General features: G+C 42.8%; 5 protein-coding genes and 1 non-coding gene across 26 annotated transcripts; 3 read left to right on the top strand and 3 right to left on the bottom strand.

Moving 5' to 3' along the window:
- Positions 1-65,764: 65,764 nt before the first annotated feature.
- TRNAG-CCC (transfer RNA glycine (anticodon CCC)) lies at positions 65,765-65,835 on the bottom strand. The gene has a single exon. It is a non-coding gene; the product is annotated as a tRNA-Gly (tRNA).
- A 93,721-nt stretch (positions 65,836-159,556) lies between these two features.
- GPM6B (glycoprotein M6B) lies at positions 159,557-203,704 on the top strand. Of its 6 annotated transcripts, none has more exons than XM_023555201.2 (8): positions 159,557-159,983; positions 168,661-168,780; positions 188,903-189,089; positions 190,442-190,598; positions 195,223-195,394; positions 196,678-196,751; positions 197,771-197,836; positions 200,375-203,704. In XM_023555201.2, the coding sequence occupies exons 1-8, from the start codon at positions 159,923-159,925 to the stop codon at positions 200,522-200,524; spliced, it is 987 nt and encodes a 328-aa protein (XP_023410969.1). In that variant the 5' UTR covers positions 159,557-159,922; the 3' UTR covers positions 200,525-203,704. The 6 variants fall into 6 exon arrangements, with proteins under 6 accessions (XP_023410969.1, XP_003416033.1, XP_023410973.1 ...); XM_003415985.4 differs by having other exon boundaries at positions 159,559-159,983; positions 198,821-200,488; XM_023555200.2 differs by lacking the exon at positions 159,557-159,983 and adding an exon at positions 166,395-166,658.
- A 1,624-nt stretch (positions 203,705-205,328) lies between these two features.
- Positions 205,329-242,197, bottom strand: OFD1 (OFD1 centriole and centriolar satellite protein). 4 transcript variants are annotated; one of them, XM_010595783.3, is made up of 23 exons: positions 242,104-242,197; positions 241,499-241,597; positions 240,489-240,689; positions 238,298-238,366; positions 238,181-238,211; positions 233,733-233,840; positions 230,438-230,574; positions 229,940-230,113; positions 227,463-227,569; positions 224,088-224,207; positions 221,395-221,468; positions 220,106-220,197; positions 218,964-219,153; positions 218,039-218,169; positions 217,407-217,518; positions 214,252-214,860; positions 213,668-213,794; positions 212,415-212,515; positions 210,717-210,836; positions 207,434-207,591; positions 206,396-206,548; positions 205,787-205,857; positions 205,329-205,494 (listed from the first exon to the last, which is right to left on the bottom strand). In XM_010595783.3, the coding sequence occupies exons 2-23, from the start codon at positions 241,589-241,591 to the stop codon at positions 205,452-205,454; spliced, it is 3,021 nt and encodes a 1,006-aa protein (XP_010594085.1). In that variant the 5' UTR covers positions 241,592-241,597; positions 242,104-242,197; the 3' UTR covers positions 205,329-205,451. The 4 variants fall into 4 exon arrangements, with proteins under 4 accessions (XP_010594085.1, XP_010594084.1, XP_023410967.1 ...); XM_010595782.3 differs by having other exon boundaries at positions 241,771-242,166; XM_023555199.2 differs by having other exon boundaries at positions 242,111-242,137.
- Positions 242,198-242,222: 25 nt separating this feature from the next.
- TRAPPC2 (trafficking protein particle complex subunit 2) lies at positions 242,223-258,431 on the top strand. Its single transcript, XM_064277990.1, has 6 exons — positions 242,223-242,337; positions 252,884-252,936; positions 253,872-253,983; positions 256,131-256,279; positions 256,700-256,781; positions 258,236-258,431. The coding sequence occupies exons 3-6, from the start codon at positions 253,891-253,893 to the stop codon at positions 258,332-258,334; spliced, it is 423 nt and encodes a 140-aa protein (XP_064134060.1). The 5' UTR covers positions 242,223-242,337; positions 252,884-252,936; positions 253,872-253,890; the 3' UTR covers positions 258,335-258,431.
- A 4,331-nt stretch (positions 258,432-262,762) lies between these two features.
- Positions 262,763-282,121, bottom strand: RAB9A (RAB9A, member RAS oncogene family). 13 transcript variants are annotated; one of them, XM_023555207.2, is made up of 7 exons: positions 281,442-281,770; positions 278,211-278,311; positions 274,619-274,715; positions 268,181-268,276; positions 267,655-267,743; positions 267,133-267,162; positions 262,763-263,868 (listed from the first exon to the last, which is right to left on the bottom strand). In XM_023555207.2, the coding sequence occupies exon 7, from the start codon at positions 263,835-263,837 to the stop codon at positions 263,232-263,234; it is 606 nt and encodes a 201-aa protein (XP_023410975.1). In that variant the 5' UTR covers positions 263,838-263,868; positions 267,133-267,162; positions 267,655-267,743; positions 268,181-268,276; positions 274,619-274,715; positions 278,211-278,311; positions 281,442-281,770; the 3' UTR covers positions 262,763-263,231. The 13 variants fall into 13 exon arrangements, with proteins under 13 accessions (XP_023410975.1, XP_010594088.1, XP_023410977.1 ...); XM_010595786.3 differs by lacking the exons at positions 274,619-274,715; positions 278,211-278,311 and adding an exon at positions 281,966-282,121 and having other exon boundaries at positions 281,442-281,697; XM_023555209.2 differs by lacking the exons at positions 278,211-278,311; positions 281,442-281,770 and adding an exon at positions 281,966-282,121.
- A 1,128-nt stretch (positions 282,122-283,249) lies between these two features.
- On the top strand, positions 283,250-285,019 carry LOC100666278 (large ribosomal subunit protein uL30-like). The gene has a single exon (XM_064277986.1). It carries the CDS (start codon positions 284,058-284,060, stop codon positions 284,802-284,804), a length of 747 nt encoding a protein of 248 aa, XP_064134056.1. The 5' UTR covers positions 283,250-284,057; the 3' UTR covers positions 284,805-285,019.
- Positions 285,020-288,358: the final 3,339 nt, after the last annotated feature.

The following is a 288,358-nucleotide window of genomic DNA, read 5'->3' as shown; positions in this document are numbered from 1 at the left end:
GAGGGTGGCTGCCAGAAGGGCAGTGATAGGTGTGTAGATGCATTTGTGGTCCTATACCCCCTCCCCCAGAAGAGCTTGGGCAAGAAAAGGATAGAAAGATCCTGTGGCAGACACCATTGGTTGTCCTGAACCCTGGGATTGTTCAGATATTGGGTGACAATGTGCTGAGTCCCAGGGAATGAATCATGATTTCCTAAACCGACCATGGTAATCCTGCCACATGACCCAGTGGTGCTGAAGGAGTTACTAAGGGGAAAGTTTCTAGAAAGATTTTTCCTCCTTGAGAGAAAGAGAAAAACCACTTCGTCCTGCTTTGGATGCAGTCATGAGAGGGGATGCTTGGCATTTAGGTGAGTTGTTGATGACTAAGGATCTGAGAATGATGAGAGAATGGCAGAAGAGCCTTGACAGAGCTGAGTGCCCGAATCAGCCTGCCCACTGCCAGTCTTCTTGTCATACAAGAAGATTCAGCCTGCACTTTTAAGCCACTTGACTTACAGTCAAAAGCCTTCTAATTAATATAAATGCCACACAGGTTTATTGGATACTAGAGGAGTTTTGTGTATCATGTCCTGAGTAGAACCCCAGGGTAGGGGCAAGACCCTAGAGAAGGTATGGCCCTGGGGTCTCTGGAAGAAGAGCCTCAGGCAGCTAGGCCTGGGCACGACAGGGTGTTCCCCATGTGTCTGACAAAAGCCAAACATGTTGCCGGCGAGTTGATCCCAACTCTTAGCAACCTTATGTGACAGAGTAGAACTGCCACATAGGGTTTCCAAGGATGTAATCTTCACAGAAGCAGACTGCCACATCTTGCTGCAGAATGGCTGGTGGGTTCAAACCGCTGAGCTTTCAGTTTGCAGCTGAGCGCTTGACCACTGTGCCACCAGGGCTCCTTCCATGTGTCTGAGGGGGGAAGAAATGGACAGTGCCTTAGTGAGTGCCATGGAAGTTCCCATGGCCCAGCACAGTGAGGACACATCAGATCATGCCCATGTCCCCAAGTGGAGCCTGGAGAGCTGAAAGAAATCCTGGCCTGATGGGGCCTTACACATGGGGATGAAGGCCAGCCTAGCAGCAGCCATGTAGATGGGTGACTGAGAGCCAAACGGGAAGAGGGGCACCTCAGCCAATGCAGAAGGGAACAGAGGACGATGGACCAGATGCCCCCAACTCCAAACTTATCAGCAGCCTGGGGGAAGGGAGGAGTACTGAATCAAAGGAAAGTAAATTTCCACCACTCTGATGCATGGGGATTGAAATAGAAATGAACACTGATTACAAAAAAATAAGGTGTTTCAGTTTCTCAGTGCTGCTGTTAACAGGGATACCACAAGTGAGAGGCTTTAACAAACAGAAATTTATTTTCTCACAGTTTAGGAGGCTAGAAGTCTGAATTCAGGGCACAGGCTCTAGGGGAAGGCTCTCTGTCTCTCTGGGGGAACATCTTTGTCTCAGCTTCTGTATCCCTGGCATTCCTTGGCTCCTTGGCAACCTCCACATGGCATCTATCTTTCCCCTATTTTGTGCTTGCTTGCCTCTGTGTCTAATCTGTTTTTTTTATATCTCAAAAGTCATTAGGTTTAAGACACCCCCTACACTGATATGGCCTTGTTAACATAAAAAAGGAAACCCTATTCCCAAATGGGATTATATCCACAGATACAGGGGTTAGGATTCCAACACATGTTTTGAGTGGACACAATTCAGTTCATAACATAAGGGTTCATTTCTGCACATCTGAGCACTAAGACCACATTTGTACCCGTGACACATGTAAACTGGCAATTACAACAACATGAGAAAAGGGACTTGAGAACACTGGAATGGGGTTCTTCTCTCAGACTGGGGGTAGGGCTCCCTGGAATAGGTGTACTGCATTTCCTGGAATGGAAATAAATTAGGAATAGGGACACAGGGTAGCCAACAACTACTATGTATTCCTATCATAATTTCAAAAAAAGAGATAACATTTTAACACTAAAAGGTCCATAGGCTGTAATGGCAGGATAAAGGCAGAATGAAAACTATGAAAAACTCAGCACGGTGTCCCAGTTTGTTTACATTTCCACAGAGCCCAGTGAATATTTTGGTGTGGGATGGCACTGGTCTTGAGGACCAGCATTTGGGAATAACAAATGGAGGAGGGCACATTTCAGTGATCACTTTCTGGCTCACTGTGGCAGAGACTGCTAGTTGAACCCCTGAGATCCAATGTCCCCACTTCCATAGTAGTAGATGCTCTGATTTTTAGCTGGGCATGTGAAAAGATTACATTTCTCATACTCCCTTGCAGCTGGATGTGGCCATGTGACTACATCCTGGCCAATAGGGTGTAAGCAAAGAGTCCCATGGCTGCAGCCAGGCACCTCCCTTGAAAGACCTGGCACATGCCCATTGTGCAGTTTTCTTCTCCATCCCTTCCTCTTCCTGCTGCCTGGAATTCCGATATGGCACCTGGGGGCCTAACTTCCATCTTAGACCATAGATGGAAGGCCACATCCTGGGCATGGAGGAGCAGTGAGATGAAAGAAGTCTGGTTCCTTGAGGACTTTGTGAAGCAGAACACCACTCCAGCTCTGGATTCTCCCCTCCAGACTTTGACACAAGAGAGAAATAAATGTCTGTCTTCTTGAGCCACTACGATTTGGGGTCAAAATCAGCTGGACCTATTGCTATCTGAAACATGTGACCTCCAGCCATTCTGTGAGAAAGGCCCCCGTCAGAACAGTCAGTATCTGGACTGTTCAAGATGGAGACCAGCCATCTTGAGCATCTTGATTCCCACCTCCCTACCTTTGCCCATTTTAATCCCACTTAGAAAGCTTGGCTTTTCTATTTCTCTATATGTAATCAGTCCTCTTTCTATTTTCTGCTAAGGCCATTTCATGGGATGTGTCAAGCTTTCTTTTAAGTATAGTAGAAACAGAAGAAGCTACCAAATAGAAACAACACAAGTAGCAGAGAATCTCATTACAATCATGCATGAAGTGAAAAGCAAACGAGTACAAGGATCAAATGTCTAAAATGAAGGTGTAAAAGGCGTTACTGTTCTCTCTTCTATGGCCCCTTTCCACTTTCCCCAGGGTAAATGCCACTCCCTGTGCAAGTCTCGTTTTGGGGAGGACACGCACATCTGTTATTTCTGTTTTAGAATTTAGCGTGTCTCTTGCGGTCACAAAAGGCTGTTGTTGTTGCCCAAGTTATGAAGAATATTAATCCATCATGAGCACTTTCCTGTCCATAGCACTTTTCTGTCTTCTTTCCAGAAGAACACTTGTGTGTACTAGTTGGAAAAGCAGATCTCTGATACAACATGCTATCCTCTGTACTTAATCTTGTTTCATATAAGGAAATAAATTTACTGAGCAAATATAACCACAAGGCACCCATTCCACAAATTAGCCATTGCTCCAGCCTTTCATGATAATTCGTTAGGTTATGTTAAGGACCGAAGGAAATATGTCAGTCCATAGAAATAATAAGGTCGCTATGAGTCAGAATCGACTTGATGGCAATGGATTAAGGAGCCCTGGTGGCGCAGAGGTTAAGCGCTCAGCTGCTAACCAAGAGGTCAGCAGTTCAAAACCACCAACCAACCACTCTGCAGGAGAAAGATGCGGCAGTCTGCTTCTATAAAGATTACAGCCTTGGAAACCCTATGGGGCAGGTCTACTCTGTCCTACAGGGTCGCTGTGAGACGGAATCAACTTGACGGCAATGGGATGAGTAGGGCTTAAGGGCCCAATAAATTGCAACCTTCTTTTCCACCCTAGTTCAAGACCAATAGAGAAATACGTTCAGGAGTTCAACCAATGGAGATGGAATTGTCACCTTTGTTACCGATAAGCTGATTGAAGAATGTGGCTTTAAGTCCAGGGCCAAATGGACTTCTCAATACCTTTCCACTAACCTGAACTTAACTGTGGGCTTCCCTGTTTCTGGGGGCAGAACCCACCCTTAAGCTCTGCTCATATTGTTGTTGTTAGGTGCCATCGAGTCAGTTCTGACTCATAGCGACCCTATAGGACAGAGCAGAGCTGCCCCCATACGGTTTCCAAGGAGCGGCTGGCAGATTTGAACTGCCGACCTTTTGGTTAGCAGCTATAGCTCTTAACCACTGAGCAAACTAGAATGGACCCTGTATGTGGTCAGGCAAATGTGGAACAGAAATAGCCCAAGAAACCCTGAGCCAAGCATGCTTATCTCTTACCAAAATCACTAATTGTGTGTGTCACTCCTTCTCCCACGGAGAGGGATTACTAAGGTGTGGAAGGAAGCTGGACTTGTCCATACATACTTTTCTGTCCTGTGGCAGGCCCTGTATGCACCACCCAGGGACTCCTGTGTAACTACCTACTCTTTCACAAATGGAAGTGCACTACACACGGTGTTTGCATTCTCCTTTTTTTTTTTTTTGTAGGTCTTTTCATAGAACAAAAAAACAAAAACTAAAGCCAGTGCCATCGAGTCGATTCCGACTCATAGCGACCCTATAGGACAGAGTAGAACTGCCCCATAGTTTCCAAGGAGCACCTGGCAGATTTGAACTGCCGACCCTTTGGTTAGCAGCCGTAGCGCTTAACCACTACGCCACCAGGGTTTCCTCCTTTCATAGAGTCACATATAAATCCCCAGATCATTTATTAAATGGCTATAGAGTATTACATTGTATGGAGGCAGTATAGTTTGCTTAACCAGTATTTCCTTACTATTAGACAATTTGGCTTTTATTTTCTTATGAAAACAATGCTACAATGTCCATTTTTGAACAAACATCTTTTTTCACTTGTTTGTCTCTGTAGGATAAATTCCTAGAAGTGAAATTGCTGGAGCAAAGACCATGTCCAGTTTTAATTTTCACAGGCATTGCTAAAGTGCTCTACAAAGAAAAGTGTTCACAACTGCACTCGCCCTAGCAGTGGCTGAGAGGGCCTATTTCTCTGCTTGCCAGTATTAGCTATTTTCAGATCTTGGGATCTTTGCCAATCTGATATTGAAAAAAATGTATTTGCTTCCTATTTTAATTTGCATTTTTAAAATTATAAATGAGAGTAAGCTTTTTCCCGATATTTATTGGCCATTGGGATTTCTTTTTCTGAGAACTGCTTATTCATTTCCTGTCCTATTTTTCTGCTGGGTTCTTTATGTATTTCTTATTGATTTAGAAGAGCTTTCCGTAATTGAAGGAAATTAGCCCTGTGTCATATATGTTGCAAAGTTTTCACTAGTGCACGTTTGCCTTTTAACTCTTTCTGTTTAAGGTCATTTTCTTTGCAAAGGCTTTTTTTTTTTTAATTGTGCTTTAGATGAAGGTTTACAGAGCAAATTAGTTTCTCATTAAATAATTAATACACATATCATTTTGTGACATTGGTTGCCAACCCCTCGATGTGTCAACACTCTCCCCTTCTTGACCTTGGGTTCCCCATTTCCATTTGTCCAGCTTTCCTGTCCCCTCCTGCCTTCTCGTCCTCGCCCCTAGGCTGGTATGCCCATTTAGTCTCATATACATGGTTGAACTACATGTGTTATTATTTGTTTTATGGGCCTGTCTAATCTTTGGCTAAAGGGTGAACCTCAGGATGATGTCAGTACTGAGTTAAAAGGGAGTCCAGGGGCCGTACCCTCGGGGTTTCTTCAATCTCTGTCAGACCAGTAAGTCTAGCCTTGCAAGGGCTTTTTAATTTTTAGTGAGATTTATATCATCTTTTTCTAGATATCTTCTTAGTTCTGTGTTCTGCATTGAAAGGCTATCCCCATGATTAGAAATTAACTCCCCCAACTTTTCATCTTGCATATTTTTGCCTTATATTTTACATTTATATCTTTTGTCCATTTGATATAAGGGAAGCCATAGAGATTCCCTCTTGTTTTTCTCAAAGATGTTCCAAACTCATTTGTTGAATAATCCATTGTGATGGTTAAGGTTGTGTGTCAACTTGGCTGGACCATGATTCTCAGTGGTTTGGCAGTTATGATGTAGTCTGGCAGCTATATAATGATGTACTCATCTCTATAATGAGATCTGATATAATGCAATCATACCCATGATGAGATCTGTTATGAGTAGCCAATCAGTTGAAAGGGAGTTTCCTTGTGGGTGTGACCTGCATCCAATATAGGTGGACCTTCTGGCAGAGCTCGTGGGCTTTTGCTCGATCCTGCAACTGGCTCCTGTTCATCTGACCTCTGGTTCTTGAGACTTGAGCTAGCAGCTTGCCTGCCATTTTACCTGCCAATCTTGGGATTCGTTGGCCTCCGCAGCCTGTGAGCCAGAGGCCTACCATCTGATCTGCTGATCTTGGGTTCACCAACCCCTACAGCTACGTGAGTTGGAAGAAGCCTCTAGCCTTACCCACGGACTTGGTACTTTCCAGCCTCTACAGCTGTGTGAGCCATTTCCTTGATATAAATCTCTCTCTCTCTCCACACACACACACACACACACACACACACACACACACACGTGCTTCACTGGTTTTGCTTCCCTAAAGAACCCAGCCGAAGACATCATCTTTTCTCATTTTGATTTGATAAGTGACTTTTATCATATTTTAAATTCTCATATGTATTTGAGTCTATTTCTGAACTCTCTGCTCTATTCTTCTGCTCAATCTACTTTTGGTCCAGAAATTAAACTGCTTTAATTATTTCTGCCTTGTAATATCTTTTACTGTCTGGTGAAGCTAATAACCACCTCTCACCCATTAATCATTTTTGTCCAGAGTTCTCCTAGCCATTCTCACATGTTTATCTAAATCAATAAAGGTTGATTGAGCACCTACTCAGTGCTAGTGTTCTAAGCACTGGGGATATAGCAGTAAACAAAACAGGAAAAATCTCTGCCCGCATGGTACTTACATTCTAGTTGTGAGAGAAAGACATAAGAAAAATAAATTAGTCAAATATATGCAGTGTCAGAGGCTGGTTAGTGAGATGGAGAAAGACAGAGTAGGGAAGGAAGATAGGAAATGGGGAGGGTATGCAAAATCACGGGGCCAGGGCAGGCCTCAATGAGAACATGGCAGTTAGTTAAGGTGAGGAATGGAGCCATACTGCTATCTGGGGGAAGATCAATGGAGCAGCGCCAGCAAAGGCCCTGAGGTGGGAGGCCTAAAGCAAAGAGAATGAGAGAGAGAAGGAAATGAAGTCAGAGAAATAACAGAGTGTGAAATCAGCGAGGGCCTGGTGGACCAATGGGAAGATGGGCTGTTTCTCTGAGCAAGGTGGGAAGCCATTGGAATGCGTTGAGCAGAGACATGTCATGAGCTGACTTAAATTCCAGGTGATTCTATACGTATTTTGGTTAGGATCACACTCAATTTTTAGATTAATTTATGGAGAATTGGCATCTTTCTAATCCTCTGACCTTCTCTCCAAAAATAAGGTATGTGGCAATGTTGCAAATACATAAAATAACAAATTAATCCACTTCTTGGCACGTATTCTATAGATGCTCTGGCATGGGTACAAAATGACTTCTATACAAGGGTATTCATTTTAGCATTGTGATGGCCAAAGATGGGAAACAAGACATGCAGATATCCACCAATACGGCACTGGTTAATTAAATGTTGATGTATGCACCCACTGCAAGACCCTGCCACTGAAAAAGAGAATAAGGAGAATTTTTATGTACTCATATGAAATGATCTCCTATATATACTAAGAATAAATGCAAGGTACAGTGTGGTATGTAAAGGACACTACCATTTGGGTAAGAAAGGGAAAATAGATACGTATGTAGACATTTGCTTTTATATGCATAGAAGTATCTCCATAAGAATAGAGAAGAAACTGCTAACTGCCCTTCTCACTAGGGAGAGGACCTGAGTAGCTGGAAGCCAGGCATGCAAACAAAACCTTTCACTGGAGACCCTTTTATATCTTTGGGATGTTGAATCATGTGAATATATTACCTATTCAAAAAAACAAATAGGTATACATTTTAATGATGTAAAATAAGCTTTATATTAAGGCCACTTTGAGAAAATATTCTACAGTGGCTCAAACAGAATTAGTAGAGACCTAAATTACATAGCAAAGGGCATGTCCAGTTTTAATAAATGCACGGTAAATATATAAATAAATACATGAATATGAAAATAAACACACAAATGTGTTCATTTCCCTGCCCCCCCCAAAAGTGGTGGTGACTGTTGTGTGCCGTCAAGTCACTTCCAACTCATAGCGATCCTATAGGACAGAGAAAAAGGTAAGAAAGGCAATTTGCACAATTTCTCCCAGTAAGTGAGCCAGGAATGCTCAATTTTTTCTAATCCGCCAATTACAGATTAAGGTCCATGATAAATAAGTGGGCCATGTAGTGAATTAAAAGTTGTCGCGTCCTATTAAAAAAAAATGAATCAGGTCAAAGGAGTAGGGAGTGTGGAGTGGATATCTGGGTTGAGAGTGGATGGTTAGGGAAGGCTCATTGAGAAGGTGCCATTTGGAGAAAGACATCAAGATGGTAAGGGAGTAGCCAGGCAGGTATTTGAAAGAAGAGCATTCCAGGCAGAGGGAACAGCCAATGCAAAGACCCTGGCCTATTCAAAGAACAGCAAGGAGGCCAGTGTGGCTGGAGCAGATTGAGGACCAGACCCTACAAGACCTTGATAGCTCTCCTGAAGACCCTGGCTTAATGACATGGGGAACCGCTGGAGAATATTGAGGAGAGGAGTGAAGTGATCTCACTTATGTTTTAAGAACAGCCCTCTGGCTGCTGTGTTGAGAACGGGCTGTAAGGGAACAAAGGTAGAAGCAGGGAGGTCAGTGCCAAAAAGATTCGAAGTCACTCCTCACTTCATCACTCCCTGAAGCATATTCTTAGAGCTATTCAAAGTAGACGCATGGGAAGACCTGACATTCAGTACACAGGCAAAGTCTTTAAAAGCGATCTTTTTAAAATTACAAAAATAATGCATACTTGCCATAAGAAATTTGAGGAAAAAAAAATATGGATGAGAGGGAAAATGTACCAACATAATTAGCTCTCAGATACAACTACTGTTGAGATTTTGGGGTGTTTTTCACTCGTCCATGTTGTTTTACATGGCTAGGTTTATAATACATACATAGTCTGGTATTCTACTTGATCTTGAAACCTACAATAATAAGCATTTTAAATCTAAAAGAATTATTTATTCTAATGGGAGCATAATATTCCGTTTTATGATTATACTAAAATGCAACTCAACCAGTCCGCTAAATTCTTAGTTTGGTGGGTTATTTCCTGGTTTTCATTATTATAAATAATGTGGCAATGAAGACTTTGATTCGTGAACTTCGGTCTGCATTTTAGATTTGTTTTTCTTAGGACAGATTCCAGAAGTAGAATTAGTAAGTCAAACAGAGAACATATTTTAGGTTTTTGATACTCACTGTCAAATTGCTCTCCAAAGAGGCGGTGCCTAGGTTTAAATTCCCATAAGTTTACTAAAGTCATAAACAGCCTTTTAGGGGGGGAAAAATCCTTCCTTACCATCATCCTCTTCAAAAGATTTCCTTTAAAATGAGAAAGTGCCTGAATTTCACACATCATATGCATAGCATAGAAGGTGAAAAATAAGACTGAGTCTGAAACAGCCGTTAGAGGGTTTAGATCAAAGCGGCAGTTAATTTATGATCCAGCTCAAGGAGTACATATGAAACCCAGTGCATGTTGGATATGCTTTATAGACATAGAAGTAGTCGTCACTAAATAAATGTGGTTGCTAAGATACTCAACTAGGGACCAAGAATTAAATTTAACACATTCCCCTTGAATTGAGTTATTCCAGGACTGGCCTTCTCTTCTTTTTCCAATGGTAAATCACAGATACATTTATGACAAATTGGCATGTGGCCAGAGGAAAGAAATGTGCAGAAAGAAGATGAGATGAGGAGTGGGAAGGTGTGGTTTCTAGAACAATTCATTACTTCCTTACTCTGGGTCACTCACTTGATCCTTTTGAGTCAAGTAAAGTGGGAATAATATTGCCTGTTTTCGTCTTATCTACCTCACAAAGCTTTTATGAAGATCAAATAAGCTAATAAATGGCAAAGTGATATACAACTATAGGGTGTTATAGCCATATTGAAGTCTCAGCCCCACTGTTTTGGATACTTACATATAATGAAGTTCTTTCATTCCTCTCCCTGGGTGTGTCTTGTATTCAATTGTAGCAGACGCAACAATCCACACTGGGGAAATGCATTCAAAAAGGAAACAATGGTAATGCAGGTTGTAATTCTAAGCGAAGAACAATTGAATATACCATGGACTGCCAGAAGGGTGAACAAGTCTGTCTTGGAAGACGTACAGCCAGGGTGCTCCTTGGGATGGTGAGACTTTGTCTCATGTACTTTGGATATATTATCAGGAGAGACCAGTTCCTAGAGAGGGACATCATGCTTGGTAAGGCAGAGGGTCAGCGAAAAAGAGGAAGACCCTCCATGGGATGGTTTGTCACAGTGGCTGCCACAATGGGCTCAAACATAGCAACAATTGTGAGTATGGTGCAGGACTGAGCAGTGTCTTGTTCTATTATACATAGATAGGGTCACTATGAGTTAGAACCGACTTGACGGCACCTAACAACAACAATTCTGAGCCTGGCTATATGTCTCCCTGATGAGACTGAAATTTCCTAGAGGGCAAGGATCGTATCTTATTTACCCATGTGAGTAACAGTCCAAATCCTAGGACACTATCTGGCTCAGCAGGTTCCTAACAGCCTGATGGGAGCACCCCTAGAGGAGGCTTTGTGCAGTCTCTTAGTCCTTACTTCCCTTAGCCCCCTCACCACCAGGGGGAATAGCCACTATATAACCCATACCACCCAGCTCAAACTGGTTTCTCACCTTCTTCTAAGGCAATAGTTTTCAACTAGGGAGTGATTTTGCTCCCAGAGGACATTTGGTAATGTCTGGAGACAGTTTTTTGGTTGTCCATACTGGGGAAGGGTGCTTCTGGCATTACGTGGGTAGAAACCAGGGATGCTGCTAAACACCCCTACATGCAATACACACAACAGCCCACACAGCACAGAATGATCTGGCCCCAAATGTCAATACTGCTGAGGGTGAAAACTCTCTCCCAAGGGACCATGAGGACTGATTGTATCATGGCCCCTCCATTCACCACCAAGCCATCAGGTTCCCTTCTTTACTGGGACCCTCATGCCTAGTTTATGCAGTCTATCCTCTAATCAGACACCATTGCCCATCAGCCTTGTCCCTGAACATTCCACCTTTCCAAATCCTCCCACTGTGCCCCTGGAACTCAGCACCCATCATAAACTCAACTGTTCCCTCAACTTCCTCTGTGAACATTTGGCTCACTTCCTTGGCCCCTGAAATACCTCTTCTCTTTTTCCCTTTCCTGAGCGGGGACTGAATTTTTGCTCACATACCTCCTACCTTGGGGCTGGGAGAAGGGGTGGGTGTCTTTGCTTTCTTACACCCCTTGCAAATCGTTTCTCCTCCCCCTTCCTTTGAAGTTCATGGCTTCAGACTGGACCTTCTGCTACTCCTGTTTGTAGCTGTCACCTAGCCACATCCCCTTGGTCTCTCCTTAATCAATCACTGATGAGTTTACCACATGGCTCAGTCTACTACTCTTTACCCCTACTCCTATGGAAACCCTGGTGGCATAGTGGTTAAGTGCTACAGCTGCTAACCAAAAGGTCGACAGTTCAAATCCACCAGGCACTACTTGGGAACTCTATGGGGCAGTTCTACTCTGTCTCATAAGATTGCTATGAGTCAGAACCTACTCAACAGCAACAGGTACTGTACCTACTTCTATCATCATTTTTGAATGACCCATCAAACCTTTTGGCCTTTAAGATCCTCTACCTCTTCACCTCCTATGAGCCACTTCTCCATCTCCCCTCAACCATGCCTCCCAGGGTCCTAACCTTGATCTTGTCTTCATCAATAACTGTGCCACCTCTGGCATTTCAACTTCTAGCTTCCAACTCACCTGCTCTAACATCTTCACTCCAGCAACTCTTCTCTGTCCTCACTGAGACCAAAACTCTTAACTGTTTCCTCACTGTTGACCAGGGAGAATGCCCAGATGCATAAAACAATTCTGAGGCAACTTCTGTGTTAATTTTCTATTGCCGCATAGTAACTTAAAGAGCCCTAGTGGTGCAGTGGTTAGGCACTCAGCTGCTAACCAAAAGGTTGGTAGCTTGAACCCACCAGCCACTCTGAGGGAGAAAGGTGTGGCAGTCTGCTTCCATAAAGATTACAGCCTTGGAAACCCTATGGGGCAGTTATATCCTGTCTTATAGGGTTGCTATGAGTCAAAATTACCTCAACAGTAATGGGTGGGCATAATAACTTACCATAAACTTAGTTCAAAACAACACAAATATTTTATCTCATAGTTTTCATGGGTGAGGAGTCCAGGCATGGTTCTCTGTTCAGGGTCTCACAGGCCGAAATCAAGGTGTTAGCAGGGCTGCATTCCTTTCTGGAAGCTCTGAGGAAGAATGTAATTCCATGCTCATTAGTTGTTGGCAGAATTCAGTTCCTTGTGGTTGTAGGACCGAGGACGCAGTTTCTATGCTGGTTGCTAGCCGAGGGCTGCTCTCTGTTACTAGAGGTCACTAACATTCCTTGCCACGTTGCCCCTCCATTTACAGGCCAGCAATGGCATACTGAATACTTCTGGTCCAGGGTCAGATTACCCAGTAAGCAAGATGAGCACGGGCTTTCTTGTGCTTACTGGGTCATCTTCCCCTGTCAGGGATTGTAAATTTGAAGAGGTTTTGATCCTGTAGGAACATGGTATGGGATTGGGAGAGAGACAGTTGCCAACCATACTTAGAAGCAGCATCTTTGATGTGGTGAAAAATTGTGAAATTGTTCACTACAAATGATCTGGTAAGCAAGATAAACACCATGCTTACCTTGCCTGTTGGATAGTCTGCCCCTGTCTGGTGCTCTGAATCTCTGACTTCCCCTTCTGCTACTGGAGAAAAGTCTCTGCTTTTATTTTTTTGTTCAAATAAATACTTTATTGTCTTTTATGTGAAGTTTACATAGTAAATCAGGTTCCCAGTTAACAATTTTTAAACAAATTGTTCCATGACATTGGTTACAATTTTCACAATGTGTCAGCATTCTCATTATTTCCATTCTGTTTGTTCTGTTTTCATTGCTCTAGCTTCCCTGCCCCTCCTTGCCTTCTCGTCTTTGCTTTTGGGTTAATGTTGACTGTTTGGTCTCATATAGTTGATAGTTTAAGGGAGCACATTACTCACAGTGATATTGTTTATTTTATAAGCCAATCTATTATTTGACTAAAAGGTGACTTCTAGGAGTAGCTTCAGTTCCAAGTTCAAAGGGTGTCTTAAGGCAATAGTCTCGGGAGTTCCTTTAGTCTCTATTGGTCCAGTAAGTCTGGCCTTTTATAGGAATTTGAATTTTGTTCTACATTTTTCCCCATTCTATCCAGAACCTTCTATTGTGTCCCTGATCAGAACAGTCGGTAGTGGTAGCTGGGCACCATCTAATTCTTCTGGTCTCAGGCTAGAAGAAGCCATGGTTCATGTGGGCTGTTATTCCTGTGGACTAGCTTCTTCTTTGAGTTTTTGGTTTTCTTCATTCTCTTTTGCACCAAAAGAGAAGAGACCAATAGTTGTGTCTTAAAAGGCCACTTGCAAGCTTTTAACACCCCAGACACTACTCACTAGGATGTAGAACATTATCTTTATGAACTATATTATGCCAATTGACTGAGTTGTTCCTTTCTTGCTAATTCAGGAACATGCCATTCTCTCAACAGAAAGCAGGACTTCTAATTGCGCTGGACAGCCTGACTCAGAGCCACGTGTGCAGCATGAACAGGGGAGCATGCCAGTCAGGCCCTTTCCATCCACACTCATGTGTGGACTTGATACTGCACCAGCTTCTCAGCTCCCCAGTCCTGTTTGAGTGTCTGATTTGGGTTTTAATCGTCTGCCAGAAATAAGCAAGTGTTTTTACAGGGTAGGAGGCTTTTAGCCATGAAGAGTTTTAGGAAAACTGTCAGACAGAGCAATGAATTGTTTTCTTTCTGTCTGTTGCTGACTTTACTTCCTGGATTTATAGACTGTTGAATCAGCCTAAATTAAAGAGAGACCTATGTAGGATTGCAGGCATTGCTAATGGTGGTCATATTAATGGCATTTATTAACCATCCCTCCCTTGTGACCAGACATTTATATGCATAAAAATCCTGTCCCATGGCCAGGGGCAAGAGCACTGAACAGGGAGTCAAGAGCCCCAAGTTCTAATCTTGACCCTGCCACTCACTGGCTGTGCTATAATGGGCAGAGACTTTTTGAACTTCTTTTTCTCTTTCCTCTTTAAACTTCTCTGAACCTCTGTTTCTTCACTGTAAAGCAATATGTTGGACCACATAATCCACCTCACGTCTCTTCCAACATCTACAATTCTAAATAGGTACAAATGCCCAAGAACTCATGTGGTCAAGTTTAAAAAAAAAAAAAAAAATTAAAAGGAGCCAAATAAGTAATTCAGACCTTCTTTGGTTTTGCTAGCCTTTTAGTTCTGAATACCATTTTTCTTCTCTTAATTTAGTGAGAAGGACAGAAGATATTTTAAAAAAAGAAAAGGAATGCAAAAGCACAAAAATGGAAAGCAGAGGCGTAGGAAGGGAAGAGGCGAAAAGGAGGTGCCAGAGAGCGTGGAGGCAGAAGCAGCTGCCCCAGTCCTGCTGTTTCCCTCTTCTGCCAGTACCAGTTGCCATCGAGTTGATGCCAACTCACAGTGACCCCATGTGTGTCAGAGTTAACTGTGCTTCATAGGGTTTTTAAGGCTGTGACCTTTCTGAAAAAGATTGCCAGGCCTTTCTTGTGAGGGACCTGTGGGTGGACTTGAACTGCTGACCTTTTGGTTAACAGCCAAGCACTTAACTGTTGTACCACCCAGGGACTCCTCAGATGCTCAGCTATCATTTTAAATTGGCCCACATGTATGTGTCATCGTGAATGAATCAGCATTTTGTCTTCAGAAAGGACTCTCCATCCAGCCCAGTGAACATTCATTCCTAAGTCCTGTTAATGTGCGGCTAATTTCCTGACAGACTTTGCTAAATTTTGTCCATGGAGACCTTTTACTCTGCAGTGGATTTCTCCAAGTTCATCTGACAAGCTCATCCTTTCATTAGTGGCTTCACATTGTTCGTCTTGAGATGATCCTACTGAAATGTGGATGATTTATGACCTCTTTCTTCATTCCTCCACCTCTGGAGATCTATTTTTAGGTAAGGAAGGTAGAAAGCACAGAAGAGGGAAAATAAATTCTTTTTTTATGGTTGGTTCAGTTTCACTCACTGTAAGAATCAGACCGTCAGAATCAGAGAGGCAAATAAATGGTTGGATATCTGCCCTGGGGCCAGTTCACTCACTCACTCTCTCTCACTCTTGCTCTCTTGTGCTCTCATTCTCTCTCTCACGCACACACACATATATGTATACACATCAGAAAACTACAGTTTGGAAGAAGACCCAAAGCACATTTTTCAGTGCTTTAGCTTCACTTATGTGTAGATTAAAAATGGTGCACTAGTGAAAAGACAGCCCACAGAATGGAAGAAAACATTTGAAAATCATATACGCAATAGGGGACTTGTATCCAGAAATATAAAGAACCTTACAATTTAACAAATAAAAAAGACAACCCAATTTTAAAATGGGCAAAAGATTTGAATGGACATTTCTCCAAAGAAGACATACAAATGGCCAATAAGCACATGCTATCAAGTTCAACATCATTAGTCATTAAAAACCCATTGCCGTTGAATTGATTCTGACTCATAGCAACCGTATAGGACAGAGTAGAGCTACCCTATAGGGTTTCCAAGGAATAGCTGGTGGGTTCAAACTGCTGACCTTTTGGTTAGCAGCCATAGCTTGCCGTAGCTCTTAACCAATGCACCATCAGGGCTCCTCATTAATCATTAAGGAAATGCAAATCCACAGTGAGATACCACTTCACACCTACTAGGATGGCTATAATCAAAAAGACAAGTGCTGGTGAGGATGTGGAGAAATTGGAACCCTCAAATTCTGCTGGTAGGAATGTAAAATGGTGCAGTCACTTTGGAAAACAGTCTGACAGTTCCTCAAACAGTTAAACATAGAGTTACTAAAAACCAAAACCAGACCTGTTGCCATGAAGTCAATTTGAACTCATAGCGACCCTATAGGACAGAGCAGAACTGCCACATACGGTTTCCGAGGAGTGGCTGGTGGACTCAAACTGCCAGCCTTCTGGTTAGCAGATGAATGCTTAACCACTGTGCTAGAGTGTCATGGGTTTAATTTTGTCCCCCAAAAATAAGTGTATCAATTTGGCTAGACCATGATTTTCAGTATTGTGTGATTGTCCACCATTTTGTGATCTGATGTGATTTTCCTATGTGTTGAAAATCCTATCTCTATGATGTTAATGAGGTGGGATAGTGGCAGTTATGTTAATGAGGCAGAACTCAATGTATAAGATTTGATTGTGTCTTAAACCAATCTCTTCTGAGATATAAAAGAGAGAAGCAAGCGGAGAGACATGGGGACCTCATACCACCAAGAAACAAGAGCCAGGAGAATAGTGCTCCCTTTGGACCTGCGTCCCTGTGCTGAGAAGCTCAACAGGGGAAGATTGATAACAAGAACCTTCTCCCAGAGCCGACAGAGAAAGCCTTCCCCTGGAGCTGGCACCCTGAATTCAGACTTCACAGAAGACTGTGAGAGAATAAATTTCTGTTTGTTAAAGCCATCTACTTGTGCTATTTCTATTATAGCAGCACTAGTTTTTAGATAACTAAGACCTTGAGTTACTATCAAAACCAAAAACCAAACCCATTATCGTCTCAAATCGATTCCGATTCATAGTGACCCTATAGGAGAGTATTTTCCAAGAAGTGGCTGGTGGATTCAAACTGCTGACCTTTTGGTTAGCAGACAAGCTCTTAACCACTGTGCCACCAGGACTCTGGAGTTACTCTATGACCCCACAATTCTACTTCTAGGTATATGCCAAGAAAAATGAAAACATCAGTCCACACAAAAACTTGTACATGAATGCTCATAGTTGCCTTATTCATACACCCACCCACCCCACTGCTGTCCGACCTATAGTGACCCTATAGAACAGAGTAGAACTGCCCCATAGGGTTTCCAAGAAGCAGCTGTTGGATTCCAACTGCTGACATTTTGGTTTGCAGTCATAGCTCGCTGTAGCTCTTAACTACTGTGCCACCAGGACTCCTATTCACAGTAGCCAAAAAAATGGAAACAACCCAAATGTCCATCAACTGATAAATGGATAAGTAAAATGTCATATGTACACACAGTGGAATATTATTCAGCAATAAAAATGAATGTAGTACTGACATACACTACACCATGGATGAGCCTCAAAAGCATGAAAGAAGCCAGTCACAAAAGGCCACATTTTGTATGATTCCATTTATATGAAATGTCCAGAATAAGCGAACCTATAGAGACAGAAAGTGAATTAGTGGTTGTCGAGAGCTGGGGGGTTGGAAAGAAATGGGGAGTGACCGCTAATGGATACGGGGTTTCTTCTCGAGGTGATAAAAAGGTACTGGGATTAGGTGTCAGTGGTGGCCGCACAACTTTACGAATATACTAAAAAACCAATGAATTGTACACGCTAAAAAATGGTGCCCCAGAAAAAACCCCAAATATTTGTCCCACTTTTGCCTTCTGATGGACGTGAAAAATGAAGCGACAGAAATCAAATGACAATGACTCAACTCCTGCCATTTTCTAACGTAATCCATCAGAATAGCTAAAATCAGCGCCATCCGTTTCCCTGAACTAGTCATTTTGGCATAGATGATCAAAGGGGAGAGTATGTCCCATAGTCTACATTGTCACAGAATAATGCTGATGACCAGGACACTGTCCTAGAAGAAAAGAGTCCAAGTTTGGGAGCTGGCAGTCCCTCACAGCAACACCACAGGGCATCTCATAAGGCGAGTGTCATTTTCAGAGGCTGAAACCAGGCAGGCACGAGGCATTATCTCTGCTGTGGAATCGAGATGAAAAAGATTCGATTCTGTGCTTGCAAAGGAAGTTCTGGGTTTATACACGCACACACACAATTTGCGAACAATGTATCACTGATCTCTTAAAATGTGCTTTTCTGAACATTTATTGCCAAGGACCCAGTAATGCCACTTTTGGGAATCTATCCTAAAGAAATAATCTTAAATTCCGAAGAAAAGCAATATGCGCAACGACGTTTATCACAATATTGCTTACATTAGTGAAAAATTGCCTAAAAAATTGGGGAATGGTGAAGGAAACCATTCCATTATCATAAAGTCCGTTGAAGTAATGATAGTAAAGCTATGGTTATAAGACATGTTCAGTGAAAAAGCCTTTTGAAGGAAGGTACAGTGTGATGACATCTATGTAGAAACATAAAAAATCAAAACAGTTGCTGTTGACTCTGACTCCTGGCGACCCCATGTGCGTCAGAGTAGAACTGTGCTCCATAAGGTTTTCAACCGCCGATTCTTTGGAAGCAGATCACCAGGCCTTTCTTCTGAGGCACCTCTGGGTGGATTCCAACCACCAACCTTCTAGTTAGTAGCCAGTGCTTAACCGTTTGTGCCACTCAGGGACTCTATACATACCAAAAAAAAAAAAAAATTACATTAGGATGTTGGGATGGCAGGTGGTATTTCTCTTTTCTTTTTTCCCCCATTTTTCTGTAATATGCTTTTATTGCTTTTAGGAAAAAATAATAAAATTGTTTTAAAATCATTAAAATAGTGCTTTTTTTCTTATGGAAAATAATTATGACTTATGAATTATTGCCTGGGATTTTGGCTGTCCAGAACAATGCTTCTCAAACTTGAATGTGTACACACATCACATGGTCTTATGGATTGAATTGTGTCCCCTCAAAATGTGTATCAACTTGGCTAGGCCATGATTCCCAGTATTGTGCGATTGTCCACCAGTTTGTGATCTGATATGATTATCGCATGTGTTGTAAATCCTAGCCTCTATGATGTTAATGAGGCAGGATTAGAGGCAGTCATGTTAATGAGGCATGACTCAATGTACAGGATTAGGTTGTATCTTGAGTCAATCTCTTTTGAGATATAAAAGAGAATTGATCAGAGAGGAGGGGGACTTCATACCACCAAGAAAGAAGTGCCAGGAACAGATCCTGTCCCTTGGACCTGGGGTCCCTGCACTGAGGAGCAAACCAGACCAGGGGAAGATTGATGACAAGGACCTTCCCCCAGAGCCGACAGAAAGAAAAAGCTTTCCCCTGGAGCTGGCGCCCTGAATTCGGACTTTTAGCCCCCTAGACTGTGAGAGAATAAATTTCTCTTTGTTAAAGCCATCCACTTGTGGTATTTCTGTGATAGCAGCACTAGATGACCAAGACACGGGGGGATCCTGGGAAAAGGCAGCAACCCTATAAGACAGAGTAGAACTGCCTCATAGGGTTTCCAAGGAGCAGCTGGTGAATTCAAACTTCTGCTCTTTTGGTTAGCAGCTGAGCTCTAACGCCACCAGGGCTCCATGGACCCCACTTGTTGTTATTAGGTCCCGTTGAATCAGTTCCAACTCATAGAGATGTTACGTACAAGAGAACGAAACACTGCCCAGTCCTGCGCCATCCTCACAATTGTTGCTATGCTTCAGCCCATTGTTGCAGCCACTGTGTCAATCCATCTCCTTGACGGTCGTCTTCTTTTTCACTGACCCTCTACTTTACCAAGCATAATAAAAGTCTGAGTTTCTTGAGAGAAATTGTCTAAAAAGAAACACTCATTGAGGATTGCTAAAGGCAGGAAAAGGTTCCTATAAATTGGTATCGTGAAAAGCCAGGTAGCTAAACTTCCCCCCAAGTTTTTTTAAAAGGGAAGACATATTTTTGCTCCTATTAAGTAACTCGAGTTCAGATATCCCGGAGCCAATTCATGGTTCCTTTCCTTTTTATGAACTGACATTCAGCTGTTGGCTTTCACAGGATGAAGCTATCAAGAACCAGAGACCTTTGCTGTGAAGTGTACAATGCTTGCTCAATCTCTTCCAAGGGCAAAAACTCACCTGAACCCCTACTCCAGTCTGTCGACTAAACTAACAAGTGGAGAATGTTTTCGGCTGTGCATCCCTCAGATTGCTTGTGGTCTTCATATGCTGCTGTCATGGTATTACCACTCCATTTAGATGGTGGGAGTATGAGTTTCCTATGGCTGCTGTAACAAATTATTACCAACTTAGTGGCTTACAGCAACACAAATGTATTCTGTTATAGTTCTGAGGTTACAAGTCTAAAATCAAGGTATTGGCAGGGCTGCATTCCTTCTGGAGATTTCAGGGAAGAATCTTTCCTCCATTTTCAAAGTACTTCATTCCAACCTCAGATTCTGTCATTGAGTCTCCTTTTTCTGACTCTCATCTTCTTGTGTCCCTCTTATGAGGGCCCTTGTGATTATGTTGGGCCCACCCAGCTAATCCAGAATAATCTCGTCATCTCAAAACACCTAACTCAATCACATCTGCAAAGTCCTTTTTGCCATATAAGTTAACATTTTCACAGGTTCTGGGGATTGGGACATGGACATCTTCGGGGGACCACTATTCAGCCTACCATAGTGGTCTATATTCAACCCATAGCCACTTGTTGAGTTTTCTTTATATTGTTTGACTGACATCCAGGGTTGGCCACAGTCAAGATTATCAACCATAGACCGTTATGTTAACTCAAAAAAGCACGCTGTATTAGTTTGCTATTGCTACGTAACAAATTACCATAAACTTGTTGTTGTTAGGTGCTGTTGAGTTGATCGCAACTCACAGTAACCCTGTGTACAACAGAACAAAACACTGCCCAGTCCTGGGCCATCCTCACAATTGTTACTATGTTCGAGCCCATTGTTGCAGCTACTGTATGTCAATCCATCTTATTGAGGGTCTTCCCCTTTTTAGCTGACCCTCTTTTTTTTCCCTTTTTTTAAATTGTACTTTAGATGAAGGTTTACAGAACAAGCTAGTTCTCATTAAACAGTTAGTACACATATTGTTTTATGACATTAGTTAACAACCCCATGACATGTCAACACTCTCCCTTCTCGACCTTGGGTTCACTATTAGCAGCTTTTCTGTCCCCTCCTACCTTCTAGTCCTTGCCCCTGGGCTGGTGTGACCCTTTAGTCTTGCTTTGTTTTATGGGCCTGTCTAATTTGGCCGAAGGGTGAACCTCAGGAGTGACTACACTACTGAGCTAAAAGGGTGTCCATGGCCCATTCTCTTGGGGTTTCTCCAGTCTCTGTCAGGCCAGTAAGTCTGGTCTTTTTCTGTGAGTCAGAATTTTGTTCTACATTTTTCTCCAGCTCTGTCCGGGACCTTCTGTTGTGATCCCTGTCAGAGCAGTCGGTGGTGGTAGCTGGGTACCGTCTAGTTGTGCTGGACTCAGTCTGGTGGAGGGCGTGGTAGTTGTGGTCCATTATTCCTTTGGACTAATCTTTCCCTTGTATCTTTAGTTTTCTTCATTCTCCCTTGCTCCTGAAGGAGTGAGACCAGTGGAATATCTTAGATGGCCATTCACAGGCTTTTAAGACCCCAAACACTGCTCACCAAAGTATGCAGAACATTTTCTTTATAAACAATGTTATGTCAGTTGAGCTAGATGTTCCCTGAGACCATGGTCCCCACAGCCCTCGGCCCAGCAATTTGGTCCCTCAGGAACTTTGGATGTGTCTATGGAGCTTCTATGACCTTGCCTTGTACAAATTGTGCTGGCTTCCCCAGTATTGTGTACTGGCTGACCCTTTTTTTTTTTTTTTTTTTTTTTTTACCAAGCATGATGTCCTTCTCCAGGGACTGGTCCCTCCTGATAACATGTCCAAAGTAATCGAGAAGAAGTCTCGCCATCCTTGCTTCTAAGGAGCATTCTGGCTGTACTTCTTCCAAGACAGATATTTTTGTTCTTCTGGAGGTCCATGGTATAATCAATATTCTTAGCCATCACTGCAATTCAAAGGCATCAGTTCTTCTTTGGTCTTCCTTATTCATTGTCCAGCTTTTGCTAGACCTTGTTTGCTAGTCCTTGCTTGCTGAAAGTGAAGAGGACTTAAAGCACTTACTGATGAAGATCAAAGACTACAGTTTTCAGTATGGATCACACCTCAACATAAAGAAAACAAAAATCATCACAACTGGACCAATAAGCAACATCATGATAAATGGAGAAAAGATTGAAGTTGTCAAGGATTTCATTTTACTTGGATCCATAATCAATGCCCATGAAGGCAGCAGTCAAGAAATCAAACAACATATGGCATTGAACAAATCTGCTGCAAAAGAACTCCTTAAAGAGTTAAAAAGCCAAGATGTCACCTTGAGGACTAAGATGTGCCTGGCCATAATCTTGGCAGCTTAAAACAATCCAGATTTATTATCTCACGGATTTTGTAGACCAGTTACAGCAGCTGGATTCTCTGCCCAGGGACACACAAGGCAGAAATCAATATGTCAGCAGGACTATGTTCCTTTGGAGAGGCTCTGGGGAAGAGTCTGCTTCTGAGATCATTCAAGTTGTTAGCAAATTCATTTCCTTGTGGTTGTAGGACTGAGGTCCCTGTTCCTCACTGGTTATCGGCTGGAGGCCTTTCTCTGTTCCTACCAGCCACCCATGTTTCTTCTCACATGGCCCCTCCATCTTTAAAACAGTGTCCTCCCACATTGAATCTTTCTGACTTCCTCTTCTGCCCCTTTCTTCTGCCAGCTGGGGAAAGGTCTGTTTTTAAGTGTTCACATTAGATTAGATGGCCCAGATAATCTCCCTTTTTAAGGTCAACCATGCCATATCACATAACACGATCACAGGCATGATATGTATCACGTTCATTCACAGGCTCCAGGGATGGGGGGATTTTGAATTTTGGGGAGCCATATTTTTTTTTGTTTGTTTATATTTAGAATTCTAACACACATACAACTGCATTCTCCCACTCCCATGTTTTGTAAGTGACAAAAGGCAGCCTCTGAGAGATGGGGTGATCTAGTATAGTGGATGTTGTTGGTGCCTCACCTATACCCCTAGGGCCTTACCTCTTCAGCGCCTACTGGGCAACCTACAAATGCCAGTATCTGTATCTCTTTCCCAGTCTTTGTCCAAAACCATGAAAGTCACTCTACCTGAAATCCTGAGGAATTGTCACCCCTTCGGTGCTGCCCTCAACCAATGATTGATGTAGCTGCTCGGTAAATATCCTAGCTCCCTTGGCCCTTGAGTTAGATGACCCCAAGGCCTGGATTTTATTCCAGGGCAGTGTGGTGCCAGCATTAGTAGCATCAGCATCAGTAGGGAGCTTGTTAGAAATGCACATTCATGGGTCTCACCCCAACTCACTGAATCCAAATCAGTAGAAGTGGGGCCTAGGAATCTGATTTCACGAGCTCTCCTGGTGATTGTAATGCCAAAGTTCGATCAGGAGACTAGGGGACTGCTTGGTGCTCTGGATGGGAGGAGGTGCTTGGAGTAGAGTTCAGCCTGAACCCAGAATAAGGTCCACAGTAGTGCCAGTCAAAGTGTGACTGCAAACCAGCAGCATTGCCCAAAGATTGCTAGAAATGCAGATTCATGGGCCCCACTCCAGACCAGCTAAATCAGAATCCTTCGTTTACCAAGCCTTCCAGGTGATTCTGATGTGCACTAAGGTTTGAGAAGCGCTGCTCTGATCAGAAGAGAACAGATTCATAGAGGGCCTATAGCAAAGCCATCCCCTGTGTGGCTTTGGGGTCAGAATGGCTGCTTCACGTCACTCTTCAATTGTTACTAGCTGTGTTAGCATGGACAAGTTACTCCTTTGCTCAGTGCCCTGGTTTCCTCATCTAACTGAATAATAAGGATGATCCTTTACTACCCCTGGGATTGTCTCAGGGAATGAATACAACAATCCATGTCAAGTTATGGCTTACTGAGGCACTCATTCTGAGGGAACCTCAGGGGTTTCTTTCACTAACCTTTGGAACTTCATAGGTTAATGGGATGAGTATCACCAAGACCCTCAATAAACACTGGTCCATTGGATTTCAGGTGCCACTATTACAGATAAACAAGGACCATTTTAGATACTGTGATTGGCTAGATAATGGCCTCCCCAAATATGTCCTGTCCTAATCCCCAGAAGTTATGAATATTACCTTCCGCGGCAAAAGGGACTTTGCAGGTGTGATTAAATTAAGGCTCTGAGGTGGGGAGATTATTCTGGATTATCTGAGTGGGCCCAGTGCAATCACAAGTCCTGATAAGAAGAATGCAGGTAGAGTCTGAAGAGAAGGCGATGTGATGTCAGAACCAGAGATTAGAGTGATGCGCTTTAAAGATGGAGGAAAGGTGCCATGAGCTAAGAAATGTAGGCAGCAACTAAAAAAAAAGCTGAAAAAGGCAAGGAAATAGTTTCCCCGAGTGCCTCCAGAAGGAACTAGCCTCCCCGCCATACCGTGATTTTCTCTCAGTGAAACTGATTTTGGACTTCTGACCTCCAGAACTGTAAACAGAAGAGGTTTGTGTTGTTTTTAGCCACGAACCTTGAGCAATAGGAAACTAAGACACTGCCTTAACGGAGACCAACGTTAGCATGCAGCAGTATCACCCAGAGCCCAGCCCCACCTCCAGAGTTTCTCCTTCCCGAGGTCTGGGGTGAGGCCATGAATCTGCATTTCTAACAAGCTCTCAGATGCTGCTTATGCTGCTGGTTCGGGGCCCACGCTTTGCACGCCAGTGACCTGGGGAGCATGATAAAATCTGGATGCCCTGGTGGGTAACTTTTGAATCAGGAGGTCGGTCGGGAGCCTGCTTTTTCACAGGCATCCTCAGGTGATCGTACCAAGTGGCTGCCAGTCACACTCGGAGACCGGAAACTTCACCTGAGCAGCTCCAAGCATGGGAACATCTGATTATCTGGCAGGCCGGTGGCAGAGAGAGGCGTTGAGGCCCCCACACACCTCCTAATCCACCCCTCGGAGGGGGGTCGCTCGATATACTTCCCAATCAGTTAACCTGAATGGCTATCAAATAGGTCGCTGGGGCCATCAGGGCTTTTGCTTCCTGGGGCATCTGTCATTCACAGAGCATCTCTCATCCTCTGAATCTACAGAGATGTCATTTGGTGCTGCAGTGGGAGCCTTAAGCACGGGCAAGAACGCAGCCTCACCATCTCAGCTTGTATGTTGAAAGCTCTGCCCCTACAGAGGAGATGCTTATGCAGAGCATGGGCCTGCAGGGACCAAGAGACATGCGACAATATGCACATCTAGGACCATTTGTGGTTCAATAGTAGAATGCTTGCCTTCTGTGATGGTTAAGATTGTGTGTCAACTTGGCTGGGCCATGATTCTCAGTGTTTATATGTGATCACCCCCATGATGGGATCTGCTGTGAGTAGCCAATCATTTGAGAGGGAGCTTCCTTGGGCGAGTGGCCTGCACCCGAATATAAGTGGACGTTCTGGCTTTTGCCTGCACTGGATCCTGCAGCTGGCTTCTGTTCATCTGACATCCGGTTCTTGGGACTCGAGCTAGCAGCTTACCTGCCCATCTTGGGATTCATCAATCTTCACAGCCTGTGAGCAAGACCCCTGCTTTCCGACCTGCCAATCTTGGGTTCGCCAGCCCCTGTGGCTGCGTGAATCAGGAGAAGCCTCTATCTTAATCCACAGACTTGGGACATTCCAGCCTCTACAATCACTTGAGCTGTTTCCTTGATATAAATCTCTCTATATATACACTTTACTGGTTTTGTTTCTCTAGAGCACCCAGCCTAAGACACCTTCCATACAGGAGACCTGGGTTTGATTCCTGGCCAATACACCTCATGCACAGCCCCCACCCATCTGTCAGTGGAGGCCTGCATGTTGCTATGATGCTGTACAGGTTTCAGCGGAGCTTGTGGCCTAAGATGGGCTAGGAAGAAAGGCCTGGTGATCTAATTCTGAAAATCGGCCAGTGAAAACCCTTTGTGTCACAGTGGTCCAATCCGAAACCGATTATGGGGATGGTACAGGACTGGGCAATGTTTCACTCCATTGCGCATGAGGTTGCCATGAGTTGGGGGCCATCTCAGTGGCAGCTAACGACACAACAACATGGCCCAGTAGACACACTACATCACTTGGCCTCATCATACTGAAAAGCAGCAAGGGCTGGGAAAAGTAGTCCCGAGGCGATGCTACCCTTTGGCTTTCTACAAGAGCCTCGAGGGATGCCAGCTCTCTGCAGTTTGGCTGGCCTGTCAACATGAAGAACTACCTAAGAAAGTACAAGTACAGCCTGACAAGGAATGCCAATTCGGGGGCCTGGAGCTGGTAGAGATTGAAGGAGGAAATGGAAGCACAAAAAAAAAAAATTGAGGAGGAGGAATAAGAAAAAGAAAATCAGAAAAAGGACAGATTGAGAACAGTCAGTGACTATAAGTAAGACTTGGGAACAGCGCAGGAGACAACTGTTGTGTGGTCTGAGCCAAGGACAGGGTGCGGGTGGAGGAATGTGGTTTGTGCAGCCGGTGGCTCCTGTCACAGCAATCAGGGCTGTACATCGCCGCTTGTCCCCTACCTCAGACTCTCCCTTTACATGCAAGTGGCCATGACCGTACATCACCTGCTGTGAGAAGCAACGAGCTGCTAAATGGTTTGATCTTTTAGGAAGAAAAGGCTCTCCAAAAGAATACTTCAATTCATGCTAGGCTTAGAACTCCACTCCAGGAATAAAACCCTTTTTCTTGTGATTAAACTTTAACGAAATAAGACAACCAAAATAAAATAACATTGACTGTTATCAGAAAAGAGAGAGGTGTAAGGATGAGTAAATACATGTATGCATGTCTTCAGCCATCTACATATATACATAAGGTGACAGTCTGCAGGTCACTGCCCAGTGGGAAGGCATTCTTGGGACACAAACACACACCTACACACACAAACTAATATGAATAAACCACCGACAAAGCCGCCTTCTGAAGAAGCGACGCATAAGGAGTGAAGAAGAGGCAGGATCATCCCCACTCTGTCCTGCCAAGGCCATGCTGCCCCTTGAAAAGCAATTGCTGTTTATCGAGCACTTTCCAAGAGCAAGGCTTTGCACTATATCCTTTAGGTACATTGACGCATTTCGTCTTCCTAACAAATCTTTCAGAGAGGCACGATTCTCCTCATTCAACAGAGGAAGAAGGCTGTTCAAACAGGTTAACATCACTTGCCTGAAGTCCCGTAGCTCATGTGAAGCCAGGGGCAGGACTTGAACCCAGGCTCACCGGACTTCAAAGGCCCTGCTTTCACTGAATCGCCAGGTTTCCCTTCTTAGCCACATGTATTTTGCTGGAGCAGACAGCCCACCCAGCATCACCACATGCCATTCTGCTAGGATGGGATAAGTAACCTCTCCAGGGAGGTGATCAGTTTCAAATGGGCCAACTGGGAGGTGAGACATGATGCAACAGGCATCAGGAAGTAGTGGGAGAGGCATCCTCAGAGGTCTGGCCCTGAAGGTAGACCCACGATGCCAAGGCATACTCAGCAGTGGCAAAGGAACCCTGTGCACAGCCACCGTGAAGGGCAGCAATTCCGCAGAGGAAGAGGAGCCTGGCTCTTTACGACGGCCAGTCTACTCTCACTGCCTACGCAAAACTCCATGGGAAAGTGGCCACCAAATGGAGAGGCAAGATCAGTCGCCCCTCAGCAGCCCTATGCTGCATATTTATTTCTGCTCCTTTTCTGTGGTACAAAGGATGTGCACATTGAAAGGCCCAGTCGCAGATCAGCTTCCTAAATGGTATTTTGCTTGATAAGTTTAAATCACAAAACCACTGCTTTCAAATGCCTGCGTGGCAGAGAACTACAGGGACCTGTGAAGGGCAATGGGTGTGCTAGTCAGTGGTGAAAAATAATGCAGGGCTTTATAATTGCTTCAAGAACAGTCACTTGACAGTACAAAGAAAAAATTTACTAAGATACAGTTCTCTTTGGGGGATGTCATTCTGATTATTCTAAAGCAATCATTACTCATTTTACGTATGGGGACATTGTGCCCCAAATATGACCTGTGTGGAGATAGAAAGCTACTTCAATGTAATTCTCTTAAAGGATTCTGATTCTTTATCTCCAATTCAATTGCATTTTAAGAAATCGAGGGAATGTAACAAAGTTTTTAAAATTAGGATTATGGCTTTTGCTTGCCTTGTTTTAAAAAAAAAGAAATTATGTAAGTTGGCTGATTTGCTAGTATTTTATCCTTGTGTGTGTGCTGTGCTCTTATTTGTGACCCAGGAAGCACAAAGGGTATTTTTAAAACCATGACTAGACAACGGAGGGACAAAGAATGGCTAGAAGTACTGTTTGGGGCAGGTAAGATCAGAGAAGGAGATATTATCTACCCCCTATCTTGCTTCTGCCTTCAACAAGGAGCAAAAGTTGAAAAGAGAACAAAATGTAAAGTGGATACCATCCTGAAAGGGGGAACTGAAGTTAAATTGAATGTGGGAAAGAGAAAAATACCAAGTAGCTGTTACTTAAATCCTCTTAACAATCCTACAAAGGGGCTGTTAGCCTCAGTTTATAGATCGGGAAACCGAAGCTCAACTAATAAGGACCCAAGCCGAGGTTTCAACCCAGGTCTGCCTGTTCTTTATATTCGTTAATTCATTCACTCAGTCATTCAACAAATATTCAGTGAGGGACTGAGGACACAAAATAAGGGAGAAGAGTCCATCCCTGTCTTCCTCACCTCGTAGTCACCCTGTTGGTGAGGGAGGAATTCTTGCCCTTGGATTATGAAGATAACTGAACACATGACACCCGACTCTGGACAAATGAGATTGACAGCAATTTATTAGTCGCATATACTTAAAGCCCAGGAAAGGAGGATACCACATGCCATGCAGGGCACATGGAGGTTGCACTTAGGAACAGAGTGACCAACCAGGGGCTATGGGAGTCAGGCTTTATAGTAACAAGAGGATGGGGTACCCCCTGGATCTCAAAGGAGAATGCATTTGGCTTGTTCAAATAATTTTGCGCGCTGGCAGGGAATTGAAACCCAAAAAAAAAAAAAATTTTTTTTTTTTTTTTTTTTTTACTCAGGGATAAGCAGGAACCGTGCTTGGTCCCATTGATAAGGTTGTTTGGTTAGGAGACCTTATCTGAGGGAGCATAAGGGGGTAGGGAACTTAGAGTTAGGCCATTCAAGGCTCTCCAATTTTACCAGATGTCAAGGCGGCACATGATATTACACCTCAGTTTTTGGGTTCACACCACAATCCCCTCTCAAGGAGTCTCCAGGCAAGCTGAGAATGAATACCTCTCTCTTTTCCTTTAACATGAGTTCAGGATTTTGAGCCACTCACTTTACGTCCTTGGACTCTGAAAGACTTTGAAGATATGATCACAGACCCTTTGGGCCACGGATGACATAAAATGTACCAGGAGACTGGACTGAAGCAAGAGTCACAGTTTTGAAAAAAAAAATGGGAGGGAGGGAGGAAGGGAGAAAGAGAGACAGAGGTTGATTCAACAGAGAATAGCAACAATAACAAAAATAGTAAGCCTGGAGACAGGGCTTTACCTTAAACCACATATTTTCAAACACTCTCTTGTGAGCCTCCTTGGACTTCCAGGAGGTAGCATGAGAAAACAGGTTCAAAGGGGTTAGGTCACTTGTCCGAAGTAAACAGCAAGTCGTCTAGTCACTGCATCACACTTCTAACTTCTAACTGGATGCTGGCATTGGCAGGTGGGAAGGGACATTGACTAGGAGTCATTTTGACTCAAGTCAACAAGTTCTGGTTCCACAATGCATGAGACTTATAATCATAGCTAAGGTACTGTACCATTTGAGTCTGAATTTTCTTTTCTGCAAAATTTAGCTAATGCTTATACTGCCTACCTCCATTTCAAGAATCCATCGGGAAAACACTCAGTGACGGGTATACTGTATCTACACATGGATGATAGAGTTACAACTAGGTTTCTAAGCATTTTTTTAAAGAAAGAGGTGGTCATAGGGAACCCTCATATATTAAGCCATAACAATTTGCCTATGTCTCCGACTTCATTGCTTTTCTGGATAAGGTTTCTAGATGGGAGAAGAGGGATGTGCTCTTCAGGAAGTACTGAAGCAGGGAGAGAGCCACTCACGGGAGGATGGTGGGGGAAAGTCCTGAACCCATGTCTTAAGCAGAAATTGTCCCACTGTAGATGTTGCTTGACCTTGGTTTCAATATGGTACAAGAACAGTTTCCTTCTTCATGAGGCAATTTCTGAGCATTATAATAAGCAAGAGTTTGCATAATTGTTGTATCTATTCCTCTTTCTCGGGTTTAAATGCGTCATGATCATCATGCATTTTGGAAATCATCCTCTTAACAGGTGTCTGCCCCAGCTGAGCAGCTGAATAAACTTAAAGGTTAGTGTGTGCTAAACAGGTGATGGTTTTTTTCCACAACAGAAATTGTTATTCCCTTGTGGACAGCATACAGATGTGTGCTGGGTCTCAGCACAATCAAGGGATTACTCAGCTGGCTGAAAACAGTTGTACTCAAAGAATGTTGATCAATGAATTGAGGTCAACCTGTAGGAAGATTGTCAGAATCAATATTTTTATCCACAAGGTGGATGCAGATTTAGAAGGCGTGTACCACAAAAGTAGGAGGGATAGCTAATAGGATAGGGAGAAGAATCAAAATTCAGAATGCTATTTATAAGACGTAATGATATTTTTTATACAAACAAGAATTTAAAAGATCTTTAGATTCAAAATTATATAAGTTCAAATGGAGGAAATATTCATTCATTTACAAAGACTTGAGTGTCTGATATGTTCTACGCACAGAGCTTACAGTCATGAACAAGACAAACGAGGTCCCTGCCCTCATGAGGCTTCCAATCTACTGGGTGAAACAGAAAATTAAAACAAAACATATTAGGGACCCAGAACAGCCAAAGCAATCTGAAAAAGAAGAACAAAGTTGGAGGACTCATACTTCCTGATTACAAAACTTAGTACCAAGCTACAATAATTAAAACAGTGTGGTACTATCATTAGGATAGACATAGTGATAAATGGAGTAGAATTGAGAGCAGAAATAAACCCATACGTCTATGATCAATTGATTTTCAATAAGAGTGCCAAGTCCATTCAATGGGGGAAAGAGTCTCTTCAACAAATGGTACTGGGACGACTGGATATCCACATGCCAAAGGATGAATTTGAATCCACACCTCATACCATATATAAAAATTAACTCAAAATGAGTCAACAACCTAAATGTAAGAGCCCAAACTAGAAAACTCTTAGAAGAAAACATAGGCATAAATCTTTATGATCTTGGATTTGACACCAAAAGCACAGCAACCAAAAAAACATAGATAAATTGGACTACATCAAAACTGAAAGCTCTTGTGCTTCAAAGGACACCATCAAGAAAGTGAAAAGACAACCCACAGAATGGGGAAAATATCTGCAAATTATATATTTGATAAGGGTCTAGTTTCCAGAATATATAAACAACTCCTACAGCTAAATAACAAAAAGACAAGTAACCCAATTAAAAATGGATAAAAGACTTGAGTAGACATTTCTTCAAAGAAGATATATAACTGGCCAAAGAGGTTCAACACCATTAGTCATTTTGCAAATCAAAATCTCAGTGAGATAGCCACTTCACACCTACTTAATAATAATAACAACAACAATAATAATAAAGCAGTTGCCATTGAGTCAGTTCTGCCTCATGGTGACCCCATGTGCAGAACTGTGCTCCATAGGGTTTTCAATGGCAGGCTTTTCTGAAGTAGATCGCCAGGCCTTTCTTCTGGGTAGGCTTGAACCTCCAACCTTTTGGTTAGCGGCCAAGCTTGTTAACTGTTCGTATTCCCAGGGATAGAAGAGAAGCCAACAGTTTCTCTCTCATCCTCTAGAATGGATTCAGAGCCAAGTGAAACAAACACAAAATTTAGGATCAGGCATTTCCATCCCTTTCTGCATTGCAAAATCTTGGACTGTCTTGGCCCTAAAGCTTTCTGGCTGACACGGGGGCCTCTTGGATTCCCCAAGGGAAAAAGAGGGAAAGACAATGATAATATCACCACCACCACCATCTGCATCAATAGCTACCATTTACTGAGCCCAAAGTGAGAAATATTTTACGAGTATTATGTCATTTAACCTCTACAACAACCTGATGAGGTAGGGACTATGATCGTACCCATTTTACAGAAAGGGTGTATTTGGAAATCAGGTCTCAGGAGGCCGGAAGCAGTACAACCCAAACACCCAATGGACACAGGTGCTTGATTAAAAAAAAAAAAAATGCACACACACATACTTGGTAACAATTAAATAGGTCAAAAGGGCTTATAATGATGAAAAGTAAGTCTCCCACCCCTCCTCTTCCAACCTGTGGCCTCACTCCCCAGAGGCAACCTCTTTGAACTGTTCCTTGTTTTGGTTCTTCTAGAGGTAATTCTAAGGACCTCTGGTGGCGCAGTGGTTAAAGCATTCGCTGCTAACTGAAAGGCTGGCAGTTCAAACCCACCAGCTGCTCTACAGGAGAAAGATGTGGCAGTCTGCTCCCATGAAGATTACAGCCTTGGGAACCCTACGAGGCAGTTCTGCTGTGTCTTATAGGGTTACTATGAGTCTTTTTATGAGTCAGAATCAACTCGACGGCAATGGTTTAGACTTACTTTGGCAGTCTAGACTTAATGGAAGTAGTGGCATACTAGATATTTGTGGGGACATTTTTGTTCCAACAATTGGGGGCACTACTGGGATTAAGTAGGCCTGGGACAGGGATGACAGGCTTCCTGCAATGCACAGGACAGTCTCCCACAAAAAGACATGGCCCCTTTCTCACTTGATTTTGCAATATCTTTCTGGACATCAATATTGGTGAAAAACCTGCTTCTGATTATTGGCACCTAAAAGTCCTTCTTACACATAAACACAAGATATTTTTTGATGGTTTTAAGACATGCAGGTTTTTCTAGGAATACAATTAGCGTGTAAACTCAGAGAAGACTGCACTTTGATTTGCTTAGAACTTTATCAAGTTGTTTGCCATTTTGGAAAATCATGATGGTGATGATGAAACCAATCTTGGTATTTGTAGCTGTCCCACTCATGTCCCAGCTACGTTGTGCACCTCCTGGTGTCATTGTGCCTGAGCATTTACACATTGAATCGTCACTCTTCATTATAAATTACTTTCAGTTCTCCTTTATATTATAAAGAATTATATTGATTTTTTTCTTTGATTTAGATTTCATTTGAGGAGCATACAAGGGCCATTACAATTGTTTGTTCATAAATGACATTGGGTCTAATGGGGTTACAAACCATGGTTCTAATCTACATAAGATGCTTATCTCTCTCTTGATTTATTGACTTTAGATAATATCTAGTGACTTCTCAATATGAAAAATGAGGATTTAGGTCCCTTACATTTGGTCTCATATTTCGTCTCACTTCGGATATGTTATCAGGAGGAACCAGTCCCTGGAGAAGGACATCATGCTTGGTAAAGTAGAGGGTCAGCGGAAAAGAGGAAGACCCTCAATGGGATGGATTGACAGTGGCTGCAACCATGGGCTTAAACGTAACAACAATTGTGCGGATGGCACTGGACCGGGCAGGGTTTTGTTCTGTTGTATATAGGGTTGCTAGGAGTTGGAACCGACTTGATGGCAGGTAATAACAACAGACATTATCCCTCCTCCCAAATCTTTATTTCTTTTAACATTGAACTTTGATAGTATATTCAGTTCTGCAAATAGAGCTAAGGGTTTTTTTTTTGCATGTCTGTCTGTTTTTCTTTGTCCGTAAGCTGACTATAAAAATTAAAAACCAATTTGTGGACTTCCCATTAGTTTGAGAAAGCAAGCATCTTTCTTAGAAACAGGAGAGAAGACTGTAAAGGATAGAAATCATGACTGATGTGCTGAGAAAGTAACTAGAGAAACCAAGAGGCAGAGGAGATATTGTAAGACTCAGACATCAAGCCAGGTTTCTGCCCATCAGGAGATTTCACTGGAGAGTCAAGACTCATAAACTTATAGAGCAGGAAGGAGGGAAGTGCATACATGTAATTGTTGTTGCTATTGTTAGTTGCCACCCAGTTGATTTTGACTCATGGCGACCCTATGTGTACAGAGTAGAACTGCTCCATAGTGTTTTCAAGGCTATGACCTTTTGAAAGCAGATCACCAGGCCTGTCTTCTGAGGCACCTATGGGTGGGTTTGAGCCAATAATGATTCAGTTAGTAGTCAAATACTTAACTGTGTGTGCCACCGGGGACTTCATACATGTGATTAAATGCCCCCAAGTTATTGGAACAGGCAAAATGCATCGCTGTGGTTTATAAATTTTTTGTACTCCTGGATGAGGCATTGAGGGTCAGTAAGATCTCATGCAAAATCATAAAAGTCAGTTGGAAAATATATTTTTAGTTTAAAAATCAAATTATTAGGAGAAAGTCTGCCTTGTGGAGTTAGGTACAACTATATTTTTTCTGATTGTAAAAGTAACTATTGGAAAACATAGAAGGGTATGAAAATTAAACTAAAAATTCCATTAATCCCATATCCCAGAGACAAACCATGTTAACATTTTGATATATGTATTAGTAAAGGTAGGAGCTCTGGTGGCACAGTGGTTAAAGCAAGAGACTGCTAACCGAAAGGTCGGTGGTTGGAAACCACCAGTGGCTCAGCGGGAGAAAGATGTGGCAGTCTGCTTCCGTAGAGATTTATAGCCTTAAAAACCTGTGGGGTCACTTTGAGTCAGAATTGACTCAACGGCAGTGGGTTTTATTAGTAAAGGTAGAGTCACTGCTATAACTAATAGGCCCCAAAATATATAATGGCTCAAACATAACAGCATTTTATTTCCGGTTCATACAAGAGTCCAAGGCAATCACGGCCACGCGTAACTGTTAAGGAGTCTGGGAAATGTAGTCTGACTGTGTGGCCAGATAGAAGAAATATGTTTGGAGAATAATAGTCTCTACCATAGTGTATTTTCTTAAATATATATATTAAAAAAAAACATAAATATATATATAGTCAATTAAAAATAAAAAAAATAAAATTAAAAAAATTAAAAATCTCTAAGCATTTTCCCAATTACTTGCAAATAAAACTGCATAATATACGATCATCTAGACCAAGGTTTCTCAACCTTGCCACTATTGCCATTTTGGGCTGGATAATTCTTTGTGGTGAGGGCTGGCCTGTTCATTGTGGGATGTTGAGCAGCATCCCTGGCCTCCACCCACTAGATGCCAGTAGCACCTGCCCCCCCACTCAGATGTGACAACCAAAACTGTCTCCAGACATTGCTGAATTCCCCCCAGGGGCAAAAGCACCCGCAGTTGAGGACCAGTGAGCTAGATTAACAATAATTTATATAACTACTCCCCCTCTGCTGAACAGTTGCTTCCTTTTCTGTTGTTTTGTTTGCTAGTACAACTATCATGATGATAAACATCCATAAATTTTGACTGAAACAGTGCTTATTTACTTAGGAGAGAGTCCCAGAAGAAGGATTATTAGGCCAGAGGCTATGAATATTTTGTCTCTTGATACATACTGCCGAATGACTTTCTAGAAAGGCCCTCCTGCAGTGTGGTGCACCCCATTCTCTTCTGTATTGGGGTGCCCTCACTTAAATTTTTAAAGATTTGTTATTTCATATGTGAAAAATGGTTGTCTTAGTTACACGGTGCTATTACAACACAAATACCACAAGTAGGTGGCATTACCAAACAAATTTATTTTCTTACACTTCTGGAGGCTCAAAGTCTCCATCAGGGTCTTGACCATGTGGATTCCTTCTTTGTCAGTAGCCCCAGGCATTCTGTGCTTCCTTGGCTTGTAGACGATCCTCACATGCGTCTGTCTTCTCTTGAGTGTGTCTCTGTGTCCATTTTGGTCTTTTTATAAATCAGAAGTAATTAGGTTTAGAATCCACCTTACACAGGTATGACCTCATTAACATGAAAAAGAAAAACCTTTTTCAAACAGGATCACATCCACAGGTAAAAGGGCCAGGAATTCAACACATATTTGCGGCGGGGGGGGGGGGGGGACACAATTTATTCCCTAACAATGATTTCTCATTACTTTAAAATACCATTTCTTTGAATAATAGTGACACTGAATATACATATCAGCCATCTGCACACGGCCTGTTAGCAGTCTTTGCTGATTTCCCAATTGCTGTCTTGTTTTTCTAAAGGGCTTTAGGGACAACCGCTTGTTGAAATCAATCCATGACATTTCCAAAGTAAGTGAAAATTTCTATTAAAATGTGGCTTTCCTTTGACATAGTGCACACAATTGTTATAACTTGGTTTTTATTGCAGGCATCCCATTGTGACTAGCTCCAATATTTGGACAGCTGTTCTTTCTTTGGTTAAAACAAAACAAAAACAAACAAACAAACAAAAAATCCAAGACTTCTAGGGAATGACAGAAAGTGGACCAAAAGGCCTGCTTTCAATCTCAGTGCACAAAACCTTTGAGTTCTTGGTCCCAGAATGGCTGAGTGAGGTCCTGTCTTGCCAAAACACTCTTTCAGATTGTCAAGCTGGAATCCATTGTTGTTTCCATCGTCCCCTAGGTGCCTCCCAAGATGTTGGAACCAGGCCTTGGAAGTAATTCCTCATTGCCTTCACCAGGTCCCACCTTTGTCTTTCTTTGTGTCCTCTGCAGGCAACTTAGTTATTGTCACCTGCAGTTGGATTCCTGAATACACGTGCACTCAGAAATAGCTCAAATGGATTAGTTCTGGTAACAGGAGGACTGCAAGTTAAACCTCTGAGCTCCCTGCTGTTTTATTGCTGCATGAAGCTTGGTTAGCACTGGACCATTCCCGTGGGATTGTGAAAAGGAGCCGGCGATCCACCTAGCACAAGTGTCTTGTATGCAAACTATTATTAGGCTTTCTAGAACTGTTTTGATAGTCTTTCCTAATCCAGGAAATTTCAATAGATGAAATGTTTGCCTTCTCCACCCTTTCTCAGTCCCTAAGCCTTTCTCTTCTAGCTTAAATGTCCCTTAAGTGTACTATCTATTGTTACTGTTTATGTAACCCTCCGTTCAAGTAACACGATGTATTTTCAAAAACAATAGAGGCAACATAAAATACCGGGGAAATATCACGATCGTGACTAAGGGCATTAGCGGCACAAAAACTGCAAGGGTCTCATAGCGTTTCTAATACTTTTGGAGACAGGAAAATTCTTCTCTAAGGGGACCGAAGGAGTTTAAGCCCCAACACTGTTAAACCATTAATTTACTTACACAGGCTCAAGGGCCAGGCCTGCGCAGCGGAGAAGCGGTGGACTCTCAGGAGTTTTCAAAGTCTCAGTCGGCTAGAGGTGGGCTTCTGGGATCTTACGGATACCACAGCTGGTATTACCCCAGGTTGGAGGGTGCTACCCATGTTCTCCTAAGCCATTTGTAACCCCAAAGTAACTTAAGGCAGTGGTTCTCAACCTTGGCTGCACATTAGAACCACCTGTGGAATTTTTAAAGGAAGGCTGCCTGGGTCCCACCCGCTGAGAGCCTGATAAAATCCGTCTGTGATGAGGCCTGGGCATGGGGAGGTGGAGGTGGGGAGGGTTCCAAAAGCTCCCCAGCTGATTCTAATATGCAGCCACGATTGAGAACTCTGAATTAATAACCACCCGCAGCCGAGTAGCTGAACAAAAGGATCCAGCACTGTGGACTGAGACAATGTTGTCAAATCTTGGGTGCCCTCGGGCCAGTGTCCCGGGCCTCAGTTTCTTTATCTGTACAATGGGTGATGGCTAAGATCGCAGGCCCCCCCAGCTATCATAGTTCTCTACTGGGACGCGGGTCTGTGCCTCTGGAAGCCCGCTCCCCTCTCTCCCCACCTCCTCCGGCTTTTCCGGTCTCCGCGCCCCTCAGCGCGGGGTCTGGGGGTCCCGGAGGAAGCGGCGAGCAGTGCGGGCAGCCTCGGCGAGCCAGTGCCCCCGTTCGGGCCCTCGCTCCGGGCGCACAAAGCCCCCGGCGCTGACGTCAGGGCCCCTCTCGGCGCGGCCAGCCCCCAGTGCAGGCGGAGCCGCGGCGCGCTCTCACCCCGGCCAGCAAGGAGCTAGCGGCAGCCCAGCGCAGCGCAGCCCGGAGCCCGGCCGCGCACGTGCCGCCCGACCTGCAAACTTGTGCCACCGGCGCTGCCCGTCCCCGGGGAGCCCGAGCGCCCAGCCCTCGCCCGCCCGCCCGCCCGCCGTCTCAGCTATGGGTAAGCGAGCGCGCTGGCCCCGCGCCACGGCCACGGCCGGCGCCCCCGCCCGGAGGCGCGCGCCCCGCCGAGGGCCCGCCCCAGCCCTCTCAGGTGGCGCCTCCTCGGCCTGACTGCCCAGGTGCGCGCCCTGCCCCGACGTGGGGCGTCTCCACCCGGCAGCGCCTAGGCTGCGCTCGCAGAAGGGAAGGGGTGGCAGGGAGTGGAGACGGCGCGTCCCGGGCGTCGCCAACCCCCGAGACCCACCCTCAGCCTCACGGGTTCGGGTCTGACAGCCGCCGTGTGTGGCTGCCGCCGGCCGCCTTTCGCGGAACGGCTGTGCCGGCTTCCAGCCCTGGCCGGGGGCTCCTGCTTGTTTTTAAGGGGTCGCCCATTTCCCGGGACGGCCGCCCTGTCGCCCGACTTCCCGGCCCTGAGTCCAGTCCTGTCCCGTCCTGCTGTCCTCCCGTTCGCCTTAAACTCCCGGTCCCCCAGCGTGGGACCTCCAAGAGTCAAAAGGGAACCATGCCACTCAACCCCAGGGAAGTAGGAGGGGAGACTGGGCAGGGTGGGACAGACGGCGAGCCTCTCCTTTTCTTTGTCCACTGCTCCAACTCTCAAAGTGCGGGCCCTGGTGCAGGTGGAGACGGTGTGGTGAGTGGATTCCAAAACGCTTGGGACCTCGACCAGCCACAGTGAAAGCCCCAGCTCGGGGGAGTGCAAGCTGTAGGATTCTTTCTGTCACTTCGTAACCCCCCGAAATGCTTCCGTTAGCAACACGGACTCTGTTGGAAAGAAAGTCGTTCAGAGTGCCGTGAAAATCAACGGAATTCCTCTGTATTGGAAATGTCTGAAAGCCTTGCTTGGGAATGGGCTTGGGAATGGGTTTCCTCTCTGTTCCATTAGCCCTTCTCTGGTGGCAGACAGACTCCAGCCACAAGCGCCACAAAGACTTAGGCAAGAGCCCCTGTGAAGCATTTTCAACGGGGAACTCTGTGTGTTTTAGTGCGGCGGGCTGGGAATTCCCTGCGCCCCCCCATCTCCTCGGCTATGAATTGAGTGTGTGTGAGGGGGGCAGAGGGGGTAATTTTGTCCTAATTAAAATTTGGGTGAAAGTAAGGAGGGTATCTTATTTTGCATTTAAGAGGAGGCTCAGATAATTTTATAGTTAAATCTTCTTAAAAAAGAATTACTTGGTGATCAAAATATGAAAGGAAATAAGGCCCCTGAATCCAACAAGAACATTTTAACTAAAAAGTTAGACAAGAGCTAGGACAAAATCTTTCTAGAGAGGGCAGAATTGAGTGAACGGTCATTCTGGTTCCTACTTCTCTGAATACCCCAAAGGGAGTGGTCACATCACTCAAAGCTCAGTTTTAAATGCGGGTCACACACAAAAACCAGGTGATGGCTGTGGAGCAGCTTGTGAGTGTTTTGACAAAGTGTGCACTTAAAAAGTGTTGAAGTTATGCAGAAGTGTGGTGTTAGTGCAGGAAAGCATTAACTAATCTTTTCTGAAATAAAGTTATTGCTAGTTTTTTAATGCCAGGCATACCGGTACCAGTGGCATTTGGAATTGCAGCCATTAAAAATGGAGTGTCAGATTACCTCATGGGGGCCTTCTCCAAAGTGGCTTTTATAAAACTCTGGACTTAACGGGGGGACTTATTTTTTAATAGGTGTGGGAGTTAGAGGCAGTTCTCATGAAGCAAATACCCTAACCAGAGGCCCCTTCTCAAGGAAGTACTTTGTGTCTTGGACAATCCTTTGGTCTCTACTTCAGCTGCCAATTTATGGTAATTTGTGCATACTTTACTGGTTCAGCAGTATCCTTGGTTTTAGTTTTTACATTAAAAAAAAGTCCCATCCATGCCAAAAAGGAAACATAACTGATTTCCTTTGGTAGATTGTTAGTAAATACACCACAGGGCCATGGACTGGCTTTCTTTTTCCAGATGTATTTAATTACTGAACATACCCTGATGAATGTTTTAATTGAAATGATTTAATCTTGGGAAAATTCTTGACTGTGGGTCCATTGAGTTGGAACTTTGGTTCGTCTACAAGTTTTCCTTGCCCTCCTGTCAGTGCATTCACTGGGAAAATGCGCGGGGTTTGTGGAAATAAAAGCGCCTCTCAGACTCATATTTTAAGGTAGTCGGAATCTTTAAGCTGAAAAATAAAATAATGGGCAGTGTGGTATGTACAATTTTATTTTCTAATACATCTTGAAAGAAAACATGGGTTTTGACTCTTGAGCCAATTGTGTTTTTTTTTTTACGCTTTTATTGAGAGAGAATTCACATACCATACATTTAAAGTGTACAAATCAGTGGGTTTTAGTAGCTTAACAGAGTTGTACAACCACCACCACGATCTAATGTTAGCGCATCATCACCACCACCGAAAGCCCCATACCTTCTCCCTCAGCCTCTGGTAACCCCTAATCTGCTTTCTGTCTCTCTAGATTTGCCTGTTCTGGACAGTTCAGATAAGTGGAATCGTAGCAGCCAATTGATGTATGTTTGACTAATAACTTTGGTTGTTTTGTACAATGGGAAGATGTTGATGAGTTTCATTTGTATGCAATAAAACCAAAACAAACCCATTGCTGTCGAGTGGATTTTGACTCATAACAACCCCTATAGGACAGAGTAGAACTGCCCCATAGTGTTTCCAAGGCTGTAATCTTTACAGGAGCAAACTGCCACATCTTTCTCCTGTGGAGCGCCTGGTGGGTTTGAGCCTCGGACCTTTTCCCGTTGACAGCTGAGCTCCTAACTGTTGCGCCACTAGGGCTCCTTTTGTATGCAGTATACCAGTGAAATGAGTGATTATGGTTTATCTGGCTGAAAGATAGAAAGTTGGTACACACACAGACAAACACAAACATCCAGTGTTAACTCTGGTTTTATCTGATGGGAACTCACATCGCGCAATAGAATTTTGCTTCCTTGTTCACAGGCCTGAAGATTTAGCAACTAAATGGATTCAATGTAATAACCTCTTCTGAGGCATTTGTAACATATCCATCCTGTTTTTATGTGACTCCTGTATCCTGAGAGAAATGCTGATTTTGTTGGATTTGTTGTCTGTAATTTTAAATGAGAATTGTATGTGAAATGACTGTTTTGACCCATTTTCTGGTAAGGAGTTTTTGTAAGGATTATAAACTTTTTAAATGGCATTAAAAAAAAGAACTGATTTAGAGCAGTTCTCAAACCAATGTGCTTAGGAATCACCAGGTGATCTTGTTAAAAAAAGCAGATTCTGATTCAGTGGGCCTGGGTGGGGCCCAAAAGCTCCCAGGTGGTACTAATGCAGCTGGGCCCAGGACCCACACTTTGAATGAGAAAGAAGTAGAGGAAAAGCCTGGCAGTAGCCAGAGGCCCGGGTGCCTGCCCCAACTCTTCACTAACTTGCTATGTGATCTTGGGCAAATCATCTTCTTAATTTTAATTTATTATAAAATAAAGGATTTGATGAAATTATTTCTTTGGGCCCTAAAAGACCTAAAAGTATGTAATTCAGAAAAAAGAAATGAGAGGGTAATGTTATGTTTGAAAAACAGGAGAAAACAGCTCCGTATTTGTTTAAACACTGTTTGGTTCTGTGAAGCCAGCATTGCGGGCATCATTTGTAGGTGTGTTAAACCCTGGCATCTTCCACGTGCCCGCCTATGGGACAATTGACTCTTCTCCAAGGAAGCTGGTGGAGGAGGCCATAATGCTCACCCTCTTCAGTGTGTCCAGCTTTGGCTTCTCCTGCCCACTTCTCTGTAGAGCTGGCAGTTCCAGGGAGCCTTTCCTCACCCCACACCCAGGGCCCAAATTACCTTCAGAGGCTGGACTCAAAAAGGAAGCCCACTGAAGGCCCACACATGCAAAGTTTGGTTCAGAAGCTCGCTCAGGAATTCAAATGCAATTGGAGACAAAGGAATGGCTTCCTGATGAACAGCAGGGCAGGAAGTAGCCCTCAGAATGAGCTGGCCTCCCTCCTCCCAGTCTAAAGGTCTAGGAATGGAGCCACCCTCTGGTCCTGGAGAGACAGGACTGAGTCTTATTTTTTGCCTCAAGGCTTAGTACAGTACCTACCTCATCTGAAAAAAAAAAAAAAGAGGACTCCACAAATGCTTGTTGAGTGAGCATCTGCCTTATATTTCCTGGAGAGCCTTCACGGTGATGGGCATGTAACAGGGAGCCAAACACTTCAAGATTGGCCCACGCTGGTTGCAGACCATTTTGGTAGGTGCTCATTTAACCCTAACACATATGGTGAAAATGGAAACACAACACTGTTGTCATCTTTTAATCTTTAGGGCAAGAGTGAATTTCACTGAAAGGGTCTCACCCCAAGCTTTTCTTAACTTCAAAAATCTGACAAGAAGGAAACATTTTTCACTAGAAAGAAGAAAATATTTCATGTGATCAGAAGAAAAAAGCTAAAGGCAAAAAAAGTAATGAAAGAACATTCAAATTGATTTTTAAATTGTTTTTTTGGTCTGTGTATGCCTGCAGGAATCAAATGTCTTCTAAAGTGGCTTCAAACTCTGAAAATCCTGTTATTCTGTGGAAATTAGTGCTAAAAGTATTAATATTTAAAAACTATGTCATTTGCTGTATTTAGTATAGGTTATCATAGAGCAAAATACATAAAACTTTACATACTTTGAAATCTGTACATTTATAATGTTGTCGTGTGCCCTTGAGTCGATTCCAACTTGTAGCAACCCTATATGACAGAGTAGAACTGCCTGCATAGGGTTTCCTAGGCTATAATCTTTACAGGAACAGATCGCCAGGTCTTTTCTCCCTCAGAGCGGCTGGTGGGTTCAAACCGCCGACCTTTCAGTTAGCAGCTGAGTGCTAAATCATCATGCCACCAGGGCTCCTTATGCATATAAACCAAAACCAAACCTGTTGTCATTGAGTCAATTCTGACTCAGCGACCCTATAGGACAGAGTAGAACTACTCCATAGGGTTTCTAAGGAGCGGCTGGTGGATTTGAGTTTTCAGTCTTTTGGTTAGCAGCTAACCTCTTAACCACTGCACCACCAGGGGTGCCCTTATGGATATAGACCTTGATAAAAATGTATTTTATATGATAAAACCTTCAATGATTCAGCTAATATTTATTGAGCATTTACTATATGCTAATTTTTTTAATCACTCAAATGAACACTAAATAAAGCTCAATCCCTGCTCTTGACAAATTTGGTATTTGAATAGAAAAGAAGGCATATTAAAAACACTAACAAGCCAGCTAATTGTAATCAGAAAAATCATGTTAAAATTATTGAATGGTTAATGTAAGCCCAAAAATACAGTAGATGCTCTTACCACCCTTCACCTAATGGACCCATCCAGTTACCCAGCATTCACCACTCTTCTGAACCTTAGGGACCATTGTCATTTCAAAGCGATAGAAGTACAAGGTCCTCTAGAAAAAGAATGTCTAGGGAAAAGGGGGAGAGGTGGTATTTCAGAGAGGGATTCCCTTGGGAGGTAGTTACACTTGCCCTGAGTCTCGAAGGATGAGCAGGATGATGGGGTTCAGGATGTCTGTGAGAGGACAATCCAGGCCCTGGATACATATGTGCAAAGGCGGGAGACGCAGCAGAGGCTGATGTATGGGCACGGTAAGGAGTTAAGAATGGCGTAAAGGTGGAGAGAGCTGAGGCCAGAAGGTAAAGAGCCAGCAAAGAACTTGGTCACTACCCTGTTGGGGTCATAGAGGGTCATGGGGGGATTTTAAGCAGATGGGTGACACCTGGAAGGAAATGATAATCAACCTGAGATAAAGGAAGCCCACCCAGTGTCATTAAGTGTAAAATTCTGAATAAAAGCACAGTAGGTGTTTTGAGAAGGGTGAGACTTTGTGGCTTATACAGAGCTTCCGGTGAAGACCTGAATTTGAGGTGCATTGAGAAGGGTGGAAAGGATTAGAGTAAAGCATGGACGAGAGAGAGGTAGAAGTGAGCAAGGTTTTTTTGGTGGGATCCTGAAGAAACTGGCCTGGCCATAGCAGAGAGTGGGTGTTGGGGAAAATAGGTTGAGGGGAGGGTATATTGTCTGAATGTCAGATGGGGAGTAGCATGTTAGTTGATAATAAATGGACAAATATAAGTGAATTTTGCGAAAATTTTTTTTTTTTTTATTGCCTGTTCCCGTATCTCACAATTCTGTGGTTAGGTAAAGTGGCGAAGGAAGAGAAGTGTGTGTCTTTCTGGGATGGGAGGAAATAGGGGTGATCTTTAGAGCTGAAATGGAACCTGGTCCTTGTCTGTTTATTTGATTATTAATTTAAAAATGGCATTTTTTCCATAAATATTTGAAAGAATTCACTGTCAAAGCCATCTGGGTCTGGAGTTTTCTTTGGGGAAATGTATTAAATTCTGAATTTTATTTCTTTAACAGATACAGAACTACCCAAATTTTCTTTTAGTTTCAGTTTTGTTGTTTTTCAAGGACTATGTCCATTTTATCTAAGTTATTAAATTTATTGGCATAAAGTTGTTTATAATATTCTTTTACTGTTTAATCCTGTTGTCTATGAGATCTATAGTGATGTCCCCTTGTTCAGTCCTAGTAATACAGATAATTTGTGTTCTCTTTATTTCCCTTGATCATTCTTGGCCATTTATTTTTTAACATTTATTTGAATAGCTTGATACTTAATATCTGACAATTGTATTTGATAGATGAGTCGGCTACTTAATAAAGAAAAGGGGTGCATTTTCTCGTAAGCAGAAAATAGGATTTTAATGTCTAGAATTAAAAGTAGCTTACTAGGTTTTTTTTAAAAAAAAAAACCTGCTAAAGGAAAATTTGTTTAAATCGAGTCTTGGGGTTTTACTCTTAATGGCTGTATGTAACTCAGTATATTTGAACTTGGTGCAACAAGGTCTATTATAAATGACCTTAAGTCAGAGTTAGTGCTTAGTATTTGCTTGTGTATTTATTTATTTTGTAGGACTGTTGTATTCTACTTTCTTCTTTGAAACAGAGGCTTGCTGAAATAAAAAGTCCCCTTTCCTTCCCCTTCAAGTGGACTTTTAGAGCAGGGTTTCTAAGCTTCAGCACTAATGTCATTTTGGGCCAGTGAATTCTTTGTTGGAAGGGGGGGCAGTCCTATGCATTGTAGGATGTTTAGCAGCATCCCGGCCTCTACTTACTAGATACCAGTAGCACCCCCACCCCTCAATTGTGACAACCAAAAATCATTGCACTGTTGAGAACCACTGCTTTAGATTAAGAGGGATTGAAAACCCTTTGTGCTTCACAATGTCATAAAATCTGAATAATAGTGGTCATTGAGGACTTGGTTGATTGCATCCTTAGAATGGGAGGATCTCTGGCTAAAGTTTTTCTCCTTCAAAAATGGCGTGCTTGGTTGTTTTTTTTTTTTTTTTTCAGTCTTTTTCCAACATTATCAGAGACTCTGAAAGTATAATGGGGAGCCTTGTAGACCACCCAATTCACTTTTTCTTTTGGGAAAAATGGTACCTAAACCATTCCAATAATGAGGCCAACTTCTCCTGGGAATACAGTGCCTGGCTTTGCTTGGTAATTTATTCTGATGCTAAATGCACTCTGACTGAAAGTGCTGAATCTATGAAGTTCCTTTTTGCTTACTAAAATCTTTTTCATTATCTCTTTTCTTCATTAAGTAGAAAGACATGAAGGATCTATTCGCATTTCTTAACATCCTTAATTACCTTGATGGCCTTTCCAAATTTAGAATTCATCTTCTTAGCGATAATCAAATCTACCCAGATTAAGCCTTTAAGGCAACCTTCCAGCAAGTTCCGTCCTTAAGGTCTGTAGTCACATCTGCATTACGTTTTTCCATGTGTTTGCCAGAAGCAGGAGCTAGAGGAGAAAGGACCGGTTTCCCCCTGTTGTTCACGGAGATCATTCTTGTGTCGATATTGATCCCGCTGCCCTTCCTGTCTCACTGCTGCACCCCATCCTTAAAACCTCTCCCTACATGGAGGCCAGAAGTCCAGGTTTTCTAAGAGATTCATACATACTTGAAAAAGAGCTCTAATGTAAGAGTGGGGACCTTGGAAGTGAAGGTTGGAAGTAGCCTAGAAGATCTACTTTGTATGGGCGTCAGGTCACTCTTAGCTTTAGGAATGCGGGGTTTCACAGTGTCTCCCTGAAAAGAGTGTTTAAATGGTGGCTTTAAAAAAGGCAGCTTACATGCAGGCATCTGTTGCTTCACACAACCAGCAAAAGAATGAAGATGTCATTAGCAAAGAAATTCAAGGCCTTAAGATAACTTTGATGGAGCACTTTTTTTTTTCCTTTCAGTTTTCTCGTTTGGCATATTTTGACAGTTTCCATGGTAAGTAAAACAGAATTCAGAGTATAAAGGGGACGAATTTCTATTCCGTGAATTGTTACCAGTTTGCAAAGCCATTCTATTGGATTAGTAGCAAACTGTTTTGAGCTCCATTATGTAATGATGCCTCGTCACAAATATTTTTATATGTTTTGGAAGAGGCATTCGTATTATAAAATCATTTTAAAATCTGTTATGGATGTATCATATACATACAAAAAAGTAGATAAAATCGTAAGGGTACTACCGGTTGAAAAATCTTTACAAATGTAACCAGCACTCAGATTAAGAAGCAGAACATTACCATCCCCCACAAATCCCCTTCAGTCTCCCAGGTATCCCCCACCCCGCCAAGGGTAGTCACTCTAATGTCTGCCAGCATGGTTTTACCTCTTTTCACACTTTATGTAAATAGGATCATACAGTATGCACTCTTGTGTCTGATGGCTTTTGCTCACCATTAATAACATTATTTTAAAACGTGATGATATTTTCTGTCCAGGAAATAGACCTGCTGTATAAATCATTTTGGCAAAGCATTTATTAAATGCTGTTGTGTGAAGAGTTGTCGTGTGAAGAGTTGTACTAGGGTGTACATAAACCACTGGTTCCCACCCTCTATTTTAAGTGGAAAACATTGGCACAGCAAGTGTGAGAAGGACTTTGAAAATAAGTGGTGAGCAACGGGATAGACGGATGACAAACATGCATCCAGGTGAAGAGATTACAAAGGTAGGGTTTCCCCGTTATCCACCTCAGAAATGAAAAGCGCGTTCTGAGGGGTTGTGAATAAAGAGGAAGTTGTAGGTGTTACATATTCTGAATATGATCAATACGAACATTTTCAGGCTTCAGGATATAAGGCTATAACAGATGTTGGGCTTCCTCCAAATTAGTTTCCTGAAGAATGTGGAGTTTTGGGAATTGTAGTTTGTGAACTTTTGGCTAGTGGACGTTTCAGGTGGACTGCAGTGAGCTTTGGAAAAAAGACTCAAAGAGCCTGGAATGATTCGTGTTTTTATCCTGAAAATGCTTGGGAATAGATATTAAGCTGTTTTTGCCAAATGGACTTTTCTTCTCGTGCTGTCTGGATTCCGACAGTACTAATCTCCCTTTACTCCGTTAATGAGGAATTTTCTCTTCTTGTTGGCGGTAATGACGAAGTCAGTGAAATGAACTAGCTTTTAAATCACTGTGTTACCGCTGCTTTCCGAATGGTGGCGTCAGCCTGTACTCTCACCAGCAGTGTCTGAGCCTTGCGGTTTCTCTGTATCTTTACCAGGTTTCGGCCTTATCACAGTGTTTAATTTTTTTGAAAATCTGATAGCTGTCAAGTGGTATTATGTTGTTTTTTATGTTGATTTCTCTAGGGAGATTGACAAATTTTCATAGGTTATTAACTGTTTGGAGTCCCTGTGTGGCACAGTTAAACGCTTGACTACTAGCTGAAACGTTGGCAGTTCAAACCCACCTAGAGGCACTTGGGAAAATAGGCTTGATGATCTGCTTCTGAGAGGTCACAGCCTTGAAAACCCTATGCGGCAGTTCTACTCTGCATGCATGGGGTCGCCAGGAGTCGGAATCAACTTGACGGCGACTAACCACACCAACAACAATTGGCCATTTGGCTTTTCTCTTCCATTTATATCCTTATTTGTCTTTTACATATCTGTAGGACTTCTTCATATGTTCTGGATACTAATCAGTTAAATGTGTTGCTCATTTCCTCTTCGTCTCTGTGGCTTATCTTAACTTTTTGGAAGACATCTTTTATTGTACAGAATTTGTTTTTTATTGTAATGAAGTCTTAGTTACCAATCTTTTCGATTTGTGCTAATGATTATTTTTGCCTTGTTTACAAACTCTGTTCCTATCCTCAAAGTCATAAAAGATGTTCTTCTATTCCTCTATCTTTTCTTCTAAAAGTTTTTTTTTAATAATATTCCTTTTAATTTTTAGTCATTATTCCACGTTGATTTTCTTTTTACGTATAGTGTAAGGTAGAAATCTGTTTTTATTATATTTCCTATACACAAACCACCATGTTAATAGTTCACCCCACTGGTATTTACGTACTACCCCCTCCCATATATTAAGTGTCCCTGTACAAGTGAGTGGAAACCCTGGTGGTGTAGTGGTTAAGAGCTATGGCTGCTCACCAAAAGGTCGGCAGTTCAAATCCACGAGGTGCTCCTTGGAAACCCTATGGGGCAGTTCTACTCTGTCCTGTAGGGTTGCTATGAGTTGGAATCGACTCGACGGCAATGGGTTTTTTTTTTTTTTATTTAGTATAAGTGAGTACATCTTTGGACTCCATTCTGTTCCACTGGTCTATTTTGCCATCCCTGTGCTAATACTACACTGTCTTAATTACCTTAGATTTGTCATAGGCCTGGATATCTCTCAGGAGAAGTCTCCTACTCTTGTTCTTCTTTAAAATTGTCTAAGCTATACTCGATCCTTTTATAATCAACTTTTCATGTCCCACATACACTCCTATTATGATTTTGACTGGGATTGTAGTCACTTTGTAGACTAATTTCATGAGAATCTGTTTACTACACTGAATCTTCCATTCATATACATCGTATGGCTTTTCATCTATTTAGATCTTCTTCTGTATCTCCCAGTAATATTTTTCTACATCTTTAAAAAATTTATTCCAAGGTCCCTCACCGTTTTTTTTTTTTAAGGTTAAAAAGTAAACTAATTAGCGTTCAGTCTAATTCCATGGAATGTCATGGTTTCCTTTCACAGACCTGTGACTTCTGGAAGTTCAGCTGGATGGACAAACTTGTTCTGCTTTACCTAGAAGCTGTATGGGGCCATTGATCCTGAGTTATCACGTACCTGCCTGTCATAGGAGCTATATGTGGTAGCTCCATAGCAATGTGCCAAATGCTACAAGTAGCAAACCTACAGGGTGTTTATGTATGTTTTCATGTTTTGAGTAGGGTTTCATCTCCCTGGAGAGAATGGAATCCACTACCATTACTGAGGGGAAATTCAGGTTCTAAACAGTTTTGTTTTGCTTTTCTAGCCACTTACTTGCGCTGTACTTTCCCAACTAGTGTATCTTCATGAAAGCTGTTGATTTCATCGTCATCCTGATGGAGAATGAAAAGCTAAATTGTCTCTTCTGTTAACTCAAGAAGAATGTCTATTTACCAGGGGAGGACGGAGCCAGTGGGTAACAGTGAATTATGTTTGCTTGCCTTGTATTTTCTCCAGGACTGTGGAGCCCATGAGTCCTGGGAGTTACTTGTTGAATGTTAAAACTTCTACACAATCATAGAGTTCACCATTTAGTCAAGTGGTGACCTCATCCAGGTCCGCAGGGATCCTGAAGATGGGGTCCTGCTGTTCAATATTTATATCGAATACAAGAAGAGAAGAAATGGATATTGACTTTTTATAGAGGATTTTCTTCCACTGAAGATGGTTGTGCAGTGAAAGACCGACATCGTAGCATATGGAGTACATTAAAGATGAGATTGATTCTGATTTTGTCCATTCACCAAATATTTATTGGGCTGGATGCTAAGCTAGTGAGAGAGGGATGATTAAGACCTGATTTTCACCCTCAATAAGTCATTCAGTGACATGTTCATTAATTAAAGATGTATGTGTGAGCCTGCTGGGTAGCCAGTGCAGCTAGTACTTACCAGGGCTTCAAATCGGTTCTGTTTCGAACCCCTGCTGAGAATTTGCATTTCTAACAAGCTCCTAGGCAATGGTAATACTGCTAGTTGGGGACCACTTCTGAGAACCACTTGTAGAGCGGTACCCGAACCCAAACCCGTTGCCACTGAGTCGATTCCAACTCATAGCAACCCTGTAGGACAGAGTAGAACTGCCCCACAGTTTCCAAGGAGTGGCTGTACCTCTTAACCACTGCGCCACCAGGGCTCCAGTAGAGCAATGGTTCTCAAAATTTATTATACATAAGAATCACCTGGGGATCTTGTTCAACTTGTATCTGAGGTGGAAATGCAAATTCTCAGCAGGAGTTTGAACCAGAATGAACCAGTTTGAAGCCCTGGTTACTAACACAGGTAAACGGTTTCTACCTTCAAGGTACTTGACCAGCAACGGAAATAATCAACAAGTAAAGAGCCTGTTGTAAACCTGTGTGTTTTGGGTAAAACCTGGCATAGGGCCTAAAGCACTTCTCAGTGGAGGTAATGCATGTGCAGGTAGAGTCTTAGAAGATGAGCCGAAGTGAGGGGAGGTGTTTTTACTTAAACCAATCTTTAACATATTATGATAAAGCCAAACCTGTTGCCTTTGAGTCGTTTCTGACCCACAGGGACCCTATAGGACAGAGTACAACCACCCCATGGGGTTTCCAAGGAGCACCTGGTAGATTCGAACTGCCGACCTTTTGGTTAGCAGCCGAGCTCTTAATCACTGTGCTACCAGGGCTCTAATATTACAATAAAATAAAAATCGTCAATAGGTTAAAATGTGGATTTCTCCTAAAAGAGAAATATGACTCAATTTGATCCTTTATGAAGATCAAGTTTAAATTCAAGATGCAAATTTCCTAATTGAAAGGAAAAGAAAACAGGACAGTTTTTTCATTAATATCTTGGAGCAGTGATGCAGCTAAGGTAACCCAAAAACTAAACCCCTTGCCATCGAGTCGATTCTGACTCACATAAATTTGAATAATACTGAAAGACCCCAGTCATAAGAATATAGTCTTAAAAATTAGCTTCTTTTCGTCAAATGTTTTTCTCTTGGGATGGTCTCTCAATGCAGAATTTTAAATCACAGAACTTAAAATTTGGATGTAAAAGTTAAGTTCTTTTTAATTTTTTATCGTCTTAGGGTTTAGGGATTTGAGCAAAAATGGTGCTTTAGGAGAACGTACATTTGTGATTTGAGGACCTGTTGAGAAACAAGAATCTTTCTGTGAAGTGATGGGTAACAGCCACACACATTTATCTCATTTGACGGCTGAATAAGTCACTTTCTGGAATAAATCAACCTCACACTACAGCCCTCCTGTTCAACGGGTGAGCAGCTATGTAAAATAGCCTAGGAAAAGTTTTCCCTTAAATGACTTAGGGAAACTAGGTAATCCTGAATAGACCCAAGAAAACTTCATTTGCACAAATAACGTCACCAAACATGGAAGTTACACTCGAACAGAAGAACTTCTTTCAATTTTTCTTGGGCGCGCAGTGGTCAAGACCTTGGCTGCTAACCAAAAGGTCGACAGTTTGAATCCACCAGCCACTCCTTGGAAACTCTATGGGGCAATTCTAGTCTGTCCTATAGGGTTGCTAGGAGTCCGAATGGACTAGATGGCAACAGGTTTGTTTGTTTGTTTTAAGGGGACATTTTAAGGAGCCCTAGTTTTTTTTTTAGTGGCGCAGTGGTTAAGCAGGTGGCTGCTAACCAAAAGGTCTGTGGTTCAAACCCACTAGCCACTCCGTGGGAGAAAGATATGGCAGTCTGCTTCCGTAAAGATTAAAGCCTTGGAAACCCTATGGGACAGTTCTGCTCTGTCCTATAGGGTTGGTGTGAGTTGGAATTGGCTCAATGGCACTGGCTTTGGTTTTTGGTTTAAGGGACACTTGGCAGTGTCTGGAGACATTTTTGGATGTCACACCTGTGGGGAGGGTTGCTCCTGGCATCTAGTGGGTAGAGACCAGGGATGCTGCTAAACACCCTACGATGCACAGGACAGCCCCCACCACAAAGAATGATCTGGCCTCAAATATCAAGAGTGCTGAGGTGGAGAAAGCCTGAGTTAGATGGCGCTTTTGCAGTCAAGACTTTTAGAAACATATAGCCAGGAGAAAGGTTTGGGGTTTTGGCTGAAATAGGGCAAGAAATTCGAGACACTAAATATAGGGCTCCAGATGTGCAAGGAGTTGTCCAGTTCAGAAGGTACCCTTCTGAAGGGTACCCTTCAGGACAAGCATGTCTCTGAGGTAGACAAATCAAGGCCTGGTTGGCACTAATTATTATTGTTGATATGGGCCTATTTGTTTAATTCAGTGGGTATTCACTGAACTCTCACTAGGAACAAGGCATTCTTTAAGAGTTATGAGATACAAATGATGATAGTGAGTATGATATAAAACTGAATCATAATTAGCTTTGGAAAATTCTTTTTGCCTCTAAGATTTTTTTAAGCCTCTTTCTAGCAAACTCTCAAATATTCATGTTAACAGAAGAAGGTGGGCTAGAATATTGAAATGCAGTAATTATTTTTTCATCCAGCATTTAATTTCAAGCAACAGATTTAACCTTTCTTTTTTTCCCCCTAAGAGCTGCTAATGAATAGCACAGTGACTGGTTCAACCATCATATTTCCCTGACTTTCCCAGTCACTGGTGATGAAGATATCATGTTGAGACATATGAAAATGAGACTGACAACATTTGTCCATTTTGAGTATACAAATACGGTGATTTCATATGATTCAGGGTAATACAGCTAGCTTTCCAATAAGCTAAAAAGAAGGCAGAGGTCAAAGTATTCCTGCCAAAGGCTCCTTTACAGTGAGAAAAAAGAGGTTTCCATTCATCTTTTAAAGACAACTCTGGAACTTTGCAGATGTGGCCAACCATCTCTGTTTTCCTAAATGCATTAAACTATCAATGATAATTTGCTACATTCAAAAAATGCCCCTTTGAAAGAGCCTGATTCTAACTGACTAGGTTTCAGCAGGGTATTCACTTGCAAAATGGGCAACATCCAGATATAACTAAAATCGGAAACTTGCTAATCCTGTCATTAAAATAGCTGTTGTTGCTGGGTGCCTTGGAGTTGAATCCAACTCATAGTGACCCTATAGGACAGAGAAGAAGTGCCCCTTAGGGTTTGGGTTTCTCCCGCCCTCTCCAGACCTGGAATCTCCCTCACAAATACTTAAGAGCCAGACAGCACTTCCATTAGTGACTTTTATTGCATGCCATTGTGGCCCAAGTTCAGGGGCTACAATGATGAATAAGACAGCCACTATTTTAAAAGGAGTTCTAGTGGCGCAATGGTTAAGCGCTTGGCTGCTAACTGAAAGGTCAGTGGTTCGAACCCACCAGCGACTCTGCGGGAGAAAAGACCTAGTGATCTGCTCCTGTAAAAATTTCAGCCTAGGAAACCCTATGGGGCACTTCTTCTCTGTCCTATAGGGTCACTATGAGTTGTATTTTAGTCTTAACTAGAATGCTTCGTTTAATTGTTTTCATAATTTTATTACCCATGAAAAATTATCTTTAGATGAAATGGGCTGTACGTTATTGTTCCCATGGTAACTTTGTACTTCAAATGGCATGCGATGCTTACTTGGTTTAGAAATGTGTGTGTACTTTGATTGCCATAAAAGTCCCTGTACATAAGTGGCTTACATCCAGTGAGTCACTCTTCATTTATTATTATTTTTTTTAATTAATTTTTATTGTGCTTTAAGTGAAAGTTTACAAATCAGGTCAGTCTCTCGTACAAAAATTTACATACATGTTGCCACACAGTCCTAATTGCTCTCCCCCTAATGAGACAGCACACTCCTTCCCTCCACTCTCTCGTGTTGATTCAGCCAGCTCCTGTCCCCCTCTGCCTTCTCATCTCACCTCCAGACAGGAGCTGCCCACATAGTATCACGTATCTACTTGATCCAAAAAGCTCATTCCTTACCACTATCACTTTATCTTATAATCCAGTCCAATCCCTGTCTGAAGAGTTGGCTTTGGGGATGGTTCCTGTCTTGGGCTAACAGAGAGTCTGGGGACCATGACCTCCGGGGTCCTTCTAGTCTCAGTCAGACCATTAAGTCTGGTCTTTTTATGAGAATTTGGGGTCTGCATCCCACTGCTCTCCTGCTCCCTCAGGGGTTCTCTGTTGTCACTCTTCATTTAAGTGGCATTTCAGTGAATGGCCTGATCACACAAGTTGTTTGAGAAATAACAGGTTATTGCTCTAAAGCACTAAGGATATTTAAAATTTTGAAAAATTTAAAAATAGTTTCCATATGTTCTTGCCATGTCGCGCTGAGTGTAACAACCTTCATGGAATGTTTTCCAGTAATTACAAGGACATGGGGATGGAGTATATACTTTGGCGTGATACGGAGTGTCTGCCATTGGCAGCAGTGATGGAGGCGGATGCGTCCACCTGCTTTTCACTTGCGGGCCCCACGGTGCTGGGCTTGAATATTTCATTCTCTTTCTGCCTCCGCTCTGCTGCCAGGGAGGTTCCATTATAACCAGCCTGCTGCTTTGTTGGATTTGATTTTGTTTCGTTTTGTTTTTCCTTTTGAAAATGGGGCCTTCTTAAAACACACACACACAAATACATGTTCTTTATCAACCAACTAGGCAGTTTATAATGCTGCATTGTTTTACATACAATAGCCTGGGGTGGGAGCCCTAGGACAGTTCTACCTCAGGAGAGTACCCAGCCTTTGTGGCAGCTGTTGACCACTCAGAGTCTTTTTAGACGTGACTATTTTGCAAATGGTTGAGGCCTTTTAGAACATTTTAAATTGTGGCTAAGTGGGGCATCACAATTTATGTAGCTATGTCCATGCATAAATGTCATTGTGTATCCACATTGGTAATAGGAATATGCCCCACACTGGGGACACGTTACAGTGACAACTCTGATTTTTTGAAACATTCATTCCATAAACTTGTGGGGGTCGTGTAAGGAAGAGTACTGCTTCAGTTGTAAGCGTCTCTTTGATCTGTTTCTGCCTTTCTGGAAATCCGTCATTGGCAGAGCGTGTTTGTAATTCCATGTTGACATCTTTTTTTTTTTGATGACTCAGACAAGCTGCCTTGGTCACTGAGAAAAGAAAATTATAGTTCAAAGCCTCATCAGGCAGGCCAGAGGCTGCTGCCATAGCCCTGACTGCTCTGTGCCCACTTGCCACAGCCCCTCCCGAGGCCACGTCAGAGCAGCTGAAATCCTGCTGGGTCTTTCAGAGCCCATAGGGGATATTCAAGTGGCAGGTGCACTTAATTACTTAGTGTATTACAAATGCAGGAGAAAAAGCTCTGAGAGTTTTTGGATTGGGGGTACAAGGCCACTTTGTTTTGATGAATCAATTTAGTTTCCACAGAAATCAGAATATATGTGTATATCAGTCAAGAAATGGGTATATATAGATACATGTATATAACATACACATATATACATTATTAGCTGTGGTGGCGTCAGCCCCTGACCAATGGCAACCCAATGCACAACGGAACAAAATGGTGCCCAGTTGTGTGCCATCCCCATGATCAGTTGCAGATCAGACCGTTATGATCCATAGGATTTTCACTGGCTGATTTTCAGAAGTAGATCGCTAGGCCTTTCTTCCTAGTCCATCTTAGTTTGTAAGTTCCACTGAGATCTGTTCAGCATCGTAGCGACTTGCAAGCCTCCACGTGCATGAGGTGCATTGACTGTAATCGAACTTGGGTCTCCCGCATGGAAGGTAAGAATTCTACCACTGAACTAACACTGCTACTTATAATACATCAAACCCAGTGCCGTCTAGTCGATTCCGACTCATACTGACCCTATAGGCCAGAGTAGAACTGCCCCATACAGTTTCCAAGTAGCGCCTGGCGGATTTGAACTGCCGACCCTTTGGTTAGCAGCTGTAGCACTTAACCACTCTACCATTAGGGTTTCCTATGATACATAGATACCCATTATGTACAGAAAATGGGCATATATGTTATGTGTAGCATATATGTGCATAGACATACGTGCATATACATATATAGGATATTTATATAACATACACATGTATATATACACATATATTCTATATATGTGTATATATACATGTGTGTATTATGTTTATTGAGTACTTACTATGTATAGGCACTGTCCTAAGTGCTTTAACATGCATCAACCATTGGAACCTTCACCATTTCATCCATGTGATGCCTGAGGTAGAGAAGTAACCTGTCCAAGGTCACACAACTAGGAATTGGCAAAGCCAGTATTTGAACCCAAGCACTCTGGCTCTAAATCTTTATTTCTCCCCTCCATGAAGGTGGTGCAATCAATATCTTTTAATGATACAACTGATTTGGTTTCTTAGGTGTTGGAACTCGTAACTACAGAGGACCTTCTGCTAATACAGAGATGGAACAGACAGTGCCATTTCTCCTACCTATTTTTTTCTGCCAGTTAAGGAGAGGGACTAGAGCCTGTGGCTCATTTTTTAATAGCCTCAATAGTGGCACGCTTTCAATGGTGGGTTAGATTTGGAAAGAGATCACGGTCGTTTGGGCCAGATCCAACGAGCAAGGTGGATGACCAGCCTGAGGAGTGCCATTTTGGGACTCAGTAAAATAATGTAAATTGTTTATCCTCTCTAGATAATTCCAAAAGAGAAGTGGCAGCATCTTCAGAAGATGTTTACAGCCTTGCAGGTACATTGGAAGATCAGTTCTTTGTAATTATTATTTTTTTAATAAAACATGCAGAGACAATTTCATTACTTACTAGTTGGGATATAGGCTTAACTATTATAAAAGAAACCCCAAAATGTTAATAATAATGGCTTAAGCATGCCAAAAGTTTTACATCTGTTCAGTGTAAAAGCCCAAGCTGGTACAATGGCTCTGCTCCAAAAAAGTGTCAGGGACCTAGGCTCGGTCTATCTTGTTTCATCATATTCAAGACTTGGCTTATGTTTCAGGCCCAAAACAGCTGCTCCAGCTCCTGTTATCACGTTCTGGTTCCTGATATTAGGAAAAAGAAAAAGGAAGGCAAGCCGTTTTCTTTAAGGCCATGCATGCATCAATTCTGCTCAAATCCCATTGGCTAAAACATAGTCACATGATCATACCTCGCTGCAAAGGAGTCTGAGAAATGTAATATTTAGCTGGGAAGTCATGTGCCCAACTGAAAATATTATTACTGTGGAAAAGGGGGGAATAGATTTTGGAAACAGCAGCAGTGTCTGCCATACCTCTTCCATATTAAAGAAAGTAAAACTGGTAGAACATACAATGTAAACTTTCAGATTTTTTTTAATTTCAAGTGTTGGAATAGTTTGTTTATTTGGGTTTCTTAGGGTGCAGAATAATGACACTCTTGTAATCCATGTTCCATATTAACCTTTCCAATGTAAAACTTTAGAAAAAAATCCATGTAATCTATTTTATAACTCTTCGTGATGAAAGAAAGGGAGAGTTTTCAAGGAGCTGAGACTCCTGATGCAGTATGAATATAAATTTCCTCACTTGGTAAAAGACTCAATCAACATTAAGACTTAAAAGCAAGATGGAACCAGGAGATACTGAGGTGCTTATGGTTTACATTTGAAGTTGGCTCACCTGCTGCTTTTGATTAACATTTTGGCATGTGTAAATTGAGGAAGAATGCTTTTTTTATGTAAAATTACTCTAATATTCAACACCAAAGCAGAATCCTATGTCAGGATCCTGTCTGGTGATCTAAAAAGAATAGAAGGACTGGAATGTGCTGGAATTGCCCCTTTTATTTTGTATTTAACGTAATACTTAACATCTTCCTATATAATAATTAGTTATAAGCGTACTGCTTCCAAGGAGACCTGGTGGTGTAGTGGTTAAGCACTCAGCTGCTAACCAAGAGGTCGGTGGTTTGAACCCACCAGCTGCTCTGTGGGAGAAAGATGAGGCATTCTGCTTCTGTAAGGATTTATAGCCTCGGAAACCCTATCGAGCAGTTCTGCTCTGTCCTATAGAGTTGCTGTGAGTTGGAATCGACTGATGGCAATGGGTTTGGTTATGTTGCTTCCAGCCATACAAACTTTTGATTATAAATATTTAATACTTTTCATCTAAATTAAAAATAAGATATATACTATATTTTCCTCATAAGGGTATAGTATGGATTCAGCGATTTTGCTCATCCCATATGGAGTTGTCTTCAGGCCAAGATGTGGAAACAAAATAAATAGATTAAACTGCGAACTTTCAATTTTTTTTTTATGGTAGCCAGATGGGGAGTCATTTTTAAACAGCCAAAATTGTGTCAAGTACGAAAAGTGATGATCACACTAATGGCGCGCATGGGATGGGGTGACCCTGCCACTGATGAAAGCAGGGATTCTTGCCCTCCTTAAGCTAAATGGAGCCCTGGTAGCACAGTGGTTAAGAGTTTGCCTGCTAACCAAAAGGTTGGCAGTTTGAATCTACCAGCCACTCCTTGGAAACCCTATGGGGCAGTCGCTGTGAGTCGGGATTGACTTGATGGCAACAGGTTTGGTTTTTTTGTTTCCTAAGCTAAATATACCAAGTATTTCTTTCATCACAGCGCTTCTGTTCTCTCGTTTGTTTGTTCATATTATTGGCTCTTCTGTTCAGATGATCTTTTTTTTTTTTAATTGTAAAAATACCTATAACAAAACAGTTGCCAATTCAACAATTTTTACGTTAGATGGTCATTGTAATTAACAGTTTTTCAAATTTGAAAAAATATCAGCACTCTATCAAAAGGATTGCTTCGAAAGTGTCATGTTCCCTAGTCTTTGACCTAATTGTTTGATGCACGAACCTCAAATAAACATCAAAACCATAAGGAACAAAAGTAAAGGCGGAGGTCAGATGATTTTGGGGGAGAGGGTAAAGTGGGTTTCAGAAATCAGGCTTTAGATGCTAAGTAATAGAGCAGTCTGTGCAAGCATTGCTTTGATCAGTGACAACAATTAAATCTTTTATTGGTTGAACATCACTTTGCTGCCTGAACAATAAACATTTTTTTTCAGCAGTGGAACATACATCAATGGAGTAACTGCAGAAAAATTATTGTCTGTGTTTCTTTAATGGAAAGCAGTGCTTTCTGGAATTGCATTTTTAGAAGTTGGAAGCTGATATTTTGGATTTTATCCTTGAATTTCCTGTAGATGAAGCCTATGATTGTTTGGTAAGATTGTTCACACTCATCTTGGCCTCAGTTTTCTCATCCGTGAAAGGGAAATGGTGAACTGACAAAGGAAATAACGCGTGTTCTGGGTGGTGGAAATGGTTTGCTTTCAGCTACTAACCGAAAGGTTGGTGGTTCAAACCTACCCAGTGGTGCCATGATATGCTTCCATAAAAATAACAGCCAAAAAAAAAAAAAGATTGCAACCAAGAAAACCCTACGGAGCTCAGTTCTACTCTGTAACTCACGGGGTTGCCGTGAGTTGGAATCAAGTTGACGGCAGTGGGGTTGGTTATGTGGTTGGCAACTAGGGAAAGGTTTGGGGGTGGTCATGTCTTCAATTTTATAAGCTCAGGCCAGGTAAGTGGCTGCTGGGGAGTGACGTTCACATTCACCTTACCCTGAAGCCTGTGCCAGCTCTTTGGAAAGAAACCCCATCCATCCTCACTGTGCAAGGAAACGTGTAACGGCTTTCCTTCAGGAAATATTTTCATTGACTTTTCTCCATTTCGTGAGTCACATATTCCATTTATAGCAGTGTCTGCTGTGGGGATTTGCCAGATGAATACCCAGTAAGATCATGGAGTGCAAACTTATATAAACCCCTTGGTGGTATTTTATTTCAATAGAGGTTGAGATGGACTGATGAGCTGTTAAATGATCGTGAAAAGAGAGCTTGGTTTGGGAAGTGAATTTGGTTTCAAAAGTAATTGTAAAGGGCGAAAATGATAGGTATTTCATGGCCTCAGTAGCATGTTTCCAATACGATAGCCACTAGCTATTTAATTTCACATGAGCCACATTTGAATTGCTCAGTAGTCACATATAACTAGCAGCTACCATATCAGACAGCACAGATAGAGGACATTTTCATCACTGCAGAACATTCTATTGGATAGTGCTAGTCTGTAGGCACCTAAGAAAGAATTAATTATGGTATAGCAGGAGGAGGCTTGGAATGGAAGTTAACATGAGGTCATACTGCAGTAGGGTGGGTCTAATCCAATATGACCCATATACTTATAAAAAGAGAAGAGACCCAGAGACACAGACATAGAGGGAAGACAGCTATGTGAAGATAGAGGCAGATATTGTATCTATAGGGTCGCTATGAGTCAGAATTGACTTGACGGCAGTAGGTATGTGGTGTGTGTATCTACAAGCCAGGGAGTGCCAAGATTGCCAGGAACCACTAGAAGCTGAAAGAGGCAAGGAAGAATCTTCCCCTAGAGCCTTCAGAAAGAGCAGGACCCTGCTACACCTTGATTTTGGACTTCTAGCCTCCTGTACTGTGAGACAATAAATTTCTGTTGTTTTAAGCACCTAGTTTGTGCTTCTCTGTTACTATAGCCCCAGGAAACTGTTATATTTAATAAAACCATTTGAACACAGTAGGCTCTGGGGAGCCTAGCTTTACAGCCTAGCTCAACAGTTTTGCTTGGCTGACAGCCATAGTGGTTAAGAGTGAGTACTTGGAAACCAGTCCTGTATTTGAATCCTGCTCCACTGTTTCCCTCGTGGGTAATCTGGAGCACGTTCCTTAACTTCTTGGAGCCTTCAGTCTCCTCCTCCACTTAGTGAGGTTGATCAAAGGCACCCACCGAATTCAGTTATGCTGAGAATGAAGTGAGATGACTTATGCAAAGTTTTAGTACAATATCTGGCCCCTAGTAAGCATTCAGTAAATACATGCGCAGCATCAAGTTCTTCTTCATCATCACCCGTATAACGAGGCTGCCCAAAGGCGTCGGCAGCTATACTAATAGAAGTATTCCGGGTGGGCTTGTTATTAATTGTGACCAATATGCCATGCTAATGTAAGATGTTAATAAGGGGAAACGATGTACTATCTTTGTAGTAATTCTGTAAATCTAAGACTGTTCTAAAATAAAAACGTTATTAAAAGTAGTTACTGTATAGGCAGTACTACCTCATTAGATGAGAATAAGATATTTTCTTTGTTCATTTTTCAACAAATATTTGTGTGCTAAGTGAATGCTCAGTACACCTGAAGTTTACTCCTTTTATAACGATCCAAAATGTTTTTATATCAAATATTCAAGGGCAGATATTTCTAGGATATGTCCCTTTATATGCATGCTGAACAAAATTTTGTTTATAAAATTCTTTTTTATTTTGAAATAACTTTAGACAGAGAAAAGTTACAAAAATAGTACAGAGTTCCTGTATACCCTTCACCCAGCTTCCCCTGACGTTAACAACTTCCATAACTACGGTACAATGATCAAAACCAAGAAATTAACACTGGGACAATACCGTTAATTACGCAACTCCAGATTTCACCAGTTTTCCCTCTCGTGTCCATTTTCTCTTTCAGGATCCAATTTAGGACCCCACACTGCAGTTAGTTGTCACACCTCCTTAGTCTCCTCCCATCTGTGACAGTTCCACGGTATCTTGGTGCTTTTCATGACCTTGACTTTTTTGAAGAGTACTGGCCAGGTATCTTGTAGAATTCCCTCAATTTGGGTTTGTCTGATGTCTCTTGATTAGGTTGTGGTCATGCATTGGGGCAAGAATGCTGCATAGGTGATGTTGAGCCCTTCACTATGCATCGTATGAGGGGACACATGGCATCAATATGTCTCATTACAGGTGATGTAAACCTTGATTGCTTGGTTAAGGTGGTGTCTGCAGGTTGTGATCTGTTTTTATAAGTATCTTTGTTAATGGACAGCATTCCTGTGCTATGCTGTAATATCAGAATGAGATGGGAGGAATTATGCCCAAGCACTACATGGTTTCAAATAGCTGTGCTTTTGATTTTTATATGTGTATTTTTCTCTCTCATTAATCTTATTCATGCTGTCAATGACAACTTCTCTCTGGTTTCAGTGTTCTGCCACCAATTAACCAAAAAATCAAACCAGTTATCGTTGAGTTGATTCTGACTCATGGTGACCCCATGGGTGTCAGAGGAGACCTGTGATCCTTTGGAAGTAGATCCTCAGGCCTTTCTTTGGAGCTGCCGCCAATAAAAAAAAAAAAAGTGGTTAATAAATCAAACAAACTGTTACAGTTGTGTTTAAAGTAAGAACGAAGAGGCTATAAATCAAGAGGCTATTAATCAAGACCGGGGAAAGGAAGTAGTTGTTGTTAGCTGCTGTCAAGACAGCCCCCGACTCATGGCAACCCCATGCACAATGGAATGGAAATGCTGCCTGGTCCTGTGCCATCCCCGTGATCAGTTGCAGATCAGACAGTATCCCGTTGTGATCCATGACGTTTTCATTGGCAGTACATGAACTTTAATAGGTGTTCTTTGAAGTATTTTTTCTGCTAACTTTAAATGAAGAACTGTATTTAGTAGTCCCTTTTAAAGTTAGACAAACTTGGATTTTAATCTAACTTTAAATGGTTAAGAATAATTTTTTTAAAGTCAGACAAACCTGGATTTTAATCATGGTATTGTCCCTCACTAGTAAGTTATTTCGCTTCTCCATGTCATAGTCTACATGCCCTTACAACCTCCTCTTGGGTCTCCATGAAGAATAAATGAGAAGATGTAAATGATGTCTTGGGCTCTGGGTCAGATATGTGGTAAGTGCCCAATAAATGTCAGATGCTATCTTTGATATTATCCCACACAGCACTCTTGTGGCCTCTTAAGAGTTGACAGAGCACAAAAGGATAAATGATTAGCTTTGCATCCAGATTAACCCACAATTGGGTTATAGAACTAACAGGAGACAAAGAAGCAGGAAAGGCCTATAGACTCTTCTGTACGTTTATTCCCTAAAATTTAAATGCTGTTAGATCATTCTGAAGTTAGTGATCTTGCTTTTGTGACCCTAATTCTAGAATCTTTCTTGGGGTGACATATAGAACATAAAAGAACTTTTTTCTATAACTACCATATTACTGGAAACCCTGGTGGCGTAGTGGTTAAGTGCTACGGCTGCTAACCAAAGGGTCGAATCTGCCAGGGGCTCCTTGGAAACTCTATGGGGGAGTTCTACTCTGTCCTATAGGGTTGCTATGAGTCGGAATCGACTCGACGGCCCTAGGTTTTTGGTACCATATTACTTACTAATAAAATAGTAATATATTGAGATTACCTTATTAAAATTATTCTTTGGAATCAGTTTTGGGAGTATCTGATAGTTGAAAAGAGTTTATGAATTTGGCTGGTGATCTTCTTTCCCAAAAGCCACCTAATTCTTTGAAGTACTGGATATTTCCAGTAGATTTAATCCTAAAATATGGAGGTCATTAAAAAAAACCAAAAACCAAACCCAGTGCCGTCGAGTCGATTCCGACTCATAGCAACCCTATAGGACAGAGTAGAACTGCCCCACAGAGTTTCCAAGGAGCACCTGGCAGATTTGAACTGCCCACCCTTTGGTTAGCAGCCGTAGCACTTAACCACTACGCTGCCAGGGTTTCCATGGAGGTCATTAGGCTGGATAATTCTAAAAAGAACATAAAAATACTAGATTCACTCCATTTCTAGGAAGGTAAGGTCTAGTTTGACACGATAGCCACAACGATGGACTCAAACATACCAATGACTGTGAAGATGGTGTAGGACTGGGCAGCATTTTCTTCTGTTGTACATAAAGTCACCATGAGTTAGCTGACTCGATGACAACCACCACCAACAAGGTCTAGTTAGGTTGTGGTCTGTAAGATAGAATTACAGCAAGATTCATTAGGCTTAAAATTCTCTCTAATCATAAATTATTTCAAACTAAAATCTTTATATAGGCTAAAACAAAACAAAACCCATTGCTGTCGAGTCGATTCAGACTCATAGCGATCCTATAGGACAGAGTAGAACTGCTCCATAGGGTTTCCAAGGAGCACCTGGCGGGTTCAATCTGCAGACCCTTTGGTTAGCAGCCATAGCACTTAACCACTAGGCCACCAGGGTTTCCCTGTATAGCCTATCTCAACGGAAAACAGTTGATTTTTTAATATGTATCAAATCTTCAAAACATAGTGGCCAGTCAAATTAAAGTGCTTGTCCCTGCTGCAATGGGACATGGTGTCCTAGAAACAGCCAAACCTATACTGTATTCCATTTTAGTCCTGAGCCTCCAAAATGAGTCTTTAGAATTAAATTTGGCTATTAGCCCAGATTTACTCAAATTTTTTAACAAGCACTGCTTTGTACTTCAGCATCCCACCACCACCCCCAACTTTGTAACTGGTGAGGGGAGGGGAAGTGGGAGGAGGCGCCTGAACAAAAAACAAAAGCAGCTGCTAGAGAGAAAGCCCAGTGAAAGGGGGGAAGAAAAACAATTCTGCCATAGCAGCTGTTCACATTATCCAAGGAGGAAGCCCTTGCTTTACATTCGATCACGCTTAAAATTTCCAAAGGTTTAGAGATGTTCTCTGTGTGGGGAGAAGTGAAATGAAGTATGGGTGGATTAATGTGTGAATGGAAGTAATTTAAAAGACCAGAGACCCTTGAGTCAACACGGCCTTTGCCTCATTTTAAAGTTTGGAACCGTTGTTTGACTCAAGATGGAGTCGGAGTTTGGTTTGATTTGCTTTTTGAAAATCTCATTGTTTCATGAACGGAGGACATAGCTGGCCCAGGCTGAATTGTCTCCCATCCAAGATCAGATAGAGGGCTTTTAGCTTCTAACTGCAGAATACCAAGTACTCGCGCTGTGAGGCTGGGCAGACTGGGAAGGCGAGCAACCTTGTCGAACCTTGGTCCGTTTTGGGAAGGTTTTGTGATAGCAAATGGCACATATTGCTGGTCTGAGAAATCGGAATTACCCAGGCAACATGGAAGAGCTTGTGTGGCTAGCTGGCCTAGAAAACTCTTTCTTGAGCTGTTCATTTCCATATTGTACAGATGGCTTATGCATATGCAATGTTTATATCATTGCATGTCTTAGGACCACTGGTGAGTTCTGCATCTTACTAAGTAGCCCGCTCTGAAAAATAATTTTGCCATAGTATTTAGGAGGTATTCACTGTCAGCTACTGGGTTTAAGAAGCTATGTTGTTGTTAGCTGCTACTGAGTCGGCCCCCGACTCATGGAGATCCCATGTACAATGGAAAGAAATGCTGTCCGGGCCAGCACCATCCCCATTATCTGTTGTGGATCAGAGCATTGTGATCCATAGCGTTTTCACTGGCAGATTTTCAGAATAAGGTCTTTCTTCCTAGTCTATCTGAGGCTGGAAGCTCCACTGAAATGTATTCAGCATCATAGCAACGTGCAGGCCGCCACTGACAGTTTGGTGGTGGTGGGGTGGCTGTACATGAGGTGCATCGGCCAGGAATCGAACCTGGGGCCCCCTCGTGGGAGGTGAGAATTCTACCACTGAATCACCAATGCCCCCTAAGAAACCATAACCCAGAATAAACAACTAAAATGAACTCATAATAGAGCCACATCTGAGTATGGGATGATATGGTGTGCTAAAGGCTACGTCATATCCATTGAACATCAACTCTTTTTCTTGTATATAAAAGGGCAGTAGTGGTTCAGTGGTAGACTTCTTGCCTCCTATGTGGGAGACCCAGGTTCAGTTCCCAGCCCATGCATCTCGTGTGCAGCCACCACCTGTCAGTGGAGGCTTGCATGTTGCTAGGATGCTGAATAGGTCTCAGAGGTGCTTCCAGACTAAGACAGACTAGGAGGAAAGGCCTGGTGACCTACTTCTGAAAATTAGCCAGTGAAAACTCTGTGGGTCACAATGGTCCAACCTGCAGCCAGTCATGGGGATGGCGCAGGACTGGGCAGGATTTCTTTCCGTTGTGCATGGGGCCTCTGTGAGTCAGGGGCCAACTTGACAGCAGCTGACAACAACAATGTATATGTATTATGAATTAGTTTTGTAAATTTGGGGAGTTGCATTTCAATTTAATTAGTTTTCTTCCTAAGGCTGTGTATGTCATGCATGTATTTAAAGACATTATTCTGAGAAGGGCGTTCAGAGGGTCCAGCAGACTGCCCACGGGGGGAAGAAGCCCTGTCGTGCCGCTGCGTTAGCTCTGGGGAGAGCTCCAGCTTCCTCAAATCTTCTGCTCCTTTTTTCCCATCCACTGAATGGCACTTTTCCAAGCTCTGCCTGAGAGGCCCTCCAAATTTGGTCTCTCCACATCTAGGCCCCCCACCAGCCTTCAAAACCAGACATGGCTCCCTCTGGTTCTTTCTTCTTCCAGCTCTTCTAACAGTTACTGCCGGTGCCAGGCACAGACACCCCCGGCCCCGCCTCATGGCAGAGTCTTACTTGTTTATGTCTCTGTCCTGTCCCTAGTGAGATGATCAGTTCTGAAACCCAGTGAGTCTGTGACTCCTGGAGGGAAGGAACCACTCCTCCCATCCCTCGGTGAGGCCTGCACAGGCAGAAGACGCATTGGTGTTGGATCACGGTGACCACGATGATGACCTTGTGCCGTCCTGACCATTCCAGCATCTCCTCTGCCTGGAGGCTGGCCCTGCATTAGAGAAGATCGAAGAGGCTGCATAGCAAGATGATATGAACGCGGCTCGGGTGGAATATCGGTGTCTATCTTTTTCTAACTACGTTGTTTTGGGCAAGTGCCAATATTTAATCTCTCTGAGCTTCAAATTCCTCGTTGGTAAATTGGGTCTTGTACTTAGCCCACTGGGATGTTGTGAAGGGTAAATAAAATTCTCTTAAGACAAGTGCCAGGCATGGTGTCTGACTTATGGTGAATAGTCTGTAACTGGGAGGTAGAATTTTCTTGGGCTGGTTAATAGTTGGGTCCCTGGGGTTAGCCTACTATAAACCCAGATTCTGCAGATGAACCTATGAACCTGAAATGCCTTGAAATTCTGGATGGGAGACAAAGGGATGGAGATGTCTGGTGCCTGGTATCATGGGGCTTTGCCCTTGCAGAGTAACACTGGGCAGTAATGGGCCAAGAGAAGACCCCTTGGGCAGAGTAACCATGACGATGAGCCTGAGAGTGAGTCCATCTAACCCAGCTATCCATTAATTAGGTCTTCCTTGGGTTGAAGCTTTACCCTGACACCCAGGTCAAGTTGTGGCCATTTCTAGAATTCATTGTCTAGCTCCAGTGGGCCCTGGGATGGTTCCAGGTTTTCTTGGGGAAGTCAAGCTATTGAGACACTCATTAGAAATCAAATTGGGTACCTCTGACTTGAGCCTCCCTCCATCTTGGTGGAGCCTGATCTGAGTGCCCTCTCTATGGGGCTGGAGTCAGCTGGGCCTCCTGTGGTGGGATTTCCAATGGTGTCAGGATAAAGAATGACGGGTTTCTCTGTGGATGGGTTGGCATTGGGTTGTGAGTGAGTCTTGAGCCCTGACTGGGTGGGAAACAGAAGCCTGAGGTTCTTTTCCGGGGTTCCTCCTGATTTTCTGTGGGCCTGTGGGCAGTTCCTTCAGGTGTGGTTGGTGTGGCAGAGTACAGTGAGCCCTGGACTCTGAGGGTCAGAGACCTGGGTTTTAGTCCTGGGACTTTTACTAATGAGCTTCATGATCTTGGGTGAGCCACTTAACCTCTGGGTGCTTAAGTGACTTGTCTAGAATGGGGTGAAACCCACCCTGAGGAGGAAGTGAGGCAATGTGGATAAATCATTTTGTGGGCAAGCCATTTGCATTCATGCAATGGTGCGCACATGCTGTCTAGCTCAGAGTGGCTGAAATGGTCAAATGGGCTAATCAGTGTAAATGCTAAAATAAGTTCGGTCCAAATTTATGGGATCACCTTTTAATAACAAATTAAGTGAGGAAAAACATTCGTGTATTAGGCCTGGAAGATTTTCCACTTGTTTTTGAAGGGACTCATTGTCAGAGAGGAATGAAGCCCTCATTAAGCAGGATCCTATTTCTACCGCAAAGGACATTCGTTAAGGGAGATGTCTCCTCACTGATGGTGAAACAGCCCACCAGGAAAAACACACACTTATAGTTGCATTTTCCAGTCAACAAATTTTCTGCTGGTACTAATAGTCTAATGATAATATAAGGATTCTAAACTCAGACCAACAAATGATGAATCTTGATACTATAAGTTTACATTTATAGTGTAACCTCAGGTTGTCACCTTTTACTTCTATGTGACACTTAGCAATTCTTCTTTAGTAAATAAAACTTAAAACCAGGAGGCCATTTAATTCATGTGTGATGAGAAATAAAATCATTAGGCAGATTTTCACCTTCTAAGCAGCTATTTCTTAGTTTGGAAAGCTCCCGAGGTTGGGGGGGGGATCCTACTGCAATTAGTAACTAGTAAGGGGAATTCGCTGGAGCGTCTCCATGATCAAGTTCACAGCCTGGTCCTTGTGATCTGTATCCATCTTCAAGTCCAAGTGTATGATCTGTGCTCCAGATTTGAACTTGGAGCCCCCCAAACAAGCAAACACATCTTTGAATTTTGCAGTGCGGCTTCGTCTGTCTGGTTGGGCTTTGGGAACAAGGGTTTCTCATTCTGGCAGCTTTAGGGGAAGAGAGACACCAAGTCATATGTTTCTGAAGTTCATTCAAATGCCACGACAGGAGACATGGATTGAGCAGGAACAATTTTTGCAGACTGAGGAGACTGAATCTTCTTCAGACAGGGAAGTAGAACATTCCAGACTGTGACACTAGAAACCAGGCAGACGGAACCCCATAAAACCTTTAGGGAGGACATGAAGTTCTCTCTGGGTTGGTAGAATTGGCTGCTTCCCCTATGGCCCCCTGTTTGTTTGTTCAGTGTTTAGATGTTTATTTCCTATTCTGTCTGCATTTTTATGGCCACCTCAATGGTAATATTATGCCAAGGCAGGAGAGGATGTTTCTAACACAGTTCTCCTTACATCTTGGAAGGATAAGGATTATGCTTTCCTCATGATTATGATTCAGTCTGTGTCCAGATTTAGATTCCACTGTTATTTTTTGAGCACCAGCCTAGGTAATTTCAAGGTATTTTATCTCATTCAATCCTCAAAGCAACCTTACTTTATAGATTTGGATAATGGGGCTCAGAGAGGTGAAAGGATGTTGCAAGTTGCCTAGGAGTTTGCATATAGCTGGTCTAGAACCCTTTTCACAGCTGTCTCTCATGTTTAGCACCTTGTGTGACTTTTGGGAATTCACAAACTTGATGGAAACTCAGGGATGGTGTGAAATGGTATTAGCTGGAAGCCTTGTTGTGGGAAAGAAGAGGCTAAGAGGCTCTGCCTGGAGACTTCAGACTATACTCCATGGATCCAGTACCGAATGAACAAGTCCTTCAGAAAAGGAATCCCTTCCAAGATTAAGAAATTAAACTATTTTGAAAATATAGTCAGTTCTGCTTATAACGCTTGTTTTGAAACCACAATTTTGTTCCAATATGATTGATATATTAGATAACAATTTGAGTATAATGAGAATTTCCCATTTGCTTGTGGCCACTTCCTCCTGTTGAAACACTGGGTGAATGCAAAGAAGTGTACTCAGCTGAACCTAGTGACCCAGAAATATATAAAACGCACACACTCACCTTCTCTCAACATCTCCCTTTCATTGCATGTGTTAGGAGCCACACCCATTTGTACCAGGAGTCACAACAGTTCCCTCCGATATCAGATGCTCCCTCCCACCTCTTCATAGTAACTCACCAGCTGCAATCCCTCTTAATGCTCACTTCCACAAGCTAAGTCTTTTCAAGGTACACTGCCATAATGCCATTGTGGTATTTATGTATTTTTTAGCCATTTAATTTGTTTAAAATTGTGCTATTGTTTTTATTAAGTTCCTGTCTTTTTTTTTTGTTTGTTTTTTGGTACCATTGGTGGTTCAGTAGTAGGATTCTCACCTTTCATGTGGGAGATCTGGGTTTGAGTCCCGGCCAACGCACCTCATGTGCAGCCACCACCTGTCTGTTCTTAAGACTCACATGTTCCTATGATGCTGAACAGGTTTCAGCAGATTTTTTTTTCCAGACTAAGACAAACTAGGAAGAAAGGCCTGGCGATCTACTTCCAAAAAATCAGCCAGTGAAAACCTTATGAATCACAATGGTCCAATCTGCAACTGCTCACGGGATAGCAGAGGACTGCGTGTTTTGTTCCGTTGTACTTGGGGTCGTCATGGGTTGGGGGTGACTTGATGGCAGCTAACAACAGTATCTCTTTTCATATATGTCACTGATGAAGCTTTTGAGTGTTGTGTCCGAACCCCATTTTTTCCATAATCTCCGTGGTTTCTCTTGTGCTTTTTTGGGAAGAATGATGATTTTTAGGACCACATATGTTGCATAAAGCTGGAATCACAGCTGAGGAGTGGGCCCTGTCTCTAGGGTAGCATGGTCATCTCCATTGTCAGTAGTCCTTCCCATGTCATAGTTGCACGTTTCTGTGATGTAAAAAAAAAAAAAAACCACTGCCGTTGAGTCGATTCTGACTCATAGTGACGCTATAGATATAGTGAATTCCTGGGGTGGTTTCTGAAAATCCATTTACCAAGGCTACATTGGAACCTGACTTTGTCTTCTAAGAAATTTATTATTATTATTTTTGGCTTTAACAAAGAGAAATTTATTCTCTCACAGTCTAGGAGGCTAGAAGTCCAAATTCAGGGTGCCTGCTCTAGGGGAAGGCTTTCTCTGTCAGCTCTGGGAGAAAGTCCTTGTCACCAGACTTCCCAGGTCCAGGAGATTCTCAGTGCAGGAACCCTGGGCCCAAAGGATGCGCTCTTCTCCTGGCTCTTGTTTCTTGGTGGTACGAGGTCCCCATGTCTCCCTGCTCACTTCTTTCTTTTATATCTTGAAAGAGATAGACTTAAGACTCAAACTAATCTTGTAGACTGAGTCCTGCCTCATTAACATCATAGAGGTAGGATTTACAACACATAGGAAAATCACACCAGGTAACAAAATGGTGGACAGTCACACAATACTGGTAATCACGGCCTAGCCAAGTTGACACATATTTCGGGGGGACACAGTTCAATCCTTGACGCCTCACTATGATAAATCTGGCAAGCTTTGTCATAAAATATTTTATAGAATACTCTAAAAGTATCCATACTCTGGTGGCTAAACATTTCTGGTACCTTTTTCTATAGCGATGGTTCTCAAAGTCGGGTCACTGAGTACAGCATCAACATTACCTGATGTTAGGGATTGAATTGTGCTCCTCACCTTCTCCCTCAAAGTATGTATTGAAGTCCTGGCCCCTGTAGTTGTGGATGTGATTCTGTCTGGAAATAAGGTTTTCCTTTTTTTATGTTAATGAGGTCACACTAGAGTAGGTTTGGCCCTAAACCTAATCCCTTCTGAGTTATACAAATAGCAGAATAGACACAGAGAGACATGGGCAAGACAGGTGCCAGGGAATACCAAGGAATGCCAAGGAACTCTCAGGGTTACCTACAAAGACTTTGCTCTATGGTTGATGCCTTGATTAGAACTTCCAGCCTGCAAAACTGTAAGAAAATAATTTTCTCTTCCTTTTTTTTTTTTGACTTACCCACTTGGGGTATTTCTGCTGTAGCAGCACTAAGTACCTGGAACACTTGCCAACTTATGAGAAGTGCGCAAGAATTAATTTTCATCTTATTGGGAGTGGTGTCACCTCTGTTAAAAATGCATGTTCTGTATCTTCAATTATTTTAAATCAATGCTGTTGTTGTTAGCTGCTGTCGATTCGGCTCCAACACATAGCAACCTTATGTTTAAATAAATAGATCTGCTTTTTAAATGAATGTCAGAGTACCTTAGAAGAATATACTTGAGTTTGTGGGAGATAAGCAGTTGTTTGGGTGTGTTTCCTATTATCTTATGAGTGAGTCTGACATGGAATTAAGTACAACAGAGTGGCTACCTTACAGCTAATCCCAATGAGCAGGTAGGCGTGAGAACGAACACAATGCCTCCCCCCGCCACTGCCTCACTTTTTCTCCGTAAAAAAATAAAGAGTACACATCTAGGCAAAAACAAACGGGAAGAAATCAATTGTTGAATAATAAGTGCTTCTGGCTTGTCAGGCCTTGTTTAGCACCTGTAATTAATCATCTTTATAAGATGTGAAATGATAGATCCCAGCCTAGGGTATTAAAGCTTTCAGTGCTTCTGAATTGTTAATATGCATCTGAATCACCAGGGCATCTTGTTAAATTGCAGACTCTGATTCAGCAGGTCTGGGGTAGGGGGTGGGGGCTGAGATTGCACTTCTGGCAAGTTCCCAGAGCATGCAGGTGCTGCTGGCCCTCGGACCCCACTTTGAGCAGCAATATCCAAAGAGAACATGAAGGCATTTATTTGGGGACCCTCAGACTATTTGCAGAATTTCAGAAAGTCCAAAGCACTGGTTCTCAACGGTGGGGGTGGGGGGTGTAATTTGTCCCTTTGGGAGATATTTGGCAACGTCTGGAGATATTTTTGGTTGTCATAACTGGAGGGTGGATGGACAGCACAGCCCCCTGCCCCCTGCCCCCAACAAAGAATGATCTGGCCCAAAATGTCAACAGTGCTGTGCTTGAGAAACCCTTGGCAAAAGAAAATTGCAGACTAACAAAAATACCCTCTCTTCTTGAAGAGAGCAGTAGTAATCCCCAACAGTTTTGGCGTTTGTAGAGGTCTCTAATCAATTTAAAATGAGGAGGTAAATTCATTGTAATATAGGTAAATGCAGTTACATAGATTAAAGAAAGGCACTGTTGGAATTATGAGATCTATAGAGAAAAACACCAAAGGGGCTGAGGTTGGTGGCAGGGGTGGATACGGCTGCCCTCAGGGAGAGACTGAATGTGGCAGACTGACCAGGCCGAGCACACTGTTTATTGGAGTGGTATGCTAGTGAGCCCATCTGGATATTTCTGGAACAAACTGGGGACATTCCTTTGGTTCTTGAATATGACTTGCAGCTGGGTAGGAAAATGGTTCAATACTGTGATCCACAGATTGAGGGTTCTTTTTAACAACAGAAATAATCCGGAATTCACTGAGGAAGATTTTCCCCCTTCTAGCAAGGAACAAACATAGGTTTAGCAAGGAACAAACATAGGTTGATGCTTAGGTCTAGGTATGCTTATCAGTAAACCATTCTTAGCATCATAATATGTACATGGTGGACCACAAATGGGGAAAGTTGGCCTCTAGGGCAGACTCCCAGGGCCCCTTGGGAGACCCATAACTGAGGCTCGCCTTTGCCCTCATCCTTTCTTCCTGCAGGACTGCTTTCCTCTCCTGGGTCGTGTCTCTGGGTCTTCCTCCATTGGCCAGTCACAACAGGTGCACCTCTCCATTGCCTTCTGTCTGTCCCCAGATGAAATGGGAGCACCCACCAGAGAGGTGCTTGAAGTCCTCCAGGAACTTTGTGGGTAGTGAGAGTCTGTAGCTTGTTGACCTGTGGTAGTGTCTTGATTTTTCAATGCATTGATTCCAGCAGTTTGAATTTGAATCATTTAAAGCAACAAGAATGAATGATAAAAGTAGCTCATCTGAGGATGAATAGTTTGAAAGCTCTTTTCTTCCAAGTGTAATTTTCCATTTGGTGTAAAGGAATTTTAATAGTATGCAATTTTCTCCTGAGAGGTCTCTGTGAGTCTACTTTAGAATCTTTCTTGGGAGATCTCATGATTGTAAACTAATGTCAACTGGATAATGCATTATAGAGGGGACAGAAAGTTACAGGAGTTGTTGAATTGTTTACAGATAGTTTCAAAGCCTGTTGACTCTGAAGGATAGAAGCATCTAAGGAACTAACAGTTAATCTCAAGGCCAGTGGAACTTTAGAGGCTGATCCCAGCTCTTGGGCAAGGGTGTGTTGAGCCTGTGTATTATGTATATACTTACGTCAAGAAAATGCAGATTTTTCCTACAAATAACAACATGTTTGTAAAACAGTTGACTCTGTCATCTGGAAAAAATATTCTTTATTTTCTGTTCTCACCAGTAAAATCAAATTAATTAGCTGAACCATCATAATTTCTCTTATTTAATTTTAAAATGATGGATTGTATCCGTGACCTGTCTCTACACAATTCATCTGCTAGAGTGAATCATAGAAAATTGCCAGCATGTGACCATTTTTACCTGGAAACCCAGCAGTTTCCTATAATCCAACCTAATATTATTTAAAAAAAAAAAAAAAAAAAAACCTGTTGCCATTGAGTTGATTCCGACTCCTAGCAACCCTACAGGACAGAGTAGAACTGCCCCAAAGAGCGGCTGGTGGATTTGAACTGTCGACCTTTTGGTTAGCAGCCGAGCTCTTAACCACTGCACCACCAGGGCTCCAGTATTATTTAGTGATGGATTTAATTCTTGCCAGGAAAAAATAGCTTTTAAGAACATGAGGGGGTAATATCTAGGTATAATGTGTTTTCGAATATCTGGCTTTGTCTGCTGTGTTTTTCTCAGTACAGGATATGGTTTCATTCCAGTGACACCTTTCATTTGGGGGTATGCATGAGTCACAGTGGTTCACTCTGTTATTTTCCAACCATACACATATCTCATTTCTCCTAATTTTTAAAATGATGGGCTAAATAGGTGGAGCACAGGGCATTTTTAGGGCAGTGAAACTCTTCTGCGTGATCCTGTAACGGCAGACACATGATAATATGCATTTGTCAAAACCCACAGGACTGTACAACACAAAGAGTGTAAAACTATGGACTTTCATTAATAATACTGTGTCAGTATTGGTTCATCAGTTGTAACAAGTGTACCACGTGAATGAAAGATGTTAATAACAGGAGAAACTGCAGGGGGAGAGGGGATATATGGGAACACTGTACTTTCTACGCAATTTTTCATAAACCTAAAATTGCTCTAAAAAATAAAGCGTATCAAAATGGTGGACCGTCTATCTTCTAGCTGTACTGTATTTTCACCCAAATAATGTGTGCCTTCTACATTTGTTTGCCCCCTGTGCCCTCCCCCCGCGAGGTATTTTCAATAGTGCGCTGTGCTAATTTTTTTCACAGCAACGTATAAAAAAAATATCGGCATAGCAGTGCGTATGAAAATACTTCGAGGTGGAAGGGCATGATTGGCAAACACGCATAGAAGGTGCGTGTTATTTGTGTAAAAATACGGTATGTGTTAAAATTCTTGTTCATAAATCCCATATTTAAGATTAAAAACAAAAAACAAAAAATTCCTACTTCTACCCTGGCATTGTCAAACTGTATTCAACCAGACACCAGTATCTCAAAATATTGACAAGCGGTCCTTGGTATAAAAGGGGGATTCTGAGGTCACAGAAGTATCCAGAAACACTGGGATTAATTATATAGTTTCTCTACTGCTGATCTAACGTCCATTACTATTCTCCAGGATGGAGATGTAGACGGTATTATTTTACAGTACATTTGGCTGTAGAATACCTATCAGCATCACAGGGAGCTAGTAATCCTTGATTTACATTCTGGAAAATCCTGTTCCACGTTAGAAACCAGAAAGGTTTGTTACTAATTGACTGTGACTTTTTTTTCCCAGATGATATCTGTTATTTTTTCCAGCTTTTTGTCCATTCCAAAATACACATGGGCTTGACCTAAGACTTTTGCTAAAAGAATATTATTCCCCTCTAGGGAAATGAAAGCAGCATGTTTCCACACAAGTGTAGAAATCTTAAAACAACTAAAAATGACACACACACAAAAAAGTACCAGATCATGATTATATTCATTGCAAAAATTAGACTCACAGGTTTTATTGTGGCCGTTATATTGTGAGGGCCTGATGTGGGCAGGATCAGGGCAGTGCCATGCTAAGGAGCTTACCGTTCCCTCTGGACTGCTGTGATTATGTGGGGTATATTTAGAAATTGTAAAGAAAGCAAAGCATCAGCTAAGATGCCCCAGTGGACGTTCACAAATGAAAGTCTCTCCCATTATGAGAAAACTCCCCAAAGAAAATATTTGCATGGCGATTAATGAAGAGCTCTTTTCTCACAAAAATGATGTTGTAATGTTTCAGGGAAAACAGCGACTGCAACATACTTTTTATTGTCGTTTTTTTTTTTTATCTCCTAGAGCTGAGTATCTCGTTAGAGAACATAAGAAAGGGGGAATGGATAGGAGGCCTGCTTTGGTTGCCTGCTTAGAGGAATCTCCACATCTTAGTAAGTGTATAGGTTTTATCCTTTGTTGTTGTTAGTTTCCATTGATTTGGCTTCAACTCATGTCAACACCATGTACAACAGAACAAATTATTGCCCAGTCTTGCGCCATCTTCGTGATCGTTGCTATGTGTGGTAGTTAAGGTTGTGTGTCAACTTGGCTGGGCCATGATACTCAGTGGTTTGGCAGTTATGTAATGATATAAGTTATCTTCCATCTTGTGATATAATGTTATCACCTCCATGATGTAATCTGATGTGATCAGCCAGTCAGTTGTAAGGGGAGTTTCCTTGGTGGTGTTGTCTGCAGCCAATATATATGGACATTGTGGCAAAGCTTGCTGGCTTTTGCTTGCTCTGGATCCTGCATCTGCCTTGTCATCGTCAGACCTCCAGTTCTTGGGCCTTGAGCTAGTGGCCTGCCGTACTGCCTGTCGATCTTGGAATTTGTTGGCCTCCACAGCCTGTGAGCCAGCAGCCTTCCATCTTACCTACTAATCTTGAATTTGTCAGCTTCTGCAGTTCATGAGCCAGCAGCCTGCTCTCTGACCTCCTGATCTTGGGTTCATCAGCCCCTGCAGCTACATGAGTCAGGAGAAGCCTTCAGCCTGACACCTGACCATGGACTTGGGATTTGCCAGCCTTTACAAACTGTGTGAGCCATTTCCTTGAGACCCCTCTCTCTCCATATATGTGTGTGTGTGTGTACTTTGAAATCCATGGCTGGAAAACCCGTCTTGTACAAACTCACAGAAAGAGATAAGTGACGTGGTAGTTTCTTGATCGATAAACTTTTACTGTCTGGCTTGTTTGCTTAGCTAGATTCCACGGTGTTCTGTCCAGGTTTACCACAATAACACAGCATAGTTTCCTGTTAAGTCTTTTTATATAAGAGTGAGGGTTTAGTTGGGGGAGTGAGGGCTCTGTGTTATTCATCCAGTGGTTGCGATGTGAACTCATTTAATCTCTGTGCTAAGTGGCTTAGTGGCTGAGATGTTTTGGGTCACCTGAAGGGATCAGTGTGGCTGGGCTTCTCTCCTTTGTCTCTTGTATGCACTATGGAACAGTGAGTGTTCCCGGAGTTGGCCTGAGAACCCTTCCCCAGGCCACACTGAGTTTCCGTCTTGGAACCAGCTTGGCTTAACCCTGGGGAGGACCCAGGCCTAGTGCCAAGAAGTTCTCCCGGGAGGCCTCTGAAGATGTGGAGAGACGGAACTCCCTGCAGAGTTGCAGCCTGTTACACTAAATCTCCTGGCATATTTAAGACCCTCGGGGGGAAGAGGAGAAAGACCTCCGTCAGCGGTACGACATCCTTGCACAGAAGGCCAACTGTCTTCTCCATGCACATTGCCCTAGTGACAAAGGTGTATGTGCACCATGCTTAATTACATTCCTCGAATGAAAGAAACTAGATTTGTGGAGGACTTCTTTTCACTGAGTTGGGGAACTCCAGTTCTTTGGGCAAAGTAAAGACACCACTTAACCTAGTCGATTCCAACTTATGGTGATCCCATGTGTCAGAGTATAACTATGCTCCATAGGGTTTTCATGGCTGTGACCTTTTGGAAGTAGATTGCCAGGCCTTTCTTCCATGGCACCTCTGGGTGGATTTAAATCGCCAATTTTTTGGTTACTAGCTGCGAACTTAACCAGTTGTCACACAGGGACTCAAAAGACACCAGTGAGTGGTTGACTTTTAGGGTATGAGCCGTTATTTGTGGAATATTGGAAATCTTTGGTTCTCCAGGGACCAGTGCTCCAGGACGTTGCATTTTGTGATCCCTGATTTCATTTCTCCCTTTTGCCTGCCTTTTGGTTCATTTGGTCAAATATGACCACTGATTTTCGTTATCATTGGCCCTTAGACACAAAGCAGGGAACAGAAATGAAAGTCAGGCCAGTAAGTTACGTAAGAGGTCATCAATTCCCATAATGTGTTGGTCAGAGGAAAGGTGGAAGCCAGCATTTGACAGGAAGAACATTGCTTTGTTGTAGATCGACTGTGCCCACCTCACTGTCTCAGTCTAATGGACAGCTTGGCTTAAGCTCAGAGGAGAATCTTGCCATTTGAAAAACTAAGATAACCATATGCCTTAAGATGGAGTTCAGACTTGAGAAATCTTGAGGATCCCTGAGACTGTATTTGAGAAATGCTACATTTATAGTGAAACGATATAAATTATGGTAAACATAGCTGCCAACTCAGGTCCATAATTTGGGCATCAAACCTAGTTAGAAAATGGCCATCTAGATCTAGAGTTGGCACACTGCTGCCCATTGGCCAAATCTGGAAATCCTCCTGTTTTTGAATGGTCCATGAAGTCAGAATGGTTTTTAAATGGTTGGAAAAAAAAATCAAAAGAAGAATAATACTTTGTAACATGGGCAGATTATTTGAAATTCAAATTTCAGTGGCCGTAAATAAAGTTTTATTGGTAAACAGTCATGCACATTCACTTGTGTATTATTTATGGCTATTTTCATGCTACAGTGAGAGAGTTCAGTAGTCTCAACAGAGGCTACATGTGGCCCTCAAAGCCTAAAATATTTACTGTCTGGCTCTTTACCCAAACAGTTTGCTGACTCCTGGCTTCAGTAATCCAGAACATGCTTGTTATAAGTTTTGTCAGAGAACCTTCCAAATGAAATCACAATAATTAGAATTCTTCATGGAGAACTGGTAGACCCCTGAGAACAAATCTACTAAACGCTTACTCTGAACAAGGCCACGTGAAGGTATGACCATGGCCTTCAGCCACGAGATGCTGATAGTCTTGAGCCATATCCTGAATGCCCCAGCCCTTCTCACTCCCTCCCCTCTAATACACACACACCTCATGGCTATTTTAAAAATGTGTTTCTTCTCCTGAGCTCTACCGGACTACCATTTAGAGCTGTAGAAAGAGATAGCGAATCCATAATAGAAACCTTTCCTTCCTCTGACCTACTGTGGCCCAAGATGTGCTCACATTGAAACTCTCAGGTGACCCCAGACTGCTCATTGTGCTTCAGTTCCAATGACCTCCCCAGATCTCCCGACAAGTAGAAAGGGTGACACACAAAATTGTGCCTCTACTTTTGAGAGATCTCAGGTAAGCCCTCTCTGCCCCCAAGTGTGTAGCAGGAGTTTAGACATTGGAAGTAATAGGGACTGCCAGGAGAAAAAACTGCCCAAGAGTTTAAAATTCTGGCCACTTAGGGAACACGTGATCTCTATACTGTTCCCTCCCCCTGACTCTGAGCTCACAAGCCTCCTTGTTTTCCTCTATGGGGCTTACAGAGTTCAAGCTCCAACTGTAGTGATTTCTGGAATTATTTTATTCCCCTGACCAGCCTGGGAGCTCTTGGAGTTGGACTCTGTCTCTTCCTTATCCTTGTGTGTCTGCTGGTGCTAATAGCTTTGGGTGATACGTTTTTCATCTGATCTCTCAAGAAACATTTTTTGAGCACCTATTGTATGCAGGGGTGGATCATAAAAATAGTTAACATTAGCTGTAGGTGAGGTCCTGTGGCCAGTGCAAGGAGAACAGAGCTTCTAGAGACAGAAATTTCTCTTGGTAATTTTTCACACTTTGGTCATCAGGGAATGAGTTCTTCATAGTACATCATGGCTCTTTATTTTTGGAGGAAAGTGTGTTTCTTTGTGTGGAAAACCATTCTGTTTATTTAGTCATATAGATACTGCATGGAAGAGCTGTCTCCTGGTAAAAGGTAGAAGGTGGGTCTTGGGGAAAATGCTTCCATTAAAGTGATGTGTGGAAGGACCACTTGAAATCTACATGTTCATGTCACCTTCTCATGTTGAAAAATCTGAAAATAAAATGTTGAAACACCTGCATTCTTTAATCAGCCTCGCACTTGGGCTCACTCAACCCTTTATTCTGCTCTGGATCTATGTCACCCAGTCCTATACCTTAGGAGATGTGGATTAAAGGAGAATGTTCTGGACTCATAATACTTAATACCATTCTCTTCCAAAGTAGATCTTTTGTTAAAGATCTCGGAAATGGGTTGAATCATTGAGAAAAGGGATATAGATACATCTTTCACAAGTTGTGGCTGGCATAAATCTACCTTTCTGGCCCCATCTCCCAACATATTCCTATAAGCATCTTTTGCCTCATCATGCTAACCCATTCACTCTCCCCAGATTTGCCGTGTTCTTCATAATGCTATATTTGCATATTCTGTTCCCACTCCCTCAGCTGTTTGTCTAACTAACCCCTACTCTTCTTTCAGTCCTCTGCTCAGAGCCTTTTCATGATTCTCTCCTCTGTGCCGCCATCCAGTATAGAGCATGCCCCCCTTACCCATCCAATCACATGGTATTACCAGTATTTGTTGACATGTTCATGTCTCTCACGAGCTTGTCAGCACTTTGAGGGCAATCATTGTGACCTGTTAAATTTGACACCAAGCCTGACACACGATAAGGGGCTCAGTAAACCTTGGTCTAATGGACAAACGGTCACATATACTTTGGCTCTTTGTTTTGTTCTGTAAGTCAGGACTAAACCTGTTTCCTATTTGTAGAAGTCCATTCTTGGAATGCTCTTCTCCATAATTAGAAAAGTTAATGCATTCCTTTTAGTTCATGAAAAGTCCTATCCATAAACCTATCATTGGCTTTCTGCATCGGAGATAAGACCAAAAACTTTGGAGCTAGGAATGTTGGGACGGTAAACCTCTTACTCTCTGTCGTTAGTAATGAGTTACCACACCGCACAGCAAAGTGCTGTAGGGGTAAAGGAACTGGAATTCCACACCAGAACATTCTGCTAAGGAAAGGAAACTCTCGGCAAAGCATTTAAGATTGAAAACAAATTTTCATGACACAAATCAGAGAACAACAGATTCATGTTCTCTCTCACTCTTATTGCCTCTTATTTAATCAGTGGGACACACTTGAGTCAATTGTGGGAGAATAGAGTAGGAGGTTCAAGATGGTTCATTGGGTACAGGAAAAAAATATTGACACCTCTATATTTCTTTAAAAATGAAGACATTAAGCTTGACTTATGTTTAACATATATATTCCTAATACAAATATATAATCTGTGCCTAAATTTACATGTAGTGGAAATATATATATATATATATATATATTTTTTTTTTTTAACTGATAGAGGTGTATGGCCAAAAAATTTTGGAGACTTTTGGGAAACAGAGCCGAAGTATTTACTTCCTAACCCTTAAGAGCTTACATATAGGACTATTTATTGTGAATAGAAGCTTCAGGGAAAGGACCTCAAGTTCTTTGTGGAACCGCTTGGTACCCCATGGAGAGCCGCAGAGCCTCAAGCCTGGAATGTGTCTGAGAACTGTGGAGGGAGGGACATTACCTCAGATGGCAGTGGCTTCAAGAAAATTGAATGGATCAAAACACTTATTTCTTTAAACTGGGAAAGAAGAGTGGAAAGTACGTAAAAGTTGCCTTTGCGTGTTTTCATGAGGAGTTTTCTCATCACAGTTGCAGAACTGTAGGCATCTTTGAGCTGGTTGTCGCCCAGCAATCACATAGTCCAGCCACCATCCAACAATCCAGTATTTAGATGAGGAAACTGAGCTGAGGAGAAGCAAAGTAATATGCCCCAAATCGCAGAGTTGACAAATGGCATGGCGGACAGTCTTTGATTCAGGCATATGTGAATCTGTGGCTGAGGAAGTAAAGATTTTGTTGTTTGGAAGGAGGTTTACAGAGAAGGGACTAAAATGCAAGTTCACCCAGTGCTTACCAGGTGAACGTTACTAATTGAGATCCCAGCTTTTGCCCGAAGGAGTGAGAATTCCTGGACTTCTGAAAATGCCAATTTGGGGACAGTGTTGATAGGCCGCCTGGTACATAAGCATACACAGAAATCGATGAAGTAGGTCATGCATTATCATGATCTACTTTAGTTCTTGTCAGAATTGTTGATGGAGGATACCGACATGAATTTCAAGCGAGTTAAATAATGACTGAACGTTAAAAGGCAGCACGATTATATCCAGGCTGTGCCTGTGAGGTAGTTGAGCTGCCAAGGAGATTCTCGAAGCCCTTTTGGTATGTCAGTATTCTGCTAACCAGACAACTGTTGCTGACTTGCAATGTAAAGCAGGCTTTTTTCTTGAGATGATAGTTTCCAGAATGAGAAATTCTGTCATATCCAAGGGCTGTGTTGGACAGGAGGTTCAAATGTTCATTTTCCTAGCCCTGGAATGCAGTGTTTCCTAGGTATGCAACTAGCTGCCCAGGTCTAGAGCGCACAGCCTAGAAGGAAAAATGCCCAGTGCATGGTAGGCAAAATTTTCTGCCTCTGGGCATTCACAAGGCTGCATTGTGGAAACAGAAGCTTCGCAAATTGTTCATTGTTCTGGGGCTCTGACTTTGGCAGCCAGAAACGAATTCATTATGTGGTGATTGGCATACTTTTCTTCTGTTTATTTCGTGCCACGAGTACAGTAATGCATTCCGTGCTCCCGGGACCTCTCCCTCTACCTCTTAGCTCTGGAGTCTTTGCCTTGCCTTTTGTTCCTCCTTCCCCATGCCTTTCCAAAGCCTGGAGACAGGCGGACTTGTGACGGCTCGCCTTAGATGGTCTGAGATGGCTAGGTGGATCCATTTCCCCCAAATCTGAGAAAAACACACTTTGTTCTCACATCTGGCTGGTCATCCAGCCACCAGATACTTATTAAGCGCCCACGGAGTGCATAGCAGCCACTCAGGCCACCTCTCGAGGCCGCAGGCTCAGACAGAGCTCCACAATGGCAAATGCACCACAGTTCTTCCTCGGGTTTCCTGCCCCCGAAAGTAGGGCCTCTTGGGTTTAGAGGAGGGAAACTGAGAAGCAGCTCTTTCAAAATTATCCTTTCCAAGTGCTTTTGGATTTTATCTGAATTGCTTTGTGCAGCTGGGGGAAAGAAAAAAGATTAGCGTGACTTCTCACAAGGAAAGGTACTATTTTTTATGCATTCCAAAACAGGCTTCTCAAGCTTGAGTGTAGGTTTGTGCCATCTGGGGAGCTGGTTAAAATGCAGATTCTGATCCAGGAGGTCTGGGGTGGGGCCCGAGATTCTGCATTTCTAACAAGGCTCCCAGGTGATGCCCGTACTGCTGGACCATGCTTGAGTAGCAAGCACTAGATCGATGTTTCTCAGCCTTGGCTCCACAGTGGGATGATCTGAGGAGCTTTAAAAAATACCGGTGCCTGGGCCCCACCCCAGGGATGCTGGTTTAATTGGTCTTGGGTGAGACCTGGGCATAGGGATTTAAAAAAAATCTCTCCAGGTGGTTTCCATGTGCATGATTGTGGAGGGATTGCAGCTTTGCATGTTTAAGGATTGGACTTGACCTCTTGAAAAGCTTGTTGTTAGTTGCAGTTGAGTTGATTCCAACTCATAGTGACCCCATGTGTACAGAGTAGAACTGCTTCATAGGGTTTTCAAGGCTGTGACCTTTTGGAAGCAGATCGCCAGGCCTGTCTTCCGAGACGCCTCTGGGTGGGTTTGAAACGCCAACCTTTTGGCTAGTAGTCAAGCACAAGGACTCTTCTTGGAAGGCTAAGTCCTTCTTTTTGGTCCTAAGCCAAACTAGGCCAAGTTGTTCAGTCCCTGAAGAAGTGGTACTTGAAAAAAAGCATCCTCTAACTCACTGGTTCTCAACTAGGAGAGATCGTGCTCCCTAGGGAACATTTGGCAATGTCTGAAGACACTTCTGGTTGTCACAACTGGGGGCGGTGGTGGTGGAGTGCTACTGGCATCTAGTGGGTAGAGGCCAGGGATGCTGCTAAACACTGTACAATGTACAAGGCAGCCTCCCCCCGCAACAAAGAACGATCTGGCCCAAAATATCAATGGTGCTGAAGTTGAGAAAGCCTGCTGGTATAACTTATCTAACTCCTGCCCTCAACCGGCTAAGGAGGTTCAATTTACTTTCTTTAATGACTATCGAGAGTAATTAATTAATATTATGTGTCATTTTTTTTAGTCATATAGCTTTCTTTCGTGTCTAATTCTGTTGTATTAGATGACAGTGTGGCAAGTATTCCAAACTTGAAAGTCAGTTTTCCTCCTCTGTAAAATCAAGCTGTGGAAGTACAAGTTCCCAAAATCCCTTTCAGTTAAAAAATTCTGTGACTCTGTGTTTACTGGTTGAACAAAAAACAAATCTTGCGTTTGCCCAGTTCTATTACGAAACAGCCACCCCACTCTAGGTTCTCATCACATTCAACACTTTTCCTTCCTAGTACTTATCACAGCTTGAAATTAGATGGATTATTTGAGTAATGCCTTTTCCCCAACAAACTGCCAACTTCATGAGGGTACGGACCATGTCTGTTTTGTTCTCCGTTGTATCCGCAATGCCCAGCAGAGTGTTCTGGGATTTAGTCAATATTCCACAAGTATTTGTTGGTTAGATGGATTTGCTAATAGAATCTAGATCAGCATCCCTGGGAACAGGAATCAGGTTGTTATCCACACATTCACATTTAATATCTTTTGTCTTCTAACCCTCTGCTACCAGAGGAGTTGTAGGATGATGTTATTCTCTGGGAATTGGCTGTACATTAGAATCACTTGGAGTCACTTTGGAGCCCTGGTGGCACAGTGGTTAAGAGCTTGGCTACTAACCAAAAGGTCAGTAGTTCGAATCCACCAGCCGCTCCTTGGAAACCCTATGGGGCAGTTCTACTCTGTTCTGTAGGGTCCCTCTGAGCTGGAATCGACTCCATGGCAATAAGGTTTGGAGTTGCTTTAGAACTATCGATGCCCAGGCCACACTCCGTGGATTTCTTTGGCCTGGGGCTGAGGCGGGCGTCAGTGGTTTTAAAAGCTCTCCAGGTATTATGGATTGAATTGTGTTCCCCCAAAATAATGTGTGTCAGTATGGCTAGGCCATGATTCTCAGTATTGTGTGACTGTCCACCATTTTGTCATCTGATGTGATTTTCTTCTGTGTTGTAAATCCTGCCTCTATGATGTTAATGAGGTGGGATTAGTGGCAGTTATGTTAATGCAGCAGGACCTAATCTACAAAATTAGGTTGTATCTTAAATCAATCTCTTTTGAGATATAGAAGAGAGTAGAGAGCAGAGAGACCTCATACCATCAAGAAAGGCAGTGCCAGGAGCAGAGTGCATCCTTTGAACCCAGGGTCCCTACGCTGAGAAGCTCCTAGTCCAGGGGAAGATTGATGACAAGGACCTTCCTCCAGAACCGACAGAGAAAGCCTTCCCCTGGAGGTGAAACCCTGAATTTGGACTTCTAGCCTACTGGTCTGTGAGAGAATAAACTTCTGTTTGTTGAAGGCATCCGCTTGTGGTATTTCTGTTACAGCAGTACTAGATGACTAAGACACCAGGTAATTCCAGTGTGCAGTCAAGATTGAGAACCATGGTGTAGATCCTTGCTTCTCTAAATGCGGTCCCCAGATCCTTGCTTCTCTTAATGTGGTCCTGGGACTGGCAACATCAGCATCACCTGGGAGTCTGTTGGAAATGCAGATTCTCAGGCCCCACCCCAGACCTGTGGAATCACTCTGCTCTTTAATAAAGTCTTCAGGTGATTCATGTGCATGTTACTGTTTGAGAAGCCAATGTCCCATTATTCTAGTTGGCTGGCAGAGTTGTTGACTCCACACTGAAGGAAAGGGTTTGTATACTTCTAGAGGCCGGAGAGGTCTGCAGTGCAAAAATATTTTGCGGAGAAAGGGGTATTGTTGCCATCAGGGTCAGTTGTGATTCTATTTTAGATCATTGGCTTGGCGGGGGAGGGGGGGCGGGGGGACACAGAGCAAAAACACTTTTTTTTCCCTACTTCATTTCTAGTCTTGGTTTTGAAAACCACCACCAAGCAAAACCAGAAAAAAAAAAGTGATGGGGGGAGGGGGCTGCAGGAACCAAATGGAAGGAATAAAATAAGCTCGCCCTGTGTGGAAGCAAAATAAAAGGCAGCAAGTTACATCTTTTTCTTCCAGAGAAAAGAATGTGTTTCCTGTTTGCGCTCCCTGGGAGCCTGAGCACAATGCTACAGTGTGTGGAGCTGATGAACAAAGAATATAGAAATGGCTGAGAGGACAGAGTTTGACCTGCCAAACATTAGCTCAGTTAGAAACCATGTGACACATGTAACTCCTGACTTTATGTACCAGGGTGGAAGAGAAAGAAACATGTATGGGTGTCTCTCTATCCTTTGAGGCTTCCCATGAAAGAAAATGGAAGGTAATTAATTTTACCTTCCAGAATGTGACTGTACATTTGCAGATCTGTTATGATTGAAAGCTCTGTTCAGTACCTAGCTTGTAACCAAATGGCTTGTAACCAAATGCAAGAAAGTGGACTTGACAATAATTCACGGTTGCACAAAGAAATGTTTTTGAAACATGACGTTTTACATTAATGTTTACTGCATTCCATAGACGATATAAAACATCACTTGAATCACAGAAAAATGGACAGAAGGTGCTGAAAGGGACCCCTAGGGATCATTTAATTCAGTGGTTGTCAACCTGCTTTTCCACCCCCAACCCTTCTGTAGAGTATAAGACCCTTAATTAAGAGCATTGACTCCATAATGCCCATATTTTCAAACAGGGTGGGATATAGCAGAAATCTTAGTGGAGAGGAACTCATTTTGGAACAGGGCTTCAAACTGGTTCTTTCACGTTTGACACCCTCACTGAGTGTTTGCATTCTTACCCCGAGATATACTGAATCAGAATTTACACTTGTTAAAATGTAGATTCTGATTCAGTATATCTGGGGTGGAAAGTCAAATTCTCAGCAGGGGTCCAACAGAGAAGAACCGGTTCAAAGCCTTGTTTTGGTACAACAAAAACAAAAATCCTCAGTGGTTCTGAGGGGCCCCATACAGCACTGGAATCAGCTGGGGAGCTTTAGAAGCAACTGCTCTCTGGGTTCCACTCCCAGAGATTTGGATTTAATTGATCCTGGGACTGTTAAAATCTGCCCAGGTGTGTTAGTCATCTAGCGCTGCCATAACAGAAATACCACAAGTGGATGTCTTTAACAAAGAGAAATTTATTTTCTCACAGTCTAGTAGGTTACAAGTCCAAACTCAGGGCGTCAGCTCCAGGGGAAGGGTTTCTTTCTCTGTCGCCTCTGGAGGAAGGTCCTTGTCTTCAATCTTCCCCTAGTCGAGGAGCTTCTCAGGCTCAGGGACCATGTGTCCAGAGGACGCGCTCTGTTCCTGGTGCTGCTTTCTTGGTGGTATGAGGTCCCCAACTCTCTGCTTGCTTCCCTTTCATCTCTTGAGAGATAAAAGGTGGTGCAGGCCACACCCCAGGGAAACTCCCTTTACCTTATATCAGGGAGGTGACCTGAGTAAGGGTGGTGTTAAAGATCCCACCCTAATCCTAACATAAAATTACAATCACAAAATGGAGGACAGCCACACAATACTGGGAATCATGGCCCAACCAAGTTGATACACACATTTTTGGGGGACATAATTCAGTCCATGACAGTAGGTGATTCTCATATGCCACTCAGGTGGAAACTCCTATCTACATCTCCATTGCAAATTGCTGATTCCATCCTATGATTTTAAAAGGTGGTGAGTAAGGCTGGGCGTTAAGTTAATGGCTAGTCTGTGACAGAAATGGACCAGTGGGCTTCGTAGTCTTCCCTGTGGATGCTGCTGCTTCCGTGGTCACCAGGAAGTAGGTGGTGAATTCTTGCTACCAGTGTTCCTGGTGTGGACCAGATGGTGTGAGGAAGCACCATGCTACTCATTCCTGCATCCTTATCCTAGTTTTCCCCCCAAGATGGCCCAGTGTCCCCCTGGAGGAGAAACCCAAAGTAGTAAACCTCATTCCATTTTGGCCATCATTAACTTTTATTATTTGAGCGTTTTTATTTGTTAACAGCAGTGGAAACCCAAAGCCTTTATCAGTGGACAAAGTGAGCACGGATAGGACTGCAGTTAATGTAGTTAGAAGACCAAGGCTGCTATCAGAGGGAGAAGCGGGCCAGTACCCAACTTCATGCATCAGACGTTGAGAATGAGGGTTTCTGTATTCTGGAATCATTCTCTTTGATTCAACAGTCATTGCATTGAGGTGGAGAGAGGTGTGACCCACAAGAAGTGGGTTTGAACTTAGGTTTGACCTTGAAGATCTGTCGTGTTGAGAGCTGGGGAAGTGACAGTGTCCACAGAAGAGTGACTGCCTAGGGTTTCGTGGGTTCTTTTCATGTGTGCTGGGAGAGTAAATGTCTTGAAAGATCACAGAGGATGGAATGACTGGATTATATAGGAATCTATCCTTTCCATGCCCTAAATGTCAGCAGGGCTGGGAACTTGTAAATATGTGTGTGGGTAAGCATTTTTCACCAGGGCTTGGAACTGGTTTGGAACGGGTCAATAATTGCCGAGGTAAATGAGGGCAGCGTACACACTGCATAGCAACCAAATCTTTGCCCGTTGGATTTTGACCTAAGTAGGAAACAAACAACAGTGCCCCAAAGATGGCAGCTGACATACTGCTTTGAATGTTGTTGCTTTCCACAGTCCTGCCAATGATTCAGTCACCTGCATGGATCCCGAAAGTTTCAGGAGCCTGATGCGCGGGAGATTGGATTATTGCAGGACTGCGAGGAGTGACAGACATTTAAAGCGGCACATCAAATGCTATCTTTGAGCGGGGCACCACTGTTTGTTTCCTACTCAGGTCAAAATCCGAAGGGCAAAGGATTCGGTTGCTATGCAACGCATATGCTGTCCTCATTTACGATGGCAGTACTGAACCATTCCAAACCGGTTCGAAGCCCTGTTTCTCACATGCTGAAGCATACCAGCTATATCCTGAGACATACAGTGCTGGAGCCATCAAGATGAAGGAATGCAGTATTTAGGGGGAAATGCTTTAGGATTTCACTGGAGGAAAAAAATGTGATAGCCTAAAAAAATATCAATTGAGTTCCTAAAGGCATTGGGTTAAATTAATCATTGATTAGATGTGAAGCCGCAGGGTAACTGCTTTCTAATTCATGAGCTTAACATTTGAATACATTTGCATCAATGCATATGTAGAATACTAATTTGGTGAAGCCTTTTTTGCAGTACCCAACCGAGAAAACAAACGTTTATGCCAGTGAGTTGTAGAATCTGGAGAAGGGGGTAGGTAGGTAACAAGGTCAAGACTGCATTTCTGTTGCTAATTTAAAACGCTGTAATTGTACCACAGAAGTGTACAGTGTAGGTTTTTGTGCTTCTCAGAGTTTTGTTTTTTATTCTGCATGTTTTAGCTTTAAATGAATATGTCAGCTTTTCATTTGGGGCCATTATGATAACATTTGGAAGAAATGGGGGTTGAAAACTAAAGCAAACCACTCAAAACCCACAAAAAGTATGATACTGCTTTCCTGGATAAGGCAAGCCTAGACTTATTTCTCTGCCACTCACACTTCATTGCTCTGCTTATTCATTGCTGTCAAATTAATACCTGGACTCCGCTTAGTCACTCCATCTCTTGTCTGCAGCTGTGACAGGTGGAGGGAGGTGGGACCAAGAGATAGCCCTGGTCCCAAGTTTTTTATACAGTAGAGTCCTAGCACAGTTGTGTGAGGAGGGAAATGAGCCCTCCCCCCCCACCCTCCCCCTATTCATGAAGATTTTGCTGAGGCGGGGGGGTCAGAAAAAGGGCATTATTGAGGGCAGGTTTGCTTCCAGGAGTCCTTCCTTGCCTGCTAACTTCCCCACCAAACCTTCATGAGCCTTCAATGTGACTAAAGGCCATTGCTGTCAAGTCGATTCAGACTCATAGCAACCCTTTGGACAGAGCAGAACTGCCCCCGAGGGTTTCCAAAGCTGGAATCTTTATGGCAGCAGCAGACTGCCACATCTTTCTCCCGCAAAGTGGCTGGTGGGTTCGAACCGCCACCGTTTGGTTAACACCCAAGCACTTAACCACTCTGCCATCAGAGCTCAGTTTAGAGACTAGAGTCTCTAATTTGGGAGGTGTGATTTTTTAATCTCTATTTGCTAGGGGGAACTTATTGAAAGAAAAAAAAAAGGTAACTAGCTTCAACTTCCGGGACAGCTATTTGAAAAGCTAAGAATCCTTTCTAAGGAGGCAGGCAAGATAATTAATGTAATATTTAATGTTTTTAGCTAATGTGTTAGGTTGGGATGAAATAAAAACAAAATAACCAAACCCATTGCTGTTGAGTCAATTCTGACTCCTAGCGACCCTGTAGGACAGTAGAACTGCCCCATAGGGTTTCCAGGAGGCAGCTGGTAGATTCGAACTGCTGATCCTTTGGTTAGCATCTGTAGTTCACCGTAGCTCTTAACCACTGTGCCACCAGGGCTCCGGATGAAATAAAGTCATGATGAAATTTCAGCTTTTATATGTTATGAACACGTTCTAATAAACCAGTCCCTCATGTATATTTAATATAGTTTACTTCTGCAGCTTATAGATTTTGTAAAGGAAGCAGTACAGAATGATTTAGAAATCTTTTTTTAAAAAGCCCTGGGCTCTGAACACAGAGCTGGAGAACCGGACTTCTAGGAAGTAACGGGATTGCTCCTTAAGTGAGGGGTATATGTAAAATGTAGATGTTCAGCGAATGTGATTTTTCTACCCCCTGCTCTGGGTTGGTTTTCTCTTCCATAAAGTTCGGGCAGGCCAAATGATCTGTTGGGTCTTGTGTCTGAGCCGTGCACTATGTGGATCCTCCTCTTGGTATTTGGAAGACTTACGCTGGCGGGAGGGTGTATATTTCCTTCTGTCATTATTTATATCTTTGTTGGTCTGAAGTCCTTGGTCAGGACCCAGGCTCAATTATCCAAAGTCTATGGGAAAACTCAACCCACTTAATGACATGCTGCATTATTTTGTAGTTCTCAGGGGAAAAACTGTGGTAAGAAAATGGAGACTTGTCATTTCTTCTTACACCATGGTTCCAGAAACCAAAGGAAATAAAAATGAGCTAAGGTTGGCAGAATCTTTAGATTAGGGGGTTTGCATTATTGGTTGATAGGTCCTTAAAAACTTTTTCCTTCTCTTTTAGAACAATGCAGAATTGCTTCATGGCCACCAAATGAACTCCTTATGAAATAGAAAAATAAAGTGTAGAACAACAGATTAGCCTTGAGCATTTAGCTAAATCAGAGGAAGCCTAGTCTTGTGCATTTAGCTAAGTCAGAGGAAGCCTGATGAATTCATTGACATTCAAAACATAGAAAATCTGGTAGTTGATTCTAGCTAAAAATCTGGTTAATAAAGTATGCACTTCAAACACGGAGAACCATTTTTAGATATTTTATATATTCGATGAACTAGAATATTCTAGATCGGTACTGTCAAATAGAGACACGATGTAAGCCATATGTGTAATCTTAAGTTTTATAGTAACCGCATTAAAAAGGTAGAAGACAGGTTAAATTAATTTTATTTAACCCCATGTATCCAAAGTATCGGAATCGACTTGAGGCAACAGGTTTAGTTTAGTTTTTTTTTTTTAATCCAAAGTGTCATCATTTCAACATGTAATCAACATAAGGAAACCCTGGTGGCATAGTGGTTAAAAGCTACGGCTGCTAACCAAAAGGTCGACAGTTCGAATCTACTAGCCACTCCTTGGAAACCTTACGGGGGCAGTTCTACTCTGTCCTTTAAGGGTCGCTATGAGTCAGAATCAACTTGATGGCAACAGCTTAATCAATATAAAAAAATATTTTTTCTCCCACAACAGGTCTTTTTGAAGTCCGGTGTAAATTTTACACTTCCGGAATGTGGAAATTGGGACTAGCCACAACCAATGCCCAATAGCCATATGTGGCCAGTGACTATTGCAGTGGACACTATGGCTCTAGATATTCAGTCATATACCCAGACTGTGAGAGACAACTAATCAAGGCCCTCACCCTGATTTAGAAAGACTACTTGAAAGAACATTGAGAAAAGAAGCTCTTGGAAAAGAAATGTAATAGAAACCTCAGACAGTATTAGGAACTAAATCACTTTGCACATAAAATCTTTGTTTTTTTCCAAGGAATACAGTGGGGAACTAGCAATCTCTAAAACATTTCCGTGTGAATAGAAAGAGCATCCTATCTTCCGTTTGTACTTCTGAAAAACCGGATCCCAATGACTTTGAGAGGCACTTGTACTACAGTGGTTAAGAGGTGACCTCTGTAGTTATAACACCTGTTGTTAGGTGCCACTGAGTTGGTTCTGACTCATAGCAACCCTGTGTACAGCAGAGCGAAACACTACCTGGTCCTGTGCCATCCTCACAGTTGTTGCTATGCTTGAGCCCATTGTTGCAGCCACTGTGTCAAGCCATCTCATTGAGGGTCTTGCTCTTTTTTGCTGACCCTCTACTTTATCAAGCATGATGTCCTTCTCCAGGGACCGATCCCCTCCTGATAACATGTCCAAAGTATGTGAGATGTATTCTTGCCATCCTTGCTTCTAAGGAGCATTGTAGTTGTACTTCCAAGACAGATTTGTTCATTCTTTGGCAGTCCATGGTACATTCAATATTCTTCGCCAACACCACAATTTAAAGGTGTCAATTCTTCTTCTTTGGTCTTCTTTATTCATTGTCCAGCTTTTGCATGCATGAGGTGGTTGAAAACACCATGGCTTAGGTCAGGCGTACCTACGACACCTGGTAGGTTCGAATCCCAGCTCTGCCACTTGCTAGCTTTGTGATCTTGGGCAAGTTCCTCTCTGTCCTTTTATTTCCTCATCTGAAGATTTGGGATAGTAACAGTAACTACCTGGTAGGGCTTGAGGATTAAATATGCTAATAGACACAGGGGACTTAAGAAAATACTGAGCAGTAAGCTATTACAAAATAGCATTAGCTACTCAATTATCATCCTCATTGCAAATTTGCTCTGTTGACCTGTGCCTCGCTTTCAACGGGCTTATTTATTCACTATTTGCCAAGTGCTTTGTGTTCCAGTTAGGGTTTTAGTCGTGGGGGATAGAGTGGTGAACAGGGTGACAAGATTCCTGCCCTCACAGCTTTCATCTTAGTGAAGGGAGACAGGCAATAAACAAGCAAACAGGTGAATGCATTTCAGACTGTGAGCTGAACCAGGTGCTTTGGATTCTAGACCAGGTGTGACCGTTAGGCGCTGGGGTGGGGGTTAGATAAGCCATCAAGGAGACCCTGACAGAGGAGGTGACCTACATGACCAGAAGCAGCCAGCCTGGGGCAGAGTGGGAGACCCAGGGAAGAGCACATTGCCAAGGCCCAGTGCGGAAGCCAACAGAGCATACTTGAAGAACGGAGAGCTGGCCCCTGTGTTTGGGGTGTAGACAGAAGGCGGAGTAAAGGTTTGAGCTGAAGTCAGGAATCTGGCAGGAGCTGGACGTGCAAAGCCCTTGCAAAGCTTGATAGAGTTTGGAATTTGATGCAAAGAGCGATGAAAGGTATAACCAGCGCTGCTGTAGCAAATACCAAGAAGTGGGTGGCTTCAAAACAGCAGAAACTTCGTCTCACAGTTCTGGAGGCCAGAAGTCCAAATTTAGGGCTGTGCTCTCCCTGTCTGCCATAGGGAAAGATCATGCCTTGCCTCTTCCAGCTTCTGGTGGCCCCAGGCATTCCTTGGCTTGTAGTGGTATCACTCCAATCGCTACCTCCGTCTTTCCATGGCCATCTTCCCTCTGTGTCCCTTCTCATAAAGACACATGTCATAAAGCGATAAGGGCCCACCCCAATGACCTGATCTTAATTACATCTGCAAGGAACCTATGTCCAAACAAGGTCACATCCACTGGTACGGGGGTTAGGACTTGAAGCTGTTTGAGAGATGGAATTCAACCATTAACAGCCAAGCAGTGGGATCCAGTTTACCAGGGCCGCTCTGACTGCACAAGGATTTTAGGGGAGCGGGAGAGAGAGAGAGGGCCACTAGTATCTTCTTTCCTCAAGAACATTTGATTGGACATAGCTCTCCATCGCTTGCTTTAAACATAGCAATTCCCCTGTAGCAGCCTCACCCGCCAGCCCTGGGTTCTGAAAAGCATCATTTTTTGCTCGTACAGGCGGGAAGCCGCCTTCTAACGTGATCTAACCTAACATGACTTAACCTCGTACATTTGCATGTTTCTGGGAGAATCACTGGGTGTGTTAGCAAAGAGCCTTTGTGTTCCTTGCAAAGCAAGGGAAAAGAACCCCCAGGTGAAACTAATTTGCAGGCAGCACTCCTGGGTTGATACTTGTGGTCCCCAAAGTGTGGTTTCAGGACTAGCAGCCTTAGTGTCACCTGGGGACTTGGTAGAAGTGTAAATTCTCGGGCCCACCCCAGCGGACCTACTGAATTAAATTCTGGGGATGGGCGCTTCAGTCTCAGCTTTAACAAGCCCTCCAGGTGATGCCTGGCCAAGCTCGGGACTGAGGGCTTTCACTGAGAGTTACCGTAAAACTAGTAGTAAAAGGAGCTACTCGGCGTGGCTGAGGGGCCCAGTGGAGTGCCTTTCATCGTCAGCTTTTTAAAGTCAAATGTTGGGCGGTTGGGGAGCTTGTAGAACCAAGTGTTTGAGTCAAGCCCTTTGTGTTTGAGGCTGTTCATGTTTTATTTAGGTTCTTCCTGTCGGATGCTACTGTACGGTGTAATATTTACAAGGTTTCTGGGCTGGCTTCTTATCGGAATTTTCAGAGTTGTAGAACTGATGTAATTACGTCCTCCCTGAGTTGAATTTAACAGTCTAAATCAGAAGAAGCCCCTGGCTCTCTTGATAGAAAGTTCCTGCTGAGAGCCACTTTGTATAAATACAATGTTGAATCTACTGAGAACAGCATTATATCTGAATTTTAAAACCATCGATAGCAGAGCCAATTCTCAATTACCCATGGGTGAACTGTCTATGCCGCGGCTTCTCTCTGGGGAATTTTTAATCTCTGGCTGGCTCCCGCTGCTAGCCAATCTGTCTGTATGTGGGTCTTGGTCATCAGTCCTTATCGCTTAGGACAAGACTGACTTTTAGCTTAGGTACATTTCAAAGACAATTGAGAAAATGAATGATACCGTAAAATCGAAGGCTATGGGGGGGCCTTTCTTATTATATATCCCTGCTTATTAGTCTCCCTTAGCTGCTGTAACAGTTACCACAAAGTCGGTGGTTTAAAAGAACGCAAATGTATTATCTTACAGTTCTGGAGGTCAGAAGTCCCACACAGGTCTCCCTGGGCTAAAATCAAGGTGTCAGCAGGGCTGTGTTCCTTCCGGAGGCTCTTGAGGAGGATCCTTGACTTTTAAGCTTCCAATGGCCGCTGGCATCCCTTGGCTTGTGACCCCTTCTTCCCAGGGCTTCCAACCCCTTCGTTCCCCTGCCAAGAATTTGCATTTCTAACAAGTTTCCAGTCGATGCTTTAATGATGCTGATTAGGGACCAGGTCTGAGAACAGTGGCCCTCAAATTTATTATACCTAAGAATCACCTGGGGATTTGTAAAAATGTAGATTCTGATTCAGGATATCTGGGAGTGGAAATGCAAATTCTAAGGACCCTTGTAATCACACTGGGTCCACCTGGGTAACCTAGGCTACTCTCTATTTTAAGGCCAGCTGATTAGCAATTTCAATTCCATCTGTAACTTTAATATTTGCAGTAAGGAAACATGTTTACAGGTTCTGGGGATTAGGACATAGGCAAGTCTGGTGGGGGGGCATTATTCTACCTCCCACAGCAGGCCACTGGCTTCCTTACAAGCTCACTGTCCTTATCTATAAAATTGGGATAGTAAAACATTCTCAAAGGATTTCTCTGAGGACTGAAGGAGGTATCTATGAAGGCGTCTGGCACGTAGGTGCCCTTCAGTAAGTGCTGGTAACCTTCTGTGAGGATCAGAAACCTTCCATTTTTGTGCTCCCAAAGCATCTACGTTGACCCCTTTTAGATTTATTTAAATACTTCCTTCTTACTCCCAGAACTCTGCTGTGTTTTGGGCGCCTCTACTGGTAGGTGATCAACCTGCGCCTGTTGTTAGGGAGGCCAAGGAATTATCAGCGCATTTGCTCCAGATAGCACATTCCCTATTTTTCCCCCTGGAGTCCCTGAGTGGTGAAAACGGTTAACACACTTGGCTAATAACCAAAAGGTTGGAGGTTTGAGTCCACCCAGTAGTGCCTCAGAAGAAAGGCTTGAACTTCTGAAAACTCATACGTTCCCCTACTTTAAACTCTGAATAGAAAAAAATCCACACAGGTACGAGGGCCCCCTTTGGTTTTTCTTAAAAACCAGCTTTATTGGTCCATTTTTACTTCCTAGGTTTTCTGTATTTGCATCTGATTGTCTCATATCCAGGACCTTGTTGAATCTTGGTTCAATCAAACTGTCAGGAACATCTTGGGGGACAATTAGTGGAATTTGAATATGGACGGGGCCTAGGAAGATATGAAGAAATTTGTTAACTCTTGTAAGGGTGGTAATAGTATCATGGTTATGTAGGAAAATGTGCTTATTTTTTTTTTTGAGATACGTACTAAGTACGTAGGTGTGAATTGTCAAGAGGGTGTGATTTACTTTAACATACTTTAGAAAAAAGAGACAAAGCAAATATGGTAAAATTATTTAAAAAAAAAATATATATATATACACACACGATCAAGTGACGCAAAGGACCAGGATGGTCAGGTACCTAGTTTCTGAAGCAATTACTTTTTTCTTAACCCTGCACTGGAGAAATGACCCAGATTCCCTCGGCGCTTTACAAATTACACTCTACCCACTCCCAAACTCTTCCTCTTGGTTTAAATAGCTTGTGTTTTATCTGGCACCTAAAGGAAACTTTCCACGTGGAATCCTTGTCAAGTTTTACCTGCTCTGGGTTCTCTTTGTTGGAACATGATTTGCATTTCAGAGAACGCTGGGATCTCGTTACATTGGTTTTGTCCCATATCGCAGTCCTCTCTTCACTTTAAACGACACGTCCCGCTTCTAGTTGGAGAACATTGCCTATTTGGGCAGAAGGCTGCCATAATCATCTCCAGTTCTAGTGAGTATGGATTTGCCAGTTGCTTTTCAACCACCTGAGCGCGGCAAGGGGCTGCTTTGAGGTGAGGGTGCGGTCATGGCAGTACCCTCCTCTGCCCCATGACCCAGGCCTTGTAATGACTCTGAGTCACATAGCTGGAAATTGGGTGACCCAGGAAATGGTCCTGTTGAGATATTGCTCCCAAATTACTCCAATGGCTTGTCCATTATCCCAGGAACCACATAAGGGTGACACAGCATCATGGTATGTGCATGACATCATCTCAAACGTCGCCAGACAACAGGCCCACTGAAGTCTGACATATGGCACTCTATAGCAGAGGCTTAGTTCCACTAGCAAACAGCCATTCTCTTGTCCCCTGTCCCAGTGATTATAGATGGATGTGACTCGAGCTTGCATGGGTTTGAAGAAGTTTCCTTTTGCCTTCAGAGTCAGCAAGAGGCTGTCTTCACAAGTGGTAGATTGTTCCAGACTCCCCACAACCACATGGTCCTCCTGGATCCATCCTGCTGTCTCCCCTGCTATGTCAGTACCTCATTCCCTGATGTTTCTGATGAACGACATAAATTTCCTCTGACAGTATCTACTGAAACAGGACATTTGGTACCGCCTCTGGGTGAACAGTTATGCCAGGAACTCATAACCTATGAGTGTTCATCAGAGAGGATTTCCATCTTGAAAATTTTGACAAATGAAACTCCTGAAAACTCGAAGATGAAGCTATCTACATCTTGCATGTTCACCTTTGTGTTTCCTTTGATGAATAACCAACCAATGACAATTGACCAATGGCCTTCTAAGGACAGAGTGATCTGCTTATGGGTGATACAGAAGAAGTGTGAGATCTGATCTGTAGTCCCTGGCTACTTAAATCCTGGAGAATGGCCATCCTTTGTTGCTTGTGGCTTCTTTCTTGATCTTTGATTAAAGAGGAATTGCTTTAGGTGCTGTATCAAATTAATCTCTCTGTGACAAGTGAGTTACTGCTGGTTTTCTTCTTTCCCCATAACAAATCACTCTGTCTCACTCCCTATGACTTTGTTGTTGTTGGAATTTTTCTTATCTTTTATTCATTTTCTCTTTTATCGGCGTGAAATATGCATAACATGAAGCTTTAACATTTTAACCATTTTCAAATGTGTAACTCAATGATATTTAGTACATTCACAATGTTGTGCAACCATCGCCACTATCTAATTCCAGGACACTTTTATCACCCCCAAAAGAAGCCCCATGCCCATTAAGCAGTCACTCCCCACCCCAGCCCTCACACCTGGCAACCACTAATCTGGTTTCTGTCTCTATGGATTTACCTATTCTGTATATGTCATATAAATGGAATCATAAATATATACGACCTTGGGGTCATATATTTTGGGCTTCTTTCACTCAGTGTAATGTTTTTAAGGTCCATCCATGTTGTAGCATGTATCAGTACTTGATTTCTCTTTATGGCTGAGTAATATTCCATTGTATGCATAGACCACGTTGTATTTACCCATTCGTCCACTGATAGACATTTGGGCTGTGTCCGCCTTTTGGCTATTGTGAATAATGCTGCAATCAATATTCACGTACAAGTTTTTATTTGAACACCTACTTTCAGCTCCCTTGGGTGTATAGCTAGGAGTTTAATTGCTGAATCCCATGATAACTCTCTGTTTAACTTGCTCACGCCAATCCTGCTGAGCTGGAGGCTTCTGACATATTATGCCTGTGCTCTTTCCAAACCATCTTAGGACTCGCCTCTACCATGATTCCTTTCCCCGGTTGTTCCCTGCAGCTTCCATTACTCCTACATCCTTGACAGTCCTGTAAACGCCTTTCATTCACTTCTGCCTGGAGAAACTTTCTTTTTGCCATCATATTTGTGTTTGCCCTATTTCTTTGTGGATGTTTGTCCCTCTACCTGCACCCAACTGTCAGCTTCTCAAGGACAGAGGTGAATATACCATCTCTCTGCTTGAAGCCACTTGTTACTATTTTTGCCTTTCTATTGTTGGACTTTGCCAAAAACAACTGGAGATTACAAAAATAGGTTTTGATTCTGTTGCTCATTAAGCTCAGGTTTGCATTGAGATATGGGCATCGTCAGGGGCAGATTATCCAGTAAGCAAGGTAAGCGTGGGTTTACTTGTGTTTACTTACTAATCTTAGTGAACAACGAATGAGAAACATGTGAAATTGTTCACTACGGATTAATTAGTAAGCACAAGTAAGCCCGTGCTTACCTTGATCACCAGGTGATCCACCCCTGCCAGGGATTTTAAATTTGAAAGGAGGCTTTGATTCCATAGCAAGAGGCTGTGGGGTGAGGAGAGAGACAGATGCCAGCCATGCCTAGAAGCAGAATCTTTGATGTGGCGAAAAAGTATGAAATTGTTCACTACAGATGATCTGGTAAGCAAAGTAAGCACCGTGCTTACCTTGCCTATTGGATAATCCGCCCCTGGGCATTGTAGATGCTACCGTGTTTAAATACTAAAACGTCAGAAAGCTAACACTTAGGTCACAGAGGGGAAGGGAGTTTGAAGGGAGGGATTGTTATGTGTTTAGGGCAAAAATAAACATTTCAGAATAGCAAGAGTAGTATTAATGCAACCTTCTTGAGTCTGATCTCATTTCATCTTTTTGGCAACCATGTGAGGCGGGTTCTATTACTACACCCATGTAAAAACAGGGAAACTGAGGCACAGGGAGATTACGTCCCTGGCTCTTGGGCTCTTATGTGGCAAGGTCCCAATGTCTGACTCCTGAGTCTGTGCCTTTGGTCCCTCTTCTATTCCACCTTGCATGGTCCTGGAAGAGGGTATATGCCCAAGGTGGCACGGGAACTTACCATTTAACAGTGTACAAGCTCTTGGTCACTGCCACCCTGTGTCACTTCTGAGGGTGGATGTGCCATCAACATGTCCCCCATACCACCATGGCAGTTGTCACCAATGAGCCCAGCTTTAAAAGGTGCTCACCAGTTATTGTACTTCCAGCACCTTAGAGGATGCGTTGGCTATACTCAGTGCTCACTGCGTATTTGTTGATTCCAATCACTGAGGACTATTCCATGTATTGTATTAATTTTCTCCACTATACATTCTTTTGTTGTGAACACGTTTCTTTTTAAGCACCAGAAAAGTGTAGGCTTTTCTTTATGAAATTGTTCCGTTGTATTCCTAGAACACAGCCTCAATCTTTATTTACATCTGTTTACCAACTCTTAAGACAAAGCTTTTGACTACCTCATAATGTCTTTCTTAATCCCACTCTTTGAGGATAAAAATAGAGTTAATATCTCCATTGTAAGTCACTGGCAGCTCAATTTGAAATGTGTCTTTTTTGCACAACACGTACTATTAAGTATTCTTGTGTGTTGCTTCTCAAAATAAGAAAAGGCGACACTTTTTTTGTCATTTAAAGCAGTCCAGCCCCCCCCCCATTTAATACTGTATTTAATTTTGAAAAGACCAAGTCCAGTTTAATGAAACAAGAACTTGTTTTGATGATGGGAAATGAGGAAGACAGGAGACTTCAGATCCATTCTGAAAGAAAAAGCATTTTTCAATATATTTGTTTTTTAATTATTCATTAAGGAAAGGTTTTGAGATATTTGAATCGACTAGCTCCCCTTTAGCACATTTGCATGGTCCTTAGACAGAAGGAAGCAGCTGATCAGTGTTACTGGAGGGCATACTGGGTGTCAGACTTCCTTCTCATTGCTTAATGGGGATTAACCCACTTCTGTCCAAGACCACCTCATGAAGTTGGTACTGCATCCATCCATTTTTTTTTTCACTGAGGTGAAATTCACATAACAAAATGCCCCATTTTAAAGGGAACAATTCCATGGCATTTAGTACATTGACAGTGTTGTGCAACCACCAATTTGACTGGTTCCAGAACACTTTCATCACCCCAAACGGAAACCCCATCACCCCTCTTCTAAAGGCCAGGACACAGAGACGTGGGGATGATAAGCTGCTTTGCCAAGATTACCCAGCTAGTAAGCGGTGGAGCCCATGTTTGAACCTGAGCATTTGGATTCGGGGCCACTCGGCACCACTGTCAAAAGATCCAGACTTGAGTCTGAGCTCTCCACCTTGCTCCCCGGGTTCTGGGGGGCAAAGCACTCGACCTCTTTAATTTCATGTTCTTAAATGAAAAGCAGGTGAGATACCTACTTCTCAGGGTTGCTGAGACTGTAGGCTGCCCAAGATTCCTTACACTCTTCCCCTGGAGAACAGGGTCAAACCTTGTCTTCCTATGTTAAACTTCCACACCCCAGTTCTACAGAGCAAACAGCACAGCAGGTGGGAAGTCCCGTAGGTTTCTCAATACTTCACCTCCAAATTTGCTTCTCGTATTTCAGAAGATTCCAATCCCTTCACCAGGGCTGGGACTAGGACAAGGCAAGAGAGGTACCTAGGGCCGAAAATTGAAGGAGGTGCTCGTTCTCAGCGTTGTGTCAGCATAGGGTTGGGGATCTCTTGTCTCACCCTAGTCCTGGCCCTGCCCTTCACCTGCTCTCCTTCACCTCCTCCAATTGTTTATCAGCCTTCCTCTCTTGACCGCTTCCCTCCATCGACTTCTAGGATCCTCCTCCCTCTTGAACCTCCATACTGTCTCTGATCTTCTATTTTCAGTTCTCTTTGAGGTTCGTCCTGTTCTGCCCACCCCCTAAATGTTGGCAGTTCTGTGCTTGATGTCTTTGTTTCCGAGCTGTACATACCCAATTGGGTTGTCCCATCCACTCCTGTGTTTTTCTGTTATTGTGTTGTTTTAGCCCTCTTCTCTCCCCACCCTCAGCCTAGGGGACCATACATCCTGGTTGGCCCAGAAAGTCCCAATTTATGCTTGTTGTCTTGGAATCATTACTAATAGCCTTCTGTCACTCTCAAAAGTGACCTATGGTCACATACTGCGACCCTCCTGTCCAATGTCCCTATTCTACTAGAATGTTCCACAGTAGAATGAAATGCATCGGATTGAGAATCAGACTCCTCACTGTCTTGCCTAAAGGCTGTACCACTTTGTTTTACTCCATCTGGCTTAATTATATATACAAGGAAGGACACCTGTTGGCTCTTTTAATGAACTCAAACCTCAGTTTCCCAAGGATGAGGGGAATCTCCATACCTGGAGGAACAGCTGGACCCAGTAACCTTTTCCTGACTTGCACCACCACTTGGATAACAAGGACTACTGCTCGCCTAACACTTTAGCTGTGCACTGCCCAATTGAATTTTCTGTGATTATGGGAATTTCAGTGCAGGGAATTACTTAATATGGCCCTTTTAGCCATGTATAGTCCTGTACCTCCCACACAATGATTGGGTGGGACTATGTTAATAAGGTACTTGTGGCCCACCAAGGGGATTGGACAGCTTGCTGATAATGTAAATAAGGTGCGTGGCACCCTTGTGGAGGTGGGATCATGTATATAATCCCCTAACAAGGGGATTGGTCAGTTTTGCCATCCCCCTAGGTTTAAAATGAGCCATCCCAGAGATGGGAAGGGGAGACCTCACTACCACCAAGAAAGAAGAGCCAGGAGTAGGGCATGTCCTTTGGACCTGGGCTCCCTACGCTGAGAACCTCCTAGATCCAGGAGACAGAGCTGTAACACTAGAGACAGCATGAGATGACGAGAAGTGCAGCAGAGCCAGGAGACCAGTACAAGATGACGTAGTGGGCTCCCCAGCCCATGGAGATTGAGGAGGCTACAGTGGGCATGCTGGCCTATTGGAGCAAGAGAGCTGAGTGCCTTCGGGTGGAGGCTTAATGGTGGATGGGCACTTACTGGTGGAGCTAAAGAGGTTTGTAACACTCGACCAAGTAGGGCAGAGGCCAGACCTGAGTGGGGATTAAGGGCCAAGAGGGGAGGCCTGTCCTCAGGGGCCCGAGAGGAGCTGAGAGAGCTGTCCCGCACTAAAGAAGGGAGACTTTGTCTGCATGCTTCCTGACCCTCATCCCAGGTTGTGACGTGTTACTTCCCTAATAAACCCTATATCTGAGTATGGTCTGTGAGTTCTTTGTGGCCATTGCAACAAATCATCAAACCCAGCAGAGAAGTAGAGTGTGCCGTGGGGAGGACAGCTGGCATCAGGATTGGTAAAAAGGTTGGAGAGTGGAGGAATGTCTGACCTTCACCTTATAGGGACTGGCCTAGGATTGCTGCTGCTGATTCTAGCCCCTTGGTGAAGTTAGAGGAGGTCTGACGCTGCCGCACCATTTTTTTTTTTTTTTTGCAGGAAAGTTCTGTATCTGTGCTGTCTAATATGGTAGCCACATGTGGCTACTGATCCCTTGAAATCTGGCTGGTATGACTAAGGGACAGAATTTTTCATTTTAATTAAAATCACCACATGTGGTTGGTGGCTACTATATCATACAAACGGCTCTACCTCAATATTTTTCAACGTCTAACCTGCTTACAAATCACCTAGCTCTTGTTAAAAAAGACATCTAGACCCCACTTCAGTAGGTCTGGGGAACGACCTGAGATTCTGCATTTTGGACACGCTCCCAGGTGAAATGGATGCTGTTGGCCTGAGGCCCACACTCTGAGGAGCAAGGCTCTCATCTAACCTGATTCACCACCCTGCCTAACATGGGAAGGTTTACAAAGCTGCCAGATGTCTAGGCCCTGCCCAAACCAATTCCATCAGAATCTCAGGGAGCGCACCTGGGCCTGGGCGTGTTCCCAGAGCTCCCCAGGTGATCCTAACTGAAGATAAGCCCAGCCCAAGCTGCTAAAGGACCTTTGCTAAAAGCTTTGGGCTTAAGAAAATGGAATGAATCAGTGAGTAAGAAGAGCCAACCGCTCTGCTTTCTGTGTGGTGCCGACTCATCTTCAGCCTGGAGTCCCAGAGGGGGTCCCCCTTCCCTGCCTTCTCCCCGAAATCTTCTGACACTGCCAGTGGTTGGGACAGCTCTAACTTCTTCAGACAGACTTGGAAGCTGCTAAACAGACTTAGCCTCACAGTTGTAAAAGCTTTCCCTTTTTTCAAAGGACTGCTCCAGACAATGTGCCTTTGCTGACAAAAATCCATACTCTGTACTTTTCTTTGCACACATTATCTTCGTTGTGGAGTTTTGAAAAACAGAGAGAGAGACCAGAGCTGTGGAGTACCTGGGTCCCCCCAAGGAGTGTCTTGGACCAGGTCCAGGGAGTCACACTCTCCCTGAAGCAGTGTTGGACTCAGTTTTCTGTGTTTCTGCTACTCTCTGTTCCTGCCTCGTTAGAATGCTTATCATCACTTTGTGATTTCTCAGCCTATGTGCCGTCCTCCCGAGACTCTCCACCGAGACTTCCTCCGAAGTAGGGCCACTGTCCTGGCTCTTTCTGTTTCACAACCCAGGCACCATCACAGTCTCCTGGGGAGCCTCCCTCAGGCCTACTGGTTCCGAATCTCCTGAGGTAGAGCTAAGGAATGTGTTTGTTTAAAGGGCTTCATGTGTGATCTTGACTTGCAGCAAGCCAGAGCTTCACTGCCCTAGAGCCTAATGTTATCTCTGGCATGTGGCACACACTTAATAAGTCTTTGTTGACTGCATGGAAATGAGTTTTAAATTCGAATTGTCAGTAGAGACTCTTGGCAGATTCATTTTAGCCAAGTGATCAAGAACAACATCAGCAGAAATAAATGTGGATACCATGCACCCCCTGATGTGATGCACGGTGAAGGGTCCCGCACCCCTCCTCTGGTGTCCTGCCCCAAAAAAGCATAACCTCAGCCAAATCATGAGGCCATGCTGGACAAACCCAAATTAAGGGACATTCTACAGAATATCTTCAAAATAGTCAAGGTCATGAGAGACAAGGGAAGAGTGAGGAACTGTCATGGATCGGAGGAGACCACAGAGACACGACAGCTGAGTGCTACGTGGAAAATCTGGTCAAGTCCAAATACGTTCTGGACTTAACAGTATTGTACCAAGGTTAATTTTTTAATTTTGGTAAATGACCTATGGTTATGTAAGATGGCAACAGAAGGAGAAGCTGGGTGAAGGATATGTGGGAATTCTCTGTAGTATTTTTGTAACTCTTAAAGTCTAAAATTATGTCAAAACCAAAAAATATGCTTAAAAAATAGTGGAATTGTCATCGTTGTTAGGTGCTGTTGAGTCGGATCTGACTCATGGTGACCCTGTGTACCACAGAATGAAACATTGCCAGGTCCTGCGCCATCCTCACGATCGTTCCTATCCTTGAGCCCATTGTTGCTGCCACTGTGTCACTAAACAAGGTGTTCTGGAGGGGGAGAGTAAAGCCCAAGGGGGAGATAATTGGTTCACCACAGAAATTAAACTAGATAACCATAAATTGCAGTTGATGGCCCCATGTTTTCATAATGACTCAGGTATTCTAGCGGTTTCATTAAGATAGAATTCACGCACCATACAGTTTAGCCATTTAAAGTGTACAACTCGGTGGTTTTTAGTGTATTCACAGAGCTGTGCAGCCATCACCACAATTTAACTTTAGAACATTTTCATCCCACCCCCCAAAAAACAACCTGTACATATTAACTGTCGTTCAACATTTCCTCTCCAACTCACTCCTCCACCTCTAAGCAGCCACTACTCCACCTTCTGTCTCTGTAGGTTTGCCTGTTCTTGACATTTATTTTAATTGGAATCATGTGTGATATTTCATGACTGGTTTCTAGCACAATGTTTTTGAGGTTCATCCAGGTTATAGCATGTCAGCATTTCATTTGTTTTTATTGCCAAATAATATTCCATTGTATGGATGTGTGCCATATTTAGTTTATCCAGTCATCAGTTGACAAGCAGTGTTTTTGAGACCATTATTCTGATAGCTTTTGGTCAAACGCTAGAGTAGTAGCCTTACCCAGGCTCCCGCGTTCCATGTATCTGTTGTTCTAGAAGGTAGGATCTTGGGATATAGTGTCTATACCGTCTCCATGTGTCCCAAGTGGTATTGTTTACTTACATACATGGTTAACAGCTTTGGAATGTCTTCAGAATCGAGGCAAGAAATGCCCCCAGGGTCCCGGGAAGGGAAAAAATGTGGGTTATATTGTATCCAAATCAGTAACCACCATTTCAGGGAAGCTGTGCAGTGAATTGCTTTATTGAGTAAGTGTGAGAAAGGAAAGCTTTTCGTTGTCCAAGAATGCTATTGCCAAACTTTGTGGAAACGGAATCTTTTCTGTGGAAACAGCATACATTTTATTCTGTGCCATGGAATTTTCCCTCATTTGACCCCAAGGGGTAAAGGAAAATTCTTATGCAACCGTCACATTTTAAAAAGTTATTCTTTTATATGTAGGCTGGTTAATAACCAACAACAGACAATTTTTATCTAAGAAAAGATGACTAAGATCCTGTATTTTGCTTTTAGTAAGAGCTGATTTACATATCTAATTCATGTTCTATTAGTAGAAGTTATGGGAAGTAAAGAAGTGCAAGAAAAGCCCAAGACTTGTCTTGGATCTGATTTAAAAGTCCTGTAGTTATGCTCAGTTGTGAGGGTTACCTTAAAAACTCAAACCAAATTAACTCTGTCAGCTCACTCTTTGCTGAGATGTTGGCCTTTTATTTTTGAAATCTAGTAGCTTTCAGTTAACTGGTCTTGAAAAGTTACTTTAATACAAAGCATTTTCCCTCATTTAAATAACTTTCCAGGGGATACCTTTACGTTGACACACACACACACACACACACACGCACACACACACGCTATTTAAATGACTATGAAGAACTTCTCATTTTCTGCAACATTCTTTGCCCAACTTGAATCTTCCTTGGTTTTCTGTTGTCTACTGGATCCAAGATGGAGATATTTTGCAGACTCTGAGAATTCAGAGAAAGGCACTATGCTAGGTACCTGTGTGCATAATTTCTATTCTTCCCACCGGCCCTTCCACACACAGTTCCTAGATGCCTTATGGTTATTCTAGAAGGGTGGCATCTGGAACTGAACACGGCCCAACAGATGACATTTGGGTTCCATGGTTTTAACCATGTAATGTAAGCTCTAATTGACCTTTTTGAGTGAATAAACATTTGGGCTCAATTTGATCTTGATGTCAGTTCCTTCATTTTTTTTTCTGTGTTGCCATGGAGCCTGTCCCACCACCACTGCCCCTTGCCCCCATCTTGAGCTCATGCATTTGTTCCTAAGGCCTATATTTAGGATACAACTTTTATCTCCATGACTTTCAACCTTTTCAGATTCTTCCTTTGCAGTTTGTCAGATTCATCATGGCTTCTGATTATTTGATCATCTGATGGGTTGGCCTTACTTCTCAGCTTCGGGTCACCTACAGACTTGATCAAGAAGATGTCAGTAACATCCTCTGCATGCTGCAGTTGAGAAAGAACCAGCCTAGACCACTCCAATCACTGGAGACTGCCCAGCAGCTTAATACTTCCCGGCCTTTTTTGGATGAAGCCTTGAGATCTGTTCAGAAATATCCTAGCTAAAAGTCGTCTCTTCCATGTTTCCTTGTGGACAAGGACAGCTTGAAAGTCCTTTACTACTGCCATGCTATCATCCAGATAGTAGGTGTCTGGAGAATTCCCTCAGCCTGGTAATCTAATAACCTTGCCAGAAAAAAGCAAGAGAGCCTGACTTTCTTGTATCTAATAATCACTGCATCCTCCGCTAGGTGCTAGCAAGGTATTCTTTAATAATCTTTTCTAGAATCTTGATTATGATGTATATTAAATTCATCAGTCTATGACTTTTGAGGACTATGTCTTCTGTTCTCTTTGGAAAATCACAAATGGCATTTCTTTGACTCCATACTATAGGGAAGGATTTAGCTTTTTCATCTCCAAAATCTCCCGAGTACCTGGGGAGTGTAACTCATTCTTATTGTAATGTTTAAATTCATTTAGAATAGCCACTAATCAATTCAGGCCTCCAGTTCTCTCTTCCTAGTACTTTTTTCTGCTCTTTCCTTGCTGAAGGTCATTGTTCTTGTTCAAGAAGTCAGAAGTAAAATGAAGTTGAGATAATCGGGTTTTGTTTCACCTGTTAAAATTGAAGCAGCAGCCCACGAAATTAGCCAATGACCTCTTCCCTCTCCTCCTTGTTGTACTGTCACAAATGCTGTACAGTTTAGAAAGTGCTCTCATGGACATCTGATCGTTACAGCCACCCCGTGACCTGGTGTTTTTACTACCTGCATTTTGGAAAAGAGGGAAATGAGGAAGCAGGATCTGTCTCAGTTCCCTAGCGCTGCCGTAACACGAATACAGGCGGGTGGCTTTAAAGAGCAGAAATATATCTTCTCACAACTCTGGAGGCTAGAAGTCTGAATTCAGGGCATGGGTCTAGGGGGAGGTCCTTGCTTGTCTATTTCAGCTTCTAGTAGCTGCCAGCCTTCCTTGTGGATAAGTGTCACCGTGGTCTGCCCTCCTCTTCTTCCTGTGTGTGTCTCTGTGTCCATTCTGCTCTTTTTATAACTCAGAAGAGATCAGATTTAGAACCCACCCTCTTCCAGTATGGCCTAATTAATATAACAAAGAAAACCCTGTTTCCAAATAGGGTCAAATTTATAAGTATAGGGGCCAGGATTTCAGTACTTTTTTTTTTTGGCGGGGTTGGTGGGGGTGGGGAGAGGGAGACACAATTCAGTCCGTAACACCGTCTTACATTTAGTGACAAGAAGAGTTTGAGTCACTTTTCTGAGTCGGCAGCCTGTTGGTGGCAGAGCTGGGCATTTCTTGGCCCTTCCCACACACAGCCTTTGCTGCATTTATTACATTTCACTATACTCTGGGTGGAGCCCTGATGGCGTAGTGGTTAAGAGCTTGGCTGCTAACCTAAAAGAAGGCATTTCGAATCCACCAGCTGCTCCTTGGAAACCCTATGGAGCAGTTCTGCTCTGTCTTATAGGGTCACTATGACTCAGAATTGACTCGATGGCAATGAGTTAGGTTTTTTTGGTATACTGTAGGTAGGAGTCCTGGTGGTACAGTGGTTAAGCACTCAGCTACTAACTGAAAGGTTGGCAGTTCAAGCCCCCCAGGCATTCCATGGGAAAAAGATGTGGCAGTTGGCTTCTATAAAGATTTACAGCCTTGGAAACCCTATGGGGCAATTCTGCTCTGTCCTATAGGGTCTTTATGAGTCAGAATCGACTCCATGGCAATGAGGGTTTTGAGATATTCTGGGTATGGAGTTCCAGGGTGGTGCAAATGATTAACACACTCAACTACTAACCGAAAGGCTGGAGGTTCGAGTCTACCCAAAGATACCACGGAAGAAAGGCCTGGCCATCTACCGCTGAAAAATCAGCCATTGAAAATGCTGTGGAGCACTGTTCTACTCTGATGTACCTAGGGTTGCCATGAGTCAGAATCGACCTGATGGCAACTGGTAGAAGAACTGATATACTCTGGGTGCTCACCTTTCTGCCTTTATCCTCTGGAGTTCTTGTTTGCTCTTTAATACGCACCCTTTTCTCTGCTCTCGTACAGACTGTGTGGGAAGGAGACTTCCGTAAACCACTCAAACTTCCTGTATCTCCCTTTCACTTCTTTGCTGAACTCGCTCATGACTATTACCAGAGTATCATTTCTGAGATCTTCCCAATTTTCTCAAGCAGCCTTCCTTTAAAAACTCTGAGCCTGTTAATGCTGAGTGAAATTAGTCAGTTGCAAAAGGACAAATATTGTATAAGACCACTATTATAAGAACTTGAGAAATAGTTTGAACTGAGAAGAAAACATTCTTTTGTGGTTACGAGGGGAGGGAGGGAGGGTGGGAGAGGGGTATTCACTAATTAGATAGTAGATGAGAACTACTTTAGGTGAAGGGAAAGACAGCACACAATGCAGGGGAGGTCAGCACAATTGGACTAAACCAAAAGCAAAGAAGTTTCCTGAATAAACTGAATGCTTCGAAGGCCAGCGTAGCAGGGGCAGGGGTCTGGAGACCATGGTTTCAGGGGACATCTAAGTCAATTGGCATAATAAAATCTATTAAAGCATTCTGCATCCCACTTTGAAAAGTGGCGTCTGGGGTCTTAAACACTAGCAAGCAGCCGTCTAAGATGCATCAATTGGTCTCAACCCATCTGAATCAAAGGAGAATGAAGAACACCAAGGACACAAGGTGATTACGAACCCAAGAGACAGAAAGGGCCACATGAACCAGAGACTACATCATCCTGAGACCAGAAGAACTAGATGGTGCTCGGCTACAACTGATGACTACCCTGACAGGGAACACAACAAAGAACCCCTGAGGGAGCAGGAAAGCAGTGGGATGCAGACCCCAAATTCTCATAAGACAGGACTTAATGGTCTGACTGAGAGTGGAAGGACCCCGGTGGTCATGGCCCCCAGACCTTCTGTTGGCCCAGAACAGGAACCATTCCCAAAGCCAACTCTTCAGAAATGGATTGGACTGGACAACTGTTTGGAGAGGGATGCTGGTGAGGAGTGAGCTTCTTGGATCAGGTGGACACTTGAGACTATGTTGGCATCTCCTGCCTGGAGGGGAGATGAGAGGGTAGAGGGGGTTAGAAACTGGCAAAAAGGACATGAAAAGAGAGAGTGGAGGGAAAGAGCAGGCTGTCTCGTTAGGGGGAGAGTAATTGGGAGTGTGTACCAAGGTGTATATGGGTTTTTGTGTGAGAGACTGACTTGATTTGTAAACTTTCACTTAAAGCACAATAAAAATTATTAAAAAAAAAAAAACCTCTGAGCCTGGAACCAAATTTGCAATTTTTATGAATCTTTCAAAAAAGCTAAAGTCAGGGCTACCCACTTCACCGTGCCCCCCACGTTCCCTGGCACCAGCCCCATGCCCCCATACCCAGTGTAAGAAGACCTGGCCACTCCCCCTCACGATTCCTTCACCCTGCCAGCTGAATTCCCATGGGTCAGCATTTGGTCTAGTGTAGCAACCTCCCTTGTCCTCTTTCCGCAAGAGGGAATGGTTAGCAGCGCCAGGCAAGGCAATTCAGAGTTTCTTACATACTCTGCCTTTTTGCTAACTAAGATGCTCCTAAGATCTGCTTCATTGCCTTATTTACATTACCATGCATGTCCTCGGAGAGCCAGGCACAAGGTTAAAGGTAGCATCCTTTCCATCTCTTGCTGATTTCCCATGATTCTTTGTACTACAAAGTGAGACATCAATAGATGACCTTTTTAATACAACTTTATTGATACAACATGGTGTTAGCAAAGAATGTTGAATATACTGTGGACTGCCAGAAGAATAAACAAATCAGTTTTAGAAGAAATACAACCAGAATGCTCCTTAGAATAAGCGAGGATGATGAGACTTTGACTCCCTTACTTGGAAAGACCAATGGCTAGAAAAGGACATCATGGTTGGTAGAGGGTCAGCGAAAATGAGGGAAACCCTCAATGAGATGGATTGACACAATGACCACAACAGTGGGCTCAAACATACCAGTGACCGTGGAGATGGCGCAGGACCAGGCAGCATTTCCTTCTGTTATACATAAGGTTGCCATGTGTCAGAGCCAACTCCATGGCAAGAAATAACAAATTGATACGACTTACACCACCTTTTTGTCTTGGGTTCTCTAGCCTCTCACTGCTTTCCAGAAAGAAATGAAACCACATCCTGCTAATTGTTTATTATCAATTCTGGCTAGAATAAAATAAGATACCAGAAAGAACTGCTTTAGTGAAATACCGATTTGGTTATCACACAGGATACAAAATATGAAATTGCAACATAAGTATTTCCCTCTGGTGTCTTTCACCATTTGACTGCAAGCTTGAAAAGAGACAAGGATGGACCAAAGGGAAATTTATTTCTCTGTTGTTTTGCCAAAGACCTCATCTCTTTCCTTTCAAACACCACACATCCTGGAGTTGAGAAAACCGCTGTAATTATCACAAGGCAGCTCTTTCTCCAGGAAGAAAGTGAGTGAGTTCCCATTAGGGGATCATGGTTAAAATAACCCATCGGCACTGGGACCAAATGTAGCTAGAAAGTGTGTTCAAAAGCGGCATTCATTTGGGAGGGAGAAAGAACAACCTTTCTCATAATGAGCCCTGGGAAGGGGCCAGCGTAGAAAGAGGTCACACAATTGCCAGTTTGGCATCTGAATAACTATTACTAGCTGATTTTTGCTTGTGGTGCTTTTGCTTTTGTGGCTTTCTCTGGGGCTGAATCCCTGGTATCTTCAAGCAGAGTTTCCACTGAGTCTGTCTTGTTTTCAACCACCCTGTGTTGTGGAATTGTAATCTCTCATTTTTATAGGGAGACAGAAACAGTTACTATAGCGTGAACGAGTCAACTGGGGCTTGGTAAATTTTTATTTCAAGTGACTGTAGCATGTGGATAGGAAGTGTTTTTACCCATAAATGAGGTGTACTAAGACGGTGTGAAATTCTCTTTTGCTGCTCACTCTCCCAGGGCTGGCTCAGGAGGATGTTTTGGTGAAGTTATTTACGTGATATATAAAAACATGCAAGGTTCCGCATCAGCAGAGCAGACCTGAGTAGAGCGCTATTCCTGAAGATTCCACTTGCTGCCTCTCCAAGATGCAAGATGTTGGTGGAGTTCAGAGCAGGGAGGAAGGGGAGATTAAGACTTCACGGCTAGCTATGATTATACCAATTTTTAAAGTCTAATTTTACAACTGAATCAGAAGTGAAAGAGGCAGCTCTTTTGGGGGAGGGGATATTCATAATAATCTTCTCATTGGGTGTTTTTAAGAGCTCTAAAATGTATTTATAACTGCTACTTTATATGGTTTATGCTGCCTGCCTCCCCATCATGTTGCATCTCTCACTTAATGTTATAAAACTCGTGTTGGGGGTTTAAGGCAGAAACCATGGGTGGGTTTTTAAGAAGTCACAGAAGCCAAGACTACTGAGCACTCTGTTGTCTTCATCAGAAGAAACATTCCCTGACTCCTGTGAGTACCATGATGTTTGTGGTTAGCCCACAAGTCCCGGCATGTAACCTCGGCAAAAAGAGTGGTTTACTCTGTTTCTTTTCCCTCTTTCAACCTGGATCTTGACTACTCCACCTCTAGGAAGGGAGGTCACAGCTGAAGTGCAAAGGCAAATGATGTTGCTTTTCAGCTTTTGAGCTTCCAAAGACCAGTATCCACCTGACTGACTTCATGGCTTTGACTTTGTGGCATTTTTTCTTCTCTACTGACTTTAGAACTCAGTCCACGACTCTAGTACGCGCACACGCATACGCGCACACACACAAACACACACACACTGCACCTACCCCTAAGATTTGACCCCACTGCGCCGTTCTAAGCAAGATAAACCAGGCTATTGGGTCTTAGCATTTCACGACCCTGGAAAAGTGTCTGTATGAATGTATGCAGATCGTGCCTGCAATTTCACAGGGTTTCTTAGCTTCCGTGAATCCCTTGCTGGGGGATTTATTTTTCACTATAAGCCCTTTATTCCTCTTTTGAGTTAGTAACCATCTGCATATATGACTTTTGTTAATTGAATCTGTCTAGGTTACTTTTTCAATTAACAAATTAATTACATAGAAAAGTAGACCAAGAGCCTAAAACAGATTGTTCTTATTTGATTAAGTGCAATATTGAGTCCTGAGATTCAGTTTAAAAGCACACTGTTCAGGATTGACTTTTTTTTAACGCCAAAATATATCATTGCAACTGCCAAAAAAAAAAAATTTGTTGAGAGCCAAAATAATATTAGAGAAAATGGCTCAACAGTTGCATTTTTTATCTGCATTATTTTGAACATGAATATGAAATTTAAAAAATGCCTTATGGATATAAATCTGTTCAAGATGTGACTGTGTTAGTGGTATCATATTCACATGGGAAAAAAATCTCCTTACAGTTGCCAAAATGGTTACCTGGCAGCATCAAAAGGGTGGATTATAACCACAGCAGAGACAGATACTCGGACACATCCCTACCAGGTTTCCACCAGAGCCTGTTTTTGTATGACTGTCTCTTTTAAAAAAATATCTTTTGAGATTGTAATGACTACATTGCCTTGGTTGGGCTCCACACGGGGGGCCATCTTTTATACTAAATTTTTCTCTGTACCGGAGAGTATTATAAGATTCCTGGGTATTTGAAATGGCAGTCATATTTTACTCTTCCCAGTAAGGCTTATGTGGCATTTTTGTGCTCTCTTAAAATCCATACGACTGAAATAACTGAGGGGAGCAAAAGAGATTAATAATGGAAAAGAAAAAACTTCTAGTGAGAATTGTCTTTTCTTCTAGAGTGCCTTTCTGTATAAAAATCATCTCTCAACTCACTGTGAAGTTGTTAGTGTGTGTGTTAGCACCGAGTGGCGTATCCCTTGCTGCTACAAGATAATATCACTTGCTGAGGTGATAAGACGTGGATTTCTTTTTTAACCTGGGGCTAGAACGGAGGGTGGGGAAGAGAGGACAGGAGAGCCAAGAAAAGAGATGATGCAACCGACATGCATACATTAGTGAGGTACATTATTCATTTCTTTCAGTAGATGTACCTCCTTACTTTCAGGCACTGCTGAATATCTCCGTGGGTGGTAGAATCGTGGGTGGGAAAGAACATAGTTAAAACAGCTAACATTTATCGAATGCTTTCTATTCTAAGCACATTATATGTATTAACTCACCTAATTGCCATGACAACTGTATGGGCTAGCAGGGTTCAAGTCCTGGCTCCTCCACTTCCTAGCTGTGTAAACTTGTGCATCTTACTTCCTGTTTTTAGATGAACTAAAACTACCAACCCCTTAGCCTTGCTGTTAACATTAAATGAGATAGTAGGTATAAGGCATTTAAATTTACCTGGTATATAAAAGAACTCAATAAATGTTGTAAAAAATAATAATATATATTCACAGAAAGATTTGCAAGCAAATATTCATAGCAGCATCATTCATAATAGCCCCAAACTGGAAACATCCTAAACGTCCTTCAGCTGCTGAGTAGATAAACTGTGGTATATCCATACTACAGAATACTATTTAGCAGTGAAAAGGAAAGAAATATATAGATACACACAACCATATGGAAAAATCTCAAACATGATGCTAAGTGAAAGCAGTCAAACACAAGCATACTATATGATTTCACTTATATAACATTCTTGGAAACCCTGGTGGCGTAGTGGTTAAGTGCTACGGCTGCTAACCAAAGGGTCGGCAGTTCGAATCCGCCAGGCACTCCTTGGAAACTCTATGGGGCAGTTCTACTCTGTCCTATAGGGTCGCTATGAGTCGGAATTGACTCGATGGCTGTGGGTTTGGTTTTTGGTTTCTAGAAAAGCCAAGCTGTAGTGACAAAAAGTAGATCAGTGGTTGCCAAGAGTTGGAGAAGCTCAACTACAAGAAGGGTGCTAGGGTGATGGCACTGTATAGGGTGATAGAACTGTTCTGTGTCTTGATTGTGGTGATTACACAACTGCATTAAATTACTAAAATTCTTCAAATTGTGCGCTTAAAATGAGTGCTGTTTAATGTATGTAAATTATACTTCAAAACTTTAAAAAGAACAACAAGGAACCCACACACATGCTGTGAATTGTGAGGCTGTATGATATTTAGACTTTCCTGATTTTACAACAGGGGCAAGTAGTTTTTATGCATGTCCTGTTTTAGGAACTCTATAGATTATTAAAAAAAAAAAAAAGATTATTTTGGGGGAGAATTAATGCAGGTGCTATTGACACCCGCCATATGCCTATCTGCTGTGAAAGATGCAAAGACTGATACAGACTGATGGAAAGACCTGTGATAAACCTTGTTCTAACGGAAAAGGTAGGTGGGTTGCAGATATTTCACGTACACTCAACCATCAAGAAATCCTGTGAGCAAATACATTTCATTTCAAAGTGTGTGCTGCAGTTAAATACTGAGGTGGATCAGAAAGAGGGAAGAGAATTCTGTTGGAACAGGTGTGGCCAGGGAGGGTCCTTGGATGGAGATAAATCTTGAAAGGGTTGGATAGGCTGTTACAGAAATAATTTGAGCCAAGGCATGGAGGTCACAGTATATACTTGAAACTGGCTTGATTGGAGCATGTTAGGAAGACTCAAAATGTGGAGGGCTTTGAGGTTTTTCAGCTTCATAGGTAATGGTTGCAGAGAATCCCTGATTGACCAGTGGTGTACTGGAGCTGGCGTGTACTGGTTCTCACCCTGTTTTTGAGCATCTCTTCCCAACTCCGCGTTGAGTGACACCATGTTGGTAACTTAAAGAGTGGTCATGGTATCTACACCGTGGAAATTGGCAAATGCTACTCAGATCAAGGATTTGTTTCTTTTCCCCAGAGAGCCGGTTGTTAAACATCTACCAGCACGGCACTGATTGTAATCCTAAATAATTATGAATTTGAGAGTGGGTTGTGGGGAGGGCAAACAGGCTGATCTAGAGGTCACCAGGGAGGATGTAGAAAGAGCAAAACAATACTCTTAAGGGAGTAAAAATGCACAAATATTTAATACTGAAGATAAAGTGGTCAGATAGTTTTTTTTGTAGTTTCTAAGAGAACTTAAGCAGTAGGATGCCTTATCATAAGCACAGATGTAATAAGCATCTCTTATTTAGATTGGGTACAGCCAGAATGCTCCTTAGAAGTGAGGATGGAGAGACTTCATCTCACATGTTTTGGACATGTTCTCAGGAGGGACCAGTCCCTAGAGAACGACATCAGGCATGGTAAAGTAGAGGGTCAGTGAAAAAGAGGAAGACCCTCAACGAGGTGAATTGACACAGTGGCTGCAACAATGGGCTCAAGCATAACAACGATTGTGAGGATGGTGCAGGACCAGGCAGTGCTTCATTCTGTTGTACATAGGGTCGCTATGAGTCGGAACCGACTCGATGGCACCTAACAACAACATGCAAGATAGAGATTTTCAGGCCTTCTGTGAATTGGGCTCCCTCTCACCTCAACTTCTTCGAGATGTATGCAGCCCTTGAATTGTCAACGTGTGTGGTACAGAATTGGGTCCTCCCTTCTCTGTGTTCTCTGGCACATGAAAGGCATTCTTAGCGGCTGAATGAGTGGAATCATCAACTAGTCCTTGTCTCAGTATTGACCGTACTGTATGGGAATCTTGCTTACCTGTTTGTCTACCTCATTAATGTGTGAGCTCCAGAAGGGCCAGGATTTGTGTGTTTGTGTACCTAGTACTGTATAATAGGTGTTCATGAAATGCTTCTTGAAATAATGAATTTAGGCAACTTCAATTTTAGATAACATGTAGTTATCTAAAGGTCAATTAGCATCCTGTTCAGTCAAATGAATGCAAGCCTTTCTTAAAACAGTAAAAAGAGGTGACATTGGGTTGTATAAAACATGGACTTAAATCCTGGCCTTTATTTTTGGAGCACCATTAGTTTGCCAGTGTCACAGTTGCTTTGTACAAAATGGAAATTGAAGCAATTTATTTTCAAGGTTTCTTCCAAGTTTAAAATGCTGTGATTCTAAGGAGTAAACTGAAACTCTGATTCTGTGGCCTTAAACCAGTGGTCCTTTAAGTATTGTGGCATGTTAAGACGAAAAGTTCCATGCTGCAGAGCAATGTTCTATATTTTTGTTAGACTTCATTGCGTCAGTTCTACTACCTATATACGTGATAATTGCTAAGTGATGTTGGTTAATAATTGTTGGCTTGTTCTATTTCTCTTCCTCCTCATCTGTGGTTACCAAAACCAAACCTGTTGCTGTCCAGTCAATTCTGACTCATAGCGACCCAGTAGAATAGAGTGGAACTGCCCAATAGGGTTTCCAAAGCTGTAATCTTTAGGGAAGCTGCCTGCCACATCTTTCTCCCACAAAGCGACTGGTGAGTTTGAACCACTGACCTTTTAGTTAGCAGCCGAATGTTTAACTACTGGGCAACCAGGGCTCCTTCAGCTGTGGTTGGGGCCCCCCAAAATGTCCATACTCTAATCCTTGGAGCCTGTGAATCTGTTATGTTAAATGGCATAAGAGTCTTTGCAGATGTGGTTAAATGAAGGATCTTGAAATGGGAGATGATCCTGGATTACGCAGGAGGGGCCATTTTAATCAAAGGGTCCCAATAATTGGGAGGCAGGAGGATCTGAGCCACAGAGGTGATGTGAAGATGGAAGCAGACATCAGAGAAAGAGAGTGATTCGAAGATGTTACATTGTTGGCTTTAAAGATGGAGGAAGAGGGCACGAGCCAAGAAATGCAAGCAGCCGCTAGAAGTTGGAAAAGGCAAGGAAGCAGAATTTTCCCTAGTGCCTCCGGGAGGAACCAGCCCTGCTGACACCTTGACTTTAGCCCAGTGAGACTGGATTTCATACTTCTGGCCTCCAGAGCAATAAAAAATATATATAAACTCGTGTGCTTTCAAGCCATTCAGTTTGTGGTAATTTGTTACAGAAGTGATAAGAAACTAGTACGCCATCTCTTCTCAAGATTTACTTTTAAATACAGCATCCTCTGCTTTCCAAATAAAGGCCAATGTGCATAGGAGTCCCCTGGGGATCTTGTACACAGATCCCAGACAATGCAAACCTGCTGATCTTGGGCCCACACTGTGAATGGCAAGGTTCTGGAGGGAGGTATTCCTTGTCCAGATGCCCTTCCCATTAATCTCTGATGGCCAATATTACTAAAATATTAAATCCTGTTGGGATGCTTAGTTTCTAGAGGCATGTAGAGAATTGAAAAATGTACGGAGAGCAACCACAAAGACTTGGAGTAGAGCCAATACAGGAAGACTAAAAGAGCTGCAATTATTCAGCCTGCAAAAAAGAGGATGATTTCATAATGATCTGTAAAGCAAATGGAGAGTTAAGAAGTGGAACGTGGGGATTAACTTCTCCCTGTCTTGACACAGCCACCTGCAGGATCCAGCAGCAGCCAGAAGAATTTCGGTTTAGGGGTATGGACCTGGCTGGGCAGCCTGTGGTTTTCATTGACTCATAGAATTCTACAGCTGCAGAGGGCCCTGGGATCCATCTGGCTCCACCCCTCCATTTTCCAGATGATAGAACAGAGGCACAGTGACCTCAGTAAGGTCACGGCCAAACGACAGAGCCCAGAGTAGACCTTGTGCCCCAACCCTGTTCATTGCACTGCCTCAGTGGAGCCTGCCATGGGTCTGCATATTGGCAGTCACTAACCTCTTTGAAGGGCTTTAAAATTGGGGCTATCTCAGGGAGCCTTCTGGGCTGATGTAGACGTTCTGTATCTTGCCCTTCGTTTTTATTACACAGGTGTGTGTGCGCATGTGTGCAAAATTCATCAAGCCCTATACTTCGGTGTGCACCTGACTATACATCTATTACTCATCAATTTAAAAAAGTGTAGTTAGCATTTCAGAAATGAACTATTTGTAATAGCTGTAAAACTGGAGGCAATCCACATTTCCTTCAGTCGTAGAATGGACAAATAAACCAGGGCATATTCATTGGAAACCCTGGTGGCGTAGTGGTTAAGTGCTACGGCTGGTAACCGAAGGGTTGGCAGTTCCAATCTGCCAGGCGCTCCTTGAAGACCCTGTGGGGCAGTTCTACTCTGTCCTATAGGGTCGCTATGAGTCGGAATCAACTCAACAGCACTGGGTTTGGTTTTAGATTTTTTTTTTTATATTCATACAGTGAGTTTCCATACAGCAGTGAGAGTAAAGGAATGATTATAATGTGCAGCGACATAGCTGTAATGTGCAAACGTGGGAACGAAAGAAGCCAGAACCAAAAGAGAACATTCCAGATGACTCCATTTACGTAAAAGCCAGGACTGAGTGCGTGTTTCAGTGGTGCTAAGGTAGTGGTTAATGTTGAGGGGGTCGTAGGGGCACAGGGCGGTTCTTGGTGGTGGTGATTTTTTGTGACCTGGGATCTGGTCGTGTGTGTCTATCTACTTTGGGACAGTGGCTCAAGCTGTGAGCTTCTCATTTATGTATTTTCTCTGTGTATATTTCAGTGCAAAGTTAACTTTAAAATGGGGCTATTAGAAAGTTGGGAGAGGATCTACTCACTAGCCTGTCTGCGACGAAGCTTTGAAGGATTTAGTTTTAGGATTTATTTGAAAGGTGCCCAGGTAGAAGTAATTGCTTTAGAAAATACATGTCTTTTCAGAAAATCGCTGGGAAATGCATGCTACGGAGAGAAATCTCCTGTTAAGGAGTTAGTGTATTTAAATCTCAGTTCTAAGCCCAAAGAAACCTATTGTATAGTCTGCTTTTGCACTGAGCTAGTACAGTCTTTCTTTCATGGAAATCTGTGAAGCCGGCACCAGTCCTCAGTTCCTTTTTGGCTCTTTGTAGTTTTAGGAGAATGAAAGAATGGGGTCATTTGTAAAAAGCAGCAGCTTGAAATAAATAGTAATTTTGTTAGGAGGTAATTTTGTCATGCCAGGCACATTTTCCTGCCACAGTGCCTGGAGTGCTACTGTTGGGTTCCAGTGGTGTGAAGTGGCCCAAAGCACACAGTTGACCAATCAGGACCCGCCACCCTGAGCCAGAGTTCCCCAAATGCCACATCCACTTCCTGTATTGTTCCAAACTAGCTGGCTTGCTTACCTGAAATAATTTCAGCCTGTGATACTGTGTAGGAAAGAGTTGGCATAGCAAGCCCGAGACGGCTAGCTTTAAACAAGCCTGCTTGCAAGGTTGGCCCTTGGCTGGCATCTGGGAACTTGGCTGGTAAACTGATTTAAAACTTTCCCTAACTGATAAGGCTGGTTCACCGTGCCTAGACTGTTTATGCAAACAGTAAGGTTTTTGCTGAACACCTGCTTTCCTTCGTGGAGTCTGGAATTTGTCCTGGGTAGCACAAACAGTTAAGGATGTAGCTACTAACCAAAAGGTTGGCAATTTGAATCCACCTAGAGGCACCTCAGAAGAAAGGCCTGGTGATCTACTTCAAAAAATTAGCCATTGAAAACCCTATAGAGTACAGTTCTACTCTGATACACAGGGGGGCACCATGAGTTGGAATTGACTTGCTGGCACGGGGTACTTATGTAACCAAAACCAAAAAAGAACCATTGCCACTGAGTTGATTCTGACTCATAGCGACCCTGTAGGACAGAGTAGAACTGTCCCATATGGTTTCCAAGCCTGTAACCTTTAAGAGAGCAGACTGCCACATCTTTCTCCCACGGAGCAGCTGGTGGGTTCGAACTGCCAGCCTTTCAGGTAGCAGCTGAGCACTTAACCACTGTGCCACCAGGGTTCCTCACACGATCAGCCCTCAATAAAAACCATGGGTACTGAGTCTCTAATGGCCCTGGGCAGAAACATCACACACATTGCTGCCTTCTCATTGTTGGGGGGGAGTTTGCACTCTGTGTGACCCCTCATGGGAGTGAGAGAGCATACAGAGGCCTGCAGATTCCTCTAGAGTTCGCCCGTAGATTTTCCCCTTATGATCCTGTGTATTCTTACCATGTTGCTGTAATCAGTCTTAGCCACAAGTGCAACCACGTGCAGAGTCCCATGAATCCTTCTAGCAAATCTCTGAATGTAGGTGTGGTCTTGGGGACCCTCAACGCACATGCCTAAGTGAATCTTTTAAGTAGTTTTTCTACTTTTTCCCAACAAAAATGAGGTTAGAAGACACTGCTGTGTGCTGTTCATGGGAATGCAAACATGGAGCAACCGTTGCGGAGGACATTTTGTCAGTTTCTATGAAAATAAAAAATTCATTGACCCTGTGATCCAGGAATCCTACTTCTGGAAAGGTATTTTGTACAAAATGACATACATGAAAGTTTTCCATGGCGCTCTTCCCCCAGCAGTTGTTTTTAATAACAAAAGACTGGAAACACGTCAAGTGTCTCCCTGTAGGGGGCAGGCTAAATCATCTAGGGGCCATCCAAACTAGGAAGTACTCTGGAGCTGGAAAAGTGATGCAGTCTCCATGGAATTCGGCATGTGGCGTGTGCAATGTGGGGTGTGTGATTGCTGGGGGAGCTTGACTCTACACAGACATGTTAGTCCATTGGTAAAACCTGCCCAAGAGATTTTAAGAAGCAAAGTCATAAGTCATCTCTTTTCCAAAAATATGTGTGCCTCCAAGCCAAAGAAGAGTCTGCCTTCCTGGCAATGATACCCTAGATAGATGTTGTCTTTGAAGATGTATGTCATCAAAAATGTGGAAACTAGACCTCTCCAGGTGAAATTGAGGCCCGCAGTGTTGCAGGATGGGCTAATTCCGTCAGCTGTTTCTTTCATTACGTGTTTGAGATGACTTCCTTCCTTCTTTCCAGAACAAAATACATTAATTTTTGAGACAAAACCTGGTGTAGAACGCTAAGCAAGGCATGTTTTATTTTATTTTTTTGTGGATGTGGCCAAATTTAAAGAAAAAAAAATTTTTATTGTGCTTTAGGTGAAAGTTTCCAGTTCAAGTTAATTTCTCATTCAAAAATGTATATACATATCGTTTTGTGACGTTAGCTGCAATCCCTGCCATGTAACAACACATTCCCCCTTTCCACCCCGGGCTCCCTGTGTCCATTCGACCAGTTCCTGTCCCTTCCTGCCTTCTTATCCTGCTTTTAGACAGGAGCTGCCCATTTGGTCTCTTATATCTGATTGAACTAAGAAGCACATTCCTCAGGCGTATTATTTTTGTTTTATACTCCTGTCTAATCTTTGTCTGAAGAGTGGGCATTGGGAATGGTTTCACTTCTGGGTTAACAGAGAGTCTAGGGACCGTAGTTTGGGGGGTTCCTCCAGTCTCTGTCAGACCATGAAGGCTGATCTTTTTACACGAACTTGGGTTCTGGTCTACATTTTTCTCCTGCTCTGTCCAGGACTCTCTGTTGTATTCCCTGTCAAGGCGGTCATTGGTGGTAGCCGAGCACCATCTAGTTCTCCTGGTCTCAGGCAGGTGGAGTCTCTGGGTCATGTGGTCCCTTAGCCCTCTAGAATATTTTACTTGTGTCTGTGGTTTTCTTCATTCTCCTTTGCTCCAAGTGGGATAGGACCAATAGATGTATCTTAGATGGCCGCTTGAAAGCTTTTAAAGACCCCAGACGCCACTCACCAAAGTAGGATGTAGAACATTTTCTTAATAAACTTGGTTATGTCAGTTGACCTACATGTCCCCCAAAACTATGGTCCCCAGGCCCCAGCCCCAGCTACTCTGTCCCTCAAAGTATTTGGTTGTGTTCAGGGAACTTCTTAGCTTTTGGTTTAGTCCAGTTGTGCTGACTTCCCCTGTATTGTATGTTGTCCTTCCCTTCACCAAAGTTGATAACAGCCTTGAGGTTCACCCATTCTCACTATCCTTTTCCAAATCATTCCACCCCCATTACATAAACTCAGTGCCTCCTAAGCAAAAGCTCTCCTTCCTGCCTTTGATTTTTGACAGTGTATGTACAGAAGAAGGGGCCCTGGTGGCACAGTAGTTAAGTGCTCAGCTGCTAACCAAAAGGTTGGTTGTTCAAACCTACCAGCCGCTCCAAGGGAGAAAGATGTGGCAATCTGCTTCCATGAAGATTACAGCCTTGGAAACCCTATGGGGCAGTTGTACTCTGTCCTATGGGATCACTATGAGTCAGGTATATACAGAAGGTGATTACCTGCAGATTTCAGGAAGTGAAGCCTTCAAAGAAAGGAACAGGTTTATAGCAAGGAGCAGAGGAGGAGAAAATCAGCTTCAGACACACCCTGACAAGTCAAATGAGGATGTTTATTTCAAATGAGTGGATGGCTACGACAATGTTATGTATATGTAAGAAATTTCTTCAGGAAAAGTATATGCCGCCATTCCAAAAAGTAAAAGCCCTCAGAAGACTCTTTGTTTTGAAATTCTGCCCCAAATTATGGGCTCCACATGAGTCTCTGGTAGTAAATATCGCTCAAAGAGGAAGCTGAGGGCACTGACAAAAGACATGGCGGCAGTTATGATTCCCAGTGGGAGGATATAGGAGCCTTCTTCCCGTATCAGTGCTTCTTTTTTAATAGGAAAGCTCTCTGGAAAGTCAAAGGTGGTTTCTCCAGAAAAATCCGCACTGAAATTCCAGATCACTGCACTCAGGGTACAGCAAGGACTAAGCAAAAGAAGGCAGATGCAGATGTTGTAATACATTCGAAGAAACTCTGGGTACGGAGCTTTGATCCAACTGACCCAAAGGGTCATTGTGCCAAAAATCAGGACTACTAACTTCATCAAATTAGCTAACAAGATCAGCTCCTGCCCGTATGTGATTTCGTCAGGAAGGGCCCAGCTCTCATCCATAACACCAACCTGCTCCGTCTCGACCAGCACGCCAGACATGTTAAGATTTTGAATATAAAAAACTTCCCAAAGTCCAATAGACACCATGGGAACGATCTCGCTGTCCACCTTCCACACTCGCCAGGATCTGCTTATTGCCAGGATGATGCCACTCGTCCAAGACATATAACTGAAAAGGAGGCCGAGGAGTTTGCGGAGAAAGTGCTTCATTTCAAGTCGACTGCAGACAGGGTAGAGGAGTTACGAAGTCAAGGCAGGAACACCAAGGAGAAAAAAAAAATAGATTGGATGAGCTACAGTTTCAAAGGTGCTGACTATGTACATCTTGCCCTTCTTGCCTGAGGTGATATTTACCTATCCGATCTTCCTGGCCTTCAATTAGCGCTCTAAGTATCTTCTATAAGAATAAAAGAAGCCGAATCTTTAACCCTTAAACCACAAATACCCCTGAAGTCATCTTAACACCTAACAATAATTTAGCTTAACTGGTAAAAAGGACACTCGTTGCCGTCAAGTCGATTCCGACTCGTAGCGACCCTATCGGACAGAGTAGAACTGCCCCATAGGGTTTCCAAGGAGCGGCTGGTGGGTTCAAACCTCTAACCTTTTGGTTAGCTGCCAAGCTCTTAACCACTGTACCACCAGGGCTCCATAAAAAGCAAGGGAGGAAGCCAAAGAAGTTAAAGAATGGTCTGTGTCCCATGTAGAAATACACATAGACGTTTGCTTATGAAACATCAAGGGGGAAAGGCACGCTTCCCTGGCTGCACACAAAATCTCCCCAGAATGGTCGTGGGACTTCCCCTGGCCTGGCCTATAAAGTAAACAATAACACAGTGAGGAACGTGCTTCTTAGCTCAATCAGGCAGAGGAGACCTAATGGGCAACACCTGCCCAAAAGCAAAGCTGAGGAGGCAGGAAGGGACAGGAACACTGGATGAGGGGAAATGGGGAACCTGGGGTGGAAAGGGGGAGAGTGCTCACACATTGGGGGGATGGCAACCAATGTTCTGAAACAATTGGCGGATAAATTTTTGAATGACAAACTGATTTGCTCTGTCAACTTTCACCTAAAGTATAATAAAAACAAATGAGGGAGGAACAACTCAGAAAAGGAGGGTGAGAAGATTGCCCAACTTGAAGCGTGTAATTAACATCACTAAATCGTACATGTAGAAACTACTGAACTGGTGTGTGTTTTGCTGTGTATATTCTCAACAACAACACAATAAATAAAATCTAGAAGAGAAAAGAAGTCTATAAATCCATGACCATTGTGGGAATATCCATTTGTAAGACATTTTTGGAGTGTAATTTCACTGTATCTGTGAAAAACTGACATGTTTGTACCTTGCTCAGCAACTCCAATTCCAGGAACTAAGTATTTAGATTGTGAACCAACTGAAGTGCATTTCTTGTCAATTCGAACTCTTGGGAGTAAGAAGCAGGGATACTCAGAAAACTGTCCTCATACGACTTCCCCCTCAGTTGCTTTGCACAGAAGGGTATGATATAGGGTCTGCTCAGAGTCACCAGGTGTGTGGCTAATATAAGTGACTGTCCATACAGAGCATTTTGGAGCCTCCAATCTCTATCCCCTTGCTGTGAAGCCTGATATTCCCAACAACTTCAGAGTTCTTGCCATTAGACACATGCTTCCTAGCTAATAGTCCATGGCGTTTATTCACATCAAAAGAGCACCAACAAACAGACAAATCCCATGTCCACTAAAATCACGGCGACCTGTGGCCTTCTCTATGTCCCACAAAAAGTGAATCTTGACTAATAGCAGCATATGGGAAGATCTAAAATCTACTTCCCTTCTGGTCTTTGTTCTCTCGATTTGACTCAAGACCTTTTAAGAGCAGATACTTCATAAAGAGCAAAGATGCAGTGGGTTTATTAAAGGAATTACACCCTGTGGTTTGGTGACACCATCACATATAGCTAAGTCACACATTAGGCATTTACTTTCTTCCCACATTGACACTAAATCCTGTCATGGTTCTCATGTAAAGAGCGATGTGGCGGTGGAGGTAACATTGGCCAATGTGAGGAGTTACAACTCACATTCAAAGTGATACTCAGATGGCCTCATTTTAACTGCCAACGGCATACAGCCTAGCAGTCCGTGATGAAAATGAAATGAAGCTTGTTTACAGCAACAGAAAGGCGGCCTAGGCTTACCTGCTTTGTTTGGCCATCACGGGACATCTGATCTTTCACAGAGAAGACTAAGAGATTAAAGGCGGCCACCAAAAAGCCTCAGTGACCTCAGCCAGGGCAAAAATATAACTAAACCACAGTGCTTCACCCTGACAAAGAAAAAAGGAGACGAGGACTTCTCAGAAGTGCTAACAGCCCTAACTGCCAGCTTGAGAGGTCGTTGGAAATTGAAACATTCTTACGTTTCCATAACTACCAGGGCTGGTCAGAGAATTCTGAAAATGGTAGTCACATGACAGAGGCAAACTAGGGGGCCAGAGGAGTCAGATACCACCTGAAAACTGAAGGCTTTCTAGATTTAAAGTTCTTTTTTGAGGTCCTAACCCACCCACAGAGCCCTGGTGGAGCAGTGGTTAAGAGCTATGGCTGCTAACCAAAATGTTAACAGTTCATATCCACCAGCTGTTCCTAGGAAACCCTATGGGGCAGTTCTACTCTGTCCTCTAGGGTCACTATGAGTTGACTCGATAACAATGGGTTTTGTTTTTTTAACCCCATACCCAGGTGCCTCGGAAGAAACGCCTGGCAATCTGCTTCTGAAGTATCCTATTCAAAAAAAAAAATAAAACCTGTGCCATCAAATCAATCCTGACTTTTAGTGACCTTATAGGATTTTCTTGGCTGTCATCTTTATGGAAGCAGATCTCTAGGCCTTTTCATCAGCAGTACCACTGGGTGGATTAGAACCACCAACCTTTAGGTTGGTAGTTGACTGCAAATTGTTTGTACCGCCCTAAACCAAACCAAAGCCATTGCCGTTGAGTCGATTCCAACTCATGACGACCCTATAGGATAGAGTAGCATTGCCCCATGGGTTTCCAAGGCTGTCATCTTTATGGAAGCAGACTGCCGCATCTTTGTCCTGCTGAGCCGCTGGTGCATTCGAACCATCGACCTTTCAGTTAGCAGCTGATTGCTTAAGCACTGCGCTACCGGAGCTCCATTGTGAAAAGGTGACAGCCATGAAAACCCTATGGAGCACAGTTCTACTCTGCACACATGTGGTCGCCATGAGTTGGAATTGACTCAATTAACAACAGCTTAAAATCACTAATTCCTAAGAGTCTTAGTAAGTTGGGAAACTTTAGGAAGGTACACAGTGGATGGAAAGGTCTTCCATGATAGGAGCCAAAAGCCACCACCAGAGAAGTCAGGGTGATCTGGAATGTACCTTCCTAAATTTCCTTGCACAGGCACCCACGGTTAGAAAGCAACAGTCTGAAATTCACAAGGCCCTTAAACCTTGGACCCATTGCCGTCAAGTCGATTTTGACTCATAGTGACCCTATAGAGAGAGTAGAACTGCCTCACAGGGTTTCCAAGGAGCGGATGGTGGATTCGAACTGCCAACCTTTTTTTGGTTTGTTTACTGATCTTCATTTATTTATTGTGTTTCAGGTGAAAGTTTACAGCTCAATTTCTCCAAAATTTATAGACACATTGTTACGTGTCCCAAGTTGCTACCCCTATAATGTGAGAGCACGTTCCTCCCTTCCACCCCAGGTTTCCCGTGTCTACTCAGCCAGCTCCTGTCCCTTTCTTCCTTCTCATCTCACCTCCGGATAGGATCTGCCCATTAGTCTCATGTATCTACTTGAACTAAGAAGCACTCTCTTCATGAGTATCATTTCATGGTTTATAGTCCAGTCTAATCTTTGTCTGAAGAGTTGGCCTTGGAATGGTTTTAGTTCTGGGTTAACACAGAGTCTGGGGGCCAAGCCTTCTGGAGTTCCTCCAGTCTCAGTTAGACCATTAAGTCTGGACTTTTTACGTGAATTTGAGTTCTGCAGGACACTTTTCTCCTGCTCTGTCAGGGACTCTCTGTTGTGTTCCCTGTCAGGGCCGTCATTGGTGGTAGCCAGGCACTATCTAGTTCTGGTCTCAGGCTGATGGAGTCTCTGGTTTAGGTGGCGAACTGCCGACCCTTTTGGTTAGCAGCTGAGCTCTTAACCGCTGTGCCACCAGGTTTTGTTTTGCGGTTGGTGACAAAGGTAAATTCCATTCTTCCCCCTCTGTGCTCTAAGTAAAGTTGTCATCTGATCAGGCTTAAGGTTGTAAATTTACATCATTTTCATGTAATATTTGTTGATGTTGTTAGGTGCCATCGAATGGATTCTGACTGGTGTTTCTAAGGCCTTTTTTTTTTTTTTATATGTTAAGGATTTTAGTCTTTGGTTAATACTTCAAGCTGCAAATTTTTATTTCCAACTTGTCATTTATCCTTTGAGTTTATCATTTCTCCTCCTTCTCTTCCTTTTTTCTTTTTCCTCCTCTTCCTTCTACTCCTGTTATTGTATAGGCACGTAAACTAAATTAAGAGCAATTGGAATCGTAAAGACTGCCCTAAGAACTAGTTTGATAAATAAATTGTTAATTCCATAGGTGAAAACAGATAATTCTAATAATTTATTTGGACTTTCAGTGAAAAAATCTCCCATAGGCTAAATAAATCTACTTAAAAGCAAAGAATAAAAAGTAAACTTGAAGTATCTGTAAAGCATTCTGATTTTCTGCTTACCTGGGAATCCTGAATAGTCAGTTAACTTCTGTAAAAACAACTAGGAGTGATGAGGTGGAACCCAGAACCTAGTCTACTAGATGCCCAAGCCAATACACCTTTATATATATATATAATTTTTTTGGTGCTTTAGGTGAAAGCTTACAGCTCATGTTAATTTCTCATTCAAAAATGTACACACGGATTGTTTTGTGACATTAGCTGCAATCCCCACCATGTGACAGCACATTCCCCCTTTCCACCCCGGGCTCCCTGTGTCCATTCGACCAGTTCCTGTCCCTTCCGGCCTTCTTATCCTGCTTTTGGACAGGAGCTGCCCATTTGGTCTCTTACATCTGATTGAACTAAGAAGCACATTCCTCAGGCGTATTATTTTTGTTTTATACTCCTGTCTAATCTTTGTCTGAAGAGTGAGTGGGCTTTGGGAATGGTTTCAGTTCTGGGTTAACAGCACTTCTGGGGGCCATAATTTCGAGGATTCCTCCGGTCTCTGTCAGACCATTAAGGCTGGTATTTTTAAGTGATTTTGAGTTTTGTTCTGCATTTTTCTCCTGCTCTGTCCAGGACACTCTGTTGTGTTCCCTGTCAGGGCAGTCATTGGTGGTAACCAGGCACCATCTAGTTCTGGTCTCAGGCTGGTGGAGTCTCTGATTCATGTGGTCCCTTAGCCGTTAGGGCTAATATTTTGGCAAGGCATGTTTTAAATAATCATGATTTTACATGAATAGTAATAATGTAGCTACTATTCATTGAGGTCATTTTGTGTCCCAGGCTATGTAAGAGATGCTTGACATTTATTTAACCCTCCCATTGAACGTAAGAGGCTGATACTATCACCCGTGCTTTACAGGTGAGGAAACCAAGTTTGTTATTCTCCAAGGTCATCCAGATGATGAGTGGCAGAGCTGAAATTGGAACCCAGATCTCACTCAAAATCTATATTCTGTTCCCTGTACTTCAGTGACTTGGAACCAGAATTAGTTACTAGGTAGAACCCTTCTCAAATTAACTCAGTTTTTTCAAAGAAGTAAATTCAACATGGCTTTAACTTGTTGGCAAAATGGATTGCTACAAGTATTTTAAATGATAATTTCAATAAAAACAATAATAGTTTATTCATTGCTTGTCCTAATTTTATTCATTTCTTCCATCCAATTTGTGAAAGAAATTCAGTATTCTCATTTTTACAAGGAAGCTGTATGTTGGAGAGGTTAAGAATATTGCCCAAGTTTACATAGTTAAGTGGTTCAGCCAAGGTCCAGACTCCCGTTTCCTGGATCCCAAATCCCATGTTCTGTCCACTGGGCTAAGGGTTAAGACTTGAGTTAGTAACTGGCCAGACTGTCAATTAGGAAGACAAATATTGTTCAAAAGTTGTCCTTATGTTTGATATTTCCCTCCCCACCCCCAAATATAATATACTATTGCAAATTTGATTCTTTTGACTGACTTCCCTGATTCGGTTTTCTCTTCCCTTTATGCTGTCAATTATGACGGTTATTTTTTAACATATTGATTTTTACTCTGCTATTGTGTGACTTTAGCAACGTCTATGTGAAAGTAATTCTAGTTTTATTGTCTTAACATTATGATGACTGTTAGTATAATCCAGAATAATCAATGATATTTAGCCTGGGGCTGATTATGTTCAATTGTTTCACCATTCGTTTGTTCATGAGTATTTATGGTGCACCCATGTACACATCCGGCTTCCAGGCAATGACAATATGCACAAAACAATCAACCAATAACGTAAGGCAGCGTATGACTGTCAAAATGAAGAGGACAGAAAGCTGGGGTTATAAGAGTTCGTAGAATGCTAAAGTGGTAAAGAAAGGCCTTGTGGGAATCCCAACAGTTCTGTCCTCTAAGCTTCTTATGAATCGGTTCACCTTTCTCTAATTCCTTTCATTCCTACTTGGTCCAAGCCACCGTCATCTCTGACCTGGATTACTGTGTCTACTTCCTGGCGACTTCTCTGCCATTCATTTTTTTTTTAAAGCAATTTTATTGAAATACAAGTTCCATCCCATAGATTGTACCAGTTTTAAGTACACAATTAAATTAATTTTAGTAAATTTATTGCGTTGTATAGCCATCACCACAATCTGATTTTAGAACATTTCCCTCACTGCAATTAGATCTCTCAAGCTGTTTTACAGGTCATCCCTGTTCCCACCCCTAGCCCCAAAAAACCCCAAGGAACCATTAATCTTAATCGACTCTCTGGATCTATTGTTTGCCTTTTCTGGACATTTCATGTAAATATAATCATACAATATGCATTCTTTTGTGTCCATTTCTAGACAGTTTTAGCACCCTCCTGTGCCCTCTGTCTGTCCCCAGTCTTTCCCATTCCTTCCAGTTCATCTCCACAATGCTGCCCAAATTGTCTTCCCCAAAAGGCAAATTTGTTGTTCACAAAGAAATTTTCACTGACAGTGTTAGGTTTTGCTCATAAAATAATGGTATGTGAAAGCACAGGAATCAAAATTGTGTATCTAGCTATGTAAATTAATATATCATATAAATAGAAAAGTATATATAACTGTGTAAGTTCATATGTTATAATTAGCTCAAAATATTAATAATGGTGGTGGGCTTGAACTTTCCTCTTTCTATTTTTTCTACACTTCACAACCTTTTTTTCTTTTAAATCTGATGATTTGAAAATTTCCATTGGGTTTAATTGCACCTTGCCAGTCTTGCCCTTCTCTTAAGGCATTTTCCACACTCAAGTGAGTGTTGTGGTGAAGCCGGTTTATATACCAGTTGTTTGAAACTTGGAATTTTTCTAAAACCTTCATCATCTAGGGCAGGCCTTACAGTGGAAAAGATGAAGTGCCAAGGAACAAGTGTGTGAGAGCATGTTTCGGGGCATGGGAGCAGGGTGAGGACCATTTGTGATGTGGGGCCATTGTTGGAGTAACAAGTGAAGCATTTGAAGTTCTTAATTGATTTTTTTTTTTGGTAGCTCCGTTAATATCTTTATAATGACCTGTGATGGTTAATTTTGTGTGTCAGCTCAACAAGGCTACGGCACCTAGGTGTTTGGTCAAACGCTAGTCTAGTTGGCTTATGAAGTAGTTCCATGTCATTAATCAGTTGCCCTTAAGTAAAGCAGATTACCTTCCATAATGCGGGTGGGCCTCAACCAATCAGTTGAAGGCCTTAAGAGCAAAAAGGGACTTTTCCTTAGGATGTGTTCTGCCTCCAGACTTTAAGTAGACATCCTGGCAGAACTCTGTGGATTTTGGGACACAAAACTGCACAGATCTCCAGCCTGTTGCCTGATTTACAGATTTTGAACTTGTCAGCTCCTTACAACTGTGTGAGCCAATTCTTTACAATAGAAAGATTGATCAGTTGATCTGTAGATCTATCTATAGGTCTGTCTTACTGGTTCTGATTCTCTTGGGTACCCCTAAGGCATGGCCATTGAATATTCATGTAGTTCCAGGCTTAAGCTATGGAAAGAAAATGCAGGTCTTTATTCTCTATTTCGCCTTTTATTTCTTGAAACAAATATGAGTAAAGAAGTGGCAGAGAATAAGAAAAAAATCCATTAATATTTCAATTGCTGTATTAATAAAGTTGCTTGAAAAAAAGGCCCCTGCTATTAAGCTAGTGTTAAATCTATAATTTGAAGGACCTTTTTGGCTTTATTATAGTCTAATATTAGGAATTACTCATTTGACATGATGTATAGGAGCCATTTTCTAATGCACCAGCATTAATCCACTTACAGCTGAATGGCTAAAGGATTAGGGAACACTTCCATTTTTCTGTAAAGAAATGAGGGCCTGAGTAAAGGCAAGAAGGAAGCTGAATAGAATCATAATTCACATATTCAAAGTATGCAAAAATACAAGTGGGCTTAATGTTGTGTTAGAGTTTAGATGGGGTATTTATGTACTGCACTGGGCAGTAATACGCTGAAAACCACAAAGCACAAGAGTCCTTATTTGTTTAAAGTAGACTTTGAGAGAGCAGCTCATTGGTAAGTATTGAAATTTGGTCTCGGAATACTTAATTATATTAAAAATTTTTTTGGAATTTAAAATAATTGTGATATTGCTCTCTTAATTGATTTTCCGCCAATTTTTTTCTCTTCAGCACTGTTAGAACTTTGGCAGCAGTTCACATATAGGGATGTTTGCAAATGTATGTTGTTGTTGTTAGGTGCCATGGAGTCAGTTCCGACTCGTAGCGACTCCATGTACAACAGAACAAAACACTGCCCGGTCCTGCATCATCCTCGCAATCATTGTTACGCTTGAGCTCATTGTTGCAGCCACTGTGTCAGTCCATCTTGTTGAGGGTCTCCTTCTTTTTCGCTGACCCTCTACTTTACCAAGCATGATGTCCTTCTCCAGGGACTGGTCCCTCCTGACAAAATGTCCAAGGTACCTGAGACAAAGTCTTGCCATTCTCACTTCCAAGGAGCATTCTGGCAGTACTTCTTCCAAGACAGACTTGCTCGTTCTTCTGGCAGTCCGTGGTATATTCAGTATTCTTTGCCAGCACCATAATTCAGATGTATCAATAAGTCTTCAATCTTCTTTATTTATTGTCAAGCTTTTACATGCATATGAGGCAGTCGAAAATACCATGGCTTGGGTCAGGCATACGTTAGTCTTCAAGGTGACATCTTTGCTTTTTAACACTTTAAAGTAAATGTATAAGATGGTATTTTCCTTCACCTCAAGTGGTTTCACAATGTCTCATGTTTATATTATTACTGGTTTTTGGATGTGAGATTTCTAGTACTACCATATGGGAAGATAACAAATGCTGGAGGGAGAGCGCGATACAAATGGACATATTGACCGAGCAATCGCACCATCTGCTTGTCTTTATCCATTCGTAGCAGCCTCATTGGTGTAGTGCACAGAAAGCACTCACCCCCATCACACATGCGTTAGATCAGGCCAAGAAATGAGCCATCCCTGCACGTGTTAATGGCCCATGAAAGTACTGGCTTTTGCCTAAAGTGCATGACTCAGAACTAGGAAATATGACTGGGCACAGAAGAAAAAGTCAGTTTTTAAAAAAAAGTGGGAGGGAGGAAGAAATCCATATTTGCTCTGGTTGTTTAGAATAGGTTTCTTTACACTTCACTGTGGTGGTGGTGGTTATCTCCCATCCAGTCAGCCCCCGACTCATGGTGTCTCCATGCACAATGGAATGAAACGCTCCCCAGTCCTGTGCCATCCCCAAGATTGGTTATGGAGCAGATCGTTGTGCTCTGTGGATTTTTTTTTTCATTGGCTGATTTTCAGAAGTTGATCACCTAGTTGAGACTAGGCCTTTCTTCCTATTCTATCTTAGTCTGGAAGCTCTGCATACTTAACTGTACAAGACACGAAAACAGAAATGTGAGCCCATAATGAGGGTAGGGCAAACTTTTCACATCCAGTGGATTCTGAATGAGCCATGTTTCTGGTGGAAAGGGGGCCTATCCAGCCTAATGACCCAGAAACAGATCAGAATTAGGCAGTCCAGTTTAGAAATTCTGGAGGTGATTGGGAGATGAGATAGATAGATAGATGCACAGGAATTTCAGATTCCGTTGAAGAAATGTAAGTAGGAAAAAGAGATGGTGCTTGGGTGGAAACCAGACATTTAGATATCACAGGGAGGCAACCAAGTGGCAGAGGAAGGTAAGGATTGAAAATGGGGAGGAGAAAGAGGAATAGACGGTGAAGAACAGAGTTTTTGGCATTCTCTCTTGTGGAAAGGGACACCCCCCCCATTCCGCCTAAGATGGAGAACTAACCACTTAAGACTCAGTTCCCATGGCCCGGTGAGAATCCTCAGAAAGACACAAATTCCTGCATGGAAGAGGGAGGTCCCAGAGAAGATGCATGATGAGGATCATTGATTTGGAGGACCCAGGCTCTGTGGGTGTGTACCCCTTACAGAACATGTAGCTGAAAAGTCAAGGCCTGCTAAAGAAGACGTTCCTTGCAAAGTCACTGGCTGTCCTCTATCTTGAGAAGTTGAAGCACCCGATAGAAGTGGTGGAATCCAAAATATTTAAACAAAACCCCGTGTAACGATTTCGAAATAAAACCAATGGTAAGCTGAAATCTAACTAACTTTTAGTTGGATATGAATGTAAAAAATAGAAGAGGAGAGAGAATTTTCACTATCAACTTACTCTTGCAAGGAAAAAGAAAATCTGTCTTCTGTGTACATTAGAATAATTTTGTTTTTGGAATAGGTTATTGGAGTAGGTTGGATGGAAGACCATTTTATACACAAGAACAAAAATTCTGTGAGATGGAAATTGGCAGTTTATCCTAAGTAAATACTAAATGAACTGGACAGCTTTCAGGTGCTTAAATTTCTCACTGTGGAAAAGAAAACATTCTGACAAATATTATAAAGATATCCAAGTAAGTGAGGCAAGCTAAATCCCAGCTTTCTTGGTCTCCCTTCATATAAAGACAGTCTTTGGTTTTGCTTTATTTTTGTTCGTAGTATAGTCAGTGGTAAAGAATGGTTCAAAGACTCTAAGCCGTAGATTGCACAAACATTAGGAAATATGTTGACACTTCTGAGAGGGAGCCACCTACAGCTGTAGACAAGTGGAAAGTGCTGTGGGACACACCATGAAATATTTTATCTTACCTAAATTTGAAGACCCTTCTAGATCCCAGCATTGATCTGGAGAATGACATTCTCCAGTTATTTGGGCCCCAAAGCTGTTTGTGTCTAAGTCTTGGCAATCATCTTATTGTATCCAGCTGGAAATTCTGACTCTACATGTTCAAAGAATTCCGAATGTATTAAGTTGAAGATAAAGTTAAATGGGATGCACTTTGAAATGTGGCGTCTGGGATCTTAAATGCTAACAAGCAGCCATCTAAGATGCATCAATTGGTCTCAACCCACCTGGATCAAAGGAGAATGAAGAACACCGAGGTCAAACGATAACTATGAGCCCAAGAGACAAAAAGGGCCACATGAACCAGAGACTTACATCATCCTGAGACCAGAAGAACTAGATGGTGCCCGGCCACAGCCGATGACTGCCCTGACAGGGGGCACAACAGAGAACCCCTGAGGGAGCAGGAGACCAGTGGGATGCAGACCCCACATTCTCGTAAAAAGACCAGACTTAATGGTCTGACTGAGACTAGAGGAATCCCGGCGGTCATGGTCCCCAAACCTTCTGTTGGCCCAGGACAGGAACCATTCCCAAAGACAACTCATCAGACATGGAAGGGACTGGACAATGGGTAGGAGAGAGATGCTGATGAAGAGTGAGCTACTTGTATCAGGTGGACACTTGAGACTGTGTTGGCATCTCCTGTCTGGAGGGGAGATAGGAGGGTAGAGAGGGTTAGAAACTGGCAAAATTGTCACGAAAGGAGAGACTGGAAGGGCTGACTCATTAGGGGGAGAGTAAGTGGGAGTATGGAGTAAGGTGTATATAAGCTTATATGTGACAGACTGACTTGATTTGTAAACATTCACTTAAAGCTCAATAAAAATTATTAAAAAAAAGTTAAATGGGATGTTCGAATGTCATAGTGTGTGTGTTTAAAGCACATTTTAGCCATCAGAAGATTAAGGCACTAAATGGTTTTGCCATCTGTCATGGCTTGAATTGGGTCCCCCCAAAATATCTGTCAACTTGGTTGGGTCATGATTCCCAATATTGTATGATTGTCTACCATTTTGTCATATGATGTGATTTCCCTATGTGTTATAAATCCTATCATTATGATGTAATGAAATGGATTAGTGGCAGTTATATTGATGAGAGCTACAAGATTAGATAGTGTCTTCAGCCAATCTCTTCTGAGATATTTAAAAGAGAGAAGCAAGCAGAAAGACACACCACCAAGAAAGCAGCACTGGAAGCAGAGTGCGTCCTTTGGACCTGAGGTTCCTGAGTTGAGATGCTCCCAGACCAAGGGAAGACTGATGACAAGGATCTTTTTCCAGAACTGACAGAGAAAGCCTTCCCCTGGAACTGGGCTCCTGAATTCGGACGTCAAGCCTGTGAGACAATAAACATCTCTTTGTTAAGGCCTTCCACTTGTGGTATTTCTGTTACAGCAGCACTAGATGACTAAGACGCTATCTAACGAGTACCAGTCAAATTTGAAATTAGGTTTTTCCAGTCACTTTTTATATAGCCAACGTTGGTATTAACATAGAATTCTATCAAAAAGGAATTTGTTGTTAGTTCTGTCAAGCTGACTCCAACCCATGGCAACTTCATGTGTTCAGAGTAGAACTGTGCTCCATAGGGTTTTCAAGGCTATCACCTATCAGAAGCAGATCACCAGGCCTGTCTTCCGTGGCACTTCTGGGTGGTTTGAACCCTCAACCTTTCAGCTAATAGTCAAGCGCTTAACCATTTGCACCACCCGGGACCCAATATAGTTAATCTTGAAAAAGAAGAACAAAGCTGGAGGACTCACACTTCCTGATTTAAAAACTGTAAAGCTAAAGTAATCAAGACAGTGTGGTGCTGACATAAGGATAGACATATAAATCAATAGAATTGAGAGCCCAGGAACAAACCCTTACATTTATGGTCAATTGATTTTCAACAAGGGTGCCAAGAAAATTAAATTGGGAGAAAAAAAACTCTTTTCAGCAAATGGTGCTGGGACAATTGGATCTCCACACGCAAAAGAATGAAGTTGGACCCTTACCTCACACCATACACAAAATTAACTCAAAATGGATTGTAGACCTAAATGTAAGAGCTAACAACAGCAACACCACTATAAAACTCTTAGAAGAGAAAACGTAAGAGTGAATCTTCATGACCTTGGTTTTAGCAGTGATTTCTTAGATGTAACCTCAAAAGTATAAGCAACAAAAGAAAAACAGATAAATTGGACTGCATCAAAATTAAACACTTTTGTGTTGCAAGGGACACCATGTGAAAATACAACGTACAGAATGGGAGAAAATATTTGAAAATTATGTATCTGATAAGGGACTTGTATCCAGAATTTATAAAAGAAATCTTTTAACCCAATAATAAAAAGACAACCCAATTTAAGAAATGGGCAAACGATACAATAGGCATTTCTCCAAAACAGATACAAACGTTCAGTAAGCACATGAAAAGATACTGAACATCACATTAGTCATTAGGGAAATGTGAATCAAAACAGCAATGAAATACCACTTTGCGTCCACTAAGATGGCTACAATCAGAAAGATAAGTGTGGAGAAAATCAGAACCCTCATACACTGCTGGGGCGGGGGTGGGGGTGGGGGTGGGGGCGGGGGCGGGGGCGGGGGGGGATGTAAAATGGTGCAGCTGCTTTAGAAAACAGTCTGGCAGGTCCTCAAACTGTTAAACATAGAGTTCCCATGTGACCCAGCAGTTCCACTCTCAAGAAAAACGAAGACAGATTTCCACACAAAAATGTGTACGTGAATGTTCATTGCAGCATTATTCATAACGGCCCAAAAGTGGAAACAGCCTAAATGTCCCATCAGCTGGTGAATGAATAAACATAATGGGGTATATCCTACAACAGAGTATTATTTGGCAATAAAAAGAAACGAAATACTGATACATGCTATTACATGGATGACCTTTGAAATCATTATGTTAAGTGAAAGAAGCCAGTCACAGAGGCCCACATATTTATACACAGAATAGGCGTATGTATAGAGAAAGGAAGTAAATTCATTGTTGTTCAGGGACTGTGCGGGGTTGGGGGTGGGTGAGTTAAGGAAAACTGGGATTGACCGATAATGGGTTTGGGGTTTCTTTTTAGGGGAGATAAAAATGTTCAAAATTAGATTGTGGTGACAGTTAGAACCAGAGAATTTGAATAACTGGAAGGGGGCAGGGGGAATATACTAAAAAACATTGAATTTTACATTTTAAGCTAGTGAATGGTATGGTATGTCAGTAATACCTCAGTAAAGCTGTTTTATAAAAAATGAGTTTTGGCTGAACCCTACATTATAACCAGTGAAAGAAATGTGTGGAGTAAATGTTAATGATCCATTATTTCATGGTCTGCCCATTGACTCATATTTTAACCGGGGAAATATGCATCTCTAATTACTGCCACTGTGTGCCCAAGGCTGATGTGTTTGGATAGATTTTTTTGACCATGGAAATAGTTGTTCTTTAATCAGGTCAATCAAACAATTACTGCTGGCAGATGGATGTGCCTCTTGTTCAACATTGAGGTCATTTCGGGCCTCTGGGCTTCACCAGCCATGGATGGAAAACTAAAGCCCTTTACTGTGTCTAGATATTGAGCCCTAACAATGTAATTTCTTAGATATGTAATTTTACACTTTATAATCTACCTTGCCAAATAATTTCTCCTTGGTAATAAAGTGCTGTTTACATACCAATTTTCTTAAAGGGATGGTACTGTGGGATCCATTTTTATTTGCTTAACAAAGACAGAAAAATTATACCCTTATTTAAAAAAGCTACAGGGTATAAGCACTGTAGATGTTCTAGTAATTATTATTTGAAAAATGAGTGTGCTCTCCTTGACTGTCCCCAGAGTTTTCTAAACCTGGGCTAGGTGCTATGACATGGCACCACAGAAGTAACCTTATATGTCCTCTGACCCATCAGAGGTCAAAGTCCTTTTGGAATGTAAGACTTACATACACGAATGCTTTGGAGAAAAAGATAGAATGTCAAAGTGATAAATTGGGGGTTCATGACCTGAGACATGGTGAGAACCAAACCATTGGGAGGGTTTCACTCAAGCTGTAGCTGTTGAAAACATGAACAAAATTAGAACAAGTAGAAAGGGGGTTAAGAGTGAGAGAGAAAACAGTCCAAGAAATAGAGTCAAGAAGATGTGCACAGGTAACCGAGAGGAGCATGGTGACATGCCTTAGGTTGGCAGAGAGGAGGGTAATCCACGTAGGTCTGTGAGAACCGACCCCATCTAGTAGGCATAGCTTCCCTTGTAGATCGGGGGAACAACTCCATCGAAGTGCTATTTTTGGACAGAGACGCCTTGGTCTGGGGTTTGATTTAGGAGAACATAGAGGCTGATAACCAGCTAGATAGCCATTGCCTCCATGTAAGCCTGAGGCCAGGAGAGGACAGAGAAAGGGGCAAGGATGGATTGGAACCACCGAGAAAACACACATACACACACACCTGGTAACTAATTGAATGCGGGAAAGTCATAGCTAATTAATAGGTATTTTACAGTGTAGATAGAGGAATTTTGTATAATTTGAATGACTGCTCCAAACAATATGATGATGTAGAAGCATATTATTATGACTAATATTTAAAAAAAAAACAAAAACCCATTGCCGTCGAGTAGATTCTGACTCATAAAAAAAAAAAGCGACCCTGTATGACAATTATACAGATACAGAAATGGATGTCCAGGGAGGCAGAAGTTAGATAGCTTCCCCAAGTGCCTTAGCCAGTAAGTGGTGGAGCTGGAATTCTGAAGCCTTGAAAGGAAGCCATTGGAGGATAGATAGTACGCTTTGGACAGGAAGGAGAGCGCCGGGGAGGATGAAGGTGGTGTCTGAAGGGGAATAGTAATTCAGCTTAGCCTGTTCTGAGTTGAGAGGGATGTGAACTACCCAGAGGCAGCAGGGACAAGCCTTTGGGGCAAGGGGACGTGAAGTGCTTGCTCTCCTCCACCGTCAAGTCAAAGCATCAGTGTAGCCCTTCAGGCTTTTGCTTTTTTTTTCCCCTCCCTTTATTACTGGTGACAGGAAACATATAAACAAGCATGAAGAAAAAAACCCAGTGCCGTCCAGTCGATTCTGACTCATAGTAACCCTATAGGACAGAGTAGACTACTGCCCCATAGAGTTTCCAAGGAGCGTCTGGCGGAGTCCCCCTTAATAAGTCTTTACAATAACTGAATTTCTTCGTTTTGTCAATTTCTCCACGAGGAAGGATATGCTGTGCTCCATATGACACTGGAGGAAGGGCTTAGGGTAATTCTTTTTTTTTAAACCAAGGAATTTAATTGCCATTTAATGACAAGAGGGAGGCTGTTTATTCCACAGTAGTCAAATATTTTCTAATAAGTCTTTTTTTAATAAGTCTTGAGGCCATTTGAGAGGAGGCTTGCTTTAAGAAAATGGCAAAGCACGCAAACTGCTTGGAGGAAGGCAAATGGTGACATTTCAGACACTGTTGCTAAGAGCAGCTCTGAGTTGCTTCTCCACCCCTTTCTCTCTGCTTTTAAACAGCAGAAGCTGAAAGGCCTCTATTGTGCAGAGGGGGAAGTATGCTAACGAAAGGCGCATTTCCCATCAGCGTCCTTGTTCAGCTGTCATCGCTGAGATATGAACTATGATAAAGGGAAGAGACGCGGTATTAGGAGGGTCCCGCGGTTTGGTATTGTGCAGAGGAAAGCGGATAAATAGGGTGGCAGCTCCAGTCACCCGTGAAGCCTGGGGTCTTGGGGCTGCCAGGAGACTAGTGGGTTCTCATGGGTCTGCTCCGTCCTTCCGCCAGGCGCCGCCTCTTGTCATCTGTTCTAGACAGCCACTTTCTACAGGAAACTTGGCTGACCCCTCTCAGGACGTCTGTGTGCTTCAAATTAATAAGTGCGTTTTAGGGTGGGGACTCAGAGGCCTTCCATCTCCTAGCCAAGGTATGGCCAGGGAAAAAAGTAACTGGTCCTTTTGAAAGAGCATTAAAAACTTTACTTTGCCAAGGTCATGATTGAAGAGCTAGCTAGATACTTGGGCCTTTAAAGAAAGCCATATCTGGCCATGGTTCCATAAAATGTAGGTTGTGCTTATTCTTGCCATGTCTTCGGCTTATTCGCTTGGCCCTCTCACTGGATAACTAGATATGTAGCGAAGTTTTTAGGTATTAAGTTTTTGTTTTTATGGGATAAATTTAGCGAGGATTTCTGAACAACGAGATGACAGTATTGAATGTGGAATACTACATTCAACAATAGGAGAACGTGTTTTCCTTCTCGCTCTGTATGGCTGATTTTTATGCAGAAAAGTGCATTGATTGAATTCCTTGTGGGCACATTTTGGCTCAGTTAGTTTTTTTTAAAGTGTGAATGTTATAACTGTAGGATAATGCATACAGCCATTAAGACCTGGAAAAGTGCTTCCAAACTGAAATTTTACATGACTCATTGGATACAATTTGTATATTTGTCACGTATAAAAAAATACATGTAGGGTATTCTACATAGTTCGTAAGAGTGAATTTTATACCACTGTTTGAACCTGGAAAAGAAATGTTAATTGAATTCTAGATTTGCATTGAGTACTTAGTAGATACTGATTGGTAGTGTCCTTTAGGTGTGAAACAAAACTGTAGGCTATTTGTGTTGCGATGGTATATGACGTGTTTTTTTTTTCAATTAAACATTTCACCTTTGCTTCTCTTATAAATTCTGAAAAGCTAAAACATCACAAATCTTTGTAATATAAAAATGGGAAGTTATTTACAAACATGGAATCTCATTGGATAGAAACTAGGGTTAGAGCTCATTCACTTCTACAAGGAAGTATCTCATGTACCTGGATCCACACAGGAACTTGATTGAGATTCTGTAGATTTGTTTCTTTGTAAATTAAGGTCTGGTAAGCACTTTAAGGTCCCTGGGTGGCACAAATGTTAAATGCTCAGCTATTAACCAAAAGGTTGACAACTTGGAACAAAGGCCAGGTGATCTGCTTCCAAAAGGTCACAACCATGAAAACCCTACGGAGCAGTTCTCTTCTGACACACATGGGGTCGCCTTGAGTTGGAATCGACTTGATGGCAACGGTTTTTTAGTTTTTTCTAAGCATGCTTTAGGAGTCCCTGGGTGGTGCAAACAGTTAATACGCTCAGCCGCTAATTGAAAAGTTGTAGGTTTGAGTCCACCTAGCAACACCTCGGATGAAAGGGCTGGTGATCTGCTTCTGAAAATCAGCCATTGAAAACCCTGTGGAGCACAGTTCTACTCTGATACATGGGGCTGCCATGAGGTGGAATTGACTTGACAGCAACTGGTTTTAAGCATGCTTTAGCATTAAAATCACAGCCAATAAACACCTACTGTCATGGACTGAATTGTATCCCCCCAAAATATGTGTCAACTTGGTTAGGCCATGATTTCCCAGCGTGGTGTGGTTGTCCTCCATTTTTTGATTTTCCTCTGTGTTAGAAACCATAATCTCTGCCTGTGGTTAAAGAGGATTAGGGTGGGACGTAACACCTTTGCTCAGGTCACATCCCTGATCCAATGTAAAGGGAGTTTCCCTGGGGTGTAGCCTACACCACCTTTTATCTGACAAGAGATAAAAGGAAAGGGAAGCAAGCAGAGAGTGGAGGACCTCATATTGCCAAGAAAGCAGTGCCAGGAGCAGAGTGCGTCCTTTGGACCCGGGGTTCCTGCACAGAGAAGCTCCTAGTCCAGGGGAAGATTGATGACAAGGACCTTCCTCCAGAGCCAACAGAAAGAGAAAGCCTTCGCCTAGAGCCGATGCCCTGAATTCGGACTTCTAGCCTCGTAGACTGTGAGAGAATAAATTTCTCTTTGTTGAAGCCATCTACTTACGGAATTTCTGTTATAGCAGCACTAGATAACTAAGACAGCTACCATTAGTTTTTTTTCTGATTAAAATCATAGCAGGTCAAGGATATTATAGTGAAGAAGCAGATCAGCCATCTATATTAGTGATTTAAAATGCCAACTGCTAAAGAAAAAGAAGGCAGTTACTAAAAGGACAAATACTGTATGATACCACCTATATGAAATATCTAGAAGAGGCAAATGCATAGAGACCAAAGTTTATTAGTGGTGACCAGGGGTGGGTGAGAAGGGGACACGGGGGGGGGGTATCTTTTAAGGGGCACTGAGTTTCTGTTAAGTGTGATGAAAAAAATTGGAAACGGATAGTGGTGGTGGTTGCCCAACATGCTGAACATATTAATGTCACAAATTGTCCATGTAAAAATAGTTGAAATGGCAAATGTTTTGTTATATCTATTTTACCACAATTAAAAAAAAATAACCAACTGTATTGGTTGCGAGTGCAAGACTTGTCTCCTTCAAACCCACACAGATCACAGGAAGGAACGGAATGACCTGAAAACGAGCTTTTTGCAATGGTCGAACACATGTTTTTGTTTGTTTCATCTCGACAGGTAGCATAAGATCAGAGTCTAAGCCACATTCTTGGGAGTAACATCTTGCCTTTGTGTCTGAGCAGCTTGGTCGTTCCCTCTAAGTTGCTGCTCTGCACAGATCTCTAGGAGCTCCAAGCTAATACATCATTTTTTCATCCAACAGTGATCATGGACTTCCACATTTTACTACAAAATGTAAAAGCTAAATCAAGTTGGGAGCTAAGCAAATCCTGAAAGCAAGAGTAATCGCCACTGATGGGGAACTCAGTGATATGCATGCCACCCTCATGGGGTTCTTGGTTCAGGCCGACCATGGAGCATCATCCTAGGATTCCGGACAAGGCTTGTAGAATGACAGCGTTAAAAAAGATACATGCAAATGACTGCTTTTATCAACACTGCATACTTTGGACATGTTGTCAGGAGGGATCAGTGCCTGGAGAAGGACATCATGCTTGGCAAAGTACAGGGTCGGTGGAAAAGAGCAAGACCCTCAACTAGGTGGATTGACATGGTGGCTGCAACAACAGGCTCGAGCATAACAACGATTCTAAGGATGGCGCAGGACCGGGCAGTGCTTTGCTCTGTTGTGCATAGGGTCGCTATGAGCCGGAATCGGCTCAACGGCACCGACAACTAACAACGTGGATTTAATGTTTTATCTGTCCAGGCGCTGTTCACACCCCTTTCCTACATCCTCATTTAATCTTTCCAATAGCTCTGAGGTGGGTTTGATGAAGTATTATCCCTGCTTTGCAGGTGAGGAGTGGAGGTACAGAGGCATTCAGTGACTTGCCTCTGTGCTAGAGTTGGGAAAAATCTTAAACCACTAGTTTTTATACTGGGGTCTAGAAGTCATGAAGAAACCAGGTGAAATTCCCAAAAGAGCAGTAAAGAGAGAGAGAGAGAAGCCCTCTTCATCCTTCAGGTACCCACTCAGTTCTACAATGCTTTCTTTGCCTCCCCCCACCCCCCCAACCCCGGCCTTTATCCCATCCTCCCCCAAGAGTTCAGCTTTGCTACATCGCTGCTGTAAGTAGGAATGGACTCAACGCCAGTGGCATTTCTGACTGTGAGCCTTAATATGTTCTTAGCGGTGAAATCATGAGATGTCCAGGTTTTTGATGGGCGAGGACGGGGGGATACAGAGAAGACAATGGGGATGTCCTGGCTGAAAAGTTCCAACAGTCCAGTTTTCGGCAGGCATCTCAGATTGAGAACGGTGAGGACAGCCTGAGATGCTTTAAATAGACTAATTGTCTTCTTATTTATGAGGATGAAAATAATCGTGGGCGATTTAAGCCGTGAAAGCATTTCTATCCTTTCCCTCCACCAAGTATTAAAACAAGTATGGAGCTAACGAGTTTGAAATTCATCTCTGATTTGTTTTAAATACTTTCACTAGGGCTAGCAGTTATTAGTGAAAAATAATCAAATGACTTTTTAAAAGGAGTAAATATACTCCTGGATAATTAGCATATTGACGTGAACTGTTTGGCATGAACACCACAAATCACCTGTGAAGCTGACAAAGCAGCAGAAAAGGTTACACAACAAATTCCCCACATGAGTTTTTTTTTTTTTTTGATGCTTTATACAAGCTAATTATCAGAATGGCCAATTAGAAAGAAAAATGTTTATATTTTCTGACTATATTTGAGTTTCATTTTATATCACAATATCATGTCCAATGTATCCTTCATATGCTCACCCCCTAGAATCAGGCATTTAAAAAAAATGCTACAAACTCATAGTTGGCTGTGGGATTTGAAAACTTAGCCAAAATCAAGACTTGGCTTATGGTTCTCTGTTTCCCTAAACAACACGGGTGAGCATTTCTTCTTTAGTGATATATTAATAATAACAATGATAACAATAAAATAAACTTGGATTCTTTGAATGCCTTATCATTTTAAGTGCTTAAAGGCATTTCATATTCCCCCAAAGCTGCTGTTCTCTGCTGTGGAATGGCTCCCACTTCTGTGCTACAGTTAACGGGGAGAAGTCCCAATAGTTTGTTACTAATAATAAAGCATGGAGGTGTGCGTTGATTTTTTTAAAAATAAATGTAAGCATTTATTCCTATCCTAACACTGCTGTCACTCACTTGGCACTTTGAAATGCTTTCCTGAGTAGGCAAGAACGAGTAGGATCCCAGCTTGGCAGCTAAGGATGGCAGATAATCTGAGGTTCACCCCTGGGAGTGGGTGGAGCAAGTGACCATTAAAAATCCCATTATGTTCGAGTGGATTCCGACTCATAGCAACCCTATAGGACAGAGTAGAACTGCCCCATAGGGTTTTTAAGGCTGTAATCTTAATGGAAGCAAACTGCCACATCTTTCTCCCATGGAGCAGCTGGTGGGTTTGAACTGCTGATCTTTCAGTTAGCAGCCGAGCACTTAACCACTGTGCCACCAGGGCTCCTTAGGTGATTTTTAGCCACCCATTAGTGTGTGGTAAAGGAAGGCTGATAAGTCTAGCCTAGAGTTTTATTGCCTTCCTGAAAAAGCATTTCAAGACCTGCTCTGTTGTCCCCTATTCATAATAGCCGCTGCTGTTTATCAGGTGTTCTCAGGTCTTGTTCAAAGCCCATAACATACCGTAGCTCACTTAATCCTATGACATGGTATATCCCCGGCTTTTCATTAAGAAGACGAATTGACATTAACAAACATTGATTTCCAAAGATTTATGTCGTCTTCTCTATAAGACTCTGTCTTGGCCCGATACAATTTTACTTTTAAAATGCCTTCTATAAAGATATTGCAGAGACAGAATGTATTTTTTAGGAGGAATTTTCTCTGCGTAGCATGTACATGGTAGATTTGGGATTCGGGCCTCATCCCAGCAGAATATTTACTTTGATAATTATGCATCAGGTGGAGACAAGAACATGTTTGGCTGTGAGTCAAGAGACCAGAATTCTTCAGTCCTGTCTTTCCTGATTGCAGACTGGAAAAGGAGAAAGGGTCTAGATCATTTAAAAAACTTCCTCCTGCTTTAGAATTCTGTGTGCATGTAACATTTATTTTAAGTAAGAACAGAAAATCAGAGAAGCATTGAAGAAAATTCTTTCATTGTAGTTTCTACAAAGAAATTCTAGGTTGTTTGACTCCAGTGACTTCATCCAAAATTCTTAGATGGTAAAATGCCTGTAAGTAGCCTGCCCTCTCAGGGTCCCAGGTGACATTGCCCTCTCCATGGCACAGAGCCCAATGGCATAGAATAGCAGCCATCTCTCTTGAGTGGACAATAGACACCATTCTAATTCCACTTGAGTATATGACTAAGTGACCTCAAATTGTTTGATTGAAAGCATAGAATGGTCCCAGCTTTTTTTTTTTAAATAATTTATTGTGTTTTCAGTGCAGGTTTATACAGTTTAGGTTCCCATTTGACAATTTCTACACAAATTGTTCAGTGACATTAGTTATATTCTTCACAACACGTGAGCATTCTCAATATTTCTGTTCTGGTTGTTCCATTGCCATTAATCTAGTTTCCCTACCCACCTCCCCCTTTCTCATCTTTGCTGTAGAGTGATTGTTGACCATGTGGTCTCGTATAGATGTTTTTTTAAAGAAAGGAGCACAGTACTCACAGGTTAAAAAAAAAAAAAAAAGTAGTCTTTATTTTGTGAGCTAATCTGTTATTTAGCTAAAAGGTGACCTCGGGGTAGTTTTGACTCAGGGTTTAAAGAGTGTCTCAGGGCAGTAGTCTTGGGGAGTCCTCTAGTCTCAACTGGTCCAGTAAATCCAAATTTTTTAAGAATTTAAGGTTCTGCTCCACATTTTTCTATTATGGCCCTGATCAGAATGGTCGGTAGTGGTAGCCAGGTACCGTCTAGTTCTCCTGGTCTCAGGGTAGATGAGGCCATGATTCGTGTAGACTGTTAGTCCCGTAAACTAGTTTCTTCTTTGAGTCTTTGGTTTTCTTCTTTCTCTTTTGCTCCAGATGAGTAGAGACCAATAGTTGTGTCTTAAATGGCCGCTTACACTGGTCTCAAATTTTTAAAGTTTACTCATATGTTACCCAGCACATGTTATTCACAAGACTATCAAAAGGAATTTTATCAGATGGCTTGTGAAGTCAGTTTAGACAATAGCCTTTTCCTAATCTAGTAATTTTCTCATAAAAAAAGATTCAGCAATATAGTATGTCGTCGATACAGAAAATATGCCTGTATAGTTACGGGAGAAACTGAAAGCGCACAACCCGCCTGAAGTCACGGGCGCGGCTGGCCGCGGCGCTCAGCCGGGCGGATCTCGCCGGGGCGTCAGGTTTTTAGGAAGCACTGGGCGTCAGACAGTTCAGAGGAAAGAAGGGATAACGCGCTCCAGGAAACTGTTACCTGACGCCAAACGGTGTGCTAGTAACACAGAGATGCTGACGCTTGAACAAAGGTGTTGAGGAGAAATGAATGAAATTGATTCATGAATTATTTACGGAGGGAAAGCAGTTTTTCTGATTTAATACTTTTTAACAACGTTAAGTTGGCAAATTAAATGTTTAAATAAGAAAAAAGGCGTTTCGTTTGGTCTTGTTAGTTGCTGTGGAGTCAGGACTCTGACTCGTGGTGCCACCGTGTACCACAGAACGAAATGGCGTCTGGTCCTGTATCATCTTCATAGTTGTCGGTATGCTCGAGTCCGTGGTTGTGGCCACTGTATATTCTGAGGGCCTTCTAACCTAGGGGGCTCATCTTCCAGCAACATATTGGACAGTATTCTGTTGTGATCCATAGGGTTTTCATCAGTTGATTTTCAGAAGGTGATCACCAGGCCTTTCTTCCATGGTGTCCGTGGGTGGACTCGAACCGCCAACCTTTCAGTTAGCAGCTGAGTGTGTTAACTGTGCCACCCAGGGACACCATTTTATGTTCCCTTTAAAAAATATATATTACTCACCATATATTCAGCAATAAACATTGCCTGCCTTTCTGTACAATATTCATAATTTTAACTATTTGTGAAATGTCGTTGAGCCAGTAACGGCAATATACCGTGTAACTGCCCCTAGCAGCACAAAGACCAGACTTCTGTAGAATCCTCAGATGCCCCCACCACGAGGCTGTGTTGCCAAGGTCATTGGCCAGGCTGCCTCCTTGTTCTTCTACTATGTGGCCACAGCGGCCCCTGCCCCCTTCCCTTTGCAGTGACAATTTACTGGATCAGGCCTTGTGGGCAGGACTGGCTACATCATTGGCAGACCCAGGTGCAAAATGGAAATGCAGGGTCCCTTGTTCAAAAAGCAGGGAAAAAGTGCTGTTAAAGATACTAAAATGTAAAGCTCATTTCTTTCTTCCACGGTGTCCCTCTCAACTTGTCATGGTATTTTTGCTTTCTATTTAATGTCATCCTAAGTAAAGAAAAATCCAAATGTTAAATTACTCATTTTAAATTATCAGCATGGATTTTACTGTTCATCTTTATGCTGTGTAATACCAGTTTTAAATGTAAATATAACAGGGTTTAGCTCATATGTGGAATCACTGAAATTGCCATTCATGTTCTATAGCTCGTTCATGCATATGTATTTCATTCTTACCAGAACATTGGAAACACTGCATAAAACAACTGATTCTTGGTGTGTACCTGTTCTCCCAACTCTCTCTCTCTACCTTTGGCTTACTGATGAGCCAGGAAAAGGAGGTGTGGGTTGCCCTATCCTCCTCTTTCCTTCTTTGTCATCATTTTCAGCATAAGCAGTTGGCCATTATGGGGGAGTAACACGAATAAGAAAGAACATGATTAGGTTCCTTGGCCGTTTGTATTTCTTAGAACACCATCACTGCCTTTTTGTGTTCAAAGAAAGGTCTGGTTCAAAAAGAGAGCATGACCTCTTGGGGCTGCCAATACCCCGGCTTATTCAGTCGTAGATGTAACATGCTTACCTTGGAATTCTGTGCTCACAGGGCATTGTAAATGCTGTGCGCAAATGGGGTGACCAGGAGCACCTATCTCCACTGCTCACATACATGCACCATTTCCAACACACAAGTTCAAAGATAAAACGCTTAAGAATTTCGAGTCAATGACAGCAAAGCATTAAACTAGTAATCCTTATTATTGTATTAAATTAAATATGAAATAATAATAATAAGCCTGATGCCCTTTTGAGGGCATGGCCACGTGCTACTGTACAGCTTACACTCTCAGGAAGCTGGCCCTGCTGGACATGAAAGGAGAAGTTCCATTGTGTGTTCGCGTGTGTTTTAATAAAATCAGAGGTAAATCTAATTTGGTCTTGAGTACCCAGGTGTTAGTAACATCTTCCAGACTCCAGAAACCAATTTTGTCCTATTTGTTAAAGAGTGCCCTTGGAGGCACATCTTTTTTAATCCCATTGATTTACTCATTTCAGTTGCATTTGGTTAATTGCAGCTTAGTTAATTGCAGCCATCACATCCAAGCTGTATGTTCTCAGGGAGGGCTCTGGGATGTTTTGAGGACAGACCACAGGGAGGGCTGGGGACAAGGAGTGCGGGGAGGCAGTGCCCTTAGAAATCCAGTCAGACTGGTTGAGGACACAGAAATGAACCCCTCGGGGACAGGGAAGGATCTGGAAGAACGTGGAATCCCCGTCTACCGTATTTTTTGTGCAAATAATGCGTGCCTTCTACATTTGTTTGCCAACCGCCCTCCCCGCCCCCCAGTATTTTCAGAAGCTCCACTGTGCCAACTTTGTTTTAATGTTGCTGTAAAAAAAAAAAAAATTTAGCATAGCGCGCTTTACAGTTGTGGGGGGAGGGTGCAAATGGTAGAAGGCACAAATTATTTCTGTAAAAATACAGTACTCCTTCCTCTCCCTCTCCTTCCGCTTTGGACCTGTACGATGGTGGTGGGAATGGTGGAAATGTTACAAAATAGAAATACCAGCATTTCATAAGTACCATAGCCTAGCAATAGCCTGGTAAAGGAAGTTCTCTTATGAGCCACATTTTATAGATGAAAAAGCTGAGGCTCAAGTACGTCAAGTGTCATCCGAGAGTTGGTAAGGAAGGTTGAGTGTCACCATTGTGCTGGTAAATGGTGGAGCTGGGCTGGAAGTGATGGTGGGCCCAGTTCAAACTACGAACATGGAAACCTTACTCTCTGTGCAGAGTTCTGGGGGAGCTTCGGAGTACTGTGTTTGGGAGAGAATATAGGCAGCAGGCTGTGAAAGAGCCTTTCCAATCCAGGGTTTGGTGGAAAACTGGGCTTTCTGAGTTAAACAGTTGATGTCACTGGGTCGCTCCTTGATATGACAGAGGGGCTGCTGGTGAATGCACGGTGAAGGTGGTGGCCACCCTCCTTGCTGCCTGGCTGGCCCATGGGGGAGCCTGCAGGGCTGCCTCAAGATCCCGCGCAGCTGGTCACATTGGCCCTTGTTTAGCTTTGTCTCCTGTCATCATGGCTGCGGGACTACTGGGCTTCTCGGCGTTGGCATCCGATGGCCTGGCCTCAAGTCTCAGCTAAGCCTCTGACTAGCTGCATGACCTTGGCCAAGTCTCTTTGGCTCCCTTTGGTCTTGGTTCCTTTATCCATACAAGGAGATGACGACGCCTACCTCCCAGTGCTGCCCTGTAGGCGGAAGTGGAAGAGCGTGGGTTAAAGCTCGCATAGCAACGCTGGGGCAGAGGAGGCCCTCTGTCCCAGAACGCTGGCCTCTGACCACAGCTCCTGAGTGTCACATCACATGTAGGGTGGGCAGTGGGCACCAAGTGAGGCGTGCTCAGCCCTTGGGCATGGCACTGAGCCTGTTCCCTGGAGCAGATGGAAACAGAGCACTCGAGAGCAACTGGTGCATGTCCCTGGTAGCTGGTGCTTACAGTTTTCTATGGTGACTTGTTGGTAGCTGCAGGGCATGTACGAAGCCTGGGAAAAATATCCGGCCCCTGGGGCTGTTTGATGCTTTATGTTGTTCAGATCAGCGTGCAGTGAGCGCTTTTGGAGCTGTGCTTAGAGGGGTCCTATTTTCCAGGAGGTACTTGGGGCCATGTGCCTGCCCGAGGAAGCACCTGGCAGCCAGACAGGTAGAAATTCCATTTTAGGAAAAGGTGACAGCGACGTCTGTGTGCCAAGGGCGGGGCCAGCTGAAATCACATCTAAGCAAGAACAAGGCCTCCCTGACATGGACCCCACTTTCTCAGCAGTTAAAGATGTCACACAACCTTCATCCCTGCCCTGCCAGGCCCATTCCATAGTTTGCCAACCTCTCTTGTTAGAATTGTCACAACCCAGTGTCTTGTGATTTCACCTTCAATTTGAAAATGGCTGACTTCCTTCAGCAAAGCAGGGCCAAAATATTGAGACCCACCTACTTCAGGAAGCCTTTCTTGGGGGGACGATATTGAAGGTTAGGGTGGGTCCAAGTGGGCACCAACATTTGCTTCCAACCTGTGTGGGAAGCAGGTAACCAAACCAAACCAATTGCCATCGAGTTGGCTCCAACCCATGTGTGTTAGAGTAGAACTGTGCTGTTTAGGGTTTTCAGTGGCTGATTTTTTGGAAATAGATTGCCAGGCCTTTTTTCTGAGGCACCTCTGGGTGAACTCAAACCTCCAACCTTTGGTTAGCAGCCGAGCACGTTACCTGTTTGCAACACCCAGGAACTCTGGGAGGCAGGTAAAAGCAAACAAAGGTGCCTCTGGTGTAGATAACTTCCATTTGGAGAAACTTATATTTGTAATGGAAAGACGAGGGGTGGGTTAGAGAGAAGGCTAAGAGGAAGATAGAGGAGTTAACCTGGGAGGCTTCCTAAAGGAGGCGGGCTTTGGGCTGTGCCTTGCAGGGAGGCTGGGCTGGGCAGGCAGTGGGGTTGGAGTTTTGGCAGTTGATGTAAGGAAAATCCCCTGCAGAGCACTCCAAGTTCACCCAGCTTTGTAGCTGAGCCACCGACTTGCTTTGGGTAAAGGAATACTCTAGCCCCTGTGGTTTCTGGCGAATTGAGCAGGAACTGCTATGGAAACATGACCGGGATCCCAATAGCTGAGTTCAACAGCTAACAAAGGGGTTTGGGAGGCTGCCCTTGTTCACGTTGGCCTGGTACATGTGGTAGACGGGTTAATTGGGAGCCCACTTGGAGGATAACCCATTGATGGTGTGGCACTCTTAATGAGGAACTCTGAGTGCCACACGGGATGTGATAATTAATCAGGAAATACTTTGTCAGTGGATCAGCTGTCTGTCTTCTGATGTCTGCCTTGTATATACAGGAAGAAGTAGAAACTTCCATTTTTTAAATCAAAATTAGTTTTAAAAAACCCATCATCTTGTTTTTATTTCTTTTTTGGGCTTCGTTTACTAAGTGTGCTTCCATCATACTGTGGTGGGGGTGATGGGTGAGACACACATTGAGGGGATTGCTTAAGTCCCTTGTTCTACCTCCCAGGGTCTCCCTGGGGCCTCTGATCCCCTGAAGATTCAGCCTCATGCTGCTCCCCAAGCAGTCAGGGCTGAGGGCAAGCTGCCTCCCTTAGTAAGCCAAGACCATGGGATCTTGCATTATCCTTCGCAGACGATGGAGTTGGTGATGCCTCCATCCCAGGGCTGCGATATGGACGGAATGGAGTACCATTCTCAGTGCTTTTAAGGTTCCCCTTTAAACCCTCTATCACCACCACCTCTTCTAAGATGAAAGTCCTTAAACCTTGCAGTTGGAGAAGACTTTCCTTTTCCCTCATTTTCTCTTTCCTCACTCCTGTTTTGGAGACAGAAGTGTCCCACCCTCACACCCCCAGTTGACCCTCGACCTCTCCCATAATCTTGGTTCTTCATGTGTCCACCTTCACTTACATCTTCTTAAATCTCGCTCTTTTAACAGTGTCCTTCTTTTCAGCATGAGAGATTGTTGGGTCTCTTCCTGATGGGTTTTTCCTCCTTCATCTCCCTGTCTCTTTCTCTCACCTTCTTTTCATTACCAGCTTTTCTTTAGAAAGCCAGCTGTCCCCCACTTCGTCTTCTTCACTTCCCAGTCCCTTATTAGCTGCTCTGTAATAAACACTCCAGTCTTTCTGCTGACACTGGTACAGAACTTGTCATTTTCAATTTCAGTGGCCTTGACCAAGTCCTTGCCTTCTGGTTGTATTGATGGTGGCCCACCCCTGTACACCTCTGCCTCCTCAAAATTCCCTCCTTCTCTGTGACAGGGCCTGTGCGGGCCTCCTCCAACCTCCTTCGAGGGTGGCTCTTCCACTGGAGTTGGGTGGCGCCCCCAGGTTCATCATTCTTCTTAGCACCATCTCCCTTGGCATCTCATCCACTCCCGTGCTGCTCAGCGGCTCCCCTCTGCTGACAATGCACATGTCCTCATTTCCACACTCTGCACAAACGTGGCTCACGTGGCTTCCACACTTGATGGTCTTTCTCACTTCCTCTCCTCAGCTGATCTCCTCATGTGCCCCCTAGGGCACTTGCCGTCCTCTTAAAGATTCAAGCTGGAAGTCTCGGAATCAACCCGGAAGCCCCCCTCCCTCACCTTGATGTCCACATTTTCCTTCTGCCTGAGCTGGGTGTAGAGTTTCCACCTCTTTCCCGGTTGAGTGTGGCTGTGCTGACTCTGGCTTCTCCCCTGTCTCCTGTCCATCCATCAAACTGCCCTCCATATAATTTTCCTGAAACAGCTTTGATTGACTTGCCGTCATTGCAGTACATCTTATCTGTCCCCACTGCTTACAATAGCTGGCTGCACATTGGAATTACCTAGGGAGGATTTTAAAGCTCAGGGCCTGCTACACACACGCCCTAGACCATCGAATCAGAAATCTGTGGGTGGAACCCCGGGATTGGAATTTTGAAAGTTCCCCCCATGTGATTCTAGCATGCAGCCAGGATGGGGAGCCATTGGCTGACAGGATATCACAATGGCCAGAGGAAGTGTAGGGAAGAAAAGATGGATTTGAGGTAATGGTTCTCAACCGGTGGCAGTTTTGCCCCCCAGGGAACATTTGGAGATATTTTTGGTTGTCACAGCCAGGTGAGGGGCGTGCTACTGGCATCTAATGAGTAGAAACCAGGGATGTTGCTAAATATCCTAAGTGCACAGGACAGTCCCTACAGCCAAGAATTACCCAGCCCCAAATATCACTGGTACCCAGGTTGAGCAGCCCCGATTTAAAGAGTAGGAAAGAAGAGGCAATGCTGACCTTGACTTTGGAACAGACTAGATGCATTGCACAACAGTGAAGAAAATACATGCGTCTGCTTGTGTCTCTGTGCTCCATGTGCCGTGCCCGTCGATCAGCCTGGTATGTTGAAACTTTTCACACCATTGCAATTTCCATTATGTGAAGCCTCAGCTTGCTCCTGCCATGTTCATTCTCTGGTTATCCTTTTGAAAATGAGGTTCAGTGGGATGGCTGCTAGCAGAGAGAGGCACATCACACCTGAAGCTAGCTTTTGCTAAACTCAACAGTCACGGTTTTGGTGACTCTTAACGAGGACACTGCCTGTCGTTACTTAAACAGCTGATTAGATTGGGGAGGGGGTGGCTGCTTGTGTGCCTGTTACTGACATTAGCCAGTTTGGAGATGGTGGCATGCCTGGGGACCACCTTCTCCCGTTAAAGAGAAATACCGGTGCTGATAGCTTATATTTATGGAGCCTTAGCATTTGTAAGGAGTTTTCATGTGCATCATCCAATTTGATTTGTCATTTCAGCTCTTAGCTTTCTGCAGTGTCATTTCCTATAAAAGGACATATAACAAATATAAAGGAGTTACTGAGGAAATAGATTAGGAAAGAGAATAGTAAGAGTAAAGGATCAAAAGGCATTAAAAGAGATAAAACCTACATTGGTCGTAAAATTAGAAATATAATTCTGGTAATGGGGGGAAAAGCTTTGCCAAATTGATTAAGCTTTGGGAAGGCCTAATTATGGAAGAACCCAGTTCCAGACAATCATATTAAAAATTTCTGGCTCTGTACTATATTTCTAGTTTCTATGTTTTTAATTTTATATAGCATTTTTAACAGCACAGAAGTAAATAGTATTTTGAACATTACTACTACTTTAAAAAGTATCTTTTCTGCCTGAAATATAAGATTTAAGGATTCTTGCTGTCAGCGAGGGTCCCCCGTGAGAAGGTGGCATTTAAGCAGAGCTGAACTTCGTGTCCTCCCAAGGCTACTTCTACAGTGATGACTCCTCTTCTGCGGCCCAGCCCCTCTCCTTTGTTGCCATATTCCAGAATGCCTCCTGGACAGCTCCCCCAGGATGCCTCAAACCCACTGCTGTTCAGTCTATTCCAACTCGTGGAGACCTCGTGTATTAAAGAGTGGAACTGTTCCATAGGGTTTTCTTGGCTGTAATCTTCACAGAAGCAGATTGGCAGGCCTTTCTTCCACAGTACTGCTGGGTGGGTTTGAACCGCCAACCTTTAGGTTAGTAGTCGTGCACAAACTGTTTACACCACCCAGGGATCAGGAAGACCTAGGGGTACCTTAAACCATACATGCCCATCTTCCCCGTCAAACTTCTTCCTCCTCTTCATTTCCCCATTTTGGTGGTTCCTGGCATGACCATTTCCTCACTCAAGTTAGAAACTCCAGACTCACCCTGGAATCATTCTCTTTTACCACCCCTACACATACGTTCCAATCAGACGTTATCAGGATCCTCACTTCCTTCATGCCATAGTTCAAGCCCTCACCTTGCCTGGCACTATTGCAGGAGACTAACTAGTTTTCTAACCTCTATTCTCCTGCCCCACTCTGTCTTCCACATTACCAACAGAATGACCTTTATACAGCCTTCCATCTCCACAGCTGACCTTTCGGTTAGCAGCCGAACTCTTAACGGTTGCACCGCCAAGGCTCCTCATAGTGCCTGTGTTAGGACTACCCCGGTGAGGAGAGTTCTTTGTATCCCTTTAGCCTGTGGGTTCCCTGGAGACAGGTACCATCTCTTGTGCACCTCTATGCTTCTTGCAGATGGTAGCGCTTAGGAGATTATGCAAAACATGTTTACTGAGCTGACCTGAATTCTGCAGAAGACGTTCAAATAGGTAAGTTGAACCACATGAAACTACAGTTTTTACTGGTCAACATCAGCAATTCTATATGGTTCGACCTAATTTATCTACTTTGTGTCCATATTTATTTTACCTGTTTTGGCATTTCAGAAGAATTCTTAGCATCAGCCAGACTGCCTTAAAGCTCCAGGAATTATTCTCAGCTCTGGGAGACATTTCTGAGTGCATTCATCCAGTTTTTCTAACCAACAATGGATGCCGATGTCAGAAATGTTGTAATGGTATACTCTGTTTCCTTCTTTGCCGTTGACAATTTCTCTCTCAATTTTGTTTTTTTCCGGTTCAGATGGTTTATCATAAACGTTAATTAGGTTTTGAGGTTGTATATAGGGATATGAAGTGGTATGATGGTAACTTCTAGAATTATCGTATTTTATCTGCCTAATGAAAAGAAAATGAGGTAGTCCTGAATAAGGCAGAAGAAATGAATTGTTTATTTACATATAGTTTTTCAGAGTGAATGTGGGAGATGACAGTAGTAGCTGGAAGATTTGTGACTATTTTCTCCAAAGGCTTTGATTTCAATGACTAGAACTAGAGTTGTCTTTGTATTTAGAATAGCTTTCATATTCTGCCTTCCCGCTTCTATCAGCATTTAAAAATAAGATTCAGCAGTTTTAGGCTTGTCATGCTTCTCAATCCCCTTGTCATGAGACAATAGTATTGGCGGGGGCCAAGATTTAAGGGAACAGTTCATTGTGGGTGTGGTCTTCTAGAACAATGGTTAAAGTGGAAGGTGAGGTGAAAAATTGAAAGAAAGTATTAAAACAGGCCAAACTGGTTTTTGAAATCTTTCCTGGCTTGACAGGGCCAGGGGTATTGAATATAGAAGACTTTCGGGATTGTCTAAAACTAAGTGCGCTACAAGATCAGATTGTTAGAGGATTTGGATTCAGGATCTTATACACTCTTTTCTTGGGGTGTTGAGCAACAAACCCTCAAATCTTGGGAGAATTTTTTAGGAGAGGGTGGTCTCCATCTTGTCTTTATATTTGCTTTTTTTTTGATAGATTTGTATAAGCACACAACCAACTAGAAGATTCTATTCACAGGGAATCCTTCACCCTATGGTTATCAGTGGCCATCACTGTATTTGACTTGAGTTTCTGTAAATGTTCTTCATTTCTATAAATGAAGGCAAGTGGGCTAGCCAAATGTTTAAAAAATGGTTCAAGAGTTAGTGAAACTTGAAAACACATAGCTCGTAACTATGATGAAGACAATATGCTTAGATGACGTGAGAACTTTGGTTTTGTACTATGTGGGTATCCAAGGTGGTTTGTGAAATCTGCAGTCAGAATCATTGTTGATACAATAGCTTTTATTCTGAACGTTGAGAATGCTCTTGAAAACACCCTTTTGAATTTCATTCAGTAAGGTGTTCTAATGAATTAAAAAAAAAACTCCATGTACAAATAACCACGCCCTACAAGAAAACTGCTCTTATTTTGAATTTCCTTTCTAAGACGTCACCAAAATGTCAGTTAGCTATAACTGTAGCCTATTAATGCTTATTTTGAAATAAGGAAGGGTGCCTTTTTATAAATTGGGCTTGAGCTCAAATTTCTCTTATACTATCATGCATGTTAGCTATAGACCAGGGAATGGATTCTGATACTAAATTGCTACTCTGCTATTGTTAAACCCCTGTTTGGACTTTCTTCCCTTTTTTGTATTTTTTTTCTCCCCTCTTAAATATATATATTTTAAAATCTCTGTCTATGTATCTGTCTATCAAGAGAGGCTGATTGTGTAGAAGACAAATATTAAAGAGAGCAAAGAAAATAGAGACCACGGCAAGCCCTTTGAATAAATTTTGCCAGGGTTGGGGCAAATGAAATAAATCAAACGTTGATGCATTATAAAGGGTCCTGGAGAAGAAAGAGTTGTACTTATTCTTGGGCATGCATTGTCCCGAGAGGAGACAGATACAGTGGCGACCAGCTGAGTCACGTGGTGGGAGGGGGCTCTTTTCTTCCTCCTCCACGTCCCCTCCTCTGATGTCACAAATCTATTCATCCCTGGGAGAGTTAATTAGCATTCACTGGGTGCCTTGGTGAGGGAAAAGAAGTGAGCAAGCGCTTGTAAGAAAGCAAGGAAGGAGAGCGCGGTGGGGGAGCGGTCCTGCGCCCCTGGGCGCCGCATTGAGACTTGAGGCCCCATCAGCACAGAAGGGCTGCTTTATAGCTGGGATCCTTGGTGCCGTATGGCTGCCGGCTCCTTGGCAGCTGTCTTTGTGGACCAGTGGGCAGAGGAAAATTGACGCTGACAAGACTTGCATCTTGGAAGGGACTGGAATCTACTGTAGGGAAGAACAGAGCCTCTAATCACACGGGTGTAAATAAGAGACGGAGGGGGAGTCCGAGAGAAAAGGAAGAGGAGGGGAGAAAAAAGTGTGTGTTGGGGGGAGTGGGGCAAAGCATTTTTGGTGGATGGTATGAAGCCAGCCATGGAAACTGCAGCCGAGGAAAATACTGAACAAAGCCAAGAGAGAAAAGGTACCCAGGCTCTGACAATAACCTGTTTCCAGCTTTTCACTGGGGGTGCTTCAAAAGGTTGAGCCCGGTTTTGTCTCTTTTAAAATGGCTCTGAAGCCATCTCGATGGCAGGGGCTTGCTTTTGGGGTGGTTTTTTCATGTAGACTGATGTAAAATTAATAGAGCAGCCTCGTCTCTTCAATCCATGCCTCTTCCGAATCCTTCTACCGAACGTGCTATTTCATAGAAGGAGCCCTGGAGCTTGTCACCTTGGGTAGATGGATTGGGGAAACGGTCTATTTTTATTAATATAATTAGTCGTTACTTACGTCTTATGTTCTGCATGTTGCTATGGCTTAGAAGCCTCGGGCATATTCCAGGGACATGGAACGTGGTGTTTTCTGCTAATGCTGAGGAGGAACTGAGGGGCACGCGTGTGAAATATGTTTTGGTACCACTAATGCGCTAGCGACTGGGACATTCTCTTAGTTCCTTATTCTAATACAAGTGCTATTTCAGACTGTGACATGTTGGAGCTTGAGAGAGGGGACGTCAGCTCTGTCCCCCAGTGCTGATGGAAAAACGTGGCTGGGGCGTGGGGCGGGGGGGTCCTGCTACTTATGACTTAGAGATTTGGGGAAGGAAAATTGATCAAGGCTCTACTCCTTAAGCAGAATCTTAGAACATCTCAGGATACTGACATACAGAATGGCTTTCTGGGAGAAATAAGTGTTTTACAGTAAGAAAGTGGCAGAAAAGAGAAGCTAGAATTAATCTCTCTTTTTCTAGATAATGGATGGATTTCAAGTTTGATAGTCCATCGAATCAGCTCAGCCACTGTTAGGTTAATGGCATCTCGCTCACCCAAAGTGATAGACTGTCGTGAACGCACAGAAACATTCTATAACCGCGATGGCCCTGTTAGAAAAAGCCATCAGGCTCGGTGATTTCTCACGGCCGTGGGGTCCACTGACAGCCACTAAACAACAGTAATTCTCCAGGATGGAGACACAGCTGGGTTTGGTTTATGAACACATAGGTTAAACCATATGAAATTGGTGCTCGTCAATCATTTTTCCACCCACAGCAACAATTTTATATAGTCCAACTTAACAGCATTCTGGTGGAGAGACTGTTTTTAGATGGAATTTCTTTTTGTACACAATATTTTAATAATTTCTGTTTATCCTAAACAAAAGCAATTTCATTTTTAAATTGATATAGTTCAATCCCTACATCAAAACCATCTTCCTCCTTCTCCTCAGCCAGAAAAAAAGAAAAAACCGCTGGCTTTTCTTGTATGTGGATGTGTGTGTGTGTTTAATCTACATAAATGACTAAATAGCAGCAAGAGAAGCTCTTGAGAGTATTCATCAAGCTGAAGAATGGAGATAAAAGTTTAAAGATTTATTTCCCTGATGATTAGAGACTAAGTTGACTGCATTTTGGGGATATTATAATGTAATAACATTCAGAGGAAGTCTAGCATGGCTTCTAGCAGTTGTTTCCTAGAATAGATGATTTTGCCCAGTACACAATTTTATTTATTAATATGGCATTTGCCAGTGACAGTTAAAACCATTTGGGTCTCTGCAAAAATATACCATTTGTTTTTCTCCCCACAAGCGAGCAAGGGTCAGAAAACCTGTATAAAGTCCTTTACTTCTCAATTGGGTATCTCATTTTGTTTTATAAAATAGGCTGTTATTATTTGAAGTCATTTAAATATTATTTAATAACAAATCTGCAGACTGCCACTGTATCCTTGGTAACCTGGTTATGAAAGCTCACTAGCTGTGGCTTTACAGGCAAAATCAGAAACGAGATAATTCCTGGAGGAACTTGAAAAATTACCAAAATTGATAAACACTAGCTGTCTTTTAAAATAATTGAAAAATACCAAGTTACCGAAAGATATCATCCCATGTGTCTTACATGCTTGAATAAGAATACGATCCAGGTCATTTATTTTTACTAATCCTCTAGCAGCCAGTCGCTATGTGACCTACCATAACTGTGGACCTGGAGGGTGGCCTGGCTACTGACCTTCACTCAGATGAACAAGTTCATGTACTGGCTGCCTGAAGTCAAAACTCACACAAGTAATCTTCTTTGCCATTTCCCGTTTGCTCACCTGTTGTCGTTAAAGGCATATGCAGAAACATAAAACTACAGCCACAAATGTTTGTGCGTGCTTGTCATTCCACTATTCCCTTCAGATTTAATTTGACGTTTTATAAAATATATGTTTATTCCATTGAAATTAACATTGAAATATTCGACATAATTACTTATAGAATACGTTCTGTAATTCTTCAACTGTGGATCTTTTTTTTTTTTTAAGTCTTTCAGCAAGGGATTTTTTTTTAATTCTATACATTTTGTCACTTCTTAAAGAGTTTTTATGCGCTTTTCCCCCCTCTATTCCTCCACTCCTGTTCTCGTTGCATTGTTGATGCTTGGGGCAATTTTGCCCAAAGGCTAGCACCCTATAACTTGTGAATAAATAGCTTTGGATTATTATAACAGTGGTTATTAAGCATGTAAATTAAATGAAGCTTTCTAAATCAGCCTCAGCTTTTATAGTCAGTGCCCTTCTGGAGACTTATGTCAGGATAAAACCTCCCAACTGTTGGGATTCACCATCTCCAACACAGAGCACCGTTTCTTTAAATCAGAATGGCTTTGTTCCTATTTTAAACCCAAATCATTCCTAGTCCTTAAAAAAGAAAGTATATGTATTTTGAAACAGCCTTAATAATTTTTGTCACAGGACACCACTGTCATCGTTAGGTGCCATGGAGTCGGTTTCGACTCATAGCAGCCCCATGTACAACAGAGGGAAACGCTGTCTGGTCCTGCGAAATCCTGACGATCAGTGCTGTGTTTGAGCCCATTGTTACAGGACACCACTGAAAAAAAAAAAAAAAAAAAGGACACCATTAAAATTCGCAAGAATTTAGTAGCTATTCAGGGATTTTAAAGGGAAGCATGTAGGTTTTGTCTACTGGAAGTAAGAGATAACCACATTGTCACAAATGACAATTTTTAAATTGTAAGCGTGAAATTAAATCAAAGCATGAGAATTAAGTAGGCAGCCTCACTGAAATGGAGGAAATGAATAAGACAGAATCCAAGGAAATAGATCGAGGGAGCCAGTAATGAAGAGATGGCGCATTGGGCTTCCATTTATTTCAGTGGAGTATTGCTTGCTATCAATCCATTTGTGAAAACAAACGCAGCTGGAATTGCTGGGAGTGCGTAATCACAGAGTAGAAAAACAATGGAATCGTAACGTCTTCATTTGCTCTATTATGTGAAAAAAATCTAAATCTCTCTGATGAAAATTATTTTTATATACGGGGAAGTGGAATCAACTGACACAATTACAGGCAGGCTAGTGAAATCCCTGTGAATCATTGTTGAAATAAATGCCAGAATTCCAGGCATCCAATTTAAGTTTTTTTTTAAGCACACTGGAAGAAAAACGGAGCACCCCGGAAACAATGCGTAATTTAAAATGAGGTTCAGGATATAGTCAGAGTAAGAAATGAACCAACTGTTGACTTGTTTTAAAAAATGAACACATCCATTTAAATCTATTTAATCAAATAGATAAAAAAAAATTTTTAACAGCAAAATGCGTGCACTTTGGGCTCTCCTCTTTCTTGTTTAGGAAGAAAAGCCCTCCTCTAGATTGCATGGCCTGTGTCCTAAACAACCAGACTGACACACTTAAAAGGTTACACTATTTATTCCTGATGGTCCCTGAACTCTTTGATCTTGAGAATTTGAATGACGTTTTCTAACTTGATTATATGACTGTGGTACAGAGAAAGTTTTAGATGCAGGTTTTCTCTGTAAGAATCTGCCAAGGAGAACATCTGAAGAGAGGGTGTCTGGGGAATAGGCTGTCGAGAAAAGAGTGGGCCACCAGATGGTGCCGGACATATGTGGTAGGTATGAGCCAGCCGCCTTTGATTTTTTTTTTTATAGAAAATTTAAATGTGGAAAAGATCACAAGGAACCATTTGGTGTATCTCCTACTTTTCCACTGAGGTTTCCATCAGCCTGCTTTTTAAGACTCGGCCTTGCTAGTTCATCAATTAACATTAGAAAAAAGAATTCTGGCCCGTTTCTGGAATTTTGATTTGCCTTCCCTGAGAACTGAGTGAGAGCCCTGAATTTTGTTAGTATAATTAAACAAATCTATTTCTCTGTTATTTAGAGGTGTAGGTAAATTGAGGGTAAATGACCCTAATGAAATGACTCCTTAGTCTTCATGTGTCTAAGAACATGTGAAATACCCAGTGTCCCCTGGTATGTGTCCCCCCACTGGGACTGGTGATGCTGAACAGGATGGTGCCAGAGATGCTATCTTGCCTTTGTACATATGCGTGCGATGGTTTGCCAGGATTAAGGATGGCTGTGCAATGGAGGAAGGTGGTGAGCACAATGGCTTTTAAGAGATGGAGGTGACAATCCCAGCTTCACAAGTGTGCTTGCTTGGCTGTATGTCCGTTCGTTCACTTCATAATGTTCTTCTGTGAAACATCAGCCTTCTCTGTCCTCCTGTTACACTGAGAAGTGTGCTAACCCATCTTAGGGGCCATTAAAAAAAGAAAAAAACTCCATTGCTGTTGAATCAGTTCTGACTCATAGCAACCCTATAGGACAGAGTAGAACTGTCCCGTACGGTTTTCCAAGGAGCGCCTGGTGGATTCGAACTGCTGACCTTTTGGTTAGCAGCCGTAGCTCTTAAGAACTATACCACCAGGGTTTCAACTAGGGATCATTACCAAAACCAAACCCAGTGCCGTCGAGTCGATTCCGACTCATAGCGACCCTATAGGACAGAGTAGAACTGCCGCATAGCGTTCCCAGGGAGCGCCTGGCGGATTCGAACTGCCGACCCCTTGGTTAGCAGCCGTAGCACTTAACCACTATGGCACCAGGGGTGTGGTTTAATCTTGGTTTTAACCACAGTTGTGTTGATTGGTAGATTAAATAGCAAGCCATGCACTAGTTGAAGAATTTTGATCCTTGGCCAGCCCAATGGTATCTCTCTTCAGAGAGTAGTGTGGTCAGAGAAAAGAAAATAATTTCCAGGCTGACTTTATTACTTGCATTAACTGCTTTATATATTCAAGCCCTACTATGCTATATTCTGTACCAGGAGTCAGCATACTTTTTCTGTAAAGGGTCAGATAGAGAATATTTTAGACTGTGTGAAGCACACAACCCCAGTTGCACCTACTCAACCCTGCCATTGTAGTATGGAAACAGCCAGAGACAGTACTTAATCAACTGGGTGTGGCTCTGTTCCAATAAAACTTTATTTACAAAAGCAGGTGGCCATAGCTTGCCAACCTCTGCCACATTCTGTAGTGTTGTTATGGCATTCCTTTAATATTTTAAATAACAGTTAAAAATGAAGGATGATAAATACAGCTTTCAAAGACCTTGCCCTGCAAATTTGGCCTTTCCAGGAAGCCCAGCCTTTGTCACTTATTTGCTTCTGGTGACAGTTTCCTAAATGCTAGAAAGCGTTTCAGTCCGCATTTCAGCCACTCAGCCTTATCATTAAATCACATTGTCTAAGTAAAAGAAAAAACATGAACAAGGCATTGGGTTTTTGTTTTGTTTCCATTTGTTTATTTATTTTATCCTGATAAAATATATCTATAACAACACATTTGCCAATTCAACATTTTTTACATGTACAATTCAGTTACATCGATTACATTCATCATGTTGGGCAACCATTAACCTTTTTCCAAATTATTTTACCACGATTAACAATAACTCAGTGACTAAGGCTTTGGCTCCCTCCCCCCCCCCAGTTTCCCACTGTTTTTTCATACCACCTCGAGTGATAATCCACCACAGTTGTGTCTGTCTCCATAAGCCACACAGCTCGCCTCAGCCCCGACCATAAAAAATGTCTTGGATGTCGGTCGCAGTCTCTCGCTCTTCCGTAAGAGTATGGGTAGATCTCCACCCCCTTCTATCTTCTACTCTCTAAGGGGGCATGTTTTACAGTCTTAGCTTTGCAAGACATCAACCAGGGTCTTCCTAGGTGTGTACATTTCCATGTCTTTCCAGTTGCCCATACTTGACAGAGTGTTTTTAATACACCACTTGAGCTGAGGCATCTCCTCAGAGCCATGTGACTCCCTTCTGCTTGTTGGGACCTTGCCCATGGGGTTAAAAATGTATACTATGCTCTTTGAAATTTTATGAATCACTTTAGATTTAATACCTTTATTTAATACTGGCTCAGAAAGTTAAATTGGACATGGTTTTCTTTTCCTTTATATCTAAAGATTTACAGTAGTAAAAAAGGTCTCCTCAGAAACATTAGTCCAGGGGGTCAGGAAACACCCACTCAGTTGCTGATCCCATCCCCACTGCTGCTGGCGTAGCATGTTTTTCTGCTGGACGAAGCGTCTCAGACACCACTGCCGTGCTTTTCTCAGAAAACACGTTAGTGTTGGGCAGGCTGTGGTTTTTTGTCGTGGGTGCCTACAGCCTGTGCCTGAATGTCTATAGACCTCGCCCCCATCCATTCCAGGAGATGTGGACGAGCAGAGAGGAGGTGACAAATGTGCCCTACGCAGAGCCTCCCTGACTCTTGTGTCGAGATCACTGTGGCGGGGGACCCAAAGGTCTATTTCTCGCCCCACAGGGTTCCAGGTACCAAAAGCTTTCACTGTTGGTCTCTTGTCTGCAGCTAAATATTTATTCAGCAAACATTTATTGTGTACCTACTATGTGCTGGGCATGTGGAGCTAAATATTTTTAAAAGGAGGATGATAATTTTCAGATTAAAAAATAATTGAACTACTTGTTTGGGGTCGATATGGAGAGCTCACAGAACTTTATAAAAAAAATCAGATCATACAATGAGGTGGATGTGGCCTTCTTCTGGCTCTTTCCACCAGCCCCTCTGGGTTTCATTGACTTAAGAGAATATAGCACAACTTATGTCTGAGACAGAATCTTGTAAGCAGTAAAACAAACATCTAATTCCAGCTTAAGAACTTTTAAGAACCCCAAAATAGTGTTACTGTCATGGGACCTGGAACATTTCTTTAGGAGGCAAAGAAGCACAGGTCACCTCCAAGTGACCTCAGAAAAACTATTGTTGAGTTAACCACTGCCTCAGCCAAAAAGTAGAAAGTTAGAGCAAATGCACAGGCCGCAGTAAGACAACACGATGGAGTACGGTTACCCAGGCTCACACCAGGCCCCTCCACCCTGTGGCCGAGTGATCTTGGGCAAATGACTTATCTTTTCCTTGCCCTCAGTTTCCTCATCAGTAAAAACAGAATAAGAATAGTATCTATTTCCTAGGGTGGTTGTAACAAATGAGGTTCCAGATACAATGTGCTTAGTACGATGACTAGCACATCGTAAACACTCCGTATATTACAGCAATCGCCATTGTTCTTGACACAAAAACAGCAGAGCAACAAAAATCATTTTGTTCTGATCTTATCCCAGCATCTTTTTTCCTTTTGTAAGTAAAATGCTTTTATCTGACCTTGAAGTCCAAAAAGGTTTTCTCTGAAAGCCCACCTGGGAAATTATGTCTCTACTTCCCAAGGTGAAATACCTTGAGCATTTTTAGAGATGATGGAGAGTAGAGTTGATGTTTCCTAAAGAAATGCCTTGTGACATTAAGCATTGGCTTGTCTGCCTCATGACAGGGCTGCTTGCCTGGTCTTTGTCCTCAGTAATTGGAGGTGCTTGATCTGCTAATGGAATGATTACCCACATAATGACAGAATCATCGTTTTCATCCTTAAATATTTGTGGCACCTCAGATGGACATACCTCTTACTATGCTTTGTGGAATTCTCAGATATAAGCCTGCCATAGTGACCTTATGGTCTCTTAGGGATTTCAAGATTCAAGTTCACCAGTTATCAGAAGCCTACACTGTGCCAGGCAAATTGGTAGGTATTTTCCTCCTCAAACCCTAAGAAGTGGGAAATATAGTCATATAACCAGCGAGGGACCAGAATCCCTGGGAAGCCAATGGTTAGCACGTGTGTGAGTAAGCAGTGGTTCCAGCCCAACATGCTGGGAGAGAGTTGGAACAGGGTTTAATCCAGAACATTCGAGATTTTGAGGTAGTACTAAGTTTAAGATGAGGTGACAGAGACTGCTGCAGACGGCAGTGGGAGCGCAGGTGTCTCATCCAAGATTCAGCAGACCACAAGTCTGTTTTCCAGATTTTCCAGATGAGGACTTAGTACCATTATGGGATGTGAGTTGGTATTCAGCTTTGCTTGTGCAGCTGGCAATGATCATATTGCTCTGATGGCCTGAAAATGAAATAGGGAAATATTATCATGAGGAGCCACATTTCCTCTATGAGAATAGTGTCTGCCCCAATTGAGCATCCTAAGGGCTAGACGGAAAGGGAAAGATGGAGAAAATAAGGGAAGAAAAAATAACTTGGGGGATTTATGTAATCTTACATGCAAAACCAGAGGGGAGACCGCGAGCATTTTCAATTCATCATGCTGAGTGAAAGAGCTGCCATTTACTGAGGGGTTGTATTTCCATAGCATATTTGGGTAGCACCCCATTTTCCTTTGACTATGTGGTAAAAGAATAACTAAAAATGCTGATGTAGACTCTTTGCTGGAGATAGAGACACTGACTCTTTGCCACCTGAAATTGGCAGTGAACAGCAGAGCTGAAATGGAAATTGGCAGGTACCACTGGATGTACCCAGGCTCAAAGAACCACCAGTACCATCCTGTGCCAACCCAGGGGGACAGGGCTGGCCCCTTGAGCAGTCCAGGTAAATACAGCCTCGGGATGCATTCTAATAGCAAGTCACTGTTATCTTTAATGTGATTTTTAATGGCTTTTTCAGTTTGGTGACATTTTATGTTTTACTTGATGCATTAATTTGTTCACATGGGCGTGGGTGAAATTGGCCCTGTAAAAAGTTTTAATCATCTTTCTTTTTCCCTCCCCCTCTCTCCATTCCACCCCATCTTTCTCTCCGTTTTTCTCCCTTGTCCTCCTTCCCTCCCTCTCACCTCCTCTTCTCAAAGGGAGCAAGCAGTGTATAGTGAGCTATGCCTTTGGGTTAACCACGAAATGTCCAATGGCAGAACCAATAATGGGTGGGGGGTCGAACAGGGCCAAGAACTGGGCCAGGGCACTTGTGAGCATCCTCAAGTATCTTTCCAGGCCTGCCACTCAGCATCGCCCTGTTTTAACCTCAGTTATTGCCTTTGAGAAGGAAAAAAATCAAAGCCCATGAAATTAGGATCGGATAACCGATGCTCAGTTCCCACCAGGTAGGTTCATGGGATCTGATTTCTGGTTTCCTTGCTCAGGAATTACGCTGGTCTCTCAGAATTGCCAGGTGCTGGGTGTGGGTGAAGTGTGCGTCAGCCGATTAGGGGAGCCAGAGGGTGGGAACGCCGAGCACCCTGGACATCCACCCCTTCATGTTTTCCCAAAGTCTGTGCTGGCCTCCGTACTCAGTGCCATTAGTAAGACTCGGTGTAATTCAAGTCACTTAACTGTGGCTCTAAAGGGATGGTGTGTCAGATAAATACAAAAGCAGGCTTAAAGGATTCCTATGATTTTGCACGAAGCCATAGTGCCATTGCTCCCAAATGGTCGCTTACTTTTTCAGAAATAATAGTGTAGCACCTTCAACCCTTGAAAGAGGAATCTTGAGGTGCAAGGTAACACACCCACCAAATTGCGAAGTCTGAAAACCCTGAACGAATTTAATAATCAACCTTTTCCATTTTCTTTTTAAACGTGATTTGTGGCTTCAGGTGACCACGTCATCTGATTTGGGATTTATTTCTATATTTTGGGTAATTCATTGGTTCATTTGACGTATGACCAGTAGGGGCCAGCTCGGTGTGGGCCTGTGTAGTGCTACTTGTAAAAGGTGGGGGAGAGACAAGAGGCCCCTTCCAGCATTCATTTTCATAGATCCTTTAAAGGACGGCAGGTTCTGGCATCTTAATAAAGAATCTGCCATTAGGTGTGGTGTTTCCCTATGATGGAATGCTGTTTGGCCATAAAGAAGAATGAAGTCCTGATAACAGGCTATTATGACATGGATGGACCTTGAAAACATTATGCTGAGGGAAAGAAGCCAGGCCCAAAAGACCAAATATTTTGTGACTGCATTTCTATGAAATGTCCAGAGCTGACATATTCATAGAGACAGAAAACAGATTAGTGGTTGCCAGGGCCGCAGGGAGGGGGAAGGAGGTACAAGGTTTCTTTCGGGGTGATGGAAATATTCTAAAATTAGATTTTGGTGGTGATTGTACAATTCTGTAAATTTACTAAAAAACATTAAATTGTACAGTTAAAACAGGTGAATTTTGTGGTATGTAAATTATATCTCAGAAAAATTGTCTTAAAAAAAAAAAGCAAAAAGATGCTATTTGATGTGCACAGTTAATGGCAGAGAAAGAAAGGGGCATTTTGTTAACTCCTCAGAGAGCATATACCCCCGTGGCACAGACATTGGAAGCGGTTGTGTCTGGAGCCAGCATTCGAGACCTTACCGATGATGGTGTAAAGAAGACAGCGAAGGCCACAGATTGCAGGGCGCTAACGCACGAGGTTATCACCCTTCCCATTGCTTGGTGATTTTCTTGGCTCCAAATCAGTGCAGTTGCCATTCTGTACTTAGATCCCAAACCAGATGGTGGGAGGTAAAAAATAGAGACTTCCATATGGCTCTTAAGTCTTTTTTTTTTTTTTTTGCAGAGTTCTCAGTCTTTTTTCCATGGGCGCAAGGGGGAGGTTTTGATACAGGCTGACCAGGAAATCTTTGCCAAAGGAAAATGCCTCCCCCAACCCCAAAGTTACAAGAGTAGGGACCCTCCCCCAACTTCCTTATTGCTCGTTGGAAAGGTCAAGGTGGTTCCAGTTTCTTCACCTTGACCTTTTCGTGTTTTTCTTTTTTGCTCTAACTTCCCAGCGGATTATGTCTTTAGGGCTTGGGTAGTTACTCCTCCACCATCTGTCTATTTCTTTTGCTTTTTTAAATGTCCACATCTTTTAGGCCTAAACCAGTTGCCGTGAAGTCGACTCTGACTCATGGTGACCCCATGTGTGTCAGAGTAGAAGTGCATAGGGTTTTCAGTGGCTGATTTCTTGGAAGTAGATGGCTAGGCCTTTCTTCTGAGGCACCTCTGGGTGGACCCGAATCTCCAACCTTCCGCTTAGCAGCTGAGCACTTAAAAGTTTATGGCACCCAGAAACCCTCTCTAGGCCTACAGGAAATAAAGAAGTGATTCTCTTATCTCCTCCTCTGAAATCATGCCTCTTCCCCTGAAGAAGATGGGGGAAGGGCCAGTGAAGGCCAGAAGTTTGTTTCCTGTGGGAAAGAGAGGGCCGGAGGAGAAAGTAGTTGATAGGAGCTTGGGAGAAATTCTCAAATGTCCCTCCTCTTTAATAGAATTCACTGACACGTAATACGCTGTTGCTTAACATAGGCCACAAATTTATGGGCCACAAGTTTATGGGCCACAGATGACTACCCATATGCGTGTACCCCTGTAATTCAGAGTTCAGTCTTAACAGGTAAGAAGCAGAATACCCACCCACTTCACCCAGCATCCATCACCCTTCCCCATCTCCCAAATCTGAACAGTGTTCTGATGTTTGGGTGAAGATGGCCGTATGCTTCAAAAGTCCAAACAAAGAGAGCACCCACTCCGTGTGAACAGAGAGCGTGGGGGATGTTGGTTTTTAGCTGTGAGTTTAGCAGGAAGCCCAAGTGTTGTGATTTGTGTTCAGAATGGATTCCTGAGCAGGAGGGGAGGGGCGTGGGGCCTGGGAGGGAGGGACACGCATATCGCATTTCCTGCTGTGACTCAGGTGGCACTGCTAGGGCTGTCTGTGGGCCCAGGTGCAACCTCAGGCTGGCTCCCTGACAATCGCAGCAGGTGTCCCTCCGGGCCGCATGGATCCCTGTGTAGGATGACACTTGCAGACATAAAAGTCCTGGGACATAGTATCAAGTTTTTGTCATTCTTTAGAGAAGGAATCAGAGATAAATCTCTGGGTGGTATTACTGTCACTCTTTCCTTACCTAAGGTTGCAGGACCACTAAGTTTGAGGTCTTTTCCCAAAACACTTGAAATGTATTTCAAGGGGAAAAGCCTTAATCCTTTCGCATAGGTGGTGCCGCTCCATTCCCAGGAGTCTGGTTGGAGGAACTTTCTTAGCTAATTAATACAGCTTAAGCCAGGAGAGGCTCTGAGTCTGTCTAATGGCATCCAGTTACTCACAGTGTTTCAGCTTAAATGGAGGTAAACAGTAAAGACATTAAAGCAGATTGTAGCTCAAGTTTGTGCTGTAAAGTCACTGAGTTTTTTAGAGTTCTTCGTATTTTGTTTTTTGCTATGTATCAGTTGGAGCCCTGGTGGCATAGTGGTTAAGAGCTATGGCGAGCTACGGCTGCTAACCAAATGGTGGGCAGTGGAATCCACTAGCCGCTCCTTGGAAAACCTATGGGGCAGTTCTACTCTGTCCTACAGGGTCGCTGTGACTCAGAATTAGTTCACATCAATGGGTGTGCTTTTTTTTATATATACATAAATATATATTTTTTAATCACCTGCACTTTGAGGGGGGGAAAAAAAACACAAACTGCCCTATAGAGCAGTGAACCATTTTTGTAGCTTAGTCCCAGGGTGATGCAAATGGTTAACATAACTAAGAATAAAGGCCTGACGGCGTATTTCCAAAAAATCAACCATTGAAAACCCCATGGAGTGCAGTTCTACTCTGACACACATGGGTCACCATATGTTAGAATTGACTCGGTGGCAACTGGTTTTATTTACCGAAGACTACTGTGCCAGCCATTACATTGATTGATAGGGAATTTCTTGATTGTTTCTGAATGTTCCTTTTTTTTTATTGTATATATTTTTTAGTATGCGATTGATACTTGACTGTATAACAGTGACTCACTGTGTCTGTGATATCTAGAACTCCCTTTGCCTTTTGGTCGTGTGACTCCTCCTCAGCTCAGAGTAGGCAGAGCAGAGATGAGAAGCAGCAGCAGATGGATCAGTACCGAGGTTTGATCTGGAGCTTTTTATCAGGGACAACATCTGGTTTGAGGAACACCAACTTGGACTATTCAAAGCTGTGATGCCCAGCCTTTTAGAAGTAGTGACATCTGTTCTTCCCTTCACTTATATTACCCCTTACATTTTTGGTTATAGTGAATCAAAATTAATTTTGTGTTGAAATTTTTTGCCACCCTCTGGAGTCACAGGAAGTACTCTGAAATGGCTGGGAAGGAGCGGACATCTGCCACTAGAGTCTACTAGCTCCCCTTTTGGGTGCCCCATTCCTGCCCAAACAAGGGGCCTCCTAGTGTTACCCTGTCTCTGAAAAGCTGATATGAAATGGCTTTTATACTAAATGGAATATTTTGGGTGGCAGAGAGTCGTTTAGGTGGGACCGTGCTTTCTTCACTGAAGACCGTCATGCTTGCACTGTATCTGGGCGCTTCCATGGACAGTGCTTTCAGCCTAAGGAATTACTACCCTAAAGGTGACACGTCAGGTTTGTAGGAAAGGTAACTGGATGGAAAAAAGCCTGTTTACCTTCCTGGTGTTTCACAGAGGTGCTAAATGGGACTCCTGTGAGGACTTGACTGGATCAGGCTGTTTTTGTAAATAAAGTTTTATTGGAAACAGCCACGTCCATGTATTTACTGATTGCCTTTGGTTGCTTTCTCACTACAATGGCAGACTAGTTGCCATAGAGAAGGTATGGCTCACAAAGCCTAAAATGTTTACTCTCTGGCCCTTTACAGAAAAATTGCCAAGCCGTAACTTAGAGTAACGCAGTCTTTGCAGACTGCAAATTCTCTCTATTCATGTTAGGCAACGCCTAAGAACATTGCTAGCCCCGCAGTTGCCTAAAATGTTCTCTGTGAAAGATCTGTCACCCTTTTCCCTTCAGGCTGCAAAACACTTGTTCCCTCTGGGGAATCCCTATTCACAGGTTCTAGGCTATGACTTAGCCCTTCTCCTGAGGGTCCCTAGGCTCCTTCTGGAAGCTCTGCCCCTCCGGCCTCTTTCAGGTCTCCTCAGAGTATTGCCATAATAAACCAAGTCCTGTGAAGTGATGTCATTAGCTCCTCGCATCTATCATTCTATTCAGTGTACTTTAGCAGGCTTTATTTTCTGTGATACATAAAATCTCTTTTATATTTTATTAAATGTGATATGGGGTCATTTCTTTAAGTGATTTTTCAAAGTAGTTTAGCTCATTCAATCAGAATTACCAAGGGTGCTGGTTAAAATTCATATTCTCAGGCCCCACCCTCTCTGGCATGCGGCCCAGGAATTGGCATGTTTTAATAAGCTTTCCAGGTGATCGAGAGGCACCCTAAAGTTTGACCACCCCTGCGAGATACATAGAACATCATAACCTTGGCTAAGCAAATAGCTCGTCGTTATAAAACCCTTGAGAATACCTCATTTCAGTTCAGAATGCCTTTCCAAGGAACAGCGCACACCACTTGAAATTCAAAGGCAATCTGTATACATGTTTATTATCAAGATGCCCAAGGCCAAATTCCCACATCCTCAGCAGACAGTATGATGGCGTTTGAAGCAATCTCCTCTTGAAGTGATGTTTTTTATATTGTCACTGCATCTTCATATAGTTTTTAAAAATGCACAAATATTTTATCGTAGAGTGGCAGGCCAACACCAGACTGAGGCTGTGTGTTAGTTATTTGTTGCTACATACATGACTCCAGAATTCAGTGGCTAGAAACAACAGCACACATTATCTCAGTTTCTGTAGGTTAGGAGTCTGGGCGTAGTGTAGCTGGGTACTATGTCTCAGAGTCTCTCATGAGGCTGCAATAAAGGTGCCCACCAAGGCTGGGGTCCCATCTGAAGGTTCGACTGGAGAAGAGTCCAATTCCAAGCTTACACCCACGTGGTTATTGGCAGGATTCGTTCCTTGCAGGCTGTTGAACTGAGGGCTTCAGTTGCTCACAAGCCATTGGCTGGAGGCCTTCTTGATTCTTTGCCACATGAGCCTCTCCACAACTACCTCACAGCATGGCTGCTGGCTTCATTAGAAAGAGCAAGTGAGAGGGTAAGAGAGAGACTGCTAGCAAGACGGAAGTCTTTTGAAACCTTATCATGGAAATGACTTCCATGATCCTATCACTTTTGCCGTATCCTCAGAAAAAGGCCTGGCGATCTACTTATAAAAAATCAGCCATTGAAAACCCTATGGAGCGCAGTTCTACTTTGGCACACATGGGGTTGCCATGAATTGAAATTGACTCAACAGCAACTGATTGGTTGGTTGGTTGGCTGGCTGGTTGAGGGTTCTAGGATCACCTGCATATGACTCTAAATTGAGAAAGGATCTAAATGGGGTTAAATGTTATAGAATGAACGAATGGGTCACTGGTAAGAAGTTCTCAGCCTAGGCTTTACAGTAGAATCCCCTGTCGGGGAGGAGTCTGTAAGATCCGGGTCCACACCCAAACCAACTCAGTCAGAATCTCTGGGGTCGGCCTCAGGCATCAGTGTTTTTGAAAGCACCCAGGCAACTCCTTTGTGCAGCCAAGGTTGAGAACCATTGCTCTAGACCAGTGGTTCTCAATCAGGGGCATTCGTGCCCCTCAGGGGACATTGGGCAATGTCTGGAGACATTTTTGGTTGTCCTAACTCGAGGTAGAGGGGGGATGCTACTGGCATCTAATAGGTGGAGACCAGGGACACCACTTAACATCCTATAACGTACAGGACAGCCCCCACCATGGAGAATGTCAGTAGTGCTTCAGTGGAGAAACCTGGGCTAGACCCTATGCTTGAGTCCGGAAACTGGCACTGGATGAAGAGTGCCTCGGTGGAATAGCTTTGTCCCCGATGACACACGTACTGCTGGCAGGGATAGCGTAGTGTGTCTGGAATATTATACACGATCTACTTATCTGTGCTTTCTAAAGACGAGTTTTTAAAAGACACAGCAACAAATTTAAGTCCACAGATACGCGTATGTAATATAGATCACATACATGGATGTCTGCATATATCCACATGGTATGTACATCATGTAGATACAGACGTGTGTGTATATTTGTGTGTGTTGCGTGTGTGTTGTGTATGTCAGTTCTTGATTAGAAAAGAGTTAGGTTTTAATTCACTTCCCTTCCCTTTCTTTCCCCTAACTCTAGCCCCCTGTCCTCTACTTGGTAGTTGAGGTCCAAAGTCCTCAGCCCAGAGGATGCCTCCTGCTCTGTCTTGCTGCCCCCGAGTGAACACGGTGTGCATCCTCCTGGTCTGGGAAGTCCCCAGCCTGCTCCCGCCCTGTCTGTCTCCCTGCCACCACCAAGTGGGGGCAGCCCATGGGTCCTGCCTCCCTAGTAGATGCCCCCCCCCCCCAGGTTTATCTGGCTCCTACCTTTCACCACCAGGTCATTAATTTCCAAAAGGGGTTCTCAGCACTTTTAAACTACTGGTGTCTTTTGTAAAACTCAAACTTAACGGTGTTTTTTAAAAAGCTTTTTTTGAGGTATAATTGACATGTGATAAGCTGCATATATTTAAAGTGCGTTCTTTGATAAGTTTTGACATTTGCATACGCCCGTGAAACCATCACTCCATGGTAACATATCCATCACTCCCCAAAGTTTCTTTGGGCACCTTTGGAATCCTCCCTCCCATGCCCCCATCCCCAAGCAAGCACTGATCTGCTTTCTGTCACCCTGGATTAGTGTGCCTTTTCTAGAACGGCTCTTATGAAGATGGGTTCACATAAATGCTCTCACAGCTTCTCGTCAACCATTCCTGTAAAATGTTGCGTGACGTTGATTGCTTAATAGCTCCATGCCTTTGTCTGGTTTTCATCCTTCCTGCTCCCATTGAATATGCCCTGCCCCCTCTGAATAAAAAAAAAAAAAGAGCTTGCACCTGCTCCAACCCAGCCTACACTCCGCTGCCAGATTCATCCTGCCTCCCCTGCTCACTCACCTTCCGTCCCTCCCCACTGCCTGCAAAGTGAAGCACAGCAGGCTTCAGGCAGGCTTTGAGGCCTCCCACAGGAGCACCCACCTGCCTTTCTATCTCTCCCTTGACACTATCCTGCTAAACGCGGCCACACCCTGAACTCTCCCAAGGTCCCCTGCACCACATTGGTCCTGCTCTCCTTCCTTGTGCTTTTCTATCCGTCCTGATCATGGGGATCCTTCTGTTCACAAGGCCTTTCTGTCTACACCGCTGCCATCCATAGACCCTTCCTCAGCTTCCCACGTGAAACCACCCCACCAACGTCCCTGTTTCCTCTTACGGCACAAGCTTTATTCTACTTTTAATTATATTTATTTGTCTATGTGTCTTACACCAATCCCTCACCGCACCCTAAGTGTCAATGCCGGGAAGGCAAACCAAACTCCTACAGCTCCCAGCACAATGCCTTGCACATAACAGTGATTCACCAGACACCCATTGAATTGAACAGCATCCAGGAAACAGACTATAGCACCCAGATGGTCAGAGGAGGTTGACTGCTGTCAAAGCTTAACTATGCGAATAGTTCTCAGAAAGCTTGAGCTCCCTACAGATCTCCACACTCTTAAAATCTGCGTCGTTGGAACTTAGATCTAGCTTCTCCACACCACTGCTGGTCTCTTTGATTTGTTGCCCCCCCACACACACACTTCACTCAGCTGAGAGCATACATGTGGCCTTTACTAAAACCAAAGTCAGGTCCCACAAAAGGCAAAGGAAGTGACTAACAAGTGTCTGTTTCTTGAATTTGTTTATCCCCAACCATGTGAATGTGTCTTCACTTTTATATAATTGCGTGTCATTTCCTGCTCATGCCATGTTGCAAATGTTAGAGGTTAATCTATTCTAAGACTTTCACAATGTGTCATATTTAATAAACTTTAGGGCATACTTTTCAAAGGATCTGCTGAAAAGCTTTTCCCTTTATATCATTAGAAATAGTTTCAGCATCTTTATCATTATATACTTAAGCTTTTAGGTCTAGGGCTGTAAGAAAGTCAAGTGAGAGCTGGGAAACAACCTATTTTTCATTTGAGTGATTTCTCACTCAGCTCTTTAACAGGAAGCCAAGTGTGGGTATTTACTTCATGCTACCTTCCTAGTGTGATATACCAGTGGTTTTCCCAGACTTTTGAGTGTCAGGCCTCTTTACACTCTTAAAAATAATCAAAGACCCCAAAAAGCTTTTGCTCATGTATGCTGTATCTATCAATATTTTCTGTATGAGAAATTTTAATGGAAAATTTTATTTTTTATTATTTAATAAAAAATTTATTGTTTATTTAAAATAACAATAGCAAATCCCTTACATGTTAACATACACAATGTCTAGGAATGATAACTATTTTCCAAAACAAAAATGTTTTGCATTTTTGCAAATCTCTTTAATGTCTGGCTTAATTTTAACTGGAGTCGTACATCTGCTTCTGCATCTAATCAGAGGCATCTTGGGGTATCTTGTTTGTGTTGAGGTATGTGGAAACTTGACCTTGCATGTGTTTGTAGTTGGAGAAAGGAGGAGTGTTTCAGTGGCCTTTTCAGATAACTATGGAGCTCTTCCTTGATATCAATACCAAACCTGTTGCCGTCGAATAGATTCTGACTCATAGAGACCCTATAGGACAGGGTTGAAATACCCCATAGAGTTTCCAAGGAGCAGCTGGTAGATTCAAACTGCCGACCTTTTGGTTAGGCAGCTATAGCTCTTAACCACTGTGCCACCAGGGCTCCTTTTCCTTGATAATACACCAAAATTCAATAAATAGTGATTTCTTAAAGATTACTTGTAATGTGGAATCTGAAATCTTATCTATGAACTCTTTATACTCTGTTCCACTGAAAGTCCATTGCTCTATCATACACTTCAGTTGGGTCTCATATTCAAAAATGGTTTTGTAACATCATACCTTGTTCTTTCAGAAGATATTGGTTCTCCGAGTTGTGCAGATCTTCTAGATGTTGACACATTTCATTATATGATGTCAAAGAAATCACCTTTGTTCATATCACCATTGATTCCATCCAGATGCCTGTTAAGTATTGGGAGGTTGTCAGTCTCAGTATGACAGGTCGAAGTCTTGGTTCCCTTTCCAGAGAATTTCTGCCAGATACCCAAGTCTGAATAACTCTAGTATGTCCGTCATTCTTTCAAGAAAAAATGGTGTTCCATGAAAAAAGGTGCTAGTTTAGCATGCAACTCAAACAATGACGCCAGGACTTGCAGCAGAAGTGTCTTATGCACACTTCCCATTTCATCACATAGACTATTAAACAGACATGTACTCAGGGGCTGAGATTTAATAAAAAATATTTTTTACGGCATTATCAAGGACATTCTTAAGTGAAACTGGCTTTTTATTTTTTTAATAGCCAGTGTGTGGTGGTGAAGAATGCTCTGATGGTCAGTACACTCTGGTATGACTGCCTGATTCATGCTAAGGCATCTGCAGTTTTACCGTGCAAATATCAACACACTGGAAAAAAGTATATAAGATCTTAGTGTTGATAGAAAACAGTTTGACCTTGTGGACCTCCTGAAAGGGTTTTGGGGTTCCCATGGGTTGTGCAGCCCGTGCTTTCAGAACCCCTGTTCTATGTGCTCACTGCTTAGACAGGAGCGGAATTACCTGGGAGCTGGTGAGAAATGCACACGCTCAGGCCCCATGCCAGACCTCTGGAATCAGAATCTGCATTTTAACGAGATCCCCAGGGATTTACCTGCACATTAAAGTTTGAGAATCTTGTCTGCAAAGGGCCGTATAATAAATATCTGTGGCAACTTTGCCTTTGTAGCAGCCATAGACAATATGTAAATGAATGAGTGTGGCTCTGTGCCAATAAAACTTTATTTATGGACACAGAAGTTTGAATTCCATATACTTCCCATGTGTCATGAAATACCATTCTTCTTTTGAGCTTTATTTCCCCCAGCCATTTGGAAACGTAAGAACAATTCTAACTCACAGTTCATATGGAGAGCTGAATTTGGCCTGTGGCCCTGGATTTCCCGACCTCTGCTCCAGAACGCTGGTTCTCAGCCTGGGGAACTTTAAAAACAAACTAATTCCCGAGTCCTGCCCCTAGAAATTCTGTCATAATTGGTCTGTGGTGAAGCCTGGGCATCAGGGTTTTAAAAGGCTCTCTGGATGATTCTAATGCTCAGCAAAGTTTGAGACCTCCCTGCTCTGTATTTTTTAAATAAAGTACATTTTGTTTTAAGCATGTTTTAGAATTTGGCAGCGTCTTTACTGGGTTTCTCAGGCCATGATTGTGTGTCTTATAACCTTAGTGCAGGGTTTCCTAACCTTCAACTATTGCCATTTGTAGATGGGTCATTCTTTGTCCCTGGGTGGGAGGGTGTCCTGTGCATCTTGGGGTGTTCAGCAGTATCCCTGGCCTCTATCCGTTAGATGCCAGCAGCACCCCCCTCCTGGTGGTGACATTGCCAAAGGCACCGTTACCCTGCCTTTGACAGTCCCTGCCATAGGGCTCAGGGCATCACAGAATCGCCGAGGTCTCTGTTCACTGACATTCGACATTCACGTCTGCCTCTCTTAAGTGGGATTCTATCTGCCTCCATTTTCCTGTGGCTGGTTGTTTGAAAGTTGCAAAGCTTGGTTCCTGCTCCTTTGCTTTTTAATTTTGTGGCTCATTAGTGAGGCAGGCCATGTAGAGAGGGCTGTGTGTGTGTGTGTGTGTCAGTGTCACATTCATTCCCTGGGGAAGAATCCGAGCCCTTGTTCCCGCTGGCCCTCCTTCGGAGCCAGTGTTAAATCTGCAGCCAGCATCACAGACAACTTGGGGCAAATCACTGGGCTGTTATGAACTCACAGCCATGGCAACGGCCAGTCCCAAGCCTGAGGACAAAACGTGTTTTATTCTGTTGTTCTGCACAAAAGGTTCTAGGGATGCTGGAGACAAAATGGCCATTGAGAGTTAGAGACATTGATGCATATTTTTCTCTCCCTACTGTGTGGTTTATATTTAAACTGTCTTCGGCAAATGCACACTGGAGTTTTTGTGTAAATCAAAACTGAAAATTCTCTTTAGCCAGAGACCAACTAAGTGAAGGCTTAACACATTATTAGCCCAACAGAGGTTTGCGGGGTTTGATGAGAGGGATTGAGATTTCTAAGTAAAATATGCCAGAAAGCCCGGCATCAATTTTTTTTACATGAGTAGATCACAGTTATCCAAAAAAAAAAAAAAAAAAAAAACAACTTCCCTTGCCTTTCTTGATTCGTGTTAACCAACTTTGTCGTTGCTGGTTTGAAGCTTGGGGAAACAGCCTGTGGATTTATAAGAGTGTCCAAGAAAAACATTGATCTTCCTTAGCTAGCATCAGCTTTTAAGAATATGGCTGTCTGCTGCTGGGAGTGCCACCGCCGTATTTGAAAACATCAGCCTTGGTCATGACTTTTTGCGCTTCTTGTACACTTCTTTGTCTGGGTGGGCACTCCCAGCTCCGTGGGAGGGGTATTTTGAGTCTGCTTTCTCAGACCCTGTCTGTGGCATGACACTAAAGCATTTTTGATGTGGGAACCACCGAGGTGAATAATAACTTGCTTGGCTCAGTAAAAGCACTATTGTTGCAGTCTTTTCAAGACAGCTAAACAACTTGGAACGTTTCTTTTTCTTTGTTGCAGCCCTGGAACTTGCCATTTGATTGGCAAGTGGCTGGAGTGTTAGGGCCAAACTCAGTGGGCCACCTCTTAGGGAGAGAAAGCCAAACACCATGGAACACAAAAATAGGCACTTCAAACTGCCTCAGGACGCCATGCTTGAAGGTGGGACTGTTGACTAGAAAGAGGCTTCTCCAACTTTAATGATCACCTGGGGATCTTGTTAAAACGCAGGTTCCAATTCAGCTGGTCTGGAGTGGGGCCTGAGACTGTGCATTTCTCACAAGCTACCTACTGAAGCTGATGCTGCTGGTTCAGTCACCACCCTTTGCAAAGCACTTTCACTTGATAAATGGTCCACTTACATCTTTTCTTGACCTCTGAAAGTTTCCACAGGTGTCCAGTAGAAGCTGGCAGACCCACGGATCCAAGCACCTATCAGAAATCTCCCAAACTCAATATCTTTGTCCTCGGAGGTCAACAGCTAGAGTTTGAGTCAACCCTAGCTCAGGGAATGACACAACACCCATCTGCTTCTGCAAGCCAGGGATTTAGGAGTCTTCCTTGGTGTTCATCAATCCATCCCCACACACCCCCATCCAATCCACACCAATGTGTGCCCATTTGATGCCCTAATTATCTCTCAGACCATCAGTTTTCCTTCACTCACACTGCCTCCACCCTGGTCCAAGCTTCCATTGTCTTTGGCCTGAACTGTTGCAATGGGTTTCTACTTACTCCCGCATCTATTTTGCTCCCTCCCCGACAAAAAGAGTTCTCCACCAAAACCCCAGTCTATGCTCCATGCTTAAACATGCTCAGTGGTTTCACATGATTCTTAGGATAAAGCCCCAAATCCTTAAGGTAGCCCAGAAAACCCCAAGTGGTCATGCTGTGATAGGCTGCACCCTCACTTTAGACTCTCTTGTCTTCTGGCTTCTCTCACACCCATGAATGCGCTCTACTCATTTTTGTCAGGGAGCCTTTGTTCAGGCTCTTCTTGCTCTTCCCTAGCTTTTACCCAGGAAACTCAAATTCATCCTTCAGATATAGGCTCTGGAAGCCTTCTCTGGCCTCCCCTCAAAAACATCAGTCATTCTCCACTGTTTGCCTCATAGCACCTCTCAGCTGATGTCATTTGGTTAATGTCTGTCTCCCCCATGGACTAAATTCCATTAGAATGTAGACGAGGCCTGTCTTAGCTCACCATTGATTCCCCAGTGCCCAGCCCCATGCTTGGGACATCAAAGACACTCAGTGAACCTTTTTTTTTTTTAAGCGTGATAAAAATATATATAACAAAACTTTTGCTAATTCATCAGTTTTTCTATGTACAATGCAATGACATTGATTATTGATTATGTTCATCATGTTGTGCAACTATCAGCGCTCTCCGTTTCCAAATTATTGCATAACCATTAACGGAAACTCAGAGCCCCTCAAATTATGATGACTCCTTCCTCCTCCATCCCAGTGAACCCTTCTTGATTGAATGCCATGAAATGAGTGAACGGTTGCTCTCTTCCTCCCAACACTGTCATCTTCACCAATGTCTGTGACTTCTTAACGGGCAGGTACAATTAAACAAGGCCTTTAAGAGATCCCCAAACCCAAGATGGTAATACTGCGTTCATGGAGAAGAGTTTCTCTTGCTTGAATGAGGGCTGAGCTGTGCTTTTCGAGGAGTCTCTGCTAAGTGCTCCTTCCAAATGAGTTACAGCTCATCTAACGCTGGCTTTCTGGTTCTCTTGAGTATTTATTTTAATAATCGACTCATTAGTCATGGGCTGGTCTTCAGAGCCTGATGCTCAATGTCTCAAAAACCATTGTTTCGTATATGTTGTCCAGCTTTTCAGTTGTTTCAGGCAGGAGGACAAATTCAGTCCCTGTTACCCCATCTTGGTCAAGAGGCGGGAGTCATTTTGTGACATTATATTTTTATTTCAGTGGAATTTGGTTGGTAATTAAAGGAAGTTGATAGAACTGAGACAGTGAGGAACTTATAGCATTCTTTAGGACAGTGGTTCTCAAACTTGAGTGTACATCAGAATCACCCAGAAGGCTTGTTAAACACAGATGGCCAGGCCTACACAAAACTTCCTGATTCAGTTGTTCTGGTGCAGGGCCTGAGAGTGTGTGTTTTTAATACGTTCCCAGGTGACGCTGATGCTGCTAGCCCATGAACCATACTCTGAGCACGAGTGCTTCAGGGTACGGGCCAGCAAACTTTCTGTAAGGAGTTAGACCCTTTACGGACCATTCTACCTCTGTTGCAACTACTTGACTCTGCTATGTAGGGCAAAAACAGCCATAGATAATTTTTAAATGAATGGGTGTGGTCGTGTGCCAGTAAAACTTTATTGACCAAAAAAAAAAAAAACTTTATCTGCCAACCCCTGGTTTAGGATAACTTTGAGCATACCCTGTGATGGATACTACCGTGAGTAATTGCCACTTCCTTTCAGAGTGAAGGGACAGTCATTAATTCAGTGGAGACACTGCAGAGCACACGGCTAGCCCTTTGATATAGTGTTTGATGACATGATAGGCAAGGTGACGTCTGCCTTTCTAGCTTGTATTTCTATTTAATACTATGAAATAAAACAGAATGCTACTGTGGGCGTACAAAGTCAGAAGAATCCCTCCTCTCACCTCCCATACAGATTCACCCAGGACCAGCTACAGAATTTGCAGGCCCAGTACAAAATGAAAATTCAGGTGTCCTTGTTCAAAAATTCTTAAGAATTTCAAGATGGCAACAGTAGAGCATGCAGCCAAGCCTGGGGCCCTGCATGATCGCACAGGCTGCTCACCCATGAGGCCGCCTGAACCCAGTCACCACCACTGCTTCTGCCGCTACCTCTGCCACATGCACGCCTACATGTATTTCAAGTTAGGAATGCTGTTAATTGGGGGCACTAGCAGTATTGAGATCAGATTTTAGAAAGGATGTTGAGCTTTTTCTTACTTTGTGCAGCAGTTTTGGTTTCTCTGGGATGTGAGGCATGCAACCAGATCACCCCACTGGTCAAAGATCTCTTATGCACTGCAGATAGAGATGGCTTCTAGACTGACATGCAAAGCACAATGGGTAGTGATCCACTTACATATGGTTAGAGCCACACCATACATGCAATTTTAGCCCTGCAGATGACTGGTCAGCCAAGCCAGAATAAGCTCTGTATCCTACTGTGTTATTTCCTATAAATTTTTCCCATGTTGTATGCTACAAGCTTCTAGCGGCATTGGCTGGCAGGGTCCGTAAGAGTTTTAGCTGTGTGGGTGGAACAAAGATGACTAAGATGATTTCTGTTCTGTGGGAGCCAGAGTTGCTATAAGCAAACTCACTGCCGAGGAGTCAATTCCAACCCATAGGGTCCCTAAGCCCCAGAGGGTTTCCAAGGCTGTAAGCTTTACAGAAGCAGACTACCACATCTTTCTCTTGAGGACTGGTAAGTTCGAACAGCCAACCTTCCGGTCAGCAGCTGAGCGCTTAACCACTGTGCCACCAGGGCTCCTAGAGTTCCAATAGCCACAAATAAAATCATCTGCTGAAAACGTAAATGCATCGGCAGTACATTAATCTGCTGAGAGGGTGTGATTCACTGAAGCGATACCCCAAATTCTTGAGTCCCTGGTTTTCCCTGCTGTTATAAAACTGGACCCACAGCACAGGGCGTATAAATGGGAGGGAAACTGTAGTCTTGATCTGGTGGTGAGTTTGTGACTGAAAAGCATCATTCTTCTAACCCTGCTTGTCTTTTCGAGCCAGTGAGCAGCTGTGATATTTCCTTTGAAAGAAGCAGAATGCTATAACCCTTTGGATGAAAGAATGTTTTGAAGTGGCATCTGTGGATTTGGAGGGATGAGTTCTATTATTAAAGGGCATAATCATATCCCATAACACCCAGCCAAACTCCAAATAATGGGAAGGGATTTGGGTTTATTAAAATATAGATACACAACAGAAAATATTCAGAAATTAATGAGCATTTTATGAGATTATCATCAGTGTCACCATGTCAGCTGTTTAGGTACTCTTCATAGTAGGTCTTGCTGTAGGGAGCCTTTCTGGATACCTCTCCAGTATGAATTGTGTTCCCTGCTCTCCTCCCTTCTCCCCATCCTCTCTGCCCACCATCCACCAGCTCCCCAGCAGCCTGTATCTGGGTATTCAGCACACTGTACTATAATAATAATTTGCCTGCTGGCAACACTAGACTGACCTCCTTGAAGGCAAAGATGGTGTCTGATTTCATATTTGTAGCCCCAGTACAACAAAGCACAGTACTGGGCAACCAGTAAGTCTTCAAAAAGTACTGAATTAATGGAATCAAAAGTAGGGCCGAGTTAGAAAATTGAATATGTTGTAAGTCAAAATGTATTTTCCAAAACAATGTTCTGTGATGATGGAATGTTCTAGACCCACACTGTCCAATATGGTGGACAGTGGCCATGTGTAGCTATTGAGCATGTGAAATGTGGCTAGTAAAGAACTGAATTTTTAATTTTATTTAGTTTTGAATACTTTCAGTATAAATTGTCACACGTGCTAGTGGAGACCACATTGGACATCACAGTCCCAAAGCCACATGTCTCCAATAAGGACAAGATATAACTGCTTTAGCCAGGGAAGTGGGCAGTCCTGTTCTTAACATCATCATAGAGGCTGAGCATGGGGGAAGTTGTGAATGATACAACACACAAATCGCTCTGTTTTCTCTTTATTAACATGATGCCTTAAGGCCAAGGACATTCGTTGCCCTTGGTTTGGGAGCCTGGAGAGAATTTGGGCTTTTTGTTGCATCCCTTGCCCCCCAGAAAGTCATATGACAGATAGGAATTGAGCTCCACCATCCGTCTCTGTTCACGTCTCTCAAACCATTTTATTACCAAATTTTTATTTTAAAAAAAAATTTTTTTTTGATGGCACGTGTTTTCAATATTGGAATGCATGCTTACTAATTGAGTGTGTTTAAATTTTTGGTTGGTAATATGGATTTTGAGAAATATGATCTGTATTTTTTTTTAAATACAATCTACCAATGAGGTGAGTGGCACTTGGGCGCCACCGATCTGTGGTATGCAGTATACCAGTGGGAACTAGATGTATAATTTATTGCAGACGCCTTTCCATCAGGTTACACAGGGAAGCTCGGGCTTTCCAAATATGACACAGAAAAACCAAAACAAACCCATCAGGTCTCCCTAACTATAACGCAGGAAAGCCCTAATTATGCTTGCAAGCTTTATTTCACAGAAATAAAGGAGAAAAAGCCAAAAGTTTACAAAACTAACACATCCAGGAAGCATCATCTAATAGAATGCTCAGCCTACACAACAATTACACAACAATGAGGCTCTAACTTCTGTCTGCTGAGCTTCGCGCATTTCAAAAAGGGCCCGTGTTGATGCTAAACGCATTAGAGCTAAATGCATTAGAGCCAGAGCCCTGGTTGCCCAGTGGTTAAGAGCTACAGCTGCTAACCCCAAAATTTGGCAGTTGAAATACATCAGCTGCTCCTTGGAAATCCTATGGGGCAGTTCTGCTCTGTCCTGTGGGGTCGCTATGAGTCAGAACTGCCTCAACAGCAGCGGGTTTTTGGTTATGAAGGTCCAGAGGCATAAAAAGTGGCTGGTATACAGTTACACCAATGGTAACGAAAGGGTTATTAATGTACTGACTTGCTAGTGATCTTGAACTGGTATTGTGTACCAGTTCCCATTTTATGTAGTTTCATAAATCGATTTGGGGGGAAGGGTTAGTCTTCCTGAAAACAGCTGGTCATCTATTGCAATAAAAGGAAACACAGCTTTCTTAGGAAGCTCTGACACTTGATATTTTCCAGTGAGCTAAAGAGAAATCTGGTAATGAGAGTTCTTAGTTACTGCTCTTGGGAGGTTTAAGCAAATGCCAATTTAGGTTGGAGTGTTCATCGAAATGGAAAAGTCCATCTCTGTTTTTTGTGCTGGCTGGTCTCTCCCTGCCTCCTAGGAAGGCCATTTGGGCGAAAGAACATTAGCTGGCTTAATGTTCTTGCCCTGGAGTAATGAAATGCTCTTGATTACTGTTAAGCACCATAATGCATTTAAAGTTCGATTCCCGACAACCCATTTACTTAAGGGTCTGGATAATATAAACAGGGATGGGAGGTCAAGAGTGGTTCTGGCATTATCCCGAGGCCAGTACTGCTTTACTGAAATACAAATGTTTCTCCGGATGGAAAAATGTCACCTGGCTCTGCCAAGGACATCGGCTGGACATCTCAAGTAAAAGTTTATTTTAAAAATGAATAAAAAATCTCATTCTTCACAAGTTTGAGAGGGAATTGTGGCTCTCTCCTTCATTTCCCTTCATGGATGCTCATTTTTTGCTTTTTTTTTTTTCATGTTTTTTTTTTTTTTTTCTCGTCAAGCACTTACTAAAAAACGCCCACCAGTTCTCACTTCTTTCTCTGAACTGTGTGTTGGGATGGGGGTGGATGCAGGCGAGGGAGGGAGGAGGTGGAAGGACTATGAATAAATTGCTTAGACTGGCCTGAACTGGGGAGCATTTTTATTAAAGAGTGAGGTCACTTCTGATATTGACTTGAGTGGAACGTGAGTGATCCACTTGAGTGAATCTTGATGACCTAGTACTTCACTGAGGTAAGAGACCCAAATACCCTTTATCTTTCCAAAATGATCATGTTGATATTTTTCTGAGCCTAGCAACGGTGTAATTCCTGTATTTGATTCTTCTGGCTGCTGAAGAGGCCAAAGGCTCCAGGCAAGCCATTGGCTGCTTTGGAAATAGACATACTTAAAACCCAGAGGGATGAGCTTTGGGCAAACGTGACTGCTGCTTTTCTTCACTGAGCCGAAGCATCACGATTATCCTCACTTTGGACTTGGCTAGTGGAATGAGTGCTCCTCATTATCACTAGAGTCCCTCCGTGAATCAGGAAGCTCTAGAATCATGACTTAGTCCATAGCTATTTGCCAGTTGACTGCTCTGCCATTAACTACCTTTCTGGACCCTGGGCAAGTTAAGCTACCTTCCCTCTTAGAGCCCAGGGCTCTCACCCACAGAATGTGAGGTGATAATCACTAGTCCAGTAATACTGGCCGTTGGGATATGGAGGTATTAGCCATAGCACAGTAAGGGGAAGAGGTAAAGTTGAGACTTCTCTGCTGATGTGGGGTGTTCATGAAGACCTGAGGCATCTTGTCCATAATGGCTGCATTTTCTCTTCTTTGGGCCCAGGCTGCTTCGAATGCTGCATCAAGTGTCTGGGAGGAGTCCCCTATGCCTCCCTGGTGGCCACCATCCTCTGCTTCTCTGGGGTCGCCTTATTCTGTGGATGCGGGCATGTGGCTCTCGCTGGCACTGTGGCGATTCTTGAGCAACACTTCTCGACCAACACCAGTGACCATGCTTTGCTGAGTGAGGTGTAAGTACCTGCTTCCCTTTAAGAATGTATTTCAAAAGCAACCAGCTTACGATGATTTCAGAGGTGCTCTCCTGACAGAATACTGACGCTTTTGCCTAAAGCTCACTGTATGTAGATAGAAACAGGTCTTTGAGGGAAGGAAAAGGAAAGGGCCCAGACACAGTCAGTGTTTGGAACCCGGGATGGGTCCCACCTGGGATTGGTAAGGACATTCTGACCACAGTAGCCATGGACTTGGGGGATTGTGGTAAAGGAGTAAGTTGACGCTGCTAGTCATCACCCCAGAGAGTTAGCAATGCTCCTGAGTAACAGGCACCTTAGTTTTCTCACTGGAAATGTCCATCACTTGAATGAGAGGAAACCCTTTGAGGACTGACACCAACTCTAAGTGGACAGGAACAGTATTTTAACATTGACTCTTCTGCCAGAAGACAAATCCCAGGGCAGCCTCAATGCAGAAAAGGGGAAGTTCCGGGGCTTAGGCCACAATCTCTGACATCCCATTCTGGAATCATTCTCAGTGGAGTCTCAACGCTACCACGCACAGATTCTCTTAGCTGTGCCTGCTTGGCAGTAATATGCTCATTGCCTTCAGATATTTTCCCTTGTCTTCATTTCCTTCAGTATTTTCTTTTTCTCTGTTTGAATCCCAGAGATTCACAGTGCTTAGTATCTTGTGATTGTGAGAAACTGTCCCACCAGCATGAAACCAACCCCACTGCTGTCAAGTGGATTCCGGACAGAGTAGTACTGCCCCAAAGGGTTTCCAAGGCTGTAAATCTTTACAGAAGCAGACTGCCACATCTTTTTCCTGTGGAGCCACTGGGTGGGTTTGAACTGTGGACCTCTCGTTTAGCAGCTGAGTGCTTAATCACTGTGCCACCAGGGCTCCTCCAGACTGAAAAAGACATGAATGAATTTTTATGGAGCAATAATGGAAGATAAGTTAGAAGAGTCTTTAGGAATTTTATTCTTTATTATTTGTTCATAAATGACATCTGAAGTAATGAGCAAGGGGGGAGAAGTTATAGGAGAGATCAAACAGGACAAGGGATTCAGTGAGGGCCAAGTATGGGCAACGAAGACCAAGACATATTTGCCAATACTGGATCTGGGAAAGCTGTATTGATTTAATTAATTAATGAGCCAGAGATCTCAATTAGTGGCTCTCTACCTTTTGGGAGCTTTTAAAAACCCCCACACCCATGTCTCACTCCAGACCAATTCAGTCATAATCTCTGTGAGTGGGACCGAGGTCCCAGTATTTTTTAAAGCTCCTGGGTGACTCCAATGGCAGTCTTTCCCTCACACTGTGAAGTTAACATCTCAGGATCTCTGCTTTCTTTTCATAGAATCCAGCTGATGCAGTATGTCATCTACGGAATTGCGTCCTTTTTCTTCTTGTACGGGATCATTCTGCTGGCAGAAGGCTTTTACACCACAAGTGCAGTGAAGGAACTGCACGGTGAGTTTAAAACCACCGCCTGTGGCCGATGCATCAGCGGAATGGTGAGTACGATCTCTTCTGAGAACCAACAGCCACTGTCCGAGAGCCTCATTGTGATATATTTGTCTGTATTTGGTGAAAGTCGTGATCTAATCCAGAGTGGATGGATGGTCCATGACCCAAATCTTGTTTTTCCCAATTTAGCATTAGAAATTAGAAAACCTTCAACAGGTTGTTGATAATAAATTAAAAGCTCTGGCTGGTAGTATTAAATCAAATGTTTCTCTTACGAATGTACAGGTATTAGTTTACTGGTGATTTTTTTTTTTTTTCAAATGAAAAGTTACCATTATGGAAGGAGGTAATTCTCATGTTGTCTTAATCCTCCTTTTTGTTTGTTTTTGAATATGGATCGTGGCCATAAAGACTTAAGTGCTTGTATAAATCGTCGCAATCCTTCTGGAAGTATTTACAAAGTAGCTACTGGAGCCTTTGTCGATCACCGGGAGGACAAAGATTAAAACACTGGCTCCTGTCCTCAGAGAGCTTACAGTCTAAGGCAGGTGTTGGCAAACTACAGCTTGTGGGCCAAATCTGACTCACTACCTGTTTTTGTATGAACATGAGCTAAGAATGGATTTTCCATTTTTCAAATGGTTAAACAACAACAAAGGAAGACTATTTCATGATGTCAGAAAATTATAACCTGGCTAGGCAGTGGGGTGGAGGAATGGGGACAGATTCAGACTGGGGGATATGGACTCCTGAGGACTGGCTACGTGGTGTGAGGGTGAGACGAGGGGTAAAGGCCATGTCTCTGGTTGGGCAGCATGATGAAGAGGGTGTGTGTCATTAGGGCGAGGCCTGCAGGGAGAGGATGGAGGCCGTGGTTTCAGCAGGGTCCAGACAGAGTTGTCAGGAGAGTCATATAGATTGCTGGGGCAGGGATTTCTGAGAACACTCTGGGATGGAGATGATGGAGGTAAGTTATCAGTGTAAGAGTGGTGGACATGAACAAATTCACACACAGAAGTGGGAGGGAGGAAAGAGCTGGGGGCACGCAACATCTGATACGCAGAAGAAAAGGAGCTCGAGTGGCAAATTAAGGAAGAACGGCCAGAAAGGTAAGCAATGCCCTGTTCAAAGGAATTCAAAGGAGGCGGCGGAAGCCACGGAGACGCTGCCAAGGGCCCAGATAATGAGGAAACCTCAGGTCCTGTCTACATGTCACTGCTCTCTGAAATGCCAACTTGAAGCCGCCAGTGCAGCCAGGGGCCGAGGCTCTTCCCCAGAGCTCTCAGGAAATGCCTGGGAAAGCCCAAGGCAGTGTCCTCATCCAGCTCTACTGGTTCCACCCCTGCTCTGCCCTCCAGCAGGCTGTCTCCTGCCATTTTGAGCTGGTTTCCTCTCAGGCTGGTGCTCTGTTCTGTACCACTGTGCTCCAACTGACGTTGTTGTCATTAGCTGCCATCCAGTTGGCCCCCAACTCATGGATACCCCATGCACAGTGGAACAAAACACTGCCCAGTCCTGCACTATCCCCATGATCAGTTGTGGATGGGACTGTTGTGATCCATAGGGTTCTCATTGGCTGATTTTCAAAAGTAGATCACCAGGCCTTTCTTCCTAGTCCTTCTTAGCCTGGAAGCTCTGCTGAAACCTGTTCAGCATCACAGCTACATGCAAACCTCCACCGACAGATGGGTGGTGGCTGTGCATGAGGTGCATTGGCTGGGAATCAAACCCAGGTCTCCTGCATGGCAGGTGAGAATTCTCCCACAGAACACAGACATGGCCAATCCTTAATTTCCCACCACACAACTAAGAAAAACCCAGCAAGAGCAGGCTATAAATGTAACCAAGTCTGACTGAGGGCGGGCGCCTACAAGAGGGAGATGGCAATGCAGACAGCTCTGGTTAGGCCTACAGGCCTGGCCCCTCACAGGCCCCGCGTGCCCCTGTGGTGGGGAGGAGGTGGCTTTCTCATGTCAGCTGTGCCTTGCAGCATGCATGGGCCCAGCTTCAGACCTGCTTTCCGCCCCAGACCTGCTCCCCTGAAGAGAAACCGCACCTCAGGACAGTCCATCAGGACACGATGTACAGCGGGATCTGTGGCCCCACTATAAAGCACATTTGTAGGACTTCAGAACTGACCAGCAGGGCTTAGGCCCTCTGTCTGGGCCCCTTTCAGGTCCCGCTGCTAATCTCCCATGGGTAACTGATTAAACAAGAACACACATACACATATATGTGGACGTACACGCACACATGCACACACCTCTCTCAAGGGCCAATAATCTCTCCACAGAGAGTGTCATTTGGTGCTATTTCAGGAAACCATGTTCCTAAAAGAAGCGATCTGCAGAGATGAAATATTGATGGCTGAGCGATTCAGTTCCTTGTTGATTTGAACTTCTCCAATCCTAGATGCCAAATAGGGTCCTCAGTTTGCCTTGGCGCACGCGTGTGTTTTAGGAGAAAGTTTCCCTAGCAAGATAGATTCCCATTTTTAACAATTTTTACACAACTTGTTCCATGACGTTGGTTACATTTCTTACAATGTGTCAGATGGTGGGAGAGCACGTGTGCTCGAGGAAGAGGAAGGGGTGGGGATTCATTGGGGGGCCCTCTGTACCACAGGGCCACTGGAGGGCTCCCCCACTCCTCTCTCAATCCCACAGCCCCCTTTGAGCTGTTGTATGTATTCGATTCTGTTTGAGGAAAGGTCTGTTGGAAAGCTGTGGTTGCACGGATAGGGCCTGGGTCATCTTCACCCACTTCATCATTGATTAGTCCTGTGCCATCTGCATCACTGGTCCCTCCTGCCTCACGTGCTCTGGATTCATGGCGTTGACTTGCCTTAGAGCATATTAGGGAAACAGAGGTGACTGGGGAGGGGTGATGATGGGCTAGAGCAACAAGCCCATTACTGCAGGGGCCCAGCTGTGCAAAGCAGAGGAAGACTCCTGTCTGCCCAGCAAGGAGAACACAGCTGCCCCCTGGAGACCTCCTCCCATTAGTCCCGTGTGGGAGGCCTTTGACCTGCCGCTCACTGAATGCTGGAGGCCACCACGGAATGGCTCCCCAGGGTGCTTTCTTCACTGGGCACTGGTCTTCCCTCTGGAGCCCTGAGCATGGTGGGAAGGGAAGGCTGGCCAAGGCAAGAAACCACCCTTTTGCAAGTGTTTGTGGTGGTATTTAAAAAAAAGTCAAGTTGTCTTTGGAAGGGAAAGAAAAGGAAACCCTAGTCTGGAGCGGTGGTTCTGTAGGCATTGAAGAGGAGGGCGGGTGAAAGTGTGCAGAACAGTGTCTTTTACTATTTGGAGGGACGCGGAGCTTCCGAAAGGGTCAGCATTCTTGAAATAAGGTGGAAAAGTGACCTGTTCCTGCAGTTTTCTGGGGTGGCCAACAGGAGGCGCCCTGTTTGAGTGACCCCTGGCCGACCACCCCTTATCCAGGTATGTCATGCAGTATGGAGAGTTAGGTGGAATCTTCAGGTCTTCACTATCAGCTTCAAAAAATAAACGCCAAACTAAGAGAGCTCCAAGCTCACGCCCACACGCCCTGTGGGTGCACATTCTGAGAATATAAATACCATGACGTTTTTGAGGCAGCCTTTCAAAGCTCTGAGAATTGGTAGTCAAGACAGAAGGTTATGAAGAAAATAAGGCAATATGATTATCTTCTTCCTGAAGTTGCCCACGGCAATGTGTGGGTGAACAGGAGGATTTTTTCCCCTAAGCCATTGCTTTGCTTGCAAAGCTGCTGTGAATCTTAAAGACTAAAGAAAACTAGAGGGAAATGAGAATTTTTTCAGATCACTGTGCGTTAAGCTTGTATTCAAGGCCATCTCGAACTTTTAGTAAAGGTTCAAGTATCGAGTGCTCTTAGTAATTTCACAGGATCACGAAACAAGTGACGTTCTTTTGGAGAGTGCTTCCTGTGGCCATTGCTATTTCCCGTTATGCTGCCCACCCGTTACGTACAATAAAGGCGATTTTGGAGAAGGTGATATGAAGCTATAATTCGGTGGCCTGTGAAAGCACCCAGAGACTCCCATGTTGAAGAGGATGCTGTGATTTTTCAGAGCCGGTGTTTAGAAAAAGCAACATGTGGGAAGCCGTGTCATTCATTCGCTTTGTGACCTTGGACAAGTGATGTCACCTCTTGGGGTCTCGTGTCCTTGTTAAGAGGGGATTGAAAAAGTCCAAGAAGTTGCTTCCAGCACTAACATTCTAGATCCTATAGTTATACCGCCAGTTGCCATCAAGTTGACTGCAATTATGACACCCCCGTGTGTGTCAGTGTAGAACTGTGCTCCACAGGGTTTTCAGTGGCTGATGTTTCCGAAGCAGATCACCAGGCTTTCCTTACAAGGCAGCACTGGGTGAACTCAAACCACTGACTTCTTAGTTAGCAGCTAAGTATGTTAACGGTTTGCACCACCCAGGGACTCCTATAGTTATGGAGAGCATGAGCCCCAGTCCCCGGCCACCAGCTCTCAGTTCTCCTGCTGTCCCTCCAGCACGCCAGCTTTCCTTCTGGCCCATGGTAGCCTGGTCCATCCTCTGAGTGCATCCCACAGATTCGGTATTGTACCCAGAAATGCATCATCGTTGCTCTCGGAGAATGTGTCTTGCTGGTTTCGGTGATGATTCTTTCTTCTTCCTCTCGTTCTTGGCTTAGTTTGTTTTCCTCACCTATGTGCTTGGAGTGGCCTGGCTGGGAGTCTTTGGTTTCTCTGCGGTGCCCGTGTTTATGTTCTATAACATATGGTCAACCTGTGAAGTCATCAAGTCACCACAGACCAATGGGACGGCCAGCGTGGAGCAGATCTGTGTGGATATCCGGCAATACGGTACTCACTTTTAATTCCAATGAATTTTTTTCCTCCTGTGCATATGCCTGGGCATTCATTATTATGTGGGTGTGATTTTAATTGTTATCTGTTTCATACATTCTTCTGTTAGAATAGTTTATACTCTTTCCCAAAATTATGCTCCATTTGCTGGATTGAACCATCACTTATGCTTTTAGTTGCTGAAGGGTCTCATTCAAGATTTTGTTATATTTTCAAGGTCAGTATGTTGTAAAAGAAGCTTGGTATAACACAAAACTGTATTGCAGTTCAGGCCAAAATAGTATTGTGTTAACTGTATAATTTAAGTAATTTGCACATCCAACTCTTTGAATCAAATTTTTTTTAATGACCAATTGCTTCAACTTTTGTGTATACTGAAAAACATAAGCATAAATCCAGAGGTATTTTAAAATCATCAGAATGCACCCCACAGAAGCCGTCTTTGGCTGCTCGAACCAGTGCAAACCTATTTTCTAATGAAGGCGAGCCTCACAAAGGGAAACTAAGGGAACTGTTGGTTCCTTTTCATAAACCACAGAGGCGCCACTGGACTGTCCTGTCAATTAATTTGAGACTCTTCTTCCCTGCTGAGCAAGAGAAGGCAGCATCCTCAGTAAGGGGTTTAATTAGTGCTTCTAGTCAGGATGGTGGGAAATCATGTTCTTGGTAGAAACAACTAGGGCAAGAGAGGTTTTCATTAGAATGAAAGAAGAAATTACTGTCCTTTCAGAACTTTTCTGGGGGGAGACAACCGTTTCATTTGGCTTTTTTTTTTCCCCCATGTGGCTTATCCTCAACATCTTACCTTACAACATAATACGGAACTTTCCCGAAACCACCTGTCAGATTAATCTCATCTCCTAAAGACCAAGCTTGACAACACTGTTCTTTATAATGGATTACAGGTAGAGCCAAAAGTTGAATTTTAAATGTATTCATAAATGAATGTCTAGATATATATCATTGTCCTAACCCATTGCCATCGAGTCAATCTGACTCATAGCGACCCTACAGGACAGAGTAGAACTGCCTCATAGGGTTTCCAAGGAGCGTCCAGTGGATTCCAACAGCCAACCTTTTGGTTAGCAGCCGAGCTCTTTAACTGCTGTGCCACCAGGGATACATCACTGCCCTATTCCTTAAAAATAGTTCTGGCGAACCTTTTTTGCCAGAAATGATTACCAGTAATCGTCTTTTTAAATCTTCTGTATTTGGACCCTTAAGAGCACGCACGGCGCACTGTAGCTTGCACTAACGTTCTACTGGGGTTCGTTTTGCAGGTATCATTCCTTGGAGTGCTTTCCCTGGGAAAATATGTGGCTCTGCCCTGGAGAACATCTGCAACACAAATGAGGTAAACCCAGCACAGGCCACAGGGCTCCTCCATCACCACTTCATAAATGAGGCTGAGAATGAATATTCTCCTAGGTAGAAAAGCAAGAGAGATGGCTACAGTGCCGTAAAGGACAGCTCTTTTGTATAGTTTCTTAAGACCAAACTCAATGTAATTATTGTCATTACTCAGCCATTTTTGACCTACAAAAACAGCCATCTCATATGGTCCAACCCATCTGTTGAGAGTCCCTAGGAATCAGTGAACTTTTCCTTTTGGCAATAATTTGGGAGTGATCCCAAAGCTGCAAGTCTGGAAATATATCTAGGTTCTTCTCTTTCCCACTTCAGAAAGATTTTTAAAGTAGAACACTGGTCACAGAACAAATGTAATTAGTTTTCATAGAAAAGCTTCCCCTGAATGTGCGTAAACCAAATTTTTATAAATGAAGCCACAGTTAATCGTTCATACTTCCAGAGGGAATTGGTATTATTTCTCATCCATCCTTAATTGCCAGTAAATCTTAACACTTTGGTTTAAAACCTCTCAGTCCTAGAATATTCTTCAGTCATTGGCTTATGTTTATAAAGCAAAATTCTCAAATGTACTGTGGGAGTTTGCATACTTAAGATTGTAAGGAATTTTGGGAAAGCAATGAGTTAAAAGAAAAATCAGCCCCTACTCCTCTAACTGGCTAGTCACTGTGTATGTTCTTAACATGGATTGGTGCAAAGCAGGGGCTCCCAACCTTTGCTGCACATTGCAGTCATCAAGGGAGCACTACAATGCACTGATGGCCAAGGCCCAGGCCCTGGTAGTCAGCTGCAACTGGTCTGGGTGCAGCCTGGGCATCAGAAAGTTGTACAGGCTGCCTGGGTGACCCTGGCATGCAGCCGGGCTTGAGAAGCAAGCTTGCAGAGAGCACACCCGCATCCAGCCTGGCAGAGAACAGCTGCAAGGAGAAGCAGCCCCCAGGGCAGGGTGGGTAGGCCATTTCATTCTGTACCCAATGCTCATGTCACTGCCCTGTTTCTTCCTAGTTCTACATGTCCTATCACCTGTTCATTGTGGCCTGTGCGGGAGCTGGTGCCACCGTCATTGCCCTGGTGAGTAACGGCCCCAGGATTGCCTGAGCCTAATGCCCCCCGCCTCCAGTCTATAATGACAGATTTCCCTTTCAGCTCTTACCAGCCTCCTGAAGCAAACAGTCCCGGCACTCAGCAGTGGTTAAATATCACCTGTGTAAAGGCAATGCACGCTCAGGTTTGCAGGAAGTACTAGCTGCCCTGACCCAGACTGTAGGTGATGCCATTTGGATTCTGTGGAAAGAAGAGAGGGTACCAACCAGGTACCTGGAGCACCTGTCGACTAGGGCTAGTGTATTGCTTTGTTGCATTCAGCCCTGAGTTCCAGACCTTCAGAAATAAATGGACAAATGCTCTCCTGAGGCATTGCCCATTTCCTTGCCAGGAATTCCTAACCTCCAAGTGGAAATATCCATCTGTGTATACATATACATATATAGGCACACACATATACACACGTGTGTGTAATCTGGGGGGTTGATTTGTGATTTGAAGAAATTCAAACTAAGACTGGTAGAGCAAGGGGCAAATGTCAGCTGCTGTGAAATGAGTCGTTCCCAGTTTCAAAACATTAAGTCATTTCTACTCATTACGGTCCAGGAAAACAAAACATAAACAAAGCCCGTCAAATCCCAGCGCTCCCTTGTTCTGGCTGCTGCTCTGGGCCGAGCACCAGGCAGGAAGGGGGCTAACTGCAGCTGACCAGGCCACTGGGAAAGATGGGGTTGGGGGATGAGGCACCTGGCGACACCTTTCTCCTGTTGTTGCCGCGGCTCTCAATCCCGCTCAGCCACAGCCAAGTCTTATCGTAAACTGACGCTGACTCGGAGGGCAGAGCCGAGGACTTGTACTGGGACATGAGAATAGTTTGAGTAGTTTAAGTGGGGAAGAGCCCCCGTGTGGGCGACGGTCCGGCAGCCCTCCCCCGCCTGACCCACGTAGCCGCGCCGGGCCTTGGCCCTCACTGCCTGTGTCTCACCGTCCTGTTTTGTTCTCTTCCACCAGCTGATCTACATGATGGCTACTACCTATAACTATGCCGTTTTGAAGTTTAAGAGTCGGGAAGATTGCTGCACTAAGTTCTAAGTTGCATAAGGCCAATAAAGAGCTTTAGAGAGCTATACTCTGTAGTGTGAAATATCACTGACACCCCAGACTAAAGCAGAGCTAGGTTTCTGCAGTTTTGTGACAGTAATTTGTAAATAGCTTTAGTAACCTGATTTCGCATGGTAGAGTAATAAAACGACTTACTGTACTCGAGTTACACAAAAATGAGATCTGGCTACTTCCACATTTTGAAAAGGATCAGTTATTTACTGACATTGGTGAGCAGCCATGGTGAAAAAATGATTGTTGAACTTAAACTTTCAGCAGTATCTCTAAATGCAGCATTAAGCCTTCAGGATGCCTGCATCTCCCGTTATTTCTGCTGGCTTGATAACCAGTTTCGGTGATGAAAACGGGCACTGAAGATGAAACAGAGAACCATGGTAATCTGGATTGTGTTTTGTCAGACTCTTTTTCTGGAAAACATTTTGCAAATATTTCAAATTTGATTTTTTCAAACATGTACGATCACCTGGTTCATTACCAAATAAATGGCACTAAAATAAGCCAGATGAAAATTTGCAGACAAAGAAAAGCCACCCATTTGTTTGCTATGTGGACTTTGTGCACAACACAATCATTCCCCTTAGAGGCCCTTAAGTCGTCGCGTTTTGGTGAGTAGTAACTGACTCCTTGTCCTTATAGCCAGCTCTCGAACTGCACGTAAGATTTTAATGGGAAGAGCAGTTGTGCCTGCATCAGAATGTCTCAGATAAGTTGAGAAGGAAATATGAACTGTCAGGAACTGGAGGTGTAGATTTATTTTGCAGGAAATATTGAGGAAAATAAATGAGAAAGAAGCGTTTGCCGCATCAACTGTAAAGAGTGATAATAAGGATTTTGACATTTTGTGAAATGCAATACTGGCAGTTATAAAATGAAAAATGTAGTTTCATTACTAAAAATGTGTTAACTCAAAGACTGCATGCTTTGCTTACAGTTCTTAATTTTGGTTTTTACATTCATTTAGTTTTCCCGTGTTAAATATGTAGTTTTTTTTTTTAATTATTCTTATTTACCCAGAATAAACATTGTTCACACTTTTAGGCCTTTGGGGAAATTTATTTTCATCCACAGGTAGAAAAGATCTTTGCACCACACTTGTTTAAAAATAAAACCACATATTTCTGAACTTCTGCACTAGTCTTTGAAATTACTCTCAAATGGTAAAAAGCACCCTCTCGTGTTTCATTTTTGCTTTTTCCTAACAATAACTTCAGCCATTTTTTTTAAACGTTCATTATGTTTGTATACTAACGTTTCTTCAGCCTTTTAATATTGAGCGAAGGAGTAGAGCATGCTTTCAGTATCTGACCCCTCTGACGGCAGAATGACTATTAATACAGAATAACCTCCCCAGCCCTTTTAAAGCACAGACTGTCCCATCTGACTAGCAGCTTGCTTTGCCTTCTGACGTGCTCACTAGCCATCATGCTCACCCTTCTTTTCCAGATCCACTTCCTCATGATACTGTCTTCTAACTGGGCTTACTTAAAGGATGCAAGCAAAATGCAGGCTTACCAGGATAGCAAAGCAAAGGAGGAACAGGAACTGCAAGACATCCAGTCCCGGTCCAAAGAACAACTCAATTCTTACACATAAATGTAAAATGTGCCAGAGCGTTTCCGCCGAAGAACTGACAGCTCTGACAAACCACCAGACAGCTCTTCTGCGGTACAGATGTGTGTCCCACCTAACAAACTCCTGTACAAGGTCCAAACACTTCACTGTCTGTCTCAAGCTGCTGGGATGTATTTCTAGGAAAGCCTTCCAGTGGGTAAATCTTTTCCTTTAGAACAGATATTGGAGGTTTCATGTTAGCCATTTTAAAAGGCAACACTTTGACAAAACGATCGGTTCATCCTTTTGAAATCTGTGGCATGTTCACACTTAGGGCTAATCACACCAAGACAGGCCGCGGGATGAGTCATGCTCCTTGATAGGGACCTGTGATGTGCCAGCATCAGGGGATGTGACTGCAAACTCACACATGGCATCTGTCCCCAAATCAGTGTATCGATATAGGTCATAAGATGGCAGTTCCATCTCTGACAGCTGACATTACATTTCGGCTCATCAAAGGTAGTATGATTCTAGGTAGTATGATTCTTACAATTGACTTTTTTTTTTTTAATTAGCTGACGTTTTCCCCCCAAGTCCAGGACACATGAATTCCCTGAGCAGATCACAAGTCCATTTTTCAATAATGCTGAAATGAGCCACTAGAATGCTGTTGTACCTGCAGCTGAGTAAGCTGGGTTTTGACCCACTGACAAGCCTTCTGGAATCAATTTTATGATAGATTTCATTTTAATAAAATGGTAATGACCCAGTCATTGTCATTCTTCTTGGGAAATAGATGTCAGCTCTGCCTTACTGAGTATTTGCTTGAAATTTCTAAGAATTTATATTGCAACAGGAGACCCTAACTCCTTCACAGAATTTTGTTCCCATCAATGTTTTTCTCAATTACGAAGTGTTACCTTATTAAAATGACCACCATCATACACCATCCTTCAGTGGTCTGGGTAAGGAGTTTACAATTTCATACCAACCATCTAAAACCTAATTAAATAGACCACAGACCTCCTACTTTTATAGACTTGACTACTTAAGTAATTTAAATTAGGGTATTTATTTCATTTTTTCATATCTAGATCTTAGTTTCCTGGAATAACAAGGTTTGATGTTCAGTGAGAAAACTGCTTGAGTTTAATTAAGCCATTTGCAACAGAAACTTGCCTTTTAAATCTTTGTGTCCCGGAGCATTCAGTGACTCCGCGTATTGGGTGTTAGTGATGGTAAACTGTGTGGTGTTCTTTCTGAAATGATACATATAACCGTCAGGGCCATCAGTGCTTTTCAAGGGGGCTGCATTCTATAGTTAACTATGTATATTCCTGTTCAGAGTTAACCTGTGGTTGGCTGTTTCCTGGATTTTAAAACATATGTGTGCAGAAATGTATTAAAATGAAAGGAAGCATACCTTTATCAAGAAGCTATTAAAGAACATTCCTCAAGTATGATGATTTCATTTGGATTTTTTTCCTTGGTTAATGCCTACATGCCGATTTGGCGCTTTTTTCTTTGTTCATCGGGAGAAGCTCTCTTCTGTGTGGAACAGTTGTTGCCGACTAGCTTAGTGTTTCTTTTCCTGTTGCATGACAGACTTCAATATTTTTTTCCAGCAGTGGAGGTGCTGTTAGCATCCAGGCTCTCCTAGACGAGCAGTGTCTAAAGCCTAATTTTCCTTTTCTAATTCTGTTAGCTGTTGCCAGGAATTTTTGAAAGTTTTGTTTAAGTAGTCTAATATTTTTTATGTAAAAAGCATTAAATTTTGCTATGTATAAATTTTTGTAACCTAACAGTGAATCAATATTTTCTATCAGTGCCAAGGGCTTCCTGTAGTTCTATTCAAGTGTTACAATAATAAATATTTGTAGATAATAGTCGATACTTGTGTATGCTTATTTTAAAGATCTATTTAGGTGGAAACAGTTGTGGATGTACTGAGAGTCATAAATAAAATTATAGCTTCATTCACTTGCCTTTTTACCATACATAAATCCTTTCGTTGTCCTCGGTATGGTGTCACTTTTAAATACTGTGCACAATCGCGATTTCACACTTGCATGGAAATCAAGTCTGTAAGAGAGTGCTGCATGTTTCCCTGCTGACAAAAATCTCTTAAGTGAGAGCAATTTGAGACAATATTGTAACCCGCTGGGCTGTATACTCTGCATAAAGCATACCATTAGCACTTTGTAGTTCTGTGGGAAAGTAGAGAATTTTTCTGGCTAGCTTCTTCAACAAATAAAAGCCATATACCTGTGGGATTAGCACAAGGCTTAAACCTTCTCACTGACTGAGGAAAAGCAGAAGCGATGGAGAGCTATTTTGTGAAGGGTCGCTGTACCACTGGCTATTTTATACACCCGAAGTATAAACGTCTATCAGAAAGGCCAATTCAGGTATATACAAAATCTAGATCTAACAGTTCCTCTATAAAGCAGAAATCAATGAATTTCTTAGGATTTCATTTTCTAATCTGTTTCCTTATCTGTCAGCATGACTGTACACTGGCATTTCCCACACCTGACGTTTCTTAGTAAGCATCAGCCTTCGTCACTATTTCCTCACTGACATTTCTAACCAAGGTGCTGACTCCAGATCATCGCATCAAGCATGGCAGAGCAATCAAGAACCCAATTAGCGTGCTATTTTTCACACTAAAACCTTTTTATGTAGCATTTTGTACAACAATTCTTTAAGTTACATAAGTCACTTAAACTGGTGTGTGTAAAATACTGGCTAGGTAAGATCACATGCAGTGTCTTAATGGACAATAATCATGCCACAAAACATAGAAACTTCCAGAGGGTGGAGTAGAGATTTTTCCATTTCTATAGTTATTTTTTTTTTATAGTTATAAAAAATACCTTGTGAAATTTTACCTTTAAGAGATGACCATAAAGTCAAAAATTATAGGGGGGGGGGAACCTACTCATTTGAAAACCAAGGCATGAAAATAAGTCCATTCATTAAGAAGTGACCCAAAGAGTCCACAGTATTAAATTAAAAAAATTCCTTTTAGGGCTTTTTAATGGTATGATTGTCATAATAGTATAGGATCGCAAAGAGGCAACCCCCCTTGTTACGGGTATCTTTTCCTAAATGATAGCACCTTTCCCTAGCTGGTGCAGGGCCAATTTGGTCTCAAATGTTTGTGAAAAATTACACGTTTTACTAAAGGGAACTTTTTCAAAATGAGTATCACACTGAGTTCGGTTCTAAAAAGTTCTGAGGAACAAAAAGGGGGAAGCGGCAGTCTAGGGAGGGCCAAGCAGTCTGTATCAATGTGCGTTCCCAATGATGCCACCGTCTGAAATATGGGAAACAAGGACTGTGCCCTGATGTGGAATATTAAGAATAATTATGCTCAGCATTGTTTCAGTTGACTGACTGGGGGGAAAAAAAAATGAAGCTATCAAAACCCAAGCTAGCTAGAAACGATATTTACATAGACAAGGGCTTTGAAAGCACAAAGGGGGAGGGAGGGAGCTGAGAAATATTAGAAAGTGTTAAATTATTTGAGGTGGTGTTGAAACAAACGATGCCAAATTCTTGGTAGCAATGTGGTACCTAGATAGCATTTCTTTAAAGTGTTCTCAAAGGTATGATGTTATTGTAAAATATGAGTGAGTGTACTACAAGCCCAGGGAATAAAAAACACTAAAAAAAAACCCAAATCCCCCCCCCCCCCGCCTTTGCAGTTTGTTACCTAACTTAATGACCGCACAAATATCACTGGCAAGAAACGACTGAAGGGAAATGAGCTCCCAGATCTTACCAGAGAGGCAGACCACGCAAATCCTTCCCATGTTAGCAGCTGAGTGGCCGTGATTTTAGCACTGAGAGTCCCACACCCTGGGAACCTTTCAGTCCTGGGCAAACTGGGAAGGTTGGTCACCCAGCAGCAGCTCTCTATGCACTTTTGAGGGCTGTACCCGGAAGTGTCATTACAGAAACCCTCTGCAATGCTCCAAAAAGCAAGACACTGACCTCAGAGCTGCTGGGAGACAAAGATGGGACAGGGGAACAAACACGCTAGTTCCGCTAGTGCTGCAGTTCTCTCGATCTGGTTGATGTGGAGGTTTTAAAGGTCATTCTGGAGTGGGACATCCAGGGAAGTTAGAAACGACCCACTGCAAGTCCTTTACAAGTCCCGGGATGTCTCACCTGGGTCTTCCCGAATAGGTTGTGGCAGTTCTGGTCTGTGGATGCCTGGGTAACGTCCTGGCTCTGTGACTCCAAGGCTATGAGACCTTGGTCAAGTCACCAGCCTCTCTGTGCCTTGTACTGTCTACATCTGTAAAGTGTGGAAAACAGGACCTACACCTCATGTGGCTGATGCATTAAATGAGTTACTACATGCAGAGCTTTAAAATTGGACCTGGCACAGAGTAAGTGCTCAATACATAGTACTTTTTTGATTTTTATTACCATCTAAAAAGAGTTTGTGTTGACTCTCAAGAAAAAGATAGCAAAAGTAAAGACCACAGGCGACACTGTACTATTTCTACAGCCTAGAATGGATGAACCTGTCTTTCTGTTAAGGGACAAGGAAGAGATTACTGGGGAAGAAGGATGTCTTACAGGTGGTAGCTCAACTCTGGAGAGGAAGAAACACAGGTAAAAGTTCCAAAATGTAGGCCCGGAGTTTGACCAACAAGATATATTTTCAAGTATGTGTACCCTGCGACAAAAACGTAAAAAACAACCAAACCAACCCAAGGCAGTTCATTCTAGTGTTTAAGAAAGGCCTAAGAATGAGAAATGGTCTGGCTGGAGGAGAAGTACAACTTGACTATTCTTGGTTTATACAGTATAGTTCCACCCAGAATTATGGAAAAAAAAATGAGATGGCATTACAGATACGATCTTTATTGATAACTGTCTTATCACAAAGCACAGGCCTGAATGTTACATAACTTCTCATTGTTAGATGTAAGAAGCTGGGCAGCAAACATCACCAAAAGTCATCTGGTTCCTCATGAGACAAGCCTGTGAAACTAAATTACGGAGAGACAAAAATGAAAAGTATTCTTGTCAAATTTATTCAGGGCGCTTCATGATGTTCTCCTTCCTTTCCTGAGGGGTTTCTGGCCTAGCTTACAATCTGTATCAGGACCAATTTCACAAGTTAAAAAAACACAACTGATTTTGTTTTCAAGTCAGTCATTTTGAATGATTCAGTAATCTCTTACAGGCAATCTCCAATATGTGAAAGCTCCCCTTGGCTAACAAAACCAGCAATATGGTAACGGTTTGCGCGAGGTGCAGCGTGTCTGGGGAAAACCATACCTTTCGTCTTTGTCACTAGATGGCAGTGTATCCAACAGTGAGCCTTCTCTGATGACTATCTTTTTGGAGCTCTGAGCCATAGAAGGGAAAGGAAAAATTTGAAATTAGATAAACATTAATTTTATAAAGCACTTTAGGATTTCTTTTAAAACTATTTTTTGAAATATATATGTAATTTAAGAGTTTAAAAAAAGAGATGACTTTCTAACAAGCAGATTAGAATAAGTTATCCGTATGCATTCTAAACATCCACAGTACTCTAGCTTCTATAAACCACTGATCTCTCAGGCAGTACTACTGCATTCTTTGTTCGCAGAGAGATCATCCATTATTTTGTGCTTGTTCTTTAAACAGTAAGAGACATCCCAACTTTTATAAAATTTTACAAATCAAAACCATTAAATCTTTTACCTGAGTAAAAGCTACAAAATTCTGTCAAAAGAGTGTAACATTTCAAAGACAGAAGGCTCCATCTGACCTTGGAATTTTCTATGATTTTACCTTTTTGTCTCCCCACGGAGTAGGCAGATTCCTTTCCCGAGGTTTAAAATAACCCACAAGATGCCTCAGTGTCCCCAGCCCAGCCTGCCCCTTCCACAGCACCCTCACCTTGTCTGCCGAGTCCTCATCTCTCCCTTCCTGAATGATTTTCATGTACTTCTCTAACGGATTTTCATCACAAGCAGATTTGTCTTTAATTTCTTGAACACTCATTTCTAATTCTTTTTCCATTTCAATCTTCAATGATTCTTCAATCATCCTCTATAAAACACATGGGTGTAAAAACAGGAAATAAACAAGGAAATTTTAGGAACTTTTAAGTGTTTAAAAGCACACAGTAATAAATCCTGATCCTCTAAGTACAACCTGCATACCAGAGAACTGTAGATAAATTTTTAATTCAAGTCACTGCTACCTTTCGAAGGAAACAAACAAGCTATCTAACTGAAGGAAGGGATTAACTTTCCTAAAGTGGCCTGTGCTTTGAGCCCAAATTAACCAGTAGTCAAAGGAACATTCACAGAGAAGACAGTTTAAGTAAGACTCAGCAGGTGTGTTAAAGTGGCCAGAGTAATCTATCTGTCTGGATCCAGTATCAGGACACAGAAAGCAAGAAGAGAACAGGGAAAGGCAGTGTGCACCCCTGGAAGCCGCCATGGCCTGGCAGTCACCTCCAGGTGGTTCTCGTGCTAGCTCTAGTCCCCGCTAGCTGACTTTGACGAAGTCTCCTTAAACTCCACTTATAAAGCCAAGAACCATAGCGAAGCAGAGTCCACCTTCTTTGCAGGCTTCTTTTAAGATCAAGTGCAAAAGAGCTTTCAAAAACTACACTATAAACTCATAAGGCTATAGGCAGGCTTTCCAAAAGTTGTCTGCCACTCCAATAACTCAGGACATGCTATGACTGAGACTAAGGTACTGAAGGTGTATAAGGTAGAAACTAGTACATAGAAGGTCAGCGACAAAGCCGACCCTCAGTGAGATGGAAATGACACAGTGGCCGCAACAACAGGCTCAAACATAACGATTGTGAGGATGCTGCAGGAATGGGGAGTGCTTCATTCTGTTGTACACAGGGTCGCTATGAGTGGGAACTGACTCGACAACACCTAACAACAGTAAGGAGAGTTAAGCCATACAAATTACCCTTTCTTGATCCAGCTTTTCTAGTTCTCTCCGCTCCTTTTCTAAAGCTTCCTGTCGTTCACTCTGCCTTCTTTCTTCTTTCTGTCTTTGATCTTTCATGTGCTGTTCCCATATGTTTTCTTCTTCCTTGGGTTCTCCAATTTGTTTCTGATCTATATCTAATAGGATAGAAAAGAAAGAATGAGTAGCTTTTAGCATCAGATTTCTCCAACGAATGAGGGATGAGTTTGTATGAGCCCGTGCCAAGACTCAGGAATTCCCTTTTCTTTATTCTCAGCTGGCTCTGTTGACCTCCTTCAAACTGCTGTTCCCTTTTCGTTGCCTCCAGGCCCCCAGACCCACTCGTAACCCTGCACCTGGCTTTTCCTTTACCAAGATGAATACTGTCATCCTTAGCAGGAACTACTTCAACAGTCCTCCTGGCCACATCACATGCTTTCAACCTCTTCAACCATCTCCTCCCTCCTTTCCAGGGCAAACCCTGGATGTCGGCCTCTGCATCTGATTATGATTCCTCTCCTAGCTTTAGGACCCTGACTTAACCAGTAGTCCCTATTCATTTACATAACAGTTCTATCAGCTCTTTCCCCTTATTCCTACAAAGGTGCTCAGGTCGCTCCTCCTCCAAACCAACCCCGCCATCCTGCCATCCATTGCACATGTCCTTCTGGGGCTCCAGCCATCACTCCGCAGTGGTCATTCCCACATCTTTTTCTCTAGTCCTGATCTATCCTGAGCCTCAGACCCATGTGTCTAGGGGGTCCCCCGCTGTGAGCACATACACTTCCCCAGGCACTGGCTCTGTACCTGAAGCTATCATTACTGTCCCTCTCATTATGCTCTTTCTACTCTCTGTCCACACAGCCACCAAGGTGCACTTCTGCCTCCTCCAGCTGTAACTAGGGTCCTTCTCACTGTGGACCTGGACTGCTGAGAGAACCCACTCAAGAGTCCCCTGACACTAAGCACTCTACCTCCATCAGCACCAGCGTCATTGCCTGAAGGGAGGACGTGGGTTTGCTGTGTAGCTTCTTGGCTCTGCTAGAGTCCGAACCAAGGCAGCCTAGGCTCTGACCATCTGCCTGTAACTTTTCTTTCCAGATTTATTTCCTACGTTGCCACTACCTTTGCACTTGAACGAATTGACCTCTATGCCATCTTCCTTGTTCCCTGCCTATGGCTTGCCGTGTCCTTGCTCTGGGCCTTGGTTCTCCCTGTCACCCGAGCCTGGCGTGGTCCCCTCCTCCCCCTTTCCCTACAAAGCCCTAGCTACTCTTCAAGACTGAACTGAGATGCCGCCTCCTCTGAGAAGTCCTCCTGATTCCTAAAGTGACGACCCCTCCAGCACCATACTCACACAGTATCTTGAACTTGCTTGTCAAAAACCACACACACTTGCTTCTCCCACTCTTATTCCTTACGGGCAAGGCCCAGGTCTTAATTATCTGTCCATTCCTAGAGCCCTTCACCCACGTTCCTCTGCCTCAAAGGATTCAGTAAATCTCAATCCCAGAGATGCTTGTTCTGACTGCTCACCTCTGGCTCCAGTCTATGACCTAAACTTTTTCACCCGAGCAAGGCTAATAAGCACAATTCATAGGCTTGCGAGTGGGCTTTGAGGCTTTTTGCTGTGCCTTGTTCTAGAGTCATCAGCAGGAACTGAGCTGGTTTTACTGACAGGAGAAAGGCAACAGTGTCCTCTCTCTCAATCCTTGCCCTGAAATGAAAATACCAGCCTTCCTCACTGGCAGAGCCGTGGGCTCCTGGCTGGTGGAAGAAGGGGCCCTCCGAAAACGGCACTGCACGCTTACATGCGAGGGTGATTTCCAAATGGCTGTGTTGTTTTGGTGCCAATTAAAAAAACGGAAATAATGAGAATGTTCATGCAATGTGAAGAATGCAACCAATGTTGAATGAGAACCTAAACTGCTGTATAAACCTTCACCAAAAACACAATAAAATATTATTTAAAAAAAAAAAAAAGAGCAACGGGCAACTTCTCTGGGCTGGGGTATATTTTGTAGCAACGAGTGGCATACAGAAATCTCCTTGGATATAAGAGCAAAGACAAGAAGCATTTCCACTGGGCACCTCACAGATACCAAGTTTCGGCCTTTTTCATTTCCTTTGCACCCATGATGAAAGGTGAAATGACGAATATAAAAGAATTTCTCAATTATCAAAAAGTAACCATGCCACTTAATAATTAGCATAAAGGTCATTAGTATAATCTCCATTACATTTCAGAGGCACGACACCTACTGACTCAGAAGATTCCCTTTATGTTATTTTTATTCCCTCACCTCTCTCACATCTCTGCTAGATGGCTGCCTATCAGATAGGCGCTCCCCTTGGCCACTGCTCCTATCCCGCTAAACAAAGGAAATGATCTGAAGTTCCAGGAAGTAAGGGGCTTGGCTGGGTTCACTGCTATATGCCAGCATCTCTAGTCTCTTTCAGTAATTCCTCATCTTCCTGAACACTATGACTTCAACCAAAAGAGGCTTTGGCCCTGCTTTGGAGATGATGTCTCTCCAGTGTTTGGAAGTGACTCCAAGGTGGCTTTCCTGGAGGGATTTCCTTTCAAGTGTAAGGCTAAAACACCTTGGTCCATGGAGAAAAGGGCCTGGCTAGAAAAAAGCTCTCATTTCTACCTTCAACTTCCCTTTCCTCCCCCGTGCCCCACCAGTGAGGAAGGGGGTAAGCTGGTGGGAATAAGATGAAGGAGAAAGTGGGCCAGACAACTGACGACCAGTTTTCCTCCGGCAATCATCAGCTTTCTCAATGATTAAAAGTTTTGGGTTTTTTCACCCTGCCCTAATTTAAAACATGAAGAAAGCAAACACATAGAAAAAGAAATCATAGAAAAATGTTAAAATCACATTAAATCACTTTAAAGATATGTAGCGGGAGTTAACCCTAAGGAGAACTCATTATTTCCATTTTTCCACCGTGATTTCCCAAGACGCTGAGGTTCCCATGGAATGTATCTTACCTAGTGTTCAGGAAAAGTGTAACTGCTGTGTTTGGATGGATGGTTTAAGATATCTTAAAAAGCATCTGACCTTGGAGGACTAAATGATAAGCTTTTCCTGCACACAGAGTGTTTTTCTCAGCACTGTCTTCACATGCTCAAATTGAGAGTTACCTAAGAAAAGCAATTAACAATGATAACACCCTAACCCCAAGGCTTTGAACAATCTATGCTTACAAAAAGTCTTTCGATGGTACCTGCAGTCATTTACAGAGCACATCTACTAATGTTCAAACAATCCCAGCTTACCTGGGTACTGATACGAGACAGGCCTGGCAGGCATAGCAGCTGAGACGGTGTCCATGTGAGGCATATCACCCGCGGGGAGTAGCTCATCCACTTCAAATGACCTTGGTATGTCCCTTGCATCTACACAGGGGCAAACAATTGTCCCATGAGTCCTTAATAACGACAGCCAGAGAAGGCGGTACCGCAGAGAGTGGAGTAACTAACCGCCCAGCACTTACACTTCTACCAAAGCAACTGGGCGAGCCCCTTCCTTAGAGGGGTCTCAGAAGTTTCCAACATAGACACTTGTCAGTGTATTTACTTCTTCGAAATGTTTTCAGACTCAAAAGAATTAGATCTGTTTACAATACAATCATGTATTGCTTAATGTCCATGATAGTTCTGTGAAATAGGACGTTGTGCGATTTGGATGTTGTGCAAACACCAGGTTGTATACAGGCAGTCCCCAGGTTTCGAACATCTGACTTACATACTACCCATAGTTAAAGAACAAACCCCCATAAAGCCTATTATATTAAAACCTTATGGGAGCCTGCTTCTCGTGGTCCTTGTTTCTGCTACTGCTGCTGCTGGAGCTGCTGGCAGAGGCCAGAGAAACAGGTGGCGGCTGACAGGGCAGCAGCAGGAGCAGAGTGAGGAAGCAAAGGAGGAGTCCCACCCATGATTGCGCCCAGCTAAGGAGCAGGAACAGCCTGGGCCCTGCAGCCCCCGCCACCTGCCCTCTGGACAAAGCCCAAGAGCCGGTGCCCAGCCCAGCTCATTGGCCAGCAGCGGCCACCAGCCCAGCCGGAGCTGCGCCATCCCCACCCACACCACGTCCATCAGTGATGCTGCACAGCTACCTAATGGCTAAGGAAAGCTGCTCTTAAAAAAAAAAAAGCATACGCAGTTGGACATTGTCCAAAGGGACGTTATGCGATCCATGGCTGTATTAGATTTGTTACCCAACAGGAAATCAAGCCAATGACAGAGAAAAATTAACTTGGATTGCTGACAAACATTTGAATTGTATTTCAATAGAAATGATTTATCAAAGTTGTCCTTTAAGTGGCAAGTTAAAAATAATTTGTTAAATTTACTAAGCCCTCTATTTAAGTGTTCAAAACATTACCATCTCAGATTTAACAATAAAGTTTCCAGGGCTAACGGACTGGTTATATGCAAATATAAAGACTTCTCAAGCTGGAAAGGACCTCTGAGAGGATCGGCTCTACATCTTTGTTTTACATTTAAGATATGGGTGTTGAGGTGGGCCAAGCTGAACAGTCAGGGCCATGGCCAGGACACCAGTTTCTGGACTCCTATGCTGACAGTCTTTCAGCTCCCTTCTTGCACTAAGAGCAGGGGTTTCTAAGTCTGAGGAAATCAACAGAATCAGTATAACTTAAAGAAAAATCATGACGATCTCATAAAAAAGGAATATGGGATAATCCAAAAGTTGGTAAATTAAGTCTTTTGTCCTTTTTATAGTTGCTTTAACGATTCATTTATGGGCTTAGCTCTAACTTTGAAATGATTAGTTATCCTAAAAAAATTTTTTTTTAATTTTTAAAAACTGGAACTCAGACACACGCCTGAAAATCTTCATGATATAAAATGGAGGTGAGATCTCTGTATTCGTGGTTTCATCACAAAATAACAATATCATGCTTTCTACATTTCCAACTCATAAAAATCAGTACTTATATCTGAACTTACATTCAAAAGATGAATCAAGTTCCTCATTATCCTTAGATGTTACCTTGTCCAGATTTGAAAATTCAGTTCTGTCTTGAAGTTCGGCTTGTTTTTGATAAAGACTGGATTGGAAGAATAAAATTCGTGAGTGTGACGTTTTAATCACCTCAAACCCAAGACCACAGTGTGATGAAAAGCCATTTGTAAATCAAGAAAACGCTTTGCAAAATTCCTTTCTCTTCAGCTTATAAAGAACCGCAGCTGGGACGCACTGCAAGCTCGCCATGCACCAGGCATGGTTCTAAGTGATTAATACACGCTAACACGCTTACTCCTCAGAACCACCTCATGCGGGGAGGTAGGTATGACTATCCTTAGTAAAGAAAAATACAGCACTCTCAGTGCTATTCCCTAAGAGGAGTTTATTTTCTCAATAACCACAAAACATTTCTGAAAGAAACAAATTCTGTACAGCATCATCACGAACTAGCCAGTGCTGCGATACAAGGAGCTCGACCCAGTGTGCACCTCAGCGCGTGGGTGAGTTCCATCTGTCCTCATGCCTGTTACCACAAAGCGCAACACAAGTGTGAGATGCTTGCAGGACCATTACAGGCCCATACTGCAGTTCTCAACTTTGTAAGTGGGACTGCTCAGACACACAAATACCCAGGCTCGAGCCAGGGCTGAGCGAGCCAGAAGATGCTGCAGTTGGGGCCAGGTCTGGGGAGAAGCCCCGACGTGACTCCAATCACAGCCTAGGCTGACCTGTGGGCCTCGTTTCTAGAACGAACTTCTTCCTGCTTCAACAATCATACCCCAGAGCCCATGGCCACTTCAGGATTTATGTCAATGCTATAAAAACAGGAACCTTATCTGTTTATATTTATATGCCAAAATACTTTTTAATGATGTGCACAATTGTTACAAGTTTAAAACCAAACGGAATGTATTTACTTTCTCGGATTTTCTATATTCATTTTTATCTTTATAAACCAGGTACAGTCATGGAACTCTGAAGATGCTTATTAAACTATATCACATATTCTATCCATCAGGTTGAGGAAATAAGTAGAAATTATGTTAAAAAGGAATCTCTCCCTCCGCCCCCAGTAATTCCGATGATTCTCAAAGATCACGCTTCATTTTACAATCTCACTGCAAACCATACGTGGCCACATGATCTTTCCTATTGCCTACAATACACGCACCAAGTAAAAGCTAAGCCGCAGTTAACGTGACTCAGCTGACGCCGATGCGAACGTGGTGTTTACCTCGCCTTCTGCTCTGGAAGGCTGGAGGGGGACGTGCTGGAGGAGGTGTGCCTAGACTCAGCAGGCGAGGGCTGCGGTGTTCTGTCAGGACAAGCACTCGGGGAAACAACATGGGATCTGGCCAGACCTAAGAAGCAGAAGGAACCAAGGTGAGAAGATGGCAAACTGCGTGGAGCACATACCAATGTGGTTTCTAAAGAGCTTTACTGGTTTGAAAAGAAATTCCATCTGTGATCCTGGCAAGATAAATGCGCTTCATACGAACCACTCAACCACCTCAATGAACAGCAGCGGTAATAATAAAATGTAAGATAAAACCAACCAGCAGTCAAGCACAGGACACTGCCCCTCCCTGAACACCTCTACCTGCCAAGCAAAATGCCAGGACTGGATGCTCTTTCTTCTACTGACTCCCACACCAACCCTGTGGAGCTGGGAGACACCAAGGTTGACCAGGAAACGCAGGTTCAGAGAGAGGACCCAACCGCTCCAGGCAAAGGCCTGAGTCCTTCATGATATGACCAATGAGAACAGAGTCTATCCAAAGCAAGAGTGTTCTGGAAACCCCTTCTGTAGCAGCTTACCTTCCAGGTACATTTCACTGTCAAGGCTCCTCATTGCTTTTGGAAGAGGAGTAGAGGAGAGGCGTCTTGGGGAAGAGCCCCTCCTTTGCCGTGAAGCTGCGCTACCTGTCAGCACTTCCAATGCGTCGTTCTTTTCCTCTCTCAGAATGCCCACCTGAGGCTGCTCAGAGACAATTCTGTCCTCTGCAAAAAGGCCTCTTTCTGGGGAACATGAAGTGACATTTTGTAGAGTTCCCAGCAAGTACAGGGGCAGTGGACTCTTTGCTGATGGCGGGCTTGTAGCTGGGTTTTGAACGACTCTTCGATGGTAATTTCTGAAAGCTTTTTCTAAGCGTTCGGCCTCTTGCTCTAGCTCCTTTACCCTGGCTTTAGTATTGGCTACAAATTCAAGGTCAGAATCGGGGGAACTGCTCTCTAGCCCTGCATCTGGGGGACTTGTGACCCTTGGTGTAACCGCAACTGCCTGAGCCTTGTCCAGTTCCAGAGGATTCTTCAAGAAATCCCCACTTATGTCACCATCGTGAGGTGCCATCCTGCCACCTATGAATCCAGTGATGGAGCGGTCCGTCAGAGATGGCTTTGGGTTGCGGTACACTTCATTCTGTAGAGCTGCAAATTACAAAAAGAGAACTTCAGACCTCGGCGGGAAAGGTAGAGAATACAATTCAAATATACTCGAAATAACAATTTTTGGAAAAATCAAAGTAAGTAATAAAAGGACAAGCTTGCACGTTAAACTGTTCCTTAAGCAGGGATAACTGCAAGATTATCAATGTTTACTGAGAGCTTGAAATGAGCCTTGGTGGCACAGTGCTTAAGCACTTGGCTGCTAACTAAAGGTCACCTCTCCTCAACAGAAAGATGTGGCACTCTGCTTCCGTAAAGATTACAGCCTTGGAAACCCAATGGGGCAGATCTACCCTGTCCTATAGGGTTGCTATGAGTCAGAATTGATCTGACAGCGATGGGTTTGGTTTTTTGGTTTGGATTGAGAGCTTTGTACGGCTTTATATGCCTTCTTCCGTAATGCATGATATAAATTCACAATCCTTCATGCACAATTTTAAAATCCAAAAAGTCCTGAGCACTAAAGACGTAGTCATGATTTATTTGGTGACAAAGACTAACCAGACCTAAACTCATTTGGCTGAAAAACTTGATCTGAACTGATGTAAACTCATTTATAAGCTCTACTTATTCCACCTAGCATGAATATTCATGCATCTGATTGTAAAGTAATTAATCTGTGTCTTGGTCCCCTAGTGCTGCTATAACAGAAATACCACAATGGATGGCTTTAACAAAGAGAAGTTTATTCTCTCACAGTCTAGTAGGCTAGAAGTCCAAATTCAGGGTGTCTGCTCCAGGGGAAGGCTTTCTTTCTGTGTTGGCTCTGGGGGAAAGTCCTTGTTATCAATCTTCCCCTGGACTAGGAGCTTCTCCACACAGGAACCCTGGGTCTGAAGGATGCGCTCTGCTCCCGGCACTGCTATCTTGGTGGTATAAGGCCCCGTCTCTCTGCTCACTTCTCTTTCATCTCTTGTAAGATAAAAGGTGATGCAGGCCACACCCCACGGAAACTCCCTTTACACTGGATCAGGGATGTGACCTGAGCAAGGGTGTTACATACCACCCTAATCCTCTTTAACATAATCTAATCTTGCTTCATTAATCACAGGCAGAGACTAGGATTTACAACACACAGGAAAATTATACCAACCACAAAATGGAGGACAACCACAGAATACTGGGAATCATGGCCTAACCAAGTTGACAGATATTTCTGGGGACACAATTCAATCCATGACAACCTGCCCAGCTACAGGAAGCTGCCCCAGGCCCGTGGGCTGTTGCGAAATAAATACATGGTACATGGCCAGAGTTTCAGATAAGGGAATGAGGACCTGCAATCCCAGCAAGCCTAGGACTTGGCACTGTTGCTGCCCCCGTTGTACGAAGGGGACTGAGGCTTACTGAGGCTGGGTCACACCGTTAGCAAGGGGTAGGTGCTGCTGAGATTTCCTAACGCAAAGCCCCTGCACGTGCCTGCTCCTCTCCTGCAATGCTCCCTATGGGGCCAGACACGGTGCTGCAAACCACACACTTGCAATGGGCAACACATGCTTCTGAAAAGGTTCCATCCGCACTGAACTGTTTTTTGATACAAGGTTGCTATGATTTCAGCTACAGGCAGCCTGGCCAACATAGAATTGCTGAGAGAAAAAGAGGAAGAGGAAAGAATAGAAATGAGTAGAGATACAAATAAAAATAGTGTGGACAGAAGGGAACAAGGGACTGACAAGGAAAGAGTGCAGGTGGGACATAAGGAAGGCTCAGAACAAGGAAGCGTGAGAAGCTGGCTGAACAGGTTTAACACACAGAACCTTGAGCTTAAAAGCAGCTAAGAAAAAGCATCTAAGCTGCAATATAGTTCTTATGAAGGAGGCAGGGGGAGATATGACTGCATCCATAGTAAAGACAGTAACACAGCGACAGCACTGACCACTTCTGGAGTGTCTTATATGTCCCAGGTACTATACTGGAGCCCACCTGATTTAATCTTCATTCAGCACAACACTGGAAGAAGGTAAAGAAATGTGCCAGAGGCCAAATGACTAACTTTACAATTGGGGTCCAAAACCAAAGATGGTTCTCTGATTCCAACACCGGTGCTCTTTCCACTAGGCCACCTGGCTCATATATGTGTATGCATGTATGTATAGGCATGTATGCATGTATGTATTATTATGTATGTGTGCATACGTGCACGTACCTGGATATCTGTCTGTCAAGAAAAGACAAAGCCACCCAACGATCAATCGAGTCCTACTTTTGGGGTAACAAATAAAGGAAAGCCTAGGTCCAGGGAGACTTTTGGGACTCCTGTGTCACACAGAGCAGCCACCACACCATTTGTGGTTGTGATGTGAGGCACTCCCAAGCCAGGGGGCACTTCGGAAGGCAAATCAATGTTGGCAGTTGCCAGCTGGTATTCCGAAATGGATGGGCAGTTTTACTTCAAAGAAAACATGTATTTCTATGCCTTTTCCTCTAATACGAGAATTACTAAAAATTCCATAAAAATCACGACACATCCTCAAATGTTAAAAGCTTTACACAAACACAAATATTCACGGGTTGCAAACATCTCTAACCTGTCTGGGTTTGCTTCAGTTGCAATTTTAAGTCGGCAATCTGCGTAGTTAACCTCTTCACAGAGGCATCATAATCTATTATCTGGGCCTTCAGCTGTGCCGAATGTTCAATCTGAAAAGATGTGAAAAGGAAAAGAAATCAAGGTAAGACAAATCACAGCTCACTTTGAAAGGAAGAATTCTCTCATGGTGCTTGTTTTATTTTTGTTTTCCCAATTCTGAGAAGGTTTACACCAGTAATCAACAGGGCCTCTATGAAAGAAAAACAAGCCGAACACACAAAGAAGCTTTTCACCACGCTTTTCATTCCTATCAAAGAAGAGCGCCTCCAGGGCAGGCAGGGAGAAATCAGAAAAAGCTGGTCAGTATTTGTAAGCCAAACTGCGTCCCGGCAGGGTGAGAATCAAGAGACACTTTATAGGTGGGCACCACAGGCATGTAAGTAATAGGAAGTCATATAATCGCTAGAGAATGTTCTCAGATGAGAGAGGAGACCTTTAGCATAGCTGGGGCAGTGATTTCTAATGTTAAAATAAGTAAGTCTGGTTTACGCTGGGTGTGACTTACACCAAGTTCCGATGTCCACCAAGTGGCCTGCCACAATACCTGAACAAGCGAAGAGCAATACTTACTTCATTCTGCAGCCGTTTTTCCAGAGCTTTCTTGTGAGTTTCAAACTCCTTATGCTTAAGCACTATAGCATTTTCTGCTTTCTTTAATTCTTTCTGAAAAACTGCAAGCTCAAGAGATGGTTGAGCTAGGCCTAAGAAGGGAAAAAAAATCCTAGTCATTTCCAATCTTGTGTTTTCTTATTTTACTTAACAAAACTGGCTACGGAGGTTTTAAATGGTTCTTCCTTTTCTTTGCATTCAATGCAATTAATATTACATTAATTCTATTATATGGGCAAAAAGGCAATCATGATTCACAAAATTACATGTTAATGCAAAATTTATTAATTGCCCTATAGAGTCCTACTCCTAGTAACAGAATGCTTTCAAATCCTCCAACGAACTTGACAGCCCGTCTCTCCCCTCCACTACGCACAGAAGGGAGAGAAGGAGCGTTCTATCAACAACTGTCCAGTCTCATCCGTGCATCTATCTGGGACAGTCGGGGCCCAGGCAGAAGGCAGATGGCACTCACACATCAGGCCATCTGTGAACTGTTTTTTCAAGGGTGACTTCTGGAGGGTAACTACAAAGGATGGTGTCATTCCCTGGGGCAGTAACGTGTCACGCAGCTACCACCCCGGGGCCACCATCCTGGAGGAAGCAAGCAGTACCTACCTCAACCTCACCCTTCTCCCAGCCTCCAAGTGCTTGCCAGTGTCCCCACTGGCCAAACCCAACCAGGAGTCAGAGGGTGTGGGAGCCGTACAGGCAGATTACTGCTACTTCTTACAGTGGCACTATTAATTATCCAATAGCAAGCAAAAAGGAAGTCATTTCCATCCAAGAATCGTTAACTTTATAAAATCTTCCCAATGTAAGTCTACCTTACAGGCACTGACTTAATATGAACTATAAAAATGGGCAAACCCAGAAAAAGACATACGGTTTAGGAGAAGCAAGTTTTCACTTCTACTCTCTTCCAGCTGCTGTTTCAGCAATTTATTTTGTGCCTGCAGCTCCAGTTTCTCTTCTTTTAGTGGTGAATAATCACTCATCCCTTTAACCTTTTCACTCAGCAAGTGGTTTTGTTTTGCTGTTGCCAAAGACTGGGCTTTGAGAGACTCTAACTCAAGCTGAAATCAAAAAAGGACACATCACATTTGTACAAAGACCCTACAGCACTGCTTAAGTCTAAGTTGGCAGGATGCTTTCAACTGGGCACCACAATTTAATTCAGGTCACTCAACAGACACAGAGTAGGGGGAAGTTCACCGAACTTGAATCATATGGAACTCTGTCCTATGAGGCAAATGCTTCTGATTAAGATTATCACCCCATTTTCCAGACGCAACTAAGGACCTGAACAACCAGATTGTCATAATACCCTGATTTAAATACAAAAAGGTGAGAAAGAAATGCTGACTAATCTACCGTGAGCAGCTTTCCTTAGCATAACATATCTGCTAGATGGATATGGAATCCTACAGATGCGTAAGTCATCACAAGGGCAAAAATAAATTGCATATATGGATTATACTTGGAGTACCTAACGTTCCAGCTCTACCCCTCAGACAGCACGCTAATGAGCAGAAATAAAGAATGAGTGGCACGTGGAAGTGCATCTCACTTTGTTCTCACCTATAAGACATCCATGGGATGACAGGAATGTTAACCTGTTGCTGATGGGAAAGAGGAAGAGGCTGAGGTAGAAACTGACCTGTACTGACCACCCACATCCATTAGCCCACTGAATTCCCTCAACCACCATGTGGTATGGGTAGTGTTCCAAATTTTAGGGATAAGGAATCTGAGGTCACAGAACCTGCCCAAAGGCACACAAGTAGAAAGGGAGAGAAGCAAGATTCAAGCAGGACTCTAGGTCTCCAAAGCACATGTTCTTTCCAGGCATCCATCCCTCTGTGACTTAGATTCAAACTAAGAACTATTTTATGAACGTAACTTCATAGACATATAATAAACAATCCCAGTGTCCCAGGAGATAGCTGCAGATAAATTATGGATGACTAAAAAGTTTCATACACTTCCTAACACAGATTTAGAAAAAACCACAGGCTGAACAATTACCTCAAGTTCTTTCACACGGTTTACGGACTGACTGAATTCTTGCTTTTTGGAATTAATAACTGTGAGCTCTTCTTGCAAATGCACAGCTTTTTCTGAAAGAAAAAGCCAACCAATTAAAGATTATGATACTTTCAGAGGGAATACAAATGCCATTTAATAAGTTATGGCCAATATGTCAGGCCTAACTACCTATCTTTCATAATCTAAATAGCAGATGGCCAAAAATCCCACTGCTGTTGAATCAATCTTGACTCACAGTGACCCCATACGACAGAGCAGGCTGTAATCTTTATGGAAGCAGACTAACTCATTTTTCTCCCACAGGGCAGCTGGTGGGTTCAGACTGCCGACCTTTTTTCAGTTGGCAGCCAAGTGCCTTAGGCACTGCGCTGCCAGGGGTCAAAAATTCAGTGGGCAAGGAGGAAATAAAGCCTGTTACCCAAAAGGTGATGGGAAGTTATAGCAGTCATGTATGTGGTGAAATCTCTCCGCTACATATGTTAATCAGTTATACCATCTGCTCAGAGCACAGGGCCTTAAGGCAACAGTCCTTAATTTCCTTCAAGACAAAAATTTTTCTGTTAAACTAACACAAGATTATGAAGATATATCATCAAAAAATAATGTGCTGAATACACAATGGTATTAACTCCTAAAGAAGCACTGGTTTCCACAAGATAGTAGTAAAAGGAACACCAATATTAAGTATCTGGCCCTGGTTTATGCCCAAGAATCCTTTGAAATTTCTGCCAAAAGTCCAACTTCTTGTCCCAGGCAATTTCCTTGAAATATACTGAAATGCAAAATACTTGAAGAGTGAAAAATTATTCAACTTCCCTAGTCTCAGGCTAATATATAAAAGAGTTTAGAAGGTTATCTGTCAAGTCAAAATATTATGAAGCATGAAAATATATTAGAAGTAAAGGCAATAAGAAACTAGTGCATATGGGACACAGAAGTTAAAACACAACCTTCCCTAAGTAAAACATTAAGTCTCTGCCGGTCGAAAGGATGTTTACTGGATGGCAGTAAGCTGCTGCCACCTTGACAGCCAGAGCCTTTCTTATTAAACTATACTGAAAGAAAGTTGGATAAAATGCTGACAATAAATCACTGACCCATGTGAATACATATGAAGGTTTGCCAAAAGGTAGTGAAAAACGATGATCATTTTTCAATTTTGTAAAATAAGACTATTAACAGTGAAGTATAAGCTATATATTTTTCAGAATACAGACAGACCCACTCACATCAGAACTGTAAACAACAGCCCCCCTGCCAAGAATCACCTTTATTTTTCCTTTCATCTTCAATCAGTCTATTAGTTCTAGTGATGTATTCGTCCTTTAGTTCAAGTTGATACCTGAGGGTCAGAATGACAAGAATGAGTTTCTCTGTCATTTTCCTGGAAGGCTCCTAGCAATACGTGAGCTTATTAAAGGCACGGAGGCACCTAAGGACACTTAACAGGAGAAGGCATGAGCTTCAAGGTCTCTCAGTAATACACAATAAGGCCAGGGATCTGAATTCTGAACATAAAAGGTCCAGTGAAACCCTGCCCAAATTCTGTAAACTGGGTCCCAAAAACCCAATCACGCAAAATGAAGGGCTGTGTTATTGTGAGGTTACTGAAAGCAATTATTGTTCAGTTGGTCTCGGCTAACACAAAAGGCAGAGAAGTTCAAAAGTTAAACCTACACTGTCCACAGCAGACTCGCCAACGATCTGAGAAAATCCCAAAAGAAAACAAGTCAGTTGTTTCTAATCCACCTGTCCCACCCCACCTCGTCCCCCAACCAGGACAAGAGCTTTTGCCCTCAGTACCGAGAGCCAACTGCCAGCAGCATTATGTCCAGATTTGTGATACCAAAAGGTATATTTTCAGGAGTTTTACTGTCTCTTCAACAGCTGTTACCAACTTTCTGGTTCAGAAATGGGAGGAAGGAAAAAGATGCATTCCTGTGGTGAACAGCCTCCAAATCGCAACACTTGCCCAAGTTATATGAGGATACCCAAAACCAGGCATCTTCCATGCCACAGAGAATGTCGAAATGGTGCCAAACAGTGCCCTAGCTACCCGGCTATGTAAAAGTAACATGCACACTTCTGTTCGTTTACTCCTAGGTATTTAACAACAGATCTTTCAGTGCTTGCTATTACAATGACTGACTTAAAATATGTGAATAAAAGCCATCATTTCAAAATTGTCATATTCTTTTTTAAACAGAGTACTTTTAAAGACTTATGACCTCAAGAAACCTTTGCAAGTACTCAGTAAGGTGATATCCCTGAAAAATTATGGGCAAGGCAGGAAAAAAAAGCTGCTGATTCGTATTAGGAAAGAGCAGAGCAGCTGAGCTGAGTCAGCCCATCTCTGTGCCTTCATTTATTCAGTATTACCTGAGCCCTTACTATGGGCCAGATGCTACGGCGGGCACTAGAGAGAAAGGCTGCCATTTGGGCATAATATCTTTGTACTGATATATTATTTGCTGGAGCACAAAGCTCAGACTAGAGGAATGCTCCACTAGAGGTGTCCATACTTTCCTTTCCTCTATTATTTTTTTTTTTTTTGCTTCATTAAGTTAATTTTATTTTCTTTGGATTCTGGCTTTGCAGAATCTTGAAGGAATACAAAGCACATGTTCACTGACAAAAACTGCAGCCATGTTGTTGTTGGTGTTAGCTGCCCGACAACATCAGACTCACGGCAACCCCATACACAACGGGATTGGACTGCTGAGATCAGAGGGTTTGCACAGGCTGATGTCCAGAAGCAGATTGCCAGGCCTTTCTTCCTAGTCCATCTTAGTCTGGAAGCAGCACTGAAACCACAGCAGCACACAAGCCTCCACTGAGAAGACAGGTGGTGGCTGCACTACAGCTACAAGTAGATTAATTTATAAACTGTTAGATATGCCTACCCTAGTGGCAGTATGGGTAGGGTTGAGAAGGTAACTAAACTTGACAATTCCAAATTTTACAGCTTGCCAGCTGTGCAAGCTGAGCAAGTCACAAGGTGCTCTAAAAATTACAGCAAATCTAGCAAGCGGCCATCTAAGATGCATCAATGAGTCTCAACCCACCTGGTTCAAAGGAGAATGAAGAACACCAAGGACACAAGGCAATTACAAGCCCAAGAGACAGAAAAGGCCATATAAACCAAAGACTATATCAGCCTGAGGCCAGAAGAACTAGATGGTGCCCAGCTACAACCGATGACTGCCCTGACAGGGAACACAACAGAGAACCCCTGAGGGAGCAGGAGAGCAGTGGGATGCAGATCCCAAATTCTCATAAGGCCAGACTTAATGGTCTGACTGAGACTAGAAGGACCCTGGTGGTCATGGCCCCCAGACCTTCTGTTGGCCCAGGATAGGAACCATTCCCAAAGCCAACTCGTCAGACATGGATTGGACTGGACAATGGGTTGGAGAGGGATGCTGGTGAGGAGTGAGCTTCTTGGATCAGGTGGACACTTAAGACTATGTTGGCATCTCCTGCCTGGAGGGGAGATGAGAAGGTAGAGGGGGTTGAAGCTGGCGAAATGGACATGAAAAGAGAGAGTGGAGGGAGGGAAGGGGTTGTCTCATAAGGGGGAGAGTAATTGGGAGTATGTAGCAAGGTGTATATAAGTTTCTATGTGAGAGACTAACTTGATTTGTATACTTTCAGTTAAAGCAAAAAAAAAAAAAAACTACAGCAATCACAGGTCCTCAATAAATGTTAGAGAAGCTATGCTTAAGAGTGAGCAGAGGATGTTATTCTCTATGCTGTACCGTTTTAAAACTACCCTAACTCAAACACTCATAGGAAAGGCTTGAGTGACAATGAAAAAAAAAATACATATATACACATATTTTTTAAACACTAAATTTTGCTATAAAATGTTAATTTTTATCTACTTTATCAGCTTTCGTCATGGTTCTGTCCCTTAATTCAAATACATTACTATCCTTCTTTAAAAACTCCCAACAATTACCTTAGAAGTTCAGTCTTGAGCTTTTGATCATAGGTCTCCTCAAGAGTCTTTACATTCAGCTCCCGTCTCCTAAGCACATCATCCACAGTTCTGTTTTTTTCTTCTTGTAGCCTCTGGGACCTGAAATGAGCAAAAAGAGAGAGAACAAATAAAAACACAACATCTGAGGTAACTAACTCAGAAAAAAAATAACATTTGTTTTTAGCTCAACAGATCAACGATCAACTGTGATTTCACTGTCACTGCTGAGAAAAAAAAGGAAAGAACCGGGAGTCCTCCCTATGTTTTATGAAGTGCCCAGTTACGGTGGCTCTGCACTAGCAGTTGTAACTGTTCCATGACACCTGGCTGGGGGGAGTGTGCAAGTCAAGACCCAAAGTGGTTTCTGAGGAAAGATAATTAACACTTAAAAAATGGTCACGCAACTAGCTCAACTGGCATAACATGGTTTATAAAGAAAATGTTCTACATCCTACTTTGGCAAGTAGCATCTGGGGTCTTAAATGCTTGTGAGCGGCCATCTAAGATACTCCACTGGTCCTGCCCTGTCTGGAGCAAGGGAGAATGAAGAAAATCAAAGACACAGGGGAAAGACTGGTCCCAAGGATGAATGGACCACAACTACCACAGCCTTCACCAGACTGAGTCCAGCACAACGAGATAGTACCCGGCTACCACCACTGACTGCTCTGACATGGATCACAACAGAGGGTCCCAGACAGAGTTGGAGGAAAATGTACAGCAAAATTCTAACTCACAAAAAAAGACCAGACTTACTGATCTGACACACTGGAGAAACTCCAAGAGCATGGCCCCTGGACACCCTTTTAACTGAGTACTGAAGTTGCTCCTGAGGTTCACTCTTCAGCCAAAGATTAGACAGGCCCTTAAAACAAAATGAGACTAAATGGGCACACCAGTTCAGGGGCAAGGATGAGAAGGCAGGAGGGGGTGGAATAGCTGGTAACGGGAACCCTAGGTTGAGAAGGGGAGTGTTGACATGTCGTGGGGTTGACAACCAATATCACAAAACAATATGTATATAAATTGTTTAATTAGAAACTAATTTGCTCTGTAAACATCCATCTAAAGTACAATAAAAAAAATTAAAAAAAGGTCATAAACCCATTGCCATCGAGTCAATTCCAATTCATAGCAACCCTATAGGACAGAGTAGAACCGCCCCATAGGGTTTCTAAGGAGTGGCTGGTGGATTCGAACTGCCAACCTTTTGGTTAGCAGTTACAAAGAAAACTTAAGTTAGTGTAATGATATGCTTGTTTATTCTATATTATTGTTTCAAAGTGTGGAATTTAATTGATTAGCACATAGATATTAAAGTAGAAGATTCATTTTTGTCATTTCATAATCTACTAATGGAAAATTGAAAAGAGCGTGGAAAGAGAGCAAAAACTAGATGGATCGATCACGACTTCCAAATACCAAAGAATGAAATGATCACCATAGTGAGCCTTTAACCATAAAACCAAGTTCGAAGCTGGGGAACTGTGTTAACAGGTGCCTAGATCAAAGCATAATGGTAAATACTACGGAACACTGACTATTCTGAGAAGAGGATAAAGGCCCTATATACAAGCTCCCTCTGCTGGCTAATCTGTAAAGCAGCAGAGCAATATACTAAATTTATTTAGCTTAGAACAGGGCTTTGAAATGGTTCGAACCCCTGCTGAGAATCTGCATTTCTAACAAGTTCCTCCCTACCTCCCCCGCCAAAAAAACGCAAATCTGTTGCTGTGGAGTCAATTTTGACTTATAGCAACCCTACAGGACACAGGAGAACTACCCATAGGGCTTCCAAGGAGCAGCTGGTGGATTCGAATTGCTGATCTTTTTGGTTAGTAGCCGAGCTCTTAACCATTCTGCCACCAGTGCTCCAACAAGTTCCCAGGTGAGGCTAATGCTGCTGGTTAGGGACCAATTCTGACAACCACCAGCATAGCCCAACCAAACCAAACCCACTGCCATCATGATTCTGATTCATAGCCACCCTGTAGGTCAGGGTAGAACTGCCCCATAGTGTTTCCAAGGCTGTAAACCTTTACAGAAGCAGACTGCCACATCTTTCTCCTGTGGAACAGCTGGTGGGTTCCAATCGCTGACCTTCCAGTTAGCAGTGAAGCACTTAACTACTGCGCCACCAGGGCTCCTTACTAGTAGAGCATAAGAATGACCTGGAGATGTCCTTAAAAACTGCAGGTTCTGATTCAGTGTATCTGGGGTAGAAATGCACATTCTCAGCAGGGGTTTGAACTGGAACGCACTGATTCAAAGCCCTGGTTTAGATGCTTAGGAAGGAGGAGATGGGGAAGTGGAGGCAAAGAAGTGATCATATAATCATCAAGTGTCAATACCCAAACTTTGTTCCTTTTCTTTACTCTCCCTTGATCAATTTACCTCTTCGGGATTGCCAAAAAGAGAGTAAGGTAGACAGAGTGAAGAAATCAAGCCAACTAAGTCTATGTAAACAAGAAAACAAATGAAGGAAGATGAAAGAAGATTCCCGAATGGGAATGAAATGAATAAAGATTCCTGGACAGGAATTAAATAAGATTCCCGGATTGGAACTGATATCAATTAAAAGCAGATTCAAAATGAGAAAGACGGTTTATTCCACAAACTACAGGCTGGAGAGCTTGATGAATCCGGAGTAAAATCTGAAGGAGGAAACATTCGTGAGGACTCAGAAACTAAGTTAACACACATCACGAGACACAGTTCCACCCAGTCCAAGTCAAGTGAGTCACCGCATTTCCCTTTTTGAGAGCAGAGCAGATCAACGTGGCAGGTCTGGGTCTCTGGAATCCATTTCCTGTACACACAGCCAACTGTGTGATTGGAATGACTGGCCAGAATTGTGACGTGTTAACACATTATTAGTCTTCAAATTATTTGTTTGGTCTTATTGTAGCCTGCTGTTGGCTTCTCGTTCCGCTTTTCATCTTAATGTCTAACACTTTCAAAGCAAAAACCCTGGTCTTTCTTTCCTGTACCTTCTAAAGCCAGGTGATCGACCAAAAAAAAAAAAAAACTAAACCCACTGCCAGCGAGCTGATTCCGACTCACAGCAATCCTACAGGACAGAGTGAACTGCCCCACAAGGCTGTAATCTTTACAGAAGCAGACTGCCACATCTTTCTTCTGAGGAGCAGCTGCTGGGTTCCATCTGCTGACCTTTCAGTTAGCAGCCGAGCACTCAACCACTGCGCCACCAGGGCTCCTCTAAACGAGGTGATACCGCCCTTTATAACCAAGGCCTCTAGTTGATAATTAACATTAGGATACTCAGACATATATTCAGTAACGCTTTTGTATCTCATTCCTTCTGAATATCTAAAATGGATACATATTACTTACAATTCAAAAGCTTCAATTCTTTGCTTCAGTTCTGCTTCTCTGCCTCTTAGCAGATCTATATCCTTTAGTAGAACCTGCCTTTGGGCATAAATTTCTTTGGTTTCAATCTGTACAGGAAAGCATTAACTTTTAGCAAGCAGGCTATGGAAAATACAACAAATTTGAACTAATATCCTACACCTCCTAAATTCTAAAAAAACAAAGTATAGGTATTCAGGGTATCAATTTCACTTTCAAAAGGTTCCAATTCAAGGTACATTTTTGGCCTGTCCTAAGTTTCCCCCTCCCCCAGTGACTGTTACGTTCCATTACCCTATATTCCTAACATCCTCTGTCTAATTATTTTACTTAGTTAGCATCTCTCAGACACTCAACATTTCGATAAGTTCTTCAGTAAGAACAAATTTAAACAAAACGTGCTTTCAGTAAGAAAACACCAACAGAATAAAATCCTCAGGGTCCTCTTGGGGGTGGTATCTGAATGGTGCAGTTCATAAGTCCTTCTGGCTCAGGGGCAGCAGGCTAACATGAACTCAGGATGAACGAGACACACTTCCATTAAGAGTGTTCACAGGGAGCCAGGGCTGACTGAACGCCTATCATGTGGCAAGCAGCTCCCTGGGAGCTGGATATGAAAAGGCCAGCAGATATAGCCCGCCTTTAAAGAGCCTGTGATTCAGTCAGGAAGAGAGAAACAAAACACGTAGCTACGCTCCGATTTGATCATTTAATAACGGAAACACTTTAATAACCATGTGGTAGGACCAGCCAAGTCCACTGCCGTCAAGTCAATTACGACTCATAATGACCCTGTAGGACAGAGTAGAACTTTTCCCATAGGGTTTCCAAGAAGCAGCTGGTGGATTCAAACTGCTGACCTTTTTTGGTTAGCAGCCCTAGCTCTTAACCACTGTGCCACCAGGGCTCCATGTGCTAGGAAGTAGGCCTGAATAAGTCAGCCAGTGGGAGTCAGAGAAGGTGTCACCAAAGAGGTGACATTTAAGCTGGATCTGGAAGGACAGTACAGTTTTCTCAGGGAGAGAAGGGGAAGGCATTCCAGGTGCAGAAATAAAGGCAAGGTGCTTTTTATGAGGGTGACAATAGTAATATCATGGGCTCTTCTCTAAAACCTTCAGATAATTCGGTCACTAGAGGGGGATTCAGGTCTGTCCACTGGTAGGTCTGACCTAGTCAGTCACCCACCTTGAAGATGAAGCTGATAATCTAAACAATATACTATCATCTCAAAGACATGTGCTTCATATGTTTATTTTTATGGCTGAAAGGTGCCCAGCCCAATTGTCAGAAATGTCACATGAAATTGTAGAGGTAGTGCAATTATCATTAAACAAGGTCTTATTGAGAAGACCCAAGGAAGGGGGGACATTTGGGGAAAGCCCCCCTACATTCAGCATCTCCTGCTATCCGTAGTTTGAGATGTACATTGGGAACAGTGCCACAAAGCCAGTCTGGGCTAAGACATGGCCCTTGGGAAAGGAACATGGTTTTCTAAAAGAGTGATCCAATCCTGGCTGCTGCCACACACTCCCTGCCATTCCTCCATCTGTCCCGTCACTCTCCTGGGTGACTAGATCACACGGCCACATCGTTGACCCCCCCGCCCCCACCCCCCGGCTCTGGACTCTGCTCCAGGGGCCTCCACCTTAGCTCCACTTCCACAGCGCCCTCCAATGGCAGATGCTGCATTTTGTTTCCTGTCTTCTCTGGAAACCTCAGCCTGCAACTCTGCACCCTTGATCCACCTTCTTCCATCCGTCAGTCTCCCTAGACCTATTCTTTGGTCTCCTTGAGACTGCCCTGTATCCCTCCCTTTCCCCTAGTTTATCAGCCACTCACCATCTCCTCTGGCTCCCTTTGCCACCCACCTGAACCCCAGTGTCTTCAATGAAACAGACTGACTTTCTCTATGAAAAGAAATTAAGCTGTATAAAGGTCCACTCCCCAAGCACACCTATGTTTCTACCCGCTGGCCTTACAATGCCCCCCACCCCAAGAGCTATAATGGAAAAACCACCTGAAAGCACTTGGTTTGGCTAATTGCCAATTCCAGGCTCCTCATCTCAGTAAGGCCCTTAGCACAGCTTGATCAGGCCTCTCTGCTTTCGAGAGCTGCTCTTCCCTTGCCCACAAGCAGCTTTTCTAAACCTCACATCCTCCCTCTCTCTCCTCAAACCCTCTGCCAAACCCTCCAATCTGCCTAAGATGGAGTTCACTGAGTATGAACTTCTCATAACCCCAACCCCGACATTCGTGTCCGCCATCCTTTCCTTTCCACTGGTCTGGGAGGAAGGACATCCTTGTATCCTTTTCTAGGCTGACCCTTCTATTTGCCCTCTTGACCAGTCCCCTACTGCTTCCCTGGGGCCTTGTTCCATCAATTAGCCCATCTTCCTCCTGCACCTCCTGTACTCCAGCTGCAGGGAATATCCACCCATTAAATTACTTTAAAATATTACCTCCTGATGCTTTTGAATTCGCTCAAGGGTATTCTTTTCCCGAGAAATGAGGGCTTCAGATTTTGCTTGACAAACTCTGTCAAATTCATTCTGGAACTCAGCTAATTCCTTTTCATATTTTCTTTTCTCTTCCATTTTAATTTTTGCTATTTCAGTATCCTTAAAATACTTCAACTGCCAAATGATTACAAACAATGGTAAGTACCAATTACTAAAGAAATAGTAACAAATTCTTTCACCATTTTTTGGTTTAATATTAATGCTCCATCCAAATATATTCAGTTTTAATTCACCGTTAGTTTCAGCTCACTCACTGTATCTGTAGGATTGATTCAAAAGGCATAAAGAAATGGCAGCAACTGGAAATGAAAATAATATGCACAACAGTATAGTAGCCCATTCATTAAAAAAGGTTCTAGGTATTTTCTCATAGACTTAAGACTAAGACATTAAAAGACAAGTAAAACTATTGTTCTTGCTTAACAAGATAAAGCTTACTTTTTGAACCATCTCTGCCCGAAGTTGCTGTTCTATTTCTCTCTTATATGCATTTAACTTTCTTTCCAGAGATTCTGATTTGGGACGCTGAGAATAAGCATCTGCAAACTGATCATCAATAAGCCGAAGCTTCTCAGCTATAAAAAAAAAAAAACGACATATCAAATTAGGGTACATAAACATGGTCAGCTGCACAAGGGCCAAGCCTCTGCTAAAGAGCCAGTATATTTAGGGGAAACTGCAGGGATGGCTGCCATTTACTTTGAAATGCATCAAAAAATAAGATGGATTAATGGCTGGGCAGGTAAGCCACGAAGCAATAAAAACTGACTGGTCGAATCTAGGTGGTGGGTATCTAAGTGCTCACTATAAAATTCTTTCAACTTTTCTGTATGTTGGAAAATTTTCATAACAAAGTGTTGGGGGAAAAAGAAAGCAAAGAGTACAAAAAAAAGGTAAGTGGAAAAAACACTGAAGTCTCTTCCCAGTCTCTCAGTGCCAGGGCAGAGAGCTCTTTGATTAGACTTCGATGAAAACTGACTTACACGTTCAAAATGCTGATATTAAAAATGAACTCCTTCACTTTACAAATGGGGAAACAAATGCCCATATACCTTAGGTGACTTCCAGAGGGTTAAGCAACTACATAATGGCAAAACTGGGAATAAAACAAGGTCTGCTGTCTCGCATTCCAGCGTTTTCTCCACCAGTCCAGTTGCCCACAAACAAACTGTGGATCAGAAGTAACCATGTAGCAGAATGTAAACTTGGAGCTAGAGTGCCATATCAACCACGAGTAACACCAATGCCCACCAAAAAAGTATGCACAGAACAAAAAGGCTGGCGGAAGTAGATCAAAATATTGACATGTGTGTCTCTGGTTGGCATAACTTTAGGTGTGCTTTTCCATCTACTTTTCTGAAGTTTCCACGCTTTATAACTGTGCTGACCAATACAGCAGTCTCCAGGCACACGTGGCTAGTGAGCACTTGAAATGTGGCCTGTTGGAACTGAGATGTGCTCTAAGGGCAAAAGACACATCTGATTTCAAAGACTTAGCACAAAAAACAAATGTAAAAGACTGCATTTTTACTCCGCGGTACAAAGATGTAGCAGTCGGCTTCCATAAAGATTACAGTCTTGGAAACTCTATGGGGCCATTCTACTTTGTCCTGTAGGGCTGCTACGAGTTGAAACCAACTTGATGGCAATGGGTTACATGTTGAAATAATATTTTGGATATATTGGGACATATAAGATATATTACTAAAACTAATTTTCACCTGTTTTGTTGTTTATTTTTTCTAATCTGGCTACCAAGAAATTTAAAATTACATATACGGCTCACATTATGGGACAACACCCCATAATATGCATGTACTATGTTTTTAATGGAACAGAACCTATACTTGCCTCAATTAAAGGCCAAGTCACACAACAAGGCTTTCACAAATTCTGTACTCCTTATTTTCTTCAAAGGTAAAGGCACTATTGCTATTCGTTAGTAAGGTAGGGCCATGACATCCAATAATCACATAAAGGATCATTTTAACCAGCTGCTTCCCATCTCTACTAGGCACAATGCTAAAGGGAAGGACGGTACTGTAAAAAGGCTGTACAGTGGAAAAAGCTCTGGGTCATGGACCAGAAAATCTGGAGTCTAGTATTAGTTCTGACACAGATGGGGTATTTCGAAGTTGCTCTTCCCCTGGGACCTCGGTTTCCTCAACTATAAAATGAAGTGATGGGCCAGTGACATCTCTAGTTCTCTGCAATGAAAACAGTCTATGATTTTCTTAGTTGTTGTAAAATAAATTTCAACAAGACATAAGGAAGAAATGCCCAGTTAAGAGAGGTTAAACACAACCAACAAGGAAGAATGTGGATCTTTGGATCCTTGTTTGATTTGGAAAATGTAGCCCTGGCACCCGTAATGATAGAAAGCAACACTGGCGAGCAATTGTGGTGAAATGAGTTCCCCTTTATGTGGCCTTTTGCCTTGGTTCTTAGGAAAAACAGCTTGAGAGATTTTTCCCCCTAATTACCTTTGCCCTAGTTTTCTACCCCAGGGGATTTGTCATTTTTGCCCAGGTTGATTGACATTTCTTGGGTAGGCTATAAACAACTTGGTTTTGACACTTTTTGTCTGGTCCCGGGCTGCAGCTTGCCCTGTGATTGGTACGCATCATGCAGGGATTGGTCAGTAGACTATGCAAATGAGGTGAGTTTTTGCCCAGCCGAGCTTGGTGGCCTACCAAGAGGGGATTGGTCAGTTTGTAGCCCTGGTAGGAGGGCCATGCCTTGAAATTCACAACAGGTTGTGTATTTAAGCAGCCAGCCTGATACAGGTTTTTGAGAGAGAGAAAGAAGAAGGGAAGAAGCAGAGAGAGGAGGCAAGAAGCCTCTTAAAAGAGCTGTACACTGGTCAAGAGCTATAACACAGATCACAGTGAGAGGCCCGGAAGAAGCCCAGCAGCAGAGCCAGCAGCAACAGGCCTGGAAGGGGCTAGCAGCAGAGCCCGTGGTGGCAGGCCTGCAAGGGACCCAGCAGCAGAGCCAGCAATGACAGACAGCAGGGCTAAGAAGAGCTTTCCCTGAGGAAGCCTAGAGGAGCTGACAGAGCTGTACTATACTGAAGGGAGACTCTGCCTACATGCCTCCTAATCCTGAGTTGTACCCTGTTCCTTAATAAACCACTGAATTGTTAGTACGGTCTGTGAGTTCTATGTGGCCACTTCAACAGATTACCAAACCCAGCAGAAAAGTAGAGAGTGCCGTGGGAGGGACAGCTGGTATCAGAATTGGTAAAGGCTGGAGAGTGGAGGTATGTCTGACCTTCACCTCATGGAGCTTTGTGCTTACAGTGAGTCTCATTATCCCCCATAAAGCTGGATATGTTCTGATGACACTACTGTTACCACTCCTACTACCATTTTATAGCAATTCCTGGTTCCTTCCAGAGGTACAATTCAGAAAGAAAAGAATTCCCTGGCAACCTGCTGGATGCGTCCCTCCAGTTCAAGGAACAGCCACGTAACAGGAAAAAAAAAAAAAAAAAAAACCAAACCCACTGCCGTCGAGTCAATTCTGACTCATAGCGACCCTACAGGACAGAGTAGAACTGCCCCACAGAGTTTCTAGGGAGCGCCTGGTGGATTTGAACTGCCAACCTTTTGGGTAGCAGTCGTAGCTCTTAACCACTACACCACCAGGGTTTCCACATAATAGAAAGTCAGGTAAATTCTTTTAAAGAGAAAACAGAAGAACTGAAATTATGAAAGAAGGCTATAATTACCAAGAGAGTCTTTGCTTGAAAATGCTGGGCTTGTTTGAGTTTCCACATCACAACTCTCTTTAGCCTGATGATACTCGGCCAACTCTTTTAAAAACTGCATAAGAAAACCTAAAAAACACAATGTATACAATTCTGTTTCAGAATAGTATCACTCAGACATTGCTCACTGTTTATATAATCACAGTTTTATAACATTATCCATTTTTACATTATTTTTTAAATAACTCCTGAGGGAAGGCCTTTCCAAATATGGTAACATGAAACCTAGAAGCAGTGAGAAATATTTATCAATCTACCTACATAAAAATTAAAACCTTATATACAGCATGATGTAACATGCACAGAGTCAAAAGACAAACAATACACTGGAAAAAACATACACAATAATATGGAGATCAAAGCAAAAAAAAAAAAAAAAAACGAAACCCGCTGCCTTCAAGTTGATTCCGACTCATAGTGACTCAACAGGACAGAATAGAACAGCCCCACAGAGTTTCCAAAGAGCGGCTGGTGGATTCAAACTGCGTTTTGGTTAGCAGCCGTAGTGCTTAACCACTACACCACCAGGGCTCCAATATGGTGACAGAGAATTAATATCAAAGAGCTCTTGCAAATCAGTTGAGAAAACAGAAAAATAGAAAGAAACAGACAAGCAATTTGCAGGAAAAAATGTATAATGTTGAATAAACAAACAAAATCACAAATAAATGCAAATTAATACTACAAAGAAGAGACCATATTTTCCCTATAAGATTGCTAAGATTAAAACTTTGGAACTACTAAGTGTTGGCAAGGGAGTAGGGAAACAGGCACTCTCATTCACTTGGGAGGGAGATTCATCAGTTTATATGTATATTTAAAATACATATGTTCTTTAATCTAGTAACTGCACTTCTATGAATTTATACAGCTATACTTTGACAGGACCCCTGGTGGCGCAGTGGTTAAGAGCTATGGCTGCTACCCAAAAGGTCAGCCGTTCAAATCTACCAGCCAGTCCTTGGAAACCCTACGGGGGCAGTTCTACTCTGTCCTGTAGGGTCACTATGAGTCCAAATTGACTTGATGGCAACGGGTTGGGCCGAGTTTGGTTTGGTTCTGGTACACTTCCACAAGGGCACAAGGGTGTGTACGTTGCACGTTGCTTCGAATGGCAAAAAATAAACAATAAAATAACCAGATCCCCATCAATAGAGGGCTAATTAAATACATTCTTTAAAAAGGATTAGACAGTCTAAGTACACTGCTACAGAAAGATTAAAAAAAAGCAAATTGCAAAACAGCATCTATGGTTAAGACCCCATTTCTCAGTGTGTATGCTTTTTTTTATGCTTTTTTGAGTTTTATATTCATAACAAAACTCTGAAAGGATAAACAAGAAACTATTACTGCTGGTTATCAGTAGAAAGCGAGATTAGAGGATACGGGCAGAATTTTCTATTTTTCTTTCACTTTAAACCCTTCTGAGTTGTCTGAAACTTTTTAATAAAAACCATAAGCATAAATTATTTTAAAATTTTTAGTTTTCTTAAAAACAAAGTTGAAAGGACTTCTACTTTTGCATAAGCCAAGCTAAGGGCCTTTTTTCTTTTCTGCTGAGGACTTAAAAATTCTGTTGTCGTTAGATGCTGTCGAGTCAGTTCCAACTCATAGCGATCCTAGAAACAGAACAAAACACTTCCTGGTCCTGCGCCATCCTCACAATTGTTGCTATGTCTGAACCCATTGTTGCCGCTGCTGTGTCAGTCCATCTTGTTGAGGGTCTTCTTCTTTTTCGTTGACCTTGTACTTGACCAAGCAGGATGTCCTTCTCCAGGGACTCCCATTATTTTAGCTTCCTTTGCAAACACAGGATCGCATACAAACTACACAACTTCCCCCTTATACAGACATCGTTCCCCGATTTAACAACCACATATGAGCCAACTGCTGATGTATCAGAAACCACTGCATGCAAAAGCCAATTTGCCTCAGAATAAATTTCTTAATCACAACTATTTCCCCTCAGAAGTTCAAGGCCAGTCTGATAAATGCTTCTTTGGAGATAATTTTTTCTTTCTATAACATGTGTAGAAATTCCAAAACTTTCGATTCTTGTAATACCTAAGTTAAAGAATGTGTCTATCTTCACTGATTTTTGCCTAGAACCAAAGGATCCCCCTTCTAATCTATAAATATAAATCTTCAGCATGGGAAACTTTTCTTCCATTAAAAAGAAAACATTGATTTATCTGCTCTAATTGTACTGGTTTGCCTTTAGCAACAATTACCCATAAGTTAGATCTTTGTCTCTGAATCCTTTATCTTCTCTCACATTATTTTTCTCAGCTGACAGAGCAAGGAAATATATGTGTGTATATTAACCTGTGCATATACACATATCTATAAATATTTCTATATGTAGCTGTCTGTATCTATGTTACACTAAACATAATTTCATACTGATGTCTCCAACTCTAATTCATTACTACATGGATCATTCTATCTTCCTCTCCTTGCTCATCTGAAATCTCCGACTCCGACAGTGAGAAACATGGCTCCCATCATCCGCCATCTATTTACTTAATTGTTCAATTCCAGTACACATGTATAGTGGTTTCAGAATTGTTAAGCAATATCCCATGTGAAACAACTTTCTTAACTAGAGTACAGTGCTTATATACAGTTCCTTTTGCCTTTAATTGTAACAGTTTCTACTCATTTCCAAAGTTAGGTTGTTGAGTACCTTTTCCCCCACTTCTCCAATGAGGTCATTTCATACATCTGTAATAAAGTTGGATTGTTTTGTCACAGTCTGCATTCCACCCTGGAATCACCTGACCTCCTAAATTTGCATACAGTAAGGTTCACTTTTTGTTCTGGGAAGCTCTATGGGTTTTGACAAATGTATAGTGTCATGTATCCCACCGTCACAGTATCATGCAGAGTTCTTTCACCACCTTAAATAACTCCCCTGGGCTTCTCTATTTAATTCTCCAACCCCTCCCCCCACCCAAATCCCTGGCAACCACTGATTTGCTGTCTCTATAGTTTTGCCTTTTCCAGAATATCATACAAATGGAATCATAACAGTATATATCCAGTTCAGACTGACCTTTTTCACTTAACAATATGCATTTAAGATTCATTTGTATTTGTGCATGCCTTGATATGAGCTGGAATCAACTCGATGGCAATGGGTTTGGTTTTTTTAATTTGTTTTGATAGGGCATCCCTTTTTTTTTTCTTTAAATTGTGTTTTAGGTAAAAGTTTACATAGCAAATCAGTCTCTCCTTAAACAACACACAAACTGTTTTGTGACATTGTTTGCCAACCCCGTAATAGTGTATCCCTTTTCATTGTCAAATAATATTCCATTGTATGGATGTACCACAGTTTATCCATTCACCTACTGAGGGGCATCTTGTTTGCTTACAATTTCCGCCCATTGTCAAGTCTAACCTACAGTGTGGCACCCACAGTAGTTATGGACTCTTGAAAGCTTATTACCAAGACCAAAATTAAGGAATTTATCAGACCTATATATTATATAAATACTTAGGAAACCCTGGTGGCATAGTGGTTAAGTGCTAAGGCTGCTAATCAAAAGGTCGGAAGTTTGAATCCACCAGGCGTTCCTCAGAAACCCCGTGGGGTAATTCTACTCTGTCCTGTAGGGTTGCTATGAGTCAGAATTGACCTGCCGGCAATGGGTTTTATATAAATATTTAAGAATAAAAACAATAATAATAGCACTTATAACTGAACAGGTATTTCAATCTTTCAGCAGAAATATTAATACAATTAATACTCTATATATTAATTGAGTGATTTTTTGGGGGGAAATGTTCCAAACAGTGGATATTTTTACAAAGAGTTATCTTTCAATCTATTTGTGGGGATCTTTATGCTGTCTGCAGTTTTATTTGTGTATCTAAGGGTTATTAAGAAGATGGAAATTTGGGGGAAATGATCTACATTTTTCCATCTTTTTAATAACCGTTAGATACACAAATAAAACTGCAGACAGCATAAAGATCCGCACAAATAGACTGAAAGACTCTCTTTGGAAATTTGGGGGAAGTGATTTACATTTGGAAACCCTGGTGGCGTAGTGGTTAAATGCTACTGCTGCTAACCAAGAGGTCAGCAGTTTGAATCCGCAAGGCGCTCCTTGGAAACTCTATGGGGCAGTTCTACTCTGTCCTGTAGGGTCGTTATGAGTTGGAATTGACTCGACGGCAGTGGGTTTGGTTTTTTGCTTTGGATCTAAATTTGTCAGAACAACAGAAGAATGGATTGTTTTATTTAAAAGGTAAGGTATTATCAGAAGGAAAATCAAATGATTTAATTCAAATTAAATTCCCTACTCTTCTCCCTAAAAATCATTAGTTTCATACTTTTATAGGAACAAGTACATGACCATGACAAAAATGTTGCTATTCTCTACAAAGGTGAAGGCTCCTACCTTTTTGGTTTTCTTGTTCAAATCCTGAAATCTGTTAAAAGAAAATATTTCATCTTTATTCAACTATTTTGTTATAATTAACAAATCAAGTAGATTACAAAAACTAAACAGTCCTACCAGTGATTTGTAGAGACTGGATGCAGGGTTGATCTTAATGAGTTGTAATAGATCCTGCATAGTAAACATCTTAAGACAAAAAAAGGAGTTAAATAAGTAGACATATTTTTACATGGATGTTTAAAGGATAAATTAGGACATTTTTCTAATATGAGATTAGAAATCATGCTTCAGATTAAAGAAAAAATAAGATTATAACAATGCTAATAATGCAAAATTGAAGCTCTTTTCTGATACTGCTAGATAAATTACAATAAGCACATTGAGATTAAAAAGATAAAATATTTTTCTTGGGCACATAATTAACCTCCAAATATTTCACAAAGATTATATGCCCAACAGAAATGACAGAAATGGTTAATGCCTTACGGATGACAAACACTTAAATAGCTGATGAACCAATGAATATATGAGTGATTTCTGAGGTCTTTCAATTACGATAAATTTTTTGAAGTACTTACCGTTTTGAAATGCAAATAAAGTAAATGTTTACTGTCTTTACAATTATCAATCCTAAAATATTTTTAAACAAGGCATTTTGGGTGGCTATTCTTAATACAGAAACCCTGGTGGCATAGTGGTTAAGTGTTACGACTGCTAAGCAAGAGGCTGGCAGTTTGAATCCGCCAGGCGCTCCTTGGAAACTCTATCGGGCAGTTCTACTCTGTCCTATAGGGTAGTTATGAGTCGGAATTGACTCGACGGCAGTGGGTTTGGGTTTTGGTTTGATTCTTAATACATATTTCTCCTACTGCGTGTATCGCTTACTATGTCTACCCTGAGAACGCTGATATAATTTGTTTTCTGCTGGCTTCCTTTAAAGAAAAAGCTCTATATGGTATTTTATATTAGCAGAAACCTTAAATATATGAATTGAATTGAGTATTGCTATAATAATTATATAATTGATTAGTACTCACACATCAAGTAAAATTCTGAAATGAAATTAGAAACTTAAGAGAATGATGGACCAAAAAAAGAATTTCTAACACTGACGAATAAAATTTGGTTGTTAATGAAGAAACAAAGGATATTTAAGTCTTCAGTTTTCATTCAAATACTGTTGTTGTTTTGGACAGTTACGGATGAAGTAAAGAGAGTATGGAAAATTTACTATATCTGCCTTTAAAATAGTAAAATGTGACTAATATGTTCAAGTCCCTGGGTGGTGCAAAGGGTTAATGTGCTCGGCTGCTAATCAAAGGTTGGAGATTTCAGTCTACCCAGAAGGGCCTCAGAAGAAAGGCCTGGTGATGTACTTCTGAAAAATCAGCCAATGAAAGCCCTGTGGAGCACAGTTCTACTCTGACACACACAGGGTCGCCATAAGTCAGCATCAATTTGATAGCAATTGGTTTCATTTTGGGTTTTTGATACATTGAAAGAGTAATGGTGGATAAATATAACTAAAATAATTAGAAAAGTAGTAAAACATAAAACATCTGTTTTAATACTTGAGAACTAGACAGATTTTTAAAAATTACATATCCTTCACTTCTTTTATGTAACTGCAAAGAAGGAAACATCTGAAGATACTGTAACACAGTAAAAAGGGTATACTTTTGTTGTTGCAGTTAGGTGCTGTCTGAGTTGGTTCAGACTCATAGCAACCCTATAAGATAGAGCAGAACTGCCCATAGGGTTATCCAAGGAGCAGCTGGTGGGTTTGAACTGCTGACCTTTTGGTTAGCAGCCGAGCTCTTAACCACTACACCACTAGGGCTCCACAGATCTACATTTACTGCCTGTTCCGCCACTTAAAGTTGTGTGACCTTGGGCAAGTCACTTCACCTCCTGAGTCTGGTTCCTCATGGATAATACACAGAACACCTGCAGCGTGTTAGCACAGTGCCAAGCACACGGTAGACACTTGGTATAAATGGCGGCTATGATTCACGTTCGACTACACAGAATGCAAGGTCAATTCTAGCCCCAAACATTCAGTGATTCTATACATCACTATTTTACAAAAGACCAACTGAGATAGCAGGGAACTAATAATAATCAAATGTATTACATATTTGTTACAGTACATAACAAATATGGTATGTGCAGGTAGGATGTAAATTCAGATAAATCAGAAATGGACCTAGCCAGTCAAGGAGCACTTAGTTATTATGTAGCACTTTACTATTATCAGAGGAAAAAGCTGTTAAGAGAAAATTCAAAAATAGAAAAGGGCAGACTTTACCTTTTCTTTTGCCAAACCGCTTTCTGGAAAGAAAACAGAAAGTGAATACTCATAGCCACATCTTTGTAAGTGATCTGCAACGAGAGAGTTGGAAGCGCCTATTAAGAGGGCGCTCCCTTCCACTGGAATGGACTGAGGCTTCAGTTCTCCACTCAAAACAGGGTGCATCAATTCATGAATTAGCTGGTTTCTCAGCTGTGTCTAGCTCAGAAAAAAAAATGAAAGGAGGGAAAAATTATTCAGCAGGATTGTTTCACTAGATACACAGATCGGTCACATTAATTAAAACCCTTCCTTTTATTTCCAGGATGGATCTAGAACCACGGTCAAAAGTTAGGAATCTTTCCCTGCACACTGTCTTACCCTGTGAGACCAGCGGCCCTGTGGGCTCCAGACAAAACTTTCACCAGCCTCCAAGTGAGCCGGTGGTTACCAGAACCCTTGTGTACTTCACTTTCCTATGCGCCCATTTCAGTAACTTAAGATCAGGATATCAAGTATAGGAGACGAATCTATCACTTCATCACATCTCTGTGGTTTGTCGGATGTTATGAAAATACACTGGGTCAAATCAGTTTACTGGGCATACTGATCAAAATAAAGTTGGGTCCCCAAAAGAGAAATAACACTCGCAAGACAGCAATTAGCAAACCCAAAGAAGGCTTATGGAGATGCACTTTACAAAATACCTATTGTTGCAGGAACCTATAAATTAAATTAATAAAACAAATCTAACCTTACTACATGTTACACTCTCCTATCTTCATGTCAGCTCAATAAATCTGTTATTTGAATATGGTCTTTTAAAAAGACTCGATCTCTTTCAACTATTTTCAAGAAACTTTATTATTTCAGGAGAGTTATACAGGATCATAAAAGTGTAATTCACCCGGACAAGCTGCATATCATACTGTTTTAAATATCCAAGACCTGGATAACCTCAAATGGAGACTACCTGGTGCGGATTATGCTTGTAAAAGTTATACAACACATATACCTAAAGCTGATACCTTGAGAGTGTCCAGTATACCCCGATCCTTAAACGTCTGGTACAGCCTTTTACGCAGTTCATCTTGACTCAACCCTTCAGGCTTGGGAGGCATGGGGGACTGGAAGAGAAAACGCGGCGCGGGTTATCTGGCGGGCCGAGGGGCCGGCAATTTCTGATCGCAGGCCGTGGCCTCCAAGGAAACTAGAGGCGTCCCAGCAGGGAAAGGAGTTTAACGAACTAAACAAAAGGCTTCACTTCCGCCCGTGTCCCGAGGAGGGGCGCGGTATCTACCTGAGCCATCAGGTGTGTGGTTCCTCCCGCGCCCGCCCCGCCCGCCCGCCGCAGCCCGAGTTCGAGGCCCAGCCCCAGCTGCAGGCCCGGGTCGCGGGGGGCATTTCGGCCCTCAGAGCCCTCCATTGTCCCGGGGGCTCGGAAGGAACGAGGGAGCAGAACGCTCTGCCCCGCGCTTCGAATTAAGAACTCGGACAAAGGTGCGCATTTCCTTTCTCCGTGGTTCTCGTGGGTGGGCGGGGTGGTGGTCTAGGCGCGACCCTCAAAAGCAGCTGGAGGGCGGACGGGGAGAGAAGACGCAGAAGCAGGGGAGTCAGCACCGAGCGTTCTCACCACTCACACCGCATCCTACCCCTCCCGAAAGCCCGCCACAGCGACCGCCCGCACTTAGAGCGCTACGGCGCAAGCGCCCGGCTGGAAGGCTCTGACCGGGAGGCCCACATCTCGCGAGACTGTAACCACCGAATCTCGCGAGGGCTATTCCGAGAGTCCTAGCTAAGGCTGGGGATTCCGAGTCTCCGCCGCGGGCTCTAGCAGGGCTCCTCTGCTGTCCCGGTATTGCTGCAGGTAGGACTGGAGCGGGGGGAGGGGGGGGGCGTTCGGGGCCCTGGGAGATGTCCTAGAACCTAGCCTGATGGAGGTGGTGGACTTGTCCCTCCGCCCCGTCGCGGCTTGGGGCAGCCAGGCAGGACCCACCCAGCCCGGGCGGGCTGACCCCGTCCCAGATCACTCAGCCGATCTGCCCCGCGTTTCAAACTGCAAACGCGCACCAGGTCATGCAGCTAACCCAGGGTTTCTCAATCGCGCCACTGTTGCCACCTGGGGTCGGACGACTCTTTGTTCTGGGGGGCTGTCCTGTGCGTTGTACGATGTTTAGCAGCATTCCTCGCCTCTACCCTCTAGATGACAGTTGTATCCCCAGTTGTGACAACCACAAATGTCTCCAGACATTGTCAAATATCCCGTAGAGGGTAAAATCACCCGCTGTTTGAGAACCACTGAGCTACGCTTTATTGCGTATCCACCGTTGTCAGTGCTCTGAGGAGGATAAAGCTGAGACCGATCCCCAAGATGCTTAAATCTAATTAGAAAAGGAACTAATCTCATGAGAAGTAACGTTATTACACTACAGTCAGAGAACCAGATAAGAACTAAGAAGCATTGTAGACTGAGTAAAGAATTTGAAAAAAAAAAAAAGAAGTGGTTGAAGATGAAAGTGATCAGAGACATCTTTATGGAAAAAGTGTGACTTCATCACGACCTCGATGGGTAGCATTGGCATGGTGGGCAGAAAGGAGAGCATGACAGGAAGGGGAAAAGTGAGCAAAGGGGTAAGAAATGCAGGGCCCTCTTGGGGGCAGTGAGCTCGGAGTGGTGTGCTGTGGGTATAAGGTATCTAAGCCCTAGATGACAGATTCGGGTCAGTGTCTGCTTTGTGCACAGCCCTGTACGATGAACTTTGGTCCCTTGCCATAAAAAGCTTAAAGTCTTGAAGAGGCAGCTAGAGTGACAGTAGTTCATAGAAGGTGGAGAACACTGTAGGTTGGTTTAGGAAATACAAGGAGGAGGAGGGACTTGAGACTTTGAAGGATGGGTAAGGTTTGCATATACAGAGTCAGGATGAATATTCCAGGCATGAAAAGAGAAATAAGAACAATAACTCTGTAGTAGAGACAAGGTAAGTTTGGGAGGAAAAAAACAAGGACTCCAGTCAACTCTAGCAGCGGTGGAACAACAATGTTGAGAAAAAAAGCGTGGCGTGCCAGAGGAATACGTTTGGCGCACTGGTACATAATCCTGTAGATGAGAAGCATTAAGGCTTTGGAGCAGAACAGTGAAATGATGAAAACTGTGTTCTATAAAGATGTTAATATGTTGTAGATACTGTTAAAAAGTAGACTCACTTGCCCACTCTTAAAAAGCATCTGCCCACTGATCAACCTTTGGCCCCAAAGTTAAATAGAATTAGATGAAATGTTCTCCAAAGCTACTATAACCTCACTTGGGGGTGGGGGAGTTGTTTATAATATGAATGGACATGTTTTACATTAAAACCAAAACCAGAGTAGACTGCCCCATAGGCATTTCCAAGGATCGGCTGGTGGATTCAAACTGCCAACTTTTTGGTTAGCAGCCGAGCTCTTAACCAGTACACTACCAGGGCTCTATTTTTTACATTAGAGAAACATTAGTAGTATTCCGATTGCTCCTCATCATTGCAGTAGACATGTTCTATACTTAGTATTGCAGCCCCAGGTCTCTGGAACAAATGAAACACTACTGTCAGGAGCACAAAGCAGTTTTCTGGCCGTTCCTCTAGAGGATGTGAAGAGGTTTGCTATAAAAATGGATGACTTTGGAAACAAGTCCGTGAGTTCTGTTTTGCATTTGTCTGCAACTTAAAATTCTTAAGAGTTGGAAAGACCCTCTGAGTTCATTGAGTTTATCCTACTCTGTCACTAGTGGTCTTTCAGCCTCCCCTTAAAATACTTCTAGTGTTCTGGGGGGGTGTTGGCTGGAGTTAACCATCTGACAAGGCAGCCTGATAGTTCTTTGTTAGACAGTTTTAAATTACAATGAGCCAAATGTCTTTCCTTGTAACTTCATAAGCCATAGGTCTGAGTTGGAATAAGGCTGTCTAATCCGGAGATAGCAAATACTTGGCACTCATATAGGCACTGCCCTTCCCAAACCCCTAATAGACATGGATAATTGATCACAGCAATCTTTCCTGCTGACTGCACTTAGTCTCAGAATCCCCCTCAGCACTGGCTCCTGGCAGTCACTATCAATTGAGTAGAATTAGTTCAAGAGAGGAGATCCATTTCCTAGTCAGATCCCTTTTCCATTAGACAGCATATCATCTTTAAAGATAGATTGTGCTGTACCCTGCTCCCTCTCTACCCCAGACAAGATCTTTTTTTTCCTGTTAAACATCCTCAATTCTTTCAGTTTTTCATCTTGCTTCTAGAGCATTCCCTAGCCTAGATTCTGCCCTTCCCCCAACACACAGTTCAGAGTTATTGATCCTTTTAAAATGTGATGCCCAGAACTGAGTACCTTTCCCAAAGATGATATCAGTGAAGAGAACATTGGCACCTTCTCCCTTGCTTGGACATCAACTTTGTCTTAATGCAGCCTAGAATTGCATTAGCTCTTTTGACCACCGTATCAAACTACTGCCTCTTATTGAGCTTGCAAAAATTAAAGCTTTCGATTCTTATAGATGAACTGCTCTTAAACTAGATTAAACTAGATTTTGCTTATCCTGTTGTTCTGCTGCTGACTTTTTTTAAGCTCAGGTACAGTACTTTATTTTTCATCCTCTTAAATTCTATCTTGTTAATTCACCTAATTCTTCTTTTTATGGACATCTTTCTGAATCCTGACTTTTGTCTTCTAATAAATTAGCTGCCCTTCCTATAATGTTATCTCTGAATTTGATAAATTGTCTTCACGTTGTTGATTTACATGTTGAGCAGGACTAGGTTAAGGTCAACCTGAAAGCATCACCAGAAACCCCATGCCATAAAATGACAGGGAGCACTTAGTTAATGGTCTTTGGGTATTGACAGTCAAATCAGCTATGAGTGATCCCTCATTCAACAGATAAAGAGTGTTCACTGTGACCCTGGCACTGTCATAGCTCTGGGGCTACCCTAGCGAACAAGACGGGTCTGTTTTACCAGAACTCTGTAAGCATGTTATCACCCAGGCGACAGGTCTCCAGTTTGTTCTTAAGTAAATCCCAAAATACTTTGTAAAGTGACTTACTGTCTACCGTGTTTCTCTTCCAAAAAAGAAAATGTAAGCTTGGCATGACTTGTACTCAGTGAAACGATGAATACATGAATGAATGATTAATAATCCACTTAATTTTTGTCTAGGGAGTCACATTAAATGAGCTAATGGACCAAAGAAAGCATGATGTCTAACCCCATGTAGGCTTTTAATACCTGTATCTGTTGGTTCTTTAATCTCTTCAAATGTACCCAATTACAGACTCAGAGATAAGCCTTTTTCCTGTTTTGGAAAATAGGAATCACACTTACGTACCTCTTGTCCCATGGTTTCTCAGATGTCACTGCTTGTAGTTACACAATCCCATTTGTTAATCCAAGGTATGTATTTTGTTGGGACCTGAAGACTTGGATTAGTGAATACCTGTCTTGAGGTTCACAGCCTGCCAAACCTTGTGTCTTTGACACTTGCTGTTTGAAAACTTTCCCTTTAACAGAGAAAATTGAACATAGCACTTCTGCATTCTCTCTTATCTACACGTGTACCAAGTGCTTGAAGCAGTTGATCTTTTCCCCTTGCTTTTTACTGATTGTAGCCTAAAAAGGCCTTTTGTTTTTCTTAATATGTTTCCCGTACTTTAGCTCATGTTGGGCCTTTGCCTTTCTGATGGTAGCCTCATAGATATGTGGTCCCATTTTTCTGTTCATTACCAGTTAATGTCCTACTTCTTGAATCATGTACCTGTTCTCTTACGTTGAAGGTAGTCAGAGCACTCCTTATATCACCAACTGGATTTCTTTAGTTGTCTGCCTCTAAGAGAAGCCCAGGTCTCCCCATCCACCAGGGTCAGCTGCTGTCTGCACCATAAGTGAGAGCCCTGACTTAACTCTGGTGATGGAGAGTTTCTTCATAGGTACCCTAAGAACACCAGCAACTTCTCATCAAGGGGCTGTAGACCCTCTGAATACACACTACAAATGTCCAACCTTGGCAGACTTCAGAGACCCTGATGGCCTCAGCACTGGAGCTTCCAGAAGGTTCTTTTTCAGTGCTGAGGCTGTTCAATCCCACTGTGCCTCTCATTCCTGCATTCAAGCATCATCTTGACACTGTCCAAACTGCAAGCTCCCGACCCCAGATCCATTCTGCAAGCCTCGACCTATGATCTACCAGGCTCTGTGTTGGGTGTTAGGGATACATACTGAAACAATCATGGCCTCTGTTCTTTTTCCATACTTTTTCATATTGTGGTCCCCATATTGCTCCAGATGTCTTCACCTTGACTTACCCCTCCCCACCAGCCACCTTTTCCATGGTGCTTTGGAACCCATATCTTAGGGTAAATGAATTTCCTTTTGGTCCCAGTCTCTTCATAAGATGTTCCTACTTGTTGGTTTAGTCACTGCAAATATCTTTTTTCAACAATATAAATGGTGACTGTACACATAGACCCCACCTGATGGAATACACAGAATCAAATCGACTGCATCTGTGGAAAGAGACGATGGAGAAGCTCAATATCATCAGTTAAAACAAGGCCAGGGGCCAACTTGGGATGATCGAGAGCCAGAGTACGACCTTGAGTATATCCCACCTAAATTTAGAAACCATCTCAAGAATAGATCTGACGCATTAAACACTAATGACTGAAGACCAGGTGAGTTGCGGGATGACATCAAGGACATCATACATGAAGAAAATAAGAGGTCATTAAAAAGACAGGAAAGAAAGAAAAGACCAAAGTGAATGTCAGAGGAGACTCTGAAACTTGCTCTTGAACGTACAGTAGATAAAGAGAATGGAAAAAATGATGAAGGTAAAGAGCTGAACAGAAGATTTCAAAGGGCGGCTCCAGAAGACAGTATTATAATGAAATGTGCAAAGACCTAGAGTTAGAAAATCGAAAGAGAAGAACACACCCTGCATTTCTCAAGCTGAAAGAAATGAAGAAAAAATTCAAGTTGCAATGTTGAAGGATTCTGTGGACAAGATATTGAACGATGCGGGAATCATCAAGGGAAGATGGAAGGAATACACAGAGCCACCGTACCAAGAAGAATTGGTCGATGTTCAACCATTTCAGGGGGTAGCATATGATCAAGAACCGATGGTATTGAAGGAAGAAGTCCAAGCTGCACTGAAGGCATTGGCTAAAAACAAGGCTGCAGGAATTGACAGAATACCAATTAAGATGTTTCAACAAATGGATGCGGTGCGAGTGGCGCTCACTCATCTGTGCCAAGAAATTTGGAATATAGCTACCTGGCCAACCATATTTGTATCCATCCTAAAGAAAGGTGATCCAACAGAATGCAGAATTATCGAACAATATCATTAATGTCACACACAAGTAAAGTTTTGCTAAAGATCATTCAAAAATGGTTGCAGCAGTACATCAACAGGGAACTGCCAGAAATTCAGGCCAGATTCAGAAGACGATGTAGAACGTGGGATATCATTGCTGATATCAGATGGATCTTGGCTGAAAGCAGAGAATACCAGAAAGATGTTTATCTGTGTATTATTGACTACGCAAAGGCATTCGACTGTGTGGATCGTAACAAATTATGGATAACATTGTGAAAAATGGGAATTCTAGAATACTTAATTGTGCTCATGCGGGACCTATAGATAGACCAAGAGGCAGTCATTCAAACAGAACAAGGGGATAGGCTGTGGTTTAAAATCAGAAAGATGTGCATGGGGATTTTATCCTTTCACCATACTTATTCAATCTGTGTGCTACGCAAATAACCCGAGAAGCTGGACTATATGAAGACGGGGAATCAGGATTGGAGGAAGATTCATTAACAACCTGCAATACGCAGATGACACAACTTTGCTTGCTGAAAGCAAAGAAGACTTGAAGTACTTACTCATGACGATCAAAGACTACAGCCTTCAGTTTGAATTACACTTCAGCATAAAGGAAACAAAAATCCTCACAACTGGATCAATAAGCAACATCATGATAAACGGAGAAAAGATTGAGGTTGTCAAGGACTTCATTTTACTTGGATCCATAATCAAGGTCCACGGAAGCAGCAGTCAGGAAATCAAATGATGTATTGCATTGGGCAAATCTGCTCCAAAAGACCTCTTTGAAGTGTTCAAAAGCAGATGTCATCTTGAAGACTAAGGCGTGCCTGACCCAAGCAGTGGTATTTTCAATCACTTCACATGCATGTGAAAGCTGGACAGTGAATAAAGAAGACCGAAGAATTGATGTCTTTGAATTATGATGTTGGCCAAGAATATTGGATATACCATGGACTGCCAAAAGAACGAACAAATCTGTTTTGGAAGAAGTACAACCAGGATGCTCCTTAGAAGCAAGGATGGCGAGACTACATCTCACATACTTTGGACATGTTATCAGGAGGGATCAGTCCCTGGAGAAGGACATCATGCTCGGTAAAGTAGAGGGTCAGTGAAAAAGAGGAAGACCCTCAATGAAATGGATTGACACAGTGGCTGCAACAATGGGCTCAAACATAACAATGATTGTGAGGATGGTGCAGGACCGGGCAGTGTTTCATTCTGCTGTATGAGGGTTGCTATGAATCGTAACCAACTTAATGGCACAAAACAACAATCTGTTGGATGACACTTCCTTGAGTATTTCCTTCCTTTTTAGTCATACTCACAGGTTTTTCAGCTTTGACATATTAGTTTCCTACTGTTGCTGTAAAAAATTATCACAAATTTAGTGGCTTAAAACAACTCGATTTTATTACTTTATAGTTCTGCGGCATAGAAGTCCAACATGGGTGTCCCTGGGCTAAAATCAAGGTGTCAGCAGGGCTGTGTTGCTTTTTGGAGGTTCTAGGGGAGAATTCTTTTTTCTTCTTTTTAATGTTGTATTTTGGTGAAAATATACACAGCAGAACCCACTTCTTTTCAACAATTTCAACACATTATGTTCAGTGGCAGTGGTTCCATTCTTCACATTGTGTCACCATTCTCATTGTTTCTGTCCTAGTTGTCTCTCTCTGGTTAACTTAGTCTCACTGCCCCCAACCTTCTCATCTATGCTGTAGAGTAACTGTTGTCAATTTGATCTCAAATAGATGATTTTTTAAAAGATCACAACACTCAAAGGTGGCATTCTTTTTCAGCTAACCTGCTATTTAGTTAAAAGGTACTTCAGGGATATAATGGAAAAAAAAAAGGTGACTTCGGGGGATAGTTTCACTTCAAGGTTTAAAGAGTATCTCAGGGTAACAGTCTCGGGGATTCCTCCAGTCTCAGTGGGTCCAGTAGGTGTGGATTCTTTAAGAATTTGAAGTTCTGTTCCACATTTTTCTAGGGGGAAATTCTTAGTCGTTTCTAGCTTCTAGAAGCCATCCACATTCCTTGGCTCGTGGCCACATCCTCCCTCTCCAAAGCCAGCAGTGTTGCGTCTTCAGACCATCCTTCCATAGTCACATCTCCCTCTAACTTCTCTTCTGCTTCCCTTTTCCACTTTTAAGGACTTTTGTGATGACATTGGGCCCACCCAGAACATCAACAATCATCTCCCTGTTTTAAGGACAGCTGATTTCTAGCAATGGTAATTTTACTTGCGATCTTAATTCCCCTTTGCCATGTAAGGTAGCATGTACAGGTTCCTGAGATTAGGATGTGGACATTTTCGAGGGACCATTATTCTGCCTCCCACAACATATTCAAAATTGGCATGTTCATTTTCATCCCTCTTCCTTCCCTTTCTTACTTCATCTTGTGAATAACATCATCATCTTGATATGCTGCCTGATCACCTTGGCCGGACATTTGGAAGCCATTGTAGGTTCTTCCCTCTTCCTCAGTTCCCCAGTTTAACCTATTGTCAAGTTCTGTGTCACTGCCTCCTGTATACCTCTGGACCTAGTCTTTGGAGATGCTTTAAGAGCCCCTGTTTAAGGCAATAGAAAAAGTCAGCAAACACATACGTGCTCCCACACATGCAAACGTAGGTGCTTCAACTCCAGCAGTCCTTTGTATTTGTACTACATATTGGAATTCTAAGTGATACTTGCTTGCTAGGTGGAGGGAGGGTGAGGGAGGGCATAGAACTTTTAAAAGAAGTTTTGAATCATTGATCTAGAGGTACACTGTTGAATACAGTAGCTACTAGGCATGTGTGGCAATTTAAATTTAACTTAAGTATCCAATACAGTAGCCACTAGCCTCATGTGGCAATTTAAATGGATACATTAAAATGAAATAAAAATTCAGTTCCACAGTCAGACTAGCCACATTTTAAGTGCCTATTAGCTACCTTATTGGGCAGTGCAGCTATAGAACGCTTCCATCATTGCGGAAAGGTCAATATATTGGACAACACGGAATTCTAGAGTATGCCTCACCCTTGCCCCGTACCTGGCGCCTAATAAGCCCACAAATGTTTGTTAAATGGTTGTAGGCATTCCCTTCCTGGGACAATATGGTTGTTTTCTCCCAAGGTTTCCATTTCTTCCACTTCACCTGTCAGTTCTTCCTTGTCAGAATTGAATAGAGAATAACATCCTTCTCACTTCTTCAGCTCATCGCAGAATCAAATTCTTGGCAGCTCAAGTCAGGGATTGAATGTATATAGAGAAAGGTCTCTGAAGAAAGCAGTGTCATACCCAGCTGGGTAGTTTGTAGTAGAACCCTTATAAAGTATTTCAGTTCCTAGAGTCCCTAGGTGGTGAAACAGTTAAAGCTCAGCTGCTAACTGAAAGGCTAGATGTTCGAGTCTAGCCAGGGGTGCCTCGGAAGAAAGGCCTGGCAGTCTACTTCTGAAAAAATCAGCCATTGAAAACCCTATGGAGCAGTTCTACTTTGACACATGTGGGGTTGCCACAAGTCGAATGCGCTTGGCAGCAACTTTTTTTGTTTTTGGTACTTGGCACTGCACTTCTCCCATATGCATTTCCCTGTACGTGTGTGTATTGTCAGGAGGGGAGATAAGGGTTATCTTCCTTATATGTACACAGGCAGGCAGTCCCTGGGTTACAAACATCTGACTTAACAGACAACTCTCAGTAGCCCTGTAATGTTATGTAAATTTGTCCTCACTTTGAAAGGATTGAACCAACCCCTACTGCAACAGATTCTTCCTCACAATCACCTTCGCTTGCTGCACCTGCAGCTTTTAAATCATTGAGAAGGCTTTGAGCCTTTTCTTGCACTACAAAAAAGCCCATTGCTGTCGTGGAGTCCAACTCATAGCGACCCTATAGGACAGGATAGAACTGCCCCATAGGGTTTTCAGGGAGTGCCTGGTGGATTCGAGCTGCCAACCTTTTGGTTAGCAGCCTGAGCTCTTAACCACTATACCACCAGGGCTTCCACTAAAGTAAGGCTAAATAAGAATCATATGCACCTATTTCAACATACCTACATATTTGACTTAAAGACACAGATAGGAACGGATCTAGATGGTAACCCGGGGACTGCCTGTATTTCCCACTTTTTTAAAATGTTTGTGTGGCAGGGGGTGGGGGGTGAAGGGGGTGGGGAGTTATATCTTCCTTGTATTTTTTTCTTTCTGCTGCTGCTTTTTAAATGCTTGTGCTGAAGAAAGCAAGCCCTTCCCTTGGCAGACTCCAGCTCTGAGACCTACTCCAGCAAGAATGAATGCTATCATTGTGGACTTTGTTAAGATTTCCCAGCCCCCTTCCCTTCACTTGCTCCTGAGAATCCTTGCCAATGCTCCTAGTTTTGTATGGCTTTTGTATCATTCCTGTTTGTCTTTATTATTCAGTTTTTCTGTTTGGGCCTTTTTGTAATCTTTTCTCTAAAACAGAGGTTGGCAAACTTTTTCTGTAAAGGGCCGGAGAGTATTTTAGACTTTGTGGGCCAGATGGTCTCTTACAGCTGCTCAGCTCCACTGTGGGAGCGGGAAAGCAGCCAAAGACAACAGTGACAGGATGGGCGAGGCCAAGTTTGGCTTGCAGGCTGGAGCATGTTCCCGCCCCCAAATGACATTGTAAATCCTGTTTTATTATGCCACAAGGTTCTCAGATCTGCCTTGTTCCTCTAAAGTCATAGCCTTCCAATTCTAAAGGTAAAAGTGCCAGCTGTGCCCTGCTGGCTGTTTGAAAGTGTTTAATTCCTTAGGGACTAAATTTCCAGTTTCTTCTGACTTTATAGCATGTTCCATGTGAATCAGCAGAAGGGGCCTGGAGACTGCCCATTCCCAGGTGGCTGGATTTGTGTCCCACGTTGAGGAATTACTCATCACCACGTCCCCTGGGTGCAAGTGCTGTTCCATGGTATTCTAGATAACATTTATTGAGCACTCACTGTAAGCCAGACACTGTGCTGGGTGCTTTTCATGCAGTTGAGTGTGTAATCCTCAAAAGCACACCGTAAGGTCACTACGATTAATCTCTCTGTTTTACAGATGAGGAATCGGACATTGGGAGATCAAGGACCTTGCCTATGGTCACATCACTAGTAAGTGGCAGAGCTAGACTGGAACCTTGTGCTAAAAATACATACCTCAATCCATCTCTGTGTATTCCTCCACCAACTCATCTGCCTCTTATCTATGGCAGCAGCCTTGGAATCGCAGATTTTAACCCCTCCAACTCACTTTCATTTTTATTTCTTTAACCAACTTGTCAACACTAGTTTCAAGATCTCTTAATGCCTCAGAAAGTCTTCCTTCTTGGATTATGTCTTCCATCTTTTCTAGAATATAAAAATATTTCTTCCTTATAAATTGGTGCCTAAAAAGGCATATCATAAGCTTTGCATTTGCTGAAACTTGTATTTGTAGCATACAGCCTTCAGATAGGAAGAAGACAAATATGGTACTCAGTCGAGATAAATGGTACAGTGTCTCTCCTTTCTGTGCAAATGGAATGAAGTAAAGTTGTCTTGAGCTTCCTCAGAAAACTCATTCCTGAAAAATTGTAAGGCGCGCTAATTTTTTTTTTGGCCCTCTTGTGGCTCTCTTGTACCTACCTAATGGCCACCCTTTATTAATCTCCCCAGATGTTAGTGCCAGTGTTAACGGGCTAGTCCAAGTTCAGCCCAGCTTACTCTACCAGTCACACAGGGACCTTTGAGCCGAATGTTCCAGACTTTTGACTCTTTTTCTCTCAGGCTTCATGAGAATGTTATGATTTTGTTTTAGGAGGTCTTCCAATTTCTCTATGAAAATTTAGTACATGGGATACTACAGGACATCTCATGGATATATAATTTCAATAGTCTAAAAGTCATATATCTCTGTTCATATTCTGGAAAGCATGCTAAGTTTAATGACATTCTTCCCTACAAGATAAGGTTTTAAGTAAAATGTTGAATTCTAGGCTTGCTGTTAACTATTTTTTGATTTTCAGTATTGAATACTAAAAATGCATATTATTTTTTCATTTAATTAGGGGCCATATATTGAAGACAATGTCTGGAAGCTTCTACTTTGTAATTGTTGGCCACCATGATAATCCAGTTTTTGAAATGGAGTTTTTACCACCTGGAAAATCAGAATCCAAAGTGCGTACAGAACCTTTAAAAATTTCATAAGTGTTGTTATGATGTAATAATGATAACGGTGTAATAGGATTTTAGAACTGGATCAGACCTAGACAGATGAGTTTGTGGAAATCCAGCAGAATCAACTGAGGCTTGCCAGGAAATGTTCTCTGAGTTGTTTATTCAACACACACTTACTGAGCACATACTAGCATGATGCTCAAGGTCTCTTGTCCCTGCTCTTCAGTTCACCGGGTCACTTACTCTGAATCGCTGCTGCTTAAGCACAGAGAAACAGTTCACCACTAGTGGGTCTGGAAGAGCAGGCCTTGAGACACCATGCAAGCCCATGCTGTCCCAGTGGGTCCTACTTTTTGTCAGGATGGACTGTGCTCAGTCTATACCTGGGAAGGTTAAAAGAGGCCCTTACTTACTGTCCTCCTGCTGACACTGAGTCTCCAGCACCCAGTGATCAGGAGACTGCCACAGCGCTTATTGGCTTGGGGCTTGCCCCCCATGTCACCCAGGTCGTGCGCCAGAAACAGGAAAATAGCACTGGAGGTGATGCCTCCCACCTTCTTGTTGTCGAGAGTGGTTCCAGAAAGATAAGATTGGTTCAAGAACACGCTGCCATCCAGTGTAAACAGAAGCCATAGAGTCTTGGGATGAGAATAACCAGGTCCTTTCCATCTTTTTGTATTAGTCCATGTTCCTAATAAACTGCTGAAAAGTTATGCTTTCTCCCATCCTCCAAAGATAGGCTGTAATGTGCTTTAAGATAAGGATTGACTTTTTAAAATTAATTTTAACGAATAATTTCCAATGTATGATGCTTTTCAGATATTCGGATCTTGCCTTGAAAATAGGATAGACATTTGTTTCAAGTACATCTACCAGGTGGTGTTGCTAGATTATTTCCTCAGATTCACATGAGAACACTGCTCATTAAATGTTGGCTTGGAGGTATCCCTGTAGCAGTGGCTGCTTTGTGGCACACAGCTACTTAATAGAACGTTTCTGTGCCCTCAGACTGCCTTGTGGTGGGCAAGGCAGCGCATAGAGAAATATTTTGTCACCTGACTTGATCTCAGTTCGTTCTCCTGCTACCACTCACCTTCTTAAAGCATTTTGACAGTGTTCTCCTAACCTCTCGAGATTGATCATCAGTGTAAAATAATGGAAAATGCTGCTTTGAGCCAGACACACACTACATCCATTTCTCTAAGGATTTCATTAGCTTCGTCATGGAAACATGAGTGACGTCAACATGCTTTAGCTGAGTCAAGTCAACATCCTTCAGCTGGGCAAGGGACTCCAGGGCAACCCAGCAGCCTGCCCCCAGCCTAGCCATGGGAGCAGCCTCCTCAGCCAGGAGGGAGCCTTTGACAAATGCATTTGAAAAAGAGCATTGCCCAGGAGTGAGAGTGTAGTCCAGGCTGTGCTTTCTCTCCCCACATTGTGGTGGGACAGCGTCACCTTCTCCGATGAAGCCATTTCAGCCAATGAAAGGGACACTCTGATTTCTGACAGGACTTGTCTGCTCACAGCTGAGGCTGAGCATGTCACCTTGCTATGTCAGCTTCATTCACCTGAAAGAGACCTATGTCATTAATGAACGCCACCTCCTCCACTGTCTCTGCCGCTCACCTGGTACCACTACCTAGGAAGCCCCCGCCCCCACTTCCTCCAGACCCTGACCCTCGGGGCCCAGTGCAAAGAACACTTGTCTGCAGCTCTCCCTCACCGCCCCCATAGCCCTTTATCCACACCCCTGATGCATTCTTTCATGTGTCCTTTGCCTCTAGTAAGATGTGAGCTTTTTGAAAGCAGGACTGACTTAGTTTTTTAACAGTATTTTTTTTCCACGTGCTTGAAATGGTTACAGAATAACTTCTGTCTTGCAACATTAAAAGAAACATTTCCTATTGTTTCTTGAACACATTCCATTTAAGTTAATTGACTATGGTTCTCTTTTTGCTGAGTTTTCGATATCACATTCAAAAAGAGTATTATGTGAAAACACAGGTTGTATCATGACAGTAATAAAGACAGTAAAAGCAGAAAATATTTTTCCCCGGGAGAAAACCATGGATAGCAATTGACAGGATGTTGGCCTTCTTGGTGCGGCACGGGGGTGTTAATCTGTTGCTGCTGCCATTGTCATCCAGGATGATCACCGTCACCTGAACCAGTTCATCGCTCATGCCGCACTCGACCTTGTAGATGAGAACATGTGGCTGTCTAACAACATGTACTTGAAAACTGTGGACAAGTTCAACGAGTGGTTTGTCTCAGCATTCGTTACTGCTGGTCATATCCTTATCTTTTAAATACATGTAACTGAATGTTGGGTTACAGAATCAGAAGAACATGGACCACAGGTGCCAGGCTTTCAGTCCATGGGCTTCAGAGAGTCAGGTAAATATGTAAACGTCGCCATTGACCGTGCTTCAAACAAAAGAACATTTTATTTAAGGATTGATTTTAAAACCAAGTTTCATATATAAAACTAAGGTTTATCTGAAGCACATCAAGAGAAATTTATTTTGTGGTTTTTCTTCTAACTTAAAAAACCATTAAGTTCTCTTTGAGATAAAACTAACCTAACTTTAAACCCATCACAAAAACTTTACCGTCACAAAATACGCTACACATGATTATTTGAAGAATATTATACTGACTGGTTGCTTTTCATTTTTCATTTCTAAGAAAGATTTACCTTAACTATTTCACATATGAGATTTATCATGCTTCATGACGTAAGGCAAGAAGATGGAATAAAGAACTTCTTTACCGATGTCTACGATTTGTACATAAAGGTATGGTATGTTCTAGAATTTTCTAAATCTGATCATAAAAAGGGAGTCTTCCTTTGACAGGAAGCTGACCTGTTGGAGTTACCCCCATTATGCTGCAGTTTTTGTCCCAGACTAGCTTTCCCCCCATGGTCAGAACCACCCCTTACTGCTGCTTCAACAAGCACGTCTTCCTCGCCAGGTGGCCATGTATTTAGGAAAACAACTTGGAAGGTAAATATGCTTCCTTCTCTGCCTTTTAGTGCACAGAACTGTTTTTATTAGGGAAACCTAAAGAGGCAAGGGAAACTGGCTTTATAATTTTAGTCTAAAATGTTTTCGGTTTGTTTTATTTGTAGGTTACAATGTAATAAATAAAAAAAAAAATTTTTTTAAATAAATATAGATCCCTAAAATGCCAGGAAGTGATTCTTAACATTATCAGATAGTCACTCCAGGGGAATGGCACCATCTACATTTCTTGATATTTTACTGAAAAAATAGAATAGCAATAGGATGTCAGTGGTGAACTTGCAGTGCTAACAGAAGTATGTTCCTAATAGTTTGTGTTCTGTATTTGGACAGGATTTCTTGCCTATCAGTACAGGAATAAAATTTTAACAGTCAATATTCAGAGGTAGCAAATAAGACTATCGAGTCCTGGTGGCACAATGGTTAAGTGCTCAGCTGCTAACCAAAAGGTCAGCAGTTTGAACCCACCAGCAGCTCCACCCGAGAAAAGACAAGACCTGGCAATCTGCCCCCATATAGATTACGGCCTAGGAAACCCTGTGGGGCAGTTTTCTGTCACCTGGGGTCGCTGTGAGTCGAAATCAATGCCACACAACCCAGCCCTTTTTTAAAAATGGATAATACCAAGTAATTAAGGTGTAGAAATCAGTTACTCCTTTTCTCATTAGTAATTCTTTTTTTTAATTCCATTTAGTATTAGTATTTTTCTCCCACGTGTTAGGATATGCTTGTTACTTTATCTGAGAAACTGACCATTTATTTAGCCTTGTGTTAGAGTATTAAAAACCTAATTTCAAGAAGCTACCACAAAAGAGTGATTTTAATAGCAGTGAGGCATATCTTTTTCATACTTCTGAGCATACTGCAGATTTTATTTATATTTATGTAGCCAAAGGGCTTTATAAGATTAGTCCATGTATTTATAATGAATACCAGTAGATGAGTATTTCCCACTTAGGGTGGCTCCTGAAAGTTAATTTAACTTATACAGGCAACACTTGTCATACTACCAGTTTTCCACAGGTGCTTGTCAAAACAAACATTCCCTTAAGGGACATTAGGATTTAACAACGGACAGAGCATTTGAGATGAAATTTTAAGACATAGTCTCCAGACTTTTGTTTTGAATGTCTTTGATGACTTCTTTTAATTTAAAGCTTTAATTTCCTTTTGATTTGTCGGCCTTTTGAACTTGACAGGGTCACTAATACCTTCTTCTTTCCTAGTTTGCAATGAATCCGTTTTATGAACCCAATTCTCCTATTCGATCAAGTGCATTTGACAGAAAAGTGCAGTTTCTTGGGAAGAAACACCTGTTAAGCTGAACATGGAACAGCTCTGAAATAAGCAGTGTCACCACAACGAGGTGTACTCAGGAATGTGTGCGTTGTAGGTAACTTGATTAAATCCCCTGGAAAACTTTCCTTTGTTGTAGTCTCTGTTTATCTAAACCTCATGAAATCAGTTTTCTATTTAAAAACAGTACGTTCAGTTTCTTGTCAGTTATCAACAGATCAGTATTTGCTTGTCAATGATGTTATTTGTAAAGAGATTTTTATCAATCATCTTGAAATAATTTTTAAAAATTGCAAGTAAGCTTTTTAACACTTGAAAGTAAGCTTTCCACTTTCCTAATGCAGAAAGCTTTATCTTGATTTAACAAACCAAAAACAAAAGTCTTAATCAAGATTTGGTACAAATTTAAAACAAAAGCTTCTGCCTTGGAGAAGGAAGTCCGCAGCTGGTACACACATTGTTTTATTTAGTGATAATGCTGTAAAAGTGTATAGGCAGTGAGCAAAGCAGTACCCAAGAAGCTAAGGTCAAGGGCTTTTGTCATGCTAAATGTCACATGCCTGCCTGTGTTAAGAGTAGCCATCCTGCTATAATTCTAGAATCCTGGATCCATGCTTGTGACACTTCTATCACCTTGGACTGTAATAACCTTATGTTCTTATATTCCCCTTCCCTCAGACAGTAAACCAAGGGTTAAATGAACTGGTAAATATCTGTAATAGTTAAGATATAAGGCTATTTTAGAAATGCAATTAAGGAAAAGACTGGATTACATTAACATTTGCACTGTTAGCCTTCTAGGCTCTACTGGGAGGTCAGTGGGAGTGGTTTCTTTTGTATTGTAATAATCATGGGATCTTACTGTAAAATGGCCAGTGCCCATTGAACAGCAAGTAATATAGCCAGGTGTTTTCTGCGCTAATTACAAGCATTTAAAAAATTTTATTGCATTCTGAATAACTTTGGAACAAGTAATTGTAAGCTTGGTACTATATCCTTGTGTGAAGTTGCTACCATAATTTTACCCAGTGTATTTATTTGATTCTGAAATAAAGATGTTTGTCCAAGATTGTGGTACTTTAATGCCCGATTTTAAAGTGATGACTCCCTCACACACACGATTTTAGCCCTCTTTCCCCCTATTGAACATTTACAAACTAATATATCCTAACCTATTACACAGAGCTCAGATTACCTCAAACCAATGCCAGAGCTTTTGAAGTGGTAAAGTCCTCATCTAGAAATCTAGGAGTAATTTCAACCATTGTTAGTTGGAGAGACCCTGACATGTATTTATTGTATGTACTTTGCTCTGCCCTCAATGACTTTGCAACCCAGAGGGCTGTAATGTAAACCAGCCAGGAGCAGCAGCGCGATCTTCAGGCAGGAAGACTGCTTCAGGTCCCGACTCAGCCACCCAACAGTGGTACCACACAGAGCAGCCCTTTTCTCCAGGCCCGTGAGGGTGAGGTAGGACAATAACGTTAGGCATTGTGTAAGTATATTGCAATCATTAAGTACTGAATTTCATGTGTGACTCAGTCTTTGGAGGAGTTCAAAAGGCAAGTCTAGCAATGAGTGTGAGGGGATGGGACCTCAGAGGTGGGCAGCCAGGAAGGTGTGGAAAAGAGAATCACTGGGGCATGAGGCTGTGACCTACAGCTGTAGGACAGAACCAGGACTGGGTGTAAGGGGAAAACCTGTAGCCATTCGTAGGAAGGCTGAAGAGCCAGAAAACTCAGGCAGAGCTTAGATGTGGTTTCTGAACACAAGAACAATGGGGAGAAATCAGTTTTGAGATCAGTAGCGACCTCGTAGTCAGGCACTTCTGAGCACACATATGTTGGCACTGAGTTTGCAACCCACATTAGCCCCCAAAAGTGATGGAAATAAAATGCACAAATCGGGCTTTGTCCACTTTCTACAGCCGGAAACATTTCCTAAGATGCTTCACTCGGTGTCTATATTAGACATGTGTATACAGCCTGTCCATCTTTGCTGTGCCCAGTCTACACCTGTGTTCTGTGCCTTTTCAGTCACGTCAGGGCTTCCTGGCTGACGTCCACAGTGTAAACTTCTCAGAAACCACTGACCCTACAGACTCCACCCTTGGCTGGACACACCCTGGTGCATTTTTAAAAGCAATGATTTATGACAAAGGGACATTTGGGATGAAAGTGACAAAACATTCGGGGTGAAGAGTAATCCATGGATGGGCTGGTAGTTTTCCATCTTACACACAGCACACCGGAATTGCTACATCAGTTGTTGGATGTGCATTTGTCCATTCTCCAAGTCTGGAATTTTCCCTTTCTTAAAACTGAACTCTGTCTACATTCATGGACGGCATAGGGCTAGCCGGATGTATGACTGTTAGAAAGACGGTCAGACCCGTATGGTGAGCAACAGTAGTATTGAGGACCCCCTCTCATCCCCTAAACCGTGGAGCATGATCTAGTTCTTCCCATAGACTTCCCTTCCTTGGAGGCTCTGCAGTTTCTCCTCATCACTCCTGCTATGCTGTCACCACCTGCTTTTTTTCCCACCTTCTATTAAGTTTTACTCATATTTCTTAACACTGTACAGGTGACACCAGCTAATGAAAGCACCTTTTATTTTCTTCAAACAAAAGAATCATCAGGTTTTCAGCTATCTTTTGCTGTTGGTTGAAGAGGTTTTCCATCAGTTAGTTGCAGTTTCTTTGAAGGCTGAAGCCATTCAGTAGGTTTTGTTCCTCCTCTAATATCCATTTAAGACCCCCCCTGGAAAACTGGAGTACTTTCCCTTTGTACAACCTTTCTCTAATACCTGAAGATCTGTTCCCAATAAATTTTTGCTGCTCAGCTCTAGTGCTTTTGAAAGCCACCTAATCTAATCCCTGAGTATTTAGCTGAAAAACTTCACTGAAAGATGTTATGAAAAAGCAGTAAGGTACCTACACACACGTATATATGCTTTCCTTATGTACTAAATAGATGGATACCCAAGAAACTGACAGCTGCTTCCAGGGACAGGAACAGAGTGCAGGGGTAGGTCTGTGCCTTATGATTTTGAACCATGTGACTATTAAAAAAAATTAACTTAAAAAAATTACTTATAATACCCATTGTTGACCAAGGTGTGGCACTGGCACTTTCACATACTACAGCTAGGGGAAATGTCAACGGGCACTGTCTTCTGTGAGGGGAACTTTGCAATAGTGATTAACATTCTCCATCCCAATGTCTCTCGGTAAGAGACCAGTTTGAGTAAATTGTTACACATTCACACAGCTAATAAATGAGGTCCGTCTTCCATAATGGAAGTATGTCCAGAGGTATTAAGACAATAATGGTGATACTTTTGATTAAAAAAAAAAAAAAAGCCCTTACAGCAAGTCTGCTAAAGAAAAGGATTCCTATTTTGGTTTTTATTGGATGATTTTTTTTTGGCGGGGGGAGGATGATTATAAATAATAAAAACCACAGCTCTCTGTCATGGGAATAATATGAAGAGACTAAGTTCCCCCAATTTAAAATGCTTCCTTACGGCAAATTTGCCCATGAAGTTACTGTAATGATAATCTTTCAGCAGTTCCCACAGGGTGGGGCTAGGGAAGAGGAATGAATCAGTCTAGGTTTGCACACTCTATCCCCCCCCCATCCCCCAGCATGTCCTTTGGTTAACATCACCTGTCCACAGTTGAGGAGCACTGTCCACACAGACTGTGACCTAGGCTTTAGTTTGCATTTGTAGGGTCATTGTCAACGGCACACACACGAACTGTCATCACGAAAGGCTGCAATTTGCTTTATCAAGTCTGGCCATAGCGGCAAGTCCCTAAAGAACAACTCATCTTCCTGGGAGCAAATCACTAGCGTTTTCTTGTTTGCTTGTCACAACAAAATAGTCATAAGCTGGATATGGGTCACTGGCCAGAGTTTGCCCCTTCTAAAGAATGGAGATTTTTTAAGCAGGTTATATTATATTCAGAATGCGTGGTTATATTCAGAATGCGTGGTGTTCAGTGATAAAGACACTAAATAAATACATGACCAAGTAAAGATGTCTTCATTTACCCTCAAGCAAAGTATGCTCCTTCTTTGTTTTTCCTTCAAACCTGATGAAGTTAGCCTCTAGGTTCAGGTGGGGGAGGGGCACGTAGGGCAAAACTGCTAGGTAATTCCATGGATACCAAACCCATTGCCAACTCATAATGACCCTATCGACACAGCAGAACTGCCCCACCATAAGGTTTTCAAGACTGGAATCTTTACAGGAGCAGACTGCCACTCCTTTCTCCGGCAGAGCAGCTGGTGGGTTCAAACAACTGACCTTTCAGTTAGCAGCCAAGCGCTTAACTACTGTGCCACGAGGGCTACTACCCATCAGTTCTACTGATATGCAGAATGAAGATGGGAACAGTTAAATCACTTTGAGTAAAATGAAGAAATAAATCAAAGAACAACGCATTGTACTGCATTAGATTTTAATCTTTAATACCTAACATTATTGCTTTTGGAAAAGTTTTTCCCCCAACCAAGAATGGGACACTAATTACATAAAAATACACACATATAAAAAGTAGTTCTCCATTTTCCTGGAAAAAATAACCCAAGGATAACTTCTACAATATTCAAGTTTTCTGTTTCAATTATAATTAAAGTCTTGGTCATCTCTCTTATTAGCTCTGTAACATATTTACATTAAAGAAACATTATTAGACAGCCATTACAATTCAGAAATGTAAGGCGCCATTATTCAGGAAATGGACTTCTCCGTGAGCGGACGTGCCCCTTCTCCCACCTACCAATAGAAGCAGCGATCTCCCTTAGTTTCATTTTATTAGTAGACGATACCTTGTTGCAAACCCTAATTGATCCACACTCGTACTTGTGTGTGTGCGTGTGTGAGTTGGTTAGAATGCCCCGGCCACCTCTTTAATGGTCAACAGCAAGATGGGCTAGGCTTGGGTTTCCGGTGCAGACTGACTGTGTCTGTCTGAATCAAGTGATCCGACCTATCCTCTGTAGCAAGAACCCTTCGAACTGCCTCCTCAAAGGCTGCTGCGACATTAGTGGCATCTTTTGCACTTGTTTCAAAGTAAGGATAGTCGCCGTTGTCCCTGCACCAGGCTTGGGCTTCTTCAGCAGATACCTGTCGTTCACTTATGTCGACCTTGTTACCCAAAATCACAAAAGGAAAGCTTTCCGGCTCTTTCACATCTGCGTAATATATGAATTCTTTCTTCCAATTACTCAGGTTCTGGAAGCTTTGAGAATCATCGACACTGAAGGTAAGCAGGCAACAGTCAGACCCTCTGTAAAACGGCGTCCTCAGGCTCCTGAATCGCTCCTGACCAGCTGTGTCCCAAATCTGCATGGTAACGAAATGTCCATCCACCTCCAGATCTTTATTTAAAAATTCCACACCTATCGTATGGAACAGCTGGGCATCAAATTTATTGGTTACATATCTGTTCATAAGAGAACTCTTCCCAACTCCACCATCTCCAAGGAGAATTACTTTAAAAAGTGATGATTTTCCTGCCATTGTTAATTACCAGATCTTTGACTTCAAAACCCTGTAAGATAAAAAGGTACCATTACATTCCTCTACATGAGTCTATGAATATCAGTGTCCTAATGAGGTAACATATACAGCCCTGATTGCTTGGTGCAAAAGGAATAGCCAAGAGCAAGCACTGTATTTACTGGGCACGAGCTTGGCTACTAATAACCAAAAGGTGGGCAGTCTGAACCCACCAGCCACTCCTTGGAAACCCTATGGGGCAGTTCTACTATGCCCTATAGGGTTGCTATCCTACCATAATCCCCTAAAACAACTAGGCTTACTCCTCCCCTTTTGCAGATCATAGCTTGCTGTGAAGCTGGCACTCAAAAGCCCAACTCTGACCCCAAAAGACCTTGCTCTCAACCATCACTCTACACAATAATCACCCTCTACTCACAATAAGCCCTGTCACCATTTGTTAAGATTCAGTAAGAGCATGAAGCACGTAACTTTCTGTAAAATTTTCAAACAGCCCTTTACTGTCACAGCGAACTGTTCACTGATGGTTTTCCTCTCTTGCCAAGCGTTTACTTTCTCTTGTAAAATTAGGAGCTGTTAAACAGGAAAGCCAGATAGTAGCTGACTGATCTGGCTATGAAAAAAAGCCAGCCGCTGAGTAAATGGGTGTTCATTAGGAACACCATTTTGAGTTTGCTAAAGTTCATTTCAGCAGCAATATAATTTTTAATATAATCTAGAACATTCTGTCCACAAGATCCATTTGAGCAGTTCCATCTCTCAGCAGATTTGAGCCTGTGCTGTTACTTTTGTGTTCTGAGGTGGAATGAAATAAGCCTGAAGTGAAAATGTGATACTACACCCATCCTTTAGGAGAGGCCCTGGGCAGGATGAACAACTTTCCCACACAACAGGAACCAGCCTGTGTCGGTGAGACTTCATCTGTCTGTTTACAGGAAGCAACTTCTAACTGCTGGTGCGAGCACTGTTTCTATTTAGTGCTTGTGTTTTAACTTCTAATTATGGGAAGCTTCAAACTTACATGAAATTTTCAAATAATGACAATATAAGAAATTCCCACGAACCCTAAACCCAGCTTCACCAATTATCAACTTACGACAAATCCTGTTTCCTCCATAACCCCCTATTCTCTCTTCTCCCCGGTTATTTTGAATCAAATTATGTCATTTAATCTGTACACATCTCAGTAGTAAGTGGCTTTTACGTACACTAAAATTTGTCAAAGAAAACAACCTTTTGAGCAGTACTGTCCAACAGAGCTTTCTGTAACGATGGAAATGTCCTACATCTGTGCGGTACAATATGGAAGCCACTTGCTACATGTAGCTATTGAGCACTTGGCATGTGGCCGGTAGAAGTGACGAACTGAATTGAGTTTTATTTAATTTTAATTAATTTATAAATAGTCACATTTAAAGAGCCAATAGGTGTATTGAGTAACACAGCTCTGGAGCAAAAAATGGTGAATCCTTGAGCGGGAAGGTAATAAAGACACTGTAATTGTTATACTGATGAAGATGAGTTTGCAAAACCACTGCAGTAAGCATTATATGGCTATCCCCTAGTTCTATGCAACTGTAACCCAGTATAGTGTAATTGAACACTTCCTGTAATGTAAAATAATTACGCGTTTCCGACTACATGCTACACTCTTCTGGTAAAAACCTGTAGCAATTCATTGTATATAGAGAAGTCAAGTTAATGGGGAAAATATGACTTTAAAGTGATGGGACACAGTCCAATTCTTACCGGTCCTTTTAAATGACTGCTACAGTAATTACTACAGTAATTAAGAGACTTTAAATTGTCCAACAAAAGTGTGAGACAATCAAGGTGCATACCTCTTGGAGACTTTCTATTCAAATGTGTCTCTCTGCTCAACATCCAGACTAAATCGATGCTAGAGAGGAAGTCAAAACGACCTCAAAACCCCCAAATTTCCTAACATAGGTAACAATGCATTAAATCAGTTGTTTTATTTCTTTTGAATCCTGCTTAAACAACTTCAACTTATAGAAAAAAGGTGAACAAAACTAAAAAAGAGAACCAACTGTTTCAACGTAGGGAAAGCATCCTATATAATACCCCCTTTGGAAAGGTCTTCAACGGTTCTCCAGGACCAAGTCTACCTTCTAAGTCAAGACATCTGGCCCCTGCTCACTGAGCTGCCCCCTCACCTCCCCCCATTCTGAAATGCACTGTCGAAGGGAACTGGAGTTCCATTTCACTAGCTCGCCTCCATATTCCCCCTTGCCTTCAGGCTTGGCATCTGCCGCTCCCTCGGCTTGTAAGCCCATGGCCACTTCACCTAACTAACCGCTGTTCCTTCAGAACTGTTGGCAGGATCACCGCCTCTTCTGAGACCACTCCCCAACTGCCCTCAGGGGTTCCTTTCACACAATTTTTAAACTCAACACGGAAAAATCACATTGTGTGTTCTGAAGGTGGAACAATGTGCCTAATTCCAGCCCATCATTTACTCCAGTATTTGAAGTCTCCAATGGTCTCACTGCCTTACCAGACAAAAAGCTTTACTATACAGTACTGAATTTCGAGAATCTTTAAATACAACTGTAAGCCAGGTCACACACTCTAACAAACCCCACCCAGGTTACTAGTTGCATACATACATGTACCCAATTAAGTCTTTGAAATTCCTGGAGATTTGTAATTTGTAATTTTATCAGGCCACTTTGAGAGTTCTTTTCTTTTTTCATAATAATGTTCCTCATAGTTTATGCCATTATTTTGAGCAAACAAATTTATGGTATGCTCGATTCACACAGCAGGAAATGGGGTACAATTTTGACATTTCTCACGTATAGTTTGGGGCCTTCCAGATAGGAGTATCTGGGAATATGCTGGCATGTGTGAAAACAATATACACAGGAACATCTCTCTTCATCTAAGTGCAGAGTTGTATATAAAAATACACAGGGAAAGAATTACACAAATCCTCTTATTTCTAATTGACATCTAACAAAAGCTACCTTCATTCAATCTATACATTAACATAACCATAATCAGCTTATGGACATTAAAAATGCTTTCTTCTCAAAAAAACAGAAAAATCATTCGAAACTTCTTTAGCTTAAGTTGAATGAATAAAGTTATCCTACTATGTTATTTTCAAAATTTACCTTAAAATGAAGTCTCTTGTATCCCAGAGTTTGGAATGACTGCCTAAAGTCAATAATCTTCACCAAGGTTAAACATTACATTAGCAATTCAGCTAAATTCTATAAATATAAAAATTCAAATAAGAATAGCATATTACATAGGTCTAAAAGCTTACCTAATTATTCAGTTCAAGCGTCATTATCACCTGCAAAGAAAAAATTTGGAAAGCTCACCTTAGCAATGTATATTTGATGTTTTCATCATTTTAAGAGTAAAAACAATAATTAAAAGGTGAAAGAAATCTGACTTGTATTAGCAGCTACCTTAAAATGTGCTAGATTCTTAGCTAAAAAGAAAACCACATCAGAAAGCTGTATGCAACCTTTCTCAGCCTAAAAGGTCCTAGAATCAAATATTAGACTTTAATCTCTGTTTTTTTTCAAAAACAGCTTTTTGTCTGCCCACCCTTTTCTAAATTTCACACTCACAGACCAAATTATGTCAATTAAAAAAAATATATTAATACATAAGCCAAGGAAAAATGAAAACCCTTTTAGGACTGAATAAAAAAAGTGCCCGCTCAGAAACGAGAACCTATTCCTGGCACCAAAGGCCAGGAGTGCAGGCCTGGGGATGAACTACTCCACATCCTCACACCCTGCAGTCACCTGGGAAGCACGGGGACAACAGGACCTACCTCCCGGGCTTCTTAGAAGGACTCACTCAGACGATGGGTGAGAAGTTTGTCATCACAATCCTGGGCTCATGACTGGAGTGCAGAAGTTTCTGTGGAATGAATAAAGGAATCAGTCTTTACCTGGCAGTTACACGGAAAGGTCCTTTTTGTAGCCCTTTCTTAGGTCAAATTTGAGTGAGACTTAGGCAGGGCAAATGAGAGGACTGTGCAGGTGTACATTAGCAAGCGCAAGGATCCTGGTCCTGGTGAGTGAACTCAACTCAGGCTTCCCAGCGACGACTATGTGGAACTGGGCGAAAGTACTAGCCTCTCTCAGTCTAAATCAATCCTTTCAAACTTTAAATTAAAAAAAAAAATCAAAGGGCATTTCTGTGGGGCTTACATATCGTAGTCTTTAACTTATAAATTCAATCAATGAAAAAAAATGAGACTGTTCAAAATCCTGACTCTGGGAGTTAGGGATAAAACAATGTTAATAATTATAATAATAGCAGCCAACACTAATTGAGCCCTGTATGCTACTTACTGCGCTACAGTGTATTTGCTCCGTGATTCTAGTATTCAAGGTACTTCATTTTCCTCTAGCATGGCCCCAGGACACAGCCAGCTACATCACCTGCCACTGAGTTAAAGAAAAAGTACAACTTCCAACACCGGAGGAAAACTGGGCTGGTGTCAACTTACTGAGAAACTGTTCACCAACTTCCAGCATGGCTTGTTCCCAAGACCCATCTCAATGATCATTTTAGCCATATGGGTCCTTTCAACCCAGCCTCCCAAAGGTCTGCCTCCAGTACTACAGGAGGATTCGACCCCAAGGAGGGGATGTGACCCCAGGCTTGTGTGTGGCAGTAAGGATTAGCTAAAACTCAGCCGGAGGAGGAGGAAACGCCAGGAAGGAGGAGCAGCCCAGGCCACCACCCTGCCAGGGAAGGAAGGCCGCCACAGGCCTGGGGGTGAGCAGTGAGCTGAGGAGATGGGACCCAACAGGGAGGCCCTGTAGAGGGCAGGACCTTAGAAACCACGGGATGGATTCCTGCCTACACCCTAGGAATGATGGGGAGCCACAGAAATCCTTTCAGTGCTGGGGTGACCTGGCCAGATGTGGGGTTCAGCAAGGTTAACTGGCTGCAGAGGAAAAGCAGCTGCAAGTGAGGACAGGAGGAAGGCCTCCAGCAGAACCGGAACGATGTTGTTATGATCCCTCAAGTACCAAAAGTCTCAGCTGGGTATAGAATTGAAAATGGAGGTCGCGGTGCCTTGTACTTTATTCCTCCAGTAAAACATCCACGCTGAGACTTCATGCTTCACCTTGCTCCCCTCTGGGTCCCTCCTCTTGCTCCCTAATCACCCCCGAAGATGCAGCTAGGCCTCATCTCCTACTCAACACCTACCAGGCACCTCCATCTGGGCCCCCTGCTGTGCTCCTAGCCCATCTGACCCATGTCTCTATCGTTAACCCTGATGCAACACTGTAATGGACATGCCTACTCGTGTCTGGTAAAAACGAAACGTGCTCTCCCAAAAGATTCCAGTTACCGGGTAATGTCATTACACCATTATAAAAATGCCTTGTCATTTTTTAGACTATGCCCAAAACTATATCCCCATCTTACCCTAAAACCACTTCTCCCCAAAAAAGAAAACAAAACTTTACCAAAAACGGTCCAAGTGGTACAGAAAGAAATGATCTAAATGGCTAACTGGGGCATGTTCTGCCATGGCTCGAGAGGATATGGAAACATGGCGCTGTAGAAATAAACTAAGTGAAAACACACACCAGTCAGCACCTCACGTAGAGCCTTACATGTTTATATCAAAGTGTGGAAGAAAAGTCTTCACAGTTCTGATATGGTTGCAAAGCTGTATTTTTTTTTCAACATTAAAATAATTTTTTAAAGCTTCATTTTCACTTTAAAACCTAGCTTGACTGAATGCCACAATTAAAATGAGATGGAAATCATTTTCTTTTAAATTTTCTTCAAATGCAGCCATATATCAAACCTCAAAAACAATCCTTTCCTAAATTTTTTCTGTAACTCAGAACATGTTAAAAAAAGAGACTCAATATGACAACAAAAGCATAAGCCACAAAAGAAAAAGTAGGTAAACTGGACTTCATCAAGATAAAAACTTTTGTGCTTCAATGGACACTATCAAGCAAGTGGGAAGACAACCCATAGAATGGGAGAAAATATGCAAATCATATATCTAAAATATATGAAGAACTCTTACAACCTAACAACAAAAAGACAAATTAAGAAGTGGGCGAAGGACTTGAATAGACATTTCTGCAAAGGTGATATACAAATGGCCAACAAGCACATGAAAAGATGCTCAACATCATTTAAAAAAAAAAAAAAAAACCCAAACTCACTGCCATCAAGTTGATTCCAACTCAAAATGACCCTACAGGACAGAGGAGAACCGCCCCTTAGGGTTTCCAAGGCTGGAACCTTTACGGAAACAAACTGCTACATCTTTCTCCTGCGGAGTAGCAGCTGGTGGGTTCGAACCCCAGACCTTTTGGTTAGGAGCCGAGTGCTTAACCACTGAGCCACCAGGGCTACCTCAGTCATCAGGGAGATACAAAATCAAGTGCACGTGCAATCCCGCTTCACACAGAAACTAACAAGTGTTGGCAGGATGTGGAGAAACTGGAACACACTGAAATACATTGCTGATGGGAATATAAACAAGTGCCTCGGCAAACAGTCTGGCAGCTCCTCTAGGTTAAACACAGAATACCATATGACGCAGTAATTCCGCTCCTAGGTGCATCACCAGGGACTCCAGAAATCACTAAAAATCACTGAATTGTATACTTTAAAAGGGTGAATTTTATGGTATGTGAATTTTATCTTTCTAAAAAAAGAAACCTAAGAATTAGAAATGAGGCCCTAGAATTAGATTTACACAGAGCCACACTGTCCATTCAACGGTATCCTTTTAAATAAACCAGATAAAAGTATATAGATCACTACCATAGCACTATAATTCGATGTGTTGGTACCAACAGCTCTGCCACCTACGGTACACGCTAACATGAATGGGCAGTTGGATAAGTACATCGCTGACAGGAAAGAAAATTAACCATGTTTTAAGTAGATACCACAAAACTAAAGACAAACAAAGAGCAGTGTATGCCACCCCTTTCCTTTTTATTACACCACTTTTCCTACTTTTCTACTGTGTACTTTCATCTTGAGCTATCATTTCAATAGTTTTTTTTTTCCCCCCCTCTGGCCTTCCTCAACCCCTTGCGGGCTTCCAAAAGTCATATATTACAATAAACCAAGAGGGAGTCAGATCCAAGCAGAGAATAGAAGCCTCTAAACAGGAACGTTTATATGGCTTAAGGTTAGAATTTGGGGTAGGACAAGTGGATCTAATTGCCTCTATTATTACAGATAATTAAAACCATTTCTTCATTATTTGTATTATCTATGACTTTGAGCGTGGCATTCAATGAGCTAGCAAACCTCGCTTCCAAGCCTGTTCCGAGCCCTTCCCTACAACTCACCATCCCCAAACCTACCACCTCCATTTATCTACCCTTCAGCATCTTTGCTCAGGTGGTTACCTTGGCCTGCGATGCCCCCACCTGACCCCGGCAGCTACAACAATCCTAGTCATCCAAGGCCTAGTTCAGGCGCACCTCATCCAAGAAGCCTTCTCTGATCACTTCCACAACCTAATCATTCTCTTTTCTTTGCTCTAATAATCTCCACCTCCATTACAACTCTCAGTCGTATGTGCGTCTGTTTCCAATTAGAGTGTAAGCTCGCTGCGAAGGACACACGACACCTAATGCCAGCCATGCACCTGTACCTTTTTGTTCTGTAACATCTTGTACACGCTTAACATATGGTGAGGTGCCAAATGAATGCTACATTGAGAGCAAATAGTAAATGACTTCCTCCTTCCTTCCCACTCAGCACTATCTTCTATTTGTACTTTCCGTACTTATGATATCAGTTCTTCCCCATTCTATTTCTGAAGTCTACTAAAATGTGTGGGAAGGGACAAAAAATTGATTCTTACTTGCAAGCCTTACTGTCAATTAAGTACTGACTGCAACCCGGAGCTGGCATACACTGAGAAACTGCTACATTGCTCTAATAAGCTGCCAAGATGAGAGCAGGCTGGGTTTGTAAATTGCCTTTCTCAAAATTTCATGTTCTGAAATATATTCTATAACCCCTTCACTAGCTCTCACGTCCAAAAATTTATAAGATCATCACTCCTGGCTTAAATTTAGCAACATATTAAAAAAAATTTTTTTTTTGAAATCACAAGTTCCTTTTAGCATTCCCCCTCAACGTCCTACTTAAAGGTATACCATTTATTATTTCATTTCATAACTTGAGAAACAGAGCTTCAGAGAAATTACCCAGGAAACAAAAGCATGCATAATCTGGAGATGCTTTCCTTGTTTTCATTTGAGCTGTATTTATTTCCTTATATTGTAATTGAGGCGTGTCCTACCGAACAGCCTCATTAGTCCGACGGTTTGTTTCTCAAGTCTTCCTGGTTATCTTGCTTGCATGTATGAGCAAGAGGCAAGTCAAGGAAGTCATTATATCTAAGTCTAATGGGAGCTATCTCCACAGCAAGAGGTCACTCCCCCCCCAAAAAAAGAACAAACTAAGCAAAATACCATAGGAATAGACAAACTTGGAAGCAAGCCTTGCCAGATGAAATAAATTATCTAGTCAACCACTAAGGCATTACCTCATAGCCAGAGGCAGCTAGAGAAGGGAAACACTGTAAATATCAAACCACAGGACACCGTAAGTATACACAGCAGCTCATCCTATTTAAAGAACTTGTTTCATAAATAATCGTTTTTTGAAGTTGATTCATCTTAACCTTTTAACACTCTACAGTATTAACAATTTTGCTTAAAGCAAGGCAATCTCTGTAGTTAGGTATGCTAATTAACCATTAACAGTAGCAGAGGGAGCGGGAAGGGAAAAAACAGACTTGGTTAAAGGAACAAAATCTTCTAAAGCCAGGGTTTCAAACCAGTTCATTCGGATTCGACTCCCCTGCTGACAATTTCCCTTTCCACCCCAGATATACTGAATAAGAATCTACATTTTAACAAGACCCCCAGGTAATTCCTAAGTATATGGTTCTCAAAATTTATTATAAGAATTACCTGGAGATTTTGTTAAAATTTAGATTCTATGCAGCATGTCTGGGGTGGAAAGGAAAATCCTCAGCAGGGGGGCAAACCAGAACGAACCGGTTTGAAGCCTGTCCTAAACTATGGTGAAAGTATACAACAGCATGGTCCAATAGGACTTTCTTCGATGCTGGCAATGGTCTATAGCTTCACTGTCCAATATGGTAGCCACCAGCCACGTGTGTGCTGAGCACCTGAAATGTGGCTGGTGCAACTGAGAAACTGAATTCTTAATTTTATTTCATTTTAATGTGTTTCACTTTAAACTGCCACATGAGGCTAGTGGCTACTGCACTGAACAGTGCAGGTATAAAAACCGGTTGCCATCAAGTCGATTCTGACTCATAGTGACCCTATAGGACAGAGCAGAACTGCCCCATAGACTTTCCAAGGAGCGCCTGGTGGATTCGAACTGTGGACCTTTTGGTTAGCAGCCATAGCTCTTAACCACTAAGCCACCAGGGTTTCCCACCAGGGTACAGAGCAAGCTTAATTGGGAGTCCATGAATGAGCTCCAGGGAGAACCCACCCCCTGGAATTAGATGTGACTAAGGATGAGTGGACAGAACTAAAGATGAGTGGATGGAACTAAAGATGAGTGGATGGATGGAAGCATATGTGCTGGAACTTTCTGCAGGAGAGAGTCAAAAAGGTTTCCTCAGATTCTTAAAGGGGTGTGGACCTCAAGAAAGGATCAGTATATGTCTGCATCATCTGTATATTATGTGTCCATCCGTGTAGCTCAAAACACCCTGCAGACTTTTCACCTTTACTGGCATCACTATTTCCCCCTCCTCTCCCTCACCCATGAGACTTTATTGATATTATTACCCTTTGACCATAAACTCTAAGAGTCCAGTGAACAACAGCCTTACTCATGGGAAGCTGCTAATCCTACAGTGAGGACAACATTTTGTCCTTAGTTTTGTTTAATGTTTAAGGACCAAGCATATATCTACCTGTAATAAAGCACTTACCCGTAAAAGTCACTTAAAATGCTTCCTGACAATAAAGAAAGGAGTGAAGCTGGTTTAAGGGTGTACTTGAGGACAAAATAAAAATGCAAACAAAAGGATAAAGGTCACAAGATAGAAATACTGGGGATTGTGGCTGGTTATTTCAGGAAGAAAAATGAATTCTGAAACCATTCCCGAAGCCAACTCTTTAGACAAAGATTAGACCAGACAATAAAACATAAAATACTACTGGTGAGGAGTGTCCTGTCTGGAGGTGAGATGAGAAGGCAGAAAGCGACAGGAGCTGGTTGAATGGACTTGAAAAACCGGAGGTAGAAAGAGGGAGGGTGCTGTCACATTATAGGGATAGCAACTAGGGTCACATAACAATATGCATATAAATTTTTGTATGAGAAATTAACTTGAGCTGTAAACTTTCACCTAAAGCACAATAAAAAAGAAAGAAAAAGATACTGAAGCAGCAAAACACAAACTAAAGACGGTCTGCAAAATAATGTTGGAACTTAAGGAAAAACTGGGTCTTATTCTGCGCTTCAAGTTAGATAAGAATCCAGATGTAGATAACTCAGAGCAGGCAAGCGTAAGTAGCTGGAGAACTTCTATGTAAATGCAGGCAAGGGTTGGATAGCAAACATTCCCACAAGGAATGAAACCACAGCAAGTAGAACTTCTTGACTGCGAGAAAAGTTAAGTAAAAGGCAGGGGCTGGGGATTGCCCAAGATACATTTAAAGAGGGCAACCAGCAGCTATATATCCAGCATCTAGGTCAGATCTAGGTCAGAAGCTCCCACATACCAGTCTGCAGGGAAGCTGCCACCGGCTGGGAAGGAGCAGGAACCTCAGAGCTCTGCAGGGAGCTTTTCATAAGGTTGTTTACTGCATGTAACTGAAACTAAAGTGAACAAAGAGTTTCTCTTAGAGCAACATTGTGTACATTTCTAGAAAACACCCTCATGTTTGAGCAGTCTCCCACCTGCAGCCCCTGTAGTTGACAGTGAATTCTTTCAGGTGTAGTCATTTGCCTGGACGTACATGACACAAAATCTTGGAAGGGTATTAAGTCTTTGTTAAAAAAGACAAATAAGGAAATGGAGGCCCACCTGGTAAAATGTCCTGCATAGTATCACACATCTAGCTAGAGGCAAAGCTGGGATTTTCTGGTCTGGACCAGAACAGGACCACTGCACATTAACACAGTGTTTTATGTCTAAACAGCCTGGCGCTGACTTTGAAAATGTTTCCTACTTAATCATCCATACAAACTACTCTGACAACAGGCTCCCCTTTCTCTCCCCCTCCCTCCCTTAACTTTCTTCAACCCAGATGGCTCCCTTTTCTAACAAGCTCTTAATGAAGGTATTTCCCAAGGCTGAAGCCCCTACCTCTTTCCAGATGGTATCTTTCTGGGACATAAAAGCCAGGGATTCCCAGACTTTAGGTTCGTCCCTTCCTCTCCCACCTCCCCTCCCACTAACCCCCCTCCCTGGGACCAGACAACAATTTCCAACCCCTTCTACAGTATGTTCATCTGGTGATGGCAGTTCAAATTCAACATATCTAAAATGAACCTCATCATTTTCCCCATTTCCAAACATCTTTCTTCTTCTGTCTTACCCACTTCATTCATCCTTGCAAGAAATGTGTCCACTTCCCTCCCTCCCTATGGCCAGTGTCTGGTTTGCTCAAATAACAAGTACTATGAACATTAATTACGATGATTTAGTGAATATCTACTATGTACCTGGTACATACCACAAAACAAACAAAAAAAACTTGTTGAAAAAACAAAAAAACCTGTTGCCATCAAGTTAATTCCGACTCACAGTAGCCCTGTAGGACAGAGTAGAACTGCCCCATAGGGTTTCCAAGGCTTTAATTTTTACAGAAAGCAGACTGCCACAGCTTTCTCCCACTGAGCAGCTGGTGGGTTTGAACCACCGACCTTTTAGTTAGTAGTGGAGCAAATTAACCGCCATGCACCAGGGCTCCCTTCCTGGCATATAACACCTTAAAATTTCCAGCAAGTTGGACACTATCACCCACGTTTTATAGATCAATAAACAGAAGTTCACAAAAAACAAATAACTTCCCAGGTCTGATTAAACAGGCCAGATCACATGTGTTATCTTCACTACCCCTCCAAGTGACAGAAAAGGACTCGAAAACATACAGACCCAAAAGGACAAAAAGAAAACAATTGTAGATCAGGGTCATGTACAAAATTGAGCAGATGGGATGCAAACGGTCCAGCAGTGACAGAAGACAGGAAACCTGAAGCAGGGAGAGGCAGCCAAGGCTGAGAAAGCCAACTCCGGTGCAGAACTGAACAGGCACAGGCCCTGGAGGACAAGCCCTGGCACTTCTCATGGCAGGGTGAGGTGTCTGCAAGGCTGGCAACCCCATGACCACCTCCTCACCCCCTAGGCTTTCTCCACCTCAGCAGAAGGTCTACTTCCTAGAGACATTTGTACTGCAGAAAATGTGGCTAAAACACTCCGAAAAACAGGGGATAGGGTCTGCAAACTAAACTTGAATTGTGGTTCCCCACCTGTTGCCCACCCTGCAGCTTAGCCCCCCAAATGTTAGCATCCCAAACTGTTAAGATTATCTGGGGGGAATGAAGGGCCCAAGGGAAAATGCTACAAATATCAACACGGAGTGGAGGTGGGGGGTTAAAAAAAACAACTTTGATGCCTTATTCGTTTATGCTATAACCCAAACCACCAAGTTTCTAATCCTGCGGTTTCCAAACTGTGTGTGGAGGTGCCCCAAGGCAACACCACAAATTCACTGGGGCAGGGCAGCATATGTTGAATTTCTGAGGGAAACTCAGAGCTACTTAAGGAGCCCTGGTGGCACAGTGGTTAAGTGCTCAGCTGCTAACTGAGAGGTCACTAGTTTGAACCTACCAGCGGCTCCGCAGGAGAAAGATATGGCAGTCCGCTTCCTTAAAGATTACAGCCTTGGAAACCCTATGGGCAGTTCTGCTGTCTTATAGGGTTGCTATGAGTCAGAATCAACTTGATGGCAACAGGTTTGGTTTTCTTTTGGTCCTCAGTGTTGTTATTCCATTCAGACGTCCAACTCAAAGACATATGTTTTTTCAGAAGTGCTCACCTACTCCCTGCTCTGATCAAATACACAGTGTCAAACTGCACAGACTAATAAGATTTCTAACTTTTTGAACCTGTTAGACTCATTTAAACACTCCTATTGGTTAGAGTTCTTCATAGCAAGTTCTAGAAACAGAATTCTGTTTAAGAATTTTTCAGGCTTCTCTAACACTGATAACACAGCCACCCTTCTGAGAACTAATCTTCTGGTAACTAACTACCTTACCAAAAAAACCCACTGCCGTCGAGTCAATTCCAACTCATAGGGACCCTATAGGACAGAGCAGAACTACCCCACAGAGTTTCCAAGGAGCACCTGGTAAATTCGAACTGCCGACCTTTTGGTTAGCAGCTGTAGCTCTTAACCACTATGCCACCGGGGTTTCCACTAACTACCTTTTAGCTTCTCTATAAAAAAATCCTAATCCAATTCAGAACAACACGGAATAATGATAAATTAGTTCAGCTCTTTAACACCGTCCAGCTGTTCTTCACACCTGGCTAATGAACATGGCAATGAAATGAATGTGTGCAGTCGTTCTATACTGGTTCTCCGCCGCTGACAAACAACAGCACGCATTTGTAGAACATCAGGCAGAAGACAAAGGTGCACTCTGTCCACAGACAGCCCTCCATGAAAGGAGCTGGGTTCAGGGCGGGCCAGGACGCGAAGCCTCAACCCCTACTGAATTCACTTCTGTATTGTTTCCCAAACACAGGCCCATCTCCCTCCACCCTCGCTGATCTAGCTCTTACCTTATTTATTTATATTCATTGACATCTAGCCGGAGTCCTGGCAGCGTAGTGATTAAGAGCTTGGCTGCTAGCCAAAAGGTCAGCAGTTCAAATCCACCAGTAACTCCTTGGAAACCCTATGGGGCAGTTCCACTCTGTCCTATGGGGTCACTGCGAATCAGAATTGACTCTACTAGACAGCAACAGGTTTGTTGGTTGGTTTTTTGGTGAGTATAGCCAGCCTCTCTATGTTCATGATCAGAAACATCGTTCTAAACCCTGTACTTGCCATGGTCAACAATTCATAAAAAGTACATAATGGAAAAATCCAGAATGTGGAAATACCTGAACACAACTTCACGCATTTATAGTATCAAGAGTCACATTGGGAAACAGTGATTTCTCCTCCAAGTTACCCAACTAGCCAGCCGAGTCATCAACTTGAACCTCCAGTCTCCCCAGCCAGGGCCAGCTGGGGCTGCCTCGGGCCTCACCAGCCCCTCATCACCAGGCAGCCAGGCTTCCCCTCTTCCACACACCTGGATCACTCCACATCACTCACAGCCTCCCTCCTCAGGTATCTGGAACTTTCATTTGTGTCACAGTTTTCGATCAAACTCCCTGTGGCATTTTGTGAGTACTACCAAGACCAAAAAAAAAAAAAAACGTTAATAAATGTCCTCTGTTGATGGTCTACTTAGTCACAAACCCTTGGTTTTGACAAGCCAATTTATTACTGAGATAGCTCTCAAGTTAGATATGTTGCCTCAACACATATGCACACTTCTATTTGGTTTATTTCCTCCTGCTGCTTAGCCAACAATTTGCCTGGGGCAGAACAACATGGAACCTAATAATGTGCTGTCTGTACTGGGTATCATATAATCTCACAGAGATCATAAAGTACAAGCATCTCATTTTACGAAGAAAGAAATCTGGTGACCTAACTTGGCCAGAGCAGCAAGCCAACTAATGACAGAGCAAGACTCCACCCAAGCCAGTGAGTTCTTCCCCACCCCAATTCCTCTGAGCCCTTCCAGGATAAAACTCCAGTGAGGAAAGAACATACAGGGCTTTGTTAGACCCCATGGGACAGCAACCATTTCAGGCATATACTTTAGCATCCCCCCCACCCCACAGCAGACAACTCCTGTAAGTGCAGAGAAAGCTTTCATTAGAGCAGTAGCCTGTCCATTAAAAAAAAAGCCGAGTCAAAAAGCAAAGCTACCCACAAAAAGATGCTTCAATGACTGCGTAACTTCACAGTGACTCCGAAAAAGAGACCCAACTCTTCTTGACTCCTTCTCTCAATTAATCACTCCCCAAGCTCATCTAATAGTTACATTCACATTTGCCACCAGAATGAAAGTACATAGTTTGAAAGGCCTGTGCATAGCCAGGCATGGCAAAAGTAGGCTGGAAAACGCCAGAAAGAAAAAGATGATGCCAACGTCATTTTTTTATCTCCTCACTTAGTTCTTGATTTCAATGACAAACCACATGCCCTTGTCTGCTGCAGCTAAATTTAAGGCAGAATTTTATTCTCAGTGAGAATGGCTTCTCAGTTTGATTCTTTTAAGTGTTCACATGCGCTTAACTGAACAGAGCTATAAAGAACACAGCAGCTTTCCCCTCATTTCATCTAAGTGTGCTCACAGAAAACAACGATGCAGGTACTTCCTGCCACGTGGGGAGCTGTTTTGCTTCTGGTTTTGTTCTGTAATGAATGCCTGACCCTGTCTAGGACCCCCAGGATTGTTAGTAGACTGTAAGCTGCAGGAAGACAAGGCTCTCGATAGCTCTTCAAATCACCAGCACCTCTGTGGGCCTGACAGGCCGCTCAGAAAAATGTTTGTTGACGGCTGGAATAATGCCTGGAGTAATGCCGGAACTAAACTCGCTCAGTCCACTAGGATGGCTCCCACATAGCTAGCTCTCAAGTTCTTTTTGACATTTTCGCCTAAAAATAAATACTGAATTCTGTCCTCAAAAACTATTTACTTAGTCTTTTAAATGAATGAATATGCCTCTCAATCAAGAGAAGTCTCTTTTAGGTTCTCAAATTTTACCCTGCTTTTTCTTGAAACGCTGAGAAGGTATCCTAAACAAGAAAACAACACTGCAAGCGGAGGAGACAAGTGAGTCCTGGCGTTCCGCAGACTGCTCCAAAGCAGGATTTCTCTGCCTCGGCACCAGTGACACTTTGGGCCAGAAATTCTTTGCTGTGGGGGCTGTCCTGAACGTCGTCAGCCTCCACCCAGTAAATGCCACTAGCACTCCTCCCCAGGTGTGACAAACCTGTCTCCAGATATTGCCAAATGTCTTCTCTGTGTGTGTGTGGGTGGGGGGGGAGGTACCAAAATCGCTCCCAGTTGAGAACCACTGCCCTCAAATCACACAGGCTTGCCTTGAATCCTGGCTCTGCTCCTCACTGTGTGTGTGACCTTGAGAAAGAGACCTAACCTTCCTAAGCCCCAGCAAGTTCCTCATCTGTAAAAGGGGGCCAATAGCTCAGCCGTGCTGTGAGCATTCAATGAAAGATGTATGTTCAGGACTTATACACCCAGAACACCCAGAACCTGCGTGGTGAGAAATGAGGGGCAGTGAAAACAATTTCTGAAACCAAAGGAACTTATTTTCAGGCCTTAGAGCCATAGTGGCACAGTGGTTAAGCGGTCGGCTGCAAACCAAAGGTCAGCAGTTGGAACCCACCCAGTGGATCCACGGGAGAAAGACCTGGTGATCTGCTTCCGTAAAGATTACAGCCTAGGAAACCCTATGGGGCAGTTCTACCCTGTCCTATAGGGTAGCTATTGAGTCAGAATCCACTCAACGGCAAAGGGAGTTTTTTTTTTTTTTTTAGAGCACTGTAGTCTGGACAGAAAAGGTGGTTGAAACAGACGGAAAGGAAAGAAAAGAGAAGAAAGTGGTTGGAAAAGAGGAAATGGCACTACATACTTCCCTAGTGTCCAAGAACCTGGCTTGGAGATAAGGCCAACAATGTTCTATTTAGTTTCTGCCAGTCTACTCTAATCACCTAGATAATAAATCAAAAATAGGTCCAAATCACAGAATTTTGTCCAAAATAAATAAATCACCAAACCAGGAACTTTTTAGTATAAGCAAGAAGAATTTAATGTCTACACAACAATACTGAAAGTATCAGAGTGAAACAGCATTGTCTTAGATTTAGGAATCTAAACAAGATACTGAGAGTTCTAGGAAAGTACGTATTAATAACTTCAGATACACCTCTGAAAGAGTCTCCAAACGGGCTTCTTAAAAAGTCCCTAACTGAATCGTTCTGGGTTTCCTCCCTCTCTCCAGTTTCGCTCCACTGAACCGCTGCTGAGATTACAGGCAATTTAGGGATTTTCCATTACAATGGTGCCAGAAACTGAAAGACAGTTTTTTTTTGTTTGTTTGTTTTAAAAAGGCAGTCAGATTCTGTCTATTCATTTTATCAGGACGCTGAAATCCTATAAAAAGATTGGGGTCACGTGCCAACTGGGAAACTAGCAGAAAAGTTATTCCTCAAGAGAACCGCGGTCACGGGATGTGTCACTGCTTTAAAAACAAAACCCCCTAAAAAGCAAACTGAATACCTCCACCAACTATTTGGTCAGCACTTCGAATTCTCGACTTGCCTTTTGACTTACTAAATTGGAAGACAGAAAGGAACACACCATTCTGAAACCCGAGCTGCTGTCTAAATCAGATAATGGCCCGAAGCGCCTGCTGGCCCTTGGAATGGTATTTACATGCCTCACCTGAGGGGTCACAAAACATTTGCGAACTCTCGGCTAGGCAGAATGTCAGAGGTCACCAGAGCCACGTCGTGCGCGGGAAGGGTGGGCGCCTTTTCTTCCCTCGGGAGGCTGTGGTGTGGGCTGGCGGCTGCGCGTGTGTCCCGGGAGTCTGGGTGTGTGTGCCCGTCTCTCTTCCCCAGTGTTTGAGTGTGCGTGTCACCTGGTGCGTGCGGGCGTCTCTGCGCGTCCCCGGGTGCATAGGTGTGTGTCCCGCTCCCTGGGTATGTAAACCCGTCTTTCCTCCTGCGTCAGTCCGTAAGGGTGGGGGGAAAACAAGCCGATCCCTCCCTCCCTCCCTCCCCTCCAGGGGCCGGGCGGTGACCGGCGGTGACAGGCGCTGGCCCCGCGCTCCCCTCCCGCCAGCGCGCCCGCCCCAGTTCCCACCGATCCAGGCCGCGCTCTGGCCTGCGGGCCGCCACTCAGACCCGGGCGCTGGGGCACCCCGGACCCAGCCCGACCCCAGGGGAGTCCTGCACCCAGCTCACGTGGCAACCACACGGAGGACTCGCCGGGAGCGCTGCGCCCGCCTGTCCGGGTGTGCTGGGGAAAGACAGGGTCCTGGCAGGGGCGGGCACGAGGCAGCGGCGGGGTCGCCGGCTCGGGCTCCGGCTCCAGCTGCTCCCAGCCAGCTCGGAGGGAACAACATGGCGACGGGCCGGGGCGGGGCCCGGAGGAGGCGGGGCCTGGGAGGCGGGGCCTCGAGGTCGCGGGCCCGCCCCGCCCTCGCCCACCCCTGACCGGCTGTCCTTGCTGGATATCGGTTTTCCTCTGGGTGGGCTGCCTCTCATACCTTCCCTCTTGCGCTCCGACCAGAGCGGGTACAAAACAACATTGTTCTCGTAAAAAGTTTAAGAGAAGTGGAAATAAGCGGATCCCGTGAGCACAATCACAGGATGCTGTGATTACAATAAACCAATGTGCAAATGGCAAAGAATAATAGAATAGATGAAAAATAAAAAACAGTTGTGATATTGTGGAGGAAGACTCATTAACAACCTGCGTAATGCAGATGACACAACCTTGCTTGCTGAAAGTGAAGAGGGCCTGAAGCACTTACTAATGAAGATCAAAGACCACAGCCTTCAGTATGGATTACACTTCAGCATAAAGAAAACAAAAATCCTCACAACTGGACCAATAAGCAACATCATCATAAACGGAGAAAAGATTGAAGTTGTCAAGGATTTCATTTGACTTGGATCCACAGTCAACAGCCATGGATGCAGCAGTCAAGAAATCAAAAGACACATTGCATTGGGCAAATCTGCTGCAAAGGACCTCTTTAAAGTGTTGAAGAGCAAAGATGTCACCTTGAAGACTAAGGTGCGCCTGACCCAAGCCATGTATTTTCGATTACTTCATATGCATGCAAAAGCTGGACAGTGAATAAGGAAGACCAAGACCGAAGAAGTGACGCCTTTGAATTGTGGTGTTGGCGAAGAATATTGAATATACCACGAACTGCCAAAAGAACAAACAAATCTGTCTTGGAAGAAGTGCGGCCAGAATGCTCCTTAGAGGCAAGGATGGAGAGACTGCATCTTACATACTTTGGACATGTTGTCAGGAGGGATCAGTCCCTGGAGAAGGACATCATGCTTGGCAGGGTACAGAGTCAGTGGAAAAGAGGAAGACCCTCAACGAGGTGAACTGACACAGTGGCTGCAACAATGGGCTCAAGCATAACAACTATTGTGAGGGCGCAGGACCGGGCAGCGTTTTGTTCTGTTGTGCATGGGGTTGTTATGAGTCGGAACCGACTGGACGGCACCTAACAACGACAACAAGTTTTTAAAATTAAGCTTTAAATTTTTTCCTTTAATCTTGTTAAAATACTGCTTGTGTCATCTTTAAATATAAATTTAAATATAAAGCAGTAGGGGGAAAGGCGGTATTAAAAAAGCTCTTCAGAATTTCATGCTTTATATATGAGGTTTGGGACATGGGTCCAGATACAGGCCCCTGGAGGCCAGAGGGGTTCTTAGTGAACTCTCAATATATTTTGTGGGTAGATTTAGGCTGTTTATTTTCTAAGAGAAGGCTCTCACTTTTATGATTTGCTGGGCCCACAATTATTTAAATAATCTCTGGCTATTAGGAGAGTTATTTTCAGGTAATCTAATGTAGTCTCTTCATTCAGCACTAGGAAGGTTATATTTGAGAAAGTTTCTGACACATAAAATAACAATTTTAGAACAATTTTGAAAATGAGACACATAATAAGTGAGCCCCAGATTCAGGTACAGTAAAAATGATTGGATCATTTTGGGGTCCTCACAGACATCCTGCTAGCCTTCTAATAAATTCAATTTTCAAGTTAAATTAATCTTGAAGTCGGTTTCTATTTACTACAATTCAAAATATATGTTGACTAAAACACACAGTTCTTACGCTCAAGTAACACTCTATTCAACTTTGCACTGGAGGTCCTAGTATAGTGAGGAAACAAAAGAAGTTTGAGGATTGCAAAGGGAAAAGCAAAACTGTATTAAACACAGACATGATTAGAAAATCCCAATGACTCTATAGAAAACTAATCATTAAAAGAGTTTAACAGCTCTTTTTCCGGCTGGAACCATGGAGGGTGTCGAAGAAAAGAAAAAGAAGGTTCCTGATGTGCCAGAAACCCTTAAGAAAAAGCGAAGGAATTTCGCAGAACTAAAGATCAAGCGCCTGAGAAAGAAGTTTGCCCAAAAGATGCTTCGAAAGGCAAGGAGGAAGCTTATCTATGAAAAAGCTAAGCACTATCACAAGGAGTATAGGCAGATGTACAGGACTGAAATTCGAATGGCTAGGATGGCAAGAAAAGCTGGCAACTTCTGTGTACCTGCAGAACCCAAGTTGGCATTTGTTATCAGGATCAGAGGTATCAATGGTGTGAGCCCAAAGGTTCGAAAGGTGTTGCAGCTTCTTCGCCTTCGCCAGATCTTCAATGGCACTTCTGTTAAGCTCAACAAGGCTTCAATTAACATGCTGAGAACTGTGGAACCATATATTGCGTGGGGATTCCCAAACCTGAAGTCAGTGAATGAACTGATCTATAAGCATGGTTATGGCGAGATCAATAAGAAGCGAATTGCCCTGACGGATAACACTTTGATGGCACGATCTCTTGGTAAATATGGCATCATCTGCATGGAGGATCTGATTCATGAGATCTATACTGTTGGGAAACGCTTCAAAGAAGCAAACGACTTCCTGTGGCCCTTCAAATTATCTTCTCCACGAGGTGGAATGAAGAAAAAGACCACCCATTTTGTAGAAGGTGGAGATGCTGGCAACAGGGAAGACCAGATCAACAGGCTTATTAGAAGGATGAACTAAAGGTGTCTACCGTGATTATTTTTGTAATCTGGTCAGTTAATAAAACTGTAACTGCTTTCAAATTGAGAAAAAAAAAACGAGTTTAACAAGGTAGCTACATAAGAAATGATTAACAAAAATGAATTCCATTTATACAACCAACAAAACACAGAAAATATACATTTTAAAAAGATACCAATTTCAATAACAAACTTATACTTAGGAGTAAATCTAACAAAAAGATGGGAAGCCCTTTGTTGTGAAAATTAGGTACAACGCCTGAAGGGACTAGAACTGTGTGTCCAATATGGTAGCCACTAGCCACATGTGACTATTTAAATGTAAACCAATTAAAATTAAATAGTATTCAAAATTCAGTTCCTTAGTTATATTAGCCTCATTTCAACAGCCACATGTGGCTAGTGGCTACCTCATTGGACAGTGTAGATATAGACTATTTCCCTCATCAAAGAAAATTCTGTTGGACGGTGGTGACCTAGAATATGTCTATCCATATCACAAATTTTCAATTAGAATGCAATCATTTATATTACACTCCTTGTGTTATACCCCATAAAGGGAAGCATGACTTAATAAGAAATACAGATCAGGAGCTTTAAAGTTTTCTTCTAAGAGTTTGTAAGGGATATTTGCCTTTGTGGGGGAGAAAGAAGGATGGGTTTTATTTGTCATCTGAAGGCCCTTCTTGCATTTAGGGAACCAACTAAGTATCTAGCCTCAAAGACCAATTACTTGCTCTTCCAGAACCCAAGCAACAAGGATACAGACACGAGCACCAAACCTGGCCAGTCAGATATTCTCTTTGAAGATCTGAGTCTTGGGCAAGCAACACAGGGATGCTGGAACCACTCACAGTTCATTCTGGCACCACTACTACTGGTGGCCTCTAGTATCCAGTGACCACGGATAGTGCCAGAGACGGGGATGCTAGTGGCAGCATCCAGTACCTAGCATCTTAATCAGACCAAGCTTGGATTCCCTTGGTTTCTGCCTACTTCCCAACTCAATACTCCAGCCTTGCCTCTAAGAAAAATTCCTCTCAATGCCTCTAAAAAAATTCCTTTTCTAAGTTAGAAGGAGTTGATGTCTTTAGCTGCAACCACAAACCCTGAATGGTACAAGGTTAGAATGTTTCCTATAGATTATATAGTCCAAGCTTACTGTGATTCATAATATAAATGCAGGTAAATGGGATTACATTTCTCTTAACACTTTTCTATCAGTCAGTTTAGGCTAAGCCATGCTATGGTAACAAATGACACACGAAAATCTCAGTGGCTTACAAAAACAAAGATTTCTTTCTCACTCTCTGTAACATCCATTATGGGTCAGCTGTGGTTCTGTTTCATGTCATCTGATGAACCCGAGCTAATGGAGCAGCCTATGCCTGATACATTGTGAGTCTCATTGTTTAAGAGAAAAGAAACCGAAATAAAACCCCACCTAGCTCTTAGAGCATCCACCCAGAAGTGACATTCATTTCCACCCGTACGTCATTGGACAAGGCAAAAAAACAACCAAAACCCCTTGCCGCTGAGTTGATTCTGACTCATAACAACCCATAGGACAGAGTAGAACTGACCCATAGGGTTTCCAAGGAGTGCCTAGTAGATTCGAACTGTCAACCTTCTGGTTGTAGCTCTTAACCATTACGCCACCAGACTTAAGGCAAATCGCTTAGTAGGTATAATCCTCCTAAAGGGAAGGGCATTGCAAGTCATGTGGTAAAGCTTTACCTCCATGGTGCAGTGATCTAGAACCCTCCCACTGGGAGAATCATCAAGTATTTTGAACAGTAATACAATCTAGCACAATTCTTCTGACTTATGGCTTTGTTTTATTTAATTTGGTAAGTTTCCAATTCCATGAGTTCAAGGAATTGATTGTGAATAAATGATTTTTTCAGGAGATTGGGTTTGAAACATTAACGATACTGTAGAAGTACAGATCTCATTTATTAAAGTTAGATGCAGGGTTTGCAAATAGTGGCATGAGCTATACAGAACAAAAACATGTATGAACTCATATTGAAATTCCACTCTAGCTTAAAAAAAATCTATTTTACAAAAGTGTATTAAGCATCCTCCATTTCCCAAGTTACACCTTGGGGCTTCTAGGGATATAAACATAACTAAGAACTGCATAGAGGACTTGATGGGCAATTAAACAAATGTGCCCACAAATAACGTAAGGCAGCGATAAAATAGAGAAAGCTCATAGGTTCGGCTAAGTGTGAAATTCCCTAGCCTATGGATATAATCTACCGCACTCCCATCCCCCTAACCCTGTCTCTCAGTCTGTCGTTCTGTGGTAGCATGTGTGTTGCTGTGATGCTGGAGGCTATGCCGCTGGTATTTCAAATAGGTAGGATCACCCACGGTGGAAAGGTTTCAATGAAGCTTCCAGACTAAGAAAGACTAGGAATAAAGGCATGGCAGTCTACTTCTGAAAATTAACTGATGGATCACAACCGAGCATTGCCTGATATAGTGCTGGAAGATGAGTCCCCTTGGTTGGAAGGCACTAAAAATACACAGTGGCCGCAACAATGGACTTCGAGCATCCCGACGATTGTGAAGATGACACATACCTGGCAACTTTTCATTCTGTTGTAAGTGAGGTTGCCATGAGTCAGAGCCGACTAGACAGCAACTGACGCCACCAGCACGTGATATTATGGAACTGTAAGGGAAGAGCTACTTTCAACGAGCCAGACAATTCAACTGCATAGTAATTTTATGCCGGAGGATATGTCTGTTTGGGAGGTGTCATGGATTGAATTGCGTCCCTCAAAATTACGTGTATCAATTTGGCTAGGCCATGATTCCCAGTATTGTGTGATTGTCCACCATCTTGCCATCTGACCAGTTTTCCTATGTGTTGTAAATCCTGTCTCTATGATGTTAATGAGATGGGATTAGTGGCAGTTATGTTAATGAGGCAGGACTCCATCTACAAGATGAGATTGTGTTTTAAACCAATCTCTTTTGAGATATAAGAGAGAGAAGGGAGCAGAGAGACATGGGGACTTCATACCACCAGGAAAGCAGCGTCAGGAGCAGAGCACACCCTTAGGACCAGTGGTTCCTGCGAGGAGCAGCTCTTATGACAAAGACCTTCCTCCAGAGCCAACAGAGAGAGAAAGCCTTCCCCTGGAGCTGACACCCAGAATTTGGACTTGTAGCCTCCTAGACTGTGAGAGAATAACCTTCTCTTTGTTAAAGCCATCCATTTGTGGTATTTCTGTTGCAGCAGAACTAAGTGACCAAGACAGGAGAGGAGATGCAAAGGAAGGGAAGTTGACCCAACTTGCTGCTAAGAATTCCTTAACTTTAACAACAACACAAAGCCAAACCCGTCGCCATGGAGTCGATTTCGACTCACAGTGGCCCTATAGGACAGAGTCGAACTGCTCCATAGGGTTTCTAAGGCTGTAAATCTTTAGGGAAGCAGACTGCCACATCTTTCTCCTGCAGAGCAGCTGGTTGGGTTCAAACCACCTACCTCCGGGTTAGCAGCCAAGTGCTTTAACCATTGCACCACCAGGGCTCCCA

This window comes from Loxodonta africana, chromosome X (genome assembly GCF_030014295.1).
Source record: "Loxodonta africana isolate mLoxAfr1 chromosome X, mLoxAfr1.hap2, whole genome shotgun sequence".
NCBI lineage: Eukaryota > Metazoa > Chordata > Mammalia > Proboscidea > Elephantidae > Loxodonta > Loxodonta africana.
Note: the sequence above shows the minus strand (reverse complement) of the source record. Positions and strands in the feature narration are given on the sequence as shown.

What these genes read in the sequence shown, in the direction of transcription:
- GPM6B (XM_023555200.2), top strand. Translation starts at nt 166,568, where the DNA reads ATGTGCCCTACGCAGAGCCTCCCTGACTCTTGTGTCGAGATCACTGTG. An exon ending in CTCGCCCCACAGGGTTCCAG is followed by an intron (nt 166,659 to 168,660) that starts GTACCAAAAGCT and finishes TGAAATTGGCAG; the next exon opens with TGAACAGCAGAGCTGAAATG. An exon ending in CATGCTTTGCTGAGTGAGGT is followed by an intron (nt 189,090 to 190,441) that starts GTAAGTACCTGC and finishes TTCTTTTCATAG; the next exon opens with AATCCAGCTGATGCAGTATG.
- OFD1 (XM_010595782.3), bottom strand. Translation starts at nt 241,896, where the DNA reads ATGGAGGGCTCTGAGGGCCGAAATGCCCCCCGCGACCCGGGCCTGCAG. An exon ending in CCAGTCTCTACAAATCACTG is followed by an intron (nt 238,212 to 238,297) that starts GTAGGACTGTTT and finishes TTCTTTTAACAG; the next exon opens with ATTTCAGGATTTGAACAAGA. An exon ending in TCTAGTGACAAAGACGAAAG is followed by an intron (nt 205,495 to 205,786) that starts GTATGGTTTTCC and finishes TCCGTAATTTAG; the next exon opens with TTTCACAGGCTTGTCTCATG.
- TRAPPC2 (XM_064277990.1), top strand. Translation starts at nt 253,891, where the DNA reads ATGTCTGGAAGCTTCTACTTTGTAATTGTTGGCCACCATGATAATCCA. An exon ending in CTGGAAAATCAGAATCCAAA is followed by an intron (nt 253,984 to 256,130) that starts GTGCGTACAGAA and finishes ATTGTCATCCAG; the next exon opens with GATGATCACCGTCACCTGAA. An exon ending in TCTACGATTTGTACATAAAG is followed by an intron (nt 256,782 to 258,235) that starts GTATGGTATGTT and finishes CTTCTTTCCTAG; the next exon opens with TTTGCAATGAATCCGTTTTA.
- RAB9A (XM_064277988.1), bottom strand. Translation starts at nt 263,837, where the DNA reads ATGGCAGGAAAATCATCACTTTTTAAAGTAATTCTCCTTGGAGATGGT.
- LOC100666278 (XM_064277986.1), top strand. Translation starts at nt 284,058, where the DNA reads ATGGAGGGTGTCGAAGAAAAGAAAAAGAAGGTTCCTGATGTGCCAGAA.